At 40.1% G+C, this 253,151-nt stretch overlaps 4 protein-coding genes and 1 long non-coding RNA gene across 20 annotated transcripts; 4 read left to right on the top strand and 1 right to left on the bottom strand.

The window, feature by feature from the left end:
• Nucleotides 1-44,597: 44,597 nt before the first annotated feature.
• STARD3NL (STARD3 N-terminal like) lies at nucleotides 44,598-68,486 on the top strand. Of its 9 annotated transcripts, XM_086847087.1 has the most exons (10): nucleotides 44,605-44,680; nucleotides 45,410-45,534; nucleotides 56,782-57,078; nucleotides 59,872-59,949; nucleotides 61,726-61,803; nucleotides 63,519-63,572; nucleotides 63,670-63,787; nucleotides 65,263-65,361; nucleotides 67,215-67,284; nucleotides 68,003-68,486. In XM_086847087.1, exons 3-9 carry the CDS (start codon nucleotides 56,854-56,856, stop codon nucleotides 67,265-67,267), a joined length of 705 nt encoding a protein of 234 aa, XP_086703213.1. In that variant the 5' UTR covers nucleotides 44,605-44,680; nucleotides 45,410-45,534; nucleotides 56,782-56,853; the 3' UTR covers nucleotides 67,268-67,284; nucleotides 68,003-68,486. The 9 variants fall into 9 exon arrangements, with proteins under 9 accessions (XP_086703203.1, XP_086703224.1, XP_086703237.1 ...); XM_086847077.1 differs by lacking the exon at nucleotides 45,410-45,534 and having other exon boundaries at nucleotides 44,598-44,680; XM_086847098.1 differs by lacking the exon at nucleotides 45,410-45,534 and having other exon boundaries at nucleotides 44,598-44,680; nucleotides 67,421-68,486.
• A 2,467-nt stretch (nucleotides 68,487-70,953) lies between these two features.
• MLH1 (mutL homolog 1) lies at nucleotides 70,954-88,694 on the bottom strand. Of its 7 annotated transcripts, none has more exons than XM_086847003.1 (19): nucleotides 88,479-88,694; nucleotides 87,172-87,262; nucleotides 86,946-87,044; nucleotides 85,794-85,867; nucleotides 84,621-84,693; nucleotides 84,258-84,349; nucleotides 82,856-82,898; nucleotides 82,132-82,220; nucleotides 79,780-79,892; nucleotides 79,107-79,200; nucleotides 78,420-78,573; nucleotides 77,364-77,707; nucleotides 76,469-76,617; nucleotides 74,999-75,107; nucleotides 74,092-74,155; nucleotides 73,378-73,542; nucleotides 72,383-72,475; nucleotides 71,908-72,021; nucleotides 70,954-71,381 (listed from the first exon to the last, which is right to left on the bottom strand). In XM_086847003.1, exons 1-19 carry the CDS (start codon nucleotides 88,583-88,585, stop codon nucleotides 71,214-71,216), a joined length of 2,235 nt encoding a protein of 744 aa, XP_086703129.1. In that variant the 5' UTR covers nucleotides 88,586-88,694; the 3' UTR covers nucleotides 70,954-71,213. The 7 variants fall into 7 exon arrangements, with proteins under 7 accessions (XP_086703129.1, XP_086703137.1, XP_086703158.1 ...); XM_086847011.1 differs by having other exon boundaries at nucleotides 88,469-88,658; XM_086847032.1 differs by lacking the exon at nucleotides 82,856-82,898 and having other exon boundaries at nucleotides 88,469-88,624.
• On the top strand, nucleotides 88,653-92,403 carry LOC111923625 (uncharacterized). Its single transcript, XR_002861174.2, has 2 exons — nucleotides 88,653-90,405; nucleotides 90,724-92,403. It is a non-coding gene; the product is annotated as an uncharacterized LOC111923625 (long non-coding RNA).
• A 14,901-nt stretch (nucleotides 92,404-107,304) lies between these two features.
• On the top strand, nucleotides 107,305-156,773 carry TRANK1 (tetratricopeptide repeat and ankyrin repeat containing 1). 2 transcript variants are annotated; one of them, XM_086846992.1, is made up of 24 exons: nucleotides 107,305-107,406; nucleotides 117,126-117,260; nucleotides 118,345-118,468; nucleotides 119,619-119,769; nucleotides 120,657-120,775; nucleotides 124,204-124,287; nucleotides 127,332-127,470; nucleotides 127,915-128,046; nucleotides 129,760-129,927; nucleotides 131,659-131,814; nucleotides 132,179-132,430; nucleotides 133,298-133,474; nucleotides 134,881-137,757; nucleotides 138,356-138,555; nucleotides 139,026-139,163; nucleotides 141,951-142,091; nucleotides 142,797-142,953; nucleotides 143,809-143,897; nucleotides 146,440-146,543; nucleotides 148,137-148,269; nucleotides 149,122-149,267; nucleotides 150,283-153,353; nucleotides 154,872-154,973; nucleotides 155,913-156,773. In XM_086846992.1, exons 2-24 carry the CDS (start codon nucleotides 117,127-117,129, stop codon nucleotides 156,023-156,025), a joined length of 8,907 nt encoding a protein of 2,968 aa, XP_086703118.1. In that variant the 5' UTR covers nucleotides 107,305-107,406; nucleotide 117,126; the 3' UTR covers nucleotides 156,026-156,773. The 2 variants fall into 2 exon arrangements, with proteins under 2 accessions (XP_086703118.1, XP_086703114.1); XM_086846988.1 differs by having other exon boundaries at nucleotides 107,354-107,410.
• Nucleotides 156,774-181,670: 24,897 nt separating this feature from the next.
• DCLK3 (doublecortin like kinase 3) lies at nucleotides 181,671-211,998 on the top strand. Its single transcript, XM_086846972.1, has 5 exons — nucleotides 181,671-181,823; nucleotides 194,758-196,646; nucleotides 204,780-204,912; nucleotides 205,821-205,988; nucleotides 206,957-211,998. Exons 1-5 carry the CDS (start codon nucleotides 181,763-181,765, stop codon nucleotides 207,151-207,153), a joined length of 2,448 nt encoding a protein of 815 aa, XP_086703098.1. The 5' UTR covers nucleotides 181,671-181,762; the 3' UTR covers nucleotides 207,154-211,998.
• Nucleotides 211,999-253,151: the final 41,153 nt, after the last annotated feature.

Below are 253,151 nucleotides of genomic sequence, written 5' to 3'. Positions count from 1 at the left end.
AGTAGAGGACTAGAAAGCCTCCACTGACATTCATAAAGCCTAGCCTTATGTGAGATTTGAAGACTGTGGCAGCTTTGTTTATACTATAGTTTGGGAGAGGATTGACTGTCTTTTCAAAATATTTTCAGCCTTAAAATGTTCATCAATCGACTTAAAAATAGATTTATGTCTTCCTATTTCACTACAATAACTTTTTTTTCTCTGTGAGACAGCATGCAAAGTAAAAGTAAAGACAAATCTACTTTTGGAAACATTTTTCAGAGAAAAAAGGTAGTACATTTTTGCGGATTTTAAAAAATTGCACCCACTTAAACTTATTATGGTATCATTGTTACAGACTCAGTGAATGTTTTCTAACAAGAACTTTCTCTTAAATAAAAATGAAACCCACAATATCATAATGAACTGGAAGAGTTCTTCCAAAGAGCCTTCCAGAATATCCAACAGTTTTCAGCTGCTCAGTACTAACTATTGACAGCTTGCTGCTGACTTAAGGATTTGAACTAAATCTTTTCAAGAGACAACTGGTTTCTCATTGTATGTTGCAAAAAGTGCATCCTTGAGAGAACTATACAGACTGTTTTCTATAACCAAAGTATCTGAACAAGATTTCTATTCTAAAACTTTCTTCTGAAGCCATTTCTCTTCCTCACCTTATCTCTCTGAAGGGCATGAGTATGTTTTTTCAGTCTTTGCACATCTACCCTGCCTGTGTGTCTTACATGAAAGTCATTTTCCCACAGGATAGCTGAGGCTGGAAGTGGCTGCTGGTGGCCCTCAAGTCAAGCTTTGCTCACTCCAGGGCTAACTCCAAAAGGAATCCCAGTTGCTCAGGGCTGTGTCTTTAGCTTCTCCAAAGAATGCGTCTCCAAGGATGAAGCTTTCTCTCTCTCAGGGCTGCACCACTCACACAGTGGATTTCCCCCCCACCCCACCCCTTACATCCAGGCAGCATCTGCTTTGCTGCAAATCTCAGCTGTTGCTTTCTGACCTTTCCCTAAGCACCTGGGAGATCCTGGCTGAATCTAATCTATAACCAGACTTCAGGGACAGCAACCATCCTTCTTTGCCTGCTGTATGTGCCAGCTCAGACAGGACATCACCATTTTGGTGGGTCAGTGATGCCAATTTCTCTCACAGGTAGCTCTTGATCTCAGACACTCAAGGAGACTGCTGCTTCTGGTATGCACCAAAAGCTCCTAGGGCTCAAAATCCTGGGAAGCACCTTCCTCTTCCTGACTCCAAGGGTATTTGGGTGTCAAAATGTTGGTCTCTGTCACCCTTGCTGTCTCACATGCAGATGTTTACAAAGTCTGGGCTATTGATTCCTACACCTTAGTCTCCTTCTAAATGTCCCTCAAATGTGTTTAAAGGGGTAGTAGAAAGAATGGAGAATATGGCAAATTAATTGCTAAAAAAACCGAAGATTTGAAGACTTTTTTGTATTTTCATCAGTATTTTACAATATTTGCTGTTTTCCCTTTGAAACAAAGCTGTCTAATTTTCAAGCAAATTTGGGAATGAAATGTTGATCTATTACAGGAGGGAACCTTATTTTGTCACATAAAAGAATGAAGAGGCATCTGCAATAGATGAAGTCCCCAGACATAGCGTGGTAAACCAGTAGACAGGCTGTAAAATGAGGAGTAATTTATGGTCTCTTCTTGGAGGATCTTTATGAATAATTCTATCCTGGAAAAAACTTAAACAGCACCAGCTACATTTCTAGAACCACTGGTAAAAAAGTCATGTCTGAAATTCAAATGATATTTTTGAAATATCACAAAACACAAATGCAGTCATCAGAGTCAATCACCTTCTGAAGACAGAGGAAAATAATTTCAATTTACTTGACTTGTTTTCACTGTCATTTAGACTGAGCAACATCCTCTAGAACTGAAATTTCAACTTTCTGCAGCAAATAATCCAATTTTGGATGCAGTGAGGCAGAAAAGTTTATGGTTTAGACTGAGAAAAGCCTTTTACTGCTGTAGTGACAAACAGAAACATAGTGCCAAGATTGATATATAGGCATGAACTGCTACACTTCTTAGTGTCTCTACAGAATTTCCTCAATCACCTGAGAGCATTGGCTAAATCAAAGCTGTAAAAGCTGTGATTGGTTTTTTATTAAAATAATAAAAATTGATGGATAACTTTAAAAAAAAAAAAAAACTGGTATAAATCCTGGGAGTATAGAGAACACTGACTTGGAAAAGTGACTTGGTAAATTTTAGTTTTAAACCTAAATGGTTTCTCCAAACATAACTTCAGTGGCTGATGTAAGTTCACATTCTGAATTCATAACCAATCATTTAATATGGAAATATTTTGCTCTAGCTGAAGTAAAGCACTCACCTACCTCTGAACTAAGTAAACCACCTGGGTATAAAATTAGAGAAATCAAGAATTCTCTTCAAATTTAATTTTCACTTCCTTCAACAACTCAAGAAGTTTCCATACTGTACAATACAAGGCAATAAACTCTAGCCCTAACTTTTCTGGCCAGGGCAGATCAGTCATCTTGAGGCAAGCAACCAAGAGCACCTTTAGTCTCATGCCTGTGAATTTTTGTCCCTGTGTACAAAACAGACACATTTTCTAAAGTATATTTCCAACATTTTCTTTTTAAACTCCTCAGTGCAGCAACAATATTTGTGCAGTTTTGTGCTATGGTTGCAGATAGCAATAAAAGAATTGCAGTGAAGCCTTTGGCTATTTCTCATCCCAGAGTCAGAAAGCCTGTACCAGATGGGAAGAACGATACAGGTCCTTGCAGGAAGTGTCTCCAGTGTCAGCACCACCATTAATATGTCTTTTTGAAATAAAAGGGAAGTGCTGAGCATCCCTGACAGCGTGCACTTTCTAATGACCCTGTGAAGGGTTGCTTTTTCCTGTCCTCTCTGGTCTGTAACCTGGCCACAAAGGGCTGGCAATGACATGAATTTACCCAGGCTGCTGGGGATGCCTTCAAGAACTGCACCTGTCAACAGGATTATAAGGAGATTCATTTACTGATGAAGTACTGAATTAGAAGTCCTTTTAATGGCCCACTTGGATGGAAAAATAGTTGCAGGTCAGCTGACAGCAAAAGTTAGGTGTAGCTGAATGTCTTTTCCTAAAATCCATTTCCTTCTGCACTGAGGACAGAGCACTTACTGTGATATTATTGTTGCCCCAGAAGGAACCTTAGATTAGACTGCATCTGAAGGAATAATTGGACAAGAACTAAAACAACTTATTATTTACCAAAATGCCTCCAACCCAAACCACGACAGAGACAAAGCCACTGCATTTCACAAGACCAGTCTGAAATGAAATTCTTGTGCGTCATTTAAAAGGCCATTTATTTTTAAAATATAGGACCCTCTAATGGAATAAGTGTTTCACCTCCATCATTCTTATATCATTTTTGTCATATTAAAATATTGCCTTCCTTCATGAAGACTTACAATCGTTCTTCAGAATTATGAGAGGGAAAATCCAACGGGATAGTCTGAGGCGATGGCTAATTATAGGGTATCTTTGTTTGTACTGAAAAGACTCTGCTAAGTTAAAGAATAAGAACTTTAAATATTGACCTTGCCATCAGCTTTTAAGTGTATTTTTTTGGGCAAGAGTATTTTTTAATTCCTCTCAAATAACTTTTTGATCATATTAAACTTTATTTTTACATACCCTTTGAAAACAAACCAGTTCGTCAAATCTTTTTGTTCTGCAAATTTAGCAATCATATGAGGTCTTCTGCTATAACAAAACCAATATTTTAACACTGAGACATCCAAAACTTCCTGCAAATTAATTATTGCATAGTACAACCTCAGAGAACAACAATTACAACACTATCGAAGTTACCTTAAAGGTTTTCCCAAAGTACTAGCTGTGATTGGTGTGCTTCAATCTTTTTCTTTCAAAGCCCTAGAAGAGTAGAGTGATGGGAGACTGGGCTTGAAGAAGTACAAGAATCCCAGACTGCAGTACAGGAACAATTTTTTTTTTAAATTTGACTTCAATTTTTCTTGTAAGACCATGCTTTGGTAAAGATTTAACCTTTTAGAGTTAGAATTCCAGGAGATTGTAAAGAGAATTTAAGTTAAGAGTGTTAAATCTACAAGTGGTGAGCAGAAAAAATTGAATTAAGTTTTATATCTATATTTTAAATAGCAATGCATTTGTCATTTTTAAAAAAAATTTTGTTTGAGTTGTTGAATGAAAGAGAGCGTGACTGTAGGAGCTGATGTACTTTCCCCTCATTTTTTAAGAGCTGATGGAAGTTCAAGGGCACTGTAAACTCAGGCAGGACAGGATGTGTTCAATGTCAGCCTTTGAGATTGTAAATTTTGAAGTCAATTAAAACACAAAAAAGAAAAAGAAAAATCCTTTACATAAGCATTTCAAAAACATAGGGGGTTTGTGCTGACTTTTTTTAAAATAAATAATCTGTTCTAGAGGCACTGTTTTTGTTCAGTCAATAGTAAATCAAAGAAACAGCAGCTTAAGCATTTCTGTATAGCTGAAGTCAGATGCAACAGTTACTCTGTACCTTCAGGAAAGCCAGAAAGCCCAGTGCCAGTGGAATTTTTCCTTGTCTCTACAAGAAAACTATCCTTTATCAGTGAACAGGAATGCAACTCTGACCATGACTGTAAAACAAATGCCACAGGAAGAGCCAGAGACCAAGATAAATAATTAAAACCCTGTAACAGGCTTTACAAACAAAACCCAATATGACAAATCTACGAAACTTTCAGCAGATGAATGTTTTGGTTCCCGGCAGATGGACGTGATGTACCATGGAAAGATGTTGCCTGCCGTACCCAGCTGTGACCTGAATCCTGTGCTGTCTTCCACTTCAGGAAAAGCATCAGGTGTAAATGAACTGCATCATGGTAAATCAGTCCAAAGCAAACAGCTGAGAAACAAAACCATTCATCTGCACTAGAAACTTGTGATTGCCAACAGCAATGATTTTATATGACATGGATGTTAACTAACCCCTTAATCATTGCTTTTCCAGGTGAGATCACTGACAGATATTGCTTACCCAGACCGACTAGAATGGAAAACTACTCACAAGACTTTGCAAAGTGAAAACTTTAAAAGATAACCTTTTCCCTGAAGAGCTTTGCTGCGTTCTTTAAGCATTTGCCAAATGCTTAAACACCTAACTCTGTATTCCCAAAGCTGGTCTTACTCTAAGAATTAAAATCAATACCTAGAATCAATACCTACAGAGCAAGTGCTACAGACAGGAGGATTTATTTGAAAACTTTCTTATCTGGACTGTTCATTAACACTGCCTATAAGTTCACATTAAAATGAGTGCCTTGAAATGAAATCTGTAAGATGAATCCATACTTGCTTTCTCATAAAAACCATGTCCTCTGTTCCAGACCTGTTGCTGACTTGCTGTGCCTATTGGTAAATATTGCTTCTACATATATTGAATTACTTGGTAATATTATTCTCTAGCATCTCTCTTTCAAGAAGAAGACCATGTGCCATATATATATAAAACATTTTTTTTATTGTAGGTGGTGGCTGGTACTTAAACCTAGAGAAAAATGGATCCCAGAAATTATTTTGATTATTTTGTTTTGCAGATCATCCAGCAGTACATTCTATGCAGTATAGATAATACTGTTTAGTGAGAGGCCCATTAACCGCTCTGTCTCACCCTCAAAAAAACCCAAAACAGGTGTAGGTATTCAACTAGAAGAAATCATGAGAACTACTGTAAAATATTCTAATTCTGCATAAATGTAGCTAGCACAACAATCAAATGTGCTTCCAAGTATTCCCATTACCATTTACTCATGACATTTTTTGGAAAATGGCTCCAGAAGATAGATGTCTGTCCATTAGCCAAAAATTTAAATGTGGCAACAGTTGTCTAAGGGGTTGTAGGCCAAGTCCAGATAGAAAGCTGAAGCAGCTCAGAGATTGAGCCATCTTGGAACCAAACAAGACAAAGACATATAAGATGTGATTGTAACATAGCATCATACATGGAAGAGCTCCCTTATTTTCTACTTTGTCAAATCCCCAAATTACATCATATCACTTTAGAAAAAGAACTGTTTTTTAAACTTAAGCACAGAGCACATGAATACTAAAGGAGAATAAAAGAGCCTCCAGGCATGACACACAAAACCTTCCCATGGCATGTCTGCAGGTTACGACAGCTGTCCTTTTTTATGCTATGTTGACCACTCCAGATGTTCATCTTCAACACTGTGCCCCAAAGTCCCTATGGGAACATCTGTTATCTTGGCTACAGAGAGATGACAAACAGTATTGAGGTCCTGGACGTAGACAGTAAAGTATAGACTAGTACAGCAGTAGTGCAGAGATCATTGGCTATAGTAATAGATCCCTTCTCTTGGTGGAGGCTGGAATTTGATAGTGGGTAGGAAAAACTGACACAGGCAATGCTGGGAGCCAGTTTCCAGCCTTGGGTAAAGATCCTACTGCAACAGTCTGAAAACAGGGCAGGCAAAGCACATCCCAAAGAGCCTCCGCTGACTCATAGGTGTTAGTGGTGTCAAACTTAACTGGGATCAAGGAACAGTTGCAGACATGCGGTGAATCATTCTTCCAGTTTTATTCTAGGCAAAAACTCCCCACTCCCCCAGCCATATTATTAAAGCATAAAACATTTTCAAAAACTGCTTCAAACCAACTTTAAGACAACAAAATATTTCCTCCCTGCACCCTTTTCTTCCCAGTTACTTAGAGAAGCTTGTCTCTTTCCATCGTTCTGTTCGTTGTGTCTCTGTTTCCATCCATTACAGGGAAGGGCTTCACCTTCAGATTCCTATTGAGAAATGTAGCATATCCAACCAAGGCATTAAAACTCTCCCTCAGAGGTCTATTTATTTATTTTTAAAATTCCATTTGCATTGGTTAGGAAAAGGGGAATATTTTAACTGAAATTGCGACAAAGGATTTATTGTCTGATAGTGTTACCGCTACCCAAATAATTACTAGCGTGTTATCTGCAGATGGTTTTATGTGCTAATATAAAAAGATGGGTTCGTAGTTCTTCCATTATCTAGAACACAATTTTTAAAAAATTGTCTGGAGATTTTACCAACAAAATCAAGAAAAATTATTCAGGCAGCTAAATTTCTTTTGAGCTCAGCATGACTTTAGGAACATAAATGCAGTTTGGGACCTCAGAGACCTGGCTGACTCAGACTCTTTTCTGGCTTCCCAAATCTACAGTGGCAAATTACGCAAATGATTGCTGGTTTAACATCCCATTTGTAAACCAGACACAACTCTTTGCAAATATTTTTTTTATTATTATTCCAAAATAAAAGAAAAGAAAGAAAAAATAAGTCTCTCATACATAAGGATCTCCCCAAAGGAATTGCACTGCAGCAAGTTCAAAAAGTTACATGAAATAGAAGTGTGCCAGATATGCCTGGAAGACTATGCAGTCTTCATCACTTCAAAAGTCATCACTTTTCCAGTTTTTGTAGGTCTCAAATTCAGATTAATGACTGACAAATTTCAGGCTGATGAAACAATTTTCATCATGCCTTGATGTTTGGAGAATAAAGTCAAAAGAAATTGTCATGTAATACATGAAAATGTCCTCAAGTTCCAAGCATTGAGTGAGGACAGTCAAGGGATTATTACTGTTAGCAGCAATGTAAACTGGCATAATAAATGCCCAAGCAAAATTATTCACATCACCCCAAACTTCTTCTTACAGAGCCCTGTGAAATAAGGTTTCTTTCCATTAGCAGTTTTAAATACACCAAACTTGGTGCTGACACTACAGTGAACATAATTTTCTGGTTTCACTGTTCTGAAAGAATTGAGGGAAAAAGAGGCCACCACGTTGAGGTCTAGGAGTGCATTATGGAGCTGAAAGAGAGACTTATCAGCCTCATTCTGTTAATCATCAAAGAGATGGAAAATTTCAACACTTGAATATAGAACTTGCTATTCATTAAAGAAACTGTTGTTTAGACAACAAAAAACTTGCTTGATTTTGCTCGTGCAAGAAGTGAATGGGTTTTTTCCATCATCTATGAACTTCTTTAAATTGAAAATTAAATACTGCCTCAAACAGACTTCTGAATTTCTTCCCACACAGGCTTACTAAACATCCAGATGCTACCACCTCAGTGGCTGATATTTGACCTCCTTCTCTTTATGGTTTCACACTTGATATTTCCCCTCTTGTGTACCATCTGGTTGCAATGAAAGCATTCCACAGATTTGCACATCTTCTCGGTCCAGAAATCTTATGTAAAAACCTGCTTATGCAGCTCTGTAAATCTGTTACATCTTTAGTATCTTGACCACTTCAGCAATACCTTCCCCTGCAGGATGTAATTTGCTGATTTTGCTGACACTGAAGCTAATACCACTGAGGAAACCTCTTTCACCTCTGTTGTAGCAGCCTGCTCTGGTATAATGGATGAGGAAGTCCATGAGGCTGTATAATACTGTGATTAACCTCAATCCTTCCATGTTGCTGTATCTTTGTGCAGCTTTTGATAACACTCAGATTGGATTCTGTCTTTTCAGGACTTTTTATAGTCATTATGGAGGTCAGACTTCAAAGGTACTCCTTGTAAACCCTGATGAGTAAATATTCATAATAAATTTTCAACAAAGGCACAATTCCAGTCCTCAGAAAAACATCTCATATGTAAAACCATCAAAATAGAATAAAAGAATAGTGGGTATATGTAGCATCAGAGTATTTTTAACCAGAAGTTATTGATGTGTTATTTTTCACATCAACTCTCCACAGCTTTTTGACACTGTTTTTTGTCCCAAGTCATTATCAAAAGCTGTTTGATAGAAAGAACTTGCACTGTGTTATATCATTGTGCACATTTGCTTTTTTGGAACATTGTTTCACTACATGTCACATATAATTTTTCACATAAAAATGGCCAAAAAGATGCCTTTCTGGGCTTATGAAAATGCCGCTCTCTTGGTTCTTTCACAATGTGAGAGGAGAGCCCTGTCTAACAAAACCTTTGGGAACAATAGCTCACAAAGAGTTGCTGTGAGCAGCTTTAGCTTTGATTACCTGGGTCAGTGGACCACAGGATCTTGATCCTGAACCTTTTTTCCCTGTAACCCCCAAGGTCCTGCAATTTTTATGAGAAACCTGAATGGTGCCTTAAAGGAACTCAGGCACACTGAACATACCCAAAGCGGTATTAATGCTTCGTGGCAGCCCCTGAAGTTACTTAAGAAGCATTTCAGTTCAGTGCCTTTTTGCATATGTGCCTTAATTTGCATGTACTCTGCAATGTAAACCAATCCGAAATAAACTCATGTCTGTATTTCATTGTTTCTCTCTATCTTAAGGTGAAATACTGCAAGCTAATAGTCGTGAGATTAATGTCCTGGCGATGTTGCAATGGTGAGAGGAGAGTGACTAAACCAGACAATAAAACTTTTTATTGCCAAGCATTAAACCATGCTTTCTGTCAGTTGCTCTCAAGTGGCATCACACAGCCCCATCTCCCCAGAGTATAAGAATTTCCAGGCAGCCATGAAAAAGAGCTGTGAAGCTGTAGTTTCTTTGAAGTGGCATGAGCTCATTTTTTAAATAGCTTTGAGCCGTCACCCATATTTCCAACTGTTGTCTTACCAGGTCAGTGATTTCCACCTCAGCGGGCTGTCTAACTCATCTCTGCTGTCCCATGACTGGGTCAGCTCTAGCTGCATCATTCCTGATCAACATTTAACCAGACTGCTCCTAGCAGTCTCCAAAATATTTTTCCTCTGGTCATTTACCTCATTCTTTGCTTCCCATGCTCCTAGGAGTGCCCTAGCTGATGTTCAACCCGTAGACATTTTTCTTACCCTATGGGCATGAAAAATGATTGTTCTCTTCACCTTATCAGCAGTTTTTCTTGGTTTGGGAACCTGTGATGCCCCTGATTAGCCATTCCTTCTTCACAAAAAATCCATAAATAAATCCAATCTTTCTCCCAAGGCTCTATTTTCCAGGCTCATGCTCTTTGTCATCACTCTTCTCTGTACTCTTTCCAAGCAGTTATGTCCTTCTCAATGTACAACCCCCCCAGCTACACAGTTTCAGCTGTGGCTGTGCTGTAGCACAGTGCTGGGGCTTTTCTATCCGTGTGTCTTATTGCCCATCCTCTATGGAGCCCAGTTTTTGCTTTTCTTGCAGCTCTACAATTCTGTTGACTTGTGTTCAGCTTGTAGGTCCTCTCCTACTGGTGTGCTGCCTGCTCAGTGTCTGCACGCCCCACACTTGTCCCCATTGAAAAATGTTTCATTTCGTTTTGTTCCCATTATGTGTTTCCAATATGGCAAGATTTCTTTGAGGTTTAACCTTGCACTTCTCCCCAGTTTGGTGTCATTTGCACATTTAGTACAATACCTTATTCTATCCTTGGGTCAGACCTGGAAATACTGCATTGTATCAGACTCAGATTAAATCCCTGTTAAATTCTGCTCACTGCATCCCTTTTGACGCCACAGATTATGTGGTTTTCTAGAAACTTTGCCCCGCCCCAGAATCTTCCACTTGTCTTGACCATGTTTCTCTAACTTATGTTATTTTTCTCTAACATATGTATTATGTTCAAGATGTATGACACCTACTGATTTTTCTTTGCCCACAGAATCTATGACTAAGGGAAATTAAATTGGCTTGATGGGCAACAAAAAGCAGAGAAAGGTAATTAATAGCTGTGGTGAACAGCAGCCAGTTAGGCCTTCTGTAGAAGGACCATCTTGACTGGTATTTCATATTGGAAATAAATTGAATTTCCAAAAATGTGCCCTGACAATAAGTAACATATCACCAATTTCAGCCCAGCAGCTGCAGACCACCCTCAGGGAAAGGTCCACCAGACATGGAAGAGGTTTGGTTGAACACTCACACAGAAATAGGGGGAGGTTGTTGCAGCCCTTCTTAAATTGAGCCAGGGCTGGCAGTATAAGAGACAAGGGTACGTGCTCTAGCAGTCACATTTTTAACATTTGTGGATTTTGTATGTGTCTATGAGCCAAACTGAAACCTCATGACGTGTCTTAGACTGGTATCTGTTGTGGCACAAGCAGGTCACGAAATCCCAAACCTCAGAATCCAAGACTTGTTTACCCAACAGCAGATAAGTGTAGCACATCTGCTTTTGAAAGGTTTTGTTGCTGGGATTTTTTGTAAAAAACAAAGAGCCCAGAAACATGACACTTCTCATCAAACATTTGGTTATAAATGATACTTAATTAGACAAAGAAAATATTCCCAGGGCTTCACTAACCACAAGTCAAATTTAAAAGATGAAGCAGCAGCATTCCTTGTTTTGGGGGAGTACTCCATATTTGGGGGAGTATTTAAAGCTACTAGTGTTTCCTCACTCACGTTACATGAATCTATTATAATCACCTACTAAATAAAGGGAAATTTGTTTGTTTTTCTCTTTATGAATAAGCAGCTTTCTGAAATTCACCTTTCCTATTAATCAAGAGAGCACTAGGACTTTTTGGACCACAAAGGTCAGGTCCTTGTATTACTACACTTCCCTTTCACAAGCACAGGGTTGCTCCATCTTAAAAATAATCATGTTGTTTTGCCTCCTGCTGCTCCTATGAATAGGGTATTGCAAGATCCCCTTCCTCTAACAGTTAGACATCCCCACTTTCCAGCTTGAATTTCTTCATGCCTAGTTTATAGTCTTTTGCAGTACTTTATCAAGGAGCACAAGCTCAAGCAGTTGTGGGGGTCCATATTACTTTTATCTGATGGTGCTTGCCTCTCTTCCCCTGTTTCCACTTCAGCCCTACCAGGAATTGATATTCAGTGAAGAAAACCAGTGGGGAAAGCCACAAGGGTTGTGCTGGAATCTTGCAAGTACTGAATGTAACATTAACTGAGCAATGTCTGAGTCAGTGAAGCAAAGCATTCACCCTAGCATTGATTATCTTTCCCATCACTGTCAGCCACTTCAGTTCTCTCACAGAAATTCATTCAGCTTGGTTAAAATTTCTGGGAAGGGAAGGTTTCCTCTGTTGTCTGTCCAAGTCCACAGCTCTTAGAGTGGAAAACAAGGACGAGTCACTTTTAGCAAATGGCTAATGGAACTTGTCTTTATTTCTGTCTCCTTGAAATCTTTTCTTCTCAACGTTAGATCCACATGTGCTGTTCTACTATCATGATCGTGGTCTGTTAGCACTCCCCAGAGACATTTCAATCTTAAATATAATTCTTTAGGTCAACAGGGAGGCTCCATAGGTCTCTGCTAGCCCTCCTTGAGACGCCCTTCCCCAGAGCATTGAGCAGTAATGATGATGTGAGACATGGGGAAGGCATGACCCATAAAGTAGAGGAGCAAGTGACACACCTGTGCAGTATCACCTTTTTAATGCTGGCTATTTTTAAGCCTAGAAAAACTTTTTATTTCCATGCAATACTATTGTTTTCTGCCAAATTGCCTAGCAGAATGTTTCTATATTCCACAACTTCTCCAGAACTTCTCCACTTCTTTGCACCCAAAGTGTTGCAGGCAGGGGAATTACTAAAACCAGTGTTGCCATTGCTGACCCCACTCGTTACATGGTCAGTTCAGAAGCTGATAAATTCTTTAACCATTTTGACATGATGGCATTTAAAATAAATTTATCCAGAATTATCCCTTCATCGTATTCAGTCTTGCAGTCAGAAAGCAAAACCTTAGAGTACATGTAAATTGGCCCTTGCTTAAATACACAGCATTTCTGCTAGTAAAAAGAAAAAAACATATTTCTGCAGCACAGTTCATTTGCCACACTCCTGCAATTTGTTTCAGAACTCTCATGCTAATGCCTGTTCCAAGCAGAATGTGTGATCCCCTGTTCTGTATTGTTTCATACAATTCACTTGAGTAAATTCACAAGACATAAATGTTTAATGTGACTAGACTATTTCTCCCAAATAAAACATAAGTAAAAAAGTAAAAAAACCAGAAAATGTGTTCCCAAATTAAACATCATACCATTGCATGTCTTGGCTGTCTCCAATAAAGGCCATAGACTATAATACTACAGCACTTTTAAGCCTTCCACACTCCTGTAAATGCATAAAGATTGCATATCCATTTCTGACTGCAATGGCACTTCAATTTGTTACATATTTGTTACATATGTTATTTCAATACATAGGCTGTATTGAAATATTCAGTACAAAGTTCATGTTTTGAAGGAAATTTTCTTTATATTTCAATTCTCTTTCCATTTTCATTTGACAGGTCCCAGTTCCTGCTCTTCCAGTTTCAAATGCCATTTGCATCCTCAATTCTAGCTCAGAAAAATGCTGTTTTCTGCTCAGTTGCTCCAAGTTGCCATGCTAGAGCATCATGAATCACACAGGGGATGGGGAGTCTATTGTATGCAGGATCTGGGACCACCATGGTTGCAGACATGGAAGAAGATTTTTTGGGTTGAGTTATTGGCCAAGAAGACCCAATACTGGCAGCTCTTTCTTGAGCATCTAGTCTATACATTACTTCCTAAACACCTCAAGGCTGTAACTAACTCAGACTCAGCCTTCACACAACATTGTTGTGCTGGTGCAGAAGGGATTGAGCATGAAAACCAAAGACAGGGTATAACTGGCAGCATTGTGGGTCTTTTCAAGCCATGCTGAAGCTTTTTGAATATTCAATCTGGAAAAATGTCAATGCTAAAAAAGGTGTTATCCTTTGAAAAGTAATGGTTTTTTTGCAGTTTTCTTCACCAACTCTTATTCCTTAAGTTCATTTTGATGCCATTCTGTTGCAAATCAGATTCAAATCTGATTCAAATTTGATTGCAAATCAAATTCAGTTCATTACTCCACTGAAAACCTTCCAGAAGTATCCCCATTCCTCTTACTGAGGCCACTTTATTTCCTCAGTCTCAATTTCATCAGCCACTGCTGAACTTTTACTCCAGGCCTTTTCCAGGGTAAGTCCCAAGCCCCACTCCTGGGCCAGCACTTAGAGACCTCTCAAAACATCTGAATTGTTTCCCAAAGGCAACATGCTGGCTTCAGTGGATGCTGGAGTGGACACCTCTGTCTCACAGCAAGCTTCTGATACCTCAGCCTCACAGGGCCACCATTGCAAAGAGAGCACAAAGGGTAAGCCCTGGGATGATTTGATTCTGCCACAGCTGTCTGTTCAACTTCTCTGATGTGCACATACCACAGTGGCTGAGCAAACTTCTGGTGTCCATGGCAACATACCTTTCTGGAGCTTAATTTAGGAAGGCACCTATTGACCCTGGTTGTCTCTTCTTTGGGTACACTGGTCAGTTCTGATCTTCTGATCAAGCCAGTGGTAATGTGTTCTTTGCCCAGATGCAGTTGCCATGTAGCCACTGCCATCACATCCTGTCTTTTCACTAGAGCTGGGTTCACATTTTGAAAATTCTGCTTTTCATTCTTCAGGAATTTATTACACAATTAAATTGATCTCTGGTACCTCTTCTTTATCTATAAAAGTCATATCTACAAATTTTAGAAACATAATTGAAAATGGAGTGCATTGTCCCACTGGGGAAATTCTCACTAAGGTTCACTTACATACCCAAAGTAGCTTCAGAGATTTTTAGAGAACTTTACTTTTAAGGTAGAAAACTTGGCAGGACATTTATCTAAATGAAATGTTTCAAGGGGGATGACAGTGTTGCTGTGTATTTGTTGTTTTTACCTACAGAATGAAGAAAGGTCCAGTCATAAGTAACTTCCAGGCTACATGTTCTAGTAGAAATATCACCATTTCTTCAAGTAAAACCAGATTCAATATAAAAATCATACCTTATCATTTATTCAGCCAATATGATTTATATGCACTGCTGTGCTTGCTGCCAGTCATTCTGATTGCACCCTTGTACTTCCCTGTGTGTTCCTAATGCTATCTCACTTTGTGGCAATAAAATCTTGTGTGTAGCACTTTTATTGGGCTTTCCCTCATTTTTTGGAGAGAAGTTGTTTATAGCTAGTCACTCAAAGCCACATACTCTACTTTATAATAGAGTTCTTTTAAAATAAATTAGCCATTAATTTTGACAGTACAGCACATTACCTTTCCTTTTTCTGTATCCACATATCAGTTTGATGAGAAATATATGAAATGAAACGGTATTGGTCATTTTGTCATCATCCTTTCATGCTGTAAAAACTTTCACCATTGGTACAGGGTCTTGAAAGATTTAAGTGGGTTGATCCTGTTTCAGGATGAGATTTTATGTACAGTACTTCTTGCCAGACAATATAAGTATTTATATATATAGTATAAAAGCATACAGAATACCAGACTGTAATCAATTTATGGAAATATTATTTTTTCCCGCCTCTTTTTCCAAGAAGGTACAGTATCCCTCTGTATACAACAAGAATTTCCTCTGAGCTGTATTCCCAGTAGTCTGGAACTCATTCTTGTCATGTGCTGCTGAAGAAGAAATTATCATGTATTTAGTTTGTCTGGGAAGGCAGAGGCTAATAAGCACAGAGCCTGGAAGAGAGGAGATGTTTTGGAATTTCTAGAAAAGGACTAGTGGTTTGATTTGCATAGTTTTGCTGCTGACTGGTGGCACGAAATTCAGACAGCATCTGTTTTATTGCATCACCATTACTGGACATCACGTGATATGATAAGACTGACCCACCCTGGAATGACTAATCTAGTGGGATGCTTTAAAAGGTTTTTTTCTTTTTTACAACCCTCAATTACGGAAACCACATTTTCCAGGGTGAAAAACAGTAACTTTTAAGCATGTGTGAACGTGTATGTGTGTTGTGCTTTCTGCCTTTTGGATTTTTTTTTTGTTTCTAACAAAAAAGGCTCTCCTGCCCACTAAAAAATTTGGTCAGAGAGACTTTTTTGTTTTTAAACCTGTAGTGAATCAACATGAATCATCTAATTTTAGCCATCATCTTTATAGTTTGAAGCAGAAAGTAAGACTTACTCCCTAGGCAAGGCAAAAATGTATTTCCTGGCTCATGCAGCTTGTCTCCCCATTTGTTTAAGATACACAGCCACGTTACTTTTCCCGCTTTCAGCTATGCCCATTGGAGCTGCAGCTACACCATTTCCCAAGAATATGCTTGGTGCGTCAGCTAACCTTTAAATATTAAAAATGGAGAGTGGCTTTGCAAACTTATGCCAAAATGGAAAGGTGTAAGGAAACCGCAGTCTGGAACAAGAGAACTTGATGTTCCTAGTGCTGAGGCCTCTCTGCATCTTTCAGCACTGAGGCCATGGGTGGTTTCTAGAAATAATATTGTGTTTGTAGCTGTGCACTGCTAGAAAATGGTTTTCAGACATACCTGTTTATAACAAAGCCCCAAGCAATAAGCAACCGCCTTTTTTCTCTTTTCCTGCTGAAATCGGCATGCTTAACCCCTCAGTGAGGCCTAGGCCACATCCCTGCAGGATGCACATTCTACTGACCTTGGTAGGGCTTAACTTTAGTATGCAGCAGCAGACTGAGCCTGGGACAGCCACCATTTATTTAGGGTATTCAGGTCCCTTCAGATCTCTCCAACAGTTTTGTTAAGAGTTTGAGAGTAAAAGTTGACGTTCATCACAGCTGAGGCCCTCTATGTAAATTTATCATGGGGCAGGTTGAAAAGACATCGTACTAGACACCACAGGGCAATAACAACTATCCTTCCAGCCTGGTTATTTAGGCTAAGTAGAGCAGGCAAGCAGTTGCTGAGCCAGGTTTTGGACTGCTGAATTTGGAGATTACTGTCTAACAGGCAGCCTATGGAAAATCCCCAATCTTCACAGAGATTGAGAGGCCAGACATCAGTTGTGGTAGGATCCATGATGTCTGACCATATCCATAAATAAGTTTGGGGCTTTACAGACCATCTTTATATGTGAAGCATATGGTTGGGGTTTTTGGTTATTGTTTGTCTTCAATAAGGTTGGAATCTACTCAAAACTGGGGAATGGGAAAAGGGATTTCTTTGTTTATAGCATCTATCCAAGAATGTGGTAGTTATCCACCTCTTCTTGGAGCTTCAGGACTTTCCCTGCATGTTTTGGTAAAAAATCAGGTTTTGGCACTAGTGTGGTGATGAACTCTGTGTTATCAATTTGATCAGTCTTTCTCTGCCTGAAAGTATTGGGATGACAGAATGGACTATTGGGGTCTAATATTTTACACAGAAAAATGTGAAGAAATCTCCTTCTTCTACCTCGATTTTATCTAAAATTCCTTCTAGCTGTACTTTTTGGGAAGTGCTTTTGGACATGAAAACAGCACCCTCATAGGGTGCCTTTAGGGATTAGAAACATCCTTTCTGTGATTTCCTAACCTGGTTCATTCACACTTTCTTGACAGTCGTAGAGAGGGACAATGTATTTTCTGCAGACCTTTTATGCTCCCCAAGTTACTTTAAACGGGATTACAGAAGACCTCCCAGCCCTTTGAAAACCTCACCCTTTAAGTAACCCCAGAGGGGAAGTCTGCAGCTGGAGTTCTAAGGATGCCAAAATGAAGGAGCAAACTCCTGCAGGCAAATCCTGAGTAACTAAAAAGCCAGTGAAATGCTGGAGAACAGTTGGAAAAGCACAGCTAGGCCCCCCAGGACTGATATTCCTGTACCTGTATTTAGAGGTATACACTCCAAAACAGAGGAGAGGGGTTGTGGTTTGCAGCTTGTAGTCAACTGGTGGATTTGAGCTGCCTTCAGGGCCTCCACAGGCTGTCAAAAGAAAACAAATGGTTGCTGCTGTGGCTGCAGCCCAGGGAATCCCTTGGGCCACTGGTCACAGCCTTCACACCCAAGCTTCAAACTCACAGTAACAAAACAACTTCCAGCCCAGATAGCTGAAGGGAGACAGGTCCTATAAAAGCATCCTAATATGTTATGAGAAGGATCCCAGTCTGCTGTAAAGGTAACAGTCTGTCCGCAAAAACCACTGGTATTTTAGGGAGTTTTCCTGCTCACTGCAACAACTCCTTAGGATCCATAAAGACAGGGCTGACAGGGAATAGAGCAAGTGCAGGACAACCTTCACCACCTCCCACTCTGGCTGCACCATTTTCCCAAGGGACATCTGAAACCACAGAGCTCACATCAAGTTGGGGATCTCAAGAAAAGTTATAAATATGTCCCAAACTTTGCCTAATTTATTGAAAAGGACGGGCCTCTAGGCAAATGGCCAAAGACTACCCCTAAAATAAGCTGCAGATAAAGCCCAGGGTGTGTAGCAAAATCTACACACTTCTTCTGTTTCTTCCCTTGAAACCATTATGTAGCTGACAGTGTAGCTGTAAAGTCATAAAGAATTTGTTGTAAGAAGCGGTATGTAGCCCTTCTTCTTGCTGGCTAATCCTGCCAGGTGCTCTGACTTCAGAAACTTTGGAGGATTAGTCAAGGTTTCAGGACAACATAAATATATTGTGCCATGCCTTAGCACTCTGCCTTGATGGGCTGAGCAGGCAAGCTCCTGCTTCCAGGGCTGCCTCCAGGACAGCTGCCCTTTCCTTCTGCTCCTGCTGAAGTGTCCTGGGATATTGATGCTCTTCATGTCTCAGCAGGGCTTGAAGAAGGTGCCCTGGGCTGCACTTTTAGGGGACATTTGGTCCCTATTAGCAGCTCTGACAGCAGCTCCCCATCTCCTTGTAGGGCAGGACAATAGGGATTGCATGTTAAGGGCTGCTCACAGACTTACTTATCAGCCACAGCTTTTGGACTTCCTATTCTTTAGGCCAGCAAAGTGGATTTAAGAAAAAAAAAAAAAAAAAAGTTTTGAAAAATGAGTTATTTATGCTTTTGTAAAAATCTGACACATGTTTGGAGATATTGATGATGTTTTTGTGCTGGCTTTTCAGTTTGTGCTTTACCACAAATTTCCTATGGCTGTAAAGGCAAATACAAGCATGTAATTAGCATGGTTTTCATCATCTAGTGGCATTAACTGGCTGGTTATGGTGGCTTTTGTACTGCAGTTCCTAGCCACATTCTAACATTCACTCAAGTTTGGTCCCTGAGTCAGATCCATAGTTCATGTCTTATCGTGGTAGAGTAATGTTTCCTTTAGCTCTTCTGTACCTTGCCAACCCTGTGTCTGCTTGCAGTTACTGTATACATACCAAAAAAAAAAAAAACCCTACGGCAAAACTTAGGGTAAGCACAGAGAAAACTCAGCATGGATACCAGTGAATGACTGATTTAGAAGACAAATGTGCTTTGATTAAGATTGTTATTAGAGGAGCTTTTAAGGTGTTGGGTAGAGTACAGCAAAGCAACCATTTTGCAGGGAAATAAGGAAATGCAGGAGGCTAAGTGGAGAGTTTGTAAAATATCCACATCCACTGACTGGAAAGAGGTCCAGCAGTAAAGGACCTGGGGTTGCTGGTCAATGACTGAAAATAAGGCAGTGTGTTCCCAGCTGGTAAAGAAGGCCAGCAACACCTGGCCTGCATAAAAAATAGAGTGGCCAGTGGGACCAGGGCAGTGATTGTTCCACTGTACTTGGGATTGGCGAGGCTGTGCTTCAAATCCTGTGCTCAGTCCTGGGTCCCTCATTACAAGAAAGACATTGAAGTGCTGGAACATGTCCAGAGAAGGGCAATAAGACTTAGGAAGGGTCTACATTGTAAATCATATCAGGAAAAGAGGAGGCTTAGGAGAGACCTTACCACTCTACAACTGCCTGAAAGGAGGTTGTAACACAATGAGGATCAGCCTCTTCTCTCAGGCAATCAGTGACAGGACAAAGGGACAGTCTCAAGCTGCATCAGGGCAGGTTCATGTTGGTGACCAGAAGGAATTCACAGAAAGGGTGGTCAAGCATTGCAACAGGCTATCCAGGGAGATGGTGGAGTCACTACCCTTGGAAGTGTTCAAGAAATGACTGGACATGGCACTTAGTGCTTTGGTTTAGTTGGACTGGTGGTGTTTGATCAAAGGCTAGGCTCAATTACCTTGGAGGTCTTTTCCAACCTTAATCATTCTATGATTTTTTTCGTAGCAGAAATGGTCTGGCCATGGAGACAGTAGTGGAGCTCCGTAGCTGTGCCTCTTCTCTGGGAACAGATGAGAGTGACACACAAACAGGAAAGCAAAATCTTCCTTGCACTCCTGAGCACTTAGATATAAATCTGTGTTTTACCACATTCAAACGAGATAGAGACTGGGTTACTTTTTCTATCCTTCATTTGACATAATTACCATTTTCATTTAAAGAGTAATGACTTCAGATTTTTTATAGGGATAATTAAGTTATCCCTAAGTTAACTAGTTAAGGACAACCCTTAACTAAGTTAAGAACAATCTCATGGTAAGAAAGCATTTTAAATAATTCACCAACCTGTACACAAATAAAATATTAATTTTTATTTCTTAAATAATACTCATTAAATAATTATTAAATTAGTAATACTTATTACATGAGTAAATAAAATCAGTGGAACATGATTTAAAATGCCCCTTGAAAAGTTATGACTAGAACTCTTCTGGTTGTAGTGGTAAAACATGAAAGGAACTTGATATCAGAGCAAGCAAACATAGAGCAGTTGGACCAACCATAATAAAAGCCTTGCTGCCTTTTCATTTGGAGTGTAATGTAAGCCTGTAAGTGCATGAATCTTGACATAAAACTTTAACTGCGTAAGTCACAGGCTTTTAAGAGTGCCAGACAGCAGCCAACCTTTTGTGTAAGGGAAGTTTTACTGTGATCTAGATGGGGAAGGAAGCTTCACCAACTGAAAGCAAAAAGTTACTCTCATTTTCATTAACCGTTTCTGATCAGAAACTCTGTGGAACCAAATTGACTATAACATATATAAAGACAATACAGATGAAGAGATGAGTTTTTGTCAATCTTCCATTATCTGCAAGAGATGACCTTTCTACAGTGCCCTGACATACTAAGTGAGCTGAGTAAGGCAACTGGCTCTGTCACACTGCCCACTTTCCTTCCTGAACTGAAATCTGCTCCTTGAGCAAGTCTGGAAGCCAGAATTTTACAGACTAAAACATGAAGCACTGTCTGGCTTGATCAAAAGAAACATAAACCAGTAGCATAGCACAAAGGTCTTCACATATTCTGGGATAAGACACAAGCAGCCTTATCCTCCAGACTTTGACGTTGTACTACAGGATGATTCACACTAAACAGAATAAAAATGCCAGGCAATTTATGACTACTGGGTGAGTGATCTCTCCTTTTTCCTCCCCATCCTTTCCTTTCTTCCTTCCCAGGTCCAAGAGGTTGGCTGATTTAGGGACCTATAGCATCAAGTATATAATTTCCACTACTGCTGCAATAAGTTTAGAAAGTTTTCCAGACAAACAAGCAACTGCAGTTCAGTTTCTCAGGATCATTTTTTACAATGAATTCTAACTCAGCACCAAGGTCACACAGTTCTTTTTGTCCATAAACCTGTTTAAACTGAGACACTGGGAGCCTTGTTCCCCAGCTGAATGACTTTCAATTATTTTTTTTTTTTAACATGTAAAGGGAATACCTCTGAGGTTCAGTGTGAGGAGTCTTGGAATATTAATAAAAAACAGAATCACAAAGGATATGGCAAGTACCCAATCACATGTGAACAACCCCAGTTGTTTTTAAACTCTGCTTTCTGCCCATGCACTATACAACACTAGAAAGCTGTATAGTCTATCTTTGACTCAGGTCTGGCAGGTGGAACAGTTATTAAAAGAAAGGCTGCAGTGCCTGGAGGTTTTATTTCCTTGTACAAACATGAGGGTACATTGGAGCATGTGGTGTTGATGATACTGTGGGGACAAAGCACAAACTATTCAGGCCATTAAAAACCCACATCCCAGACTACGCCACATGGCAGCACAGAAGAAAACCCAAGCATTTCTTGCTAACACAAACCAATTAAATTATTTTTAGGTTCTACAAAAACAAAAAACACAGCAAAAAAAGCAGCCACACTGGTCACTAAGACAATAAGCATTTCTAAGATTAGTCTTTTAAGTCTCTAAATACATGCACCCCCTCCCCAACCTCCCAAAAGGAAAATCATAGTAACCATTAGGGTGTCTGAATTTATAAGTAAAGATCATAACACAAAGATTTACATTTAAGGTTTTACATTTACATTTACATTTACATTGAAGGGTTTACTTTTCCTTCTGCTGTGCAGAAGGAATGGTTTTGCTCTTCTTTACTCCCAATGCAATTACCTATGTGGCCATTTTCTGCGACTGCATACTTAGCAGGGAGAGATAAAGGATCTCTGATATGTTTTACTTCGTATACAAGTTAATGTGTGTATGTCTGCATATAGATTCGCATACATATGTAAAAATGAGTGTATATGTGTTTGCAGATGTGTATTTAAGAGTCCCATGTATGGACATCAGATTCAAAATATACAAACAGGGGACTAGGAAAACTTTCTTTCATAACCTATGACTGTACTTTAAAGCAGCACTGAGATTTTGGGGAGGACTGAAAAGCAGAGTGCAGTTTCATACAGTGAAAATATCCACTGAATGTGCCATGATAATACTCAGTAAAGAAAGACAACTTGTGAAAGATTATGGTTGGCTATCATATGGCTCCTAGAAACAGCAGACAGAAAAACACATGGACTTCAGATAATACAGGTTAGTTTTCTTTGAAAATTTCCCCTAAGGTTATAAAAGGCAAAATTCCTGTTCCATTAACATGCAGTGACATGCTGTTACTCCTATGACCTGAAATTTAGCTTGGTGGTGGCTGTTGTAAATTTTGAAAAAATAAAGGCATAATTGTATATTTTTAAACTCTTTGCATCCATCAGCAGCATGTAGTTCTCAGAACTGCCAGCTTTGCCTTGCAGAGGTCTGGCTGATGGCTGGGGACAAGAGCAGCTTCCCTCTGAGAGTTCAGGGTGTTTGGCCACTGTCTCCATCTTTGCCTGGATGGCTCACAGAGGAATCTTTGGAGAACTGATAGGACCAGTGGGCAGTCCTATATAGACCTAATTTGTGTCCCTAGTTAATGTATTTTGAGATATTTCTCTTGAAAATCATTGGGTTCCTAAAAGCGGGGAAACTTGGGTATTTATTACCCTGTGGGGAAAACCATAGGCACATCCACTGTGCACAACATGCCCAGAGTGAACAGCCACCCTAATTAGAGGCTAAAGCCATAGATTAGCAAAACATTGGGCAAAGAGGGTTTTTTAAGAAAGGAAAAGACTCCTTTTAGTAAACCTTCATTTTTATGTGGCAAGGACTCCGTGTGGACCCTATATGCCACTGCACCCTCTTTAAGGAGATCACTGACTGACATAGACTGCTACAAGGGCCGCCCCAACCACCATGACTAGAGGAAATCACTAGCAGCAAGCAGAGCAAGCTGCAAGGACGCTCAGCAGAGGAAATGAGCTTTTAGAGTGAAAAACATAACCAGTGGGGAGTCTTGGTGCAGTAAAGCTCAGTAACGGTAGGTCTCTATGGTCTGTAACAAACTTCTTTCCCCACCACAGTAGCCAAGAGGTAAAAAAATAAAATTTTACAGCCATATGTCCTTCACAAACAGTCTTCACTGTGTGGTATGACATATGTTGCAGGATACATTTTCCTGGAGAACGGCTGCTGGGTAGGTCAATTGTCACCAAGACCATTATTGGAGGTAAACACGTGCAACAAAGCATTATTGCTGGGACATTTATTGACATTTTCCCAGTGGCTTTGGAAGGGCTTGTGTTCTGCTTCTCATGCTCCTTTCCATGATTTATGTTGCTTGCCATTAACACAGTCCTGTGTCTTCATGGCAGGCTTGGCTTGGCAGCATCTGCAGGCTGGAAAAGCCTTGCACACTCCCTTGATTCATCTCTAATATTTTCTCTCCATTTTCTCTCCATTTTCTGCACCAAGAACTTAATATGGGCTGTTCCCATGATGATCATAAAGAAACCAAATCCATGTTCATCCATATATTGTGCTGCTTGGTCTTTCAGCTTCTGATGGTTACAAGCTATAATTCATCTAAACTTGTCTGTTCTTTCAACTTTGTTAGTTCCCTTCCTAACAGTGGTAGTATTCTTCAAATCTGAATCTCTTGTTACCCCTGATTCTTTGCAGTAACAGTACTTATTTTTTTCAAATTACAAGGGTTTTGTTATTATGAGAACACTTTGAATAAAAGTGCCTTCCAGAAGCAAAGAACACATGGCAAGTTCAGTGCATGAAATAAGCACTTTTTATCATGCCACTGATTACAAGACTATCCAAGTAAGTTTCTGAACACCCTTTTAAAATATTTTGTTAGAAAAGCAGTTTTGTTAGACCACTGGCTTTGACATCTACTTCATGGAATCTGTCTGAGTAATCACTTCCTTAGTAAAGACTGATCAAAGATGTCAAAGTTCAATAGCCAGTCCACAGAATGTACCTAAATATGTAAATAAAGATATTAAATTCAGATCTTAAAAAAAAATCTTAATTAATCAGCAACATTAATGGTTCCTTTATTTAGGATTTTAACTTCACTTGAGTAAGTTTCAAGTCTCCCTTTAGTTTATGCCAGAATATGGTCGAAAATCCTGGCCTGACAGTTCATGTTGCTGACTCCAGGGAAAATGGAGCTGCTTATTCTAATTAAAACAAATTATTCTATAGTCTGGGTTAACAACTATTTTTGAAGACCAGCAATTTCATGGATTTTATCTGCCTTTTGATTCAAATTTAGTGATGACTCTGCTGTCTGTCTTCCGACCTCATCCTTCAACACCCTGCTCTCCCAGTGAGTCATTTCAGAAAATTCCCCAGCAATTGTCTGGTGTACTGATTTATGTCTAACTCAGGCAGAAGCAGCTCAGGCTGCTGCTGTCTGTCAAACATGGCACTTATTTTAATGGGTCAATTTCAGAGGTATCATCTATGAACCCATTTAACACTTTTCTTATTTCTGCATGTAATTATATAAAAATTTATATATAATTATATAAAAAGTTGTAAAGGTTTAGCAAAATATCAGGATAATTCTTACTGGTTTTGTAATGTTAAAGAACCCTTTTATATTAGTCCCATAATGTTGTATTATTATGTTCCGTTTAGCAAGAAAAATTACTTCAAAATCCTCAATTACATTTATTTTTTAAATATTATGAAACTGAAAAATATTAATACATTTAAGCATGAGAATTTGTAATTAGCTTAGAATTTGTAATAAGCTTCTATTGCCCAGTGTGCTGTATACATGGGCCATACTGACCATGTGAGTACATAGTCTCCCTTTGTGACCTAAAGTCCTCTCAGAAATATTTTTTGGCCACAACCAATATAAAGTTTCCAATCCCACTTTGACCACTGGAAAACAAATAGATTTATTTTATGCCTAATCATTGTAACAAGACCCTATGTGCTCATTGTGATATTTTGTTTTGGTTTCCTCCATAGCAAATGACGGGATGAAGCACGATTAATCTAGAAAGGGCTAACATTTACAAACAAAGTGTCTGGTTAATTACTCTTCATGGAAGTTGTAAGCATATTGTCCAGATACATAACACCAAAACCCTTATTTCAAAAGCCTAGAGGTAAAACCCTGTTGCTCTCAGTCTTACAGTTCCCATGTTTATAGTCCCTGACTTTATCATATAGTTACATATATTTGTACATTTCATTCTTCTGAAATGAAGATTTGAAGATCAATGAAAGGATTTGAGGTTCTGTAGAACATGCCTTTGTAAAAAAGACAGAGAACAAATTTGCATTTAAAATAGTTGCATATACAAAACTGATTAAGTCCTTTTCAGCTAGGAGAAATCGAAAATGTGTTCCAACAAACTTCAGGTGTGACAGCAGTATGTACCCCAAGGGTTTCTTGAGCAAAGAGGAAAACTCAGTTTCCTTTCCCAACCACAAAGATGTAAGACATTCAAGAAAGGGAACAAATTGTGGAGGCAGTGAACAATTTCAGCATCTTTGGCCTGGAAGGCACAGAAAGCAGTATCTGTAGAAATGGCTCCAAACCTTCAGCAGTTGGGCAGGATTTAGTGACAAAAGTGAAACTCCACATAAGAATTCAGATCCCTTATATCTGCACTTTGCCAAAATTTATTTAGGCATATGAATGAAGCACAGGAGACCCTGGAAGAAAATTACATGGTTTGATCAACTTTTATCAAATAATCAGGTACCCTGAGAACTTCTTAAATACAGCCATGTTATGAAAATACAGACAAATCTGAATGTGTCTGTCTCTAAAATCTAGTCAGAAGTGGCTGACAGAGGTAAGTAATTCAGATTCTTCAGCACCAGAGATGTAACAAGAAAAAGACTTGGAAGGATTTAATTCCTCAATATTCATCATAGGCACTCCTTGATAGAGTTGCTTAGGAGCCAACATTCTCACATTGGACCTTAAGGGTCAAAAACAAACTCAATGAGCCTAAAACTAGTCATAGGCTTGCTTCAATCAATCACTGGAGGGCCTCTGAAACTCTCCAAATAATAAAATGTTGTCTTCATTCAAGGACAACTGATGCTACTGACTTTGCTGCTGAAACAGAGATGCTGATATCCTTGATCTCCTTTTGGACTCCTAAACCTTGTTCTTCCCCTTAATCCTTTCATAAAGGAGTTGCCAGACCTCAGACAGATCTGGAAGACCTTGGGGAGGCACAAAATTGTTCTTGCAGGTCTGTCCTCTTGCTAAGTGACTGAAGAACCTGCCCAGAGATAGAGCAGAGCTGTCTGCTCCAGAAAGGACACGGTCAGCCCCAGAGTGTCTTAGCCACGTTTGTGAACATAAAACCACTCCAGACTGACTAGAACTTCATCAGAGTCACTGATCTGTAGATACAATTTCTATTTGGAGCTCAACACATCTGCCAAAGTTTTGCAAGTGAGAAATAGCAAATAGTCTGACAAGTGTCTCTTCAGTTAGTTTAATCATTCATCACAAATAAACATTGTTTTTAGTTGCTTAAATGGGTCTTTGTAGTAATGTTAATGTGCAAAGGACAGTTGAATTTCAGGATGATAAATAAGGTTCAGTTTCCCAACAGATTCTATCCAAGCTCAAATACATCAAAAGACCCTGCCAAATATGCTTTCCCAGTGCTCGTGATACAAAATCAAAGCAAGTACTGCATTCAGTGTTACCCTAGTTACTTGAGTACATCTAATGTGGAATATGCCCTGCTCATGGGTTTGTGCTTTTTTGTCTGGTTGGTTCAGCTGTGTGTGCCAGTAGATCTTCCAGGATGGAAAGAAACCCAAACACCTTGCTTTTTGAGTGTTATTGCAATGATGGTATTAATATTTAGTTCAAGGTCCTTCAAGATATAAGTTTGTGATCATGTCTTGGTAGAAGCCAAGCTGCAACAAGTTTGAGCAGCCTAGATAACCTCCCCAAATTTCACTTCTTTTTTTTACAGGGGGCATGCCAATTGCCTCACTAGTCATACTTCATTTACTTCTAGAACAGAACACAGCAATGATGCAAGTGTCTATAGATTGTTATTGGATGCTCTTCCAGTCATTTGACTTTGTGTGCATCAAAACTAATCAGTATTTTTTTTCCTACTAAGTGAACTCACAGATTATATCACAATTTATATTTCCTTCTGGTTCTCCATGCATACTTCTCTTCTGAGGCCAAACTGAATAAATCAGACAGTAAAGTGCTGGCAAAGATGTAGGCCAGGAGAACCTCAGAACTAAACCTTTTGGTTTAGTGAGAGGGGTCAGCAATGTAGGGAGCAAAAAGCTCTTTCAAATCATTATCAAAACAAGTTCTGCTGTTGCAACAGGGACTCTGCATGTCTCTAATGGTTATTACTAGCAACACTGGTGCCCACCAAACCCTCACAAGACTGCAGCACCTACTGCCTTCTCAGCCTGTCACTGGCCATGCAGAGATGGTCACTATCCCATTGTTAACCAGTACTCCCCAACCACTTGGTCACCAGTTTATTCATCTGCAAATCCATGTTCGTTGTCTAACCCCCTTCTCATCCAGACTTATACTGGAGCACAACTCCAGTTTTGGCAACAGACAGAATTGAGAACTGTCAGTGCTAGAGTTTTGTAGATAACTTTGTTTTCTTGCCTTCTGTTCTAGACACTTATCTTTTAGCAGACACAGCCACAGCAAGGAACATCTGTTTCAACCCCTTCAACACCCACAGATATCTCCATGCCCCTAAATTCTAGCAACCACCCTGATGCATGTGACAGAAGGACAAATAAATGATGGTTGGGAAATGCAATAGGAAATTCCCACTAGAAAGTTCCAGGCTGGAACAGAAAGATGAAAGGCCTTATTTTGATTGCTACATTCTTCAGTAAAGGCTGTTTTATCACCATCAGTTTCAGCAATAAGCAGTTCAAACCAGCAGGAATTTATTAAAAACACTCCAAGCACTACATTTCTTCAGAGAAGCTTGTATCAGCAGTGTCTAGCTCTCATCTGGCCCTTGGGACTTCTCTTACAGAGAAAAATTTTCCTCACAGCCCACAGCAAATAAAGCTCTCCATTCCCTTTCCTCCATGTCTGATATTTATTCACTGATATAGTGCTGCAGGGTGGAGTGAACTCAGCAGCCCAAGGGCCATTTGCTGGGCCTGGCTGCTCCTCCACCCAGAGGGAAGAGATATCACCCTCCACTCTACATGATGATGCTCTTAATGTTGTGATAGACATGACTGGCTAAAGATGATGGCTGCTGACATTAACTTGGAAAATAGTGTTTTGATAACCACTTGCTTCTCTGTGCTGATAGTCCAACAACCTGCAGTTTGGCTTAATCTTACTTTCCAATTATTTTTTTTAAAAAAGTTTTGTAGTCTGTGATGAGGCTTGTGTGAGCATAGAATAAATGGAGCTGAAAGCATATCTGCCCTTTGGACTCGGCACTTACTCATCCCAGAAAGTCTTTCTTATTGTTTCTGTTCAAGAATACATAAAGTTGGCTTCATGCCTGGATTTGCATCTGGTGTCTCAAAAGAAAAATAACAATTTGCTTCAACATTATATTTGGAGATGACAGAGGACAAGAAGAAGGCTGAGGCTGAGCAAGTTTATCATGGAACTGAGCAGCTACATACCAGCAGCTTGAAGATGATGGTCCTGGGCCTAAGAGCAGCAGACAGGGAATACAACTCTTTCTTTGTATACATATCCTTTAAAAACAAACCATGGTAGACTAGAACGTGTTGGGTTTTTTCAGGATCCCACCACCTTCTGATAATATTTTTTGTCACTTTGCTTGTAGAAGTCCTCCAGACAGGTGGAGCAAAGTTCATTCTCCATAAACTAAGCAAAATTTGTGTCCACCTGCCACTTCTACTCTGGACATTTTGTGAGGGTATGGAGGTAGTCTCTTGAGACCCCACCTCAATCACATTTCTACCCTAAAAAGAAGCTGAAGAAAAGGTCTGGTATCCCTGATCTCTTGGGTAATCAAGTCAGCATGAGGAAAACATGTACTTAACTAATCCACAGCCATACTTAACTAATCTCACTTACTGTAGTGAGAGTGTTTTGCATAGTGTCAGCATCTTGGCTAGCTAATAACTAACCTGTAATAACTATCCTGTTCTTACCACAGGATGTGCAGCCTCCTAATTTTTGCGGGATAGATGATCATTTTTCGCAGGATGGGTATTTCCGTGGATGGGATCCTGTTTTGCTCAAGTATGCCTCTGTGAAGAAAAATTCAGTCCTTTCCCAGGCTTGAAATCTGCATTGAAAAGGCAGACAATGTTCAGCCTCCTGTGACTATTGACCAAGTGAATGTTTCTTTCCTCAGACTATTATTTAGACAGGATTATCCATGTGATTCTTCAGTCACTCTGAGTCCTAGCATTATTTTGGATGCCTATTTAGGGAAATCAATGTTCCTGTGACTTTAAACATAGCTTTATAGTAGAAATCCCTATTCCAAATATTAACTATGTGTTGTGACCATGATATACTGTGGAAGTAGTTCTTTAAATTCACTCCAAAATAACCCAGAGAAAGAACAGATGGAAAAGATTAATTTTAAAGTCTTCGTAACAAATCCCAAGCAATTTGCAGAAGCTTATGTCAGCCAGTATAATAAGCAACTGCACTCACAGTTCTTCTTTTTTGAAAGATTTGATATTGTATGTATAGGACTTCTTAATCCTGTATTGCATTTCTATAGCTTTTGAAGTCTCGTTTAAACTTTGGAAAGTGAAGTTATTGGAAACTTGGCTATTCTTTTTTATTTGATGGCCAACCAAAATACTGGATTTGTCTTGTCAGATGTAAATGATAGGATAGGATGTTGTGATGTGTGTATTTTAGCAACCAAATCCTTGTTTGTAGAGGTTTTATGTTGACATGGGAATCATGCACCACTTCATCAGTAATTTCACTCCCAAACCAAGGTAATTATAATAAAACACAATAGAGTAGAACCAAGCCACAACTGAAACATTAGCTTTCTATCCTGTCCCATCACTTGTGAATGAGATGTGAAAAGTTCAGGCTTACCGTAACTCTTTCCTAGTGACCAATACACAGGATTTCAAACAATAAAAACAAAAATTTTCAAGTTCTTACTGTTTTGGGGTTTTTTCCTCAAGCAGAAGAACCTACAAAAACACTGTCATAATTCAATAAAACCTCATTTTATGGCTTGCCCATCTGTTTTAAAACTTTCTTTCCTGATTATCTTTCTGTATGGTGCCTGTCTGATGGAACACACTGAGCTGAACTCCTCTTTACTAAGGTTCCTACTAAATAGAAAAGTTTCTGATACATTTCCATTTACCCACACTATCATTTTTCCTCTACTGCTTTGTTGCTTTATTATTTGTACTTCTGGCAGCCTCGCCATCCTTAAACAGTACCTCAGCTGTATCTGTTAGCCTTGTGAATTTAGGGCACAGATAACAAATTTAATGCACTGCTGTGATGCTTTCATTCTTATATCAGAATAATCAGAGAACCTGAGGCAGTCTGGTTCCCCTTCAAAAAGCAACAGCACTGCCATGTCCATGCCAAGTGAGTTGTTCTCACTGATTTTCAGATTAACTAATATAATTCAGAATACAAGGAAATTAGTTCATACTTCGCCACCAGTTCAAGAAATAAAAATTCTCTAATTACTGCTAAATGTATATCTTCAAATTAAGAAGAGGAATGGTTTGGGTTACATTTATGGCTTAGGTTGAAGGAGCACTGAGTGAATTTACTTTGGCCCTGATAGATTCCCTGTATTCGCCCTGATTCATCTCACTAAGGACAAACAGTAGCTTTAACCAGAGCAAAACTGCACCCATTCCCTGTATTGTGCCAGAAAAAAAAATAAATAAAAATAAATAAAAAATAATAAAAAATCATCTAGGCTTAGATCTCAAGGGCTGGGAAGAAAATAAAAAAAATCAGCTCTAGTTCTTTTACATAGAGAGTAGGCAGATAATACTTTTAAAACAAACTTTGTCTGAGAATTTCTCCTTTGGAAATTGAGATCTCTTTGAAGGCTGTAACATGGTGCTCAGAATGTGGTCTATTGCTGCTGGCTGCAGATTTAAGCTCTTTACCACCTCCAGATGGGAATACATCTATGGATATTTACAAAAGCATTTACCAGAGGAATTGTATGCACATTTCTGCAGCTTTTCATTCATAGACCCTCACATATTCTTGCTATAAGAATCAGTAAGATACTTAAAGATTCTTAAAAATTAATTACAGCTGAATGCAACTTCTGCATAAAAGGGGATAAAAGACAGTATCTAAGTATTACTTATTTACTATTCATATATGGAGCTATTCATATTCCATTTGTTCATGTTCCATTTGTCTAAACCCCTTTTTACATTAATCATCTTGAACCACCTTTCTGCCCCTGCCTCTCAGTCTCTGTCCCAGAGCTGCATAAAGTGTGATCTATTAACTTTTCAGTCTTCATATGTATCTTTCAAATTTATTATTTTATTTGGTACAAGAGTAAGCTAAGTATTCTTCTCTTCAGCAAATGCCTCACTTGTTAAATTATTGTTCCAAGAAAAATCCACCCTTGAGAGTCCCTATTCCAGTCCTCTTGACATCTAGCTACCACCCTCAAACACAAATAACTTTGTATCTTAATCAGCTGAGCATAGTGGTTTTTAAATCCTGTATCTTTGGATAAGGTTCTAGCAATGTTTTCTGCCAATACAGTGATTAAAAAAACAGAGGAGAGGATGTTTTCCAAAGCTTCCCAAGACCTGAAATGAGCCGAGGATGAATGACACTGTAGGCTTGGTAGCAACACACCCAGGTGCTCACCACTCTTACAGGCAACACCTGTATCTGCTGACACAAGTGCTCAGACCCCAGCTTTTGGCAGAGCTGCTGCCTGGTGTGGGAAAGGCTTAAGTTGTCAAAGCCAGGTGCTGGCTTGGAGCTGAACAACCATCCATTAATTGCTTGCATGTTTCTTCCCCTCAAGGACAATCACAGAAAGAGAACAAGTCGGTAATTCCCAGCAGTGAAGAATGTGAATGTGAGCACACTTAGGAAATGCACAATTACATCATAAACCTAATGCAAACAAGAGGAAAGGAGTCACTGAACCCAGGATGAAGAAATCTTTTCCATCAGCCCTTGCTCTGTGAATGCCATGCCAATCACATCTTCCCTGGCCTACAGGTGTGTGGTAGGATGTGACCCTGCCCAAGACAGGAGGGCTTCAAGAGAAATTTGATGAGGTATTCCTGAGCAAAAGAGGCTGTTGTGAATGAAGCCACAACTCCAGGAATACCTCCAATCATTAATAAGGTACAAGTGCAAAATCAAAGCCTGTCCCCACAAGAGATGCAGTTTTGTGAGTTTAATACTCACAAAATCATGTTGAGATGACAATTCAAGAGTTTCTGCTGTGTGCTGGAAAGGGAATCAGCTGTGTTTCCCAAATTAACTATCAGTCAAAACATACCTCAAAAATCAAATCCAGCTCCCACAGTCAATGACAAAGGTTGCAGCCCACAGCTGCCTACACTGCTCTACACTCTTTACCCAACTGATAGGATTTTCCGCTATAATGAGGATAGTTTTTGGTTTCCATAACAGACAGAAAAAAATGAGCATTTCCTTCCCCATTTCTGTAGTACAGAGCAGAATTTGATACAGCATAGAAGAGCAGCCTCTCTTCCTTTTTAAGTAGCTCTTCCAAGCACATGACTTTGCAACTGAAATAATTAGCTTTAACATAAAGCATCTCAAGCTGTCAACACTATGTTTACAGTCTCTTTAAAATGAAAGTCGTTTCTTCTAGGAATTTAATTCATCAGGTTTAAAAATTCTTGGTTAAAAATTATTATCAAGATTTTCTTAAGCTATAGAAAAGCTTCATTATCTAAAGCTAAGGTTAAATTTTTGAATTAATGATTTAATTACCTCTTTCACATCTTTCATTTCCATTCTTGTGTCTATGCAGTTTCTATATAAATAGTGTTCTCTCACTTGTATTACTACCAATATGTGCCAGTAAAAAATATAAAATGCATCACTATGAAAATCTGCATGATTTTAAAATTGCAGAACTATTTATTACAAATAAAATACGGTGGAATATAACCATAACATAAAAAGGAATAAAATGTAGTCTCTACAATCACATACAAAACATCTTTCACTAATACATATGTGAAGAAAGATTATGCTCTCAATGACTCTTTAGTTCATTTCTTTATCCAAATTAATCTGCATGAGTACAAATTATTGTGAAATGCAATTTTTCGCTAACTTAAGAATTCTTTAATGTCTGTAACACATGTGAATTTGACCAATTCCATGCAGCCCTGTTTTCTGAAAATTGCAGTCCACTGTGACACAAATGATGAAAATGCCTCCCCTAACAAAAAGATGGATGCGTAACACTTAGAGTTTCCCGTGTAGTGTGTTGTTTCCTGGAAACACTCCCGGACAAAAACCCAGAAGTAATATTTCCTGGTCTTTTTTTAAAGTCTCTACAAGAGGTTTTTGCTCAAATACAGCTGTTGTGGGTCAGACAATATTTTTTTAAATTTTCATGGATTTCTTTCTCCTTCTCTTTATAGCTCAATGTTTTGGGATTGCTAGACTGAACTCTAAGAGCAAGAGGAGCACAGTCTTTCATCTGGGTGACAACTAATCAAACACTGACAAGATATTCCACACATCTGAAGGCCTTTTGTCTGTGTGTGCTGTTCTTACGCATCGGCATCTCACCTCCAGCATCCAGCTTCTGCATAAATTAATTTCTGACTTTCATCCTTTCCAGGATACCTTTTGCTTGCTTTATATGTGTGAATCATAAACTTGAAAGAGTTAAATATATTAGGAAAGCTAAGGCCTTAATTAAAATTAATTTTTGTTAAATCTAATAAAAAAAAATAATCCTTGTTGAATTTAATAGAGAGGCACTACTAGAACTAGGAGCTAATCATTAGCCAATAACTAATTGTCTGTCAGCCTTATGTTTGTTCAGCTGGGCTTGTAATGAGAAACGAGGAATCTTGTAAGGAATTTCAAGAGCATAAGACAATTGCAAACCAGAAACCAATTGGAAACATGAAACTAGGAACATGGCCAGGGGTTCATTTGTCACTTTGCATTGTAAAGGTAGAAAGGTCAGAAGGAGGAAGAGCCGTATCCCTTCCTCCCTTTTATGACCACTCCCCATAACGAGACCACCGACTCATTTCAAGGAACAAACTGCGCATTCTTAATCGCTTTTTCTTAATTAGCATAGGAAGCGGGGAGCGGGTGGTAACTGGGTTATGAATATGTACTTGTATTCAATATCTCAGTAAATAAAAAGTTTGTAATCGCCTGTATTCGGGGCTGTGTGTATTAAGGGGTGACCCTGCACATCTGCTCAGCGCTGCCAATAAGCATACACTCTGTAACCCTAATCGATTAAAGAGTCTTTGTCCGTTGTGGTTGGATACTGAGACTAGATCATATCCATGTTTTGGTAAATCATGTGCTCATAAAGCACATAACCTGGTTTTGCCTGGGATAGAGTTAATTTTACATCTTAGCTGGTACAGTGCTGCGTGTCCCGGCGCACGGCGAGGACAGTGCGGGGCAGCGCCGAGCCCGAAATCCCTCTGTGGCCCCTGGGCTGCGGAGGCGGGAGGTGCAGCACGCCGGGCTGCCCAGGAGAGGGGGCTGGCTGCCCGAGCCTTTCCCGGGACAGGCCTGGAAGCCTGCGGCTCCCGGCAATGACGCTATGTGCTGTGGGATAGCCCTTTGGCCAGCTCGGGCCAGCTGTGCTGGCCGTGCTCCCTCCCACCTGCTCCCTGGCACAGCTGGAAAAGCCCTCGGCTCAGTGTAAGCTCTGCTCGGCAACACCTAAAAAATCAGCGTGCAGATCAGCATTGCTGTCACGCTGAATCCAAACCGCAGCGCTGTACCAGCTACTAAGATAAAAATTAACTCTATCCCAGCCAAAAACAGTTTATGTGCTTTATATCCCACTCAAGCCAGATGGCTCTTTACAAGGGATTGATCTGAAGAAATAGGTGCAGCTCCTGAATGGTAGCTTCAAAAAGAGCATCTCCTTTTGGAGTATGGATCACATAACAAGATCCATCTGATGCATCTGATATATCAATGAAGTCCATGTATATTATTTTAGAAAACAAATCTAAACTGCATAAGAATTGCACAAGAAAATGCCATGGAGGATCAAAACAGGAGGTGGAAGCGTACATGAGGTCTTTCAGATAGGAGTGAGTTAAAAGAGCAGAACGCACAACCTTCCAAAAATTTGTTCACAGAAAATCAAAAGATGGATACTGCAGTTTATTCTGGTGGTTGTATGCATATTGTTTTGGCAGAAAGGCCTGTAGATATTTTAAAATCTGATACCAATCTATGTGACCATGTGCTAAAGCATGGGAAAAAAAACTAAATAAAAAGGACATAGTTTAGTAATTTCAAATTTCCACTTTTCTTGCCACTTGTATAATTTTCTTTGTCCCGTTTTTAATTTGCATGATTTAGTATTTTTTTCATCCACACACTCAGAATTCCCCACCCTTGTTTGGGTTTTTTTCAGAAAAAACATTTGTCATTCAGACAGGAGCAATGTATTTTATAGTAGTGGTGTTCCTATTAGGTCACCTTTAAAGCAAAACAGTGAGGAGGAAGAGAGGAGAGGAAAGAAGGGCTAGAGGAACCTACTCATTCTAAAACAATTTAGGATGAAAAGACTGGAGAGCAGATACTTCAGCACCACTTTAGATGGTTTCGAACGCCAATTGCCAACACACCCTTCAAAGTCATACTTTTGGTGAAGCAACATGTCAGCATTTTCAACCTTTCTATACCTGTCTCTGCTTTACACCTTATTTCCTTTCTTCAGTATATTTATGTTCAGAAAATGTTTTTGAACATAACTGGAGGCTGAGAACTTTACACATATGCAATTTATTCATGAAACAGTTGGGGTTTTGTTAGTACTGCATCATTAGCCACCTAAATCTAAAATTTGAGAGGCATTGACTCTCTACTGAGGTGATGATGGTTGTACTGATAACACCGTAGCTGCAAATCTGAAGGTTGCAATGATACTTTGTTGGTCTGCTGGCTCAGGCTTTGCAGAATGAGCATTATAAATAGATCCTGGTTTATATAAATACAATCCAGTTTGGTGAAAATGTTGTCTTGCCTACAGTGCAGTTCTGTACAGTAATCTAGACAAGTTTCCTCTTCTAGCAGAATAAAATGAAACAAAGGGTCACACTTAAAATCTCTAGTCAAGGGTGGTAGGAGTTTTTTTCTTTTCCTAATTTTTACTTCTCATTTTTCAATTAAATATTTTAGTTTCAGTAGATTCTGTCACATGAATGGCAGAAATAATGTCTCCCTTTTAAAGCTTCATGAAACTACCAGATGTTTATTTGGTCCTACAAGCATATGAACATATTCCTAAGGTTAACATTAGTAGATACATTTCCACACATTAAGAAATTTGTTTAGGTAGAAACCATGGACAGTTAAACACAGAAATACATTAAAAAAATACAAGAAAATAAAGAATATATAGGTGTTTATACATAAAAATATAGCTAAAAACGGGGCAATTATTGATGTATATAAGGATTGCAAATAGAAGTTTTTCAGGAAAGACAGTTTTAGCTACAGGTTTATCATCATTTCTAGCGAAAATAAACTGTAAAAAAAGTCATTTAATGTCTGAAATTGCTTATTTTTTGCTCTCATTAAACTCACAGTCTTTAACTGTGAGTGAAAGCACTTTTCCTGAGACTAAGGAACTTGTTATGAAACAAAAAAGAAGCACAATCTGAAAAATTCATTTTTATATATTGAACAGGTCATCTGTAGATGGGGCAGGGAGGAACTGATAAGGGGAAATTATTCAAAAATACTAATATTCATTAGAAAGATAAGGCAGTAGAGATGGAAAAGAGAGTTTGCAGAGAGATAAATGTAAGTTTGAATGGCATAAAAGTAAGAAATTTGCTCATAAATGGCCCAGAAGCATTCTGTGTGCTCAAATGACTTTCCAAAAGCCAAAAAATTCAAAATGGTCTTTTGTTTAAAAGTAAAGTACAAGCATTTCTTTCGTCTTCCCAAGTGAATAAGCTCTTATCTTTAAGACAGATTTTGTCTTGTGTTGATGACAGGCAAGAGCTCAGAGAAGAACATTTCTGTCACTGAGCTCACTAGTGAACTGCTGTGAGTTACAGTCTAATAAAGTTCCCACTACCATCAGAGATAGCAGGATTTTGGGACTGTTCCTTTTCCAGGGACAGAGAAGTTCTCTTTAGAGCATAGGATCATAAAATAATGATTCATGTGCATGTCAGAAATTTGGATACTTTTATCATTTGATAAAATACATGTAGGAGGGAGTTAGCTAATTTCATGGAACAAAAATAATGCCTTCAGAAGCAGCATGTCAGCCTGTTAATATGGTTACTATGGTTGTTATGAAATACATTGAACAGCACTGATCAGCTGCTGCAGTGAATATTAAACAGCAATACTGCTTGCACTAACACCATCACATTATCCTAAAAAAAAAAAAAAAAAAAAAAAAAAAAAAGCCAACTAAGCCAACTCTTAAAAATAATGTGTTTTATTTCAATACCTGACAAATGTTTGTAGCTTGGCTGCTGATTTCACTTCATCATTTTCTTGCAGCAGGGTGAGCTTAAATTTCCTGCACTGGGGGTTCATTCACTTAAACTGAACCATGTAATGGAAGAAAGAATCAACAATAGCTTTAACACTGGAGTGGGATAGCTATGTGACAATTCTAATTGTAAACTTCCCTTGTAATTTCTTAGTCAAGTGATTTTTTTTCTTCCTGTCCTATTTTTGAAATACTTAATCACATCCTATCCATATTATCTATTTGGGAAACAATCTATTATCTATTTGGGAATCACCTGCAGTGCAACCTACTTCACTGTTCTTGCAGGAGAAATAGACATTAAGGGCTTATGAGCTAGAGAAGCTGAGGTATTTGCTCAGCTAGCCAGGGATGTCATTGGCTGCGGGTTTGCAGCTTGAGGTTTGAGAACTACTCATGCACAGGAATATGAAACTCCATCTCATCCTGACATGTATTTAAGCAGTTCCTTTGATTTCAAAGGAGATCTGGGGGAGTAATGACTTTGCACATCTTAGTGTCTATCTTTAGGCACTAGATGTAACTACTGGAATGTGTGCATGTATTCTGTTGCAGGAACCAACATACTCATTTTGGCTGTTTACCACAGCCTGAAAGGACAGGAAGAAATACTTGAGACACTTGTATCATAAAGTGGCTCACCTTACATCCAGCTACTGATGTAACGAGTCATGCTAGAGATAACTGTTGCACTGCCCACACTTACTACCTTACAGCAGTAGGTGCTGTGAGAACAATTAGCTGATGTCCTAAAGCCAGAGCAGAGTCCTGTGACCTGCCTCAAGGGAGACACTCTGCCTTTAGACCTCCTCACTGCCTGGGTAAGGGATCACTCTGAAACAATCACCCACATTTCAGCACTAGCACAGTTTTAGAAAGCTCTATATCACAGGCCATCTGCTGGAAAAGCCAAGTGATGAGAAAGCCTTCTTGCTCCTTCCCAAACTCTCCTCCACATGTATTGCAGACTGACACATCCTTTTCCAAAGAACAGCATTAATAAGCTCCCAGGTGCATTTGCCTCCATTTGGCATTCCTCTTTCCCTATTCCTGCCACAGTAGAAGGCTGAGGAGTCTTTAGAAAGTAATTTACATCATGTGGCTTTATAAGATTTTACTTATTATCTGTCAAGTACCAATAGCATTTTTGAATAGAAAATTACATTTCCTTCAGCCTCAAAGAAGTACTCATCTTCAAAATGAACCCTGATGGCTTTTCTCCAGAAAGAAAGAATATAAACCTAAAAATAAGCATATTCAGGACAACACTGAAATATTAACCTATATTGGTTGCTAGCTACTTATTCTGCCAAAGAACCTATTATTGACACACATTTTTACAGAGGCAGCAGAGCTAAAGACTGAAAAACACAGACTTAAACATAAGCAGAGGAAAACCAAATGGGGAAGGGTTTCAGATGTAGATTATGAGTACTGTTACTGTGCTTCTCTTTCCATTTTTCTTGCTCCAGAAGATTACAGGCAGTCTTTCCTTAATGCCCTGTAATAGGTACACGTGAACACAGACCAAGGTAACAATTTAAGTGGAATGCTGTCCGAAACCTAGGCACAACCTGCTCCACTCCTTTAGAAGGTGGAGCAGGCACTCCATTACCTGCACGTGAAACTCAGTTGTTCACATTTGAACTTCACCATCAGGACAGAGAGATATGCCTCTGCTAAGAAAGTTGTGGTGGTTTTGGCTGGGGTAGAGTTAATTTTTTTCTTTGTAGCTGTGGTTTGGATTCAGTATGAGAATAATGTTGACAACAGACTGATGTTTTGGTTGTTGCCAAGCAGTGCTTATCCTGAGTCAAGGACTTTTCAGTATCTCAGGTGCACAAGAAGCCAAGGGGGGAGCATGGCCAGGACAGATGACCTGAACTGGCCAAAGGGATATTCTATACTATAGAACATCATAGTCAATATTTAAACTCAGGGGAGTTGGCTGGCAGCTGCTGATTTCTGCTTGATGATGGGCTGGGCATTGGTCAGCAGATGGTGAGCAACTGAATTGAGCATCAGTGTTTTCTCTAGCTTTTCATTTATCCTTTTCCTTGTTCCTGTTATTAAACTGTCCTTGTCTCAGCCCATGGGCTTTCCATTTTTCCAGTTTTCCTCCCCATCTCACTGGTTTGGAGGGGCTAGTGAAGAAGCAGCTGGGTGGTAGGTAGTTGCCAGCTGGAGCTAAACCACAACAGCAGTATTGAAGAAACTGCAGAGTCCTTCCTTACATGACCTAACCTTGTCTGTCCTTCCCTGTGTTCAGATCCACTGATAGTTAAGGAAATACCTCTGCACAGACTGGAAAAGATAGTCCATTAGTCCATTCTTGTGGAGGCAGATAAGCTTGCCACAGCTTTATCCTGGAGGAATGTCCCTTGAATGAGCTGTGATAAGCTTATCTAAACCCTCTCCTGGAGAGATACCCCTAAGATAGGACTATCCTCCCATGGTGAGGGCTCCAGCTATCCCACCATGCCTTGATGCCTATGTTGATTATTTGTAACCCATTGTTTTCCCCCTTGGTACCACTCTTGCCTTCCCCCATAAAAACCTCAGCTTCTTCCCAGTTCAGGAAGGAGCTATTGTTCCTGGCCACCATTTGCAGAGCTGCTGGACAATAAAGGCTACCTCTTTGGAATCACCATACAACACTTCTGCCTCTCTGTCTCTGAATTGGCCTGGGATAACCTCTCAAGCAGAGCTGAAACCACTGAGATGAAAATCACTGAGCTGATCACTTGTTGCCACAGGCTGCCCCTTGCTGAGGTTACCTGGTAGCCAGAAGACAGCCTGAGACCTCTAGAAATCTGTCTCCCAGGAGACCTGTCTCTGGGAAGGTCATGGCATCCCAGGTCCCAATAGGACCATCCCAGGGATCAATGGACCTGCCTGGCTACCACACATGCTCAGCTCATTTTTTTCAAGTCTGCACTGCTACATGTCCTCTCTTTGGACAGCATTACAAACACAAGATTACCTGTGTAAATTTCTTCAGAAGGACTTTCAAAGCCAACTTCTACATAATTTAAACTGTCTGAAGTCATGTCCTGGGTGGTTACTTGGCTGTAAATCCCCAAACCTCTCAATTCCCTATCCAAAAGCAGAAGATTATCAGCTCCCAAAATTAAGCTGCTGTTTAGCTCACTAATATGATCTGAAATTAGGGCACCCAGCAATAATACTCTGTGATACACAATGATATATTTTGACTCTTGAAATTCTCAGTAGATTAGAAAATGTAGCCTTAACATACTGTGCTAAGCACTTTAATTACTGGCAGGGTTTAGTACAGCTTAATAAAGCCTTCTCAACAAACCCAACTTGAATTTCCTTGATTAATGCAAGATGTGATGCCATTGCAGTAGGAACTGAAACAGTTCTTCACCCACCAGGATCCCCTCTATACAGCCTGTAGAACAGGAAAAGCAGAACAAACACTTTTTTTTTCTCCCCAGGGAGATTCTGTAAGACAGTATTTTGACAAAGCTAGCAGAGAGGAGATAGGCCATGCAGAAGGAGGCAGAGACTCAAACATTTATCTGACAGGTCTTAAAATACCAGTTCTTTATCTGAAGATAGATATTTCTCATCCCTGCTAGATTTGACCCAGAATCCCTTTTCCCCCTCCCTTCCATAGTTCTGTCATGCCTTTCCCTTAAAGCCAATGGCTTCTTTTCCTAATATTCCACCTCTCCCAGGTCTCACCAGCATTCTAGAAGGGCTGTCAAGAGGACAAGAAGACTGAGGAGAGAGTCAAATTGTACAAGCAGATACAAATTACTTTTAAAAAGTGTTTTTTTCTATTAATTTCAGGGGTACTTTACTTCTGATGCCGAAAATTTTATATTATTTGAAAGTAGCAAAGCATCAGCTTGACATAAGTAGCTAGAATTGTTATGCTGTGAATAGAACTTTAGCTGAACTCTGTGGCTATGTTGTATATTTCACAGATGTATTATGGTGAAACCTGGAGCTAACAATCTGAACACTAATAATAGTTAGAACAGACAAAGCTGGAAGCTTCATTATTATTTAAAAATTAGTAGCCAGAGTGGACAGCCCCTAAATTGTGGCATGTGAACTATAACAACACTATTACATGGGCTACAGAACTGGCTGAACCCCCCCACTGAAACCAACCTAAGAGGATGTAAAAATGACCACATAGCAATCACTTGGTAAAAAATGTAACAAAGGATGACAATACCACAGCCCCTAACATGGCTGCTGCTCCAAACTGCTACATGACAGATGGGGAGCTTCCATTTTAAGGGTGTATTTTCCCAGGGATTTCTTTTTCCATGGTCCCTCTTTTCAGGCACTTGGCTGGAGCTACCAGGTATCATAATTGATTTGTGCCAATAAACCTATCTAATGGAGATAAGAGCTCGATGTCAAAAATTTCTGTAACACCTAGGTTTCAAGGAAATTAGGTTTGGGAATTTTTTTGTTCTTTTAATCCTGTGTCTATTATGATGTATGATATAAATGGAAGAGCTACAATCTAATTGCCTTTTCTTTCATTCAGATCCCCCTTTTCCCATTAACCAGCAAGCTGGCTGGTTCTGTGAGCATATGTGGCTATCAGATCTGATAGCCACATTTTATTGAGAACTGAGCCTCAGCTAGCTATAACTATCAAATATAGAACGTTTTTTTTATTGGATTACAATAAATCATTCAGTCAGGAATATGCAGGAATGCTGAGGGTTCTGCTTTCCTCACGATGTTAATGGTTACACACAACCTGCACAGGCTTCAGTTGTCTGAAATCTAGCCTCTATTTATTTGCTATATTTTCAAGACATGACACTCATCTTTTCATATCATTTCAGAACTACAGATGAGGCCTAAATAACAGTGGCTGTTCACATGTTATCACAAATTATGCTCCTAATTTGTTCAATTCAATAAATTTCAACCACATTTTATTCCAAGCTATATTTATTTCAAAACATGCTTTGACAGAGGATTGCTCCCTTTGCTTTGCAATGTGTTAAACATCTTGTATCAATCCTATTTGGTGACAGGTAATTCAAATACAGACTGCCAACTGAGATCCAATCTTTCTCTTTCCCTTTGCATGAAAAATAACAGTAATTTGTAAAAACAGTTACCTCGCTGAAAGCTTGAGGTGCTCTTTAGTACAATAACTGCAAAAAGCACAACAAAACAAAACAAACATAGTCAAAATAAACAAACATGAGTAAAAAGCATAAAAGTGATTGTATTTACAAAGTTAGATTAAGAAAAAATGATTAGCCAAAAAAATAAAATCTTGCATCTTGTAAGGTATTCTTCACACCTACAGAAATTCCTCTTCCTTCCCATTAATGAGAGGTAATCCTGAAAAGGACATTTTCTTGTGAATTCTGGGTTTGTGGAACAAAGATTAAGCAATTCATCATTCATTTTCATAGCTCAGCTATCATTTACCATTATGTCTTTTTTAATAATAAATTCTTAGAGAGTACTTGTTTCCTGTAGTGTTCTAACTCCAGGTTGAGCACTCCAGTACCACCGTGCTGCAGCTACTCTGCACAGATATCCCTGAAAACGTTGGGCTCTAGTGGAGTGAGGAAGGCAGGGTGGAGTGAGTGACCTTTATCTTGATATTTCCTGGACCTATATTTCACCTTTCTTCCTCTGTTTCCCTGCTACACCCGTTTCTTATTAAAAGAGTTGGATTAAAAGAGGCCTGCAGCACTGAACTGAAGACTTTATGACGTATATAAGCATTTGACAAGCTCTGGGCTTCAGCAAGTTTGGAGACCATGCTTCCCCAAGGAATGGATGCCTTCCTACAGTGGCTGGTTGATTGATTTTCTATTGTATTTTCACAATGACATCAATCTGCCTAGATCCCTTCTCTGTGGTGACCAGAGGCATGACCCAAGGGAATGACCTGACGTTTTGTTAGAGGAAGCTTAGGCTGGGTATAAGAAAAAGGTTCTTTACCCAGATTCTGGGGCTGGGTACTGGAACAGGCTCTCCAAGGAAGTGGTCACAGCACCAGCCTGACAGAGTTCAAGAGGCATTTGACAACGCTCTTGGGCACATGGTGTGACTCTTGGGGTGTCCTGTGCAGGGCCGGGAGTTGGACTCGATGATCCTTCCAGCTTATAATTCTGTGATTTTCTGGTGCTAATCCATGCAAAGATAAGGACTGCGCTATGACAAAACACAAGTGGAATCCGGGCGAACGACAGCCAACCAGTCCCTCTGCTCGTTCCGACGGCTCCAGTAAAGCTTGGGAGTGTTGGAGTTCAAAGACAAGAACCTTATCTATGGGCCGCCCCCGCTGCCTCGGCCTGGGCTCAGCCCCCAGCGCCGCCTGTGCCCGGAGCCCCGCAACAGCGGGGGCGAGCGGGGTGGCGGTGCGGGCCGCATCCCCGCTCCGTGAGGGAGGGGAGGCCGGGCCCGCCGCATCCCCGCTCCGTGAGGGAGGGGAGGCCGGGCCCGCCGCATCCCCGCTCCGTGAGGGAGGGGAGGCCGGGCCGGGCCCGCCCCCTGCGGCCGGGCCCCGCCCCGCCCGTCCCCGCGGCCTGCGGCGCTGCCCGGTGCGGCGGGGCCGTCTGAGGGGCCGGAGCGGCGCGCCGGGGTGAGCTCGCTGCCGCCTCGCCCGGAGCGGGGGGCCAGGGGAGCGCAGGGGGAACAGGCCGACAGGGATGCGGGGCGTGTTGCTGGCAGAGGGGCGGTGGGACCGCCGGTGTGGCCCGGTCCGGTCCTCCCTTCCTTTCTCTTCCCTTCCCTCCCTTCCCTTTCCCCACTTCCTCCCGTGCCGGTGCCGCCGCTTTCTCCGGGGAGGGCGCGGGTTTGTCCCCCCTCGGTACGCAGCCCTCTGACCCGGCTGGGGCGAGGTGGGGCCGGGAGAGGAAGAGGAGGAAGGAGGAGGAAGAAGGCGATCACGTGCGGGAGGCGGGCGGAGCGGGGGTCTGTTTCTGGAAGGGGATCTCTCTCCGGGAAGGGGGTATCTCTCGGGGAAGGAGGCGCCTACGGCGCTCGGGGATGCTCAGCGGGCAGGGCCACCTCTCCCACATACCCGGCGCCTCTCCTTTTGCTGGTGGGGCCGGAGGTTTGCTTTTCCCCTCTCTTTGCGAGCCTATCCCAGAAAATCCATCCTCATGGAGATACGGCGACCTGTTTGTTCTGCTGGTAACGGTGTGAGCGAGCCGGGCCCTGTGAACCCCCGGGTTCCATAGCGGGAAAATGTTAATTTTAGCGTCGGGCTGAATTTAGGCAGCTTCGGAGAGGCACTGCCTGTGTTCAGCCTCCGAATTTAAAGTGGGTCATTCATTGCTGAGGTGCAGCGTTTTTGATCTGTGTTGAGGTTGTCGCCGGTACGTCTGCAGGGAGAGCTGGTTAAACCCTGAGCATCTGGTCTCCAGCAGCAGTTCAAGTTACTCATTGATGGAGTGCTAACACTCAGCAGTTCCCAATTCGCTGTAGTCAGGTGTAAGTAGACACAGTTGTCAACTTTAACCTGGAAAATATTCACCACAAATACTAAACTTGCTTAAAGTTTCTTTGTTTGTTTGTTTGTTTGTTTTTAAATTGTGTTAGTATGCTTAAAGGCATAAGACCGTCACTGTACTTTGCACAAAGTTGTCAATGCTTTTTACTGTGCACATTTGTCATTCTGGTTTACATAATATCTACATATTATTTCTATGGTGTTGAATATTAATTGCTGTGAAAGTTGTCATTTTGTGCTGGAAATCGTAGTGTTTTGGGGCATTATTAGTGAATCCAACATTTTGAGAAGGCTCATTTCTATTTATAAGTCCATAGTGGTGCTACTATTTTTAGTAGATGTTTTTCATCAGCTTTGCAGTTTTAAGTAGGCCAGATGCAAAGTGATTTAAGGTTTGTTTATTTGTTGATGGTGTTCAGGGAGAGATACTTTTCATAAAATGCACCACTGATCCTCTTGTTGTGGCACAAATCCATCATTTAAAGTATTTTTTTGTTTGTTTTTCATGTGTTATTCATCATTTTTTAGGATGAATGTTGCTTTCTATAGACTTGGTATGTTGAGAAAGGCATATATGACCTTTTAACCACGCTGGAATTTGTGAAATAGTAAACTCAGTTCAGATGGATTAGGCATTCTTTTTGGTGCATTTGGGCCTGAGTGTAGTTGTCTTGATGCAATGTGGTCTAATTTTCACAAATTCTCAAGTGTTTAGCCATTATTTTTTCAAAGTGAGTTTAGCACAATTGTTCTAGGCCTTTATTCATGAGAAAGAACGGATTTAGACTTTAACATACTAATCTTTAAAAGAGCATCCTAGCTTAATGTACAGTTATTAAAACATCTTTGTTAAAATGTTTTACTAGCCCAAACAATTTCTAGAAAGCACGACTAATGGATTTCTCTCAGTGAATTAAGTCAGCATAAGCAATATTAACAGCGATTTTGCAGAAGGTATCGATGACATGGTAATGGTAAATCACACTTGTGATAACACGGACTGATTTCTCATGGTTAGGCAACAGCATCCAGGAACTCAGATGAGTCATTTTGAAGGATCACAGATTTGTTGCTTGTTAAACATTCTCTAATTTAACTGTATGTGCTAAATATCTGTTCTTAATTTGGAATCGTTAGCAACTGTGTTAAAAGACAATTTGTACATTACCTCTCTGCCTTGCTGTCTTAAATTCATCTAGGAGTAGAATTAAAAATGAAAAGTTGAAAAAAATTATCTTAGAATGAAAAAGAACCAGCTGGATCTCTTCTAATGACATTATGCTTTTCATATTAAGTTCAGCTTACTCAGTTATCAGCTGAAGCCCTAAAATAGCATCACTTCAGACCTCAGGAGTTAATTTCAATCTTGCGCTGACAGAAAAATTAGATAAATTATGTGAAGGTGTGTTAAAATTAGTATTCTCTTTTGAAGAGCTGTAAGTCTTTCTAGAACTTGTTGCTGCTTGGACTAGGTAATTGTTTTCTTACAATGTCCTCTAAGAAGAAAAATAGAGAGACTGTAAAACTTGAAACTTCCTTTTGTTTTGAAGCACCTTCAAGAGCTGTAAAAAAGGAGTTAAGAGTGAAAAAAAATCTTACAAAAGTTTATCCTGTTCTGAAATGAATGTCAGTTTCTTGAAATGCTCTTTTCTTTAAGAACTCTGACAAATTTTTAGGGGTTGTTCGCCTGGAATAAATTTCTGCACCATTTTGTGGAATAGTTTTTGAGGGAGTGACAGAATCCTAAGTGTTTCTCACTAATGCATTAAATGCCTGAGCTATTTCAGGGAGAGTCCCACAATTCTGTGCTAGCAAAAGAATAGCTTTTCTTGTCCAAGTAGTATCTGGCTAGCAGCCTTGGGACATGTTTTTGTTGTTGATTTGGGAAAAAACCCAAATAAACTTGTAGGAGTAGTCAGTGTTATAAACCAGTGTCATGCTTGATGTTTGAGGCAATCATTAAGCTGTTTGGCATCTTTAAAAAATTGTGTTTTATACTTAGAGAAATGCAGATGTGATAAAACAGATAAAACAGCTTTTGATATCTAAATTTTTTTTTGACCCAGAATTAACTCTGAGAAGCTGAATGAGTTAAGCCCTTATTGCTTATTTGGTGTTTAATGGAGAAAGTTTGCTATGAAATCTTGATTTCTGTGAGCTGATGTTGGGTGGGCTACAACGTCAGTTTCAGAGAGCGGGTAGCAGATGTGAAGAAGAGTTTGTACCAGATTCGTTGGAGGTTTTTTAACTGTCTTTCCCTTATTTTTGTATCACTTCCCTTTTATGCTGACCTTTCCCTCCCTGCTTTTGCAAGAAATCATTAGCATCTTATTTTTTCTTTATATCTTTTGTTGCATACAGGTATTGCTTGTGACTGTATGTGTACGTATACATAAAACATACAAAAATACTACATACATGTGTTATAGCTGTGGTGAGCTGACTGTATTAAACCTTAAAATTCTGATGTAGTTTCAGGTCTTTGGCAAGATTAGTCCAGAACATTTAAACAAAAAGAAAGGGTTATTTTATTTTTAAGAAAACTTTAGTTTTGATAATTAATTAAATAAGAGTTGGGATTGAATGATCTTCAATGTCCATTCCAATCCATAGCATTTTCTGATTCTATGAAGTGACTACTATCAGCTGGAATGTATAGGCTGTAAATGGGATGATACATTTCCAGTTCTATAACTCTCTCTGTGTTCGAAGGACCTGATAGTGATAACATGCACAGAATTCAGTTTTGTAGTTGCAATGCTTAAGTATGTTGACTGCTGCTGAGATCTGAGGCAGACATTTGGAACATGTCATGATGCTTCCTTTTTGTTAGCTTTTAGTATTTTCTTAAAATAGAATAGAGTTGCATGTTAGCTCAGTTGTTCAAAGCATGGTTCTAATAATGCCAGGGCGCAGGTTTGATCCCTGTATGGGCCATTCATTCTGGTTTGAGCTAATTTTGAATGTAAAAGTCTGAGATATGCTGTTAAGAAGGAGTCCAGAGGGGAGGAAATGATGGAGATGAAAGGAAGGATTCTGATTTATGATTATGATAATTCTGATGCCAAATTTACGATCTGTTTACTCTGCTATTTTTCTCAGCTCTTGTAGAATAAGAAATGAAGTGTTTGGAAAAGGACAATAGTGTTTTGCAGGATATGTCTCAGTAGCAGGGATTCTTCAGCTTCAGGCAAAACTAGTCCAAGGTTGGAACATTTCAATTTGACTTTCTGAATCTATGAGCCTTACTCTTGGGATGGAGAAAGGTGACACTGCTGTTTTCTCAGATATTCTACTAACCTAAAAACTGTATTTACTATTTTTTTTTCTCTCTTTTTAACCTCCTTACAATGGTCTGAGAGAAATATTATTCAGTATAAATGTGTGCAATTGTCCTGTTACTTTTGCTAGGTCACCATTGGAGCATAGGAAATTGGGGAAACATTTTTCTCAGGGAAACTGAGGGTTTGTTGTTTTGGTTTTGTTTTTACATGGACAAGTTACCCATGGTAGGAGCTGCTACTTCAGGGTGAAGCAGAGCTAGTCTAGTTCTGAACACTCAGATAAAGCCAAATTCTTTGTAAGGAGCTCTCTTCTGTGTGCTGGTAAATCTTGCCCTGCCCCTCCAGTGGGAAACTTTCCCAGTCTTTAAATGTGTTACATATTTGTAACTTGTAATTCCTGCTGTGTTGCCTAATTGAAAAGCTAGGATATTGCCAAGCACTCTGCAGTATCTTCTGCTTATGTTCGGGGAATTTTGTGGATGTGCATGAGTTTGAATTTTTCAGTCTTACTTTGATTAAAGTGTCTGGCCCAGGTGTGGGGTTCTTTTGGTGGTGGTGCTTTGGTTTGTTGGTTGTTTTTCTTTTTAAATATCCCTTCGTATTCACTCAGGCACATTTGTTTTGAACAGAACAGTACTTCAGACCATGTTTTTAAAGGCTTTAAAACATTAAAATGTTTCTGAGGCAATGATGTGTTACTGCTAGAGACAGAATGAGTGCAGCTTGGAAGAGATTTAAGTGCCCTGCAGGAGCAGTGACTATCAGGAGGTCACTAGTAATGTATCCGCTACAAGCAGATTTCAGGAAAATTAGTTCTTGCAGTTATATAAACAGAAGAGGAACAGAGTGTGTCAGCAGAGTGGGTTTCCTTCATTTATAGTGGAAAATTGTGAAAAATGTGTGCAGGTCAGCTTTGGAGGCAGTTTCCAGCTGTTTGGGATTTTTTTCCCCCTGATTTATAATCAGCATTACTTCATCTTCATAGGAATTAGTTTTATCTGTGTTGGCTCTAAATCTGGGTGTGTGCTGGTACTGTCAGAAAACACACTGAGAGAATTCTAACACTCCTGCAGGTTAATACAGCTTCATACAGAAATTGTCAGTTTCTTGGGCTTCCAGTAAGGAGTCTTTACAGATAATTGTATATTCTGTCCACGTGTTTGCTAGGGCAATTTGTGTCTATGCCTAGGTAAAGAGTGAAGTTGGGCTTCATGATGGTGACAGAAAAAAGAGGTTCAAGACCGTTTTTCTTTAGGTATGCTAAAATTGTCTGAAACTGTCTTTAAGTATAACTTCAAAATTTGAATGTTATGTTACATACCATAGTGTATGTATGAACTGTTCTTGTGAGAAATTTGTGCCATGTAGTATAAGCAGCAATGTCAGCCCTTTAATCAGAAAATAACTCATTTGGTGAGAAACTGGCATGTTTTATTTGTCTCCCTATGAGGAAGGGTTTTAGCAAGGAAATGTTGGGGCTTTTTTGTCTTGTTGTTTTGTCTTGTTGGCTTTTTTTTTCTTTTTGCTATGAGTGAAAATCTCTGTTTTTTCAGTGTCAGGTTTTCTACTACCCATAGTTTTCACAGTACTTGACCATCTTGGCCACTATATTGGCCATGTCAGCCTATTTTACTCATTGGGAAGAAGAAATATTTTCATGTTATTTTTTTAACATTCACAGAAAAGCTGTTTATGTTAGGAATTTTTGGGCCCTATTTGGCGTTGTCAGGACGCATAAAATAAGTATCCTAGGTGTTCAGTATGTTGCAACAGCAGCTGTGACACAATGTTACATTATGTGCTTAGTTACTTTATGCAAACTTCTCTGATACTTTAGCCTAAATTGGCTTGCCTTTTCCAAATAGCCTCCATGTGACACTTCGATTTTGCTGAGCTGCTGATAGCTTTTGAGTAAGCCTTTTAAGCCTTTTTTTTTTAAATCACATCTGTTATCTCTTCTCAGTTAAATTCTGCTGTGTGGTTTGGTTTTTTATTGGTAAGAAAAACGTATCATATATGGTGCTGCTGCTCATTTATGATACAGAGATATAGTAAACAAAAATAGTTTAAACCAGGGACAATAAACTGGAAGAATAGGGGTAGAATAATGGTAGAAAAGAGAAGTAGCATTCTCATGTTGCATGTCTAAGACATGTGTAAAATTGACACACACAGTGTGTGCCATCTGCTTCTGTCAGTATGAATGAAAATGATATTAATTGTAAATGTAGCTTGAGATCATGGGCAAGCTCCCGCTATGTATTACTTAAGTCCTTATTAGACTTTGAGGGAAGGACTGCAGTCCTAATCTTGATAATTTTAATTCCTTTGCTTTTCACTTATTATACTAGCTAATACTATTAATAAGTGTAAAATCTGTATTTCACCAGAAAGTTTGAGAATTTAATTCTCTGGAAGTTTGAGTTATAGCCATAATAATTAAGTGGTTAATAAAAAAGGCAAAAAAAGCAAACCACACCTTTCATTTAAATAGATACAAACTTTGGGGGCTTTCATTCCAGGAAAAATATGCCACTGTTGTCTATGACTTTGAATAGGTCAGCATAATAAACTTACTTAGCTAAATATTTTAGTGGTGGATGAGTGAATATGTGCAGTTATGAAGAAAACAAAAAACCAAAACATAAAAATCTTACATCTTTTGAAATCAGGGGAAGCAAGAAGAAGGTATATCACAAATATACAAATGTGGATTCTTATTTCAGAACTTTTATTTCCCTCTCAAATGTTTTGACACTTCAATAAACTTGTGGATTCTGCCATTTCACCTGCCTAGGATATGAAGGGAAAGTGGTGAATATCGTTTTCCTGTATTTTATTAAGGCATTTGATACTGTACGTCCCACATCCTTCTGAAGATGTCTGACTGTGAAGTGAGCAGGCAGATGGTGTGCTGGAAGAACTGGCTGAAGAGCAGGGCTCAAAGGGCCATAGGGAATGGGGCTACACCTGGCTGGAGACCGGTCACCAGTGGTGTTCCTCAGGGCTCAATCCCGAGGCTAGTTCTGTTCAAAGTTTTTCTCAGTGATCTGGAGGCAGGAGTCAAATTCACTGTTAGCAAGTTTGCTGATGGTGCTAAAGTGGGAGGTGCTGTTGACTATCAAGGGACAAGAGGCCTTGCAGAGGGGAATGGATGGATTGGAGTGCTGATCATCAATAGCTTGAAACTGAACAAGAACAAATGCCAGACTCTGTGCCTTCCACAAGTACAAATTTGAAGAGGAGTGGCTAGGGAGCAGCACCACAGAAATGGGTCTGGAGATGCTGGCTGACAGCAGGCTCAAAGTCAGCAGTGGCAAACCTTCAAATACAGCACAACCAGCTGGTCAAAAGGAGTGATCATCCCACTCTATTTAGCACTGCTGCCACTTCATTTTGAGTACTCTGTGCATTTCTGGGCCCCAAAATTAAAAGGGATGTGAAGGTCCTTAAATGTGTTCAAGAGGAGGGCACTGAAGCTGAAGAGCTAGAAGTAATGCCCTGTGAGAAGCAGCTGAGGAGAGAAGAAGGCTGAGGGGTGACCACACTGTTGTCTGCAGCTTCCTGAGATGGTGGAGAGGTAGTACCCAGTACCAAGGCATGTGCGAATGGCTGAAAGCTGCATCCATAAAGGCAGGTTCAGACTTCACATGAGGAAGCATTCCTTATCAAGAGTGTTGTCAAACCATGGAAGAGTTTTCTTTGAGAAGGGTTTGATGCTCCAAGCCTATCAGCATTTAAGAGGCATTTGGGCATTGGCCCTAATGCCATACTTAAACTTTTGGTCAGCCCTGAAGTGGTGAGGCAGTTGGATAAGGTGACTGTTTTCTGTCCTTTTCAGCTGAATACTCTATTCTGTTCTGCAGTCATGATGAGTCAAATAACAATAAGACTGTTATTTGCTGAAATGCCAGGGATTTTTTTAGCTTTGAAAACACTTTCAAAAACAAGTAACACAAGAGATGTAGTGGAAACAGGATTTTATTTTTCTGACTCTTTCAGAACAGATGTTCACAAGCATTATCACAATGTGCAGGTGTAGCCAAGAGCAGGCTTGTTGCCGCTGAAGATGAATAGATGACACGGACACGGGTCAAGGTGTGGTGAAAAGAAGAGTTTATTTTTCCTCCCAGGATTTATAGGCTTCTGACCATGGCCAGGGGTTGGATGGTCAGGATAACACTTTCTCACTGCACTGGCCATGAGAGATATCCATCACAAGACGTGTAACAGAAAGAATGTACACATATATATGTTTACAGTTACTGTCTTGGGAAAGTCTTTAGAAAACCATGTCAGCAAGCTCAGAAGCTGAGTTTTCAGGGTGACACAGGCTAATTCAATCCTCAGTTTAGCTTGAAAAACTATCACTTGAAGTCTGGCAAAAGAAAGTCAGAGAGCTACAGAACATTTGCAAATGCTGCATCTTGTGGAGAACCATTTGCTAGTGGGACTGCATGAGGAAAGCAGATTTCTGTGTCAAGAGACAAGTGTGTCTCTTGTGGCAAGGAATTAATGGCACAATTTGTGTCCCACACATTTGCTATGAGCTCCACCTCTCCAGGCAAGTTTGCCCATAGAGTTTCTTGGAATATTCTGAATTATGGACTGTTTATCTTCCTGATGGGTGTCCTGCACCCAGGCTCTACAGAAAATGAACGTGCTGATCTCTAAACATCACTTCTTCATAGGACATGTTTGTTTTGACCGCACATCCTTCCTGAACCCTGCCATATAAAATAACCCAAACAATGGAACTGCCTGGAGCCAAAAGAAGTTGTGCCAGGTGAACCCAGCCTCCTTCAAATCAGAGGCAGACACTGTGTCAAGCCACAGATGATACAACAGTCTTGAAAATATGTTACTGATATTGTAAAAACACCCTGAAAATTATCTAAAATGTATTAACCTTTACCAGAAATAGAAAAGTTGATAACTGACTGGTGCACAAAGAAGGCTCTTTCTAGGAAAAAAAACAAAAACTCAAAAGTTGTAAGAATGACTTTCTCTTTTTATTTGAGACTGATTTTTTTTCTGGCTGAATTAGCATTTGGCTTTCAAACACCCAAACCCCAAACATTCTCACACCTGGTTTATAATTTTTTTTTTTTCTCTGATTCTAAATTATTTTGGTTTTTATAAAGAAAGTAACCAACATCATGTGTCACTTTGGATGCAAAAACACAAATAATGTGGCAGCATGAATTAAGGCCAAGAAGTTCCTGCTTCCTGAAGAGCAAGAATAAGGATAGTAACAGTCACATGCAAAGGAATTGTGTGGTATTTTCAAAAGTATGACACATCTTAATGACACACCTTTTTTGCCTTCCTAAGCTTGTTCCTCCACATGGCCAGGGCTGCATGAAAAGCACTCCTGTGCCTGCCTGGTGCTTGTATTGCCCAGATGGAGTGCTGAAAAGTGGCAGCTCCTCATGGGGCTGCAAGCCTGGAACCTTTCCAAGCACAGGCTGTTTTGCACAAGCAAGAACCCCTGGAGAAATGGAGCCATGGGGAGAGCAGAGCTCGCTCCCACTGCAAACTTGCCATAGGCAGGAGAGCCAGGGCATGATTGGTGCTTTGGAAGTGCAAGGGAGGAGAAATATTGTTGCTGGTAATGCTGAGATGGGTATGAAAGTGTCTGGCCAAGTCACTGTACAACACTAAAAGGGAAATGTTGCATTTTAATAGTCCCCACGTGCCTATAAGACAGCTGCCAAAAAGGATTTAAGATTTTTTTTTTGTGCACCCACCTGAAACCATCTGAGAATGTTGGTGTGATGAAATGACTGATTATGTAGTTCAGGTATAAAGGAACTTTTTATTTTAATTAATGAAAGAAACTTTGGGAAACAATCCTCTAGCACACACTTAGTGATTAATTCAGTTTTCAGAGCTGTTGCAGAAAGCAACTATGTCTGTTCAGTTAAAGAATCACAACATTTTGATGCTAGTTTAGTTTGACAAGACAGGCCCTGCCATGTACCAAACATGGATCTGACAGTCAGCAGGAAGAACAAGACTAGGGACAAATTCCTTTGCTCTATGTATCCCGTCTAGAGGTCTTTGAGGCAAAAAACAGTCTGTCAGTAGCAAGGATTTCAGAGTACATGGAATTTATAAGCTGTATCTGACGTTTTGAGTCATGCTTGAACACGAACTGGTAGCCAGTGCATTTATGACCATGCTTTTCTCTTTGCAGAGGGCCCCACAAATGGATGCTGAACTAGCACATTCTGAAACAGTTCACTGGCTGTACTAATTGCATTCCCATACTGTGCTCTATTTAGTAGTAATCCAGACTGGAAGTAACAGCTTTCTATATAATTTGCACTGAGAGCCACATCAAAATAAATATTTTTGCCAATGTAGATGGAAATTTCTTTGGAGGTTCAGGTGTTACTTGTCTTTTTTTTTTTTTATTTTTAAGTATGGCCGCTGATGGCCTTGAGGTTTATGTCTCACCCCAAATGTTTTAATATGGGCTGCTGTTAGTGTGAGGGTTTGTCAGTACAAAGCAAGTGCTGTTTACAGCACTGGAGTGCAGCGATTGTGCTCACGCCCTCGGGTTCAGGTGGCCCAAAGTTCACTGTGGTGCTCAAGGCACCTGACCAAACACACACCACGTATGTCTTCCTCCTCTACAGCCCTTTGCTAGCCATGTTTTAGGCAGCTGCTGTGGAAACAAAGAAGATTTAGAAGTGCATTGTGCTTGTCCACCCTTGCCTGGTGCTTTGAGTTCCCTAAAGGCTGTTCTGTGTGACTTGACCTTAGGCATTGATCATCCCTGACTGGCCTGTGTCTTCCTCAGCTGGGATGTGTGTGCTCTGGCAGCTCCCAGCACCACCTTTACTTTTCCCCTGTGTCCTTGTATCCTCCCTTGTGTTTGCTTAGTGGTATGTTACAGGGCCCCTGTAACACAAAGCCTGTTGGGCTTTGACTGATGGTGTTCTTGCATCCTTGGAGTTGAAATGCTGTTGAAAGACAGGAGTGGGAAGAATTTCTCTATCTCTAGCCATTTACTGAAACACAATCCACCCAGGAGGAGGCAAACTTCTGTTCTTGAATTTCAAGAAGCTGTTCCCCTTGGTGTTACAAAAACTTGTCTGATGTGGTTTGTACTGCAGGATATATAGCTTAATCATCTGAGCATTTTGAATAAAATTAAATTTTCTATGTGTTTCCATTAAACTTTTGTGACCTTCTGAGTCCACCCTTTCTAGAAGCTTTAATTGGAAAAATATTCTTATGGAGGATTTGGGGGAATCATCCATCAAACTGCTCCAGTTTTATAGAAAATTCAGCCTGAAAAATTTTTTAAAAGCCTTCTAGTCAGAAGAGACTTAGGGTAATTGCATTACCTTTAACCACTAGTTACACAAACTTTTTTCATGGAGAAACTGTCTGGAAATGTAAGTTGCTATAGCAGCTGAATCTACAGAGCAAATATCAGTGTATATGCTTTATAGAATGATTACTACACTGTTCAGGGATTTTAATGGACTTTTAATCTTTTGTTACTGTCAGCTCTGGATGTGCTATTAGCTAACACTACCATTTTTCAGGAAGTGTATGTGGAAGGTCCTTTATGTTGTCTTCCTATTTATTGAGAGCATTTAAATCACTATTGAAATCTTAAGAGATGCATAACATCATTCTTTTTATTCATTCTATTCAATGACCTCGCTCTAACAGCATGGAGAAACAATCCTTCTAAATCTAGGCAGTGCTCTTTTATTTCAAATGGCCTAATTGAACATTAATTCTCTTGCTTCATAAATCCTCTGAGATGAAGAGGAACTTGAGTGTGTTAGAAACAATTTTGAGGGCTTACTTGCCTAATTCTCTTAGTCATCAATTTAGCAAAAAGAGAACTGACATTGTAAGGTGAAAATATCTCTTGGAATTATGGAGGTTTGGTGACTAATTTTTTATTTGTTTGTTTAGAAATTCTTCCTGTATGGATCAGCCTTCTAGTGATGGTGAAACTGGGAGAAGACCACTCTAAACAAACGCAGGATGAATCGGGTCCCAGCTGATACAGAAAATGCTCACAGTAGCAGTGTGGAATCTTGTCCTTCCTTGCGGGATGTCCACTCCATCAACCCAACGCAGCTGATGGCAAGGATTGAGTCATATGAAGGCAGGGAGAAGAAAGGCATATCAGATGTCAGAAGGACTTTCTGTTTGTTTGTTACATTTGATCTCTTATTCATAACCTTACTGTGGATAATAGAATTAAATGTAAGTTGTCATTTCAGTACCTACCCTTAGATGCTATATTAAGTACTTATTCACTTCAGAGATGGTTAGAGTTGCTCCTTTCTATCCAAAATTATGTTATTTGTATCTCTTTAAGTTTTAGCAGCTTATTACTTTAAGCTTCCATGAATACAGTACCTACTCAACTGCATCTACTTTTATTCATTAGCATACATGTTTATCTTATTATGAAACCTTTAGATATTCCTGTAGTCTGTGAACCATGCTGAAAAAAACATTGGAAATCCAGTACAGTCTTCAGGCTGTATCAAATAAACAAAAATGTTAGTGTATGTCTTTGAATTTAGTAAGAAGTGTGAATTTTAACAGGATTCAAGGCTCTGCCTTCTGAGTAACTTTAAGTCAGTGATATTTCACTGAATTGTTAGTCCCTTTTTATGGCCAAAACTTTCTTTTGTTCTGATGTATTTTCTTTGATGTAAACTTGGTGTGTTATACATTATGGATGGCAGGGTACATTTAAGCAACACAAACTCCCACAGTTGCCACCTTTTAACTCCAGTGTTTGTAATCTGGAAAATGAGACTGTTCTCCTAAAATTTGCTTTATCTCATAAATTTTTTTTCCTAAAAGAATGCAACAGGATAGCTCATTTGTTATTTCATAAGTAGCATCCTAGTTCTTGAGCTGGGTTTTAAGCTATAATCTAGTTTGCATTTAAGAAAGGACATACTAAGGAGGAATTCCTTTTTGAGAAAGGAAGTTCTTGAGTAAATATTTTTTATCAGCATTTCTTTACTATATGAATAACCTTGGTTATTAATTTACATTATGACACTTCAGGAGCTGTCTGTTTAATATTTTAATATGTAACATTTAATCGATACAATGAAAAATACTCTTTCTGATTTAATTTGAGAAAGCAGATTTTGCTTGCCGGAATGATGTAATTTTGGGACTAGACTTTCTGTTTTCTCTCTAGGTGGAAATATGGTTGTAGCATAGTGTTCTGATGCAGTTCTTTTTTAGGCCAGTTTCTCAACAGCTTGCACTGCCAAGAGGAGTGGAGTGGGTTTATCTCAACAAGATATCTTCAACAAGAGTGTTGAAGTTTCAGAGTACAGATTTTCACTTGAGTGCTCTTAGAATATTGAAGACTGAATAGAAAATGCTACCAATTCATGATACCATGTTGTTTAATTTTGAATGCTACAGCATTAAGGGACCTCAAGATCACAGCACTTGTAAAGAGCTCTATTTTCAGGACAACATATTATGAACTGGTGTCCTGTACTGCTACATGTCAGCAAGAATAAAAACAAGGATTTTGTCATTAAAAGCCAATGATATTAGAAGCTAAAATTTGATATCTGGGATCTGACATGTGCTTAGGTTTTTTGTTCTGTTTTTCTTTTAATTGCTTTGTTTGCTGGGAAGTCAAGTAGTATTGTGTTAGGACTGTAATTGGTGCATAAATAAAGGGTCAGAATTGCTATGAGAGTTCCTGTAAACATTGTTTTCACTTTGTTGCCATTATCCAGTTTCCTTAGGTGTAGTGTAATTTATCGTTAAATGCTTCAGGGAATAGTTCCATGGCATTTTGAGGAAAAATCAAGGCTTCCATAGTTCTCTGTTTGTCCTTATGTTAACATGGTGCTCACACAGCCACACAGTGATGAACAGCTTGCAGTGGGAGAAGTTGATCTTCCTTATTTATGCTGGAAACAGATAATCATACTTGATGCAGCAGAGCAACCAAGGGAAAACTGTATTTAGAAAGTGGTTTGTTAGGTAGCCATAGAGGGGAGGGAGAGGAGAAGAAATAGAAGAAATTCTGAGTTGGAGTTACTAGTCTAAGGAAAACACTGTCCAGCAGTATAGTTGAAAAAGTATGGAAGTGTGTAGAATTGTATTGCTTTGAGATAGTGAGCATATGTTGTTGGTGTTCTTTGGTAGCTCCTTCCCTTAAAAAGATGACAGTAGTCAAACTCAATATTAAAACCTTCTGTTGGTGTTGTTTTACATAACTATTTCAAGCAGTTCCTAATTATGGCTTTAATAATTTAATATTAAAGACAATAGGAGATGGACACTGAGGTTTTTCATTTTCTGATAAGATAGATACTCCTCTCATTCTCTGAGCCAATACACCTTAAATTATTTTCTTAGAAGGTCAGTTTGAACAGTAGAATCCTTCCACTGGAAAGAAACACGGTGGCTAAGGAAGATGTAATTTTGAATCTCATCAGCAAATGGAAGAATTAAACTTGAATATTGGTTATTTGTGCGAGATTAATAGTTGCAGCTTTTGTATTTTTTACTGTGTATCTTTCTGGCTCAGCTTTCTTAACAAATCATGTGAGGGCTGATAAGGAAGAGATCTGAAGTATGAATTCAGTTTCTGTTCTGTTTCCTATTTGCTAACACATGACTAACTAGAGCTGGGTTATGGTTGGCTTTTTGATCAGCTGGTTTGATCCTCCTCATAAGAGGTAAACTGTTTTGTGAGTTTGTGTAACAGAGCTTAACATTTAATCATTTATTCCTCCCTCAATAACTTGTTTGCTTTTGTTTTAGGACAGCCTGAAATGTAGCTTGCCTAGATCAGATGATAATCCTAAATGTTTTCACTCAGAAAAGTCTATGTAAACTTGAAAAACAACAGTAGTTTTGACATTATCATTCTTGACAGACTTCTCTTCTGTTTTTAGTTTAATGATCTTTTTGTATAGCAGCAGGGAATTATTAGTTTTACTCTTCGTATTTGTGCGTATTTTGTTTTCTGAAGCTGTATGTGTTGTTGTTTCTTTGTAGGTGAAAGGAGGCATTGAGACTACCTTAGAGAAAGAAGTTCTACATTATGACTACTCTTCTTCATATTTTGATATATTTGTAAGTGTTCTCAAAAAAAGAAAAAGGAGCAGCAAAAGTATAGTTTTCTCATTCCTCCTTTCACAGATGTTCCTAGCTTCAGTCTTGTGAAAGGGTTGATCTTTTGATTATTTAGACCAGAAGGGGAAAGTTTCACCCATCTAGGGGTTGCCCAGACCTGCTCTGGCAGCAGGCTCATGGAGCCTGTGGATAGAAATACTTAGGGCTAATCAATTTGCATCTTTAACTTTGGTGTGCATGGAAAAGCAGATGGAAAACCCAGTGAAGAATGTGACTTTGATGTGACATAAGGTCATCTCTAGCTCTAAAATAATTTTGATTAAACTGAAGTTTTTGTCCTTCTTTGGGCAGAAGGTAGCTGCAGTGAGGAGAGACTTGTTCCCAGGGTGGCCTGCACAGGGCAGGTTTTTCAGAGTTCTGTGTTTTAACTCAAAAAGTAAAAAGAGCTGACATGAAGTATGATTCTCCTTTACTATGTATAAGTACCTTAAGCACATAAGAGGAACTCTATTGCATTAGGAAAGTTTTTCTTTAAGCAAAGCTGTAGCTCTGTAGTTGCAATGCATTTTGCACTGCACAGCCCAAGTAAAAGCTGTTTCTTTACAGTTCTTCTAAAGGGCAAGATTTTTGACCTACCAGATCTTGTTTGCCTTGCAGAGATGGTTTGGTATCAGCCATCTTATGCTGATGACCATATCCAGAATCCATCTTTGAAACTGGTATAAAAACCCATCCTTCTGCATCAGACATTTGCTGTGTCAAATGAACTTACGTACTAGATTCAAAAATTTTATAAGCCATCAAACTATGCTCCTTCTCCCTTTCTCATTGTTTTGCTGGTAGGTTCTCCATGATATACCATATTGCAGAAGGCAAAAAGTGTTATCTGTAAATGTTTATGCTCTGGAAATTACTTTACCCTGTAGGTGAACCAAGGCTTAAGAACATGTAATGCAAAATAATGGACTTTAATGATATTGTATTCCCTGGGAAGGGACTAGAACTTTAAATTTTGCAGAATTATCTGTGGGTTTTTATAGGATTTCCTCTGTTTATACAATAAGTTTGCATAAGATTAAATGGGTTTATCGTACTTCTGGCCATGGCTGTCTTTGATTTATCTTCATTTTTAAGCATTTGTTTCACACTTTTTCAGTTCTGAACACATCATTTAAAACAAGTTTGAGACAATCTACTATCAAAAAATAAACAGGGAAATTAAAGCCTGATTCAGAGATCTTGTCTGTCTGCTATTGATTTAATTTTTTGGCCTACAAATACCATAACTTTCCTTCCTCTACTGCCAGATCTGCTATTGTAGGCAGCTACATAAAGAATAATTGATTGTTGCAATGTTAATATTTCACAAAATACTAGAAGTATAGTAGCACACCGCTAAGATCAATAAGATGCACAGTGATGTGCAAGGTATTTGCTGGATTAACTGCATCCAGATTTAACTATTTAGATTCCAGTCAGGTAAAATGATCATGAGCACACTTTGTATAGCTTTCTTATGTTTCTAATTTGTTTGTGGAGTGGCACATGCTTGCATATTTGAGCCTGTGGAGACGTGTGGATGTTGCCATTTGCTTTACAAATGAGGAATTACATTCTATTTCTGTTTTATAAGGACACATTCAAATTTGTTTCTTGGTAACAGAACTTAGACTGTCCTGTTTTTTTGCAAGTAGTTATTTTTTTCAGTGAGCTGAGAATATTGTGGTTCTTCTGTGTTCTGAATTAACCAACCAATATTTTTTCCTCTCTCTATAGCTACTGGCAGTCTTTCGGTTTAAGGTGTTAATACTTGCATATGCAATGTGCAGACTGCGCCATTGGTGGGCAATAGCTGTGAGTAGTAGCCAAGCATAATGGAGTTTTTCCTAGAATGGATCAAGCAGACAAAAGTTTAGATGCCTCTTAACACTTGTATGTTAAGAATCATCTTGATGGTGTATATATAAAAATTTGTTGTACAGTAACAAATTAAAAACTTGTTTTCTGGAAGATTTTCAGCCTAAAGGCAAGATTTTAATAGCAGAGTGGGTGTGGTTCTTATTAGGTATCATGTTAATACAAATTGAAGATTTATTTTTCCAGTATGTATGGCTAGTCATAACTGCTTGTTACCTCTGAGACTTGTTAATTAATGTTGGAAATGTATTTGCATTTGTAATAGTGAACCTTCTTCAAAAACAAGAATTAACATTATTGTGCCAGAGATCCAGGTGTCCATTAAGTCCCACATTCTTACTTTAAAAAGTTTTAGGTGCCACCCATTGAACACTAGCACCTGCATTGCTTCATGCTCCATTAAGAAAGGCTGAATATGCATCCCTTCTTAAAAAGGAAGCTCTCAAGAACTGTAGGCAACCACAGCAGGTTTTGGAGCCAATATCTTTAATGCAGCTGTACAGTGTGGATGACAAAGAATGCAAAATTTGGTGAAAAATGTATGCTTCATCAATACTATAGGTTGTAATACAATAGGTGTATTGCTGGCTTAGTGCTTTGTAAATCAGACTTTTTTTTTTTTCTTTACACTGTGGTAGGTGTATGTAGAACATGTTCATGTGTAACTTTCTTCAAGTGAGTAGCATGCAGTTTGCTTAATACTTTGAGACTACATCTCAGGATTTTTGTAGAATGTGTTACTAGCATGGCACAAACACATAAATAATGGTAGACACTGCTCTGATTGTGCTTATATTTAAATGCATGCCTCTTAAAAGTCCTTGCTCTTAGTTGTGTAGCTCTAGAGTATTTCTTAATCCTCCACCTTGATGCCTTTGTTTGTGAGGTGGTGAGAGTGAGCCCATCATGGTAGCAAGTATTTAGATACATAAAGCTTCACTGAGGGTTTTGCCAAAGCCTTGAATCTTAACATCCTACCTGTGATTGACAGAAGTTGGTTCTGCAGTTTTTCTAAGAATTGCTGGACCCAAATGCACTAGAAGATATAGAGGCCTTGCTTATATGAACAGTACTTGTTCATTGCTTTTTCAGATTTTGGGGATTTTTAGATATTTTATCCAGCATGGTAATTCTTTAAAATATATCAGGGAGTATCAAGTCTTCAAAAAAAAATACATTTTTCAAAATACCGCTTCATGAATTAAAATATTTATTCCAATTTACTCCCACAAGGATGTTTTGTTGTTTAAAATGGATATTTTTATTTGGATGGTAGTGAAAAGCATTTAGAACAAGTGCTGTTTGCTTTTTTCCCAAAATACATAAATAGTTGGGTTTTTTTTAAGGGACTTGATGAATAAAGTACACTATCTTCATTATACAGTAAGATCACAATTTACATAACTCAGGCAGTTTAGTTTCTACACAAACATTATCTGCTATGTGGAAATCAATGGAGGTGTTTGTAATAAAAGTTATCTTTTATAAGGTTATTTTAATAGCACTTTAAGTTAATTGTATCATGCTTGTTACATTTTATTAATCTATGTGATCTTGCTGTTGACAGTAAATATTTAAAGTTGCAACTAATAGATAATGGCAGAAATAAAAAACTAAATCCATTTATTAGTTTTTCTGTCTGTCTTTTTCAGTTTACAACAGCAGTGACCAGTGCCTTTTTATTAGCAAAAGTAATTATTTCACAGGTATATATTGTAATCAAATATTTTGTTTTACTTTTTTTTTTTTTCTTAAAAGCAAGATTCTTCAGAGTAATTTTTGTAATGTTTTCTTTTCTTCTAGCTGTTCTCACAGGGTGCTTTTGGCTATGTGCTGCCCATCATATCCTTCATACTTGCCTGGATTGAAACTTGGTTCCTGGACTTTAAAGTGTTACCACAAGAAGCTGAAGAAGAAAATAGTAAGCTTGTGATATTTCCCATCAATCACTGCAGTTGGCAACATTTGATCCTGTTTTAACTGGCATAAGAATGCTTCTTTAAGCTTCTGAAATTATATCAAATGGCATGATTTTTTCCTCTTTGGTAAAGGAACATATGCCTTCAAAAAAGTCAGGTTTTAATTAACTTACGGGGGCAAAGTTAAAAGTTAGAAGGGCCAGATCAATTTGTCAAGCACTTGAGAATGCGTTTAACTTTGTATGCTTGAGATATGAAAATTTAACTGATTTGGGCCTGTAAAACTTTATTTTTCGGGTCTATAAAGTATCTGGCTTCTCTTTTAGGAAGAGTAGGCACAATAACTAATTAAATGTCACTAACTCTTCTTTTGAGGTGGAAAGGGAAAAGCAAAGAAGTGTTGTGGACAGTCTGTTTCATGCCTAGGCAGAATGAGACCAGAACAAGTATGAATTTCAACCTTTGAGATGAGGCACCAGGTCATCTGACACTCAATATATTCAGCTAAATGGAAGAAATCCACTGTTTCGGTTGAAAGAGAATACTGCTTGAGTGGTGAGGGAAAGAAAACTTACAGATGTTTGTGAGTTTCAACAGCAGGAGAGTAATTATACAGCTAACCTGTTATTTATGCATCATTACCTGAAATACAGTCTGAAACTCTTGGAAAGGCATGTTTATCTGTTAAGTAAATCAAAAAACTTTACATGGGCATGGATGCCTCCACTTTTTGTGCTCTAAATTCAGTCTTTGTACTTTGATCCCTTCCCTCTTCTTTTTAACTGGTCTGAGCAAGAAGTTGGTTAAATGAGAACAGTAGAGTTTGCTTGGAGAAAAAGAAACCTGGAGTAACGTTTTTTATCTTATGAGCAGATGAGAAAATACAGCTGCATCACAGAGTTATCACAATAGACAAGAAATATAACCAGTTCAGAAACTTGCATTTTCTCATATTGAATATTCATAGACAAAATATTCCATACATACACATGCAAATAGTTCATGAAGGTTGCAGAAAGTGAGTATGTTGAGACAGACAGGTGAAAGTAAAAAAAGCAGGCCATTAGTGAAGGGTCATAGTAGCAAAGAGAGAAAATAATTCATTTGGTTGTGCATGGCATCTCACTGATCATTAAAAATATATTTCAGAAGTCTTAGTTAGGCAGTGAATATTGATGAATATGGCAACCTAACCATGTAAGTGCACATGGTAGAAGGAAAGATTCCTTAATTCGTGTGTGCAATATCTCTGTTTTGCTGGAGTATGTCACCTTAGTTGCCAGCATTTAAATAGAAGATATAAATTGATTATTGATGCATTTTTAAAATATATTTATTTAAAGAAATAACTGGTTAGGAATGCCAATATAATACATCAGTCTTCAAGATTCTTCATCAGTATTTGATCTTTAAGATTTTATGTGCCAGCATCGAGGAATTATTTTTGGTTTGGTTTGTTTGTTTGTTTGTTTTTTAGGATTTTTGATAGCACAGGATGCTTCAGAACGAGCAGCTCTTCTTCACCCAGGAGTCCTCTCTGATGGGCAGTTCTATTCTCCTCCTGAGTCTGTAGCAGGTAGTTTGCTTAGAAAAAGATTTTCATATTCACTTTACACTCCTGCATATTTCACACCTTTCAAGAGGGGAAGGGAAAAAATACGTTTTTGTTTTTAAATGAAAATTGTGTTTATCATCCTGAAATGCAAGATTCTTTTTTGTTCAGTAATTCAGTTTCATTACTACCTATCAGATGAGTTACAATACACATGATTAGTATATATTCTGACTAAAATCAAGGTAAACCTGAAATAAAGTGGCACCACAACTGAAAGGAGACAGTTATGGTTTGCTTCTGCTATCAATGATCCTTATGGGTCCCTTCCAGCTTGAAATGTTCTGTGATCTCTCACTTCCCAGCAATAGCACTATTGAATCTAACCTAAACATGGAGCTTTATACTTTCTTAGGATAGACACTGAATCTGAAACTTCTATAAGTCAAACTGAAATTTCAATCAGAGCTTTTTTTCTTTCCTCATAACCAAAAGAAAAAGCCTTCTATCTATAAAAAGGCTCACCTATCTGGGTAAATCAAATCAGTGGGTAATGTTAAGTGCATCTTAACTCTGCATATCATGTGCTTTGTCTAGTTGAGATATGAGCTGATTAAATCAAAAATAAATGTAAATACTGCAAGATTCAAAAATGTGTCTCCAGCATTTCAAGGAAATAAGTAATTTCTTAATGGATTGAATCAATTTGAGTCACCTGAGAATGCACTGGGAACCCCAAAATCCTATATCAGTGTTTTTCCCTTAAAGTATAAACCTCCTTTGCAAAGCTATGCTGTATATTGCCATATAATTAAAATAATACTTTCTAGTTACTACAGGTAAGTTTGTCTGTCTTGCATTACAGAGTTACACGTGTTGGTGATACTTTACCTTTTAATATAGCATCTCAGCTCAGTGAATGACTTCGAGCTCCATCTAGGGGTCACAGAGCATTAGTGTCGAGTATAACCAATGATTCAGAGTGACAATGAATTCTAGCTAAAACTATGGGTCTGCTTTGAGGAATAATGGAAGTATTGTACTGGGCTCAGCTGTTCAGCCTGGGTTTTGTGAGGTTTTTTTAGCAACAGAGTACAGAGTGTGAGAGGAAGTGTAAGTGGAGCTACCATGTTTTTCTAGACATTGTGGCTGGGTCAGTGTTGTTTGTGCAGTGAGGTGTTGTGTGTCAGCATGCACGTGTTGACTGTAGGTGTGCCATTAGTTTCAGCTTTCTCCAGGTTTGCCCTGACTGCCAAGTATTTTTTAAGCACCCTTTATGGGTATGAGACGCAAAAGAAGCAGTCAGATTAATATATTTGGGCTAAGACACACTGGTAGTCACCGAGTGAACCAAGTGAAATATAGATATTGGATAATGTAAAAATAGCTAATAATTAAATTTTTTCTTCAAAAATCTGCATTTCTTTCTGAGAAGACAAAGTGTAAATTGTTCTAAGAGAGCAATTTTTGGTCATTTTGGCATACATATTGATCTGACAAATATTTAGAGATAAACTATCCCCTGTGATCATACAGCAGGGAATAAACCTTTCTGCTGACATGGCAACATTGCTAAAATCTTTGCTTCTAGGAGGTGATGTTTAAAATGAGCTCTGTTGGAATTTTGGTAACCAAGTAACCAAGTCAATTCTGGACAAATTGAGTTAACCAAGTCAATTCTGGAGGTAGCAAGTGGAAAATCAGGCTGGAAAGAGTAAATTTATTCAGTTTCTGTATAATTTGAGCTTCAAAATGTGGCAGATACGCTATTCCCAGAAATGAAAGGCATTCAGATTAATTTTTCCAAAAAAACTAAACACTTTTGTATCTTTTAACTCTCCTCAACTAATCTACAGCGTTCTTGTCTTCCTTTTCAGGTTCTGATGAGGACTCTGAAGAAAAGCAAGACAGTGAAAAGCCAATTATATAGCAAATAAGAAAAAGCAGGTAAGTTCCTTTGTGTAAAACCTGAATATTGCTAAAGATAGGGTTTTTTCTTCATGGTTCCTTTCCAAACAAATTAAATGGTGTGTTAACTCTTAAGAGTTCATAATTTTTGAACTCACTCTGTCTCTCATAACAGCGTTCAAGAAGGAATCCTGCCAAGCTCTTGAGAGTCTGGAGTTGGGCTCCTCTACATTTATTTTCTGGTTGTCCTGGAAAGGACATTGGTGGACCAAATGTGTAAAAGCTGCTTTTCTTGGCAGGAGAGAGATATACTTCTTTGGAGATGAAAGCACATAATCCTAGGAAGAGGTTTTCTTTGGTTCAAATCTAGGACAAGTATGCCTCAAGATTTCATGGGCAAGCCTGCTTAGATATTCTCAGTCTGTTCAATACTACAAACGGGTTACACTGGAGCAGCCTCATTTTAAGATTTTTGTAGTGTACTTTGTTTAAATATGAGATTATTTCCCTATTTTGGAAATTACTTAATTTACTTCTGGAATTAAAGTGAAAGCCCCATGCTTTCACTTCACTACTCACAGCAAAGCTCAAGTTAGGGGAGGTATTAAATGTTCTTGAGAAGCTGAAATTTCTGATTTGAAGCCTTCTAGTGCTCACCTGGAAGAGTGAACACCTTTTCTTTTCAGCCTCCCTGTTTATAGTATCTGTTTTCTTTACTCCCATTTTCATTCATCCTAATTTATGTGATCTGTTGCAGAAAGAAAATCTGCAGAAAGTTGCAGTGTGGAAACTGGCAACAGAGTCTGTGGCTGACTTGCTGGTAGAGCTGCTGACAGCAGTATATACTTGTTAGAAAGTAAAGGGAATGGTTCCCATGTACTGTAATACCTCATGAAGATGTACCTTGTTGACATATGTATATTAGGTTGCCTCCCAGGTGGTATGAAAGTATTTGTCCACAATGTATTTTATTATTCAGTGATTCCTGAAGTTGATCTTCTAATGACTAGGTAATTACTGGAAAGTGTTGTCTTGTGTACCTAATCAAGAGACTGGTAATATAATGAAGTAAAACTTCTCTGTGGTGGAAGTATATTTAATAATTGTTGGGTCTCACTAGATAAAATTATTTTATGTTATTGCAATTTGCCATTAGTTTATGTTTACTTTTTTTAACTCCATGCATTTTTTTTTAATGGATATGTTCACTTTCTAAAATAAAAATGTTAAAACACAAGAAATGCATTATGATATTTCATCGCTTTGTCATTGGAAAAATCTGCATTTACCACTCCTGTATATTCAGGGCAATAAGGACTCTGGTTTGCATAGATTTTGTGCAAAATGTGTTACAGTACTGTTTGCCTGTAGGGAGGCTATGTTAGTGATAATGGCACATCACTTCTTTCTCGCATTGGCTTCAGTATACTCTTCCTAAAGTTCTCTTCTCTAATTGCTGAATGAAAATATAAACCAGGACCAAGGTTATCCCTTACATCGTTTCAGACTAGGCAAGATCTGTTTCAGAGGATGCAGGTAAGAATAAACTATCAGAAGAAAGAGAAATTCAAGCTGTCATTATCAGTGTTGGAACATTCCTAACCAAGGATGTGGAGCATCTCTTATGAGGAGTGACTGCAGGCCCTGGGCCTGTTTAGTCTAGGGAAGAGAAGACTGAGAGGGGATCTCATTAAAGCAGATAAATATCTCTAAGGCAGGTGCCAAGAGGATGGTGCCAGACTCTTTTTGGTTGTGCCCAGCGACAAGACAAGGAGCAATGACTAAACTAAAACACCAGAAGTTCCACCTCAACAGGAGGAAGAACTACTTTCCATTGAGGGTGGCAGAGCACTGGATCAGGCTGCCCAGGGAGTTCATGGAGTCTCCCTCTCTGGAAACATTCCAACCCCACCTGGATGTGCTCCTGAGTAGCCTGCTTTAGGTGACCCTGCCTTGGCAGGGGTGTTGGACCAGATCATCTCCAGATGCCAAATCCAACCCTAAAGATTCTGCGATTAAATTCAGTGAGAAAAACACATCTGAGATAGGAGGTCAAAGTTCCATTAAACCTATGAACTTCATGTAGGTGCATGACTCATGACTTTATTTGAACATCTTCAATCTGCAATATGAAATTCCTCTACTAATATCTAATATCTAAGAAATTCAACCTATTCTCAATGACTGCTTCCTCCTGCAGTTCAGTACTTAGAAAAATGGGAATTAATACAAAAACTGCAAAGCTGAACAAGCCTTATGCATTGGTGACAGGAAATCCTTGGGGTGGTGGGTATTTTGGTACCACATGTGAAGTTATATTTGGTAGATGTCAGGTAGGGATTTTGCAAGCCTCTCCTAAACAAGCATGTTTCTTCCTGTGGTACATGGCTTGGATGCTCTGCACAGTGAGTTAACTGAGATGCCATGTTTTCATACATGGATAGTTTGCCAAGGAAGTTGGAATCCTGCTTGTTATGTATCTGTGACAGGAATGTTTTAATGGATGATTTATTGCAATCTTGACTTCAAAGTATACTTTGCAAAAAAGACTTCCTGGATTTTTTTATGCAAAGGAAATCAGTTAAACTGTATCAGATTGCTTAATGCTCTGAAATTATATACAGATTAGAAGAAAAAAAAAAAACCTATTTGAGCTTTATTATGAGAATTTTTCATATTGTGACAGAAACTTTGCACTATGTAATCAAGGTTTCTATTAAATACCAAAAGGAGAAAAACACCAAAAAATGAGAAGAAAATGAGCATAACTCAGAATACAGTTATGGTTTTGAGGGGGGTTAGTTTTGTGGGGGTTCAGGAACCCACACAGCATTGTGATGAGGAGCTGGCATTTGTTACATGACATAAGAGCAGACAGCTGCCACACTTAACATATAACATAAGCACGCCTGTGGTGATCTAGAGACATTTCTCACATATACATATCAGAGTCCAGGTTCTTTTAAATGTTCCAGAGAGGGAGCTTTTAATGTTAAATATCAAATTTACTTACTTATGAAGCATTACATGTGAAGAGTGATACAGCAGTATGCTGAAATCACAAGACTAGACTCATATCAAACTGCTGCCCTTCATGAGTATTTCTCAGAGGCAGGGTTTGGGACCTCGGCAGTCCAAGAAGATTAATGCTTCTGCTTGTACCAGCTGCTTTCAAATGAAACAGAAATCTTTACAGTGCAAAAATGAAGCTTGCTTTCCCTTTTGGTTTGGATGTTAGATGTCTCTTGGACTTAGAAAAACACTTTCCCTGTGGGGACACAACCTTGAAAGTAGATCTCCCAAGCCCTACTCATTAAATTCAAGACAATGAATATTATTGTCTGCATGCTCATTTACTATCTGCCAGAACATTCCTGTTTTTATTCTCTGACTCCTTGATTAAAAAGGACAGGATTGGCCTTATTTCAGCAAGGGCTCTGAAATACTGCAAGACTAACTCTTGCGGTAACATGATTTTAAGTGTTTTGCATGTACACTCACATTGCAAGTACTGTCAGACAGCTGTCATGCTTAAAACAAGAGAATGCAGGTAACCTAGCTAGATTTCCATAGACAACTGAAATTAAAGCATTCACATTTCAACTAAATTAAGCTCTGTCTTCTTCCACAATCACTTCACAATCACAAACCCAGTATATTTTCTTCAGTAGCAGTGTATTCTGTTAGCAGATTGGTTAATAGGGAAACTCAGAGTCTAAGTGGCGATTTTATTTTAGGGATTTTCGTTGGGTTTAGACACAGCAAAAATGATTTTTTTTATACTTTGATCAACAAAAAGAAAATATACAATTTACTGTGGTGGTAGCAGTTTAGTAGGGTACTAAACCCCCTCTTTCTTTCCTCCATCAAGATTCCAGTTTTATCTTCAACTAAGTAAAACTCAAGGTAACATGAATGAAAATGGAAGGTGTCCATCTTAAAAAAAACAGTCTTTAATAACTACTTGCTCAACATCTTTCAAAAACTTTATACAGGTCAGGCAGGTTAGCAAGCTGCAAAATGTTGCCATCTTCTGCAAAGTGTTTAGGAGGTAAAAGATGAGTCCTAAAAGCTTTGTAAAGCACATGTTCCACAGTCCACTTCCATGTTATTGAACCAGAGTCAGAATCTTCATTCTGAAATACGGGAAAACAAGGACAAACAAACTGAGGTTCTGTTTAACTAGAGGAGAGCATGCCTTAAAAACTTTACTATGTAAGACTACAGCAATTGTAAAATTCTGCTGGTATTAGAAAAGTTCATTCTATACAGTCAGTTCTAAGCTCTGTAAAGTCACTTGCAGAATGGGTGAGCTTAGCTGATCAATTAGGCAGATATTTAGACACAATCAGGTTGTACTTTTAATTTATATGCATCCTTATTCTTCTATAAAAATATAGCATAAAAAATACATTCCTAACTCAGAGGCCAAGAAGGCTTGTAATAATATTAAGTACACTGCAATGCCCAAAGTTAAAAGGTTCCCTCAATACCTATAATACTTCAGAAAATTTAAGCCACACACTTTCAGAATCTTGCCACACTGCTAATTGATTCAGTTCACTGAAAGAGCTGGGATTAGAAGTCCATATCTGAAAGAGCAGAAGTTTCCTGTATGTTGTTAGTCATCTGGTCACAGGACTAGTTACAGTATTCTCATACCTGAGAGTTTGTTGGGTTAGATTCCTCTATTATATACTGCTTTCTGATGGAGTAGAACATGGCTAGTTCTTTACTCAAGCTTTCAAAACACTCCTTTTCTTCATCCCAGTTTACCTGTTTGAAAAAAAAAAAAAAAAAAAGTAATTTTATAGAATCTGGGTAGCAGAGAGACTCCATAGATATTCTTAATATGGAAAATTTATATTAATGTATTGGCCATTTTTGTCCTGGTAAAGTAAAGGTATAGAATGAAAAACAGGGTAGGAATGCAGGCTTTTAAGTCAAAATAGATGCTCAGACAGTCAGTAGTTATGAATACAAAACCAAAGCATAACTAATCAGTAATCACAGAACAGCATCTGGAAAACATAACAGCACATTTAAGCTGCACCAAAGACTGCAAAGGCAGACTGGAATTACTTAAAGTAAAAAAAGTAATTATGCATCAATACAAAATAAATTTGAGAGACTATACCTCTGTGGCCAAGCGCAGGATAAACATAGGCAGTCCTTCCAATGGTGGGACATAGTTGTCTATCAGAAGTGGTAACCCAGTAAGATTTCCTTCCTGCAAGGCAACACTGCTGCTTCAGTAAAAAAAAGTTCTTTCTTGCAGTAAATGCACCAAATGCACCAAAAACTCTTACATATTTTAAGACTGATTCTTACCAAACTCAGTGAGCCTTACAAGTTTTTAAAGCCCAATGCCAGACAGACATTGCACGAAGAGATTTATTGGTGGTGTTTACTTTCACAAGGTGTGTATTAAGCCACTCAGCTCAGGGAGTGGCTGAATTCAACCTTCTCCTCTAGCTCCAGGTTACATAGATACCACTTCCCAGGCAAACATCCAAATGAAGTGCCTGAGCCTGATGAAGCTGTTCACTTTTGTATAAAGAAAGTAAGGGATGCCTTAAGCCACGCAAAGTAAGACACACTGAGAGCCACAGTGGTGCTGCAGCCCTGTCTGACTTAAGACTTGGTTAAGATGCACACCTTGCTGGTTAAGAGATCTGCATTCTAGTTATAGAAGCAATGACTTAATTATGGATTGCCCAGAGAGGCAGGGGGTTCTTGAATATCTCCCTCACTGGAGATATTCAAGAACTATCTGGACATGATCCCATGCTACGTGCTCCAGGACAACCCTGCCTGAGCAAGGAGGTTGGAACAGATGACCCACTGTAGTCCCTGCCAAACCAACCCATCCTGTGACTGTAGCACCCTTCTTAAAGGCAGCCTAAGTCCTGAGAGTTTTAAATTAAAGGGTTATGCTATCTAAAATCTTATTGGAACTAGTTCTTAGTGATAGTAAGCACTGCAAGCAAGCTGCTGCAGTTATCTGTCACCAAAATATACAATTACGGAATCATTTAGATTAGAAAAGACCTTTAAGATCTAATCTAACCATAAACCTAACATTGCCAAGTCCACCATTCATCTACTGTCAGAAGTAATAGCTGCAGTCACCTCATCAATTTCAAGAGAGAAATAATCTTTCAACATTTCAGTCTTCTTTTTCAAAAACTCTACAATGTATTCAGCAAGCCCTTCTTTTGGGCCATCTTCTTCTGTCCAGCCACTTTCAGGATCCTCTAAAGCAAGCATTGAAAGCTCATATAAAGGAGCTGGCTCCTAAAAATGAAGAAGGCAAAACTTTGGTTAATGATCAGCACACTCTATAGTAAATCTGTAACTTCTTCCTTCACATACTAATTAATTCTAATACACTATTTCTGGCCTGCAGCACTAACAGTTCTGTTTATCATAACCAAGCTAAAAAGGTATGAATCTCTTTCTTCTTTCTCTGCAGTCCACAATCCCACTGAGCACTGTGATATTTTACAGGATAAACACTGGCAATCAACACCGTATTTCTGCAGACTGTATGTTCCAAGTGATTATTTGTCCCAATGCAATGAGCAACAGCAAAACTTGGTAAATAACTACAACTGACACTAATAACAAGCAGCCAGGATGACAATTTAACAGTAGCAGCTACAAAAGTACTAAGTTTGCTTCTTTTCTGTTCTTACTGAGAAACAAAACAACATTCCTATAGTGGACAAAAGACAACCTGAATGTGCAACTAAAACTATGCATTTATCTGAAAGGACAGACATACTGTAAATACATTTTCTAAAAAAACTTTTTCTATAGGATATAATGTAAAATTATACTTACAGACAACCTTAAGACTCCAAAGTTTGCAAAGTCATAAATAAGTATCTGGTAGAAGAGTTCTTGGCTAAATTGAAGCACAAAAATTAATTATATGGACAGGATTGCATATCTACAAATTACCATAATTAAGAGGGGAAAGTAAGGAACATCAGACATATATATCCAGTCCTATTACTAAGGATCTTACTTTGACTCAAGAGTTTAAGGGTTCACCTGCATTGTCTAGATATTTACAATTAAATGTGTTTCTTGGTTTCTGACATCATCAGCCACACTGGTGCAGAAATGTGGTTGTTACATACTCAAGTATCCAACTGCTATCAGTTTAATCACTGATAATTTATATTTCAACTTCTTTATTCCTTTAAGAATATGCACTGTAAGAAATGCAAATAAACTGGGAAATTAATAGATGTCTATCTTAAGTCTAATCTCTGAATTCTTAGAAAAATTAAAGTAGCTGGCCCTGTAAGGCTGCACAGGCAAAATTACAAATTTAATGTTATAATCATGTCCTGCAGATACACTTAACCCAAGTGGATACAATGTTTTCCAGGACTTTTCTGAAGCCTCTGCTTTATACCATGATCCTGAAGTGAATCATGATGATGATCATAGATTATCTAGATCATTATGAAGCAAGAGAAAGCCTTTCCCTTTCCACTGAGTGTGAGTACACAACACAGTAGTTGGCATTTTAATTACACTGATTTCCAGCAACTTTTCCCAAGTGTGCCAGACTTGTTTCCACTGTTCTGAATGATTAATGTTAATCTTTAGCCCCATGACTTTTCAGACAGACAGACAAGAGAACAATGTTGTTTTCCCTGTCATTTCCTTCCTTCTTCTAATTAGCTTCACAATTGGTACTTATTTCAGCTGCCAACAGGTCTAACAACTCCTTTACCTGAGTTTTGTTGTATTGAGAAGGTACAGCTTGGTCTGGTACTGGGCCAGAGCCCACTGAGGACTGACACAACCAACAAATGAGTGCTCATGTAGCATCTCCTGAAGTTCTGAAACAACAGAGAGGTGAGGAAGAAACAAAAGAATGTCATTTCATAGTTGCAACCCTGCCCTCATTTATTTGGTTGAGTGGTTTGTGTATTTTTAGCATGAAAGTCTCAGGTTACTGTTCAGTCACTCCTACACCCCTGCTTCATCTTATATCCTTGTATGACCAATTATTCACAAGTTTTGAAATATTAATAACCTTTCTGCAAACTCATACTATTAAAGCATAAAGGAGAATAGTTATTTAACATTTAAACTACAAGTGCAAATTAGAAAAAAATAAAAGTAAAGTCCCTGTGTATGAATAGCCTTTCAAAATTAATTTCCAGCCACAAGAGATTGGTGAGGAGCACATACATACTTCAAAAACTGCAGGTGTAAACCAGCTTTGCAACACAATCTGGGTATTATCAAACTGAATTCTAGAGGTGTGATAGAACAGGTCCATAATAATGTTTTTCATAATTTCTTTACTTTTCTCTCACAAAGTAACCTTTATTCAAAATATATATTTATATGAGTGAGAAGGCTGGGAAAGGTATGAGAAGTCAGATTTCATAAAAGAGTTCATTTTAGGCATTCCACAAAAAAAAAATTCACTAGTTGCCATACATGGGAGCAGCTTTGTTACTGATGTTTGGCACTTCAGTCATGGCACGAACAAAGCACTAGGCTACCCTAATTCCACTGTTATGCTTTCCAATATAAAAGACTGAGAAAGGATTTCTCTCTTTCCAGTCTCTTTTAGGAACTTCTTACAGATGTGACGATGAGACACAACCTGAGGCAGCTTCACAAGTATTATCATGCATTTTGAGAGATTCAGAGACAACCCTTTGATTGGGTCAGAATTACCAGTCTTCTGCAAAACATTTACTGGAGCACAAGTAAAAGTTCATGCTTTCTAAAGTTTAAGATTCTTATCAATTTATATAAAAGTTATTTATTACAGATGTCTGTGTGGAGCATCCCAAATTCTTACAACCAGAAAAATCAAAATAAATCAAACAAAACCACCAGGATGTGAGATTCCTAGCATTTAGACATGTGAATAATAAGGGTATGAGTCAGTGTAAGTTGCGTTCAGACACTGAATTAAGAGGGAAACACCCTAGAAAGAATCACAAACCTTTTACCTTTGTCTAGAACAACTCTTAACAAAAAAGAGAGTATTTTACAAGTCTCACCATTTCATGTAAGTGGGACAGATACAAATAAAAATGAAAAGCAAAAGCTTTTGTTAAAAACTTGCTTAGCAGCACAGTAAGTTCACTGGACCTCCTTTTAAATACCTTTTCCCATTTCAAACAGTCATATTTAGTTGGTGGAATAATAGTAATTTTGAGAAACAGGTCTTGCTTACTTGCATGTGCCTGGTTACTAATTTCCTCCTGGAGAGTCAACACACTGGTCAAGTTGATAATTCTTCTTCTAGGGGTGCAGGCAGCAGTCATGTCCTTTCTGGTATCATCTTTCTCCAGTTCCACGTCCATGTGTTCCCGTGGTCTCTTCCTGCCATACCAAAACAAAACGAATTATGTTCAATTCTCCTATCACTTAGACCAAACACAGCAACAGATGAGATGCTCAATTCACATGCTGTATGTTAACACAGGAAATGCAGTTTCCCAGAAAGACAGTTTTATTTTTGCTTCTGAGGAATAATCTGTTAGGAAAGGGTAGTTCAGAATTTTAAGAGAGATTGTGACACTCTAATACAAATCACATCAGGCAGCCGTTGCTTAAGCACCAAGCAGATTGGGCTTTAAAGGATACATCAAAAATGTTTGTATTTCTAATGATTTTCTTCTCCATGCCCATGTTTCTGTAATACTGGGGAAAGGGAATCAGATTCCCTCAGAACAGCTTCTGCAAGAGCTATAAAGTTTATAGCACTTTAGCCTTTACTAGGGTAAAATTCACCTGTCAAATTCAGTGATGTAGTTTCTACACCTCACAAAAGGAAGGCTTCCAGGAAGAGTCAGAACATTAAATTAATGCCATTATTTATGCTGCTTCCTGCCTTTCAGTAAGCACAGAAACAATATTCCAGTCACTAAATTTATCACAAGTTACATAATTTACAGATCACAGATTAGGTTTAATTTCTCAATAAAATGTCATGAAAAGTTAATCTAGAGAATTTTTCCCTTCTGGAAAAGCAGAAGTCCAAAGAGATCAGAAAACTCTATAGTTTCAGGGCTATGCCATGAAACAAATAGGTAGCCTTGCACCAGTTTAGGAAAGGTGGGACTAACCGAGAAAGTACAGTCTCAGAAGACAAGCATCCACTCTTGCTCAGCCCCCCTGTATCCTCCTGAACATCAGCCATTTCAACCAGGTCACTGACTTCTTCCATTTCAGCATCCTGGGGCCTGTCTGCACCCTCTGGAGGTCCTGCATTAACCTCTGTTGTCACTTCAGTTGGGCCTGCACTTAGGGGGTTGTTCACTGGCTGAAGAAAAGCATCCAATTTCTGCTCTCGGGAATCAGTGCGGACCATCTGATGCGCATAAACTTTATCGCTGGTTCCCTTGGTAACCACAGAAGAGTTTGCTGCTACAACCTCACTGGAAGAGCAGTCAGCCCCTGGAAGCAATGTCTTCGTTCAGACATGAGGAAGCAAAGAGAAGAGATTGAACAAGAAAAAAAGGAGCAGAAAGATTAATCACACTTCTCACAGTACCTTACTGCTCAGAGGCAAATTTGAAACCCCTAGCAACAGAGTGTCAGCTGCTTAAAAGGCCACCAGCTTTGCACTTGCTATCCACATAGAGTGAATGTCATCATCTTGGCAGCTGAAATCATTAGCTAACATTCCTTTGTCTCAAAAGAAAAAATCTTTAAGGTAGAAAAATCACAGGAAAATTAGTTTGTATAAAAATTCTAGTAATTCTTATGCTATGCTTTACATAAAGAGAGAGTAGAGTATCTTCTGACTATTTTTCTGGTAAGATTAAATACAAAGTGTTATCAAATACACAGAACAGTTTCCTCAATCACATCATCTTCACATAAATCAGGGCAGAATAAAAAAAAACAATGTACCACATGTGAAGGCTAACATACTTATAAAATCAAGACAACTAATCAGGTACTTGACAGAAATGTACTTAAAATCTTATCATACTTCTTTTTCTCTCTTTTGCCATATTGTTAACACTGATATATTAAAGTGACTTGAAACAGAGCAAAGTTCCAAAGATACCAGTACACTTGTGTCATATCTGCGAAGATTTTACTATTGAACAGAATAAATTATCCCTGATCATTAAAATAATGCAGAACTGCCATCACTCCATAGATGTTCTCACCTGAGTGAAGTACATCCTTGAGGAATTAGAGCCCAGTAACTTGCTCTCTACATGCTGTTGCACACGCTCCAGAATACTGTCTTCATGAAGAAAATGGACCTCGTGTTTTGTAGGATGCACATTCACATCGACATTCTGGGGGGCTATTTCCAGGCTGGAAAACATTTTAAAAGAAGTTAACCTAAAATAACCCATGGATAGCAGAGAAAGCAAAAATTGGTTCAAATTTGACAAAATTTGTCAGGCTTGGTGACATTATTCCATACAAAGAAGTCAACAAGATCCTGAAACTTGCTAAAGTTATATTATAGTCAGACTTGTTTAGGTAATTAAAAAATAATCCAAAATCACTCACCAAAATGAGTTTATACAGGTAAGCTTAAACCAACCTCTTCCACTGTCCAACTACAAAAACCCACTTTTAGAAATATCTTTTACTTGCAGTGTCTCATGAATTAATAGGAAAGGACTTCAGCTGAAATTACAGATACTACCTACTTCTAAAACTAAGGTCTGTCTTCTTAAGATTTCCTTAATGTTAATTTAATTAGCTCCTGCCTGGTGATGAACTACCTCAGTACAATGCTCAACATTATCATGAGGAACAGAAGTGTCCTTCTAAACCTACTCACCCTAGTTATATCCTACAAGAAAGCATTAAAAGGCTACTTCTTCCTATTACTTTACCTTAAGTATAGGAATGGGTGCGTGCTTTTTGGCAAATAAGCAGCGTACACAGTTTCTATGGCTTTGCGCATAGCAGCTGACTCTACCAACCGATCTGAAACACAGAACACAGCGCTGTTTCCAAAGAGCCCAGCTAAAACACACTGCACAGTGCCCAGCTACTCCTTCAGACAAACATCTTCATGCTTTGTGTCTTCAAAGGGAACCCGTTTTACCCATTTTCCTCCAAGACGTATTTATTCTTCATATACAACAAGGAATAGACTGTATTTTCTCAGCATGTTTTACATTTAAAAGTATTTTTTCCCACAAATACTGAAATAACCAGACTACCTTTTCATTATTTCATAGTCAAGGTTTGTTGCAACCCATGCCAGTTTCGCTGGAGAATGGAGAGACCAATCTATGCAAGGTGGCAGGACACAGCCATAACCTCGATACTCTGAAGTTTCTTTAAGTCCAGTCTTAGCTGTTTTTCACTAAATACAGTGCCAAGTGTGATGAACATTGCAAATCTAAAAACACTTTAAGATTTACAATTAACTGTAATTTTTATTCTTAAAAATGTTTTTAAGAATGCTCATGCACTTTGTAGATCTTCAGAAAGTTTTGTTCTTCTGATTATGTAAGCAACATATGAATGTACAAGATGCTGCCTTTTTTTAAAACTTACGGTTTATGAAGAGTAAAAATATACATTTCTTCACAGAGTAGTTTGCATTTGTGATGTAACCTTTCATTTTAAAGGCCAGATTTGCATCTTCACAGTCCACTTCTATGAGTTCCCTATTAAGTTTAACAGAAACACAAACAAAAAATTAGTTCTGTTGATGTAAATTTTGAACAGTACTAACAAGCAGTGATATTCTGTTTTGCCAGTTGGCAGGGTCAACACAAAAGACACAGACACAAGCTTTAAGGAATGAGTGTAATTAACTGTAGTTCAAAAGAGCAAAGAATTACAAAAGGATAATATAAGTAATGAACCTAATCATTACTAAAAAAGATTGCCTACAATGATTAAGAAGATACATCATCAGTGACCCCAACACTTTACCATCACCCAGATTCACACATCAGCTGGGGAGCCCTAGCCACAGCAAAGCACTGGACAGCCACTCCTGGTAAGTGGGAAATCCCACGCAGTGTGTCCACATGTAGGTGAAGACTCCACCTTCACTGGGAGAGTGTCCAGCTTTTATTTTGTTTAATAAAAAAGCTCACATAACTCTAATGTGGAAACATCTGGTTTCATTCTCCTCTTGGGTTCCAGCCAAAGCCTGGCCGGGGTTAAAGGAGGAACCAAGGGAGTTGGCTTTGACCGTATACCTCCAAACAAGGTCAGAAGTCTGATTTCATGGCCTTGTCCATCCTCTAAATTTGGGAAGATAAATATGTTCTTATCACACTACATATTTTGCTAATGATCATGTGTATTTTGCTAATGAGTAGATACAAATATCATAAAACATATGGTTGGAAGGTTCATCTAAAGGTCAACTTTGGCTCAGGGCCTATTGTTCAAGTCTCACTACTTCATATAGTGATTTATTTTCTATCACAGTTAATGAAAATATTAGAATTATTTGAGAGCTCAAACACTGACTTCTGGGTCACAGTAATTATTTAACCTGAATTACATAATTTCCTCTTCTTAAGTGTAAACTGGTAATATTGTTGGAATCTGTAAAATTACCCCCATTATCTTTTTAGTACTGTAACACATCACAGTATCCACAGCATTATAATCTGCTGATAATTCTAATACGAATTTCATTGTTTAAGTCATTGACAGTGATTAACAAGAATACTTCAAAATTTTCTGCAGCCAGGGAAGCACAAACACATTTTTACTTGGACAACTTTGTCTACTATTACTAGTCTATTATGTCTTGGTAGTCTGTTAAGAAGTCATTAAAATGTAAAAACCTCTCTTGCTCATGCACATAGATCCTAACATTAACTATTTTCATAACAGTTTTAATAATTTTCATAATGCATTAGTCAAGGAAAATCCATTTTGGTAGTTTGTGAGCACAGCTCTCTAGGAAGCCATTATGCCAACTTTTAAAGTTAGCACAGAACAGACTTAAGGGCTACTTATTTCCAATTCAACCTCGATATATACCAAGTGCCATTTTTATTTGTCTTCAGTTTTTAACACCATCTTGAACTGGGTATATTATTGTTTGAAAAGAAATTATCAAAACATTTACTTTGAAATGGACAATTTATCCCGAACCATACAAAGGAAAAACTCTTTTCAAATGAGTATCCATAGCAGAAATAAACAAATGCACAGCAATGAAATACATAGAACACTGCAAACCTCATTACTTAGCAGTTTCTCTATTTTTCTGTGCTTCCTAAAGGTGTTTTCATGAATTAGAAGTTACATTCATTTAATGTTAAGCTTGACTTCAGTCAATAACAGAATAGAATCAAAGGGACACCCAAATGTTCATGGGACAAATTCATACAATGAATTCTTCACAGCTGAAAGTCCTAAAAGTCTCATAAAGAGACTTTTTCCTAAAATGGCAGATACATCTTCAAAGGATGATCTTTTGTTTTTTTAACTTTTTCTATCTGATTTCCACAGCTTCAGCTAATGTAGCTTTTGTCAAAATAGGAAACCATAAGATTTCAGGAAGAAACAACAGTAGCTTCAAAATTTCTAAGGTAGCAGACAGTAAGAAGAATTTTCATGGTACAGGAAGAAGCTAGGAACTTGTAGAGAACACAGGTTCAGCTTGCTGTTTTTACACGAGCACACAGGAAGTTTCAAGCAGGTGGTTCCTTTTCAGTGCATTAAAGGAAAAGCTTTGTAACTTTCCTCTCCCTTTAGGTGCACAAAAAAAAAAGTCATACATTCTGAAAAGAAGTGAGAGCTCTCTAATTGCAGTACTGCCTCTTCTCTGAAATTAACCATGAAGAAAACAAGAAAAGTTATCATAGGCCACGGTCTTTAAAGAGAAAAGGGAGGGTGACTCACTGGAAAGCTTCCTATCAAAAGGAAACGTACCTGCTAACAGCATTTCCGAAGATGGCCCTAATGTTGTCCACTGTTGAGGCGTTGGATAAGGTTCTAACATCTGACACGGTGTCACCTTGCTAAAGAGAGTAGGATTGAGTATCAATCAATTCACTTCTCTAGAGGAACTTTTAAAAATACTTTAAACAGTAACATTTCTAAAAAAAAAATGCAGGGAACAATGTATCATTATATTTTTGTATTCCTATTTACATATTTATGATCAAAAGAGCAATGGATGGTAAATGGCACATGTTCACAAGATCAGCTAGAGCACATCAGATGCACTGAGGCTAGTAATTCCAATTTGGAAAGTGAGGAACACACTCAAGTTCAGTAAATAATTATCAAGAATGGCACAGAACAAAGATAATCTACCCCAGCCTCTTCCTTATTGCCTCTCTTACTTGGTAATCAGGCCCTTCAGAGAAGCTGAAACAACACATGAAGCTAAACCAAATACAGCACTGACCACACAGAATCCTCCAAACTCCTGACAAATATATTTTTGTCTTGTTTACTTCTAAATGATGTGCTTTCTATCCAAAGTGCACCAACATACCCTTCATTTCAGTATCAGGGAAGGGTCTCTGTGCTGTTCCTGTTACAAAAGATACAGTGCAAACTTTCTGGCATTTTCAGATATACACGTTATGTATATATACACAGACACATACAGACTCACAGTGAAGTTACAAAGACTTTATCTACACACCTTTTTAACTGAAAAGCTGATGCCTGAGTTATGGATGGCATACCTGAAAAACAGATCAATATAAGTCTGCAGGATGTGGAAGAAAAGGTAATTGCTTCCCCAATTGCTGAAAATCAGCTAGTAATGGGGCAAGCAATTTCACTTCCTGTTAGGCACCAATTTGAGCCAAACTGAGCTTTTGAAGACTGAACAGCTAAAAAAACCCAAACCAGGTGTGTTCTATTTATAACTCAACTGTAACCATAAGAAATTCAAGGATTAGCTTAGCTTATTTCTCAAAAAAAAAAAAAATCAGCTTCTACAGACCTGTTTTTTCAGTTTCACTGCACAGGTTTAACTAAAAACCCCATGAAAACATCCTCAGTATAACAGAATCAAGTCTCAATTACTATGGAAAAGCATCTGAATAATGGCTGGCCCACCCTTCTAACTTCCCCTACCCAGACAGTTCAGCTACCTGTGATCCCATGGCTGATATCTAATTCACTACAGCTGCATAATCTTGGTTCAAAATTTGAGGGAAATTACTGCATTGAGAGAAAAAACACACCATAGAACCTTGCAAGATGAGAAAGGTAAAAATGCAGACAAAGATCAGACTGCTGTGACTGAACTGAAAAATTTGAGAGGGAAAAAGACCCAAAATCAAGTAATAGAAAAGTCCTAAAGAAAAATAACAACCAATGAGCTGGAGGGCTGTAACTCAGCAAGATTTCAGATCATCCTGTTCAACAGAGCAGCAGGATCTGACCCTCTACCTCCTGGCTGAAGTCTGGCTAACCCAGTAAAGGTTCTTAAATAGTTTATTTGGGGAATAGACTAAACCTTGGTATACAGTCTTGCAACTCTTTGCTACTTTTTGTGTCTTCTGAAAGTGAAAAGCAATTATTTTGCTTAAATTGTGCAGATCCTGCTTGCAAAACCTCTGCACACTATGGGAGACTACAGCAGTGGCAAAAGATACAACCAAATGGCCCAAGAAGGGAACAACCAGTAGCTAAAGAGATATTACTCCTTTTTGGGGATGTTAATTTTCCATTCAACTTTTCTGTACTCAGCCAAATCTCAATGTTCCTGGGCAGTTTTTACATGAATTCTATTCAGCCCAGGTACATTTAGAGTTCACTCATCCAAGTCCATCACCATTTCTTTGCTCAAGTTCTTACAAATAATTAATAGCCACAGACAGAATACACTGCTTCCTATCTGGATTTTTCACATCAAATTGGATGGACTGTTATCTGACATTGCACACTAACAAATAGTTTAAAAAAATGTAACAAACAAAATCACCACCACCAACAACAAAATGACACCAAACACAGAGTTGCCAGTCCCTCTGAAAAACCCCAGTACTCTCCATGGCAGTATATAAAATTAGGAGCCTCCCTTTTGAGTTTACCTGCTAACAACTTCTAGTATTTTTGCATATTCTTCATTTGGATTCTTTAGAGCCTTCCTCCTTGTATTTACATTGTAAAAGAGATCTTCAACCTACAGAGAAAAGGTTCACAATTAAAAGTAATTTTTAAAATTCTCTCATATTGTAGAATTCATCTAAATCCATCATGTTAATTTTTATTTTATATATAAATTTTCTGGGAATATTTTGGTTTATGGAAAATCAACATTCAATTTATTCCTTAACTCCCTTGGTTCACCTAACAAACTGCAGCTTCAGAGATGATGCTGTTATGTACCTTACAGTGTAATTGGTGAAAGGGGAACAGAAAAGGAACAAGAGAGAACTGGCACAAAAACCCACCGTGATCTGAGTTCCTTGGTTTCCAGCACAGGGCTTCGGAGGGGCTTTGATTTTCCCATCACTGTAAGTAGCTCTAGGCAGAAAATAAGAAGTTGTAAGACATCCAGATTTACAGGAAGGCAGACATGGACAGGTGAAAACAAAGGATGAAAACAAAAGAAATCCCGTCATTGTCACACTCCTCCCTCCAAAGAATTTGGGACACTGAGAATTGGTTTTCTCCACCTTTCTGCTGGAGTAAAACTGTCCTCATTGACTGTAAGAGCCAGAGGGGCAGTGGGGGAAAGAGAATAATAGCAGAGGAAAGGAGGCAGATCATGGCATATGCATTTTGAAATTGTATTACTGAGATTTCTCCTCTAAAGGTAGGATTACTGCATTTTTTTCTTTCTTTAATAGCTAGACACAGCCTAGTATCAATTCTTCCACTAGACTTTACACTTCAGTTATGCTAACAAGAAATTCTTGACTTTACTCTAAGATCTGTTTCCTTTGACACTAACACGATTTTGAGTGTAAGAGATTTCTGACCCATGTAGGTCTTTCAGCAGGTTATAGAGATGCATAAATTCAAAGGACAGACTTTTTCTTTCCCTCTAACATACCCTGTGTATTTAATGCAAGAAAGACCATAGTCACACAGTCTTTTGAAAAACCAAGATTCAGAACACCTCCTTTTTCCCACTCCCTTTTTTTAAAAGTATTTAAGAAATTAATGGAAAAGCTTGTAATTTAGATGAAGTTTTCAAAAGAATATTCAAAACTCTTTTTGGATAGGATAAAGCCCCTATTGTATCGTAAAGATATGATAACAAACTAAGCTGTAAGTTCCTGTGCTGAGACTTGTGAAATTTGCCAGATGTGATGCCCGTAATATATATATACAACTTTTTATCCTGAAATGGAGAAAAAGATAAATGTTTAACCTACATTAGCTACCGAAATAGAAGTTCTTTCACGATTTTCTGTCTCCCCACCCTACCGCCACCAATTTTAAAATACATTATTAAGCTACAGCTTAGCTTTATAATTTGAAAAAATACATTTTCTCACATTCCAAGTCTTTTTGATTTCTGCCCTTACCACACCCTCCTCTGTAACAGGAGCTCTGAAATTGATACATCTGTTTGCTATTGCATGCAGCAGAAGTCATCTGGACAATAGGTAGCATACCTGAATGCACACTTTGCATCGGCTGTTTTAGTTGTTACTGTAACATGGGCAACATGACTGATGCTAGCCAAGGCCTAGGAAAAGAGAAAGCATGTTTGTAAACCTTGCTCTGAAGAATGCTGAGGCATGTCCACACTTTAAACACCATCATTAAATTTCAATATACCCCTTGCAAGTAATAAATAAAAATCCTTACAAGGAAATTGCAGGTCAGTAAAGCTTAAACAAATTCTAGTATCTAAAATACTAAACTTCCAGTAATTTTATCCAGGAGATCCTTCTGGCTTCCCTAATATTTCTCTATTTCTGATGATGCAAGTGGTTAACTATATAGCATAATTAAAAGAAATTTGCAAAATTATTAAAGTTGTGCCTTTTTCTTTTTTGTGTTAACTAGAAGCCAGCTGGAAGGTTTTAGCTGTTACTCTCACACTCCTGCCCAAGCCTTTCTCTTGACTATAAGTAATATTACAAAATTAGGTCACAATGGTTTTCCTGGAAAACTCAAAGGACATTTCTACACAGACAAAACCAGACTCAGGACCAGACTCCACTGGCTGTGAAGATGAATATGTTTAAAGTGTGTAAGGAGAGGACCCAAGCAATCTCTACTCTCAAGCGTGTGAGGATCTATGTATCTGAGCACAGGACACATATACCTTGTTCATCCAGAGGGGAAAGCTAAACTCATCCGTGACTGCACTTCCAGAGTTTATATAGAATCCACGAGAGTATGAAGAACTAGCATATCTGAGGGGTCAGCAAAACTAACTTTGTCTAACAGCAAAAACAAAGGAAGACCACTGTACATTTTGCACATTTAGTTTTAAGTGTGGTATTTAGACAAATGTCTGACATCGAAGATTCACCTTCCACCTGTACATTCCTGAACCATCATTTGAGAAGGCAGGCTTTGTTTCAGTTTAAAAAAAAAAAATCTTATTCCAGAAAACAAGAAGAATATAAACCTCCCTATAGGCATCCACCTAATCTTGAAAGACACTGAAATGTATTTTAAACTGTATTTGCATAGCAGACTCTCTCAGAAAACAGAAGCTTCTGCACAGAGTACTGGAATTGTGATACTATGTACAGCTCAGTACAGCAGAATAACAACAATGAACAGTTTCAAAACCTTGATGAATAGCTTACCTCACCCCTAAAACCATATGTAGAAATACTAGCCAAATCTTCAAATTTTTGCAGTTTACTCGTAGTAAATCTCTCACATACAATGTCCAGATCTTCTTTCTATGTGAAAGGGACAAGCAACAGTAACTTTACAAGTTTTTTCAAGATCAGACACACTTATAAATTGAAATATTTTTAAAAGGTAGTATTAAACAGCAGCATAAACCTGTCAACTTTGTTTACTTACTCTGATACCACAGCCGTTATCTTGAACCTGGATGAACTTCAGACCACCTTCTTTAACTACTACCTGGATACTCGTAGATTTAGCATCCAAACTACAGAAACCAAGAAACCAAGAAAGCAATTTCAATCACAGAGTTCTGTTTAATACCTTTATCCATGATCTGGATGAGAGGATTGAGTGCAGCCTTATTCAGTTTGCAGGTGACACCAAGTTGGGCAGGAGCATTGATCTGCTGGAGGGTAGGAAGGCTCTGCAGAGGGATCTGGACAGGCTAGATTGATGGGCTGAGGTGAATGGTATGAAGGTCAACAAGATGAAGTGCCAGGTCCTGCCCTTGGGTGACCACAACCCCATGCAGCACTACAGGCTGAGGGAAGACTGGTTGGAAAGCTGCCATGTGGAAAAGGATCTGGAGGTGCTGCATCTCTAACAGCAGTAGAACATGAGCCAGCTGTACCCAGGTGGCCAAAAAGGCCATTGGCATCCTGTCCTGTATCAGCAATAGTGTGGCCAGCAGGAGCAGGGCAGTGATAGACCCCCTGTACTTGGCACTGGTGAGGCCACACCTCAAATCCCATGTTCAGTTTTGGGCCCCTCTCTACAGGAGAGACATTGAAGTGCTGGAGCCTGTCCAGAGAAGGGCAAAGGAGCTGATGAAGGGTCTGGAGCACAAGGCTGATGAGAAGAGACTGAGGGAGCTCGGGATATTCAGCCTGGAGAAAAGGAGACTCAGGGGAGACCTTATTGCTCTCACTTCCCTGAAAGGAGGATGTACCAAGGTGGGGGTTGGCCTCTTCCCCTAAGGAACAAGTGATGGGTCAAGAGGAAAAGGCCTCGATTTGCGCCAGGAGAGGTTTCAACTGGATACTAGGATGCATAATTTCACAGAAAGGGTGGTCAAGCAGAGAACAGGCTACCCAAGGAAGTGTTTGAGTCATTGACCCCGGAGGTATTTAAAATTCTTGAAGATGTGGTGCTTAGGGACATGGCTTAGCGGTGATTTGGAGTGGTGAGTTAATGGCTGGACTTGACCGAAAGCAAACAATTCATGAATTTCTCAAACAATAACAAAACAAGCCGGAACACAAACGCAAACATGAACGGGGCTTTCCAAGCGGAGCTGCCTCCCATGCGTTCCGCACGGGCACATCTCGCCCCTCCTCGGCACCCGACCTCCCGCCCGCCCCTCGCTGCACGCCGGGGCCGGGACGCGGGGCCGGAACGCGGGGTCAGCCGCGGCAGAGCCCCTCATCCACCCCGCCCTACGCAGCGCGGCCGGGCTGCGGGAGGAGCGGACCGGGCGTTACCAGTTCTCGATCATCTCCTTGATGGCGTTGGCCGGCCTCTGGATGACCTCGCCGGCGGCGATGCGGTTCACCACGGCTTCATCCAGCCGCCGGATGACGCCGGCCATGGGCGCCGCGCGGGAGGGAAGGAGCCGCGCTCGCGCCGCGGCCGGGCGGGGAGCGGGGCGCGCGCGCGCCGCCGGGGCTGGGCGCGCCCCCTAGCGGCTGGGAGGCCGCGCCGCGAAGGCGCTGAGGGAGGGGAGGCCAGGCCGGGAGCCGCCAGGGCCCGCAAGGGATCCGTGGGGATCCGACCCGGGTGTCCCGGGACACAACGGGCTGGGACTGAGCCAGCAGGGCCCTTGCGGCCTAGAAACCCAGTGAAATCCTGGGGTACACTGCCAGCAGGTCGAAGGAGGTGGTCCTACCGGTCTACTCAGCCCTGGTGAGGCCACATCGGGAGTGCTGTGTCCAGTTCCGGGCCCATCAGTACGAGAGAGACTTGGAGCACCTGGGGCAGGTCCATGGGAGGGCAACAAGGTTGGCTGGGGGTTTGAAGCATCTTTCTTATGAGGACAGGCTGAGGAAGCTGGGCCTGTTCAGCCTTGAGATGAGATGACTGAGATTGGACTTCATTAATGTGTATAAATAAATACCTAAAGGGTGGATGCCAAGGAGATGGAGCCAGGTTCTTCTTGGTGGGGCCAAGCAATAGGATGAGAATGGAAGAAACTGATGCTCAGGAAATTCCACCTGAATATGAGGAAATCTTTTTCCTGGTGACTGAGCACCAGAACAGATTTCCTGAAGAGTTTGTGGAGTCTCCCTCACTGGAGATATTCAAGCACCCTCTGGATGCAGTCATGTGCCATGTGCTCCAGGGTGGCCGTGCCTGAGCAGGGAGGTTGGATCAGATGACCCAGTGTGGTCTCTTCCAACCTGACCCACTCTGATCTGTGAATTGCTGTGAGCGCTGTGGCATCCATCAAGGCTGAGCTCTGCCTATGGCAGCAGGACTGCACTGGCTGTGTGTATGTCTCCAATCACAGGATCCTTTCCAGTGTGTCCCTGTATCCATTGTGATATATGTCTCTGCAAAATTGCAGTATACATTGTTACTCAGCAATTACTCAAAAATATAAAGCAGATCCTTAAGTGTGCAATGGCTAAAACTTGGCAGCTACTTCCAAGCTTTGGGGTCTCTTGAGGTTTGGAGACACTTGTTGAGCAGAGCTCTTGCTTTCTCTGCCAGTGGAAATAGGGTGGTTAAGTACTGGAATGGACTGCCCAGGGAGGTGATGGGGTCAACATCCCTGGTGGTGTTCAGGAAACTACTAGTTGTGGCACTTGGTGCCATGGTCTGGTTGACAAAGTGGTGATCAGTCAAAGGTTGAACTAGAAGATCTCAAAGGTCTTTTCAGCCCTGAATGATTCTATGATTCTGTACAACTCATGCATTGTTTGTTCTGGGACTCATGGAGCATGACCAGTGTACAGGAGACAGCAAGTTGTTCCCTTCCTTGCAGCAGAGGAAGAGACCATAGCCATGATGCAATGAAACCTGTTGGTCTCTCACAGTAGTCCTGACCAGAATGGTTGCAGACAAAGGAGTCAGTGGAACACACATGAATTAAACATCCAGCATGGCTTTGGGCCTGTGTTGTCCTGCACAAAACCCTTGTCCCCACAGAAGAACCTCAGCCCATTGTTAAGGAGAAAGTTGCTGGCTGTCCTACTTCATACCATGCAGCAAGGAATTCTCATGTGCACATCCTTTCTGTTTGACAGCAGAAATTAATGGATTTTCTTTCATGCAAGAAAATCCTAGAACAGCTTGAATGACCAAAATGAGGTAACCCTTTCTGCAGACAGGGTCTGTATGATGCAGTGTACTTGCACTGGAGGCCCATTCAAGGCTTCACAACTTAAGGCCCCCAGTATCAATAGGGAGGTAAGATTATCTCTCTTCCTTTTATTTTTATATATTGTTTTATAAGAGATACTGTCTCTGCCTTCATTTTTCCATCTCGAATAAGAGATGGTACTGGGATGGTAGCAGTCCAGCATCTCCTGGTGCAAAACAGCTCTTCACTGCATTTCTTTAACAGTAACCACTGCTGCTTTCAGGCAAGCTGTGAGTGGGGTTTCAGAGAAGCAAAGTTTCTCCAGGATGGCAGTGTCTCTGCAGTGCCTTGTGAGTGTGATGTAGCAAGTGTATTGCTGTGTAAAACACCAGAGTATATTCATGTTTTTTATGTCTTGCTTGTAGCTGCAGCACCAAGGAATGAACATCATCCCACTTGAAGATGCTCTACAACTGGCATCTCCTGATCTAGTGTAATATAACTTCAGCTTCTTCTCATCCTCTTCATAAACATCTGTCTTCATCTTTGAAATTGTACAGTAATTGTAAAATGCTGGCTGCAATAAACGAAGCAGTTTTCATTTTGCAGAAGGGGAAAGAAAAACTTACCCTGAGAAGTATCCCTCCACAGGTGTCACTTGAAACAGGACAATCCTGGCCAAGGGTGGGAAGAAGATGCAGTCTCTCTGAGGAACATGTAGAGCAAGAAGCAAAACCACTTCTGAGAGTGTTAAGGACTAAGTGTGTGAGACCTGGACTGTTCTCACCTTGCTATAAGGTGCTTTGCCTTCCAAGGACATCTTGTCCTCAGCACTGTCTGGGATGGTTGCTACAAATTTTCACTCTGTCTAATTCTGTAAGTACATACCTACATACATACAGGTGCCATATGTACAGGTGCCTGCAGTGCCCCCCAAGCATGACAGATCTCCACAAAAGCCCCTTTTGAGGCTGACTTCAGGTTCCCCAATTTTTGACCTTGGCAAAAATACCTAGGTGGAAGACAGCAGTCCTGCCCCACCACCTCCCTTGTCTGTGGCTTCCTGAACCTTCAGGTTGCAGTGACAACTATCTTGGCCATGGTGCACTTTTGTTTTGACTTGCAGGAAAAGATTCAGGAGCTGTTGGGATGAGTGAAGCAGGGAGCAAAGGGTTAATAGGGATAAAGAGAGGGTGACCTACTGTACAATCACCTTGACTGTGTACTGTCCTGGGAAGCACCAGGAACATGGGGGGCACTGAACTTCAGACCTGATGAATCTGGCGCTGCTCCAGGATCTGAACTTAGAGGATGAATCTGTTTTCAGTGGCCTTAGACAGCCACAAGTGTCATCCAGAGCAGCTGGAAATGGGAGAAGGAAACTGCTGGATCTCAGCATTCAATCTGGGACAGAAGACATTTTCTCCCGTGCTCAGCATCTGCCCTGGACCAGCCAGTAGGAAAATCTTCACATTAGTTCCTTATATCTGTATTATAATTTGTATCACAGAGATGCAGCTCATTTTACTGGATGTCACTTTCATGAAGATTAAAATTTTTTGTTGTCTGTGCCAAAATCCTAATTTCTGTATAGAAGCTGGTGTGAAAAAGTCTATTTCTCTGGCTGCAAGCAGCCACCAAAAGACTTCATATTTGCATTGCATCTGCTCCAACTGGAGGTCAGCCCTGCCTGCTCATACCTTGCAAGCTTTGCTCTGACCCATTCCAGTTTGGATTGTTTTCTGTGACAGTGTGTTAAAAAATGAATTTGTTTTTATTAAAGCATATCAAAACCAAAGTAGATTCAATTTTAAATAATTTAGGACGATATAACCAGTGTATTTTGGTGTCAGAGCTCAGAAGTAGTGTTAGGTCGAAAGAAGTGGTGACAAATTAATGGATAGAGCCTGTTGGAATCTTAATGCTTTTTAAGATGCCAGAGATGAAAGCTGATATATTTAGCAATCAATGCTATGAAATTTCAGAAGGCAAGAATTAGTTTCTTAGAAAGACATGAAACTGAAACAGTCCCACAGTCATCAAAAAAGTGTAGTGAGTTTTTTTCCCTTGAGACACAGAGGATCATTTAATTAAAAAAAACAAAATCAACAAGTAGAAGAGCTGCAATCTTACCAAAATCTTTCTTGTGCTGGGAAGAGGTGGCCTAAGTGTCAGTAAACAATATGGATTTTTGAATGCTTTGTTTCTAATTAGAAAATCTATTTTCTTAAATGCAAATATCTATCTAGTTTTGGGTCTGATAATATAAATCTAATACATTATTTTACACATAAGAAAGAAGTCTTTTATGATGAGGTTGGTAAAACACTGGAACAGTGCAGGGAGGTGGTGGCAGCCCCATCCCTATAAACATTCAAGATCAGGTTGAATGGGGCTCTGAGGAACCTGGCCTAGCTGAAGATGTCTCTGCTCATTGCAGGGGGAGACTGGGCTAAATGATTTTTAAAGCTCCCTTCCAATCCAAACTGTTCCAATTCTATGATACTTGATACCATTTTGAAGTCCTAGCCACTCATTACCTGCAGCATGTGCTTACTATTCCAACTCAAATATATCAGGAACCTCAGAAAATATATTTGAAACTTATTTGTAAGTTGCTATTGACCCCTTCAAAGTCCACATTGCTTTATTTGCCTTGAGCAGTTAAAAGAGAGTATTAAGAAATAGTAAATAAGATTTAAGAAATAATTGGAGCATGGGATTGATGGGATTGTAGCACAGGGGATGCAAATAAAGCCTGGCTGGCACAACACTGTCTACTGTGCAAAACTAGAACCCAAAACCATGTCCTGTAACATGAGACATGGCTGTAAAAAAGGCAGAGATCTGCTACACTGAAGGACTGAAGATTGATAAAATCAATTTGAAAGCTTAAGATTATTAGGGTTTTAGACTGCAGCTCAAGCAGAATAGGAGGTTAAAAGATAAGGATTGCTTGAACAAAAAAAGTTTGATTTTTTTGTTTGTTTTTAAAGAGAAGCAAGTTGAACAGCATTCCAGTACACTACTACTTTAATAGAATTCCTTGTAAAAAACAGCTGCATTTTTTTTAGGTGACATGCCTGTATCTGGAAATGTATTCTCGTTTGTCCTTGAATAATTTCCCATGGTGTGCATGTTAGTGGAAAATGGCATCTTTCACCCTTCTTATAGTTTTTAATGCTGAACTTCAGCATAGTTTATGACAGTTTCTCAAAAATGTTTCCAGTTGCCAAGAAAGAGATAACTGAAAGAATGCAAACAAATAACCTTGATTCACAGACCTCTGCTTCTTTTCAGCTTGTCTTGACAGGCACACAGAGTGTCCAGGCAGTTCTTTCAACCCTTATCATTGCAGAATGCAGACCCACGCTTCTTGCAGTGAATTTCTTGCTTCTTTAGGATGCAGAATAAAACATTAACATAAAATTTGTGCAACAAAGGTTGGCTGTATATCAACAGCAGTAGAAATAGTACTGGCAGAAAACCTATTTGCAGAGAAGGAGCTGCTTTGAGTTAATGCAGTGCCTACCTAACCCCCACACACAACCTCCCCCCCCCCCATCCCATGACAGAAAAAAAGGTCTCAGACTCATGTTCCACTGAATCAGATTATCCCATATATAATTCAGGACAGTACCTGACATAGGATCACTTGTTTAGCCACAGTAATTTTATTCTGAGTTGGTCACTGATGGTCCAGGGTTTGGTGAAAACGTGCTTCTATGAGTAGAACAGCTGCTCAACACTACATGTCACATACCATTATACAAACCCTCAGGCATTTGCATGAGGCAAGAGAAGTTTCTGCTGGACAATATTACCCCAATAAGGATTTTTTTTCACCCTAGTTTATAGTGCATTTTTATGAGTTCTGAAGGAGAAAGCATGTTCTGGAAGCTCACGATGAGAAAATAACTTTGAAGTATTTACCATCCCCTCATCACACCCTGTGTATGCAGTCCTGTCAGGTAAGGAGTTATTATTAAGTCCACTTGATATGGCCCTGGAGCACTCAGATGAACAGCATGATTTGTGCAAGATCCTATAGGACATGCCTGATAGAATTTGGAATAATTATTTTTTGTCAGTATGTTAACCATAATATCACTTCTCTACCTAGAATATGGCCATTTATTTCTATGGACCATAAAACACTCATAGTTGCATTTCCTAGATAAAAAAGAAATACTGTACAAGCTGAAGTTTTGTTACCCTCCAGGTCTTACAGGTGAAAAAATGGTGAGCACTACATACGTGGAGTTCCCTTAATGCAATGTGTGTATGGGAACTTCCTCTCCATTGGTTTTCAACTATTCAAATTCCTATTCTTCCTTTTATACCTGAACTGGTTTAACAAGATTCTCTTCCTGTAATGACCACTGTGGTTTGTTCTCACAGCTTGGGACCATCCCATTTTTGGTTCTTTTAATTTTGTTCTAGGATAGCAGATAACACAGTTAACGGCAAATAACTTCCTGTTGTCACAATCACCTAAAGGGAACCTAAACCAAACCTGACCACTGCTGCATGGTCACTACTAAAATCAACCAGAATCAGCTTGAGCTAACATAACCCAGACAATGAAACCTCCCCTGTCAAGCTGATGTAAATCCTTCAGGCTTTCATTTGTAATAGCAAAAATGGTATTTACTTGACTGCAGATGAAGCCCTGATTCTTAGAGAGGACATTGCTGCAGGCAAGACAGCTTGTATTTGTCTTTGCAGCTGTACCAGAACATTACTTGTTATCTCTTTGTCTGGCATTAAAAACTGTCACAAGTAGAATGTTTATGCAAATTAATCATGTCACTATGAAGGCAGCATTTTCCATGGTCCTAAAATGGTATAAAGATGGAATTTTCAACACCAAATTTATGCCAACTTTTCCCCCCATTACAGTAAGAGCATCATTCCACAGTGTTTAGATTTTTCCAAGCTACTGTTCATGATGATGGTAGTTTTTTTGATAGCCTACTTTTATTTTCCTTTGAAACAAAATATCTTTTGGACCAATCAGGAAGTATGAAACAAAAGGACTGTTTTATTCCTTCATTTTTGTAACTTATTTCTTGTGTGACTGTGTATTCTGCAGCATGTAAGAGTTACTTTTGTGAGTATTGTGAGGTCTGGATGGTGTAATACTTCCGCATAACGTTGATTGTACTCTGTTACTGTTTTCTCCTCAGGGATTTTGTACCTTCCAAAATATCAGTTTTTTTGGCATAGTGTTAGAGGAAGCTTAAGATGAACTTAAAAGTACTATACTAACTATATAGAATTATCATATATTACTGGGAAAAAAGTTTAGGAAAAAAAAAAACCAAATTATATACAGGTGTCTTCATCTTGAGATATAAGAAAGAATTTTTTTACAGTTAGAACAACCAGTCAGTGGAAAAACCTCCTCAAGCTTGCAGAAGACCACCCCATCACCGGGGGTTTCCAAGGTGCAACAGTGCTAGATAATGTAATCAAGGCTCCATTTCCCACCAAAACTTGGACAAGGTGAACTTTAGAGGCCCCTTCCAACCTGAGCTCTTCTATGGTTCTATGTTTATTGCATGACTGACTATGAGAAAAAAAAATAAATTGTTTTCTAATGTTTTCATTTCCAGTAAATACTGGCAGTGTTTTAATCAAATTTTTATTGACTGATTTTATTGATTGAATTTAGATTAATTTTTATTTTGCTCTTTAACTTCAATACATTACAAGAATGGAAAAAATACATGTGCCAGAGTTTCAATACTTTGGCCTTTCCTGTAGCAGGTGAAGTAACTCTTGAGGGACATCTGAGTCTTGAGCTAGGAAATCTCTAAAGACCTCCATTTTACTGAACTTCTGAGGTAAAATAAATAGAAAAAAACAAAACAAAGCAAAACAAAACTTTATTTCCAGACATACTTTTTCACAGCCAGTCAGTGATCTGCATGCTCTAAAACATACAAGTCACATTACATTTTAGGACATAGATGATTCAGCTACTGGGCAAGGTCTGGAAAAATTTTACCACCACTGTTTTCCTGGTATTTAATGTCTTTTAAATTGACATCAAGCGTAACAAAAGCACCATGGACTTCAATCAGCTCTGCCAAATTTTCACTTTTGTGTTTAACTTGTGTGGAGACACCACACTCCAATAACAAAAAAGCCTAAAGCAAATAGCTACAAACCCAGACAGAGGGAGATCCCTTACTGCAATATGGACTCTATTTCATAACTGTAAGAACAGCATGACTTCCAGATTCACATAAAATCTGAGTCATATTCTGCAGAAATTTCTGGGCGTTTCAGATAATATTATTTGCAGCATGTAACTCAGAATTGGTTTCCTGCTTGTGCCATAATGAAAAATATAATGAAACATTTCTAAGCCTGTAGGAGTTAAAAGAGCTGGGGAAATCTTTCTGTGACCTTTGAATAAGTAGTATTCAGATGCTAAATTAAAGAGATCCCTGCTATTTTTGAAGATGATCAGAGTATACCACAGCTATACTGTCTTCTTCTAGTGGTATGATAGTAACTGTGTAAAACAGATGTGCCTTTTTTCAGATAAGGCTCTTTTTTAAAAAAATTGGAATGGACACATAAGCAATGTTTTACAGCACTTCCTATGTGAGTGAGAGGGTTGGGTGTAGTGCTTGGTAACAAGTATGTAATTCAGGAAGAGTATTTCCAGTCAGCATCCCCAGAACAAGACAAAAGTCTAGATACAGACCAAACAAACATTCCTACAGCTGGAGGAAACATCCTGCACAGATGCTCAGTTGTGCAGGGATGACCATGTCATCCATGCTGTACCCCTGGGGTGGAGGGGATGACACTGGAAGGTCAGGACATTGGACAGGACACAGGACATTGGAAGGTCCTGGAGGTTGGGTGGCAGAAGGTGTCCTTTTTAGTAGACTCTGTCATGGGCTGGTTGAGAGTTTGAATCACAAAAGGGGACAAGAGGAATTTGTAAAAACTGTTTGCACTCCTGAACCCATGATGGGTGCCCACTGTAGTCACTAAAAACAAATACCTCCTGCTTAAAACTTGGCATGGAGTCATTACAAAAAAGAAAGCACAGAAAATCCTGCCAATCTCTCCTGATGCATGGCCAGAAGTATGCTAGTGCTAAGATCTGGATTGGAACGTATTTGAATTAGTTGTCCTAGTAAACTTGCACAGAGTCTTGACTAGTTTTCTGATACATAAACATCTCCTGACCTTTGGGCATCTCTTCCTAGGAATAATCATCTTCCTTTGTGTCAACAAGACTGCCACGTCTGTTCCCCCGTGAAGTAAGGCTCAATGCCACTCTCTCTTGCTAAAGTCCTGCCCAGTCCTTGGTGTTGTAGATGGACATGTTCTTTGTTGGTTAAAACTGCTCTTCATGCTCCAAAGTACCTGATAACCCTCTGCTACTGTTATTTTCACAATTGGCTTCATACAGTCTTAGTGATCTCAGAGAGGTGGCATTGGAATATCACACCACTGTGAAAGACTGAACTGTTAAGGGATAACGACTCAAAACATTCCCTTTGTGGAGAAGCCAGGATGCTTAGCTGAAATGGAGGAGGTGAGCTTTTGGGTGTGTAATGGGTAATCTCTGGTCTGATAAGACAAAGGGTAAATGACTGCTGAGTTAGGAGACAATCCTTGGAGACTGGATGGTGCCTTTTGTCATGCTAAATTCTCCTCCTCCTCCTCCTCCTCCTCCTCCTCCTCCTCCTCCTCCTCCTCCTCCTCCTATTTTCCTGGGCATTTTTCCCCACCATTCCTTTGGGACTTCTGCCCCCACCCAATGGATCTGGTCTGCAACCACCACTTCGACCAAGACTGTGGAGCAACCAAGTCTTGCCCCTGGGACTACAGGCCTACAAGGTACCCTCTTGTCCTTTCTCTCTCTTTCTTTTCATTTGTGCATGTCCTTGGGTGATGAACATTCATATTGCAATGCTTCCATGTTGTTGTATAACTATAGATAATAACAATAACAACCAAAATCGCTACATATCTGGTTTTCTTTGCAACCAAATTGTACTATAATAAACCCTACCTATATATATTTACAAACACCAACCATTTAGTGTTTCACTCTAAATGGTTTTTTCACTCCAATTTGCTCCAAGGGATCTATTAACAAGAACTTGGGTTACCCTTGCCTTCTGTGGCTTGTAACAACCACACATGGGTGTCTTCACCCCATTAAAACATAAAAGCAACAAGGACATGAGTCTGAACTTATTGACCCAAAATTTACCTGAACAAGAACTGGGAAAAATGTATGCCTTAATTCAAAACAAAAAGAGTGAAAACATGCGTATCTTTGTTTTATTATTATTTCAGGTTTCTTCTTCTTTCAGGATGACTCATCTCTGTCCACAAGCCTCGTGTTTTTGTTTGTTCTGCTGCTGCCAGCTGTTGGGTGCCCATTCTCCAGATTCCTTCAGGCACCACTACTGGAGAGATTTGTCAGCCCCAGCCTGCACCAGTGAGGCTCAAGAAGTGCCTTTCCTTAAATCTTCATCATCCCCTCTCGTCTCCACTTTTCTCTTTCTTCTTTTGCCCCCACTCCTCCTTGCTCAGCTCTTTTGCCTTCAAAACAAATAGGTTGAGGTGACAGGAAGCATGTTTCTTTGCCCTGGTCACACTTACTGCTCTCCCTGCCCATTCTTCATCCCTTGCTTGGCTCTGTAAGATCATTCAAACTGTTCCCACAGGGGTGACTGCACTTTATATAAGCAGTCTTGAACTGGCTGGGTTATTCCAAATTGTTTAGCAGCCAGAAATAAAAATAGCAAAGGAAGGTAGCTATTTTTGTGATACTAAGTGACTTTTATGCTTGTGCAGTTTTAATGCTGCTATCAATAGCTGGGTTAAAGCCTAGCTAAGAGACATTGCTAGAGTAGTCTTACCATGCACAGCAGCTTATATTTCTTTCTTAACAGGATACACAGTGCTTACTGTCACAGGACTCCAGTCCCCACTCCGGACATACTGTGCCACAACTATTTTAAGTGGGTAAAGAATCACACTGGAGAATGGCTGTGTTGGTAGCAGACACAAGAGGAACAAAAAGCTTTGTCTTGGAAAGAGCACCAGAAATTGTGTGTTCATCACTGACAACTGTACAATCACACAGACTCCTTCATGGGGGACAAGCAGTCCTTCAGGTGGTTTACAAGTGTACTGGCATATATGATGCTGGTTAAGCAGTCAGGCTTTAATGAAGAGGAGTAACAGAAAAGGATAATATGCAAGAAGCATTACACAGGAGAGATGTAAAGGGATATTTCAGCATTAGGGCAACTAGCAGAAAAATAACAAATAAGGCATGTATTTGCCATTGGTTTCACTGTCCTTTAATTATTGTGTGTTTAATTTAGTGTTCTTTTAAAGCGATTATTATGAAGCACCTGATTTCTCAGGAACAGAAATCTGTTTCTTGACTTCAGAAATAAACCAGGTCAAACAGGAGTCCATCACCAGTATTACTACGTCAGTTGGAGATAGGCTTTTAAAGTCAATTAAACATCCTGAAATAATCATAAATTCCACATCATTTGTGGAAGCTACAGCTTTCCACAAAACCACACCTACACCACAAACTTTTGCCCTCATAGCTGTAATAGCTGTAGATAATTTTTTATGGCCAGCATATTTTTGTTGCCTAGCTGAATTGTGTGGGGTAGTTATACCAGGAAATAAATGTTTTTCCATGTATGGAATCAGGGAGCAGCAAGGGCCAGTTCCTTCCCAAGGGTTGGGAACACATGTAGATGCCCAGGAGACAGGCCAAGCAGAGGTTTCTCCAGCCAGGGTCCATTCCACTGCCTTCAGTGAGGGAGCTGGCAGGATGAGAGGAAGCCAGGGACAGCCCCCAGCTCAGGGCACCAGGCAGCCCCATGGGGATGGGGATGGGCTGAGGCCAGGCTGGGATGTGTGTGTTGCCAGCATGGGTCAGAAATAGGCTTGGTGAGGGGAACTGGGGTCAGATTCAGCCCTGTGATAGCCAGGCCCATCTGTTACCTAATCTCCAAAAACCAGAATAAGACTTCTTAGCACCAATTTTTTGTGTTAAAGAGGGCGTCATTTATTTAAGTGCCTGGAAGGCATGGGGGACCACTTCTCCTAACATCCCCCTGATTGTTACAATCAAGTTGCTAATATACAGTCACTACATGCATATTATGACTTGCCTATTACCATAAAAACCCTTGTCATGTTCCCCAAGTTCCCACAGTTAGTCCTTGTTTTAGCTGTAGCTCTGTTCCTCAGCCAGATGTCCCATCTTTATCTTCTAACATCCTTGCATGGGGAATAATGTCTTCACGCCTTGTTTCTCTGCTAAAGGTCTGCAGACACAGTGTCTTCTCTGCTAAAAGTTCAGAGTCACACTCTCTTTCTACTAAAAGCTCACAGATACAGTAGAAATTGAACTAACCTTTTTGGTATCACATGGGCCGAAGGGTGCCCCAGGTGAGGTTGGTCAGAGCTCTTGAGGATGGTTGGTGGCCCCAGACCCTGATGTATGATGTAGTTTGTCCTCAGAGGAGAGGGAATGATGCTTGTTCCCCAGTTCCAGTTGTGCTGGTGTCAGGAGCGTGTTGCCACTGCAATAGATGCAGTGCCTTAAGTTCAGAGCTGACTCTGCTCACACCAGGTGCAGGTCTGTGATGAGATGCAGCAATATCTGACACAGGCTTGGCACTGTACTTGGAGCCAGGAGACACTGACTGAGGAGAGGAAGAGCTTTTGGTGGAGTAACTCTCTCAAGCTCAACATGACTCAAGGCCTGTGACATGCACTGCAATTCTCTTTCCTGGATGTGTTATGAAGGGTGTTCTTTCCCTCAAAGTGAGGTTTTCCCATCATTGAAAAAGAAGCAGGGACAGAAAGAAAGATTGTAGCACTATGCAAAGACCCATCCTTTCAATGCAATGGGTGTACCTGCATCATGAGCTCTGTTGTGCAGGTACATTTGTTGAGTGACAAGGAATTTGAGGGATCTACTACTCAATCTCCCATGCAGAAGAAATGCTTTCCCTTGGAAATGTATCCATACAGACACCTATACTCTATAGTCACAAGGGAAGGGATTTAGGAGCTATGCATAAACAACTTCATACATCATTTTTTGCCTTACTGGGCTTCATCAGCACTTCCTCCCAGTGCTTGTGTCATTTATAGCACCTCATATCAACCAGTATACCTAACTCCTTACTGCTTACACACAGTACTGCTTCCCTGAGTAGGTCCACCCTTTCAGTTTCAGCTGCTTCTCCACTCATACAGATCAGGAAATGCAATAATTTGCAGACTCAGTAATTCATTGGCAGTACATGTGACATGCTGGATGAGAAGGAAACGCCCTGCTGCGCACCAGAGAGGCTTGCAAGCTGCCAAGTTTCATTTTCACAGCTGAGTTATTAAAAAAAAAAAGTTTCGTTTTCTGTCTCATGACTGTTTTGACAAACACACCCATAGCATGCCAACAGACATAGCAGATTAATGCCAGTGTTTAGGTCAGAGTCCCTTCTGAGTCAAAAAGCAATGAGTTCTGCTTTCTGCATTGGTATTAAAGTGCGTTGGTCCTTGGTTTCTCTGTGCTGCACTGAAACATCCCTAAATAACAATGATGCACATTTTTTTTTGCACATGCCAGAGACTGGAAAGATTGATGTCTTGAGACATTTTGGGGCGCATGTGTATGGGGGAAGGGACATGTCAGGCCTTGTCCTGGCGAGGCAGTGCACTGCCCTGCACACTCCCCCTGACTTAGAGCCTGTATCCCAGCCTGGCAGTGGCAGCCAATCCCTGGCACACCAGAGCAAAGGCTCCACACCCACCTCTGGAGCCTGAGTGAGCTCCTTAGTTACCAAATGAGCAGAAGTCCCACTTGAGGGACTGGCCCAGGAAGGCCAAGGTGTATTTAGGCAACCATATGTCTTGACCCTATCTCCTCTTGGAACTTCTACCTGAACACTGCTGGAACCCAGTAGTGGGTAGCTGTATGTGTCCCTTTCTATACCTTTTCTGTCTTTCTCTCTTTCTCCTTCTTATTTCCTCTTCTTGGAATTTTTGATTAACTTAAAACTGAATGGGTTTAGAGTTTGATAAGTTGGATGGACCACGTAAATGCTTTGGGAAATGTTTCATGTTGATTGAATGTTGCTCTAAACTTTCTGCTAAAGTTCCCTGATTTTCTAAAGATGCTGATAGGGTATTTTTTGTTGTTTTGATCTTTTGAGCGTATCTTGTCATCATTCTCTCACATGCCCAACTCAGGAGTACATGAACAACGATAAGCCCTTCTAAAAGTCTCATCAAGTAAGTTTTTTTGGGGCCTTACAGGAGGCCACATAGAATTCCAGGTATATTAGTATCTATCAGCCACTCATTTCTCTCAACATTTATATCATGTTGATTCACTCAGGCACTTTTGCCTGAATAAGAACTCCAAAATCCCACCCATGATTTGATTTCTTTAAGTCACTTAGGAAACAGGATTACACTGTTTTTAGCCACCTCACATCCACATACACCTGTAGTGTGGATGCAGCTACAAAACAATTGTGGCTGGATTTTGATTACTTTCTTTAAAAGTGGCTTTACCTATTACTTTGATGCACTCCACTAGGAGCCAAGTGATATAAAACTGTATGTGCTAAGGTTAGTATTACTTTGTTTCTCTAGTCCCTAAATGGGTAGCAGAATAATTTATGTGAAAACTCAGTGCAGAATATGGATGATTAGCAGAAATCTATTTTTTTATGAGAATGGGATGGGTCGACACCAGGTGACCATCAAAACCACTCTATCTGTCCTCAGCAGGAATGGAGGGGGGAATAAAGTGGGAGAAACCCTTCATGGGTCAGGACAAAGGCAGTTTAATAAAGCAAGAACAAAGGCTGAGTGCAAAAGCAAAGGAAAACAAAAGTTTTGTTTTCTATGTCCCAGCAGGCAGTATGCAGGCACTTCCTGGGAAGTAGGGTTTTAACATGCATAGTGGTTGCTCCGCCTCCAACACAGACAATTCTTGGCACCCCTCTGTCACTGAAGAGATCCAGATGTGTTCTGTGTGCCTGAAGCCTGATGGCACCAGGGGGTACACTGTACACCAGTGCCTACCAAAGCTTTTTACTTCTGTGGGTCTGATGCACCAGGCAATCGAATCCACATGGTCCAGTAAGCCTGGCCCTCCCTTTTCTTGTCCTGGACACACAATAAAAAAACAGTGTGCCATGCAGCACATGACTGGGATTCCCTTTCCCTCCAACCAGGGCAGGAAGAGACTAATTTCTTGGGGCATGTCTAATTGCCAAGGTGATACCCATAAGGTTAAAGATGTACAGAGACAGTCTTCAAAGTTTTTGAGAAGACTTGATTCCAAAAATTGAGGTGTTGATATCTGGGCAATACATTACTGCTAAACTGTTAGAATATGAAGCTGGAGCACTTCCTGCATGTGAAAAATGACTTTCACTGTTCTGGTAAATTTTAAAAGGTTTAATAAAAAAAAAACACAATAGAAGATAAAGACAATAAAGCAAAGGGTTAAAATGGTCAGGTGTTTGGCACTCTGCCAAGAGCATACCTGGTGCTTTGGAAACACTCTTTATATATATTTTACCATTTCTATTGCATCAACTTGATGCATATTCATAGACTTTATGCGTATCCAAATTTTTCTATTAACTAGTTTACATTTTCCAGGAACTGTTTAGCATTGCCACTCCTTGAGTCCACCTTTTTAGAGCATGCATGTTTCTTGGCATGTGGTTTTAATCCTCTTCTTATCACCTTTTAATTTGGGCCTTGGCTCCTTCTTTCCACAGATGGTGAGTGTTGATAATCAGCAGGGTTCCCATCATCTGTTCATTGAATGTTGCAGACAGTTCAACATACACACATCGATTATTACAGCAAAGCCATTTTAATATTATACATATAGCATTCGTCTTAATACTTGCAAAAAGCCAATATTATACCATGTATCTATAACATTCCTCATGACCTGTGTGCACAGGACAATCATTGGATCTTTGGAGACCTCATAATAGTTTATATCACTGTAGATGACTTCCATCACCACTAATTCTCTCAGACTGGATGCCTTTGCCTGTGGTAGGAACACATTCCTGGCAAGTTCACAAGATCTTCCTTGAATTGATACATTGCTCTCACTTGAGAGGAACCATCTCCAGAGACTGTAAATTGCTCACTCTATTCCACTCTCTCAACTCTCCAGTTTCTGGTGAAACATCCCAGCTGTTGGATTTCCTTACTCTCCAGCTGTTGACTCCTACCCTGTTATCCCAGCACTGGAGCAGGCAGAAATCCGCTCATCCGGTGGCTATGATCTTCCCACGTATCTCGAAATTCTGATGAAGTCAGAGACTGGGTAGATTCTGCTTCATTTATGAATTCTCTGGCTCTTTTCTCAAATTTGTGTGCAGAAAAGGCATGCTCTGAGAAGCCAGTGTCCACAAAGGAAACAGAGGAGTCCTGCAACTTTATCTGAATAAAGGGAGAGAGTCCACCATGCCATACTCCCTGGGTTCCCTCTTGAGGTATTGAAGGGTGCAGTGTCCTTTAATCCTAAACTCCCAACGACATGTTGACCTCTTCTTTTACCCACTGGCTGAAGTACAGCCTTTCTGAAACACCTACGACATATTCCCCCCTTGAACTTGTATCATCATTTTCCCCTGAAGTTTGGAGGTTCAGGTTGTCTGGGTTCTGTGGACCCATCAGAAGCTCAGACTGTCTGGGATATGCAATAGACTTGTCACAGACCCATTTCTCCTATTGCCCTAAAGTTCAGAAGTTCAAGCTGGATCAAACTGCCTGGGTTCTGTAATAAACTCGCAGGGCTTGATATTCTAGAGACATTAGACCCATTTCGAAGACATTAACACCCACTTCTCCTAAAGACACCCACAGCCATTCTTCCAACACCTAATTGGTTCTTTCAGACATAGGCATTAGTGAAGACATTAAGACCCACTTCTCCTACCATTAGTGAAGAGCCTAAACCCCATCTTCCAGACTGAGGCATTTGCAAAGACATTAGCACCCATTTTTTTAATAATTTGTCAAAGTACCAGCTTCTTGATCAGACCTTTCTTCTTCTTCCTCCTCCTTTAGTAATTGACAATATGGATCCACTGTTTGTTTCATCCAGTGCTTCTTTCCTAGTAACAATTGCTGTAGCTGCTGTTTGGATTCCTGTCTCAACCACTGAGAGTACTCAACTGTGGCTCCATAGGCACAGGCCAGGGCCCAGGACAGTACTGGAAGCTGCTGGTTTTCACTGGGATAGGCAAGACACCTTTCTATCACTTTGTGGCATGTCAATTTGCCAGGGTAATCTGCCTCTTCAGGCGTGAATTTCCAGGATTTGGTAGATGAGAACTGCTGCAGGAACCTGCCCAAATCCTTCCACACACCCTGCCACCCCAGGACCAGCTGTCCAAGGGCACATTTCAGTATCATCTCATCCAAAAATTGTCTTCTCCTAGATCAGGATGACACTGGATTCCACAAACCTCATAATATACTAACAGTGTTAATGAGTAGTATTAAACAGCTCATGTAAGGATGAACAAGGATCTCCTAGGCCTGCAGAATAAAACCATCTGTATTAGTCCCAGGTATGGACAGGGATATGTATTTCCTCGTGCTCACCACAAGATACTTCCTCCAGAAGAGCAAGGACAGAAATGCCAGGGGAAAGGACAGAGCCTTTTTTATTACCATGTTCTCAAGCTTAACTAAATAAAGACGTAAGCCGTGCAGCCAACAATCTCTGTGACCTGCATTGGAGCCTGATGCTGAATAGCCACTGTAGCTACAGCACACTTCATACAAAATTCTTGTCTCATGCCCCATACTGGGCATCAAAAGGACCATCAAGGTGGGTTCACCTTGTCTGGAAACCAAGAGGCCATCAAGCGGCTCTGTCACTCCCCTCCTCAGCAGGACCAAGGAGGAAGGAACTAAGATGGAAAAAACCCTCACGGATCAACATAAAGGCAGTTTAATAAAATAGAAGCTCAAGCAAAGGTAAGAAGCTCAAAAAAATTGTTCTCTACTTCCCATCAGGAGGCAACATCCGGCCATGTCCTGGGAAGCAGGGCTTCGGCATGTGTAGTGCTTGCCCTGGAAAATGTAAATAATGAATGCCCCACCTTCCTCCTCCTTTCTATTAGCTTTTATATTTGAATAGGCATCACATGTCCTGGAATTCCCTTTTGGCCAGTTTAGGCCAGCTGTCCTGGCTGTGTCCCTTCCCTAGATCTTGCCCACCCTCAGCCTACTGCTTCAGGAGGAATGTTGGAGAGATGAGTGGCTGAAGCACTGGTGTGCTGTTAACACTTTTTAGCTCCCAAAGCAAAGCACAGCACGGTGGGGGCTGCTAGCAGTGAAATTAACTCTATCCCAGACAGCCCGGATAGAGGACAGGTACAGGTGATAATACTCAATACCAGAGAAAAACTCGATTGAAAACGTGTTCCACAGAGGGGTGAATTATTGAACCATCTCCTGTGAAGTATCCATCTTTGACTTATCGATCCACTTTTCACGGGAAACGACAAATTAGCAAAGAGTTGCATCGCAGGAGGAGAAGCCCGCATTCCCATGCGATCCTCGCCAGGAGCCACAGCTTCCTCTGGGCGGGGGCTGCCGTGAGAGGCCGGAGGGACAGCGCGGCGCCTCAGGACGCGGGGCTGCCCCCGGCCCGCACGAACGCTGCTTTTCCAAGTATCCTGAAGGCACCGCTACGTCATTTTAAAGAATGGCACTCTACACGCTTCCCGCTGCGGAGGGAGAGCCGAGCCATTCCAGCGCCATTCCCGAACGTTCCAGCCGGGAGATGAGCGCCGCTACCTCCCACCCCCGCCACACTCCCCGCGGCGGGCCGGGACCAGGAGGGGGACATCCCTCACGGGCGCGGCGCTCTCGTTTCGATTCCCCCCGCGCTCTGGATTTGTTTCTATTCCCCCATTCCCACTCCCACGGTGACGCGGGCGGCGGGGGCGGGACGCGGGGCGGAGAGTTTAAGGGCGACAAGCGGAGCGCCCCGGCTGCGGCGGCGGGGCACGGCCAGGCAGGTAGGTGGGTGGGTAGATGCGCTTCCTCGGCCATCCCTTGTCCCCCTCAGTACCTTGTCCCCCGCAGTACCTTGTCCCCGGTACGGGGAGCTCGGCAGTCGGCCGCGGGCCGCTCCGAGCGGGATGCCCGGGTGCGGCGGGAGCTGCCCGCGCCCCTGCGCCGCTCCATCCGTGCTTGGTGCAAGGCGGGGGCAGCCGCGGCCTCTTGGGGGTGGCTTCCCATCTCGGTGGAGCTGCTGGGAGCTTCCTGCGTGTTGGAGCAGTTCCGGAGGGGCGACGGGCTGCCCCGACGAGGAGCCTGGGTGCGGGATTTGGTGTTTGGGCAGCGGGGGTGGCTGTGCTGGTTGGGAAGCCTGCCAGGGAATGTGTGGGGTGGTTGAAGGAAAAGGAGAAGAGCGCATTCTTGCTCTGGCCAGGCATCTGGGAGTGTGTGTTGGCCTGGTATGGTTTGCGCTGTGGAGCTGGGGGAGATGCGATGCCGTGTCCGTGCTTGAAAAGAAGAGGGAGAACTCCTTTAGCATAGCCCGGAGCGAAGCATTGTCTTCAGTGGTTTTGGATGCGTTCCCTGAAAAGCAAAACTCTTGTACGAGGTCGTGGAGTGGTCGCTTAACAAAACAGACTTTTTCAACTGGAAAGGAGTTTGAGCACAGTGTGATCTGCAGAAGAATAAATGCAGAAGGATCTCTCACCAGCTTTTAAATTTTTTTTTATTATTATTTTTATTTTTTGTAAATTTAGATTTACAGAGGATTAACTTTAGATTTATTGCGAATGGGAAGAGGCTTTGCTTTCCCATGAAAATATGCCAGAGGGAGTATTTCCTATCAGCATTTTTTTACCAACATACAAATAAATTTGTCAAGCACTGGCTGAGAACTGCGCAGGCTTGAAAACCTTGATATTAGGGCGATCTTGGTGTTTTGGTCCTGGGGTGTTTTTTCGGTTTGTTTTTTCCTCCTTCCAGAGTCAGTACCCTCTGGAATGAGTTTATACTCAAGCTGTTTGTTGCCGTTTTTCTTACTCGGTCGTAGAATCATAGGAAATGCTGAGTTGGAAGAGACTTACCAGGATCATTGAGTCCAAGTCCCGGCCCCGAACAGGACACCCACCCTCACAGTCACACCATGTGCCTGAGAGCGTTGTACAAGTGCTGCTTAACTCAGACAGGCTTGGTGCTTCCCTGGGGAGCCTCTTTCTAATACCCAATCTAAACCTTCCCTGATTCAGCTTCAGTCCATTTCGTCAAGTCCTGTCGCTGGTCACGAGAGTGAAGAGATCAGTGCCTGCCCCTCCTCTTTCCCTCATGAGGAAGTTGCAGAGTGCAAAGAGATCTCCCCTCAGTCTCCTTCAGGCAAACAAACCAAGTGACTACTCAGCCGCTTCCCTTACAGGCTTCTGTTCAGACCCTTCACCGCTCTCGTGGTCTCCTTTGGATGCTCTCTAACAGCTTAATGTATTTTTTATTTTGTGGTGGCCAAAACTGGGCAGTAATATTCAAGGTGAGGCCACACCAGTGCAAAGAAGAGCAGGACAATGATAACAGGAACATTGCCAGGCTGAGCAAACAACTGCAGCAGTGTAAACAACTCCCTCTTGGACTGAGTTAGGTCTTGTATGGCTGAACTAGACTAGGGATTTCAAGATTGTTGTTATTTCAGAGAGAAACAGAAAGATTAACTTTTTCTACTGTTGTGAGGTTTTGGTGGTTTTTGTGTTGACACAGTAATGACACTGTGCAAACAGAATATTGAACATGCTTTTGCATATTTTTTTTGTGTATAAAACGGGAAATGCAAGTATTTTCTTAATTTGCTGGAAATCATAAGTATTTGTATGTATAAACAGGTGTGTTTCTTGAAAAAGCAATTCCAGACACAGCTCAACTGTACCTTTTTGTTAGGTATGGCTTTTTACTGGTAGGTTACAAAGAGGGGAGAATCACTTGAAGCTGAAGGCAAAGAGGCCTGTTTTGTTTCCTTTAACAAAACAGGATGTGCTGGGGAGCAAGGCCAGGCCTGTTGCTGCTGCAAGCTGTGAAGCAGTCTTCAAGGAAGGCTAGTCACATGTGCTTGGCCTGAGTTCAGCTTGCAAGGAAAGGAGGAAGGATGTTCTGAGGTGTCATCTGGTTTTGGCTGGGATAGAGTTAATTTTTTTCCTAGTAGCTGGTACAGTGTTGTGCTTTGTATTTAGGATGAGAATAATGTTGATAAAACACTGATGTTTTTGTTGTTGCTAAGCAGTGCTTATCCTAAGTAAAGCATTTTTCAGCTTGTCCCACCAGAGGGGGGGCTGGGTGAGGGCACAGAAAGCTGGGAGGGGACAGAGCTGGGGCAGCTAACCTGGGCTGTCCAAAGGGATATTCCATACCACAGAATGTCACATTGGTCTGTCAGGTTTCTGTTGCCTTGTCCATGAGTGTGAAACTGGTTTCACAGGGTCTAAAGCAGGTACAGAGCTGGTGTCCTGGTGTGTGTGCACCCATTTCTTTTTGTGAAAGGTATTGTCTTGTTCCTGGTGATGTGCTTCTGATATCCCTTTCCTTGCTATGTCACTTCCTTGCCTACTACCTTTCTTTGTGCAAATGAACTACAAATCCCTGCTCTAAGGATTAGTAACATTTCAGTGTCCACTTCTTGAGGTTTTGCATGGATTTCTGCTTGTCAGCAGGGCTGGCTGAACTTCTGTCTGGGTTTGGCTGCGGTTTTTGTAGTCCTGTTTGGTGGTGTTGCATCTGAAGAAGAACTGAGCTGCGTCAGCTGTGAGTTTAGTTGGAGACATCAGGTGTCTGAGCTTTGTTATTAATAACAATTCCTTTCTGAGAGTTTGCACAAACAGAAAGCAACATACAGTGGTAATATGAAAAAGGAGGACCCTGGGAGGTCGTTCAGGCCAGCTCTGCCCAGAACAGGGCCCCAGCCCAGACTCTTGTGTGTGTATTCTGCTAATACCCCTTGTTTCATTCAGACGTTGTACATATCTTCTCTACCTGGTTTGAATGTGGTATTTGAGGTGTTAACAAGCCTTTGAGATATCTGTAGTTGCATCCTGGGCTGCATTTGCCAAATGTTGATAAGGATGTTTGTCTTGTAATGTCTGTGCCCTGCAATCATCAGTTTATTACAGAGCACATTTTGAAGGAAAAGCCTGTTATAAAATGAAGAGCAGCCTGGGATGTTCTGTCTCACTCTGCTCTCTCACCCCAGCCATTTAACATCTTTTGAAAGCACAGGCAGAACTTAGAAGTCACACAGCTGACTTCCAAAATATGGAAATAGTGCTTGCCTGCTAGGCTCAGCTCAGGTGAGAATTCCTTCTCAATAGTGAGAGATGTTTTGTGCTGTCTGGGTGTGCTGATTCAGTGTGGTACTGCATTGGTGAAACTACAGAACAGTAGCCTGAATTCCTTAGTACTGCTTCTACCTGAACACTTAGGAAGGAAGTGCATCTAGAGAAGCAAAATTCTGTAAGTGGTGTTGAGGGTTGCTTATGTCCAGTGATGGAGGTTGTGTGCAGGTCTCCAGTTCAGACTGAAACAACCCAATAAAATGTTCTCTCTATTCACCTACCTGGGAAATGGTTTTCTTTGTCTTTTTAGAGGCAAACAGCTCCAGAGATGCATGCTGTCTTTATCTTTGGAGTACTGTGATGTGTAGGATGCTGACTGGCTATAGAGCCCAGAAACAGTAAAAAACTTCCTTTGGTCCAATTTGTGCTGAGTTCAGGACAACATTCTTATAAGAAATGATCACTGTGCTGCTCTGTTTGCCCTAATCTAATCCAAATCTGCTCTAGAATTTAATTCAGTATTTTCCAAGTGGTGCTGGCTTTTACTGGGAGCAAAGGGTCTTTGGCACTTCCAAGGTCTAGTACAAATCTGGCAAAGTGACTTCTTACAGATTTTTTTTGTTCTTGTTTTGTTCAACTGAGTGAGAATCTTCTCTCTAGATAAGGCTGTTTCTATCCATCTAGCTGAATATATCTCTAATGAAAGGGATGTCTGATGACAAGCTGTCTGTATTAGAGTCTCTTCATTTGAGTTGACCAGTTTCTCCAACATGAGCTGACATTTTACAAGGGCTAAATATGAGATTTTCATGTTCATCATCATCTTCTTCAATATCTCTCTTCATGAGATACCGGCTGAATGTTCAATTAAAGTATTGTTCAGATAGTCACAAATGACACTATGACCTTTTTCAGACTAAACAGATCCATGAGGATGTCCATGTCTAAATCTCAGCTTCTTTCCTCTCTTCTACCTGAGTTTTACAAATGTGTCTGCTTGTAGCTTGGTCAGTTATAAGATGTCCATTTTTGTCTCTGCTGTTTCTTCAGGGCCTTCTCTAAAAAGTACAGATGATTTCCAGATTTTTCATTTGACTTTTCAGCATGCAGTGGAAAACTGAGAGAAGTAAATTTTTCCCTGCTGTCACTGTCAAAGTTAGGCTTATACACATTGAAAGGAGACTGTGTTCTCTAAATATGTCTTTGGTAGCTGTTGCTGTCAGGAAAACAGGTAAAACTGGCTGGCAAGCAGAGCACTGCCATACTTAATGCCCACTTACAGCCTTCTTGGCCTGTATTTGTCCTTCTTTTACTGGGTCTGCCCTGACATTCACATCTGTCTGTATCATGAGGAAGGTCATTTGGAAGACCTGAATTCAGTGTCCTTTTGCTGGGTACTGCAGGGCTGCCTGCAGGGGTCGTGCCAGTGGTGGGCATGTGGCTGCAGGGGTCCCTCTGGTGTAGCAGAAGGGGTGACCTGACAGTTCTTTCTTGGTGGCATCGTGCTCTTGGAGCCAGCATGCTTTTGTTGAAGGAGAGCTAATGGAGCCCTGAGGTTTCCTGTTGAGAAAACATGAATTATTTGAATGCTGATGAAATGCATTTAGTTGTAACTCAGTCACAGTGTAGATGCATTGTTGGGCTTTTCCTCTCCCTACCTATTGCCAGTTTGGAATGTCTGCCTTTGGGTTAATGAGGAACAAGGGATGGTTTGTCTGCTTAATAGGACTGAGGAAAGCACAGTCTTTAGAAGTCAGGTTTCCTGAAAATAGGAGGATTCTTATTTGTCACCATTCTTTTAATTCAGATGCAGGGCTCCTAAGGTTGCTATACTTCATTTGTTCCTTGCATTATGGAAATCTATTGTGTCTGGAGAATAAAAATATTATTCTACCACTGAGTATTGCCATGGGGATGGATCCTTAAAGCTTACCTTTCAGGATCAAAAATAATTAAAAGCTTGTCTGTGAAGACCTTTTATTTTATTTTTTTTTTCTGTGAATTTAACAGTGTCATGCAGCTTCTCTTTTTAAAATGTGTAAAGCAGATGCAGACAGAAAAACTGATGGCTTGGGTTCACTCTCAGATTTCTAAATTTTTTAGCACTGCCAGCTTCAGATGTTCAGAAAGCACAAGCTGGCCTCTTGAGAGCCATAGCTGGCGTAAGGAACACAACATTTTTCAATAGTGACAAATAGCTTTTCTGGGCAGCCTCCATTTGTGTTTTCAAAATTATCTTCTGAAGCGAGAGGAATCAAAACTTAGCATTGTAACCACTCCAAAGCTGCCCTGCTTTTAACAGCAGTCTGACTGAAGCAGTTCAGTGGGACACTGACCAGCACAGTAACATAAGAGTTGATGGCACGTAACGTAAATGGGAATTTTGACCACTGGCAGCAGTTGGGTTTGGAGTAGATAATTTCTGACTTAACTGTATAATTTTTTTGTTTTAATTCTGTGAGTAAAAACCAGCATGCTTCATTTTGCTGTCTTGTTTTTGCTGGTGGTCTCAGGAGTCATTAAAAAACTAAACACAGTAGACCATGTTATCTGTTCGATTTTTTGTTTGTTTTGCTTCTGTTTCCTTTCTGTGAACGATAAGGTCTGAACAATGCACTGGGAGGGGTCTCCCAGACCTTAGGGTGTTCTCACACCTTTATGTGTTTCATAGACTCCATAATTTAGGAGTAATCCCTCCTTCATGAGGGGAACATGTGTCTGGCTGGGATGGAGTTGATTTTCTTCACAGTAGCCAGTATGGTGCTTTAAATTTGTGAGTAAAACAATGCTGATAGAGCAGTAATGTTTTAGGTGTTGCTGAGCAGTTTACACAGCTTTCTCTGTTCCTCCCTCGGCCTCCCAGTGGATAGGCTTGGGATGCACAAGAGGTTGGGAGGGGGCACAGCTGGGCAGGTGACCCAAACTGACTGAAGGGATAGTCCCTGCCATGTGGCATTATGCTCAGCAGTGACAATGGAGAGGAGGGACTTAGGGAGATCATCCTTCCCTGTCTTGGGAACTGGATGGGCATTATTCCATGTCAGGGAGGTGGTTAATGATTGCCCTTGCATAGCTTTTGTTATCTTTCTCTCTTCTTCCAGGCCCCTTTTGGTTACTGAGCAATTTTTATCTTGACCCACAAATTTTTTTGGTTTTACTTCTTGCTTTTCTCTTTCCCCACCCCATTGAGGGTGGGAGAATGCCAACACTTAGCTTCCCACTGGGGTTAACCCACAGCACTCACCCCCAAAAATCTTGCTATAGTTATATCCAGATACAGCTGTGGCTTTTACCTCTGCCAGTTAAGGCAGAGTAATAGACAAGAGTTTTGTTTAATGCTCCTCACGCTTGGTAGACTTTACATAATAGGCTCTCTATTAGTCCATTGGTTTTGAGTTAAAATTGTTTATGCTGCAGGAAGATGTTGGGCAATAGCAAGACATGCTGTGCTAGTCGGCACAGCAATTCTTTTGGATCATTAGCTTGGATTTCAGACCAGCCTGCCCAGTGTATCTCTCGGGTCTACAAACTTGAGTTTAGTTGCTGATCCCACAGCAGACATCCCAGTTATTTAAACAATCTGCAGTTTGAAGTTTTGGCTGGGAAACTCCAGTTCTGGAAAAGGATGAAAACTTGTGTTCTGGTAAAAATTCCTGCTGCCTGGACAGGGGAGGGCATGCTGTCTTCTGATCTGAAACGGGGAGTACAGTTCCAAAATTTCTCAGCACGGCATTCGTTGTAAAGTCCTTTTAAAATGCTCGTTGCTGCTTCCACTGTATTGTGGAAAAAACAATCTTTTAAATTTCTTGTAATATCTTTCATTTGTACTTGTACTTTTAGCATATTACAAAGAAAAGAAAAGATAAAAATATAATTCTGGGGAAAAATATCGTACTGAATTAGAAGCATAGATTTCTTTAAAAAAAGAAAAAAACTGAAATTAAGCTACTATTTGGAAAACCACCAGTTCATGTGTATTCCTGCTTGAAAAAACTTCTGTGTAGCTGACCTATTTTAGCAGTATTCTTGAGAAAATAATTTGCCAAACTTTTTGATGATAAAGAGTTGAAATCTGAAACACGAAAGATTAGGTAGAACCATCTTTTGGCACTTGTTTTTTATCTTTGTTCTGTTGTTCTATTTTTTTTCTTTTTTTCACCTTAATAATGCTCATACCATGCAGTGTAAAAGAATTTCTGAATATGTTATGAGTACTTTTGATTGGCTGTTTGGAGAAGTAGTATTTTAAAAGTATATACTCTATGCACATTTCTTGGTGAAGTGATGATTTAATTTGCCTGGGATAATGTAAAAATTACCCCTCTTGCATGACTGGTTGTTGTATCTTCCCCAAGTAGATGGGACCTCCTTTTCTTGAGTTCACTTTTTATCCAGAATTTCATCTGTTCTTGGTGCTTCCCTGGAATTAGCCAGCTGATGGTTCGATTACAGACATCATCACGGAGTTTTTATTTAATTAGGACATAACTTCTGACAGGTCATTTCCCACTCAGTCTGAAGCAGTGCAGATCAGAGCATTATGGTTTCATCTGATTTTTCTGCAGTTTCCTCCTCAGAGCTGTGGGCTGATGCTCTCCTGTCTGTTTAGTGCACTCGTGAGCCTGACTAGTACTTTTTGTGCTTGGATAAATGCAAAGGCACAGCGCCATCCGTAGCATGCCCCATCATACCTCTGTGCTCACAAGACAGCACTGGTTCATGAGGAGCTCTACAGAGAAAATACATCAGTAGTGTTTCATATACTTAAAAATATCTATTTGCTTTGTTGTCAAGAGATCTTGCAGATATTTTAGTGCTGCTTTCAGCTGGGATAATTTCCTACTCAGTAGCTGGTACAGTGCTGTGTGTTGAATTTATTATGAAGATAATGTTGATAACATACTGATGTTTTAGTAGTTGCTGAGCCATGTTTGCCCTAAGTCAAGGACTTTTCAGCTTCTGATGCTGCCCTGTCAGCTGCAGGGGAGCACAGGAAGCTGAGAGGGGACACAGCCAGGACAGCTGACCTGAACTGGCCAAATTGATATTCTGTACCGTAGAATGTGATGTATATAAATCAGGACGGAAAACTGGCCAGGGGCCACTCCTCAGGAACTGGTTGGACATTGGTGAGTGGGTGGTGAGCAATTGCATTGTGCATTAATTGTTCTGTATATTCTAAGTTTATTATTAGTAGTATCAGCCTTCTTTTCCTGTCCTGTTAAACTGTCTTTATGTCAACACACAAATTTTACTTTTTTTCCCCTAAATCTCTCCCCCATCCATTCAGGGAGTGGGGGAGTGAGCTGAGGTCTGTGTGGTGTTCAGCTGCCTAGACTAAACCTTGCTAGACTAAACCTTGACATTGTTAGCAGGTTGTGAAGGTTGCAGATTTTATGGGTTTTGCTACAGGCTTGTTAATACCTGGATAATAAGTAAATGTGTGCATTCCTATTTGGTGAATTAATCTTACTTAATGGCACTGAGATTTGTGAGGTTCATACAGGTTTTTACAGGTAATGGAAACAGCTTTTAATCATAAACTCAGTCTGTGAAGAATGATTCTACAGAGCACTTTAGCAGTGGATATTTCTCTTGTCTGCTTATGTGCTGATTCTCACACATGCAGCTGGTTTTTCTCTTGCCTTTGTTTTTTTCATCTAGCTGCTTGACCATGTGATTAATTTTGTTTAATGACCCTTGATTTTAAAATTCTAATGATGAAATAGTTTTTTGGTAAGTTGCAGTTGATGCTAGTTTCAACCTTTGGTTTCTTTGGCTACTTCCTGTATTTATTTTAATAACTGTCAGAAGTCTGATTCAAGGTCCTCAAGCATTATTACCATACTATGTTACAATATTTTCTTGCAGTAATTAAGTTTCTAAGCAGGTCTGTATACACTGGATTGTTGAGTATCTAGACAGAGGACCTGGACAAAAACCTCATAAATAAAAAGCAAGTAAATGAGTTTTGTGTTTAATTAATTGAAATGCATAGCTTCATATATTTCTTAAGCATGTAAATGCTGTTTGTTTTCTCAGGTATTTCCTCCTGCATTGTGTATGTACTTTACACATTGAAATAATTTGGAATCTTAATTTAAAAGATACACTTTCAAACCTGAGGACAAAAACTGAAAAAAAAATTCATGCCAGTGGTAGATCTGGTTAGCTGAAGCTCAGTGAAAAGTAGATGAAAAGTTGAGGAGGCATCAACAGCAAAGATGAACCTGTCACCAGATCTCTGTTTAGTCCAACTAAACTATCTAGCCCAACTGCAGGGAACAAAGAAGATGTGCTCTTTTGTTCTTCTTTCCAAATATGCAAAAACTAAGATGAACATTTAAGTCAAATTTAGGGAAAGAAATGTCTCATAAGTCAGTGCTTTTGTTTGATTGTTTTTTTCTTTTTTCTTTGTTTTTTCTTTTCCTTAGCATGGATCCCATGTCATATGCACAGTTGAAGAGGCAAGCTGGGAACCAGGATTTTAAAAATGGAAATTACTCTATGGCCATCAAAAACTATGATGAAGCTCTACAAACTCTTGGTTATTTAATGCAATGGATCCCGTAAGTATTCTTGAATTATGAGATGTAAACCATAAGATGTAAACCATAAACCTGAAATATGCAAATATGTACAGTTGAACAGTTAATTCAAAACTCTATTTTTTGACCTAACACTTTATTTTCTTGTATCTTTTTTCAAACTTTTTAGTGTACTAGTTTTATAGTTATTCTGTTCCTTACATATATGTGAGAATAATTAGTGACTTAAATATTAATATTTTTGTATAAATATCAATAATAAATTGGTGCAATTAATGTTCAAATTAATTTTTCATAAACTGCTCTGGCTTCTGTTAAATTACTTTTGTTTCTAAGCTGACATGTTGTGGATTAATCCTGTTGTGATTTTGCCATGTCCTCGCGTGTTGTTACATGAATCATCTGGTTATCTTTAAAATGATTTATGCAGGCTACTTTGTTCTTGTTATTGGTCATTCTCAGTATTCTGAGAATTGTTAAAAATAAATTTTCAGCCAAAGATTCCTTTGGGTATTTCTTTCCAGATGTTAAGTGCTTTTCATCAGTTAATATAAGCTGGTAATGCTATTAATGATTAAATAGTTGAGTATTACGTTAAGTATTAAATATTCATTACTGCTCTATATTAACACTGCTGTTGACCTAATTTAACACTGGCCACTTACTTATTTTAAATGTGGATTTTTCTGCTGACTTCACCAAGTGGTGATACACTAAAATGTGTTTTTTGGTGACCAGAATGTGTTTAGTACTCTTTCCATCACACAGCTTCCATTCCTGGCTTTCACTGAGCCATATGCAGGTGTATCCAGGTGGTCTGAACTCTTGCTAAATCCTCATACTTCATTATTCCAGTGGCTTGGCTTTCTGCTTCAGAAGAGACCAGGTCATCACTATGGGTATCGCTAAAGTATCATTAGGATGTCTCTAAGACATTTTACAGCCAATATTCAAATTTTATTTATTATCCACAGCTACATTTTTTACCTCTGATTTTGTCAGGTGGGTGATATGTGTAGTTTTTTTTCATTTATTCATATTGCTAAATGTAAAGTGTGATCCTTTTTCAAGTGAATAAACAGTAATGCTAAAACCATATCTTTAGGTGTTCCCGGGACATAGCTGTGTTGCTGTGCAACAAATCAACGGCCTTGTTCTGCCTGGGCAAATGGAAGGATTCAGTGGTTTTAGCCCACCAAAGCTTACAGTGGGATCCAGAGTATGTTAAGGTATTCAGATGCTTAAGCTGGCAGTTTTTGCATACCTTCCTGCTTTTTTTGCTTTTTTTTTTTTTTTTTTTTAATAATGGTGTCATTATCTTCTTTTTTTATTGTGTTTTTGCTTTGGGGCATGATGAGTAAATGTAGCATAAAATCCCAGAATTAGTGTTTGATTCTACTCATAAGCATCAGATTCATGGCTGTAATAGTATTTTTAATGATGTGAAGCAGCTCCCTTTTGCACCAGGAGATGCTGGCTCTCTCTGGGTCCCAATGAGAGAGGTACCAATGCTTTCAAGAAATGAAACTATCAATATCCCAAATAAGGGTTACATGTTAATAAGCCTTCACTTCCTGGGAGTGATATTTGGTGATCGAGGTCATGTTGTATTTCCAGTGAACAGAACAATACACTCCACTTGGCTTGTGATTAAATACACATTGATTAAGCACACCTTGGCTCAAATAGCCGTCTGTTAGGAATCAGCAGGAGCTGTACAGTATTTATGATATGGAGTCATACTTTTAGATTGGTTTTTATATGCAATAAATAGTTTTCTGTTCTAAACACTAAAGACTCCCAGGGCCTGTAGTAGGTTTTTTTATTTAGATATGGTAAAATTACATCAAAATGCCCATTTAACTTGCATTGTGTTGCAACATACCAGTTATCTGATTTGAACAAATTAACTCCACTGTGACTCTGAGCTGGTACAATCTAATTCAGGGTGAATATAAATATGTTCAGGTGCTATTGGCTGAAGAATATATGTATTGTGGGAAATGCTACAAAATGCAATGATGTGGAAACATAAATACATATTCTGGACAGCCCACTCTTGTCCAGAGGAGGTTAACATACAGCTGCTGAAAGTATGTTTTCCATCCTGTAGTTGTTTTCCAAGCTTTGAATTTCAGAATTTCACCTTTAGTATCTGTGATAATATCAGTAACATGCTGTGAATTTCAAGGGATTAGAATAGAATAGTTCATTTCACTTTTTTTTTTTTTTTTTTGGATCTGTGTTTAAGAAGCTGTAGAAATAGTACTACATGTCATTTTTATAACATAATGAGAAAATTTAAAAAATACTTTTTTTTTTGGCAGTAAATATCTCTGAATATTTTTCCAATATCTTTTTTCTTCCTTTTTTTTTCAGGCTTACTATAGAGCTGGCCATGCATTCATCATGTTATCAAAGTCTCGTGAGGCAGTTTCTATGTTCCACAAAGGTCTTGTTCTCTTGAATTCTTCTGCAGATCAAACTCAAATTGCTGAGTTCATAGCAGGAATCTTCATAAGTGTAAATGGTAAACTCAAATTAAGACCTTAATTTTTCTATCAGGCTTTTAATAGTGATGATGAGACTTAGTAGCATGAACTACTAGTGAACTTGGTCCAGTTTATATACAGCAGACAGCATCAATCTCAAAACAATTATGGACTAGTTAGAAAAGATAAAAATTTAGAGTCAGGAAGACAAGATTGGAGATTTGGAGCTCTAGATGCCAGAGGCTTTAAGTGGGTTTTGTCCAGGCCACCCTCCTTTTCTTTAAGCCAGGTAGATTGAAAATAATTAGAAGATGGGCTGTTTAAATGTTTTTACAGTGCAGTGTATTTCAGTGTGGAGGACTTTCCCTCAGCTAGTAGTGGACAGCAATGAGAAGAGGAAATGTGGCCTTCCTGTGGCACTGTCTAGGTTTTTCCCAGCAACGTCCATCATCTGTCTCCCTGCCCTCTCCTCATTCTCTCCCCCTCTACTTGCTTTTTAGTCTGTTTAATGTGCTTTGTATGATGGACCTACAGGCATGCCAGGAGATTTCCTGTTGTGCCCCTGCTGCCTTTTCTTGAGCCTGTAGCCCCATGTTAAGGTCTTTGATGAGGTGTTGCAGAGTCAGTAGCTGGTTGACCTGTAAGTGGAAGAATTGCCGTGAGGTTTGCAATGCCCTGGAGTTTTGAGGTGTTTCTTGAGAGCAGGGGTTGATTTTTTCCTGCTTGTTTAATGAAGTCTGGCCACTGATAAACTAGGTGCTGAATCAGTTGGGTGACCAGCTTTTCTTAATCCCCCACTGGGCAATCCCCTGGGTATTAACCAGTGCTAAAATTATTGCTGTGCAATGAAGTAATTTAGTTGGACACTCGGACCTTTGAAGTGCTGCGTGTACCAAATAGTTTTCTCTATTGCTTATCCTTGCAGATGAACGATTCTTGCCACAAACTTTCCACCCTGCATATGATCATATTTTCAGTGCACGTTTCAATGCACTGATTTGGCAAGCAGTGATAGAAAGGCTGGCCCAGAAAGGGAAGTGGCGGGTAAGTGTGTCACTGTGTCACCGCGTTACCGTGTCACCTCCCACTGCATCTTGGGCATTCATGTCTTACCACTTCAGTATAAGCTCATGTTACCTTTAAAAGCCAAACTTGAATGTATAGTACTGCCTAATTCAGATGTCATGATTTTTAAGACTTGGAAAAATGCTTTTAGTGAAAAATAATTTCTGAAAGGGATATAATGGACCTGAAATCCTACTTGTCTCCTGCTGCTGTCTGTTGTCTCTCTAATAGTAACACCTAGAGTCACTATTCAGTTCAGTAATACTCAAATTAGAGGGGAAAAAAATACAAATTTATTTGTGGTCCTTTTTACTTCTCCTTTTGTATGAAAAGCTGGATTTTTGAAACTGTCTGTGAAAGACCCACAATTAGAGGAGCATTTCAGTGGAAATACAGGGTTGTTGAACAAAACCAGATAATTTAGAAAATTCAGAAGGCGGATGATCTGAAATAACTTTAATCCTCTCTCAAATAACTGTGGAAAAAATTGGTCATTGTCATAGTTACACCTGTCTGGGGTGTTGGTGTTGAGGTGCTGGCAGATCCCCTGTAAGGAATAAGGAGTGGCCAAAGCTGTGCCACTTCCAGCTGGCTCCTACAGTCCTGTTCTAGGGCCTGGCTCAGCCAAGGTGGTGGTGCCTCAGAGAAAGTGTCTTTTCAAAAGGGCCAAACCCTGCCTGAGAGAGTGAGGGGGAAAGAGTGAGAGAAACAGCCCTGTGGGCCCCTGGGGTGGAGAAGGAGGAGGAGGTGCTCCAGGCCCAGAGCAGGGGGCTCCTTTGCAGCCTGTTGCAGGCAAAATGAAAGCTTCAGTTGAGGTTTGTCAGGGAAACCCTCCTGTTGAGTCATAAGGTTCAGACCCACTTGCTTTCTGAACTCCTCAGAGAGGCATCTAGATGCAGTTGGATCCAAACCTACTCCCTGACTTGCTGAATGGTTTATGTTTAAAGGATAATATACATGTAATTGAGCCTTTGTCCCACAGGATTAAGAATGGCAAACCAAATATATCTATGTGAATAAAATAAATAACGTATTTAAATTCATGATAATGATCAGACTAAAATACTTTAATCAGAATTATTTACTGCATGCTACAAATAGTTATAACAGTTAGTAAATATTATATAATAATATATACACTATGTAATAGTGCACTATTTATTGAAGCAATATTGAAGCATTGGTATTAAAGATTGCAGAATAGTTATTTAGTAGAGATTGATGCTACTCACCCATGCCAATGGCCATGAGCAAACCTCTTTTGCTCAGCCTCCAGAAGTAACCTTGAGGGGCATCTCCACTCAAGGGAGGAATCTCCGTACACATACAAAAAGGGGTATGTTAGAACACCCTGCTTTTAAAAAGTGTGACCATACTTTTATAGTATAAAGTATGTCAGTCATATGTAAAGTATGTCAGTCATATGTTTCTAGGCTGGCTGTGTCAGCTTAGCAGCTTTAGATAAGTTATCAGTAGTATCAGCTGTTAGGAACTTTGCTGCTTTGTCACTGGTGGCAGTTTCTGTCAGGAAACATTGTTTTTCACATCCTCAGCATGTCTAACTTTGGGATTGATGAGTCAGGCTGGTCTCAGCGTTCTTCAAGACTGCAAGCAGTGTGACCCTCCCTTCTCTATCCATCACTGATAACTTTTACAAATAAGATAAAGTTCAAGCTGTTTTACCACAACTTAGGGCAGAGTATCCTACTAGACTCTGCTTAGGCAGAGTAGCTTGTGGAGAGACCATGAAGGAACAGGCTTCTGACAGTAACCACAGCCTGTGGAGGACCTGCACTGGAGCTGTGGACTCACTGGAGCCCCACATTCCCCATCCAAGCCCTACACTGGGCAGGGACATCTTCCACTAGGTCAGATTGCTTAAATGCCGGATGAACCAGACCTTCAATGCTCTTAAGAATGCAGTGTTCAGAGCTTTGCTGGGCAGCCTGTTCCAGTGCCTCACCACCTGTATCATAAAATTTTTTTTCCTTTTGTCCAATGAGAACATACTGTCAGGTTAAAATTTTTGCCTCTGGTCCTGTCACAAAGGCCTTGTTAAAAAATCTTTTTTCTAAGCCCGCTTTTTATATTGACCATATTTCAGTAAGTTTTCCCTGAAACCTCTAGGCTGAATAACCCCAACTTTCTCAGCCTTTCAGCGCAGGAGAGTTGCTCCATCCCACTAATGATTTTTGTGGCCCTCCTCTGGACTCGTTCCAGCAGGTCCATGTCTTTTTTGTGCTGGGGGACCCCGGAGCTGGTCGTAACATTCCAGGTTACAGCAGAGAGAGACTCTCAGCAGAGCAGAGAGGTAGAGTCACTGACTTACTGACCATGCTACTTTTCCTTGCAGCTCAGGATACTGTTTGTTTTCTGGGCTGCAAGCACACATTGCTGGCTTTTATCCTATTTTCCATCCATCATTATCCCACAGGTCCTCCTTCCTCAGTCTGTATTGATACTGGGTATTGCCCTGACACAGGTGAAAGACCTTGCACTTGGCCTGGTTGAACTTCCTGCAGTTCCCATGGGCCTGCTCCTCAAGCCTGTCAGAGTCCCTTTGGATGTCATCCCTTCCCTTGAGCATTATCAACTGCATCACTCAGCTTGGTGCCATCTGCAAACTCCCTGAGCGACTGAGGGCAGCCCACAATCCCACTAGCAGTGTCATTGATGAAGACAGTGAGTGTACTGGTCCAGGCACTTGAGGGACACCACTCACCACTGGTTTCCACTTGGACACTATGCCATTGACTACAGCTCTTTGGATGCAGCCATTCTGCCAATTCCCTACCCATCCAACAGCCCATTCATTGAACTGGTATCGCTTCAATTTAGAGCTAAGACTCTTGTGGAGCACTGTATCAAAGGCCTTACAGAAGTCCAGATAGATAGCATCCATAGTCCTTCCCTTGTCTTCGGTGAAGTTAAGTGGGTTTTCAAGGAGAAAGGCAAAGTTTTTGAGAGAAATGGAGAAAACAGGAAAGCAGCAGAAGAAGATACATTATTTAATTTCTTGCTTTCTGCTTGGGATGTTGGTGTTAGCTGGGCAGTCTTGTCCCCAATGCAAGGGTCCATTCCTAAAGCAAAGGGTTACTTCCAAGCACTGGAAGTATTCAAAGTATTGGAGAATCTTTTAGAGCCTAACCTTTTTAACATAGTTTTTATTTCTGAGGAAACTTTCATCGCTTGTAACTTCCTACACTCCACTATATATTACATTATTCAGTTGAAAATTAGAAATGGAGATTCAGTTGTTACAGATATTCAGATATGTTCAGATATTACAAAAAGATCTGAAATATTGTTAGCCTGTGTTGGCTTTTTGACAAGATCAGATGATGCAGTGAAAAACAAAGTTTTGAGTGTGCTTATATAAGAGCATTAATGTCTGGGGTTTTTTTCAGTCTTGTCTGTTGTTGTTGCCTGAGAAGAAAGAGTTGCCCCATGATCTCAGAGTTAGCCAGATATCTCTGAAGAATCTCTTTGAGGTAAGTTCATGATTTTTATTTTTACCTTGTATCTATTTCTTTTCTTCCTGATAACTTTAGTGAGAGATTTTCCATCTTGAACCAAGAAAAATAAATGAAAAATAATACATGGACATTATATGATTCCATTTTATCATCTATTTGTTTGAAAATTTGACTTTGTGTAATGTAATATTTCTGAATGAAATTTAGTATTTCCAAGTGTATTAGTATTATGAAGGTGTAGTTGGAGGCTGTTGCTGGGAGTTCACGAGCTCTGCAGCTCAGGAGAAACCAGTTTCCATAGCAGTAACACACCAGCTTTCTAAAGGCATCTCACAATGTTTGTGAGAAATTAAGAAATTCCACTGGGCATTACCATAGAGTCCTAGAATGCTGTGGGTTGGAAGGGATGTTAAAGATTGTCTAGTTCCAGCCCCCTGCCGTGGGCAGGAATACTTACACAGGATCAGGTTGCTCAAAGCCCCATCCAACCTGGCTTTGAACTCTGCCAGGAATGGGGCATCCACAACTTCTCTGGGCAACCTGTTCCAGTGCCTTACCACCCATACAGTAAAGAATTTCTATATTTCTTGCAGTTTCTGTCTTGTCAGGAACTTTAGAAGATGTTAGCTGTAGGCTACACAGTACCTCTGCTTGGTAACTAGCTGGCAAGTTACAGTTTGTTGGTGTATGAATACTAGACTCACAAGCTAAGAGCAAAATGAATCTGTTTATTGCAGAGCTTAGACAGTACTTACACACTTAGTGTGAGAGTCTTTGTTTGTGCAGCATGGTTGCAGGCCTGTAATAAATCCATCAGCCTGACAGTTTGTTAGTTTCCTTAAGGTTTGCAGGCTTGGAAGGAGCAGGATGCCTTTTCTGTTGTCAGATCGTGTGTACTTTCTCTTGTGCTTCCCAGGTTTTTTTTTTTCAGTGTCAGGCTCTGCTGTTTCTCACAAAGGTTTAAGTCATATTGGTGGAATATGCTAGAATTTGCCATTTGGCTGTTACGGTCCTTGTGGTACTTTGGTCATAATAATTTCAAATTGGTGGTTTTTCCATAATTATATTTCATTTAGGTACCTGACAGAGTGTGCAGGAGTAATTCTGAGGGTAATGCAAGGGAAATAAAGTCACACCTCATCACAGGCTTGTTTTTAGAGATAGCAGAATTAGTGACTGGATGTATGCAAGCATGTCTTGGTTGGGTATCATTAGGCAGGTGTGCAAGCACAGTAACTCCACACTGGCAATGATGTGTGGCAACACAGGAGAGGACCCATGCAGAGTGTCTTAGCAAAGTGTCTTCCAGCAAAGCAAAATGCCTCACTGAGACAGGAAAAATGGGCAGGCTCTGCAAAACAGTATGGCCATTTTTTCATTGAATTGGCCCAACCAATCTTACCTGGTCTAGTGGGTTTGTTGTACTGAAAGAATCAAGATGAAAAATCCCTAAGTACCAATTCTCCTTTGCAAAAATTAGAAAATGTGGCTTTCTGACAGCTCAAACTTCCCCTGCTGCTGCTACATTCTCCCTGTAATCTGTTGTACTTTGATTTGATAACTGTGCTCAAAGAGTAATTCTTGCCAGTCAAAATTTGGCATGAGGTATTAGAAAAAAGGATTTATTTGTAAATGTTGGAAGCATGTGTGAAGACTGCTATTTAAAAAGATGACTGGCACAAATGGAGAAGTTTTGTCTGAACACTGTTTCCGACCACCTCCTCATGTCCTGATCCTTCTGGCATATTGTCTGAATTTCTGAGTTTCCACTGCACACCTTCAGGGTATCCTGTATTGCTATACCCCTTGCAGACTGTGCTTCAAGTTCATTAAATCCTTGCTAGAACATACTTTTTAAGTTCAGCTGGCTTTTGCTCAGGTTGTGTGCTTTTTCAGAATCCCAGAATCATCAAGGTTGAAAGAGACCTTCAAGGTCAACCCAGCACCGCCATAATCACCCCTAAAACCTAAGTACCACATCCAGATGCCTCTTGAGTTCTTACAGAGATGGTGACTCCAGCACCTCCTTGGGTAACTTATTCCAGTGCCTGACCACTCTTTCAGTCAATATTATTTTCCTAATATCTGGTCTGAACCTCTGCTGGAACTATTTAAAGCGGTTTCTTCTCCTTCTTTTGGCTGGGAGATGTTGAAAGGGACCAGCCCCCAACTGGCTACAGCCTCCTCTTTCAGGAACCTGTAAAGAGCAGTGAGGTCTCTCCTCAGCCTCCTTTTCTCCAGGCTAAACAATCCCAGTTCCTTCAGCCTCTCCTCATCAGAGTTGTGCTCCAGGACCTTTCACCAGCTCCATTGCCTTTTTCTGGACACACTCCAGCACTGCAATGTTTTTCCTGTAGTGAGTGACCCAGAACAGAACGCTGGATTTGCGGTGTGGCCTCACCAGTGCCAAGTACAGAGGGACAATTGACACCCTGGTCCTACAGGTCACACTATTCCTGACATCAGCTTTTTGGGAGTGAGTCCACCAGAGGAGGCCACCAGGATGATTAGAGGAATGGAGCACCTCTCCTGTGAGAAAAGGCTGAGAGAATTGTAATTTGTCAGCCTGGAAAAGAGAAGGCTTTGTGATGCCCTAATTGTGGCTTCCAGTACCAGAAGGGAGCCCAAAAGAAAGACAGTGATTTTTTACAGGAGCACATGGTGACAGGACAAGGGGGAATGGATTCAGACTGAAAGACAGTAGGTTTAGATTAGCTATCAGGAAGAAATTATTTACTCAGAGGGTACTGAAGCACTGGAATGGGCTGCCCAGAGAAGTTGGGGATCCCTGGAAGTGTTTGAGGTTGAAGAGAGTTCTGACTAGCCTGGTGTGGTGAAAGGTGTCCCTGCCTGTGGCAGGGTGTTGAAACAAGATGATATTTAAGGTCCCTTCCAACTCAAGGCATTCTGTGGAAGTCTATGAAATAAATAGTTCCATTTTACAGTGGCTATGGCTTGGTTGTTGTTGCACTGCTGATTCTTGTCATGAAAATACTGAAAAAGAAATGCTTTTTGTGTATGTAAAAATGATGAGTTGTAACTGTTCTCTTTGCTGCCAGACATCTGAGTTGTATGGTCGCGGTGAGAAGCTGCAGGAAGTCGCGGAGTTAGTCAAGTGGCTGATTTCCATTGGGGCGAAGGCTGAGTCCATCGGGCTGTATCCTCTGCATGCTGTTATCAGACTGTGTATCAAAGCAAGTGAGTGACAGCTGCAGCTGAAATAAATCAGTGCTGGCTTTTATCAGAGAACTGACAGCTAGACCTTTTTTGAATTAGAAAAATATGTCCCAACAGCTCAGGTCAGATCATCTAGGTATAACCTTGCCCATGCCAATAAAGCACTCTTTTAGAAGTGTTCTAAACACTCTCTTCGAACACCCATGCCTGATAGTAGTGGAAACCTAATATAATTGTTATTTTCTGTATTTTGGAGCAGAAGTGTCATTGATAAGGGTCTTTTGTAACCCGAGCATATCAGCTTCAAAAAAGGTACAGTGTTTCTTTCCGCCGTCTCAGTGTGGAGCAACAGTTTCTTTGTGTGTAATAGAGTCATGGATCAGCCTTAGATTTGCATCTTGCCACTCCAAAGGGGAAAACAATCCCAGGATCTGTTTCTTTAAGTGTGCTTTTTTATCTTTTCAGCAAAGAACCATCTCTTCAGCTGGTTACTGACTTCGAGGCCAGAGCTGAAGGACAGGATCAACCAGAAAGACAGAGATGGACAGACCTTGCTGCATATTGTGGCCTCTTCCAGTGAATATTCACAGAAACGCAGTAAATACTTTTCTTCTTCTTTTTAGTGTGTGTATTGTTCATTTTCATATGGAAAAATCTATAATGGAAGAAAATTTCAGACCCTGGTGTTTTCTATTTCATGCTAAGGAATAAAATGAGAAAGTATCTGAATGTAGACTTGTAGTGGCAACTGATACTTAAACATTACAATAATTCTTTTTTAAATTGTAAACATTTTTGCTCTTTGTTTTTTTGGTTAGGATTTTCTCACAAGTATGCTGCAGTTTTTAGAATCATAGAAGTTACCTTTTAAATTTCATTGTGCCCTTTAAATCACATCACACCACCTGGAGACCTGAAACAAAGAGTTTTAAATCTAACAGCAAAAACTGTGAGATGAACATTCCTAATAACAATTTTGAGTCAGAATCAGGAACATATTGGGAATTCATTTGCCATAGACATGTTCAAAGAAACAAGAATTCTCACACATTTCTATACAATATAACATCCAATGTTTTTTTTTGTAGACAGTCCCAAAAGCCAGCCCAATTTATTGTATTATGGTGTAGGTGTTTTGTTCCTCTTAATTCCCACCAGAACATCTCATTTATCTTCTTTTTTAATGGATAACCCAAGTTTTATCCAGCTAAACAACGCTTTATTACATTTGCTGTCCTGGTTAGACAATTACAGTTAAGTTTTCTGGGGTATATAAGCCTATGAAGTGGCTCCCTTACTGCACCTGCAGTGTATTAATCAAGTTTTCTGGGGTGTATAGGCCTTTGACTCCTTAACTCTCTCAATATATCTTTCTTGTTCTGTGGCATTTAATTCATCTCTAGTTATATGACAGCATTAAACAATCTTCTATTGAATTTTGTTCTTCAACTATTGATTAAGTTCTCTAAGGGGTATGGGTCCATTGAGTTCCTTTCTGCAGGTCAGTGAGGTAATTTCTCAGGATTTTCTACTGTCACTCAGCCAACACAGATGTAAATTAAAACCAGATAAAATAGCATGTTGTTGAACATTCCTTAGCTAAGTAAATATAGTTCAGTACAAAATTTTTAAAGGACCACAAAATTCCTGGCTGACTAAGATGTATAACTTGTTGTCAAGCCTCTCCTGTTCTTTTAAATAGGTGAAAATTTAAGGCCTGGATAGCAGTGTGCCTTGACAGAGGAGGAAAACTAAATGCTTTCCTTCACAGTTTCTGTGGGATTTCATTTTATGTTACCTTGGCTTTTTTCCTTGTATTTCTTACTCTGCCCACAAGGTGGCAAGAGGAAGCAAACATCAATGCCAAGGTAACACCAGACTTTTGGGTGCTTAAAATTGATTTGGTAATATTCATATGGTATTTATTATGTAGAGAGTACATATTTTTAATATGTATTTATTTATTAACATTTATGTCTTTATGTATTATATATAATGTTATAAAATGTAACTTTATATGTATCTTTTAAACATATTTATGTATATCTGTTATAGTTATATAAAATAAATACTATAAATCATGAAATCACAGAATCATTAAGTTTGGAAAAGGCCTCTGAGATCTTCAAGTCCAACCTTTGACCGATTTCCACCCTGTCAACTTATAACACTGAAAGAATTTAGATTTTTTAAAGTTAAAATTACGCTCAAAATAGTGCCAGGTAATTAAAAATAAAAAAGAAAACAGAACAAAACTGCTGAACAATGTGAATTATTCTTCCTCTAATTTTTTTTCATGTATTGCTTTAGGACAAACAGAAGATGTGATCATGCTCCTGAACTTTGGGGTTGATCCCACTGTTCCAGATGCACGGTCAAGATGTGCCATAGATATCTTAAAAAAGAACAAAAACTTTGATGCTGCAAAAGAAATCAGCAAGCACATTGAGAAACACACTTCCTCTGGGAAACAGAAAGGTACTGCATGCAGTGTGTGCTTTTCCTGTTTTAAAATTATAACCTTTAGATACAAGATAGTTTTATTTCAAATAAGTAATTGTGGGTGTGTTTTGTGTAGCTTTCCCTGCGGGTTGTCACTGTGATCTCCTGCCAGTCAATCATGAACATTTTGTCCTTGCTTGAGAGCAGCTGCTGTCCAAGTGATGTTCAGATCAAGCTTGGCATAAAGCAAAGTTTTTGAGCTGTATCTCAGTTTTCATGGGTGTATTGCTTTAAGTTTATTGGACAACACTGGGTTTCATTGTGCTTGAATCTTATGGCTCCTGGCAAAGAAATTCCCACAGTTTTTTTTTCTTTACTGTGGAGATCTCTGCTCTGGAGAAGGTTTTAGCACAGTGGTTATCCATTAGGAGGTTAACACCAATACCTTTGTGGTAATAATGGCTTTGGTTGGCATTTCAGGTTGCACTGTCTTTTGTGGCCAGGGGTTTTTTGGTTTTTGTTTTTTTTTTTGGTGATGCACAGCCTGCAACAGTTTTCTAAGCTTAGTGCAAATGTGAGGCTGGAGGATAAGCCTCAGCTTTACAGGTAACAATCTGAGGTTAGTCTTTCTTTCTAAAAAGATGACCAACCTTGTATCTCTCTTTGTCCTAAGAGGTAAAGCTACTGTTTTGTTTTGTCTTTCATGTACCTGGCTTCCTTAAAGCATTTAGGAAATCCAAGCCAACTTTTTTGCTGTTTAAGGGCATTTATTGGGACATTGTTTAATATCTGCTATTTCCCATTACATAAATATCTCTTAAACTTGTAGATAACATTTTGGTTTGGTGTATGTTTTTGGGTTTGTTTTTTAACTTTAAGAGGAAATTCTTTTATGGCTGTAGATTTTAAGTGGCACTGGGGAATCAGACAAGCTGATTTAAAGTGTATGCTATGAACATTACTGGGTTTAGTCATCCACTTTAAAAATTCTGAACAATGATATAATTGCAGCATTTTCCTGCCTGCATACAGAAGCTATTGCAGTCAGCCTTGTGAATTATGGTAAATAGAGTCGTGGTTTTACCTCAGCTGCCAACTAAGTACCAAGCAGCAGCTCCCTTGCTTCCCCTCCCTCCCATTGTGGGTTGAGATAAGAACAGTTTAAAAATGGAAATAAAGTAAATTACTACCACTATTATTATTATTATTATTAAAGTTATGAAAAGGAGAAAGAGGAATAAAACCCATGAAACACAAGTGATGCACAGTACAATTGCTCACACCCCTCAAACGTGATGCCCAACCCATCCCCAAGCAGCAGTGGTCCCTTCATGGCTAGTTCCACATAATTTATATAATGAACATGACATTTTGTGATATGGAATATCCCTTAGGCCAGTTCATGTCAGCTGTCCCAGCCATGCTTGTCTCAGGGAAAGCACTGCTCAGCAACAGGCAAAGCATCAGTGTGCTATCAATGGTATCCTCATCCTACATCCAGAGCATGGTACTGTACCATTTACTAAGAAGAAAAATAACTCTATCCCAGGCAAAACCAGGACAAGAGTGTATTTGTTGAAAGTATCAAATTTCCTTTGAGGTCAGAAATCTATCACAGTACTGGCATTTGGCAGTGAGAGTTTCAGCCATCTGTTTTTAATTTGCCACTACACATTTCTTAGAGCCCTGGGATGTAATGCATCACAGTCTTGCCCTGAAAACATGCTGGCAAGGAAGTGGATTTTCAATTTCTGTAATGTTTTGCAGGAGAGAACGAGAGTGCCACAGCTGATACAGATTCTCTCCAGGATGTTTTGGAACAGTTTGTCCAGTTCTACAGGTGTGAAAATGGAGTACATAATAAAAATGTATTGAAGGAAGATGCAGTTAAACGATTTCTGAAATGGCTGTCTTCTGTGAAAGGTGCAGTGAGTTTCCATTTCTCCCTTTCACAAAACTTAATTGCTGTGAAAAATGTGTCTGGTGCTAACATAAATTAAGTGCCCTTTTACCCTTCCTTCTCTTATCTGTTTCTGTAACTTTTAGGACTGATGTGCTTTTAATTATATTTAATGTTGTGTTTTGCACTTAAAACCAATGGAATATGCACAGAAATCCATGATGCATCAAAATGCTCAAACTTGGCTGACAGCATAAGGATGGAAAGATATATTTTGATGTTCCTTACTTTCAGTTTAACAAGCTAATTATTCTGAAATTAGTTTACAGTGAGGTGGAATTCATTATATGGCTTTGAGTGAGTTATGTTGTCTTAACTGTCTTGCAGAAATCCCTGAAGAAATCTCATGTGACATCTCCAATGCCTGTGCTAACAGCTTCATAAAACAATTGCTGGGGAAGCAAATGTGGCATAAAGTTTTGCTGCTCCTAACAGGGACAGTCAGTGGGGAAAATCCATCAGGTGGAGGACTCTTCAAAACCTGCAGTCTCTCAGATGTTGACATTGGCAGCATTATCCAACAGACTGAACAAATGGATAAGCAAGTGCAGCTCATAAGATGCTTGCTTGAACGAGGAGGTGAAAAACTGTGATATTAATGTGCTATAAGAGATGCAGTATGTTATTTGACATGTTGGGAGCAAGATTGTCTCAGAAATACCAACACATGGGTTTTTTTGTGGCTCTGTATAAGTGCAGCAGCTTGTTGGAGCACATGCATTGGCTGCATCTGCTGTGTGGGACATGGAGAAGCTAGTAAGGCTACATGGGTGGAAGATGTTTATCAAATGAAATTTATCTGCTAGGGTTAGTAAAAGGCCAAAGACTATCGTTGTTCCTGCACTTGTAGTTTCTCTTGGGCCTTAATTTCTCTGCCTTCAGCCAAAATATTGTCCTGGTAGAAAGTGTAAGCCACAGTCTTTGAGTTCAGTCTGCTGTTATGCTACAAGGAACGGACTACTTCACTGATTACAAAGGCATGACCAGATGTCTTTCTGTTTTTAACTAGTGTAGACATCATCATACTTGTTTTGTATGAGCTTATTCCTAGGATCCCTCTGGTGTATTTCATTTAATCTCACAGCTTGATGCTAGCTATAAGTTATGGACACATGGTACTGCTGAAACCTTTTGAATGCCAGGAGAGGAAGGAGGCCTCTTATGTCAGTCAGTGACTGACTGACTTGGAGAAGATATGTTCTGGCCTTTAGGTCTTCCTGTCACAGCAAAGGGACTGGTTGCTCAGCTTAATGGGAGACAAGGAGAAATGATGAAGATATTCTTAGTCAAAAAGTGTTTTAACAGTTACGTGTAAAAAGCTGGCAAAAAACACCCCTGTCACCTGCCTGGCAATCAGCATCTGACTGCATCTGTTCAGAGCTTTCTGTAGTTAGCAGATTAGTGTATTAGATTTAAACCCTAATATTTTCCTGTCCTTCACACCAGCTCTGCCTGATGGTATTGGAGCCAGCTCTGAAATACCACTGAAAATATGCCTCAGAAAGAATTATTTTGAACTGGCATATTTGCTGCTGACCAAAGGTGCAGACCCTCGAAACCTCTCTGTTACACAAGGAGATACTGCCTTGCATGCTGCAGTTTTCATCTCTTTAAATAATAAAGGTAAGGCTTTTGCTGCTGAAAACATCCCCATTCTGTACCTGCCTGTTCTGCTGCTGCAGAGACAGTGGATCAGGATTTGTGACTGTGTCTCACTCAGCCCCCAAAGTCTGCAGGGCAGAGGACACACACCAGTCTGTTAAGCTGATGTGTTCTGTTTTGTGGCTGTGCTGGCTGGGACTGTGAGGAGAGGTAATGGCAGCTCAGGTGACATGGGGCAGCCAAGGAAGGCTCCTCTCTGAAGCCCTGTGAAATGAGTGCTAGGTGGGAATGAAATAAACTGGATGTATACTGGAAGAAACAAGGGTAAAGTTGCAGCAATGGCAGCAGGCTTTGAAGGAAAGCCTGCAGTGGCATCTGAAGTCTGTTTATCAGGTTTTTTCAGTCAAAAATCAAGTAAAGTTCTGTTCAGGGGAAAAGAGAGTGAAAGAACTGTAGGGCTTACATAAAAATACATAAAGTTAGGATAAACTGTGAAATTAAGCTCCCAAATCACATTTGATTTTAAGTTAAGAAAAAAAAGCATTTTTGAGTTGAAGTATTAAAGTGATTCAAAATACTTAATTTATTAATTTTTAAAGCACAAACATTTCGTTGAGTGGCTTTAAGAGATTAGAAGGTAATGCCAGTTGTCATTTTAAATCAGAAGATTAAGAAGTCCTGTGACAATATGTTCTCTGAAGTATTTTTCAGTGAGTAAAGTTTTTGATGTGCAATTTCTTTACAGTGATTTTGACGTTGTCACTGTTTTACAGCTAGAAAAGAAATGTTTCACATATATTGTCTCATTTAAATCACATCTATTATCTGGATGAAATCCAGAAAGCTGTAGAATATAAATGTATTTTTTTCCCCCCAGGGAGGTAACTAATCTTATTTTGTAGGAAGTTGCTCCAGGGACCTCGAATATCAGGAAACAATTGGGATTTCCTGCAGGTTATTTTAGTGAAGCAAAGTTATCTGCAGCAGACTGCTTCTGGGTGCCTTATTACAGTGAACCAAATGACCCCAGAGCACTACCTTGAGCTGCTGCTTGTCTGGATGACAGGTGACCAGTGTCCCTTGGGTGGCAGTCAGGGCTGATGTTGGAAAATGAACAAACCTGTCTGTACCCAGAGGTTAAAAAAAGAAATTAAATTGACTGATGCTATGGTAATAATTGCAGCACTAGGAATTTCTAAAGCTTTGCTGCCTTTGTGTTGTTTTCCCTGAAACTTGGGAAAGCTCAGTTTTGAGCTGTTTGATGTAAGCATGTTTTATAAACATGAAATGTAGATTTTATTTTTCTTTTTAAAAGCAACTGATTTTAATTTACTAGCAGCAGAAAAAAAAAGCATTGAAATTGTTGGAATACAATGAAGACTTGTAAAGCAAGTTAGTTTATTTTCTGTTTGTTCTCCTGCTTTCAGATAGCACTGGTTTAAACATTCTGAATTATCTACTTGACCTCTTTGCTTCAAGACCATCTGACTTTCCATATCTTAATCCAAACATACAAGATGACAATGGAAATACAGTGATGCATATTGTTTTCCAGAGAGGATTTTCAAAGCAGACTAAGAGAATAACAGAGTTATTGGCAAAATTTGACATTAACTTTAACATAAAAAACAAATCAGGAAAAGATGTGATGCATAGAATTAAAAAGAGAGATCCACTGCTAGAAGCCTGGAATAATGCTGCACAGGAAAAGAAGAGGCACCGCCAAGACAGAGCAGGGCAGTTGGTTAAAACATCTAAACCCCTTCCAGCCTCTGAGATTTCACAGTCCAAGAGCACAGGGCGTTCTTCATCTGGGCTCTCATTAAAGGCACCATCCGGCAGCACAGTGCATAACGAGTTAAAACCCCCGTGTTCCATAAAAACAAAAAAGGGTCAGTTGGAAAAGCAGGAAACAGAAGGAATAAACAGCCCCTTAACACTGCAGGAAAGTCTCGTGCAGGCAATCACAGCTTTAATTCAGCAACTGAAAGTGAGCGACACCCTGAAAAAGGATCATCCTCTGATGCAAAAGCCGTCTTCAGCCCAGACTAACTCGGAAGAGGAAAGAAGTTCCTTGCAACCTTGTGGAAGCATAGCTCATCCTGAAAGAAAAGGGAATGACTGGGAGAAAAAGAAGGGAACAGAGGAATTTAGTATGGCCCTGCCTAATGGAGAGAAGGAAGAACTAGAGGAAGAAAAGGGGAAGAGTCTGGATATTGAGGCATATGTGCTGGAGTTTGATAACATGACTTGGGAAATAGAGTGCACTCCTGAAACGCTAAAGACTTTGAGCAGTAAAGCTGTGCCTCATTATCTGAAAGCTAAAACCATAATGACAATTAAGAGGCTAGGCAACGGGGAATGGTCTAGGGGCCTCCAGAAGCCACTAAAACACTTGAAAGCTGATATCCAGCTGTATGAAGCTAAACTGGGCAAAGGTGCAAGAATGCTATGGGAACTTGCCATTGACTTTTCTCCTCGTTGCAGTGAGAGTCCAGAAAAGATCATGGAGACAGAACAGACAAAAAGTTGTTCAGAAAAATCAGGTAGAGTTTACACAGAAATAATTAGAATTTGGGCCATTGTTCTTGACCACTGCAAGCTGAACCGAGCCTTAGAAAATATATGCACTTCTTACAACCGTGGCCTATCCTGCATTTTGAGGAAAAAGCTCAAGGGTATAATCAAAGGACATCAGAGCCACAGTGTGACAACACAGAGGCGTATTCCACGTTGTTATGTTGAAGACATGGAGGCAGAAAAATCAAAAGAGCATACCATGCCTGAGTACTTCCCTCCAGCTAGTGCAGCAGAATTGGAATACAATATAATGAAATTTCACAGCTTCAGTACTAACATGGCACTTAACATTATAAACGATGTGCAGTCTTCCGTTGATTACCCTTTCCGAGTTGGGGAGTTGGAGTACGCAGTGATTGATCTCAATCCAAAGCCTATGGAGCCAATCATTTTAATTGGGCGGAGTGGGACAGGGAAGACAACTTGCTGCTTGTATAGGCTTTGGAAGAAATTCTATTCTTACTGGGAAAAATCCACCTTGGCAGATGGACCTCTGTTGGAGAGGCAGACATGGCAGCAGAGACAGTGCAGTGAGGTTGAAAAAGCTGGTTCAGGGAAGGAAGAGAGTGAACTAAAACACGAGAGTGATGATTCGAGTGAGGAGCAGGTGAGTGATAAGCAAAACCAGGACAGCGAGGACGAAGAGGTTCCTGTGGACACAGCTGGTGCAGAAATGAATTCATGTGGTGACCATGAAGAAGACCAAACGTGTAGTGCAGAAGCATCAAACAGGCTGGAGCACCTGCACCAGATCTTCGTAACAAAAAATCCCGTCTTGTGCCGAGAAGTTCAGAAGAATTTCATTGAACTTAGCAAGTCTTCCAAGGTGACCAGTCACTTCAAGCCTCTGGACCCAAATATTCACAGGCTACAAGACATTAAAGATGAAAATTTTCCACTGTTTGTCACCTCCAAGCAGCTGTTGCTATTACTAGATGCATCCATGCCCGACCCATTTTTTCCAAGAAATGAAGACGGAAGTCTTAAAAGAGTAATTGTTGGTTGGAGTCCTCAGGAAGACTTGGTTGTACCAAACTGGCAGGATGAGGATGAAGAAGGTAATCTTGATGCAGAACATGGTGATGATGGAGGAGCTGCAGATGCGTGCGCTAAGGAAAGTGATCCTTGGACTTTTGTCACTTTCAGTGTATTTGCAAATGAGATATGGCCAAAAATGATAAAAGGTAAAAGCTTGTACAATCCAGCACTGGTTTGGAAAGAAATAAAATCATTTCTGAAAGGCTCTTTTGAGGCACTGAGTTGCTTTGGGGGCAAGCTTACTGAGGAGCAGTACAAAAAGCTAGGCCGAAAGAGATCACCGAACTTCACGGAAGACAGGAGTGAGATCTATCGCCTCTTCTGTCTTTATCAGCAGATACGATCACAGAGAGGTTACTTTGATGAAGAAGATTTGCTGTATAATTTATCTCAAAGACTTTCAAAGCTCAGGGAGCTGCCGTGGTCCATCCATGAGTTTTATGGCGACGAGATACAGGATTTCACGCAAGCTGAGCTAGCCCTGTTAATGAAATGCATCAATGACCCCAATGCCATGTTTCTAACTGGTGACACTGCCCAGAGCATAATGAAAGGAGTTGCTTTTCGTTTTAGTGACCTGAGGTCACTGTTTCATTACGCAAGCAAGAGCTCTGTGAACAAGAAGCAGCGTGTTAGGAAACCGAAAAGGATATATCAGTTGTACCAGAACTACAGGTCCCATTCAGGTAGAGTAACAAATTTATTTATGGTCTGAGCCTGTGCTCTTCAGATGTCACTTAATTGAAGTTTTCTGCTGGCCAATTCAAAGCCAGTCTCTATGTGGCCTGTTTTTTGAAAAGATCAGATGGGACAGATTTTTCTGATATGTCAGTTCTGCTTTTTGGCATGCCAACTGGAAAACCAAAAATCAATGTTTTTAAAATTTTCATTTTTTGAACTCTTATGCATATTGGGTTGCTTTGGCTGTGTTTGGGGCAAAATTTAAGAAATGATCATTCCAATTTCAGTTGTCCTATCCCCAAAGCACTAGATTTTGGGGCATTGGTGTGCTGTTTCTGCTTTTCTTACTTATTTCTCATTGTGATCTTTATTTTGTGAGAATGCTGCCAAGCTGTTGTAGCATGTTTTCTGATCTTTAGAGGCCCGAGAATGACATCCACTCAAATTGGCAGAAACATAAATAGAAGCCTACAGCTTCAGCCTTCCCTGACTAGTGTTTTTGTCATTATATTTCTTGATTCCAGGTTTCTATCAGAACCTTTTAAAAGTGTGTTTGCAAGGTCTTCAGGTTGAAGTTTGAAACCTGTATTCTGCTTTTTGCAGGTATTCTCCGTTTAGCATCTGGAGTGGTTGATTTGCTCCAGCATTATTTTCCAGAATCTTTTGATCGCCTTCCTCAGGACCGTGGTCTCTTTGATGGGCCAAAACCTACAGTCTTGGAGTCCTGCAGTGTTAGTGACCTAGCAATTCTGCTGAGGGGCAACAAAAGGAAAACACAACCCATAGAATTTGGAGCACATCAGGTTTGCTTTTTTTAGGCTTTTTGCAGATTCTGACAGCCCTGTTGCTAAATAATAGTCTTGTATCAACTGCCCACAACTTTCTTTTTTAAGCCCTTGTCTCACTGATAAATTAGGCATTTCAAACTTGGAAACCTTTATTGTGTTGGTTTCTGTTTCTTTTTAATACGTCTGGTTCTTTCTGTTCTTTTTTTGGTGTGAGGTATTGTGTGAGGTATTGTCTGACCTGTTCCTTTCTATCTCCAAATTTTCTTACACCAGATCTAAAACTGTCTACACATACCACGCATTTGTCAGTCTTCTAGTGGCAGCTTTGTGACCTTTTTTGTGGAGTGTGCTGAAATGTCTCTGTGAAATGTCTAGTTTTTAGAAGGCTCTTTTATTATCATCATGTTTGTCTTTCTCTATGCAGCTGTTACCTTTTTTCCCCCTTTTTTGCTTTCTAATATTTTTTAAAATGTATTTTTTGGCAGGTGGTATTAGTGGCAAATGAAACTGCAAAGGAGAAGATACCTGAGGAACTTAGTTTGGCACTTGTACTGACAATTTATGAAGCAAAGGGCTTGGAATTTGATGATGTCCTCCTTTACAACTTTTTCACAGATTCAGAGGTATTTAATTCTTATCCATTTTCTGCATTTTCTCTAAAGTCAGATTTACTTGTGATCTAATTGGTAGTTCAGCTGGGAAAGGATTCCCTCTTTTCTCTGAAGATGAGTGGTTTCATCACAGTAGAGAGCAGAGGTCGTAGGTTTATGAATTGGGAACGTGTTTCCATAAGTGCTGCCTTCTCCTTCAGGTTTACTGTTAAAATTTAAGGGAGAGTCTAGGGGTAATATGCACAACATTGCACACATACACACACACACACACACATGCTCTCTTCTGCTGCACACCAAGACTACTCCTCTGACCCCAGCTGGACAAGTATTCCAGGTATTCCTTACTGAACATGCCTGCAGACACTCCATGTACCCATGCCTGAATTACTCTGCAATTAAACATTCAGTGTGAACAGCCCTGTTACAGATGTCCTCTGCCTCTACCCCTCAAAACAGTGTCTCCTGTGGCTTTCAGCAGATGAAAAACACAAGAAATCTGAGGGCAGCTTACTGGTGGCTCTTCACAGAGATTAGTGAATGTTATGTGATGAGGGCAGAAGGAAGGAGCTTGAAGTAAATACTGGCTGTCATGGTAGATTTCTCAAAGTTGATTTGTTTCTGGTGATGCAGGTTGTAATCAGAAAAACAACAAGGCATTTATCAGAATTTAGCAGAATCAGTTTAGCAGTGTTGAGTTGTGTAGAGCATTTTAGCTTAGACTAATGTATGTCAGGCCTGGAGAACTGTTTTCATACAATTCTTCCGTGTTCCTGTGAGTCATGAGTAATTGAGTTGATTTGAGCAGCTAAACAAGCAGGCAAGAAAGCAGTTCACCCTGAGGTTTTCTAATTTAGAAAGGCTGTATCTGTGGACTGCTGTAAACACAGCAGTGTGGCCGTGTGCACTTTGTAAAGTGTTGGGTTTTCTTTTTATTTGTCTTGAAAATGAGATTTAAGAAGAGTCTTGTTTCAGGAAGCAGATGGGAATGAAAAATCTAGAAAGCAAAAATGCCAAGCCCCCAAAACACAGCAAGCTCTTGACCAGACTGGTACCTTTAGCTGGTTGTCATGTTACAATCTATGACTTAGAGGCTTGGGAATGTCTTCATTTGAAATCTTAACTTCAAAATACATTTTGCAGGAAAGGTTTCCTGTTTTTTTTTCCCCTGTGGGAAGACAGTTAACTTGTTTTGTGTTGCTCAAAGCTCAGAAATATATAAATTTGTAAAAATGTTGTTTCAGCCTTATTTGTGAATATTTTTTATTTTGTGCCGGAAACTTGGCAATATTTAATCACATTTTAATTAAATACCAAAAGGGAAAAGTGAACTTAGAATATAGTCACGATTTTAAGGTTATTCATTTTGCAGGGATCAGGAACCTGCAGAGTGGTGGAATCAGGAGCTGGCATTTCCTACATGGCATGAGAGTGCACAGCACTGATCTGCTGCCACACTTAACTTATAGTTAGGAGTGTCTATGCATATTTATAGACATCTTTCACATGTTTCTGTGTTGGAGTCAAATATTTTCTGACCACGCTTTTTAAGACTTTCCTTATGAGTGGGTTTTTTTGCTCACCTCTGAGTGTTCTTACAAGAGGAGGTGTTGGCAGGTGCCATTCCACCCCCTGGCTGAGACCAGCACTAGCAGTTACTGGTGTTCAACACAAAGCTTAATACATTCATCACATGAATGACCAGCCAGATCTTTTCTGGGAATACTGAGGATGAGAATATATGCCAGCATGGGATATGTGTGGGTCCAGCTCACTGAGCTTGTCAGCCTTGTAGAGTCAAGGAGACTTAGTGGCTGCCCATCTTAACCTGCAGGCCAAGATCTCTCAAATGTGTCTTGCATACTAGATTTTAGGATGACAGATTGCAGCTTGTGAGTGTTATTCCACCACCTTTTATCCTGCCCCAAACTGGCAGGGAGCTGCCTGGCCCAGCAATCAGCACACCCCCACTCACTGAGTTTGCCTGGTGTGGTATTGGAGGTTAGTTGGAGGTTATTGGAGGAGAATCCTCATCCTTAGGACTAAAACTTGACCCTCCTCCATGGGGGAGGTGACCTGATCTCCTCCACAGAGGGATCACTGTAAGGGTGTTTAGCTGAAAAGGTATAGACCACCCAAGGAGGTTTTTATGTTTAATATCAAATTACTTATTTGATATATTGAGCATTGCATATGATTTGGATCTAGAAGAGAGATACAGCAGGATCCTGACATCCCAAGGCAAGCATTGGAATCGCAATACAGATGTGATTCTCATTAGTACTCCCTGTATATATACATATACATACATACATACATATATATATAATGTATTCCCATTAGCTTCTCCATCATGATGCTGGCCATCCCCAGTCCCTGAAAAGTAATATGCAGCTTGTAGCCAGATCAAGCCAGCTGCATTTTTAAAGGTGCGCTTTGTTTGCTCCTCATACTTCCCGCAGTCTGTTGGGCTGAGGTACATCTTTGCTTTTGCCTGGGCAGCTCAGGAAGGTGTAACTCTGTGCTAGCTGTTTTAGGGGAAAGTTGTTTATGGCCTTCATGACCACCTGCTACAGACAAGTATCTCAGGCAAAGGCTGTGTTGAGATGAAGTTCAGCTTTTTTGTTGAAAATTGCTGATTATTCTTTACTTTCTTCCCTGAGATAATTTCCTTCCCCAGTCTTCTCCTCTGAGCCTTCTTCCCTTGTAGGGATGATAGGTCACACCATACAACCTTGTGTGTATGTAGGCAATAATGGTTAGTACATATGAATAAATCTTATTCTCTTGATATTTCAGGCTAGCAAAGAATGGAAGATAATTTCTTCTTACAGTCCTGATCCAGATGTGCAAGTGGGAAGCAACTTGCTAATTGAAGTGCCATTAGAGGATGCCACTGGTATGCAGGAAAGGACTCCATTTAATGTAGAAATGTACAAGGTGAGCTTTTTGTAACATTGGGAGTAGGAAGCACAAGTTAAGTTCTTAAAGGTAGGGAAAATTCTTAAATCCTTTAATCCTGTGTTAGTTCCATGTTTATCAAGCTTGCTTTACCTTTTATAGTTGTTCACATTTGTATAATAAAATAGAATAGAAGGTTAATATAATATAATGTTAATATAACGTCATATAATACTGATTTTAAAAGATGGGAGATTGTTTGCAAGTGTAATTTGATTAGAGAACAAAAACTGTGTCATAGACTTTCAGGTATATTTACAGAACAACTGTGGTTAAAGCAAATAGCAATTCAGCTTGTCAATATTCATTATTCTTAGAATCTATTTTCGATTGGTGTCACTACCTTGAAATTAAGGAAGTTGCTTAGAATCTGGTGATTCAGATATTTTCAGGATTGTATGGGAAATCAATAATTATGTGATTAGAGGGAAAGTACCCTGTCATACCTGCAGCTGATTTGTAGTAGTAGTTGCTTGTAAGTTAGCTGGACAATGACTTATGTAATTGAAATCCCATCTTTAATATTTAGACTTGCTTTCTAAAGTACTTAAAAGCACTTTCTTACTTGTTATTCATTCTGTATAAATTCTCTGTTTTGTTATAACTGCAAATTATGGTTCTTTCTAACAATTTAGCTCATCTGGCATTTAATTTATTTAATTTAATTTTTTTGTTCTGCCTCAGATGCTGAATGGAGAACTCAAGCAATTGTATACTGCAATTACAAGAGCCAGAGTCAATCTTTGGATCTTTGATGAAGACCGTGATAAACGGGCTCCAGCTTTTAAGTATTTCATCAAAAGGAAATTTGTTAAGGTTGTCAAAACAGATGAAAAGAAAGGTAATGTTGTCCTAAAACTTTCTCAAAAGACTGCCAAACAGTCAAAAGTCATGTTTTCTTGCTTTTAGGCTGTGTAATAAAGAAGGTTAAATGCCTTGGTCCTTCTAACTGTGTGCATTGACAGTTGCCATTTCAAATTTCCACTTATTTCAGTGGTTCTTAATTCTTTGTCTCTAAAGATCAGTTGCATATATTAAAGTTTATTGCTAATTTGCTAGTTTAAGGTTTCTTGCTGTCACAGGAGAAGAATCAGTGATCCCTCAGACAGATATGATCTTGTAAATAGTTTGTTGAGTTCTAACCAGTAAATTCAGATATGTAAATATTCATTAAGTATGGATGGATTGGTGGTCAATACTCTACTTTTTACATAAGCTTTCTATACCTATCTTAAATATTACACACATGCAAAAATGTCATTTACCAGCCCATTGATGTCTGGTGTTGAGTAAGGGATCCCTCAGCCTCGAGGGGTGACCTTAAGAGGTGTTCTGACATAAAGGGAGATCAGGTTATTGCCGCTCAGCCAGTTACTGTGGAGAGAGCTCAATGGACCCTGATGGCTGCAGATATTTATGGCTTAAAGTGGTCAATTTGTAGTCAGATTTTCTGCTGTGTTAATGCAGTTTCAGCCACTTACCAGCCCAGTCTCCAGCCAAATTCTGGGGGTTTCTGTATTCACACTGGTAGCTTGACACTACAGTGTTACCACACTTGACTCATAGTTACCATCACTGGAGCAACCACAAACATAGAGTTCAGAACATAATGAGATATTGCTTAGTATTGGTACATGATAAGTGGTTTCTGTGGTTTATCCATTCTAACATAAAATGGTCACCCCTGCCCTTGTAGACTTAGATGACAGCATGTTTGCTAAAACTTCAACTCCAGAAGAATGGATTGCACAGGGAGACTACTATGCCAAACACCAGTTCTGGGAGGTAGGAACATATGTTTATCTGAAATAAGGATTCTTGCTTATTCTGAAACCTTTTCTTTTCTCTGTATCTATAAAACCATCTGTAAACCTTGAGTTGTTCTGTAGCAGTTTGCCTTAGTTTGTGGTTTGTAGCTGTGTGTCTACTTGTAAATGACTTACAAGAAGTGAGCAGAGAGAGCAAGCCTTTTGATTGTAATCTTAAATTCACTGCCCAGAAACTTGCAGTCCCATGGGGGAAATTACAGTTTAATGCATATGAATGAAAGACAGTTGGAAAAACAATTATTAGCATCAATCAGAATTGACTGATACGTGTGAATCTAAACCATGTTCTTGACAGCATCATTGCACATACTGCAAAGAAATGAAAGCATTTCTTGGAAGTGTATTAATTCAGGTAGGAAAATGATGGTTTCATTCCCTTTCTGTTTAAAGAACATAGAGATTTTACAGTCTTTTGTTTCCTAGCTTTCTACTTAATACAGATATGGGATATGTCCAGATATGGGATGATAGTTAATGGCATTGAAGCAAATCTCAGCCAGGATGACAACATCAATGAAATACTCTAAAGGGAGATAAGGAATATCTCTGGATCAAATGATATTGTCCTTATGGGTGATTTTAACTTCTCAGACATCAACTGAGAAAATCATACAGTGGACGCAAACAGGTCCAGGAAATTTCTGGAGCATGTGAAGATAATTTGTGGGTTCAGGTACTAGAGGAGCTTGCTAAGGAAAGTGACCTCCTAAATTTGTTATTTGTAAATAACATTGATTATAACATTGAGATGCATTTGTGAGTAAAGTGGGGATTCGTGTCTTGGTCACAGTGACCACAAAGTAACTGAGTTTCAAGTTGTTGGCTGCAGAAAAAAAGTCCTGCAAACCTTTGACCCTGGATATGCCCCAACAATCAAAAAGGCAAACAATGCCCTGGGTACATCAAATACAGCACTGTGAGCCAGTCAAAGGAAGTGATTGTCCTGCCCTGCTCTGTGCTGGTGCAGACTCACCTGGAGTACTTTGTGCAGTTTTGGGCACCAAAATATAAGAAGGGCGTCAGACTACTAGAGTGTGTCCAGAGGAAGGTGACCAAGATGATGAAAAGTCATAGAATCATAGAATGGTTTGGTTTTGAAGAGGCCCCAAGCCTCATCCAGTCCCAACCCTCCTGCCATTGCCACAGGCAGCTCTAGAGGGCAGGTCTTAAGAAGAGGCTGAAGTGGCTTGTCATGTTCAGCCTGGAGAAGACATGGCTACTCCATGAGGGGTAACCTCATCACAGTTTACAACTTCCTCAAGGGGAGCTCCTGATTTCCTCTTTCTGGTTACCATTACCCCATAGGACATGGGGAAATGCAATGAAGTTGGATCAGAAGAAGATCAGACTGGACATAGGAAAGGGCTTCTCATTGAGAAGGCAGTCTGCCACAGGCACCCCAGGAAAGTGGTCATGACATTAAGCCATGAGCTCAAGTTCAAGAAGCATCTGGTTAACATCCTTAGTTGTGTAGGTTTGTTTTAGGTAGTCCTGCAGGGAGCAGTAAGTTGGCCTCTATTATCCTTTTAAGTCCCTTTCAATTTGAAATGCTCTGTGATTCTATGAAATAAAACTTTAGACACTTTTTTGATCATGGCAGAGGGGAAGCTTTTGTGTTTTGCAAGTAACAACATAAAATTATTTGAAGGGAAAGTAAATATTTATAAAAGACAAAAATCCAAAATAATCAGCGGCCACTATACAGGTAGTCTTTATCTCCTCTTGAAAATAAAAGGCAATTTTCTAAATGGACAGAAAAGAGTTTAGATAAAAAAACCCCACAGCTTAAAAAAATAATCTTGAAATCTGAAATGTATTAGCTATAATATCTCCAAATTTGTTTTCTTTATAACCCTGATCTTTGCCAATCAGTGCTACCTTAAGATAACATTATCTGGTGACTTATGCAGTTCTAAGAGTGGCTTGCAGTGTGCAATTTCCAAACAGAAGCAACACTAAATTAATGGATAGAATAAAGAAATTATGGTGTTGCAGAATAAGCAGTGTGATAATGAAGCAGGCCTTGCTAGGAGCATGGTAACTCCTGGTGTTTCTATTTAGTTTTCACAGAAAAAGCCCGGCATGATAAAAGCACTGAGTAAATGTTCCTTGCTTTTTGATTTCACTTTGCACACACTGCTCTTCCTCACTTTTAGTTATATGTCGTAGATGCCTGGTCACTTGCCAGTTGTGTTAGGCTATCATTCAAATTGTATATGCTATTTGTTCTTTCAGCTTACCAGGAATTCTGCTTTCACTACTTCCATGTACAATATTGTAATTAATATTCTAATTTTGGTAGTCACATGTGGACTGACTTTAAAGCTTTTCTTTTTGTCCTAAAAATATACCACAATGTTTTACCTTTTCCTTTTTCCAGGCACCCTGCCAGTCTTTCTGCTTTCCATTCCAGTGATTGTAAAATTAAGTATTGCTTTTATGTGATAAGCCATGGGCTGGATGCACATCTGTGAATGCTGTGTGTGATTTCACCCCAGGTGGCTGCCAAATGTTACCAAAAGGGAGGAGCAGCTGAGAAGTCAAAACTGGCCCTGACGCACGACGCTGTTCTCAAAGTGCGCGCGAAGAAAAGCAGCCCAAGGTAGGTGTCAGTGCAGCTGAGCAAGTGTCACTCTGCAGAGCCAGACCCCTCGGGGGTGCAGAGGGTGGGTGAGATTCACACCACAGCTGTGGGACTGGACCAGAGATGTCAGAGAACACAGTGCAGGAGGGGTGTCTTTCTGTGTTTGTGGTTGGCAAAAGATATTTAAAAACCTGGAAGGTCTAGTGCTATAGGATCCGGGGCACTGCTCCTGCTGGGGAGTAGTGGCAGGGCTGTCCAAATGAAATTGGCCCTTGCAAAGGCTTACTGGTTGTGTGAGAGAAAAGCAACAGGATTTGCATTGTGTCAAGAGGCTTTACATCCTTAGATATAGATAGGAGAACATATGCTATCAGCAGTGCTCAACTTCAGTTAATCACACTGAATATTCACTCAACAAAGGAGAAGGAATGGTGGTGTGCATTGGGGAAGAAAAGCTGCTATCAAAAAGTGAGCTTTGGGGTAAAATTAGTTTTACAGTCAGTTTAAACTAAACAAGCAGAGCCAGATCTGAACCAAAGGACAGTTTTAAAGGAACAGATTTTGAGATGAATCATTTTGTTCATGATTTCAGCTGAGTAAAATAGCTCTAGAATTTGACAGGGGAGAGAGTTTGCAATTTCCTGAAGAGGCTTGGAAACTCTTTGGGACTCATATCAAATAAGACAGGAAAAAACTTAATGGAGAAGGATCTAGACCTATGTGAATCAGTTCCTGCTCATTCTGGGGAGACCAGAAGCTAGCAATGGTAGCAGAATGGGAAAGGAATGACTAGATCAGAGGAAGCTGGCACAAAAGGGAGAAGAGGGAAGATTGAGGAAATGCTGTCACTGGAGTTAGATGAGATTTTATCTTTTTTAATTACCTGCTTTACATGAGTGGCCCTGGTTAGAAGTATAAGATTCTCCTAAAATTTCATGATTATAGAGAAATTGTTGATGAGACTGATAAAACTTTCTCAGTTCACAGTGTTTGTCAGCTGCATAAAATTTGAGGAGAAGGAATTTGCTGTATTAGGATCTGTTAAGTTTATAGAACATGTGTAATAAAGTGCCAAAGTTGAAGGTTTTTTTTTAAAAAAAGTGGAATTAATGCTAGTGTAAGCTTAAATAAGCTTTTTGTGTGTTCTGTATGAAATGCTCTGTACAGTTCTGATTCTCCAGGCTTGAGAATTGTGAATTCAATCTAGATCATGCTACAGCGATACCAGGAAGGCTGGGATTGTTTAGTCATACAAAACAAAGGCAGAGAGCACGTTTGCTTGTGTCTCTAATGACTTTGGTGCTAAACAGCAGAAAGGAGAGAGCAAGCTAAGAAAAGGAAAGCAGTACAAAATCACAGTACTATACATTAGTTAAAAAAAAAACCTCAAAAGAATCTTTTGACTGCCAGAGCTGTCATTTTGGAACAGACTTCTGGACAGAGAAGTGCCAGCCCAAAATATAATCAATTGTAATCAGGTAATGTATAAAAAATAATGTGTGTTGTCAGTGTTGGTTGGATTCAGTGACAGCTCATGTGATTTGGATGTTAATAGTAATGCTAAACTTAATTTGGATGTCAGTAGTAATTTTCTCTTACTTCTTTCCACAGGGAAAAACAGATGGAATATATGACATTGGCTAAAACTTACTTGGAATGTGGAGAGCCAAAACTATCACTAAAATGTCTGATTCAATCAAAGGAGTTCCGTCTTTGTGCAGAATTGTGTAAAAAATTAGGAAAGGTATTAAATAACATATCACTTTTCTTTTCCTACAGCTTTTTTTTCCTCTCATGTTACTCAGAAAGTAATAGTATCTCTTTGTGTCATGGTAAATAGCTAAACTGAACAAGCTCTTTAATCTGGGCTGTTCAAAAGGAATCATTTGTCAGAAATAGGCAGAAGAGGAATGAAGTGGAGAATGATGCAATTATGCAGGCTGGCTTTATTTCTTTGGCTTTTCTCAAATGTCATTATCAGTCATTTGCAGTCAAAAATTAGTAAATGACTGATGTCATGAAACTTAAACTGTTGCTTCATTCAGTACTCTGATGATACTGAAACTTCATTGATAACAACCATCTAAACAGAACCTTAAAATTTGGAAGGGTTAAAGTAGTGTGCTAACAATATGTAGTATTTTTATTTTCTGTATTTCCACTAAAAGAATGTAACATGACTGTTCCCAAATATTTGAAGTTTTAGGATATGTTAGGTTTCTCATTCTGCATCCATAACTGCTTTAATTTAGTACTGTTCATGCTGAGAAATCTGTAAATCAGGAGAAGCATGTGTAGTGTTTTCTAACAGCAGGCAAAGCTGGCTGGGTAAAATTATTTTGAAGATCTTATATAATACCTTTCATTTTATACTCTAGTTTTTCAGGAACAAATATTTTGAAGTTTTTTTTTAAACAATCTCTTCAGTTTTAGTGATGGTTGCTTTAATATGTATTTGATTTTATTCAGATACTTAATTACATATTATTAAAGTGTACTTCTTTATGAGATATGATGGAATTACAACATTTATTCCATTCATGTAGTTTTAACTGTTTAAAGCTCTTCAGTTTCATTATTGACTTCTGCATTGCAGATGAAAGATGCTGCAGTTTACTATCAGAAAAGCCAGTGCTACAAAGAGGCATCTGAATGTTATGAACTAATCGAGGAGTTTGATCTGGCCATTAAAATGTATTGTCAGGAAGAACTCTATGAAGAAGCAGCAAAGGCAGTTGAAAGGTATGTCTTGCAAGATGGTATTGGAATATAATTCTCTTTTGCATTTCCAAATTCCGTATAATGCAGCTGGTTCACTGCAAAAATTTCAGAAGGGTTTTGTCTACTGACTTTACATAAATCCTTTGTGATGTACCTTTAGTAATGGTGACTGCTTTTTTGAATGATTAAAGCTTCTTTAATATGTTGAGATTGTTCAATTAAAAAGTTCAAGCATTAAAGTCACTTTACCAACGAAAAAGTTTTTAAATCATCCCCCCACAAAACATTCATGGAAATTTATCAGCATAGACACAAAAAATCTGCACTGCCATGTTTATCATGAGAAAGATGGTAATGGAAAGCTAATGATAATTTACTCATCCAACAGGAAGAAGTTACTCATTCTCAGCATGCAGGAGAGAATATTTCACAACACTGGCTTGGGGATACCTCAATAATTTTACATCAGCCATTAATAATTAATGTTCTGAAAGATGCAACCAGGCGTTTTGCTCAGACACTCCATAAGCTACAGAGTATATGCAGATACATACAGCAGGCTTGAAAGAATTCTCTCTACAGTGACAAGTTTAAGTAAATTTTACAGAATATTGCATATTATCTGTCTGTGGAGAATTCACTGAAATTCATACTTCTTTTAATAAACAGAAGAATAGTAGAAGAATAATAGATAAAACGTGTTAAAATTATTTGTACATTGATTTGACAGTGGGGAGAATGCTTCACTAATGCTGTAAACCTTGTGATCTTGTTTGTACCAAAAGTTCTAATAATCTTGATTCTGACAGCCTCATGTTGTAATTAATTTCTTTCTGTAGATCTTTTAAGATGATGTGATCCTCTTTTGCCTGACAGGCATATCACATGAAGCATTTGGCTTTTTTGAAGGAAGGGCTTCTAGTGGAAACTATTTGTTTAATGTTGGTGTTTGGTTTGTTTGTTTGTTTTTATTACAGTGCTTTTTTTGTCTAGATTTGTCATCTGTGGCAGTAAATTGATATATCTCTTATTTCAGATATGAAGATATGTTGAATGCAAAAGGACGAATGGCTTCCAAACTCTCCTGTACAGCAAATCAGTTGTATTTGGAAGCAGCTGCAAAGTACCTGAGTATGAGCAGGACTGAGGAAATGATGCAGGCCCTCTCAAAGCTTGATATAGAGGATCAGCTTGAGTTTCTGAAGTCTCGTGGATGTTTGCACCAAGCAGCAGACTTACTGAAAAGGAAGGATCGCCAGGAGGAGGCTGCCAAGTTAATGAGACAGCACGGGTTTGCTCTGGAAGCAGCCAACCTCACAGCTGTAAAAGAGTTTCGCGCATCGTGTTTGCTTGCTGAAGCCCGTGCCAGGCTGAGTCGCGGTTCAGATTTACACCTGGGGAACGTGGAGAGCATCCTAAGAGAAGCCCTTGAACTTTGTGAACAAACTGGGCAGAAGTCTGGCGTTGCTGAGGCTGTGTTTTTGCAGGGAACTCTGAAAGGAGACTTCTTGAAGCTGAGCAACGCGTACTGCAAGTTCCTGTCTCTGAATCATTCCGCTGGTGCAGTCGAAGCTCTCTTTGCATTATGCCGCTGCAGCACCCCTAGCCAGAACATCCTCTTCATGGCAGCACGTGGCTTAAAGGCTCTTCTGAGTCTTGTTAGTGGCCTGAAGAAAGCAGCCACCAATGCAGAGAAGGATATGGTGAAGTTATGCTTTGCCTATTTTGGGATTGTCCCAACAGGTGACAGTTGCCAGGTGTCTCAAAATGAAGCTGAACCCCTTCTCAAGTTTTTATTAGACAAGCCAAGTCTAAAAGAGAGGAAGACGAAAGGTGATTTCACCATAAGCACAGAGAAAGTAAAATCAGCTTTGAAGCAGCACCTGTTAAGCAGGTTGTGCTTTATCACCCGTGAGTTACTGAGCAGGAAGTACCCTGATATTTGTATGAAGTTCATTGCTGGATTGAACTGTGAAAATAAAACCTGTGAAGGTTACCACAAGCCCTTGTTGCGTCATGAAGCAAAGACAATATTTCAGTGTAAAATGCATCTGGTGGCAATAAATGGACTGTTGTTGGAAGCCACATACACTTTCCCTGAAGAGCTACTGAGTCAGTGCAAAAGCTTTGAGGACATTTTGACTTCTGACAAATATGCATCATGTAAAGCCCTCCTAGGAATATTTTTTCCTAATCATTTTCATTTGAGAATACTGTCTGAGAACCCAAGGGCATGCAAAGAAATACTGCAATTCAGTAGTGTTATTTCCAAACCTTGTCGAGAGATGTTGAGGAAGTACATCACATACAAGTTTAATAATGAAGACATTGCAGCCAGAAGAGAATCAACTGACTTGTGGCTAAGTGCCATGAAGGTCCTTATCTTATCTTCAGGATATCCTGAAGAATTTGAGAAACTTCTTTTTAAAGAAGAGGATAATTATAACAAAGAGCTAATGTTTGCTTTGGCAAAGGCAAAAAGTTACCCAAACAATAAAGGAGAAAAGACCAAAGGAATAGAGGGCAGACATGGTATGTTGCTACCTGACAAAAATGTTGAAAACACAGGAAGAACACACTTGTGCTTCATTCGGCTTCTTGAAAATTCACTTGAGCAATTCTATGTTCATAAGAACCCAGAGAACTGCAAAAGATTTTTTTTCCGTTTCATGAATGTCCTGATCAAGAAATGCACAAGGTACCTGATTCCAAGCATAGGAAATACGGTGATGTTGCTTGAATTCCAGTATATTCTGTGCTGTGCTGTCCTGATGCGTCTCTCCAAGAACATTACTCTCTGCCTTCCAAAGAGTTACATTGCCCTCCTTCATTACTGGGAGTTTCTGTTCAGACGCAAGGACCATTACAAAGAACTGAAAGACACATTTTCTATTATACAGGAGTATAGACCAAAGGACACAAATTCAGCTGTGTACTATTTCAGAACTCATCTCTGTTATCTAGCAGAAGTCTTGTGTGGTGTTCATGGAAGGTTCAATGTCCTCCTGGATGCATTCAGCGATCCCGACTGCGTAACTTCAGGGGAGGCTGAGCGGACAGTAGTGCTGTGCTTAGTGATGCTACTGAATGCTGACCAGGTGCAGAGTTCTAAAGATAAATCCCTCTTACTCCACCTCTTTCCTGAAATCAAGCTGATGCTGGAATTAATGAGAAAAGACACTCCCTCAAAAGTACCTGAAAGATTGCTGAGGGTCGTGGAACAAGTGGCTGATGCTGCACATGTGAGAGAAGTTGCTGCAGGCCTGCAAGAGCTGCTGACAGAGCGAGATGAGGAGCACTTGGTTGACTGCCACTGGAAATGGGACACTGCCTACACTCAGGGGCATCCCCCCATACGGGGCATCCAGTATGAACGCGTAAACCTGGACAGATTTATAACCTCTTTGGATGAAATAGAATATGCTGATGAGCTGAAAGAGGAATTTGAAGGGGTTCATTGCTTAGAGGACCAAAAGGATCCCCTGGAAGTCATTGCACTCAGCAAGCAACAGAAGCAAGAGAAGAAAGCATCTGCTCAACGCCAGCTGTATCGTGTGTTCCATTTCATTTCCCTGTATGTCAAATGGAAAAGGAAGGCCCGCTCCAGAGTTCATCCTGTTACAATGAAAGAAGAGGAATTTTTATCAGAGGTATTCAAAAGAGCAGATATTGACCAAACCCAGTGTGATCTCTGTGGTGTCAGATTCATCCAAAGCTCTGAGAACTATTTCAGCCGCTCAGAGAGCATGGAGGCAGACACTTCTGAACCTCTGACACCAACAGAGAGTAGTGGGGAAGAAAAGTTGCATGCTGAAGGAAATGCAATTTCTGTGGCCAGCGAGGCCTACATGGAGCACAGAAACACAGAAGAACACAAAAATAACCATGCTGCCTACAGACACTACGCTGAGTTTTTCAGAAGAAAGATAGATCCAATAATACACGATGGACTGGAAGTAGTGGAGGCCATTACAGAAAGGGATTACACCCGAGACCATTTAGCATATAAAGAAGGTTCCAACTTACGCCAAAGGAAAATCAAAGAGAATATTAAAAAAATTTCAGATGCAGTAGAGGAAATCTATGAGAAAAAAGCCTGGGCTAAAGGTAGGTCCTTTCTAGTTTTCTTTAAGAAATTTGTCATTTTTTGGCCAAACTGCTAGACCTGGTAAAGCTCCATTTGAAAATCTTAATGTGGTCCAGAGAAAGGTATTTCAGGTAGCCAAGGAAAAGAAGAGCTGAGAGAGCTGGAAATACTGAGAATATATTCTAAACTCTTCCAACTTAATAAATTACATAGTACAGGTAAAGTGAATAGCAGTGAATTTTTATAGATAGTAAAGTGACTTTTAACCACATGGTCAGATATATGGTGTTCTCTGAACTTACAGTTTTACACAGTTTTACAGCAACTTTTCAGTTTTTCTGACAGGTCATCTTCACCAATTTTTCTATTGTTTCTACTGTTTCCAGTTTATTTCTGCTAGACATAGTAATTTGGATATGCAGGGTAGGAGTACTTGTAGTCTTTGACTAAGGCTTTCTCTGATTATTCTGCCCTTGAACTTGTAATTTTGCTAGGGCTGAACAAAAGTGGATACTTAATCACAAATCTGTGGTGTGTCAGGTACTCAAAGGCAACACTGGTATTAAAAAGTTTGGTAAATTGTGGTGCTTGAGATACATATTTTGATGCTAGATTTTTTTTCCCTTATATGCTTAAAACATTAAACTATGTTGAATTTCTCAAGCAAAATTGAATTAGTGAATGAGTGGCTTAGAAGCATAATTGTTTAGTATACTTGCTTTGGGAAAGTGACAACTTAAATCCTAACATTGTTACTGGCTTCAGTGGAAGAAATCCACCAATCCTGTCAAGTTGTCATTTTGCCTTCGATGTCTGACAGTAGTGAAAAACTGTAGTATTTGATATGTTCATCAGCTCTGATCAGTGAAATGCGTTAAATTTGTAACTAAATGTTAGGTTATGCTCTTCACATGTAAGATTTATCTTTACTTGGTCCTTGAAGTTTAGTTTATTGTTTACTTGGCTTCCTGCTCAGTGAACTATAGTAGTGATAGATATAGTAGGCTTTAGGTAATAGTGATTTCGTTATGACAATTGCTTGATGACTTCTACCTTGTTCTTCTACTCAGTGAAAATATATATAGAGAAATTACTTGTGTCTGAGATTACTTTTCTCTCTCTTTATAACAGACATTTTTCAGGTTCTTAATGGTGCAGTTCAGGAAAGGCTGCATCATTGTAGGTCTGTGTTTTACTTCGATTTGTATAATTTCAGAGAGATAAGGAAAGTCAGGAACTTTATAACCCAAAAATAAAGTAGAATGTTTTCAGGGTTCGGACGTAATTCAAAAAGGGCAGCACAAGGATGTAGAACTTCTGCTCTGATAATGCTAGTAATGTTGATTGGAATGGGGAGTAATATATACATCATCTTCATCCACATTAGTGAATTGAGATTGTTGGTGACCATGACTTCTGGGTTTGCAGCATTGTCATCCCACATAGCCCTGTGTAACTTCATTTTGTGCTTGACTTTTAGCTGCTGTCCATTTCTCAGCTAAGTGTTCTCACAGAATGTTAATTGTGCTCCATTTCAGCTGAAGAGGTAATAAACACACATGCCAACAAGTTGGTTTACACCATTGATGACGCTCGTAAGTGGCTGAAGCAAATGGACTCTCACAGGATAACAGAAGAAGGTATATTTTAAAATATAGCTTTCTGTGCCCACTACTGTTCAGTAGTGGTCTCTAAGCATCACTTCAGTCTCCTACTCAGCAGCATTGTGGATATTCACTGGCCTTTGAGAGGCACTCCCACAGGAACACTCTGGAAAATATGAAATAACTAGGCCTTTCTCAGTGGCTCTTCAAAGCAGAGCAGCTGGTTGCAGGGTGGCTAGAGTGGAGCAAGCCTTCTCCCTGGCCTTCCATGGATCCCAGCCTGATAAAGGATGCTTGTTTCTTTTATTTCACTTCCATTTCTCTTGGTTTCATACAAAAATTAGCATACATTGTTGCAGTCTATTGCATCACAGATCTCTGAGGGCAAGTGTAAGACTTCATTGTGCCTCCCTGAATGTTCATGTTTAAACATATATTTAGGTGGTGGGATTGCAACAGTTGCAGAAATAGGCAGCAATAGGAAGTGATTCGACTTACAAATGGACTCTATGTAAAGCATTAAAGCAGCTCAATTTTAGAAAAATTGGTTGTGATAAAGCCTTGTGATGCCTCTTCCTGTTCCAGCAGATAGTTAGTAGGACTTGGGGTGTTCTTGTAGTTTCAAAATCAATGTTATAGTCTGTCTTGGAGGTCAGCAAGGAAATACAGTGTCTGGTGAAACTGAATCTTGAGAGAGAGATGAGATGAACTTCAGAAAAGTCAAAGGAAATAACAATAGAAACAGACTCTCTGTGTGAAAATTAATAGTGCAGCAAGTGGCTTAGCAGTTGCTGCTTCATTGCTGAGGTCTTAAGCACATTGTTGTATTAAGCAAAATACATCTTAAACATGAGTATGCACATATGAAGGTGTATTGATGACTTATCAAATAGCAATGACACAGCTTGTCATGCTGTTAAGAGAAAAAGGTGTTGGGGTTTCCCATTCTTCATTAATTTATTGTTTTTCATATAGGCTCGGTGCACGATAAAGACTTGGAAAATGAAGTGGAAGATGAAATTATGGCTTTTGAAGAACTTGCCCATAAAAAAATCTCAAGGAGAAAAGGAAGACATGGGAAACGATAATTTGAAAAATTACTCCAGATGGCTACTTTATCCTCTTAACAATCTAAGTTTAGAATTAATTTTTTTTTAAAAAAAATAGAGGGATGGGGCCAGAAATCAGAAGAGGCTGAAGAAAAAGAGCAACTTATGCTGTGTTTTATTTTGGGGTTTCTTTATGGCTTGTATTGTGTCAGAAAAATTACCTATGTTATGATAATGTAATTGTTAAAACCTATGACTGGACCAATTTCCTTTCAAACCTATGTGATATCTTAAAAGTAACAAAAGCCAAAGAAACAAGCAAGTAGAAAAAACATTAATGTTCTGACTTATCTCAGGGGTATTTTTCCACTCAGTCTTTTTTTTCTTCTTCCTTGTAAACTGGCATCATCATTCTTCTGAGCTGGAATTCTTGGAAAAATAGATTGATACTTTCTCTGATTTTAAGAGTCTTGGTATGTGTAGAACTTTTTGAGTCTTTGGGTGAGATATTTACAGTATCTCTCTTTTCTATTTTTATAGACAAGAAATCTCTAAACACATTCATATTTCTGACAGCTGTATATTCTTCTGATTACATAGGTATGAAAGTTAGGGGTTGTCTTTTACTTGATCAAGTTTTGATATAAACTTCTACCTGTACCTATTGAAAAAAATTATAATCTTAATTTTAAAGGATGTTACACATTTTAAGTGCTTTGTAAGGTTTAATCAATACATTTTTGTAATGTATAATGTTTTTATAAAACCTATAAAACTTTTAAAATCATTTGATCTTGTCCTATTTTTTGAATGCTTTCTGAAAGCCGTATGTGACTGCATGAGTGAGACTTGTAAATTTGGTCCTGAGTATCAGTTCATTCTGATGGGATCTCAGTGTGTCCTGGTTTTGGCTGGGATAGAGTTAATTTTATTCATACTAGGTGGTAGAGTGCTGTGTATTTGAATTTAGGATGAGATTAAGGTTGAAACACACTGATGTTTTGGTTGTTGCCGAGCAGTGCTTACTGGTCAAGGAGTTTTCGGTTTCCCATGCTCTGCTAGAGAGCAGGTGCACAAGAAGCAGAGAGGGAGCATGGCCAGGAGAGCTGTCCCCAGCTAGCCAAAGGGACATTCCATAGCATAAAGCATCTTGGCACATAAACTGGGAGGAGGTGGACAGGAGGGGGGCTGAGCATCGGTCAGGGGAGTGAGCAGTTGTGTTGTGCATCACTGCTTTTCTTGGGTTTTATTCCACTCTTTTTTTTATCTCCCTTTTCATTAAGATTATTATTGTCATTATTACTGCATTTGACTTAATTTCAGTTATTAAACTGTTCTTAACCCACAGGTTAAGTGAGCAGCTGTGTGGTAATCAGTTGCTGGCTGGAGTTAAACCACAACATGTAGTCTCTGTTAGTAACCATCTTAATTAAAACATTTGTGTGTTAAACATAATTAAAGTATTATTTAGTTGTTGAAATATTTTGCCTTTAAAAGGGTTCCTTCCACGTAACAAATTGCTTCAGTTGTTCAATCTTTTGTCAAAAACTTGATCACTTATTATTATGCTCAATGTTGTGGAAATGGGACATTTTACATGGGTAAAAATGAAATGCTGCTGTAGAATGGAGCTATGTGGGTAATAAGAAGTAATAATTTTTTATTGTATGGTAAAAGTCTCTTTCCAGATGTTTCTTCTTAAAGAAGTCTTATTCCTTAAGCAAGCATTTAGTAGATAGTTTGGAAACATGCACTGATGAAATGTAATGCAAGTCACTTGCAGTGTATAGAAGTCAAGAATTAAGAAAGCTGGATCATTAATGTAAATTATTTGACTTTGTTTTCTGTAATGATGGGTATTCTGCAGAAACTTTCCTAATAAGTTTCCCAGCTTCATTATTTACATTTGTGGCGGTAAACACTACCTAAACTTTTAAAGGACAATTGCAATTTTAAAATCCTTGCTGGCCACATTTTAAAGAGTGAATTACTGTACTTTTTCTTTCTCTTTATGAAAAAAAAAAACCAACTTAAACATTATCTCAAAATACCAAGTGAAGGGAAAACAAAGAAAAATAAATAATAACAGAAGTTACCAAGAACTTAATGTCAGGTACCTTTCCTTGGAGCAGGGACCTGTGATTCTTGATGTGGCTCCATGCAACCCACTGTTTTTTCTCTGACTTTGAATCAGTACTACCAGATGGAACTTATTTCAATAACATATGAAACACTGACTGCTAGACAAAAATAATGGCAATTCAAATTTTGGAACTTACAGTTTCAGAGATGGGTCTGCATTAGGTCAAGATTTCAGTAGTGTTCAAGCAGGGGTGGGAGATCTAGTTGGATCTCCAGACCAGTATCACTGCTTTAAGGGTTTTTTCCCCTGTGCTGGTCTGCATAAGTAAACATGAATCTTCCTTTTCCATGGCAGTCTCTTCAGATAATAGCAATCTCAGTGCACTAATCCTATTTACATATTACATTAGCAAAACTAGTTTGTCCAGATATACCCTTGGGTAGTGGGATTTTTTTTTTGTTGTTGTTCTGCTTTTTTCCTTTTTTTAAAATAAATCTTTCTCACTTCTGGTGGAAGCCCCAGTGTTCTGGCACCAGCTAACGCCTATGACTCAAAGGGCTTAAGACCCACGGCAGGTGCCTTGGTATGTGTGAGATGCATATTGCACTGAAACCTTGGAACTAAGCAGTGGATGCAGGCTGTCGAGCTAATCCACCCACTTCTGCCTGTCTAAGCCATGTTGAAAAGAATTTTGAAAAGGCTTCAAAAGCTCAGAAACTGGTGACTTAAAATCTCACTCCCTGGTGATACAAAAATTACACCTAAATGAAAAAGAACAAACTATTTGCTGCAGTTGGAAGATGGGGTGTGTGGTCCTAAACATGACAAGTCTCCAAATTTTAGACTCCCCAAGAAAAAAAAAATCTCTTACTTCCTTGAACCTCATATTAATACAAAGAACTGTGTGGTAAATGATGCATACTTTTCACCTCTTTCCTTTATTTCTCTTGAAAACATTTTTTCATTATACTGCCCACAGTTTTATGCCAAAACACTTTCTTAAAAGTCAGCTGTTACAAACTCTGATTCAGCAAATAATTTAAACACTTGCCATTTTTTAAGCATTTGCTGTCATTCCTAAAGGGAATCCTTTTACCTCTGCACTTACTGAAAACATAGGAAGAAAGAAATTGTCTTATTGCTGTAAATAAATCAAAAGGTTTTCCTGCCAGAAACCCCTGTGACAGTATTTGCTGAAAACCAATTGGGAAGCACCCTTCCTTACATGAAAGGGACCACAGCTGTTGCTACTCAGCTTCAACCTTTTTTGTTGGAGTACTTAGAAAGTTAAATACAGAAAAGGAGAGCTAAAAAAAATATAGCCAGCAATAACAAAGTGGCAACTAAAATAATGATAAACAGGGACATGCTACTGTATCTGTATTCACTGAAGTGGTTATTGTTGATCAACACAGGAAGAGTGTAGACATGTTAGAATGAGTCCAGAGGAGTGACATGAAAATGATGGGAGGGCTGGAACATCTCCCATGTGAAAACAAGCATGAGAGAGTTGGGGTTGTTCAGCATGGAGAAGGCTCCAGAGATCCCTTAGAGTATCTTCTACTACTTAAAAGTGTCATACAAGAGAGCTGGAGAGGGACTTTTTACAAGGACGTGATAGGACAAAGGGGAAATGCTTCTAACTGAGAGAATAAGTCTAGACTAGAGATTAGGAAGAAATTCTTTGCTGTGAAGGTGATAAGGCACTGGAACAGGTTGCCCAGAGAAGCTGTAGATGCCCCATCCCTGGCAGTATTCAGGGCCAGGTTGGATGGGGCTGTGAGCAACCTGGTCTAGTGTAAGGTATCCCTGTCTATGGCAGGAGGGTCAGAACTACATGATCTTTGAGGTCCCTTCCAATCCAAACTATTCTCTAATTCAGTTTTCATTAAAACCTTCACACCTACACTTACACAGCAAGACCCAGAGACACCTTGGTATTAGATTTGTGGCACGTCTGTCTGTTAGCTTGTAATTCATTAATTATTAGCAAGGTACCACACAACACCCCCAACTCTTTATCTTGGTGTGGTAGATGGCAGAAATTTTGAATATCTTCCCTAATGTTCTCTCTAAGAGCTGATGTGATGGGGAGTGGAAGGGTTTTCATACTTTATTTTGTAATTTTCATAACTACACTCATACACCAAAATTTCTGACTGTACACATAGTCAACATCAATGTGAAATATTTTAAGAGTCAGATACCTAACACCAGAGCAGTTGAATTGTCAGTTGAATTAATAACCATTACAAATAAGTATTCTGAGAATTAGAACATTTATTTCATGGACTTCTGTAACTGTTTTCAGCCTGTCATCTGAGCATGATATATGTATGTGTGCAGGTAGTGTGCATTCGTACTCTTTGCTGTGTTCATCCTGCCTTGTTGCAAGAGGATGGGTTGCAGTGTCTTGGAAACCTATTGTAGGCATTCTGTGCTGCTTGATTATGGAAATAGTTCCAATTTCTTTGGAAAGAGATTGGTAGGAGGTTCTTACCTCCCTACAGCCCGTCTTCTGCACAGGCCACACACAAAGTTTCATGGTTTAAAGGTGTAATTGCTAGTGATCTAAATTATGTTCATATCTAGACACTTAGAAGTTACTTTCAGTGGTCTTCTGATCAACTGTATGTATGTAAGCCAGTGCTGAAACTTTGGCAAGCAATTGACAGAATTAGGTTGCCTCTTCAACATTCTGCAGACAAATAAATAATAGTGATACCAGAAAGTAGTTTTCATTAGGTCTTGTAGAAGTAAATCTGTGCAATTCTCATCCATGAAGAGGTGAGTAGATATTTACTGAAGCTACATTACACGAGCTTAATGCTATTTATCTTTCTCTGTACTATTCACTGTAGAATTAGGTGGGCTTGTACTACATTAATAGTAGTTATGGACAGGGTCTGCAAAACTAGAAGAGCCGTTGAACACAGAGTAGCTTGACAGGATGCTGAAGCAGAATAATTCAGGTGCCTAATTTCTATGGAGAAAGTTGAGTACCTCACTATGGTTTACAGAGCAAAAGAGCACTGCGCTGAAAGGTGCTGGTGATCTAAAATGGTGTTTCAGGTGTCAGAAGACATGCAGAAAGGAAACTGCTGAATACAGGTGAGTTACAGACCCTTGGTATCACTGGAGTTTTGACTGGGGAAGTCTGGGTGAAGGAGTGTCTGAAGTGTGGAGCATGGAAACCTTCAGGCATCTCCCTGTCAAAAGAATAGATCAGAGTTCTTCACTTTCACCAGGAGGCAGACAGAGAAAGTTTGCTTGGAGGAATACGTGATGATGAATACTTATGCAACAGCTAAGTGGCTGGAATACTTCTCTAGACTGCTGAGACGGCCAGGTTTCAAACTCAGCCCTCCCAGGAGGATGCTCTGAGCCATCAGATGCCAATTTGCCTAGAAAACATTCACTAGAGCTGCTGCTGAAGGTGCCTAATTCAGGATTTTGGAGCCAGAGAGAGGGTGGAAGTGGGGCCTATTCAGGAAGAGAATACATACATTCAAGTTGCAGGTGTCAACACAGTAATCCTACATCTGAAAAAGATCCACCAGATCTTGGAAGGGCTGCTGGTGGTGCTTGGTTTTCAGGGCATGGTTAAGTACCCTTTCTTTGATAAATGACTGCTGAATTCATTGTGAAATGAAGTAGGAGAGGTGGGGTTACCAGCAGCCCCCGAGGCAGGCTCATCACTGTTAAGAGACAGGTGGATGTGGAGTTAAGCCTGGGTCCCCTGTTCCCTAGGAAAACACTGATTCAGGAGCTAGTCAACAGTAACTGTTTTAGGAAGATGCAATAGATATGCAAGAACCTTAGGGAGTTCTTTACTGAACCAAAGTAGATTATGAGAAAGAACCGTCTATTTTCTGGATCCTGGTTAGACTTGGGGGGTAGATGTCATGCTGAGCTACCATGTTTGTCAAAATACGGCAGTTCTGGGCATATAATAGAGGTACAAGATTTCATGGAGACTGGTAATGACTCACAAGTGCCATATTTTTTACTTTTTTTTGGAGCAGAACCCCACTTTCATTATCTTCTTTCTGACATTTTATGGCTAGCAAATGAACATTTATGACCCAATGTTGTCCCAAGTGTGGTGCAAACCAGTATCTTGGTTTTGATAATCCCATCCATTTTCTTCTGAAGCCCTTTCCTTCTCCCCTGCTGCTGTGTAGGGTCAAGTTCAAAGTGACATTACCTTCAAGGTAAGGAATGCTGCCTCATTCCCATACTGATGGCCATCCCCATACTGATGAGGCTACTCCTGCCCTTGTGTCCCTTAAGTGCAGATACTAACATTGCTCACGTCCCCATCAGTTTTGGAATTGGGAGACCTTAGGGTAACTGGTGCTTGCAACCTTGTATGATAATCTTTCACTGGACTAAGTCAGCAGTGCTACTGAATGTATTTGAACCATGATTATTGGGCAGATATAAAGCTGTTAAATACTAAGTTTTAACAAATAACGCAGAACCATGTTTTCTACAGTTTCTAGATAAAACTTGGTCAAATTTCACTAAAAGATGCACTTTGAGCAGTTAACAAGGAACTCTTGGCTAGAGACCTTCATAAAGAACAGAAAGATCAAGCTGAAATAAACAAGTGCCAAAAACCAGTTTCCAAGTTGCTCTGCTTGTCTTTGTAAATAACATGCCTGGATAACTCTCACTTTTTCTTGACCCAATCACTTTGAATGTCTCTGCTGTTCAAGCCAATGTTACTCAGACAAGATTAAACACCAGCTAATAGAAAGGAATTTCCTGATGCTACATTCACAGTTTGTCACCATTCTTTACTTTCACTGGAGGAGTCTGACGTTTAAAAAAGGAATAAACTTGTAGTACAATGAACTGTACCTGTGAGCTGGGGTATTTATAGCTCTGTGCAGCAGTCTGATTGCAGGGGCGAAGAAAAGGCTTTGGTTGTTGTGTGGAGTATGTTTTGCATTGTGAATTAAAATCAGGTTACTGTTTTTTACTGATCAGTGAATATTGATACAGAGAGGGGATTTTTTTTCCTATTTCCACCACCTGCCTAAAGACATAAGTCCTTCTTTATGGCCTCACCTTGCCCACTTTGTGTTGTCTAGTTCATAAATTGCTAACTCCACCTGCTTTTTGCTGGAGGATCTTTCTGAAGTTCTTGCAGCTTGTGAATAGGCAAGAAAAACGTGCAAACTTCCTTCCCCCTTTCAAGGACCTAGGTTAAATAATCTCCTTTGTCTGGCAGGAGCTATAATGCACTTGAGCAGTTGTCAGGATTGACTGAATCTTGTCCAAGGCTGGTGTCATCACTTGGGACTAGTCACCATTCCCCAAATGAAAAGTATTTTCTTCTAGGTGTAATGAGTTTTTAATAGGAACTGTAATCACCTAGTAATTTAGCCTGGGCCTCTAATTGGAAACAGTGATGCATCTGCTTGTCTGATAGAAGCCTTTTGACTGAAATTGCTAAAGCACAATCTGAAGCAGTTGTATCCTTATGGAAAAAGGGACACAATCTTTCAAAGTTGTAGCATGAACCTCCATTCCCATATTCCTTCTAACTAAATTGGGGTGAGGAAGAAGAGAAAATGCCTGTCTTGTCTGATGCTTGTCTTCCAAATGTTGTCACAAGATATGTTTCTTTTAACGCAGCATGCGCATGAGTTGAGGCATTTATTTATAGTTCTGCACAAAAATGGGTGCTGGGTGGCAAATCCACAAAGCCATCACAATGGCCATCAAAACTTTTCACTAGACATTTTAGCAAACAAAGGCACTAGCGCTCACTTGCTTCAAGTTACACAGTTCTCTTATTAATTAGTGTTCTGTCTTCTATTGGTTGAGTTCCTCACTTCTTATGTTGATTAGTCCTTGTGCTCAATTTTTCCCTTCAGTCAGTGGGTTTCTTAAGTCAGTGGTCATGAACTCCCCCTGCCAGAATTACCTTTTCCCACTCAGAGCTGATTTCAGCACAGTTGCTTGAGTTGGCTCATTAGTGTCTTCCTTATCTTGGGAGTTTTTCCAAATGTCCTTGTGGCCTGTAAATTCTGCATTCTTTGTGTCTACTGTAGTAGTGCATCCTTCTCCCCTGAGATCTTTGAAATGTTCAAACCCTAAATCTTAACAAGGCAAAAAAGTAACTTACCTTTCTAATGTCTGGATGTCACAGCCATCCCCATTTTGTAACTCGTTCTGCAAACATTACTAAAAAAATTACCTGAAAATGTGGAATAAAATTATCTGTCTACCTAGTTTGATTAATAGATAGACCATTATAGGTACCTGGGGGAAAATAGTTCCCTTTGACCATAAAAACTGAAACAAGTCCCAAACCATACAAACCTTTCTCTTCATGAAAGCCACAATATCCAGAGTAAAAATGAAGTTGGGAGGTTTTTGGAAGTTAAGAGGTTTCACCTCAGTGATAAATGAGATGATATCTCTCTTCTTGGTCTAATTTATCTTGTGCTTTCTTTATCAGCAAAATCTCAAGTCCAGACCTTGAGATCTGGTCTAAAATACAGTCTGAACACAAGTTTTGATATTCTGCTTTTTTACACATGGTGGACAATATTGTATTCTATGACCACAAACTTGACCCCACTCCTCATACTGCCAGATCCACAATTTAGAATTGTTGCACACTTGTGGGCTTAAAGCCATAGGATTGCATTGTGTGTTTATTGAAATTTGATGTTTTCTTATATACCTTTATTTGATTTCCTGAGTCTTTTCCACTGTGTTCAGCTAAACCTAGTTTTCCTCCCTATCCAGGAATACTTGACTTACTGCTTTCTTTAAAAGAAACAGAAAATCTGAAGCAAGCACTTCCTTCCAAGAGCTAGGTATTAAAGATAAATACCAATTTGCCATAAGACTCAGGATTAAACCTCAAAATTTGGAAATAATGAGACATATGACTGGATTGGACTGTTTGTGACAGGGGAAAGAGGAAAAAAAATAGTCTTTATTGTTGGATATCCTCTGTTTCTTTCCATTCCTAACAGGCAGGGTGGAGGTGATCAACAGTGAACACCATGTGGGATTCTACAGCAGCTTTTTAGTCATCACCTAATAAAATAGGCTGTAGAAGCCTCTTCTTACACAGGGGATTAGCTAAGAAGCAATGTCATATTTCAAAATGAAGCACTTGGGCAGTGGGTGTGTGTGGAGGAGAGAGTGGGATCATGCTGTAAAAAGTGCTCACATTTTTAGCCAGACAGCAGTTCTGCAGCAAATAAAATCTCTCTCTCCAACAGATGGAGGAGAGGTGAGTGGGAGGGAAGTTTGGAAGCGCACTTTGTCATTTCTGTTAGCTCACTGCTTCGTCTGCAAGGGAGAGTGCATGAAATACCAGTTGATAAAAGGGGGGATTAAAAAGTGTAGCAACATCAAGAAGATAGAGGCAACTCTCCATGGAGCAGCTTCCATCTGGGACTGCTAAAATGCTTTACAAACACTGGACAGCTGAGATTTGTGATATCCCAGTGGACAAGTATTGATCATTCCTATTCAGAGATGAAGAATTTCAGGAATAGAGTGCTGACAAGATTTAGGTGCAGAAGAATATTGATTTGTAGGGCTGGACTTCATGCTATTGTCATCTCCTTCTTCCAGTGCAGGTCCTCACTGCCTGTATGTTGTTCAGACTTTGGCTAGCTGCCTGGATTAGCATGGACAATTCTGCCTGACCCAGCCTCCCCCTGGAATACACTGCCATTTGCTTTCCATGATCAGGCTTAATTTACCTGTCATTTTCATTAGAACTCATGACTTTAAAACTCTCATGGAAAGCAAATGTTCTCATCTGAAAATGGCAGGGAGAGAATCACGAAGCAATAATATCTGTACTGTTTTCACCTGCAAAGTTTTACTTATTCCTCCCTCAACATTTGTTTTAAATAGGGGGGAGGGGTAGTGAAAAATCATCTCTGATAATTTGTTGCAATATAAATTAATTAGCTTTCCACATTTCCTCCAAAAGGGGCTGCTGTTTTAAAACAAGGTCAAAACCACAGTTACATATAGATATATGTATTTGGGTGAAATGTTTAAACATGAGCTCAGAGAGAGCTGTAAGTTCTGCTGCCCCTGCACTGGAAGGAACTTCATTTGCACCTAGCATAAATGCTTCCAAACACATATTAACCTTGTTTATACTTATGGAAAAGTGGAGTCAACCTGGTAAAAAACAGATTACTCTCATTGTCATAGAGAGAAAACAGACAAAACCAGAGTCAGATTCTTCCGGTCTTAGTACAAGGGCAGTCAGGTCTCAATGTACAAGCTGAGGTGTACTTTCTGAACTACTCTGACTTTCTGACTTGTTCATCTAGTCAGAAATCAAAACAGGGATGTTCTCTTGCCAGTTGGACTGCACATCAATACTATTGAATGGAAGGTTGCAGGGCAATGAACCTCTTGTTTGTGTTCTCAGGTTCTAGAAAGTGTTTATTGTTTATTGCTTTGGCTGGGAGAGTGTGTCTCTGAACATAGGAGGATCTCGTGAGCTGATGTTCTCAAATGTAAAGACTGATGGCTGTTTTTCAGCCTCTGTGAGGTGATTCTTCCTGATGTTCTGGCTGATTGATTAGGTAACCAAAACATGGATTCATCCCCTGGGTTAATGCTTTTGAACTGTGGTATCTCAGATCAATCAGTCCTGTTTGTTCCTGCCTTGCTGAACTGAGGCAGCAAAATACATTCTGACAATGTCAGACATTCATCATCTGACTATATTTATAATTGCAAACTATTTATATAATTGCAACCTATTTATATCTTCAATGCTGACTCATAAAGCAAGGTATTTCACTGAGGCTGAAAGGGAAATGACCCTGCATCTTTTCCAGCTTATTTGTCATTTCATCTTTTCGTCCCTCTTTGGGGATCTCTGTCCTACTTTCTGTCACACATATTAGCCTTGGCTGATTGATATGACAAGATAAAGAGCCTTGAGCAAAACCAGCCTTATAAACATTGATAGAGCAATTATTTTGCTTCATGTATCAGAAAAATATCTTAAGCAGAATGAAGGAACATTAACTGACCCATTTCAAGACTAAGTTATGAGTACATTAACAAAGAAACTAAAACGCGAAACTAAAATGTATGTTTGCTGGTTTATTTTTCTGCCTTGGTATGAAAAGACAGAATAAAGCAACAATGGCCTCAAAAAAAAGGCATTCAACTGGGCCCACTGTCATGAATATTTTCTACTAAAATGTGTTTACTGCTTATGTCCTGAATATTGCCATGAAAATGAACATTGAAGATGAGAGTTATTTATGAAATCCTTGTCAATTACGCTGAGGACAGTGTCTGTATTTGTTGTCAGTCACAGAAGTCCAGTCAGTGTAATAGGTGAAATCACCTCCCATGATTTGCTGCGTAGGATTTGCTGAAAGAATAAATTATATGTTTATTTTTGCATGAAAAGCTAAATACAATACAAGGACCATTAGAACTTGACAAGTTGATTGGGTATTGAGAGCTGGGTTGAAGGGAATTTACAACCTACTGACAAACCTTGAAGGGGAGGAGTTAACCTCCTCTTATTCTAGATGTCTTGAAGGACATACAACCACAAAGAAGTCCTTATTCAAATAATTTTAACTTCAAAATATAATTTAATAAATGTGTTGTTATTATTCATAATATTCCATGTAATTATATTTGCTTAAAGTAATCAAATTTTTGCCTATTGTATATAATTGACATTTCCATCCAAATTAGCTTAACCCAAATCATGAATAGAAAGGAATACCCTTAGAAACAAAAAGCATTATCTGCTTTTTTCTAATAGAATAGAGTCTAGCAATTCAGTTGCCTAACTGTCCTAGGGTGACTTCATGATGCCTGTATCCCCAGCTGTCCGTTCTGTTTATGTGGATGTTAAGTTCTTCACCTTTAAGGCTGGCTCTGAGAGCGAAGGGGGGAGAAGAAGCGCGCGGTTTGTCTTGAGACACTGCACCTGCTCCCCCACATTCCTTCTCAAAAGCTCTCCTTTGCTTTTTAGTTAGTTTTTCATTAGCTAGCTGAGGCAGAGAAGTTCCCCACACTGTGGCTTTTCTTTTTGTTAGAACTGATTAGCCCTGCTCTGGACTGAAAACCCAGGCAAGCACTGGGAGCTCACACCTGTGGCCCACCAGGGCCTGGGATGCTGCATTTTCCAGGGCAGAAGGGACTGATAAGAGACTGAGTGAGCCAAGCTACACCCCATGGCAAGGACTTTCTGAATTTGCCATCTCTTCAGAACAGCAAGAGGTTTCATTGTTGAATTTTTTTTTTTTTTTTTCTTTTAATGCTTGTGAATACTTTGTTAAATAAACAGGTTTTTTTCCCACTTCTCTTGAAGGAGATTTTTGTCTCCTGAACCGTGTGGGGGAGGGGGCTGCTTGAATTTGCTTTCTAAAGGGACCCCTTCAGAAATTGCCTCCCTAAATTTGCCCTAAACCAGAACACTAATATACATTTTTCTAGTTACCAAAGAAAAGGCACCAAATTTAGTAAAAACGCCTCACTTACTTGCAAAACAGCATGCCTTAATAATTGCTAAAAGTGAGACTCAATCTTCAGAAAAATAACTAAGTATAACCAATGTGAGATAAGAATAAAACCACATTTTAAATCAGGATGTGTTCTTTGCTGAACTAAATCATGTTAAAATTAGCTTTTCCAGCCTTACCCATATGTTACCTTTCTCTTTGAGCTCTTGTAGGATTTCTGTGCATTTGATGATAGCTGCATTTGTGAATTTACTTTTTTTTTTAGGTTTTTTTTTGGTATCAGTTGAGTAATGAACAATTAATAGATGACCTCAAATGATGTGCAGGTCTCAAATGTACATCTTTCTTTTCTGTTTAGTGAAAGCACATTAAGGCAAATGTGTTCAGTGAATGTGTTAGGCATTCAAATGCCTGGTGCTTGGCTCCACAATGAGATCCAAAATTTTCTGTTCAGAAATGTATACAATGTAGAGACTAAAACTCTTCAGGATGCAATCCAGTGCAGCCATTACACTTGTTTTATGAGATCAGCTAAACTGTACAGCTGCCTCAAGCTAGGCATGGGGAAATAATGCAGAGAAGAATGAATCTCTGCCTGAGGTGCTCTGGTGTCTGTGTGGGATCCATCTATCCACCTCCCAGAGACATTCCTAGAGCTCCATCTTGAAGACAACAGCAAAATGGTGGCACAGAGAGCCTTTTCTCACCCAGAATAATCAGACCATCAATATCTCCCACTCTGAGACTGTAGCACAAAGCAAACTGGAAGCAAGGTTCCCTCTTAAGCCTCGTCCTTTAATGTAAACAGTCATTAAGAGACTTCCTGGGTGAGAAAGTCAGGGGGTCCAGGGACCAAGATCTTGTTGCCCAGTGCTGGGGTGGTAAAGCCTGATCACCTCTCTGTGGTTATGAATTCTGCACTAAACAGCTTCTGGATAAAACAAAGGTGCTGACAGAACTTAGACATGTCTGAGGGGGAGGGGAGATGCTTAAGACCGTGATTTTGGTTTGGTGAACTGAATTCTCATATCTGTGACTTTCAGCTCTTTCTTAAATCTAGTTCTTGGTCACTCCTCTGAGAGTTTAGAAGTAAGAGAACCAGCTCCACTTTGTTTCTCAGCACATAAATACTAACTGTTTCCCTTTGGATTTACGCCATGTCATCTAATATTCAGTGAATAAACAAAGCTCTAAGTCATGTGCAATCATCCCCAACCTACTGGAGTTATTAACAGCACCCACTCATGGACTTTTTAACAGAGATTCTGCTTTCCTTTAAATTCTCTCTTGGAAAAGTGGCCATAAAATATCCCAGGCTCAGATACACTCTGTTCTGAAGGAATTCTTGTTGAAAACTTTCAGTACTTACCACAGCGTGATTCTCTCTAAATTGTCTTCCTTTGGAGTGCTTGCTGAACATTCAAAACTAATAGGCTGATAATATTGCCTCCAGAAACTTTCTATGCCCTTGCAATATAGTTGCTTCTATTACTGTAACACAGAAATGTGATCGAAACCCTAATTTTTTTTTATATGTCTTAAATAAATTAATTCAATAATTGCCTTAACCCCCCCCAAATTTAATATATAAAGCAAGAATTTGTTGACATGGTGCTGCTCCTTCCTTATCAGCTCACTGGGGAGGTAATTTTTTGTTGCAATCTTTATTTTCAAGTGCAATTCACGCTCACCACAGGACATGAAGCACTGTGTAGAAAGGAATAATGGGTGTAGCTTCCTTAAATCTTCCAGTGGAAAGTGCAAGGGAACAGCCAGCCGGCACTCTTTTCAAAACATACTATTAAAAATGGTTCTGCACAGACTGAATTCAGTTCCTCATCTCCAATTCTTGTATGTTTGTTACACCTTGGACAGTATTGATGTATGACCAATGTCTGCATTGGTACTTGTATGATCTATCTATGTAGATATGTGTTTAAAAACACCTGAAGCTCCAGATATTCTCTACCAGCTACTTGAAGTAGGTGAAATTTATACATGGAATTCCCATTTTCTCTTTGAAGAGTAGAGTCTCTACATTTATCCCTAAAATGAGAAAAAAAGAGGATAAAAGGATCTCATCTGCTTGGTTTAAGCAGACCAACTAGGAGCTTTTACATCTTTAGTTAAGGCTGACTCTCTCTTTTGTCCATATTTGATGGAAAACTCAGTAGATAATTCTAATGACTCAGATAAAAAAATGGAATATTGATCTGCACCTGTAGGTTCACGCAAGTGTCTCACGTATGCCACATTTCAGCACCAGCTTCTTGTAAGGGAGATGAATCCTTGGAGTGTATTTCACAGTCTTATGGTGATCTTCAGCACAGGCATGTGCTGGATAAAGCCTGGCTAACAGCTCTGATCAAGTTTACAACAAAAACTTCACTCCTTTCTCTACAAAACCCATGAGACAGATGCTGTATTTGTATCTTGTTAAGTAAATAAAAGACATAGCTGGTGAGATGTAGGATTTCTCATTCAGATTAGCTGGCACATACCATTCACAGGGCTTCAGTGGTGATGTGAAGTTGCCTGGGTAGCAGAATATTGTCCCCAGGCTCCCAGGCTGAGAGCAAGTACAACACTGCCAGCCTGCTTCTAATAAACATAGAGGGATTAGAAAGTGATCGCTTACTTTGAAGTTCCTCACTTCTGCTTCCTTGCTTGAGAGAGATTAATGGATCATTTAAGGGAGGAAAGACATATTTTCAGGGGGCAATTTGGAAATGAACTTCAATTTTTGGGGACTTTGCATGTTTTTTTAAACAAACTACTGCTTAACTAGATAGAGTGATGCAGGCAACAGGTGCTTACTGCATTGTAGTGCCTGTGCTTGAAGCGAGGTGCCACATGGGCTTTTGTGATCTGCAGTGGATCTAAGATGGCTTTAGAGAGCCTGAATTTTCTCAGATGGAAATTGCAACCTGTTTTTCTTTTCTCACCTTTTCACCGTTAAAATGTTAAGTCAAATTTTCCTTGGTTTGGACAGAGCATGTCAGGAAGACTGGAAAACAAGAAAAGTATAAATTAAAGGTTGTAGCCATCTGTAACCATAACAATAAATATCTTTGTCTGTACAGTTAATGCTTCATCCATGTCTGCTGCCTGAGAAGACTGAAAAAGCATTCATGTCAATGCACTATCCCTCATTATTCTACATGTACAGAAGAAATTCATCCCTTTCAGCAGGAGGAAAATTGTCTAGTCTCAGGTCTTTGAGTTCAAAGCAGTTTAAAATATTGGCACAGCTCTTTAGGAATGAAATTTGAGCGGAGGTGTGGTAGAAAGATGGTTTTCATCTCTTGCAAAATGGCTAATTTAACACAGTAACCGGTCATTTCTGCAATGGTGCACCTACTTTAACTGTTTCAGCTTGAATCTCCCATCAAAGCAGGACGTCAAAAATAGCATTGGGTAGAGCAGTAGAGAACAGGCTGGAACCACAAATCTGTGTCAGGGAAGGAGGGACAGAAAACTTTAACAGAACATCTTATGCCAAGTTCTGTTCCAACAAAATGTCTCTGAGACAGGGGCAGCTCTGATCTGCCTGATCTGGGAGGTGGAATGATGGATTGTGCCCACACCATTTGGTGTGTGAACTCATTATGTGTCTGAAGGACACGAGGCAGAGGAAAGGCTATACTAGGCAGAGTCCTCTTGTCTGAGTAAGCATGGTTTGGGATGCCCCTCAAGTTTTTCTCCACTTTCTTTTACCACACCATGAGGAGAGGGACAAAACCAGGAAAAAAATTATCTTTCTGCCATGTGGCTGTGTGCTAAGGTACCAATCCATCAAAAATACTAATAAAGCACTTAACTGCCTATTCTTGCCTTTTACATCTTTCTCTTTTACTTGGGTGTGAGTATACTGGCAGCTACATAGAAGCACTTTTAATACTTCTGCTTTCTCTGGGGTTCATTAAGGCCAGTGGAAAAACACACACTTTCTCATGAATTTTCACCTTGTCCAGTTATGTGTATCTCTTGCACTCTTGTTTTGAAGGCTAAGTCAGGAAAGCAATGAAATTATTGCAAAAGGAGCTCAAAAGCTTATAAATAATGTATTCCATCATTTTGGCCTAGGAAGCAGAGAAAGTTCTATCAAAGAAAGGTGACAAGGCTTTTAAGATGCTTTTCTGGGGAGCCAAAATTAGTGCCATGTGTTCATTTTACTGTGTTGTCCTAAGATTGACAGTGTGTCTCTTCTGTGGTCCCTGTGCAAACACCAGTGAGATTTAAGTGAGTTTTTCTTTGAGCAAGGGGACTAATCAATCCTGGTTTCCTATGAATTGTCCTTTGCCTCAAGTCTATCTCTTCCTTTATGCTTTCCTCCAATTTGAATAATGTCAGCCCTCCACTACATGCTGTTGATGCAGCAGCTGTCAGTGGTATCCCAGAAAAACAGAGCCAGGGCTAATGTGAGGCTGCCCATGGATGATTACACATGTTCTACTGCCAGCTGGTTGTCAGCAGCTGCATATGTGAAGAGCAGCTACATCCTGGTTGCTTTGCTTTCATGGGGGAAAATAATTTGACTCGCTGTGTGATAGCCAGCTTGAAGTTTTTACAAAATGTATACAAGGCAGTTGTGTTTGAAATGTTTACTCCCTTGTCAATTTTGGTAGAAATTAGTCAGTGCTGTCAAAATTATTGGGAAAAGAGAGGGAACGAGACAAATGAGAAACTGAAGAGAAAATCACAGCCTCAAAATTCTTTCTTTCTTGGGAATTCAGACCTGAAACAGTTAATGCCAGTATTGCATATTTGTCTGCTGCTTCTTTAACTGGTGATGCTGTTATTCTCTCTCAATCAGGAGGGCCAAGCATTTTTTTTTTTTTTTAATGGTAATGCAAATTATCTTACAACTGTAGCTGAGGCTTAAAAAAAAAACAAAAAAAAAAGTTGTTAGATTGTGAAATTAATGAAATGTAAAAAGTAGCCAGAACAACTTCTCCTGTTTTGGTTCACTTGCTGATTTGCTATCTTGTTTATCATAGTCCAGAATAAATAGCTGATTCTAACTGGGGCTCCCAAAAGTTATGGCAACGGTGGTACCAGTTGTCCTAAGCATGCAGAGAAGGAACAGCTGGTGGCTGTTTTTGCACAAAATCTTCCTCTAAATATTAGAGGGTGCCTTGCAATGTGATATTATTATTATTTATACCTCAGTAATACCAAGATATCCTAGCTGAAAGTGGAGCCTGGAGGTACAATTTCTGGATCTACAACGCTGTAGGAGACAGTCCTGTCTCAGTTTCCCTCTATCCCTTTTCTCCAAAATATCACAGCTAATTAGGAAGAGGAAAGGCAGGAGCCATGAAATGAGGTGCCTTGTGCCAGGCTCCAGAGCAGATCAGGGCTGTGTGTGCTGAGACTACAGCTCAGTCTCCTGCTGCCCAATGGGAATCTCTTCCTTGGATTCCCTGGCTGCATCTCAAGGTCCCAACTAAAGCCTTGCATTTCTAAAACAGTGTTACAAAACTCAAAAGTCCCAAGGAAACATTTTAAAGACTTCATAAATATATTCAACTCCTCAAAACACTTGAAATATTGTGGGTACAGCTGAGCAGCATTCATTCACTTAAATGCAAGGTTGTTACAACCTTTATTGAGAGAAGGGGCAGGGGAAGTAATTTGTTTTCAAGGATTCTGCTTCATTGCGTGCTTTTCAGACGCTCATGATTTGTGATTCGGCTGTGACTTCTCATGAGAATTACATTCCTAATAAATGCATTTGTGTTTGCATTGTCATTAGCATAAATATGTGAACACTCCATGCATTTACCATGCACAGGCTTGTCTTGACTCTTGGCATTGTCAAAGCCACAATGTTTTTTTCCCCAACACATTCTGTTCTTTAATATACTTTTCTATTTTGCGGAATGCTTCTTTCTTTGACTTGGATCACAAATGGTCTTAATTACCCTGTTCTTCTGAACTAAGTAATTAAATGCAAGTTCCTGTGGATGTGAAAGGGGTTATGAATCATACAAATAAAAATATGTTAACTTCTTGTGTGTGCTGTAATCCATTAGAAACTTTCTTATTCCATGTGGCTTAACCTTGTACTTTCTTCCTATTATAAGTGACAATCACTAATTAACTGATGTGTAAATTTGGACCCATCAGACTGTCAGAACTGTGTGTTGCAACGAATTAATATAATTCCAGGTGCCACTTTACATTGTCACCTCTTAATATTACTGTACTATGACAATAATGGATTGAATAACTGGGATTGCAAGGCAATCTTTCGGGGGTTACTGTAATAAAAGTGAAGGTAGGTTACATGCTCTAAATTCTCCTCTCTATTGAGCACAAAGCCCTTTTGCAGGGACTTTATATTTCCATATAGAGAGAGATCTGGCTCTCTTCAGGTCTCAGCGAGAGCAGGCTGGTCTTGTCTTTCCAGATGGTTTAACCTGCCTGATGTGTTTGCTGAGGAGTCCCACTGAGGTATAGAGAGAGATCCATGAGATCATCACCTGTGTGGGCCTTTCCCTATGAATTCTCCTCGGGGAGAAATTTCAAAATGCTGAATCCCTGTGTTCCTGGGTTCCCTCCATGTCATGTGTGCTTTTTATGGTGAGATGGAGAAGGCCATCAGGAACACTGCTGTGGCTGACTCTGCAAAAGCATATGGGGCAAGAAACAAGTTCTGTCCCGGGTAAGAAATGCAAAAGTGATGCTGCAAGCAAGCAGAAAGTAGAGGTGATAGTGCTCTGTTTGCTGTCTGAATTTTAATTAGCGTGTATTCCAGAGTGATAAGGAAAATATGGATTCTTTATCCATTTTTCTTAAGAATCATAAGCATTATCAATCAGACTGTAGCTTGCACAAAAAGACAGTTTTTGAGTATTCTTAATGAAAGCACAGAACCTGATGTTTTTTATAATGATGCTAAAGTCCACATTTTTTATTATTTGGGAAGTTTCTCAGATGAAATCTGCAGTTTTCAAATTCTTTCTTTTCCCACCAACCACAGGCGTTGCTTGCGTGAGAAGTCCTTATTTCAAAAGAGAAGGGAGAAATAATTTAAGGAAGATCTACAGCTATATTACACAGAAGATTGACTGCAGTATCTTGGCCCCTCCCTTTTGCATGTATGGCCACATTTCTCAAAGATCCAGCAGAGTCTGGGCAGCTTGAGTCCTGTTCACCCTGAAAACAGAAACATCTACCTTGTTCTGGCCTTTCCATTCAGTGGAGAACTGAGGAATTGCATTTATTTATTAAGCCCAGCTGCTGAACATGGAGACAGAAACATATATTGCCCCTCAGTTTACCAGAAGAGGTGCCATAAAAATCAAAGATGCCTCTCTTGCCTTCCCAGTACAGCCCCTCTGCTTTAGTGTCACAAGTCTGACCTGCTCATCAGTACTGACCAGTGTTAGATTAAATGACCTTGGGGTAAAAGATGATCTCAGACTGGTATTGCTATTTCTGGTTTACTGGTCTGTTTTTTCCATACATCTCTGTTATTCTGGTAGTGTTCCATTTCTACAGTAACAATATAGACATGATTAGTAAGTATGAACTGCCTGCTTCCAAACAGTACAAAATGTGTCATTTAAAAATGTATCTGTACAAACACTGTCTCACACTATTTGCAGCTAAATTTTCTGTAGCCTGAGCCATCAGTGGCAGTGAAAAACCAGTGTCTCCAAGAAGCTAAGGTTCCTCTTCACTTTACACGAGGCAGAAATAAGCTGATATGTAGCAAATAGAAGTATTCACAGCAGGAACCATGGTCAGAACTTCAAAGCAAGGAAGGGAAACTTCTAAGCAAGGAGAGGAGTGTATTTTTAAAGCTATACTGTCAGCTGGGAAATAGCCTCTAAAAAATTCACAAAGAGCTTATGTATGTGAGTAAGCACCTAGGGTACTTTCAAAAAAACACATCCAGCATCAGATATTGTCATAACAACAGCAAATTTCGAGGCACACAAAGTCAGGCAGTTGGGGTTTGGATTCTATTTCCGTGACTTGCTATGTGACCCTCATTCCTCTCTGTGTTTAAAAGTTCTTACTTTTAATATTCAAGGTACCTAAATATAGTTTATACACCTTCACTGCTTTTCTCCAGCTCTAGGTTTTGATCAGATCATCTATTAATGAAGTTCCTATGTGCCTTATATCATTGTGCAAGGTTTCTCTGAATGTTGACAACCTTTGTAATATTTGAATGAAAGAAATTATTAAATGTAAAATATAAATATAATAAATATAAATAGAATATAAAATGTCCCCTTAGAGAAGTGTCCTAATGATAAGCATGCCATTCTGTGAGTCTTACTAAGAGTCATAATTCTGTATGCGTTGTTTAGCACAGGTGAGGCTGAAACCTGGAGTGTCAGGCGATGCCAGGTGGCCACAATTTCTACTCATTTGATACCAATGAGTATCTCTTTAATACATGAACACTTTTTAAAACAAGTCATGGAGAGTTATCCCACATCATCAAAACATTGCCATTTATAATACACCTATTATCAATGCCCTTTTCCATTGCAGTTTCTAATTATCTGAATTTGACACTGATTAAGTATTTTCATGACTTAGAAGCTGAAATAAGGCAGTATGTCAGAGGAAGATAACAGACCTTACTTTGGTGAGAATACAATACACTTTTCCAAATATGCCCTTTAAACAAAAAGTTAATTCTGGAAAGAAGTAGTCAATTATGTTCATTATCTTCTTTCTTGGTTAGGTAATAAGTTGCCAAAGTCTGGTTTTCGCTTTGGATATCTGCTGGCCTGCTGACTGTGCCTGAGGAAGCTTTGGATCCTGACTTTTTATTTGACCTAATGAATTTGTTCAGCACTGTTGTTATGTAAATGCCCATAATATCACTGTTACGGGAAAATTACACATTGTCTTGATTCCACTCTGGTATTAGAATTTGGTTTCTACTGGAAATTCTTTCCTTCGTGACATTTAAGGAGTAGCATGAATGTAAGCTCTTTGATTTTTTTCAAATTTATTTTTGAGGGTGGAGGGTTAATCCTGTGTTGTTCACACATAGCTTGGCATTTGTTTTTTGTGATTTGAATAATGCCTGTCATTTTTGGTATTTCAGTGATGGTTTTTGATTTCTTATTGATGAGGTCTGAAATATTAGCTTATGGAGCTCTAACAGCAGCAGACTTAGCTGCCATTGCCTTCATTCAGATTAATTCCTTCATCTTCTGCCCCTTGTATTTCATATACTCAAGACATAGAAGATGAGATAGAAATGTGGTTTAGAGAGAACTCAGTCTTATTTTTAGTCCTCTGTAAAGGTCAGGGTTTTTTTTTGTCTTTCGTTCTTATATTAAATGCACTGGGTTTCTTTTTTTCTTTAAAGGGAACCATATTAACTGCTTTCTTATTTACAATATAGGTATTTTTGCAAATATGAAGTAATCCCTGATAGTTCTGCCAGAAGCAGCAGTGTCAGGGTGCCTGTCACACATTTGTATTTCAGCCTTTGTGTCAGTGGAAGCTACTTTACACCACATGATGTGACAAAGTTTAATGTGCCCCAAGAAACCACTGGCTCCTGGGTGTTTGGAATATCCCAGTGACATGTATGGGATATTCATATTCATCTGAAAACGTTACACACACTTTTTTTCATAGACTACAGAAAAATTACATTATAGCACTGGGCTCCAAGACTTCAAGCTTAATTTGCCACCACAGGGACTATTAGTAAATTGGAAAACCACTGTGTATGGATGACTTTCACATAAAAATGGCAGACTAACATTTTTGTTATTGAAACCACAATATGAAACTGATATTTCAATGCTGATTTATTCAATATCCTAGATTAGATTTCTGGACATTAGGAAGACAGCTCTCATCAGACTTTGTGAATAAACTGATTAAGTTTAAGGTAACTGATTATTTCTTGTCACAAAGCAATTGTAATTTCTTTTAAATTATGCAAAACAGAGGCAAATAAATATATAAGGTAGCTTTTGCTACTTCTTCCTCACTTGGTATGGTGTGTATAGGCAATTTATCATTTTCAAAGCAATGTGTTATGATAGCAGAAGGGATGATCATATCTGGGGCATAAGTTAATATGTCCAGGTTAATAGGAAAAAATGTGGATTTATTTTCAGTGATATATTTAGTGATGTATTTTTAAGAATACAGCAAGAAACAAACAAAATGTAATTTCCGAGCATGATCATCTAGAGAGAATAATTCCTCAAGATCAGGTGGAAATTTTGTTTTACATATCTCCTTTAATTAAAGTACAGACCTTGAAACAGAGCAGGTGCCAGCAGAATCCTGGGTCTCAAGGGAGGAGAAAAGGGACACAAAGAGGTGGTTTCTAAGGCAGAAGAAAATTGCTGATTTTAGGACGAGGCAAAAGGAAAGTAGGATTTCTTACTAAGAGAGAATGAACATCCCATTTCCAAGGGTGTACCAATGTATCTGTTGCCAGTCATAGCCCTCTGTAGATACTATGTGTGAGCCAGTGTGTGAGAGACCAGACGTGTATTTGACAACTTCCTGCTGATTCATCTGTGAAATTCAGCTTTCTTACCGGTTAAAAAGGTATCATTGAGCAGCAAATCTTGTGGTTCTTGTTTACATTTATTAAGAAACGGCAAGGAAGTAGCAAATGGTTTAGTAGAGGAACAGAGTGGTTGAGGTCATTGGCTGGTTAAAAAATGGATCAAAGGGAAAAACACTTCACTGGCTGCTGAAGGCAGAGGTGACAATTTTCCAGAGGCAATTAGAAATGAGATGTCTTCAGAATCTGGTATTCACTCCTCGTCTGTTTTTCATTTTATGAGAAGAAATGAGGGTTCCACTGATCTAGTGTTTATTTTTGGGTCATGTCACATTCTTATTTTGGAAGCCATACAACTGCAGATAATTAAGAGTGATAGATACTTAGCTGTTTTAAGGATTTTGCATCTATCAACAGCAAATCCCTTTAATTGATGTTGTTATTGACATTTCACATTGGAAAGGTCAAACACAGAAAAGTGGAAAAAACCTGGTGGAAGAGTGCCACAGACAGGAACTGAACACAGTCCCTGATTTCTTAAGACAGGATTAATAATTGAGATGCCAACAATTGCAGAAATGAGTTGTAACATTGTTTAAAGGACTGGGTGAGAGATGGGGAATAGCAGAAGAGACCTGCCATTGTGTTTACTGAAGCCAAGATCTCACATGGGCACGGGTGTGTCAGAAGAGGTGACCCATTATACAACACAAACTGCACATGTGAAAATGACTGAAAAACAGCGCCTTAGTTGAGCTCCTTCAGGCAGTTCTAATCCTGAAGGTATGTTGTTTGAAACTAACTTTGATACCCAGGGCAAACAGATAATTATGACTGCAGGATTGGAGCAAAGCAACAAGCTCTAGATATAGGAGTAAAGCAAAAAGAAAAAAAAAAAGAAACATGGAATTTGAAAGTTTCTGAGATTTTAAGCAAACATGAAAATTTCAAAAGATGGTGAAATTATGCTATCTTTTTGGTATTATAATGTGTTGCAGGGTTTTGACAACCTGAGTTTTGACTTGTTTATAAGACAGCTTTTGTCTATACTTTTATTTTACCTAGTTTCACTCACCACATAGCCTAGCCAAATGCTAATTCTCAGTGTCAAAGAATGAGTAAAGATATTTGAGCTTTTTATACCCATTTTTTTCATAAGCACAGTGAAATACATTTCAGGGAAAATACTGTTCAAGATCTACTTTTACAAAGGTGTTTGCGTTAGACTCTGTTGCTCCAAAAATGGTTAAATACCCTGGAAGAAAAATCATAGAAGACAAGCTATTAAACAGGGCAGCTTGACAATATTTTCAGTAAATGACAAAAATTGGAGTATAAAATAAATGTTTAGCATGTTCTGCTTTGTCCTGTTCATAGTCTGATGCCAGAATGATGTAAGACATCTTATTGTCTGACCTACTGGATATCTCTGGCCACAAAATTTCTGCATGTAAATCCAACTTCTTTGGTGGGATACTGTACTTATCAGATATTCATACAGTATTTACATATTATATTACAGGAGACATATTGTATTATTAGGAGATTTCCAAATAATAAAATACAGCTTCCCTCCACAATTTGTGCCAGTGATTATTCACTCCCAACAATAACATTTCTTACTTGAATTTACCCACCTTCAGCTTCCAGACATTGACTTTCTTATACATTTCAACTGCAAAGGTGAAGGATCTTTTAGTTTGTAGTATGTGCAGTTATCAAGTTGCATCTCCTTTTGTAGCGTGGTATGGGGACCAATCTCCATTTATATAACCCTTAAATCAGCTTTGTGGCTCGTCACTTCACTCGCTTATTTTTCAGGTGTGTAGCCATGTAGGCAGCATCCCATGGGCAGCCTGGATGAAATAAATGCTCTTCTCATATTTTATGTTGATGTTGGTCAACCAGTTGTTCATGCATCCAGCATTATTTTTATTTACTTTATTTACATAGCTTGGCGCTTGTCTTTTTTAATACAAGTGAAACTGAAGTTGTGTCAGGGGAAGTTTAGGTTGGGTATCAGGAAAAGGTTCTTCCCCCAGAGGGTGGTTGGGCACTGGAAGAGGCTCCCCAGGGCAGTGGTCACAGCACCAGCCTGACGGAACTCAAGAAGTGCTTGTACAATGTTCTCAGGCACGTGGGGAACGGTGCTGTGCAGGGCCTGGAGCCGGCCTCCAGGATCCTTGAGGGTCCCTTCCAACTCAGCATTTTCTGTGATTCTGTGAATGATCTATTTGGCATCTACAGGGAGACAATAAAAGCGTTTTCACTCACTGCTGGGAGCAGCGTCCCACATCCTGCCAGCTGGGGACACCCGCGGGGACGCACGGAGCCCCCCGGGCTCGAACAAACACCCGTCTGGGGGGCACACGAGGACATGCGGGCGGCCGGGGCCGAGCAGGGCGCTGGGGAGAGGCGGGAGCCGGGCGGGCAGAGGCGCGGGGGCGGGCGGGCTCTGAGGCGGCGCCGCCGGCGGGGCAGCCCCGGGGAGGGCGGGCGGGCCGGGGAGGGTGCGGCGGTGTGACCGCCGGTGTGGCCGGTGCGCGGCGCCGCCTCCCCGCCGGGTCCCCTCCCTCCCGCTCCCTGACTGCGCCGGCAGGCGGGAGGCGGCGCGGAGGGACCGTGAGGTGCCGTGCCGTGAGGGCAGCCCCTGGCCGGAGCCGAGCCCCCGCACCATGCCGGCCGCCGCGCCGCCCCCGCTCCACCCCGCGCCGGGCTCCTGCTGCCACTGCCAGGGTGAGTGTCCCTTCCTTACCCCGGCCCCTTGCCCGCGGGCAGCCGCCCCAGCAGCACCCTGGTCCCGCAGGTCCGAGCTCGGGGGCTCGCTCCGGGAGGAGGGGGAGAGCTGGCGACGCCGCGCCCCGGCTGAGGGGGACGTGGGGCGGCGGCGGCGGCGAAAGTTCCTGCCCAGGTCCTTGCGTGTCCGCGGGGAGCGGGGGAAGCTTTCGGGGGCGTTTGGGCTGGAAATGGGGGCTGGAGACTGACTCTCGGCCATGGGGCTGAGGCGAGGGCTTTGGGAGGGGAGAGAGGTCCCCGAAGGACCGGCGTTGGGGTGTTATTTTTTCACCGTGCTCCTTTAATTGCCTGTATTTTGGGTTGAAGAGGAGCCCCTTCGCCCCCACACTTTTGTGTTGTAGAGGAGACTAGTGCAGTGGGTTCGCTGGGTTGCTTTGGGAAGCAGAACGGGGGCTGCTGCAGCACCGAGAGCCAGTCCCCGCTGCTGGGTGCGGGTCACGCCGGCTGTGCCCCTTTCGGAGCCTGAGAGAGCCGGGCAAGCTTGGCAGCCTGAGTGTGAAGTCAGCGTTTGCCGCTCAGAAAGGAGCGCACGGTGTCATCTGTGCTGCCATAAAAATTGAAGATTTGAAGTAACTTGCGCTCTTAATAGTCAGCATGAGAGTTCTTCGCTCGGAGCGAATGCTTGCGGGCTGCTCAGAGCACGCTGAGGCGCTGCAAAACGAAGTAAATAGAATGCGCTGTAAGGGTTTTAAAGCACTGCACAACTGTGTGTTAAAACACACTTGAGGCTGATGAATCTTCCCTCAGCTGGGAAATCACAACGGCTGGAGGTACACGGGTTACAGGCAGGGGCTCAAAGCGAGGGGAGGGCTCTTGTGTCAGATGGAGATGATGTGACATGTGGTAGCCAGACCTCGCTCGGGAAGAATGCTGGCTCTGCCCTTGCATCCCCTGGCTTCTCTAGTTCTATCACTTTACTCCTATTTAATAACTGAGCAGATGTTTATAGGAGAACTACTCCATAACTTTTCCCTGTGCAGCATTATTTTCTGCCTTCCTCAGGGTACATTCAGTATGCAGTGTCAGCAGGACTGGACGGGCCACTGATTTGAGCTAATGGAGCAGTTTTCAGGTTGTGAGACACAGTATTTGGGAACAACCCCATGAACTGAAACTTTGCTACACCAAGTACTAAAAGGCTTCCTTTTTTAAAAAAGAACAAATCCAAAACCAACAAAAAACCCCAATGCCTTTCAATAGCATAAAAAGTTTCTAGCTCCTTCCTCTGAGCTTTTAGATTGAACTAAGAGTTTATTCTTTAAACCTGATAATTTGTTATGTATGCTCTTGATACTGACTTTATAGGGACATGAGAACGTGCATATGTGGAAGTTTGTCTCCAACCTCCTTGTTTCCTTTTCCTGTAGCCTTCCTTTTTTCTCTTGATGCTTCCTGTGTTTTTTTTTTTTTATATGATCTGAATGCAGTTTTGACACTTTGAAATGTTGAGAACTTAGCAGACTCCCAAAACAGTCAGCAAGTGAAATGAAGCTTACAAAACATATTACAGCTGCTTTATGTAGTAGAAGTGCAGTTATTACAGCAACTCATGCTCTTCTCAAGAGGTGACTGAATTTTATACCAAAGGAAGCCACCCTTCAGCTTTCCAGATGAAACTGATCCTGCTGGGTTAGTCCCTTTCTTGTAGTATAATGGGTGTGGATCTTCTGAAACAGCAATTCCATGAACATTTCTGTAGAATGTTCGGACACACCAGCTGAGAGTTAGCTTCTGATAAATCTCCATCTGTGGCTTATTAACCTGAATTGGCTAATTGGACTTAAACTGTCAGCAAAGCTAAGATAACTCAGTTTAATTCAAGTTAGTGGCAGCTGTTCAAACCTCTGAATTTGAGCAGTGCTTAAGTTACCTCGTCTATATTTGTTTCTTTTTATACTCACGTTAATTAATTACCTTGGACATGCTAGTCTGATTTTTGAATGTATCTTTATCTGGTAGTGTCACTACAAGCTTTGTGTCTGTTTTCACTGCTGCTTTTTCTGGTCAGGTTCCGCAAAGCATCACGATTTTGGCACTGGCTGGACTTACAGCGTGTGGTGACTAAGGGAAGTTGTGTGGGATTCATTTCCCCATTCCAAGATTACCTACCTTGGTTTGTTTTCTGCAGAAGCATCTATAGTTTTGTAAAAATAAGGGACATTTGTGGTTCTTCCTTCTCTTCTTCTCACAGCTCTAGGGTGAATTGAGTTGGTTTTTGTTACTGATTTTCTCATTTCCTTTAACTTAATGATTCCTTGACATTTAACAACATTGGAAATTAGTGTTACATAGATTTTCTTGTAAATAAAATTAGAATCTTTCTTGTAAATATAATTAGAATCAGAACAGTATGGTGATTTTAGCTGCCTCAGATCTGATCCAGATCTCGCTGAAGCTAATGTGAATCTTTTAATTAGCTTCAGTGCAACTTGGATCAGAGCTGAAAATGTGGTAGTTGAAGAGGTTAATGTGACATTTCTCTTTGTAACAGTATACTGTTTTCCGTGTTTTTCTCAATTTCAGGATATGGGCTCTCTCCTTTTGGAGTGTTCACTAGATTCTGGAAACAATGAGAAAAGAGTGGGAGCTACTGCCTTGATTGATTCTAATATAAATTTGGAGTTTTGGTAATGCTTGCACATTGTCCATCTTACCTGGCAGTAGTTGGCTTTCACTGCAAATGAAAGTCAGGCATGTTTACCATCTCCTCTCTGTTGCTAGCATTGTTTATGCAGTCTAATTATTGTAAGAATGCAAAACAATTATGCCACATATTCGTGGAGGAAACTCTCAGTAGACATTCTCAAAACACTGTTTCCCACTCCATCAATAGTGCTAGCCTGCGTGTATTCTCCAGGTTTTAGTTTTCTCATCACACCAAATAATGTAGTTAATGGAAATGCTGGGAAATGTCTGATGATGTGAAAATCATGATCTTTCTGCTTGTCATCATGCTTTTGAGTCTAATTAGCACTGGCTTTCAGTTTTCCCTGAGAAAGCCATCTTCCTTTATAAGTCCTGTGAAACAATTTGTTTTGCAATGTTGACTTTAATATACGAGTCTTTTCTGAAAAAGTGGTTCTGTAATAATGGGGTTGGGAATTCTACTTTTGTGTGTGAGTTAACATCTCTTGAATGTGCTATATTTACAAAGAAAACTTCTGTGTGATTTCCCCTTTCACAAACCAGATGGAGAATCAGACTCTGGCGGGTCTTTCCTTTAGTTATGCAACGAGGTTATTGGTAATAAAGGATCTGGAAGCTTAATTAAACTCTCGGTGACACCTCTGCAGGCTCTTTTATTTTCACTGGATTTGCTCAGTTGCAACAGATTAGTCATCAAGTTGAGATTTAGGAAGCAATGCAAATAAAGTCTCCCACAAGAAGAAACAGAATCCTGCTCCTTTGACTGAGGCATTGTTGGCTAACAGGACTAAAAGTCAGTTGAAAGCGTAGTTTGTAGTGAAACATGAATAATTAATTTGAAATATATTGTACTTCAGGAATCAAGAGCATCAACGTGAAAGTGAAACTTGCGGTACAGTGAGCCTGGAGAAACACATGGAGGGCTTTGCCAGATGGATTCTGGCAAATGCCACAGTTGTGTAAGATGTTTTTGTTTCCCTCTGTCAGTTCTGTCCCTCTCCTGAAAGATCCTTGATGGAAAGTCCTGGACTGCAGAGCTCACTTCCCTGGTTACTGGGGCAGACCCTAAAGCAAGCAAATTGCAGATAGCAGCCATGGCTGCTCCCAATAAAATACACAGCCTGTTGTCTTTGAAAGAAATTAAATAAATGAGCAGTTTCATAATATTCTTTTTTTGGTTTTATGCAGCTTAAACCAAACCTCACACCTCCAAAGGCACTGATTCATTTCACGTGCAGTCTTACATTTCACATAGTTCTTTACAGATTATGCATCTGTATACTTCTCTGTAAGACTTTTCTTTATGCTTCCTTTTTAATTTGCTACCCTTAAAATGTCAGGAAGAAGATAATGAAAGTGGGGTTCTGCTCCAAAAAAAAAGTAAAGATTATGGCACTTGTGAGTCATTACCAGTCTCCATGAAATCTTTACCTTCATCTGCTGCTCTGGGTGTGATTCAGCTCAGTTTAACACTAACACATGGCAGTAACCATCTGTGTTTGCTGTAAATATTTTATTTTTTAATTACAAATGGCTTGATTTAGAAAACCTGCAGCGGTATAGTGGGGTGGTTGTGGGCCTGCAGGGGAAGAAGATAAGCACCTGGGAAGGTAGTTTTTGCCCCAGCATGTTGCCAGGTTGGAAAGGCTAGTGTAACACAAAGAGCAGCCCAGGCTGCCCTGCAGCAATCCAGACCCTGCTGCTCCCTTCTTGGAGGAGCTGGACAGGAGAGCACCAGCACTGACTGCAACAGGGCTCTGAACATTCAGTGAAGGAGAAGGGGGTGGGGGGAATAAGGCAAAGAAAACTGTAAATTTATCTTTGAGGAGAAAGAAGGAAAGGTGGCTGCTAAATGTCACTTATCCATCGTGATTCTCATACAGTAAATATGGTCACATGCTGTGGCATGCTGAACCTCCTACAAGTGTTTTGCTGTGGTTGACACTCACACTGGGGCTGAGGGTGTCACAGAGGCACCATCCATCCTCAGAAGGGAAATGTCCAGAGCTCCCTTAGCCACAAGGGAGGGTTCTCCAATGTGGGCATCCCTCAGGCTCCCTCCCTCTGCTGAACTCCAGCCAACTGCAAAGTTTTTCCGTGAGACTGTCATTCTAGACAGTCCTTCTCATCTTAGGAACTCCTCTGCTGTAACAACTGCCTGATTTTAGCTGCTCTGGTGCTCTTTGTTCCCTGGGATCTCCCATTAACTCTGAGGTCTGTGTCCCAAAACAGGAGGTGAAAAGGGAGAGATAAATAGCCAGGGGAAGAGAGTAGACTCCTTTCTTTCTAGCGTGAGAGACTGGGGAAGAACGAGAATGAACACTTATGGGACTGAAAGATTTGGGGATCTCTGGTTTGCAGCTTGCATGTCACAATGTATGTTTGTTCTTAAAATATAAAGCAGATGTGCTGAAGATAAGGTGTACAATGCAAAGTTTTGAGGTCTTCTTGCTTACCCTCAGGAGGCCAGAGATAGGGTCCAGAGGTGCATGTCTCCCATAGCCCTGCAGTCCAGGTGTAGCCACTAAGGACATTTTCTTTCCTTGCAGCTGACACTTTGGAAACTCACCTAATGGGACCAGACAATTTGGCTGGGAGAAGCTTTAGTTCTGTTGGTGATGTGTGGGACAGAAGGAACCCAACTTGACACATAGCTGAGTTTGCAGGACCGACAGTTATAGGAAAAATAATACTGCATGTGAATTTAGGCATGCTTGATGTGAAATTGTGAAAGAAAGAACTTGGAATCCTATCATACTAATTTTATATGATCTTTTAGGGATAAGACTGTATATTTATGAGATGAAGATATTATTCTGATTTTTTTTTTGTCATTGTATGTGAGCTCAAATTAGTTTTTCTTCAGTGAACTTAGAACACTGTCTGAACTCCTGAGTGGCTTTCATTTTCTGCAATTTGGGTTAGACTGGGTCAGCAATTGATCTCCCTTTACACTGGTGCATATTAGACATGGAAGTGCTGCCATGACTGCATACTGTGAGTATGACTGGAAATGCCCATTTAGGCATTTAGAAAGCATGTTATAGAAATTAAACTGATAACTGATTCCCCTCCCCCATTTTTTTTTCCATTGTTACAGTATAAAACTATTTTTGAATTAATCCAGATGACAAATAATATTAAATATGGTTTTGTTTTCCTTCTGCTTCAGTAGCTAATGCAGATAAGAATTCATGCAAATACCATGATGAGTTTTTTTTTTTTTTTTTTTTTTTTCCAAATTCAGTTAATCTAATTGAATAAAATACACTTTGGTCATCTAAAAAGACTGTGCTTCTTTTATTTGATTGTGTAAACCATGGTTATAACACCATATGCTTTACAATAATATTTTATACCATAGTATAGTTTATAACTGCTTTACCATCAGAATGTGTTCTGAGCACATAAGGCTTGTTCAATGTATTTCTTCAATGTATTAAAAGATGTATTTCTGTGAGGCCAGGTAGTTAAAATCTACTATTATTCAGGTTACAAAGTCAAGCTTTTATGACTATTGATTAGCACTGCTATTCCCCCAACCCATGTTCCTGTGCATTAAGATATATACGTTAGTTACATTATCAGATGCTGGCTTTTTTATCCCCAGGGGCTCTGTCTCCACCAGTGTGTGTGGTGGACAAAGCTTTCCAAATGAGCCTACTCTACTGTTTACCCTGGCACTTCATGCCTCCTGCTGTGTGTTTTTTGAACCCTGCTGTTAATACAGGCTTATTAACTTCTGGGGTTTTCTGTCATGGTTATTTGTACAGTAACAAATGTGGATTAGCCTATCCGTAATACCTACAAAGGAAGAGCTTGTGCTGCATTCTGTGGCAGCCAAGGTGCAGAAAATAAAGTCAAAAGTACTTCAATCTGGGAAAGAAAGCAACTTGAGATGCCCAGGTCCTGAATTTTGGGATGATTTAACATTGTGTTGTGTAATGTTGTGGTCTGAAGTACCTCTTCCAGTATATGTGCTTGTAGCTGTGAGCACTGAGCAGGTTTGTGGATCATGTCTCAGAATGTTGTTTTGGCTAGCAGACTGATCCTCTCTGAAAAGTATAGGTTAAGTCAATTGGAATTGGTTGAGACAAAATCCAGTTCTTCAGGTTTACAGTGCCTTAAACAGAGAAACTGATCTTCCTATATTTTTTCACACACTTCAGTTCTTCTAGTTACATAAATTTCTCTACACATGGTCCTTAATCCAGTTTACCTGAAAAAGAGGGTCTGGAGTGGACATAGGAAAAATTGTATATATATATATCTTAACTGTCTTGTATGCAAGGAGGAAGTGAATTCACAAAAGAAATTATTTGGATTGGAAGTGACCTCGAAGATCATCTAGTCCCAAGCCCTCTGCCACAGGCAGGGGAACCTTATACCACCCCAACTTGCTCAAAGCCCCATCTTGAACACTGCCAGTGATGGGGCATCCACAACTTCTCTAACAACCTGTATCATCACCTTCAGTAAAATTTTCTTCCTCATATCTAGTCTAAGTCTCTCCTCTTTCAGTTTAAAACCATTCCCCCTTGTCCTATCACTCCATGCCCTTGTAAAAATCCCTCTACTGCTCTCTCCTAGGTCCCTTTAGGTACTGAAAGGCCATTCTAAGGTACCCCAGAGCTCCTGCCTTCTCCAGGCTGAACATCCCCAACTCTATCTTCATAGGAGGAGTGCTCCAGCTCTTTGATCACTGTCATGCCCTCCACTGGAGTTGCTCCAACAGGTCCACATCCTTCATTTGTCAAGGGCCCCAGAGCTGGGTGCAGCACTTCAGGTCTCTTGAGAATGGGAGAGTGGGGGAGAAGTTATCTCCCTTCACTTGCTGGCCATACTGCTTTTGATGCAATGTAATAAATCAACATAAGCTAATATAGCAAGTGCAACAAAAGCAGGTAGATGTTCTTTATTATGGAGAGGTGCAAAGGAGCAGACCATGTGAGGATAGTTCTGTTGCTGACTTCCAATCTCATCTCTTTGTCTAAGTTTGGCATTCTACCTGACTTCTTGATCCACTCTCATTCTCATGTTTTACTGCTTCCCTATTACAGTGTTCATCTGCTTCCACTGTGCCAGTAAAGTTCAGGGAAATTGCTATCAGCAGGTGTAAAAGTTCATAGGAGCTGCTGTGTGTCAGACAATGTCTGACTGTGGCACTATTTGCTTCCTTCTCTACAGTCTGTTGTAATTCCTCTTTTCTCTTATCCTCACAGTCCAGTTCTCTACGTTTTCTTTTCCATTTTCAATTCCATACCTCTGAGCTGAGTGAGTATTTGGAGCTTGCTCAAGGCTGGAACCAACAGCAACTGTCCTGCTACATTTGACACTGTCTTGATCCAGTCTTTGTGAAATTTGTCTTTCTTTTTTTATTTTTTTTACTCAGGATTTTATCTGGTCAAAACTGATGCAGTGTGTCTGCCTCTTGTTGAAATAACCACCAGTCCTGACTAAGAAAAAATAAATCTCTGCCTTAAAATGATGTAAAACATGTCAGGAGAGCAAGGATGAACAGCAGGGGAGGAAAGACAGGGTATGACTCCTCAGAGAAAAATTAAACAGTAGTGTTTGCAACAGTGGGGCTGTAGATAATGTAAAATTTACTTGCTGTAAAAGGATGCCTGTGATCATGTTTTGTTTCTGTGCATCTAATCTAGTGAACTGGGACTTGCCATGTTACTGCTTCAGTCTTGGGCACTAAAAGTGTGCATTAGCCCTGGAAGTTGCAACTTTAAATAATTTACAGCAAGGAGAGGAGATCAGGATGGCACATTTCTAGAGGACTCAGATTTCATCTTGGAGCTGACTGCTGATGCACACTGGTAACCTGTGTAAGCTACGTACTTGGCTCCTCTGAATTCAGTGCCAGAGGCATTCTTCATACTCTAGTACTTGAAGATACTTGTTAGTACTGTGAAAGGAATCAAATGTTTTCTGTTCCAAGAAAGATTATTCTTTTTTTCTCCCCTGTGGTCTTTGTTTTACATGCCCTCAGCAGAAAATTTCTTAAGGAAAAAACAGACATTTGTCCTTTCTCTGCCCACTTAAACAGTGTTTGTCCTATATTGGGACAATATTGTCCCTATATTGTATATCAGAACAACTCCTAGATACACGGTTTCTGTCATGTGCAAGTTTAGTTGCTGCTAATGTTTTTGGGCCTTTTCACGGTTGCTTTTGTAAGTGAAAGCCTTATAAAGAAATTGTAGGGCTTAAATAACAACATCTTATTCACAGCAATGCTGTACCTAGATCTTATTTCACTGCTGCCTTCTGTTTTAAATTGTGTTGTAAAACTCCTTGTGAAAATTTAATTCCACTTCAACCTGTGACTTGATAGCAGAATGGTGAACCATTCATTTAATTACTGAAACTGTGCTCTCCAGCAGGAGAGCCAAGAAATATGCAAGCTGAGTGGCAATATTTTAACTAATGAGCAAAAGCTTATGGACTGGCCAAGGGAAAGGATAAGTTTTGAAAGACAAATGACAGCAATACATTTTTAGTTGCAATGGGTGAGCTCTGGCAAACTCTGTTAGTCTGCTATATTAGCTGGTGTAGCTAGGCAATTCCTTAAGATATAGATGTTAATGCTCTGTATACACAACTTCTTCAGAGCTTCAGAATTCATTTAAGTTTACTCCATGTCCAGAATATGATCCAAAACACTCCAAAGAAATGTCTTCTAGAGGAATTTTTGTGATTTCTCCCCATGCTTTCCCACTCTCCCCACCCCCACAGTGGGATGGACTGTGATGATCACAAATGGTTTGTAAATTTAAAAAATGAATCACAGAAGCTCTGCTCCCTGCAGGGGAACATATTTTCTCCATAGGGATAACCTGTGCTATGGTCATAGGTGCTAAATTTCTTGTTTCTGCTATCTGTTTGATCCCCCAAATCCCAATTTGTTCCATCCTCCATTCTTCTCTAGAGTTGGTGTCAGTGTTTGCCCAAGACCATCATGTCTTCATCATGTGGAGCTCTGTATTGCTCTGTGGGTTCTAGTTTTCATTTCCCTGTGCCCATGTGCACAGTTTAGGTGGCATGAAGGATGCCCTTGACCAGCTGTGCTGCCTCACTCACCCCTGCCCATCCATGAAGCATCAGCATCCTCCTTGGCCATGCTGCACCACTGATAATCTCTAATACACAAGAATATATGATAGATGTGTATAAAGATAAACCCAGACACACTCATCAATCCATCTTAACATTTTGGAGGAATATTTATATTTAATAATCATTAGTGCTCAGGAGGACAGCAAAAGAAAAAGCACATTTTATTCTCAGATGTATAATTTGCCAGTGCTTGAACTCACTGAAGTGTGTTTCTCATACCACCTCCCTCTTCCTCCTTCTCCCACTTGTCTATAAATATGGAAACAAGATTTTGAAGCAATATAAATTGTAGCTATAGGATTTGGGTATGTGTGTGACCTTTGAAGGCTTTCTAGAAATGCTTGTTACCGCTTTAAGCATATGCACTTTCCTGACAGATTGAGGCTTGCTTCTTGTGTATCAGATAAATATAGCATAACTGGAAAATAACAGAAATTATCACTGAAATTGTAACAGACAACTGAAGTGAATTTTTTATTGTATGTAATATATAGTCATTGTGACCACCACTTTGACAAAATTTGACAATTTCCCTTTTCTTGGAAAATATTAGAAGATTCTTTCATGCAATGATTTAAGCAGTTATTTCATTTCTCATCACAGAAGAATATGCAATTCTACTCTATAGCGAACATGGTTAAATATCAACTAGCGGCTTTTGTCAAAGTGTTTTTGGCTAGGAATCAAGTCACTTTAAAAAGAACAAAGCATTCCTGTATTGTTCTTAATAATGACATAAAACTGCTCTTATTCCATTAGTTACAGAATTAAAAAATAAGCTTGTCTTCTCCTCAAGGCTTAGCCAATTTAGTGAAGAAAGGAAACATAATTGATGCCTGGGTAATTGAAATAATCAACAGTACAACCAAGCACTTAAAATCAATGGTTTATAGAAAGATATGATAATAGCAGCATAACTGAGAGGAACATAATCTGTGGGAAAAATCATTAGTAGTGCACCATTGTTTTTATATTGTACCAGGATTATAAGCAGTAAAAATGTCACTCACAGTTCCCATAAGCAAGATAAAGCTTTGATGACAGTGGGTACACAAGAACCTGGAAATGTTGATTAAATTCAGAGCTTTCTCAGTTCCTGGTAACTAACATGTTGTGGAGTTGATTTAGATTTCAGAGAACTGTTATTTCAGCTGATTTTTTTTTCCTCTCCATTCACAGTAAGCTTTATTTTGGGTGGAATGTAAATACGTGAATGTTGAAAAATCACTAGCACGTACGTAGTCATCTTTTGATAACAAGAGATCATCCTTAAAAAGCAGAATGAAGACAGAAATAACTTGTACAACCACCAAGCATTAGTCACACGTAGCTCTTATATAATGCTTACGTCTTCAATCAGCATGCTGGCAGCTGGGCTTCTTTGTAATATTTGTTTGGAGGAGAAGCATCTATCTCATTTGGCAGGGGAAGAAAATGAAGCCAAGAGTTAAGGGACATGCCAGGGGGCACACAGTGCTTAGCTGGTGAGAGTATTACAACTAAGGAGCGTCCATCATCCTGCATCAAGCAGAGCCAACATAATCCACCAGCAGAGTGGATTCTATAGCGGTGTCTCCTCGTGTGCCTTCTGCACTCAAGCCCTGGCCTATTGCGTAGTTTTTTTGAGGCAGAGCAAGTGAATGCTCCACTGCAGCGCTTTTGCAGTTTTCCCTTTTGTTTGTTGTTCTAGATGAGGAGGTGTATTTCTTCTTCACTCTGTCACATCTTGATGGAAAGGACAAATAATACGTAGCATGAAGTACCCAAAATGACTTCTCATGCGCTCAAAACCCAAAATGTAGTAGGCATGAGCCTAACACCAAGAGAAATGCTGATATGTGCAGATTTTCCTTTGAGGATTTGGCCACTGCACTGTAACTATAATCACAGTAATATTATAGTAATCGTAGTAATGTATGAAAATGGACTTGATTCTCTGGGAGAAAAGCCCAGTAATGATTTGTTAACCATTCTGGCTGTTTCCTTTTGTCCTGGTCCTGTTAGTTCATATATATTGAATGTTTGTTCCCAACTGAAGAGCAAGGCTATTAACTGGGGTTGGAAACACTTTGTGATCTCATTCTGAAAGTTAATTTCTCGAGGCTGAAAATAAATGCATTGTAAGCAGGTTTTAATACTAACAAGTACAGCAGCTCAGAATACTTTTGGGGGGAATTTTTATTCTTAGCTTCTTGCTGGTAGACAGGGACTTATGTTATAACTTGGTTTGTCCATAACCATATGTTATGTTTTCAGTTGTTTTCACAATTACCTGTGACGAATGGTGCCATTTTCTTTGATGATGTTCTAAGATGAAATGTCGATGTCCCCAGAGAAGGCTTAGAACTTTGTGTCATTTTACATCATTTTTAGAATAAAAAACTCAATGCAAAGTGTTGAAAACCATGACTCCAGTTATCAAACAAAACTAAGATGCCCTTTTTTTAAGGCAAAAGATTAAATTACATTACTATTAGATAACCAATAAAATGACTGTAAAAATTATAGCAAATGTAATGTTTTTTAAAAAGAATTTATTTAATCTGTTATATAAGGTCCAGGGAAAATGAAGAAGAGATAATTACTTATAAAGATGTAAGGTTGTGCACAGAGTGCCATCTGGTAGTAATTTTAAAACAAGTAATTAGTTTCTTTTACTTCATGCAGTGTAATTGTGGAACTTATCACCACAGGGTTTACAGGGGCCAGAATTGCAGTTGGGTTCAGAAAGAAGCTGAGTGAGTTTATGTGAGATATATTAATAAGAGAATACAAAACAATCTAAATGCAATCCTGCTATTCTTTGAGGGTTTCTGAAAGATGTGAGGGTTTAGAAGAAAGATCTGTTTGTGTTCAATATTATTATTTTTTAAATGACATTCTCCTGTCACAAAATGAATTTAGATTTTCTCACAAACCTGACAATGTAATTGCAACTGTGTGGAGATTCTCCTTTGTGGTAGTTAAAAGTTCATTATAGGCCTTCAAGTCACCTACCCTTACTCTCTGAGGTCACATGCACTGAACATGTAGAAAACTCTTGCTGCAAGATGTCTGATGATGCAAAATAATTAATATTCCTGCTTTTTGTTTGCCTTAGGACGCCAAGGCTTGTTGGACCATTCGCCACACAATGCAGGCTCAAAAGTGAAAGAAAGGAAACTACATGGGACTTGTCCTCCTGTTGGTCGTGGAAACCATGGAAAACCATGTTTGGGTGAAAGCAGCCACAGGTCCTCATTTTTCAGTCCCCACAATGGTTTTCACACGATACATTCAGAGCACAGTCCTGTGAAGCCAAGGATAATTACAGTGGTGAAACCCGGGGGACGAACGCTCAGGAGGATAACCTTGCTTCTCAACAGGAGATCAGTACAGACCTTTGAGCAGCTGCTGGCTGACATTTCAGAAGCTCTGGGATTTCCTCGTTGGAAGAATGACCGTGTGAGGAAGCTGTACAATCTGAGAGGCAGAGAAATCCGAAGTGTTTCTGAATTCTTCAGGGAAGGTGATGCGTTCATAGCTATGGGGAGGGAGCCGCTCACTTTGAAGGACCTGGAGGTGGTATTACAAGAGCTTTATCCTGAAAATCCTTATGCTGCCAGTGCTGCCATTCAGCAGAATGAGGAGCAGTCCCAAAAGCTGAAGAGTGGGCTGTATGACAAGGCCTCAAAAGTAGACAGTGGCTTTGATGAGACAGAAATGACCAAGAACTGCAGCGATGGCTTGTCTTCCCAGTTGGTGACTGGACATGAGGGAAAAAGTCAAGTCAAGACAAAGCAAGAGGAAAAAATGAGAACCAAAAAAAAGTGGACTAGAGAGAGCTGGGGTGGTGAGCACGGAGTGAAGCCTTCTAGAAAAACACGAGAAAGTGAAAGGTACCTTAACCATGAGAGGAGTTCTGAGGAAGGCTTAGAAGACAGTTCGGAGGAGGTGCTGAGGTGTGAGAAATGCGAACAGGAAAGGCAGGCCAGAGAAAAGTTACGGAGGGAAAGGCAGGCTGAGGCCTCATTTGAGAATAGAGACTTGAATGCAGGTGTGTGTCAGAGGTACCACGTAGAAAGAAATACAAAAGTCAGGAAGTGCCGGAAGTCTCCTGAAACTTGTCTGGAGGGTGAGGAAGTTGGCTGGAAAGATAATGGCAGTAGGAGGATGTGGAAGCCGCTACATAGGATCGTTAGTGAAGGGCTGGAGAAACAGAAGAGGAGCGTTGAGAAAGAAAGGGATGTAGAGAAGCATGAAAACCATGGGAAGGAAGTAGTAAAAATCAGGAAGAATGCCGTAGAAGGGCTCCAGCTATCTCATGAAGTGAAGGAAGATAATGGAAGTAGCTGTGTAATGAGCCAAAGTGGTTGGCTAAAGAAAGACTCTCTGAGGGATGCTGAGAAAATGTCTAAAACACATAGGGAGGGCAGAGAGGGACAAAGGGCTAAAGAGGAAACTGCCAGAAGAGAGGGGCATGCCACATGTAGAGAGAGTGACATGACTCGACGAGAAAAAACAGGGGAGCGCAGAGTGAATAAAGAAGACAACAAAGCTCAGGGATTGGAAAGCACAAGCCGGAGGTATGCCATTAAAAGCAGAACTGATGTGGAAAAGCACTATGAGATTGGCAGAACTATTGGGGATGGGAACTTTGCAGTGGTGAAGGAATGCCGCCACTGTGATTCCAATCAGATCTATGCAATGAAAATTGTTGATAAATCCAAGCTGAAGGGGAAGGAGGACATGATGGAAAGTGAAATCCTGATTATTCGGAGTCTCTCTCATCCCAATATAGTAAGCTTAATTGAGGTGTATGAGACAGAAGCTGAGATCTACTTAATATTAGAGTATGTCCCAGGAGGGGACTTATTTGATGCAATCATAGAAAGTGTGAAGTTCACGGAGCATGATGCTGCTGTCATGATCACTGACCTGTGTGAAGCACTGGTTTATATTCACAGCAAGAACATTGTCCACAGGGACCTCAAACCGGAGAACCTTTTGGTAAGTATTGTCAAACATTTGCATTTATGCAGGAACTGAATTTATTTTCCTTCCAATTACGGTTCTTTGAATTGTTTTAAGCAAATCCCATGCAGAAATAATGTGCTGTGGCAGGACTGTTTGAAAAAAATGGGTACAATTTTGAAGTGAAATTGCAGTTGCAGTTTGCTTTACATAGATCTGCTGTTCATTGCGGATAGCGGAGGCTGCAGCAATTGAAAGGAGTTCAAGTAAAAATTATCAGACCTTCAGGGGTAGTGAGCATTTGTATTTTTCAGAAATCAGACCTGTTACTTAGCATCTGACTCTTAGGTGTCCAAGGATGAATCGTAAAGCATCTTCCTTGCAGACTGAAGTTTATTAAAAGTTCTAATTTATCTTATTTATTTGTTGGATTTTTTGTCCACTGCATTTGTATATCTTGAAGACTACTGTGCTGGTCCTCTACAATAGTGATTTCTATCTTGTGACAATTTCTTTGCTTAGAAGCAGAAATATTGTTCAGTTGATTGAAATGATCTGACAGTAAAATGGTGAATACAGCATTAAAGTCAGCTCAAGGAGTAACTTCATGCCAAAGAGAAAAAATTCTTGTGTCCATTACATTTCTGAGGCTGCATTCTTTGCATCCAGCACTGAAGTCAATAGAGTTACTGACATGTGTGAATATGCATAGAAATGTTTGTAGTATTGACATTTTACAAGATACCCATTGTAGAACTGTAATAGTAAACAAATCTCCCTTACTAAGTGTGTATTACACTCTTGTATTAGGGTTCCAAATCTCCTAATAAACAGATAAATAGTAAGTATTTGCCAGTCTCTAACAAAATGGATTTTATCAGCTTTTGTGGAAGTTCACAGTTAGCCAAACACAAAAAAATAAGTAATAGATTATTTAGTCCTATGGGCCATTCAGTGCTTTTAAGTGAATTAATTTTGCACAGAGATCATTGTGAATTTCTGGAGGAAAGCAGCACTGTAGCCTCAAGGATAACACAGAGGTTGCACAAGGCTGGGCTGGAAGAGTTTCTCACAAACCTTTAAACTAAGCAATCACATCCTTATTAGGTCCTGCTATGAATCCTGCTTAGTTTAATGAAAATCTTTGGTGTGTGAGCTCTGTGTAAATAAAAGAATGAATGCAACTGGCTGGTTTGCAGGCAGAAGTGGACTTGTAGGCCCTGCCTTTGTGCTTCCTTTGCAAAAAGTTTGAACAAAACTTCACTTAGAACTGCATGGCTTTTTCCAGAAGCTGATTTTCCATTATGAACCAGGTCCTGCTCCTTCCTATTTGCTGAAAATAAGCTAGTGTATGTGAAACACCTGAGATCTGATGCTTCATTTCCTTCTATAATACATAATCATCACAGTGATGTAGATAAGCAAAGAAGGGCAAGATAAAGGTCTGTTCTGGTTGTTTTCACATTTAGTTCACAGAACTGCAAAACGGAGAATGCTGGGCAGTGACAGCATTGTGTAGCTCTGAAATAATCACGATGCCCATTCTGAAAGTCAGAATACATTTTTCAAGGACAGAGCAGCACCCAGACTTTAGGTATTTTGTCATACAAGAACAGGGTTACCTAAACACTGCCGGAAATAAAATTTTACCTGTTCTAGTTTCAACTTGCTGTTAATTTTCTGTGCATACCAATACTAGTTACTGTGTATACAAAGTATCCTTTTGGAAAGCAAGTCTATTCAACCATGCAAATGAGTTTATAAAGTCCTGATAGTATTGGATAGGTCACCTGCTATCTAATAAGTATTCCTATAAATACAGGCCATCTGAGCAAGATTCTGGGGTTTCTGTTGTTTTAGTGTGCTGCCTCTGTCTCTTTAGAGTGGCTGGGGCAGCAAAGAAGGAAGGAGAGCTGCCACTAATCTTACCATCAGCCAGTGCTGAGCAGTAACAAAAGTATTGAAGCAAATTTCATGGGCTCATTGGCTGCTGGTGGAGCAGGAGCATCAGGAGATGAAGCAAAGTTCTTCAAGTTCCAGCATCCTGCAGAGATGTCCCTGTTTGTGAGGTATCTCTTGTTGCACCAAAGGTGTTTAAATCTGAATTAGTATACCTAGACTTTGTACACAGAGGTCAAAATATTGGTATGCACTTTTAGGCTGTTGACTTGTTTGTCTTACTTTGGGTTTTCTTTTGGTCAGGTGAACCTTGTAATCTTTATCTTCTGTTTTTCCCCTTCAAGAAAATGGGAAATGGATGAGAAGGAAGGGATCCTTGGCCTGTTTTACAAAGAAAATGTATATGTCTGCTCTGAACCTGCATTGTGTGAGAATCTAACAGTGTTCCTAATGACTTTTAAACATTTGGTTAATTGTCACAAGAGATGACAAAAGCAGCAATCTGGGAAAAAATATTTCCCTAAGTTTTATGAAAATAAGCAACTGGGGAAAGAAGGGAAGCAGTTTCTGTCCCCACAGAAGAAAAGGTAGAAATATAATTTGATGTCTAGTAAATTGTAAAATTCAATATTGACACAGGAAATATTGGAAACCTGGTTTAGCTATTAGTTCACTGCACTTCAGTTTCTCTTATGGAACTGTCCTCTAGTTATAAACTTCTGCAGCAGGCCACCGTCATCCTTTCTGCTTTTCCCCCTCCCTCTTTCACTACCGTGTCTGCCCACATTGATCAGGCTCCTTGCAGCATAGCTGTGAGGCAGAAGGGTGGTGACTTGCGCTACAAAAACAAAATCTGTTTGACAGCTGGTGTGAAGACAGCTGCTACGACTCCCTCCCATCTGCTAACAGAATCACCTCATTTTAGACTAGGTGTTCAGTAGGAAAACCTTTGCTGCCAAGGATGGGCAGTGTGGTGTGTTTGGTCTCCCAAATGAAGCCAGTCACTTCTTTCATTCTGCCTTGTGGAGCAAGATTTGCTGGCAAGATTTTTAGGTAAGGGACTGTTTAATTCTACAGCTGCTGGTATTTCTTCACTTGTGAGTGAGAAATTAATGCCCAAAATGTGCTGTTGTTTTTCCAGGTTGTAGCTGTAAAAGAGAAAAAGTCACCCCTTTTTAGGGGGAAGGGAGAGGGCTGTATTTGTGATTGTGTACTCATCTCCTTGCACATTCCCTCACATGCTAATGTGGTGATCTTCAAAACTCAACTTCACAAGTGTTATAGCTTTTTATCCATTTGAGATTACCCCCTGCTCCTTTTTCTGTCTCTCAAGTTTTCATGCATGTGTGAGAACTTCAGGTATAGCCTTTCTGCCCTTGAGCTTTGTGACACTATTTACATATACACAAAGGACTGTCCATTTTCCAACCCTATTTACATACATACAAAGCACTGACAGTTTTCTGAGTGCATATGAGTCAAAATCCTGTTTAACCACTTACCTGCCATAACTTTCAGAATTTTCTGTAAGATTTTTCATAGAGGTTCTTCTAGCTAGCAGGAAGGGATATCTGAAACTCAAACGTGTAAGCAGTAGTTTTTCTTAAGCTCTATCTATTTCCCAGGTGCAAAATGTCACATGGGCTAACTGGGTTTCATTATTTTCATTATTTCATAAGAAGAATCTGTGCTACCATATATGTGTGCATACAGAGAAATATTAATGTTGTAAATCATCAGCTTAAACACACTGATGGATTTCACAAGGTAGATATGAAGTCAAACAAGGGCATTAAGTACTGGGAGTCATCTGCAGACAGGAGAGAAGGAGAAAGGTTTTGGTTTGGTTTTTTATTTTTTTTCCTTTGAAGATGAATTTGACCTTATATTGTAATCTTCCAGTTGTATGGCTGGGATAGCTAGAAATCCTCAGAGAATATTCTAATATTCTGACATGTCATCTGTATTTGAGTAAGTTGTGTGCAGTTGACTGCCTATAGTCCAAGGCCACCAGATGCTGGCAGTTGAAGGACATAAGTATTTGTATGGCCTAAATTGCCTGTCTATAGAAAAGGTATCAAAGTGTGCTGGTCTTTCTTACCTCAATTAAGTCTATAGGCAGGCAGCACTATTTTTGCTTTGTTCTCACCATTGCATGGAATACATACTGTGAATGTCAGAGGTTAGATTTCTCTCGAGCAGGTTGTGCATTTGTGTAATACTGCTGTGAGGAAGTAGCCTGGCCTCAGGAATGATTAAAAAGAACCTGAGAAGCTTTTGTTTCTACAGTGAAGCATGTTTTCATGCTCAAGGTGATGCCAGGTGATGTAAAGGTAGACGGGACGGGAGGAAGTTGGGGACAAGGGGAATTCTCTGAGCTGACTGAGTTGTTCTGAGCACAGCATTAGTGAAGCTTCTAAGTTCTGGGCTGAGGTTTTCCGGCTTGCTGACAGGTTACATGCTGTCTCTGAAGTGATTGTCACAAAGCTGTGAAACTATACCCACTGTGCCTGCTGTTCCTACCTGCTCCACTGATAAGTAAAGTGGAAGCTCAGTGTTTTTGTCCTGAAAGAACAGATGGTGCTGTGTTGCCACCTTGTGCTGTAAAGGGAGATTAGGAGTCTGGCATCCTGAGAAAAGAAAAAGTGTAACAGTGCATTTTACAAAGCTAGAAATCTGAAGATTTTGGGACTGGGATTAAGACCATTGTGTTCTCCACCCTTCCCATCACCCTGCTGTTTTCTAAAAATGTGTATAAACGTTTCAATATTGTTTGTCTTAGTACAGTAGTGTGCAGGGTAGTTAAAATTCCATGTGATATGCTTTTCTTATGTAATTAAATACATTTATATATTTATAATATTCATATAATATATTAATATAATTAAATACATTAAATGCATTCATGCTCATGTTTTTGTATTGCATATAAAATTGAGCATTTCAATTGTGAATTTTTGTAACATCTTAACACTGTTACCCTTATAGATAGAATATAAATTCTTTAGATAGATGTTGTTCTACAAAGCAGGTGTTACTTTTATAATTTTTTGTCATTTTTGTCAGTTTGTGTCCACAACACATGGTGGCAAAAGATTGTCACATGGTTGCCTAATATAATAGAGAAAATGGCTGTGGCATTTTAGCTTCTTCTTGCAGTTTTGACTGCATGGTTGTAGTAAACTTTATTTTCACTTTCATACTGAAAAACATTTTTTCATGGAAGAGCAGCCAAAAAAAACCCAAAATATTTTGCTTAATCAAAACTAGAAGAGTGCACAAGGGCGCTGCTTGTTGTTCCGCAGGACCCCCAGCTGCTTCTCTGCAGAGCTGCTTCCCAGCTGGTTAGCCCCCAGCCTGTACTGATGCATTGGTTATTCCTGCCCAGGTTTTGGACCCTGCACTTGTCTTTGTTAAATTTCAAAAGGTTCTGCTCTGCCTCTCAGGTCTGCTGAAATCCTTCTAAATGGCCACATAGCATTCTGGGCCATCAGTCAATCCTCCCAGTTTTGCGCATTTTTTATAAAGAAGATAAAAACCGATTAGTAGTCTTTACTGTATTATTTTTTTATTTTTGTATTGCATTAAAAAATGCAATAATTTTTGTTTCTTAAAAGGAAAAAAATCCCGCAAAAATCCACCAAAAAGTCCAAAACCATTTTGTCTAATCAAAATTGAATGCATACTTACAGTCTCTATAAAGATGATTAATGGGGATTAGTCATCTGTAATGTAGAAGAGCAAATTTTGTCATATCTATGCCTTTAGTTATCTGGTACTAGAGACCATCCTGAATTTTTGGCTTTCTTAAGCGGTGTCTGATGGCAAAATATGAGGTGTTAAAGCACAGAGTATACCTGTCACATAATATTCTGGTTTGTCCATTCAAAACCAAGTCCAGGTATAAGTGGCTTTTTTGTAGACATTTTAGCTGCTGATCTGTTCCCCATAGTTCCAAGGACAAACAGTTTTTCATTTAAAGGAAATTAAAGACTTTTTTACCTCTCAAAGAATATTTGAGCATCAATCACTAGTATTAAGCATACTGATCTATTTAATTATACTGTTGCATTGTTTATGGCTTGGCCTTCGAATATGAAATCCTAAAATAGTTTGGGTTGGAAGGGACCTTTAAAGGTCATCTGGCCCAAGCCCTGGTAATGAGCAAGGATATCTTAACTAGCCCAGGTTGCTCAGAGCCCTGTCCAACCTGACAGTGAATGTTTCCAGGGATAGAGTATCTACCACCTCTGTGGGCAGCCTGTTTCAGTGTTATGCTATCCTCATCATAAAACATTTCTTCTTAGTATCTAGTCCAAATCTATTCTTCTTCAGTTTAAAGTTATTTTCCCTTGTCCTATTTCCTCAGGCCCTGCTACAAAGCCTGTCCCCATCTTTCTTTTAAGTCTTCTTTATTTATTGAATGGCCACAGTAAGGTCTGTCTGGAACCTTCTTTTCTTCAGGCTGAACAACCACAATTCATGCAGCCTTTCCTCACTGGAGAGGTGCTCCATGTCTTTTTCCCAGCCCTCCTCTGGACTGGCTCGAACAGGTCCATGTCCTTCCTGTGCTGGGCCTCCAGAGCTGATGCAGCACTGCAAGTGGGGTCTCACCAGAACAGAGCAGAGGGGAAGAATCCCTTCCTTCCCTTGCTCTGCTGGCCACGCTGCTTTGGATGCAGCCCAGGATATGCTTGGCTTTCTGGGCTGTGAGTGCACACTATTGGCTCATTCCAGTTTTTCATCTGCCAGCTACCCCAAATTGCTTTTCACAGGGCTGCTCTCAATCCATAATCCATTCTGTAGTGATACAGGGGATTTCCCCAGCTCACGTGTGGGACCCTGCACTTGTCCTTGTTGAACCTCATGAGGCTCAACCTTCTTGAGCTTGTTCAGGTGCCTCTGGATGACATTCCATCCTTCAGACATGTCAAACTCATCACTCAGCCTGGTGTTGCCTGCCAGCTTGCTGAGGGTGTGCTGGATCCCACTGCCTATGTCATTAACATATTTCATTTCTTAAAATAACCCTTCATTAAATGCATTATAAAGTAATGCTAAAGACCTGTGAATACAAAGTTAGAATTGAAGAAAGTATTTTGACGAATTGCCAGGTGGATTTAGGAGATGAGAACTGCTGAAAAGGCCCTATTAGGAGGTCATTCTGCATGAACCTATTTCTACAACTCTTGCTGTATGGTCACCATTACTAATCTAGTTTCAGGGCAGCAGGTAGAGTAGCAGAGCAATTTGGAAAGAAAGTAAAGCTTTTGTTGGTTTGCATTTTGTTGTTAGATCCGTATGTTGGAGATACACTTCCCATGTGTCTTGATTTTAGCTGTACAGTGCTGTAATTTGGATTTAGTATGAGAATAACATTGATAGCACACTGATGTTTTGGTGGCTGCTGAGCACTGCTTATCCTAAGTCAAGAAATTCTCAGTGTCCCACGCTTTGCCAGGTAGCAGGCGTACCAAAAGCTGGGAGGGTATTCCTTGCCATGCAACATTCTCCTCAGTAAATAAACTGAGGAGAGTTGGCCAGGAGTTGCTGGTCTGTGCTGGGGGATGGCTGGGCTGAGTTGGGCTGGGGTCATTGGGCAGTGAGCAGTTGTATTGTGCAGCACTTATTTTTCTTGGGTTTTATTCCTTTCTCTTGGTCTGTTTCCCTATCCCCTTTCTCATTATAGTTGTTACAATTCCTACTGTTATTATTATTATTATTATACTTTAATTTCAATTATTAAATTGTTCTTATCTCAACTCACTGATTTTTTGGATTCTCCTTCCCATCCCACTGCAAATGGGGGATGGGTGACTGAGCAGTTGTGTGGTACTTAGCCACTATCTGGGACTAAAACACAAAAATAAAGTCAGTAAGTTACCTGGGCTCATTGCATTTGAGCATAAAGATGTCCACAACATACTTCTTTGTTTTCCCAGGGAAAAAGAACACTTTATTTTCTCAAGAGGAAATAATAATATTTAATTGACTCCTGGCTCTTTTTTGTGTTCATTCTGTTAATTTATTGGAAGTTGCAGTGTGCCAGAGTTTGTAGAACAAAGTTTTCTTTTTTTCCATAATTGCTTATCCTCTTAAATAAATGGACCCTCTTAGTGTACGGGGGGAAAGACCCATGTTCTGAAGACTGCTTCCAGTATTAGTACTATTATTAGACCTCCTCCCTGTTTAATTTTCTGCTTCCTTTATATTTTGCTGTTTTAAAATGCATCTGGACTAAACATATATATGTATTTTGTTTGGATATAGGTTCAGCACAATGCAGATAAATCTACTACACTGAAACTGGCAGATTTCGGCCTTGCTAAGCAGGTTACAAAACCCATATTTACTGTCTGTGGAACACCAACGTATGTTGCTCCTGAAATACTTGCTGAGAAGGGTGAGTGTATATATTTTTAATTTGTCATAAATCTTTCAATTATGCTGAACTTTCTAATAATGGAAGTAGTCCAGAATGTTTCAACCTACTGAAATGTTTTTTCAGGGTAGGAGGTTGGCTAGCAGTGTAATTTGGGAAAGGAAACCTCTTAGATTTTAACAAACACAATCATGACATCAGTTATATTTGCATTATTAGTGTCTGTGCAAATATATAACTGGCTTCCAAGCAGACAAGCCATAAAGTATCATAGATAATAACAGCTGAAAGGGGGAAATGACCAAAAGTTCATGTTGCAACCTGAGTAGCCAGCCCAATTTCATTACTGTAATCCAAACAACTTTCCAAAGCCCCTGATGGTGAAAAGTCGGTGTGAATGTGTATGATAAATTTATGTAACAATTCAAAACATGTTTCTCATCACTGGGAATTTTGAAGATATCATCTGCAAAAAGATTAAGACCTGGAAAGAAGTCAGTTTTGTTGGTGACTCAAGAAAATCTATTTCTGGTTTTTGTTCTGTGGAGCTGGGTTGCACATCTCCAGTTATATCCAATTTCAATGGAAACTTGGCACTCCTAGTTCTTTTTTGAAGGGAATCTGAGGATGACTATTTTAGAAATATGTGCTCTGTTTCCTCAATTAGTCTCCAGTTGACACTGGCCTAGTGAGACAGTGTTTGTGAAACATGTGGAAAAGAGAGACTCTGTGAGAGCTGTAGCTAATAAAGGGCAGCTTGTAAGCGTGGTGTACCAGCCACTCGTTCTTTTGCTCACCTTATCTTTCTGAGCAGAGATTCTGTGCTTCTTTTTCATTCTATTTCCAAGAAACAGTTCCTCCTCAGTTGTGAGTTTTCTTTCTGAAACAAGACTTAAAACAAGACTTATGGTTTGTCCCTTCTTCCTTAGGCTATGGCCTTGAAGTGGACATGTGGGCAGCTGGTGTGATCCTTTACATCCTGCTCTGTGGCTTTCCCCCTTTCCGCAGTCAGGACCGTGATCAGGAGGAGCTGTTTCAGATCATACAGCTGGGTCACTACGAGTTCCTATCCCCTTACTGGGACAATATTTCTGCAGGTAAGATTCTGCACTTATAGCAGGTCGGAGAAGTGGCAGTCTTCTTCCCTGAAGTAGGAAAAACTTTTTTCAGGGCAGTGAGCTTGATCAGCTTGGGGTATTTTATTGGTCTCGTGTGAATTTGTGCTTTAAATGTGAATTCAGTCCTCTGGTACTAAATAGCTGTGTTTCTGCATATTAGTTCTGAATGATTTAATACATTTAACTCAGTTCACCCCTTTCTAAGCAAAAGCAAGGATTTTCCTCCTCATGTGTCTCTGCAGAAACAGGTGTCAAAATAATCTCAAGGGTTATTTTAAATGTAAAGATGTTACCAAAATCTCTAAAGCTGAGAATGAAATCCTTGCCCTGCAGAACAGTGTTGATTTCCTATTGACAGTGGGGTCTGCACATAGTAGTTTTTTTATTTCTCACAGGCTAGTACAGTGTCTTTTGTGCACTCTTCAAAAATCAGAAACCCTAAAACTTCTTCACTCCCTGTGCAGTCTTTCAAAGAGCATGTTCTACAGCATTTTACATTTATGCCTCTTAAGGGATGAGATAGCCAGTGCTATGACACATTCACATTCCTGTGAATGTGAACACTTGGCCTGATGCCTTCAGCATACTTTTTGAGATTAAATTCCCTTCACTTGCTCCTCTGTTTCTGAAGGGGAGAATGACATCAGTCATGGACATTTAATATTTTCTGTCACTAGCTCTAACTGCAGTTGTTAGAACAGATCCTGGGGATAGTCACACAAACCATGGCAAAACTAATGAAAAAAATAAGAAGGACATTTTATGTGAGTATAATTGTCACCATCACAGGATGGGTAAGGTTGGAAGTGACCATGGTGGGTGATGTGTTTCAAACACCCTGCTCAAACAGGGTCATCCTAGAGCATATTGCACAGGATTTCACATCCTAGAGCGCATTGCACACCACCGTGCTTCACTCCTCTCTCCTTTGCTTTCTTCCATAATAGCAGCAAAAGACCTCATCACCAGGCTGCTGATAGTGGATCCCCAGAAGCGCTACACAGCACGCCAAGTACTTCAGCATCCCTGGATCAGAACAGCGGGGAAAACTAACAGCAGGAATTTGCAGAGGGAAGTGACAATAAACATTGAGCGCCATTTCCGGGCCCAGCGCCGAAAGGAAGTTGTTGATGAGGACACATGAAATCCTTCAAGCTCATTTTGTCTTCTTTTTATTGATTAAGAAATCATTTATGTTTTCTTTTTTTTTAAATGAATTGGGAATTTAATGTGTAGCTGTTGGTGGCTATTGCCATGCCTTTTGCCTTTTTTTTTTGATTCTGAGATTCTGAAGGACAGAGATCAAATTCACATTCACCTCTTTTGATGTTACTTGGCAGTCTCTCTGTTGAAAGCAGTGGGGGACTAGATAAATTCTGGAGGGTATCTATTATTTTTCTTTAAGTACACATTTGGGCTTTTACATCCTTTACAAATGTTTGCTTCTGTGACTGACACTAGTGGTGAGTCTTCTCTCAACCTTTTTGTATATCCTCCAGGAGTTTTGTGTTTCTAATGTTTTCAAAATATCTGTCTGCATACACATCTTGGACTAATTATTTAAATTCCTTCTATCCACAGAGAAGGAAGAATAAAAATAAATATATACTTTAGCTGTAGAATATAATATATAATCAGCCAGATACTGTTTTTATTAAGTTGTGAGGAAATACAAACCCTTATTGACCAAATCTGATATTTTATCATATCTCCCTTGGCAACATCTGTCACTGGTTGTTCAGGCTAATAGATGGTACAGTGTTGCTGTTACAAGAAGGTGGTGCTGTGTACTGTGGAGGTTTCATTTGTTTTTAGAAGGTGGAAGATATGGCTGATACCTTTTCAAGATTCAAATAATAACAACTTTCAAAGAGGTTTTCTTCCTACCCTGGGCAATAGGAGGTTAAGTGGTTCCAAGGGCACTTTGCTTCTTTTCCCAAAGTCATAATTATGGAATGGTAACTCAGTCATTTTTCCATATTGAGATTTTTCCCTCTTAGAGGCATCCATGTGCATCTTTGACTTGTCCATGCTGATGAAGAAGAAAAAGCTGGGAAATCGTGACTAAAGTTAACCCTTGCCTTCACAGTTTCCCTTTCATCAATACACTTCACAGCTGAATTGTTTTTTTACATTTTTTCAGTGTAGTTTAGCAATTGGTTTATTTGCTTGGGTTTTTTCTCACTCTTACCCTTGCTGTGACCTTTTTCTCCTTGCTTCCATGAGAATAGGAAATGGGATGAAATTAGACTAAAATCCAGCTTGGGGAAAAACAACTCGGCTGTGGAAAGTTCTCCCAGGGGGAGTGTCAGATGCTCTATTGCACGTGTTTTTTTAATATTTTTATTGGATGCAGTTTTAAAGTAATCCTGTGGGGGAAAAATACAGCCCAGAGAGGGGCCATGACCTGGACCAGCTTTTGAATCTCAGAACTTTTGATTAACTAATTCAAAATGCACTTGAGTTTTCCATTTTATAATGGAAATTTATTTGTCCTCGAGTTCCATGTGATAGAAAATTATATTGATGTTAGAATATAAGTGGTGTTGGCATTGAATACACAGCCTTTAGAAATGAAAGAGGGTGTTTTACTCTTGGAGAGCTGCTGTTCTGCCTTTGTATTTCATAAAGACAAATGTCAGAAGCATTTCAGAATCAGTGAAACATTTTCACAGCTATATTAACCAGAATATTATTTTTTGGTGAGTGCTAATATTTTGTGTGAACTTGCTGAATAACCAAAAAGTGTAGGGTGCTGTCATCATGTTCCTGTTACATCTTGTGACTATTTTGCTGCAAGAATTTTGTATAAAAGTAGACATCACTTGACTCTTAAAGGAGAATTGCACTTTAAATTAGCTTACTTCTAATACTTACTGGAATAAGACTTGCTATGGAGTTCAAGAATTGGTGAAACAAACAAATCAAATCTTTACTGTATGCCCAAGTAGTAGCTATATGGTATGTCATACTTCTGCTTTGGAGTCTCTAAGTCAGGAAGACTTTTTCTTTTCCTGAAAACAAGAATGAATTTAAGTGCTTCCCTGAGTTAAGGGAACCTAATGTAACCTAATATTATAAAAAACATTACATCGTATTTGAGTACTAGTAATAAATGTATCCTCTGTTAATTTAACTCTATTTTGGATAGGAAATTGTGGAAAAATAGCTTCTGATGTGCAATACTATATTTTGTAATTATCTTATTTTTAATATAGTTGTTTAGGAATAAAGTCTGAAGTGACAAAAAATAATTTAATCAACAATGAATCTGAAAGTTTGGAGATTGTGTTACAAGTTGCCTTTTTCACCTTTAAGAACCTGTCTGCAGCCTTATTCATAGTGCAGAAGATGGAGAATTTGCTTGTAATGATTATAAAAGTAATTATTTTTTGAATGATTTTTCTTTTCTTTCAAGTTCTGTTTTCCAGACAGGCTAAGCATGGACTGTGCCAGGTGGTCACTGCATGGCTCCTGTAAGTACAGATGCTGCTGTGGCAGTGCTGAGGCACAGGTTTGTCGCTGTTGCTAATAGACTTGTGGCACTAGGCCCTCCTCCTTCAGGCTGGAGGCTGAAAAAGCTTCCAGGTGCTTCTCAGGGTTTTTACCTCTTTCTTTCTTTCTTTCCTGCTTTGTTTTTACTTCTTTTCTCTTGTTGCTTACAGTGTTCTTGCTCTGCCTTTGTGCTGTCTGAGGGAGTCCAAGTCCCCATACATGTTTAACTTGAGCAATGAAAACCAGTATGATTTTGGAGAGCTCAGCCTCAAGCTTTGCTTGCTGATATTAAAAATCATATTAGGCAGGAGTAAGACAAATAATGGTGAAAATCCCCTCTCATCTCCTACTGCCTTTTCTCAGGCTTTTCTTTTTCCTCTGTGTGGTGTTCTAATGCAGACCTGATCTTTATGCTCTGTAAGAGGGTTTCTAATATATGGACCATGTTCATACTGTATGATTGAGGATTATTGTTGCTCTTCCTTTCCTAAGGTTTTTCTAATGTGTTCTGTCTCCTTGGGTTCTGGACTCATCTTCCCCTTAATGTTTTCATTTCTTGATTGGTTCCTTTCTCTGCAGTAAGTCTGAGGAGGCTCAAAGCTGTGGGAGATTATAGACTCAGAGCAAATTATTGTGGATTTGTTAGGAAGAAGAAATACCCCTTCTTGCTCTTCCTTAAGTCTTTTTGGATTAGACTGTCATATGACTTTATATTCCACTGAAAATAAAATAAGATATGGTGTCCTCATCTCTTTAAATACTAGCAATGAAGAGAGTCTATCATCAAGAAAAACAACCCTTCCCCCAAGAACTAAGTGCAAAGTATTAATGAATATTGCAGACCTTAACAGGAAAGTTCCACTTCCAGAGGATTTGCTGGGTCTAAGGCAACAGAAGGCAAGAACCTGTTTGTTTGCTGCAAGCTTTAGCAAATCAGCTGAGTAGGAGTCCTTTCATGCCTCTTAAAAGGTATTGTTTGGTTCCTAACTCATCATGGAGATTTTGATAAAGTTCTAGTTATTCCACAGTTATTTCTTTACTATCTGGTATTGACTATTTAAAATATATTCTGCTTTTAGAAACCAGAGGCTCTCCATTATCTTTAACCATTGACTTGGCTCTTCTTTAGCTGGTTGCAGCTTTTAAACATGCTTGCTTATTTTCATGCCCTAACTGTAGTATTTCTCAAACTTGAAGCAGGCACAAAGATCCAAGCATATTAGAACTGAGCCATCAATATTTCATTTTATAGTGAAACACATTTGTCATAGATAGAGTTGTTTTTTTAGCTTTTTCAGCTACCTGAAGATGAAGTAGTCCCTGGATATCCCCTCCATTTGCCACCAAGGTCAGCTTCTTCACTTTCCCATTTGCTATTACATTTAATTGGTCCTAGACCTCACCTACATATTTTCTATCACCTATCATCTGCCTACTGTCACTGGCCTCTTACACCCTTGGATCACTCCCATTATTGAAACATGGTGATGGTGAAATCTTCACATATTAATATGTTTTTCTTCAGGAAATTCTGGCCTTAGAAATGGGAGTGGGCAAAAAGTTTTGGAAGTGTTTAGGCATATGAAACGGTGCAAAAAAACTGGCACTTGACACTGGGCAGTGCATAACTGCCTGAAAATGAACAATGGGAATTTGGTCATTGCTTGTATATTTAGTCTCCTAACATTTAAAAATGTGTGCCCAGGAGACTCATGATTGAAGCTTGACAATACAGCAGAGACTGTTTCTTCTGAGACACAGATACTTTATCTTCTTTTATTTAGGAACCTTCTTAATCTAAGATTGTTCAGGGGCTGTGTGCAATAGCTGGATTCAAACACCATCAAATCTACCACCTGTCTTCTGACTGGAATTATAGGTGGATTTCCTGTATCTCTGTTACTGCAATTTTTGGCTGTAGGGTGATGAAGGGATAGTGAGTTGTTATCCCCTGAGTTTAGCCTCTTGGGTTTTGGTCTTCTTGTGAAAGTGAACTTTTAGGAGTTGACTGCTTGCTTTTTGGCAAGTACCCATATTTGGGGAGGTATTCAGTCTGCTTGAAAATATAGTAAATTTCCTGTGCTTATTAAAATGATCTTCTCAAAGACACATAAGTATCACTCTTAAATATTTTTCCTATAATTTCTTCTGTCACCTGGACTTATTTTAGTTTAAGCAATGTAAGGAAAATACTTTTATGTTTCTGGGCATGTGTTTTTCTGACTTTTCTATGTCCACAAGTAATACTTTATTGTTGACATTCTTGCTCCTGAAAGGGATTATGGGCACTTTAACTGGGCTGACAGTGTATAATGGCACTGTTTGTTCTACAATATGGTTTATTTGTAACTAGGTTGAAGGTGTAGTTTTCTAAATTAAAATACATTGTAGACTTCAGCAGAAAAGTTGTTACTCCTCCTCCTGTACCTCCAATAAAGGTAAATTATACAGTAAATGTTATGTTTCAGTTCTTTCCAATAAATTGGTAAACAAATGTGTGGCCAAGTATTTTGAGGTTTTTTTTTTTTGGTGGTTTTTTTGTTGTTGTTGTTGTTTGTTTTTTATTTTTTTTTTTTTTCTTCTGGCAATGTATCTGTTTTGGAAATGCTTGTTTTAAAAGGTTTGCAGTTTCAGTAAGTATTGTGTACACCTTCATTTACAAATAGCAGAACCCTTTCTAATGCTGCAGTCCTTTGAATACCTACAGTATTTATCTTACAGTGTTTGTCTTTGCTGCTGCAGATAATCCCATTAAATCCACCACAAATCTTTGCAGAACTGGAGCTGAGATTTATTCTACCACCATTTTTTCCCATATTGTGTTAGTCATACATGCTGTGATGTTAGAGCGATCATGACAAGCAGACTTGGCTTCACTTATGCTTAATGCACACAGGAATGACTTCTCCCATCATTAAAACTTCTGTAAAATTCAAGTTTGTTTAGAAAAAGGTTTGCTTTCTTTGTGGAAACAGGCATTCCATTTGGAATTGAGTTGCTTGCAAAAAGTGGCTTTTTCAAAGGAGACTGTTTCTTAGTAGCCTGTGTATGTTTCAGTTCTGTTATTAAAAGTGGTATTTTCCCGCAGGCCTGCAGTATCGTCTGAAGCAGTGGAAATTAAATTGTGTCTAGGATATTGATGGTGTTTTTGAAGAAGCTACCTTCTCTGCATGTGAGCATGTGTGATAAAGTGGCTTCCAGTGAGAAAAGTTTATTGTATATTGGTCCTTAAAGACATCACAGCCTCCTCATTACTCTAAGAATAACTGTAAACTCTTTGGAATGACTGACTTTCATGATAATCACACAAATTTATTACACTTCATTTTAGCAATTTGTATAGACAGCTAATTAAATCTGTTTTAGTGCTTTGCTGCTAGGAGTGGGATTCAGATGTGTTTCTGTGTCAGAAGTAGCTGAAGGCAGAGTCCAGCAGTGCAATAAATTTTTGTGAGTATCATAAAACTCAGACTTTGTATTCTTGCAGATTTTTTTCTTTTTAAATTAGGACAGTTTTGACAAAGTAGCAATTAGAAAATCAGAAAAAGTAAAGCTAATAACCTTAAACTGTCATTTGGAAACATATTTCGTTTTCTGAATTCAGAAACTGATATGAAGAGCCGGAAGCATTTTATAAAACAGAGAAATACAGGAACTATTTCCAGAGTGTTTCAGCAATTAAAGCAATATTTGGTGCAGCGAGAGCATGAAGTACCTTGGTAGGACTGAGCAGGAACTACAACAGGAGCTGTGTGGGATTGCAAGATTATTGGATAAGGAGTGTAGGTCTGAACAAGGGTTGCTCCTTATAACCGCTGGAAAAATCTATTGAATCATAAAAAGTGAATCCTGCATTGTCATTGCTGTCTTTCTAAAGCTTTCTAAATTTCTGTGACAACCACTGTGCTGTAAGAAAGCATTTCCCATGAAGAATTGAATAAAACATTTTAGATAATGTTTAACATAAAGGATTTCAGCAATGAAGATGATTTTCCTAGAAAACTGAAGTGTATGATTGCTAATCCCTATGGTAAGTTGTCAAGAAAACCTTATTGCTGGCTTTTCAAAAAAAGTGCAGTTTTGTGATCCTAAGCATTTGCAACTACCCAGCTTGCAATGTTGAGAGTTTCAATGACATTGTACTGCTCCAGCATAAAAACTTATTATTTTAACAGCTCAAAAGGAACATTTGTGCCTAGTGTAAGGCTGGAACTAAATGGGCCCAAATGGGTCTTACTAATTTCAGCTTGCCTGGAAACATACTGGCCAGAATATTGTTCATATGGTGAGGGATGGATGAAAAATGTATAATTTGACAGTGTTTCCGGTGGAAGCATAAAAATGTTCTTGAAAATGGGAACATGTTGGTTGTTTGGCTAAAAACCAGCATGTTTCTTGGTAGGGTATTATTTCTTCAAGTAAAGAAAGAGGGAGAAACACCCTATCAAATAGCCCCTCATGATTTGAAACAAACAAATAAAAAAAGATTCTGAAAGAAGAAAGTGGGAAATAAGAGGAGGAAAAACTGAAGGAAAACATAACTTTTTTAAAAAAATGTTTTGTTTTCTTTTATTTTCTGGACAAATCTAACAGAACTTTATAAGCAAAATAAAAAAATGTCTTTCCCTTTGTTGCTGTGTAACATTCCTGTGGTGGTTCCCCAGTTACTTCTGTGTGTCTGGGAATAGCTGATGCCGAGCAGGTACTATGGCAACCACTAGATATCTCACCAGGATCATAATTTTCTAGTGACAGGACAGAAGAATCCCTTAAATAAAAGCAAAACTGCTCCACCATGTAAGCAACTTTGAACAATTATTCATCCACAGGAGAATTTTATGGAAGTTTATTTTTACATGCTTTCATAACTCACGCAGTTAATATTCAAGGGACAGAAGTTAGAGCTGAATGTTGGACTGTGACAGTAATAAACTTCTCTTAACAGCTGAAGCTTTACATAAATCATTAGCTAATAATTTGTAAGGTTATAAAATCAGAGTATTCTGAAACTTCTATTTAGGTACAGAGTTGCCTGGAGAAAGGCAGTAGGATATATGAGGGAAATGAACAAGGATGTGCAGATAAATCCCTTAATGACTGGGAAAAAGAATTGTTTCTCTAAATTCCAAAAGAGACCACTGAGTGTGATGGTTGTTGAAAATGATCCTGCATTTCTTTTATGATGAAATATTTATTTTAGTATTTTTTAAGCTTTTATGGTGGGAATCTTAAGACACAAACATGGATTTTAGATTATCACTTTCTGTGAAACAATGGTACAATTTATGCTTTTGCCTTGAAAATCCCACCCTTTTCTAGAATATTTTCTGCTGCTCGCTAATCCAGGTTTTAAGGAAAACAGATGCATTTAATGTTGTATTTCTGTGACACTAAACTTAGTCCATATGTACTTGCCAGTAGCAAAGATTCCTTCATTAACATTTTCCAAGATGTATGTTTTGAAATGAAAAGGTCTGCTGGTGTTTCTGAGGGCATTCCTGTGTTTTAGTGGATTAGAGCTGGTGATGGAGACTTTTTTCCTTAGCTGGAAATAATGATTGCTTGAGGCTTTTTCAGGTTTTCAGCTTGTGTGTGTGCACAAATGGTATAAATGCTGAATTCTGTGCATGCCCTCTGTTGTGTTGGTTCTTGGGGTAATCTGCCAGTGATACTGCTTCTCCACACAGCTGAAAAAAAATCTCCAACCTTATTCAAAATGTGCTGGCAAAAATAGTGTCATCAGGTCATTGTTTTAATGAATCAGTGATGGGACTGCTATGAATTGTACCAAAAACTAAACAGCTTTTATCAGGAGGATCCTTTGGATGAACTTTTGGACAGATCCTATACAAGGGGTTCTGGGAGGTGAACAGACAAAGAATTCAGCAGCTTCATTCTGGCAAGGTAAATCACCAGGACTGACTGATCAATGTTTTCAATGTCAAATGAACACTGAATGTTCATTTTCATTTCATTTAATTTTCAATGTCAAATGACAGAGGAAGGGTAAGGATGGGACAGCTTTGTTTTTTAATTGGAAATCTCCTTACTGGCAGGCTACAATGGTTTGGATTCTGAAGATTTTTTTTTAGTCCAAACTATATTTTGGGAGTCCCAGACTTAAAGTTTTTCAGTTTATATGTGCATAAATGTTTGCAATTTGAGTAAGACAGTTCTGTGTGGGCTGAAAAAAACCCTACTTATTTTCACTGGTATATTAGTTAATATGCTTAGTTATTTTACTGATTTTCAGGTGTAGTCTTTTTTGGTGGAGCATACAGCTTGCAAAACTGAATCTGAATTTAACCCGATATAACCAGAGAAATATAGGTTTTCAGGATGACACTTTATGTATGCTTCTTTGAAAAGAGATGATTTGTATTGCTGAGGTGTGTGGACATTCTGTTGTTAGCGTGAAGATTTTCCAGGTGTGAGTTAGCTGTTAATAATACCAGTGCTGCCTTTGGGCAGCCTCAAAGGTCTTCATGAGCTTAAGTTCTTGTTTATTTATTAGGAATGAGTGCCTTGATGTCTTAGTGAATGGCACTTCTTTAAAAGAAGGAACAACCTGAATTTCTTCCTGGGAAGAATGCTGGAGAACAGGGTGTGGAACAACTGGGATCCAGAATTCACTCACACCCTGTCTGCTGATCTGATGTTGGCGTGGTTCCAGCGTGGGGAAAAGTCCTGGTGTGAGGTCAGGAGGTCAGAGGCTTCTGCCATCCTGCAGAGGAGTGGGAGAGGCCTCAAGAGCACAGAGCAGCAGCACTGTTTAGTTAGAGCAAAGGCCTGCCAGACATTGCTGTCCTCTCCTGCAGCTGTGGTCCCCAGTGGCCTCGTGTCAAGGTACCTGTCTGTTCTCCTTGTTTTTGCCATGTCCAGCTTTGAAACCTCCATTACCAGGAACAGAGAGAATAACAGTGCAGGTACAGCACTTCATGTGTTTGAAGCCCTTCACAAACATGAAGTAATTAAGCCTCAGCAAGTCCTTATGAGGCAGATATTTATTCCAGCTGAGTGTTTGTGTCTGTAATCAAGAATTTGCTAGACTTAATCTTCCTGTCAATCAGCCTAATTGATTTAAATGTCTAATTGGGTAGATTCCCTCAAGTAAGTTCTGTTTCGGGAAGGTTAGCCTGGAGAAGAGAATTATGCAGGGGAAAAAACATGGCAAGAGGAAATCCTCAGCCAAGGAAAGACATGGACAACTGTCAGTGGTGGTTTTTAAAGCACCTAGAGACAGGAGCTATTTTTTCGTTGCTGCAAAGTGTCTTCAAAGAGGTCGAATAACCTAGAATTAAAGAGTCAGTCTTTGTAGCTGGGTTGGTTTCAAAAGGAGAAACTCAGAGAAAATCTCTAGTAGCAATGAGTAGTAGTATCAAGGAGGGCGGTGAGGGACTGAGGGATGCTACTCTGCACGAGTTCTGACTCATCTGCACTTTGTCTAGAGAATGACATCTTGCATTTTCAAGCTAGATGGTTTTTCTGAGCCAAACTATTCTATGATTCTAACAATGCTTCTCACTGTGGTGTTGAATGGTAGTTAGTGTCTAAGTGTGCTGCAGGCCCAACTTGCCATGGGGAGAAAGGGGAAAAAGTTACAAATAGGAGAGCTGAGCTGACAGGTGTTGCAAAGGGAAGCCCCCAGGCTCCAAGAGGTGTTGTGCAGTGGTCTGTTGTGCTGTGGTCTCCTCCAGACATTTTTTGTGACACTTCAGGGGACTAAGAAGTGTTTTAGGAAGTCACACCTCTATCTTCCTCCAAGGTAAGATTCCTGTGGCCTTCCTTATGGCTGCTGGCAAGCCTGATCTTTAAAAGCTTACAGAAAAGGATCCTGTCCTTTTCTCAGTCATGGTCAATGGCTTGTGTTGATCAAGGCTACAGTGGGACTGTTGTCTGTGCTGGAGTACGTGTTTCATCCTCCTTCGCTGTCTGTGCCTCATTACAGAGCTGTGTGTAAGCTACAAACGCTTCCCAGATCGGGTCTTTCCTCCTGTTTCGCACCAGTCTCATTCCTTTCCCCTGTGTGGCTTCAGCACAAGCAAACCTTTATAGCTTGGGACATTGCTGCTGGAGAAACACTTTTGAGAACTGAGTTTTAGTGGTACTTTATATGAATATTTTAGCTGCTTTTCTTAGAAGAGTGCTATGAGGTTTAAGAAGGAGGTCTACAAAGACAGTTTAAATACCTTCTGTGGAGCAGCATCCAGAGACCTCCTTTGCTGTGGTAGGGGATGTATAAGTAGAGTCTAAAGAGCAGCTTAGAAACAAACAAACAAAAGATTCAATGCCATCCTTCAAAATTTCACAATGGGAAGCAATGCTTGTAGAAATCCATAGTGAAAGTAAACAGCAGGTGATTTTTTTGCAGCTGATGCAGAGAAACCATCTTGCCTGCACCCCTTTCTACAGCCTGCAAACAGCTTTGAAAAAAAGATATGGCTGTAGCTTCAAGCTGACAAGGACTGCAATATGAAATTCATTTCAGTCGGAAAAGAAAATGAAAACTTGAAAAAAGAGGCCTACAAAAGGACATGATCAGGAAGCTGTATTAACTGGTGAAAAATGTTGCTTGGCATATTGTAACATCAAGAACCTTTATTTCAAAGAAAAATCTAATAATGTTACTATGTTTTAAACACAGACATTCTTTTTGTGTTCACCCATTTCTTATGAAAAAAGGAAGGGTGGTTTAAAATAAAAATAAGTGAATAAATTTCCAAAGAGCTTTAAGCATAAAACAGATAATTTAGATGATGTTCATCAAAAATCTGGTAAACCTGGAAAAAAGTATGTACATGGGTAATATCACTCTAGATTTTTGATTAGTTTGGGCTTCAATTTCCAGTGTCTCTCAGTAAAATTTGGCCCTTGCAATTTTAGGAAATGAAAGTGACACTACATTTTGTTACACAACATCTTCATGCACATGTGCTTATTTTTTCCAGTGATGCTGACTTGTCCCAGAAACTATACTGCTCACAATACGAAATGCTTGAGAGGATTTTTCTATTAACCAAAATGATAAAGGTTTACAGTGCTGTGCTGTCTTGGATTGTCTCTTGAAGTGAAGAGTCTTTTCAGTAATTCTGTCTTTACTAAAGCAGCTTTGATATTTTAGCAAGAAAAACACCTCTCATGGTGTGGCTGTATTTAGGTGAAGTGACATCCAGAAAATAAACAGGACAAGAGTATGCTGGATGTATTCATCCCACATTTGTAGTATTTGTCATAGCTGCATGACCTGCCAGCCAGTTTGTCTGCAGATTAGAGAAAGTGCTGTTCCTAAACTTGTAAGTAAAATGGAAGTGGAAAGGACAGGAAAGCAAAAAGAAATGAGAGGAGGAAGAGAGGTGAAGGATTGTTTTAGCTGTCAGGAGGCTTTTGCCATGGTTCCTGTGACCTATGAGCTAAAGGTGCCTGGGGTGGCCCAGTGCTACAAATCATGCTGTGCTGCCAGGCTGGGGCCATGGGCTGCTCACTCCCAAATTAGTCCTGTCTGACCCTTGCCTCCTTCCTGCCCACGTTGTTGTGAGCTCATATTATTTGCTAATAGTTCAGGTAACTGCTGAGTTCACTTGACAGCTTGATAAAGTCTCTAGTGCCAGGCAGAGCATGACTTTCTTCAGCCCCCTTCAATTTTCCCTCTGATCCATTCAGCTCTTATATAAAACCTTCAGATCAGAGTAGTAAAAACAATGGACTTTTCTTATCCTTTGCACATGGACCTCGAGGCATACCTACTGGGAATTATTTGTTATATGTACATGCTCCTTTTTCATCTTAATAGAAGTGTACATTTTCTCTTTTTCTTCCCAAAGATTTCCATTAACAGCCAATAACACTTGTGTAAATTGTTTCCCACAGGGCTGTCTTCCTTGCCAGGTCTGAATTATTTAACATATTCCTGCTTCAGGCAGCAGGAGGACGCACACAGAAATCCCACGGTGCTTAGGGAGGTCTTCTCTGGTGAGCATGCCCCAGGGAACCCAATGAGTGCACAACTCCAGGCAAAACCTGTGAGCAGTATATGGAAAACTACTCATGAACACTTGTAAAATCCTCACTTTTAGGCCTCAGGGTCATCAAGGCTTCAGAAAAACTTGCAGTGACCCTGTGAAACACACTGGGTAGAAGTAAATGGATAGGAAGGGAGAGTAGAAAAGGGGAGGTGGTGCTCCATCACTGCACAGGTCAGCAATAGCAGACCTGTCTTGGCTTGCTGAGGGTGCAGGGAGCTGTGCAGGTGCAGGGAGAGCAATGCAGCACCTTTGGGGTGCTGGGACTTGCCCCCAGGAGCAGCAGAGCTGCTGTCCTGGGAAGTGAGGTGCTGGGGGAGGAGGTAAGTGCCAGCCATAGTAGGACCGTGGCTTGCTCTCTCAAAGCCTCTGCAGCCCTGCACATTCACCTGGTCCCAGCAAAACTCAACCTGTGACTCGTTCCTTTTCTTCAAGCCATCTGTAACACAGGATTTTTAAATTTGATCTCATACTGGCTGGGTTTCATTCAATAAGAACACCAGGGTTTGTACCCAGTTTGGCCATACAGCTCTGTGTACAGTTACAGGCTTCTGATTTTTCCCTTCCCCTTCAAATATTTCAGTTTTATTATGGTTTCTGAGGGAGAGAGCCCTGGCCGTGGATGCCACCGGGTGGTGCTCTTGGCACAGAAATGGGGGGCTTAGGACGCTGCTCACTATTCGGGACTGAGCTCCGTGTAAAGATTTGGGCTTGGCTGCAGCAATAATTTACAAATGAACTTTGACACCAACAGCTGTTCCTCTGCAGGATGCACAAAAGTTTCCCGATTTTGAACTTAGTCCAGAAAAAACATTTTAAATATAGACATCTTCTTACAGTGTCTCCCAAAGGGGAAAAAAAGACCTATTTTGAAATAAGAGTTTTCTTGACACCCCCTCAGCAAAGAGTGTGGTCTGGAGGATGGCTCTGGTGATGCCACAACTCGTGCACAAGAGAGGTCTGGGAGATCAGTTGTGCTAGCATAGCTTTTGTTATGTGTACCATAGCTGCCATGGGTGGTGGGTGTGGAAATTTAGTATTTTTGGTTTAAATATCCCCAGGGGAAAAATACAGAGATGTCTTCCTTCTGCCTGCTTCCCTGGGAAAAATATCTGGCGTTCTGGTCCCAAGGGTCTGCCCTGGGGGAGCTCACACGGTGCCTGTCCTGGTGGGGAGCCCCCAGCAGGGATGGCCCAGCTGTCACAGCAGCCAGTGCTCAGTTTGAGCCCTTGGCTGCCTTGTGGGAGCTGGGCTGACACCTTGAGTGTGGTTGCAAAGGTAGTCTTCTTTCCTTCTCCTACTGAGAATCTTTTAAGGCTTCCCCACTGGAAATCTCTGCAGGCCTTTTTTCTTTCTGGAATGGTTTCCTGTTGCAAACCGTGCCTGTAGAAGTCACCCTTTGTCAGCAAATGGCACCCTGTGTTCTTCACGATTTGAAGACTTGGCTATTTTGGCCCTCATCTCCCATTCAGCTTGTCTGTCTTAGAGATGAAATCCAAGATTTGTGCCTAGTGCTGAGGTGAGTATGACTGTTGTCAGTGATATGCCATCTGACACTGTCAGATACAAAGAAGGATCCAGAGATGAAAAGGGGACAGTCCTGTAAGTCATGTCCCTGAGTGATAAATTCATTGGGGGTGGATGAAGATGATGGAGATAAAAGGTGTTATTTTGTTCTTTCTCTTACTGAGCAATGTGGGCTGTTTGCTTTCCTCTGAGTCAGAGCTGAGGATCTTTGTTCCTGTGCTGTACTAAGGCTGACCTATGCTACTGGAGCTCGGACACTGGTCCTGGACCAGCCATTCCCTAGCAGCTGAAACTGCTGGGATAGGCAGGAGACAGCTGAAATGGGGGCTTGTTATCAGAGGAGGACCTCAGCAATCTCCTTTTCCTAGGCTTTTTTTTTTAAATTTTTTTTTTTTTTTTAAATATTTTACTGTTTTACTTCTCCTAGGGGGAAATACTGAATTTTTATAGCACTTTGCTTCTTCAAGTTCCTCTCAAGTTGCTCAGCTTCTTTGCATGTGCTCCAGCACATGCTCGAGATAGTGAGGCACCCGGCAGAGCAAAGGCCTTTGAGGTGCTGGTGAGCAATTCTCTTCCTTCTGGCAGCCCAGTATGTGGGTCACCACCTTTCATTTTGGGCGTGGAAGAGGTGCTGCAACAGCACTGGCCTCTCCAAATTACTGCAGGAAGCAGCTGCCCCTATATTTAAAAAAAACCCTGCTACCGTTGTAACAGGTGGCACTAAAAAAACCAAACAGGACACCAGAATGAAACACTGGATTGTCTGTGTGCAGCCATCCTTTAATGACTCATGACTGTTCTTAACTGATGAACTGCCAGGGTCTAACAGCAAATTTATTTATTTACAGAATGTATTTAGGGAGCCTCAGCTATTTTTATTTCCCTTGCAATGCCCAGTGAAACAATTGCAGCCACCTCTGGTTCCTGATTCTTTGGGCCATGTCAGGAATTCTGCTGGGTTATTTTAGCCCAAGTTTCGAGACTTCATCAGCCAAATCATGGATTCCAGCCCTTCCACTGCTGTTGTGAGGCAGCATCAAGGGACAGGCTGCAGGTCCCTGTCCCACACTGAGTGCAGGACTTGAGCTCTTGAACCCCGGGTTTGTGTCAGAAATGGCCATCACTGGCTTGGTGGAGTGCACTTTGTGAATGTGCACGGACCTGATTTCAAGTGTGCAGAAATAAATCTAAACTTTTCTGATGGATGAAAATTCATTCTCCTTCTTGAGTTAAACTGACCTTCCTCTAGGGATGTCCAAACAAACAGGGAGAAGTGGGAGGTTGTTTCCTTCTGTTATTTGAGGTTTATTAAGACTGTGGTGGAATTGTTCACTTTTAGTATGGAAAGAGGGAAAATACAAGGAAATTGCCTAGAAGGTGGTGTGTGTGCTTGCAGTACATCATTCTTTCACAAGAGGTCTCTATGTTGTCTTCCAAAGCTCGGGGGAGATGAATTTGCTAATAAAAAGTTCAGCTATGAGGGAGCCCCTCTGAAGATTATTATTATTATTTATAAAAAGTGTTTTGGATACATAAAATGGTGCCAGACTGGGGCAGTGAAAATGTGTTTTGTACACTACTCTGATTTTTTTTTCTTTTCATAGACCATCTCTTTTAGCAACATATACCCTTAGAGTTGCTGGATTTCAAATTCAAATGCAAATACAGTGATCATGCTTTGAAAGGAAATAGGTTATGATTTCTCCTGAACCCTCTCCTTCTTATAGAAGATCAAAACTTTCTAGTTCTTGGGGTTAAGTGTACTGTTCTGTTGCAACAACAACAACAATTGAAAAAAAAAAGAAAAAAAAAAAAAACAACTTATTCCCAGAAACTTGAACTACCAAAATGACAGTGTTGCTGGCTATGCAGCAGCTGGAACTTGTTTGGGTTGTAAAGAGTTCCAAATACACTGCTTGCTTTTTCAGCTCTTCTCTGCCTTGTGCTTTGCTGCTGGTTGCAGCACTTGCCCAAAAGCAGAACCTGAGACCCTGAACTGTCAGCATTTCTGGTGGAAATCCTGTACCAGATGGAGATCTGATGCAGGACTGAAGAATTCAGAGGCAGGGATTTGTTGAGGTCACAAGGCTCTTTATGGGTAGTTCATTTTCTTGTGAACATGCTTGTCCCAAAAATAAGGGGTAAGCAAGGGGAGACAAAGCTCTGTGAGGGCACTAAGTAAAATGGAAATTAATTTTCTTTATGTTTTCTCTTACTTGTAGGTGGAAGTTGGAGCCCTTGGTGTGCAGTGTCTGAAGGGCAGAGTCCCGTGGGCACTGTCTGACACTGGGAAGAGCTCATGCCCCAGGCCCTGGGGGTGACCTGCTTCCCCTGCCAGAGGTGGTCACTGAGCTGGCAAGGAGGTTTGCTCTGGGCTAGCACTGCTTTCTCTTCCCTGGTGTGAGTTGTGCAGCATTCTGTCTGTTTCCTTGGCACTGCTGGCTGCTTCTTAGTAAAAGGCACAAGATCTTGGGATTTCCAAACAGGGTGTTATCTGAGAAATCCTGTGGTGGGCATTAATAGCTGCCTATGGATGTGGGAGGCTGTGTGTGCACAGGTGGGGGATTAGTGGCATAAATAAAAGGACACTCGAGTACTGAAAAGGATCATAATTTCTCTAATTTGGTTGCTAAATGGGCTGACTTGAATTGTTGGTAAATAGTTTGCTTAAAAATAGGTTTCCTGTCTAAAACATACTTTTAACAAGAAATTATGCTCTAAAGATGCTCTTGAAAGAGTTGCAGAAGCTGTTCACGTGTATAGCTTGAAGGAAAAATGCTACACATGAAATGTAATGTGCTTTGCACATCTTGAGGGAAAGAAATGGCCAGAACTCTATGAAACCATGAAGAAAATATGTTTGTGCTATAGGTGGTGGCCAAATGTTCAGACTACGAGAGTAAGGGTGAATTTTCTAGATCTACTGTGCAGATTTTATTCAAAAAGAAGTTTTTGCAACCCCATAAAGTTACATATTTTGGAGGGAAACCTTTTGGAAAGACATGTTTTTTGTTTTTGTTTTTTGTTTTTTTTTAATGGAAGTGTATTCAAGACTGTATAGCTTTAGGCCTTAGCTTAATAAAGAATCGTGGGAATAAACAAATTATGTTGCAGTCCATTACCTGGGGCCTGGTTGCATCCTTGAAGGACACAGAGAAGCTTCAGACGACAAACCAGAGACTCCTGCGGTTTCATCCCGCAGGAGGGGATGTTTATCCCCGCCCCTGTGTTGCAGAAATTGCTTTGGGACAGGTTTCTCCTGCAGTTTGTTTCCAACATAGAAAAACCTGCAGATATTACTGATCATCATCATGTTTCAAATCTGGGTGGGTACCTAGTGGATGCACTGCCATGTGTGTACAAGTTTCTCTCTTCCTTCATTTTTTAATGTTAGTTTTATAAATTCCCTGGAAAGAAAACCAAAACAAAACACCCTAACAAAACAAACAAACAAACAACAAGAAAAAAATCACCCCCCCCCTAAAAAACCCAAAAAACTTTGGGATTGGGTCATTTATGTGTATTAAAAAAAGGCTTCCAAGTAGTTTCTGTTAGAGAAACAGCTGATTTCACAAGTCCAGAAAATGTCTGAATGAGAGCAGTCTGTATTATCCAGGCATATTTGGGTTTGGCACAGCATCTGCCTTGCCATGAATGGAGCATAAAGGGCAATATGGTTCTTCTTGGAGCTTCAGAAACCCCTATGGCTTTATGTTGGTTTTAAAATTCAAGCTCTGAATTTATCTGCTCTCATTTGAAAAGATGGCTGAGTTTACACATCTAATCTGATTTCTTTCAGCTCTTAAAAAAAAGATAAAAAAAATTTGTTTGAAAGGGAATCGAATATAACATTTTAAAAAAAATCTTCTGGGTTGTTTCTGGTTTTGCTCTGTCCTATTTGCTAGATAAGCACTTAAATGCTGATTGGGTTGACTCATAAGATAAAACTGTAATATGCTATCCTGTATAACACTCTGATTTTTCTTTATGAGATGGAATGTCACACCTGCCAAAGTGTTAAACATAAAATATTTTTATGTGGCATCTTTTATCCCAAAGCACTCCATGAAGCACTGAAATGGTGCTCTAAACTTCCAGATGATGGGGACAATTACTGCTGGGTGAGTCATGTTTTCAGAAATGATGAAGGATTTGGGATTTGGACCCAGAAACCTGTTCCTCCTCTTATGTTGCCCCCTATGGCCAGGAAAGTTTCTGGTGTATTGTAGGGAACAACACACATGGTTTACATGCCTCACATGGTTTAAATCAAATCAGGATCAAAGCACTTATGGTTATGTAGTAAACCAACAACTGGTGAACATCAGTATCAGCAGCACAACAAGTAAACCATGGGACTAGATACTTTCAAGGTGCTAATTAGAGTCTATAAGTGCCTAAACTTCCTCTTATAACTGACCCTCCTAACTTTCTGGCAATGCTGAACTGAGGTTTACCTGCTGCTGCTACCACTTCTCTCCCCAGGCCTGTAAGTTTTTGTGCATCTTTCACAGCTGATTCCAAGCTGATGCCTTTCCTCAAGCCTCTACAGAATTCCCCATCCATTTATGTTTGATCCATCTTATCATTATCTTGGGCAAACTCTGTGAACACTTGATAATTTTCTCCTGGCAATGTAAATTTTGAGGCAGGCACTGTCTCAGCACAGGATTCTCAGGACTTTACTTGCAAGCACTGTTTACAGCTGTATCCCTTTCACATCATCCCATGTTACCCTCCACCTTTTTAGGTGCAGGTACCCCCATGCTGCTGTAATTCCTGCTTCTTCCTAGAACTGGAAGCACAAAAAGATCTCTTGATGGAGAATTTTAAAGCACCTAAGTGGCCTAGGCACGCCAAATAATGTCACCCTGTGAAAATGGGACTCAGCATCCCAAGATACTATTGAGAAAGCTGCTCACTGTGATTTTTTTCTAAGGACTCTTTCAACAAAGAGCACCTTGAATGAAAAGTGCTGTGAGCTTTTCAGCATATATGTAGAATGTGCAGTTTCAGGCCTAGTGAACTCAGCTGGAGGCCCATCCACCCACTGAACATGTTAGATCCTAGAGCATTTTACAAAGGACTGTAAAGAGGTTGCCCTCAGGAGACAAGCAGCTCAGCCTGGCCAGAGCTGTGCATATTCCTGTGGCTGGAGCTGGGGAAGGAGCTCCCTCACTGCAAACTGTGATCCATGGAAACCTCTAGTGACTCATGGAAACCCCTGTTTCACATGGCAGAATGACCACTTGTGCACAGGGAGCCTTGGCCCACCTTCCAGCAGGGATAAATTCCTCATGCTGGTGGCCAGTTAGAGGGCTAAGTGTCCTTGCAATCTTCCTCAGGGCATCAAGGAACTGTGAGTGAGATGGCTTCCTTACAAAACCACTCAGACTCAGGCACAGAGTGTTACTGAAGCCTGAGGAGCAATCAGGTCCCCAGGCAGCAGCACTATTCTTACAGTTGCTGTCTCCTGTTATATTTTTGAGAGAGAATTTAGTGTTTGCAGATTGTCTGTGTTCTTTTCTGCATTTTCCTTTGTAGACAGCATGAAGGACACTCTCCCTGTTCTAGGCTGAGCATGCCCTGCCAGAAAAAGCACTGAGCTTTGCAACTTCTTGGGAACAAACAAAATGAGGAGCATAAAACAGTGAATTTCCTTTGAAATTCAAATGTCAGGGAAATAAGCGCATCTGATATGTGTCAACTTGCCATGCACAATTGTTTTCTTACAAGATCCATGGGTCCTTGCCTGGAAATTTAATCATAAAAGATATCCATTAAATATACCCAGTATTGATAAAGCTATTTAGACACTAGTTCAATAAATATTAGGCTGCTCTTTTGGGAGTATACATTCCACTAATATATATGCCTCTAATTCTTGTGGTAGAGGTCAGGTCTTCTAAGTTATCTATTTTCCTTGAAGCGACTTAGAATTTTGTTTGTGCTTGATTGAATCTTTGATTGAATTCAATGCCTGAGATGATGATAAGAGTTCTTAATACCTTTACAAAGAAACTATACTTATAATCATCCTGTTACTGTGGTTCAGAGAGCCAAGGATATATTTATCCTGCAATAAACTACTCAGGGGTTATGTAGCTGTGATAAGGCTCTTCCTTGCTGGATTTTCCTAATGTCTGTTCTGAGCTTGGTGGGAAGTTGCAGGGGATGAGGCATGTCCCTGGTGTATGTATTCCAGCATCCTGCCTTGGACATGTGGCCTCTCCTGTGGTGGGAGCTACTCGTGTGTTGTCTTCCACCAATTTTTCTAATTGCACGGGGAAATTCACAGCTTTGCTTCTTTCTTGGAAAAAAATGAAGTTGAGATCCTGGAGAATGCCAAAGGGGCAGTTTTCCTCCAGACTTAGCAATGCAGCTGTGCAAAGTTCTCCATGTTCACCTCTGTCCTCCATGTCTTGCTCTCCTTCCGTTGTGGGGTTTGTGGCGTACCACCTCCCTGTGCAGCCTTCTGGGGCACGCTGTAATCACATGCTGCAGGCAGGGGTGGCACACACTGTTGATGCTGCTTCTTGGGAAATGCAAACAACTCACTGGCTAACTCTCTTGTACAGCAAAACCCCAGGAAGACTGAACATGGATGTGGAGAAGGAATACTGATTTGTGAGATACGCAACGGGGCCAGAAAGCAGACAACCTGTTTTCTCTAACTTAAGTAAGTGATAACCTGTGTGTTTGCCCCAAACTTGAACCGAGCCTAAACATGAAGGGACAGAGCAGTTCAAGTATTTGCCAACCTCTTTGCTGCTAAGCTGCTTTGCTAAGTTACTTTGCAATCCTCAGCCAAATTTAATTATTATTAAGGGCCTAATCTAGAAGCTGATGGAAATCAGTGAACACTTTCTCTGACTAACAGAGAGGTCCTCTCAGAAGACTCTATCTCCTTTTTCACCACCAGGAGCCCAGCAGAAATAAGGTGTGTGTTTGCATTAAATGGAGACATTACTTCTGGGATGCCTGGTATCATCCTGAGTCAAGCAAAAGCCATCTCTGCCCATCTTTCTGCTTTCAGGACCTCACCAAACTGGTCTTGTGACTTTGTCCCTTTAATACAGGCTGGGGAATTTTGCAGAGCAATGACAATGTGCTTTCCCTGAGGCTGAAGTCAGGATGTGCTTTCAGCCAAGACTTGCTGTATCCTTCTGGGACTGCTAAAAGATTTTGAGCAGATCAGCCTAGGAAAAAACCCAAAACCAAACGGTCCCATTATATCTGTGCTATAAGATGAAAATTTGGTCTGAGGACTGGTTGGAGTAGATTGTTTGTTGGCTATATCTCCAGCTCAAAGCATACACCCTGTAAGGAGGAAGAGCCAGACCTGGAGTTAGGCTACTCCTGTACCTGGTAATGTTTAGTCACTTTGACCAATTTTCCCCCTCACTGGGACTGTTTCACAGGTGGGTTGAAGCAGTACAATCTCCTCGTCTCACCTGGACAGAGGTGAGCAGAGCCAAAATTCCTCAGTAAAGGGAGTGGCAGACCTGGAGATAAAACCTGGGAGTCAGACCTGCAGGACCAGAGAAGCATCCCTGTAGATGGAGGTTCCCATAAATATGCCATATCTCTGTCTCTTAGGATGTTCAGCCATCACAAACACATTGTGAGGGCTTCTGTCTGCAGAGAGGCCAGTGTCCTGTCCATTGACAGAGCAATTTAACTTAGGGAAATTAGGGAAATCTGTATTTGATGGGTAGCTTACTAGATCTGCTAAAATGAATATTTGCAGTACAAACAATGACTTGAATTTTTACCTTGATATAAATGCCAACTTATTACAATGTGTGTCATGCTGAGCTGGGAACTCTCCTTCACAGTCACTTCTCCTGGGATACAGAGAACTTCAGCATATTCTTTTCATGGCAGTCAATACCCTATTAAGGTGATAGCAAACCTTAGTGACTGTAATTTAGCATCAAGTCTGAAGTGGGGTAACTAATTTGCTTATCTAATGATATAATCAATAGGCATAGAAACGGTGCAAGGGCAAGTCTGTGTTTTTCTGCTTGCTGCTGGCAAGACAAGCAGCAATGTAACTTAATGAATTACATGAACTGCCTGTTGTGTGACTTGAGAGTCAATAAAGACTTAAAAAAAAATCACACCTCTCTTTGGAAAGCCACCAAAATGCTTTGGAGGGCAGAGTAATATCTCCAGTCAATTATTGGCAGACTATTATGTTGCATTTCTTATTATATTTTTGTAAGACATATGTAGATATATATACATATTTTTTCTCCATCCTACCAGTTCTGTTGTCAGTGAGAAACCTGCAGGAGAATCTCATCTGGTTTTCTCAATGCTGAGAACCTTCCCTGTAGTATCTAAGCTTGGAGTCAGGGCTTTTACTTTGATGGGAGCATCATTTTATCACCCATTTTATCAATTCTGTTTACCAGCCTTGCCAATTGATTAGTGTTTTCCATTGGTGCCACTTCTATGCCCAGGGAAGTGGGTGAGCTCACAATTCCCACAATATCACATCACAATAGCTGCAGTGCCTCTAACCCTTGCAGAAAATGTAAAATCCACCCTGCTGCATTTGTCCCTGTCCAAATTGAATCAGTGGAGAGGCAGATGAGATTTTGAGAATGTCAGGAAAAGCTCAGACCTTTGACACTGAGTTCCCATGTTCTCCCACAAATGATTCTCTTGGTGAGAATGGTTTTGATGTGTTGGTACAAAGCCAGCCTGATTTGACTATACAGAGTGCTTGCACTGCTTTGAAACATCTGCTGAGCAAACTTAAATTAAAACAGCTTTAAGCAGGTGCAGCTGTTTGTCCTGGGAGCTACAACAGTGCAATTAGCCTGAACTGAGCTGGATTTGGGTACATTGCGAGCTCTGTGGTGGGTCATGCCTGAGTTTCACTCTCTTTTGTCTCAGTTCAAAGCAGAAATATGCTGGTGAAACATTGCCATCACCTATCCTCTCCAGGGGCATCGTAATACTTCAATTAACTTTTTGGAGGCATCAGTTACAATTGCCTTTACCCCATCAGAGTGGAAGGTTGGCTGTAGCATCAACAATGCTGGTGTTCCTGAGTTCCAAAAGCCAACAGGCATTTGACCAGCTGATCCTCCTGAGATACTGACTACTGAATTGGACTCTGACCGTCTGTAAACTAACAGCAGTGAAAGAATAATGCCAAAAACATTTTTGTGTGGATATTAGCAAGAAGTAATATTGCTTTAGTGTCAGATCTTCACAAAAGATGTGGCAAAAAATAGTTGCCAGATTCCACGTTTTGTTCCTTCCGAACTGAGTCGGGGGACTTAGAAATGAATGGGGGGCTTAACAATGAATGGAGAAAATATTTGTCTAAGGTGCGGGCAATCACCTGCAGTCTGCTTTGCACATCTTCCTAATCTCCTTTGTGGTTCCCTGTTAGCTATTGTGTTAGCCTTCACTCCTGTCTGAATAAACCTGATTGAGCCTGCAGCTATTTTTATAACACTGCCTCGAGGTACCCAGTCGGAAGCTGCCTGTTCGCTTCGTGTTAATGGAAGTCAGGCCCAATTATGTGCATGTGGGGGATAAGTTGTTTCCTCTTGCTCATAATGAATTCTGACCTTTCCCAGGATCTGTCTTGTCTGTTTATTCAATAACACGCTACCCATCACACTAAGGAAAGAAATGGAAAAATCCCCAGCCCAGCACAATGGCAGCCATCTGCCTTCTGTTTAAGCAGCTAATGATGATAAAGTACAGGTATGAAACAAGCAAATGTGACTGTATAAGTGGGCAGCTTTGATCCTTTGGCAGAAGGAGCATTTCAGCTGCAGTATTGGATTGAAATTCTCTCACATTCAGCCTGGAGAAGCAGCTGTGGGCATGGGGTGCTTTCGTGCTGGTCACAGTGGTCTTTCTCTGTAGGGACCAGTCTCTGAGAAGAGCCCATACTCCTGGGCCAGTGGAGCATGGTTGTGGGTGGGGATGTCCCTGTATCCTTTATGCCTTGGGGCTGCAGTGCCAACAGGGGAATGGGATTTCTGCAAGATAATTTTGCAAGAAAAGTGTCGCTGAAATTCTAAGGTTGTGCTCTTGGGTAGGATGTGAGTGTGTAAACCACACACAGTCTTTTCAAAATTTTACCCCTTAGCCTTTGTCCAGGGTACCTCTAAGCCCACTTTTTCTCTTGTTTTAGTCCCTGTGTGTGTATGTGCATGAAGATGAGGCAGCTGCCAGCCGCTAAATTACTGCAACAAAGGCAAGTTTTCTAAAGCATTTTATGTAACACTTGTTCCCTTCCTTTTGATGAATGATTCATTAATGTCTCTGTTAGAGATAATTATTACAAAGGCTATAGCCTTTTTAATTATTTGAATGAACACAAAACATTTAAAAGAAAAATTCTGGAAAGACCTAATTCATGACCATCAAAAGAGGTGTGGTTCTCAGCAAGCTGTCCATGTGTGCGTTAAACAGCAAAATCGTATTTACCACAAGGGCTGCAGAGCAACAAAATCTCCCTAAATGTTTGTTTAAGAAGCTGATTCATCTTTATTGATGTTTAGGGAAAACCTCTGCTGTTTTCCTTGGCTGCTCCTGGTTCTGCCAGGCACAACTCTGAACAAACCAATGCAGTTAAACCCCCAGGGAAGCTCTGAGGTCAGTGTGTGACCATCAGAGGCTGTGTCTAGTTTCTGTAGTTTCTTCCTCCTTTCTTGCTCTTCAACCCCAGGAATAAAAGTTTTCTCTGTGGAAGGCAGTGATGATACGTTATCCCCAAAAAAACCTGTTAGTGGGAAGGGGCTGGCACAGCCCTACAGTCTCTAGTGGGGAGTGAAAAGGGACTGACGAGACACAAAAAAGGAGAGAGGGGAGAAAGAAACGGGGTCAAGAAGGAAGAGTAAAGTAGCTTTGGTCATCGAGAGTGTGCTGCAGCCTGCTTCCACTGCCTTGGGTGAAGCATGGTGCATGCAAAGTTCTTGAGGTACAAGATTGGTCCAGTGATGCCACCCATGGCCAAAAAGCCATGGCCCTCTGAGGGAGAATGATTTGCTCTACCTGTAACATCTGCAGTCAGCAAGAATATAATTTCTGCTCTGTTAAATCTGGGTTGAGCCACTTTATTATTTTTCTTTGTTTTGTGTAGTGGCTTTTTTCCCCCCCACAGGAATCTCAGGGAGAACACAGCAACTTGCTTTAATCACAGTTTTCCCCATGATGTCCTAGATATTTCCTAACAGTTCAGTCTTAATTTTGCTGTAGATCTTAATGGTTAGAAATGTTTTGAAACATTCATGCCCTAGCCAGTTGGAAAAATGTGAGATGGCGGCATTACTACTCAAAACCTTATTTGACGACAGTGCTTTCTAAACTGCTGCAAAATTATGCTCATTTGAAGTATTTCCTCTTCCTTTCCAATAAGTTTCTCAGTTAACATCAGCTCTGATTAACATATTGGAAGGACAGAAGGGCCATTGAATTGCCTAAAATAAGCCAAATTTCAATTTAATATTCTTTGAATTATTTATTTTTGAACATTGAAGCCTGAGGATGACATCATTTTTCCAAAACCAGAATTTCAAGAGTTCTCACAGATAAACCTTGTGTCCATCAGGTGTTTTTCTCACTTCACAGAAAATGCTATTACTGAAGTGTCAGTAGCTAATAGTCTAATAGGAGTTTGGCATGAAAGCTAGTAATTTGATGGATTGCTTGTAAACTTGCCTCATAACTGTGCAGCAATAGCAGATAGATATGTAACTGGCAAAACATCCCTCTGGAGGAGCAGTAGGTGAGTTTAACAATGCATGGAGGGCAGTGTGATGGCACTGCCTGCCCAGCTGCAAGGAAAGGGCACCATCACCCACCAACAAACTCTCTGGGTAAAACTTCACAGGCAGGATTAGTGCTCCCAGAGATTAGCCATGGGAGCATGGGGTGCTTGCTCAGGCAGTAGCTCTGAAGGGATCAGGCTCAGGAAAATATCTTCCTCTTCTGCCTTCTTAAGCCTGATAGTTGTGTCACTCTAACTGACAGGAGTTGAACTTTCCTGTTGCAGCAGGATGCAGTGGGGAGGAGGGAGGGCACAAACCACTTTCTGAAAGGGTTCTGTTAAGAAGTCCTAGCCTTCCATATTTTTCTTTTTCTTTTTTCTTTTTCTTTTTCTTTTTCTTTTTCTTTTTCTTTTTCTTTTTCTTTTTCTTTTTCTTTTTCTTTTTCTTTTTCTTTTTCTTTTTCTTTTTCTTTTTCTTTTTCTTTTTCTTTTTCTTTTTCTTTTTCTTTTTCTTTTTCTTTTTCTTTTTCTTTTTCTTTTTCTTTTTCTTTTTCTTCTTCTTCTTCTTCTTCTTCTTCTTCTTCTTCTTCCTTCTTTCTTCTTCTTTCTTCTTCTTTCTTCTTCTTTCTTCTTCTTTCTTCTTCTTTCTTCTTCTTTCTCCTTCTCCTTCTCCTTCTCCTTCTCCTTCTCCTTCTCCTTCTCCTTCTCCTTCTCCTTCTCCTTCTCCTTCTCCTTCTCCTTCTCCTTCTCCTTCTCCTTCTCCTTCTCCTTCTCCTTCTCCTTCTCCTTCTCCTTCTCCTTCTCCTTCTCCTTCTCCTTCTCCTTCTCCTTTCTCTTTTCCTTTCTCTTTTCCTTTCTCTTTTCCTTTCTCTTTTCCTTTCTCTTTTCCTTTCTCTTTTCCTTTCTCTTTTCCTTTCTCTTTCCCTTTCTCTTTCCCTTTCCCTTTCCCTTTCCCTTTCCCTTTCCCTTTTCCTTTCTCTTTTTCCTTTCTCTTTTTCCTTTCTCTTTTTCCTTTCTCCTTTTCTTTCCCTTTCCCTTTCCCTTTCCCTTTCCCTTTCCCTTTCCCTTTCCCTTTCCCTTTCCCTTTCCCTTTCCCTTTCCCTTTCCCTTTCCCTTTCCCTTTCCCTTTCCCTTTCTTATTTTTTCTTTTTTCTTTTTCTTTTTTATTTATTTTTGGTAGAACAGTTATTGAAAGTACCTTATTAAAGAAAATGATTTGTTGCACATTTTTGTCCCTGCTGGATTGAAACCTTCCATGTATGCCTTTAAGCACCTCTTATTTATTCAAAAAACCGGAGCAACTGCAAGTTAAAATTAAGCACATGAACTTCTTGTTTCCAAACTGAAATGTTTCAGCCTAAACTCAAAGCATTTCTGAAATACACCTCTCCACTACATTACAGCCAAATGTAACCCAAAGCCCTCTCCAGTGCCACAGTTATTCTCTGGCTCCCAAAGCTGCTGTGTAATTGCTGTTGTCTCAAGTCCCTTTAGAGCAGCAAGGGAACCTTGGGAGCTGTAGCTTGATCCAGCCAGCATAGGCTCTAGGGGAAAAACAAAAAGGGTGCAAAACATCCAAAACACATTTTCTCCTAGGCATCACTTGGTACTTCAGTTGGTGATTAAAAAAAGTAAAAAGGGACTTTTTATTCTTTTCTTTGGTTTTTGTTTGTTAGTTTGAGGTTTTGTTTTTTTTTATTTTTATTTTAGCTAGTGGGTTTGTTAATTTATCTCATCTCCATGAGTGTGATTTTATATGGATGTACTTGTGGAGAACCACCTTAATTAAGGTGGAAAAATACACATGTAGGACTTTGCATGTGCCAAAGGATGACAAAAATACTGGGGAAAAATAGGCAATGATTGTCTTTCAGTTCGATTCAATATAACCTTCCTCTGATGAAGGCTCCAGAAAGCTCTACAGAAAGAGGAAGGTTCCCATCCACCTGTCAAAAGGGAAGGTTTGGAGACATCTTAGTGTTTTTGCACCCTGTACTTCTTTTGTATTTTTCAGAACTGGATTTTTAATGGAAAAATTAATTATTAAAATGGTTTGGGGGCAAGAAAACAAAGAAATTGATTGTTTTTTAATGAGGAACTATGTATAAAAATAACATTTTTATCACTGTTCAAGCATAAAATGGAAGGAGAGCATGTAAGAGTCAATCTGCCAGCTGATATTTTTATTCCTCCTTTGCACTGATTGGAAGTTATCATGTCCTGCCACTGCTAGGCCATAAGACAGCATGAGAAATGGATGAACCACCATGCCTACACTGAGAACCAGTGTAGGCTGAGAATTATGAACTGAATTCTAAAATGTTCAAGTCATAGCAAAAAAAAGGTTTAGGTTTTTATTTTCATTGAAACAGTTTTTTCCCCTTTCCTCCCCATTTCTGCTTCAGTATGTAACATGTGAATGGCTAGGAGTAAAACTGGGGAAATAAAACAAATATCTGGGATGCAGAGAGGTTCCACTTCTGTCTGAGCATGACTAAGCCTGAGAAACTGGAACTATTTCCTAGAGGTTAGACAGAGCATTTTCTATCCTTCCTTCATCTCTTCATGTGAGATAGACAAGAAGGAACAGGAATCCTCCATCCTGCTCCTCACATGTCTGGAAAGATTCATTTTGATCTTGTGTATTATAGAGGGGTTGAACCTATGTTGTACTCTGGTTCAAAAATATTTCCATGTGGCCCAAGGAATGGATTGAGAACTGGGATAGTTCAAGTTTGCTCCTAGCTCTCTCACAAGGGGAAATAAGACAAACTCATTTGATGTTTTCATGCCTCTGCAAAATGGGGAAAGATAATTTGTTAATATCTGAAAGGACTTTAAGTTCTCTTGAAGCAAAGCATTGTAGGAAATACAAGAAAAGTAGAATGAAACACTACTGTGCTTCAGTCAAATTTTCAAATTTCTTTCACCCCTTCAATCATCTTACTTTGTTCTAAAATGCCAGTGAAATATATAATACTCTAACAACTTTAAGCCTGAGTGAAAATTTAAACTAAAATTTAAAAGTCACCCTTGCAAATTGACTCGTGTTCTTTGGAACAGAATGGCCAGTGACAGACAGTGATGCATGGTATGGAGTAATGGGTGGTTGGTGCCCTTGGGGAAAGTTTCTTAGAATAGTCAAAAGGTTTTCTGGCTGATTATTTCTCAGCTGGAAAGAATGAAAGCAAAGCATTAGTGACAGGACTAACACTCCTGTACATTCCTGCACACATTTGTGCTTCCTAGATTTATTCCTGGTCAGTTTTCACAGGCTTGGCTAAATACTGAAAGTTCCTGAGGAAGAAAGGGAAATGAATAAAAGTCTCATTTCCCCCACATGCTCACTGCAAATGCTGTGTCTCTGTGCCTTGCAGAAGGGGACAGACACAGCTCCCCACAGCAGCTCTGCATGGGCAAGTGCAGTGTGTGTGCTTGGATACTCCCTGCCAACAGCTCCATAAATCAGCCGTGGGAGCATCGTAGGGGGCTGTGAACTGGCTTGCTGCTACTGGGGGAAACAAGCTGAAACAGCATATAGACAGTGCCCTGATTTACAAACATTTCCTGTCTAGGCCAAGGACATGTCTACCTCTGCCTTTACAAGGAGCCGATTTCTCTTCTGTCTACTGTCTCTTGCCTGGAAAAGTGCCAATCATTAGTAGCTCTCATTCTTCAGCTCCTGAAATTTGTTGCCATCCTGTGATGCAGCAAACCCTGTGGACTTTTTCTACATGTTCATGTCCTGAGCGAAGACAGAGTGCACTGACCCTTTCAGCTCGAGTTGTTCCTGCACCTGTGCATGCTCACAGTGTTTTCTGTGACTCCTCACTCACACCTGTTCCAGAGTTAACAGGAGTCACTGTGAAGTTATTCTACAGTGAAGGGAAAGATTGACTCAGCTTTCTCAATCTTGTCTTACACAGCAGTACAAGAAACAGAGCCCCAAACCTGCAAGATTATGATATTAAAGGCACATCCCTACTGGAAGTGTCAGGTTCAGTGAAGGCAGGAGGTACAAAACAAAAGGTTATTCCTGATGGCACAAACCTGTGTTTCCTCTGTGTCTTATGGCTTACATTTTTTCCTTCATTTTCTCTAACGTGAGCCCATCTGACACACACAGTGAACATCTTTTGAGTACATTTGCTCCAAACCAAGGTCCACTGCCGGATAGTTGTGTTTTTGAGTGTTTACCATCAGGAATGATTTCCCATTTTCACACTGCTGGTTACGTTGTGTGTATGGTACAGCCCTGTAGTCTGGTATATAGAGAGTCTTTTTAATCTTTGCAGTGTGTCAGAAATGCAGGTGAATGAAGTCATAAAAAAAAGACTTTTAGAAAAATCCTCACACCATTTAAATCTACTTGAATGTGTAAATGCAGAGATGATCTGGTGTAGACTGTCTGTATAGGCAAGAAATTGTACTGTTGATGAATTAGATATACAGAGAATCTGCACATGCTCTGAGTAAAATGTCACTGATTTAGTTCTGGTGAAAGAAAGGGTACATGAAGAGGTAAAGATTGTGCTGGGGATAAAATTATGCTGGATGGTGGCTAAATAAATCAGTGAAATATTGAACCATGTGATCCTGTTGTTTTTTAAAAAAAAAATATGTGTCCCTGACCATCTCCTGGGGGTATTGTTAGATTCAGGATATTGTGTTAGTTAGACTTTTGGACTGACCCAGTATCTTTGTTCTTCTGTATTTAATAGCTTCTGCATAATTGTTTGCACTTCTTGTTTTAAGAAGACTTGCAGAGTGTGAGCAGTCTCAGGCCAACAAAATCTATCTGTTGCTCAAGAGCACAGTTGCATTGTTACGTTAAATCATCTCAAACAGGGTGGGTAAATTTTTTTCCTTCCCAAAGGTAAAAGGGAGGGATTTTTGTAGAACATACTGTCAGAAATACATAAAAGGAGTGGCATGAATTTCATTATGGTTCCTTGTCAGCTATGGAGGGCAACCAGACAGCTTCCTAAACATAGCTGTCTAAATTTTAAATCATAAAACTTAGAAGAGATAATTCTTTTTTTTTTTTGTAGTGACACTTGTCAGCTACTCTCTTTCAATGGCAGGGAAAGATCTAGCACTGGTCCAAGATCTAAGCTGTGTCATGTTATAGATACAAGATGAAGAGTATGCCACTCAAATCTTGCTTATCCTGTGGGTATCTGGGAAGTATTTCTGGTTAGTTCTTGCATTATGTCAAGTATTGCTCTTGCCCCAAAGTTGAAATTTGCTGAACTGAAGTAAAGTGTCCTTGGATATATCTCATCTGCAATGCCATCCAGTGAACGTCAGTGAGAAGCTGATGGTTGTTTACTACCCCCTGGGAAATTGCTTGGGCTAATTTATGTGTGGAGCTTTGCTAGATGGGTAAGAATGCAATCCCATCAGTCTCGGTGTGGAGGGGGAGGATTAAAAGACAGCCTCATCTGCCGTGAGAAGACTTCTCTCTGACATCTGGGCCATTAAAGTAAATGACAGGTTTTACTGCAGCGTCCATCTCCTGGAGGGACATTGACAATTCGCTGCTTAAAACCCAAGTCACAGCAGAGCACTTAGGTGACAACTGAGACCTTGGCATCAACAGCCAATATTGATAATATACAGCACAAACTCAACAGGAAAGGTGGAAAATGACACAAAGACATGCCTTGTTGGAGTAGGTCAACAAATAATGCTTCCTTCTCTGTTGTGCTCCAGGGAGAGAACCTTTTTGCTCCGTGTGTGCTAAAGACAAGGAGGTAAAACAGCTTTGATTCTGTTTTTATTTATTCCTGACAAGCATGATTTATGAATTAGAGTAGTTGCTTCGTTACTGAAAGGATCTATCTGCTCAGTGCCCTGACACAATGATTTCCTTCTAAGATTTTCTGCCCATGCATTTCCTAGCCCCATTTGTACACTGTCTTGTCAGTTCAATAAATCATTACAGATAAGTAAATCCTTCTCTTAACCTTCTGGGTTGATAGCATTGCTAACATTTTCTGAACATATTAGTCCCAGCCTTTCTAAAAGTAAAGACTTGTTGCTTTGTTGTGCAGCACAATAAATACAAAAGCATACTTGTTCCCCTTTCAGGTCAAATACAAAAGCATACTTGTTCCCCTTTCGGGTCAAATTGGTAGTTTTTAACCCTTTCCATTGCTTGCACACAAAGTCTTTTAAGTGCTCCATCAAAGCTTTGAAACTACTTTTGAAGTGCATTTGTGCATCATCATATTGGAGTATTTTATCACTGTTATAAATGCAAAGGCAATTTCGGGTTATATAAAAGAGAAAATTTATTATCAAACAATAATAAATTCGAACAAAGAGAAAAAACCACAATAAAATAAGCAGCGCAGCGCTGGGTGGACAGGGTCTATACGCAAGGTATAGATGCTCCCAAATCCACACCTGAGAGTCCTTTGGCCTGGGTTTTTATAGGAAGTTTGTGTCCCGAGGCCAAATTCCAAGCAGGCACCCTTTGCTAAGAGGTTCTTAATTGTTCGAAGAATAGATTTCCTGGCACCGGAGAATAGGGTCAATAGACGTTGGGCAGAGGCTCCTCATATGTAAAGAGGTCCAGGATGTCTTTTTGATATCATTTTGGTCCGGGCCATTAGGGTGGAGTGGTGGCACCCATCCTGGAGCCGATGGCTATCTCGGCTGGCTCCTTTTCCTTTGTCTAGTTTCTCCATTTCTCCAGCACAGGTGGTCAGGGCGGAGATGCTCGGTTCTGCGATATCTCGTCCGGGCCCGTTCTTTTGTTTGTTCGATGGCCCGTGTCCTGCCCATTCTTTCGGGGCTGATGTGCCTGCTTGCGATTGTTATCTGGGTGCTTGGCTGCAATCTGTTGCTTTGGAAGAGAAATCCTGCCTTGACTTGGAGGAGGATTTCTCATTCCATATTTTCATCATTTACAATTACATATACTTTATTTAAACCTTTTCTTTCGAATTTTTATTCATCCAATTCTTTATTACAGTCCCCCACCTAATAATTTGACCACATTAAAAATTCGTATTATTTTATTCAATCTTACAGAGGGATGAGTGTGAGATTAACCACATTCACTTTTCTCTCAGTCTGATATTTTGCTTTTAGGATTTAACTCGTCTTCATCTCTGGAGAAACAGAATACTTGGTCAAATTGTAAACATACCCGGTTAACTTCACTTTTTAACAAATCTAAAATTATTGGTTCATTATTGAAGGAAGCTTTTGTTTTATGTTTTAAATTTCTATCTTCTTAATACATTTTTCCACTTATAGTACACGTTTTCAAGTTCGCTTTATTGTAACATAGGATTGATTTTGCAATATGCTACAAAGGTGGATTGTCTTTTTCTTCTGATCTAGATGGTTTTATTACATTGACTATAAATTGAAATCGGAGGAATCCCTCTCACTTCTCTCTTGTACTTGAAGTGGGTAGTTTTGATCTTTTGTCTTTCAGGAGTTTGAAACTGCCCGTCTTTAAAACTTGCCTCTGAGCGGTAACATCAGACCTCCCCCTTTAATTTACAGATCTTATACTGAGTGCCGTTGGAAAAACACATCCCCTTTTGCAGTTCTGGAGGACAGTCAATCTTTCGTCCGGTTTCTGTGGCAGTCTGACACTGCTCACACTTCTTCAGGGGACTCTCCCCCTGGAGGTACCTCGGGACTCGTTCCCTCGGCTAAGCACACGGCTAGGTTCAGGACTATCAGGATTCCCCACCATTGCATCTCTCTGCCTTGCCCTTCGCCCGTATAGGAACATACGGCGGGGATTACCATCTTCTCGGCAGCAGGGACTGTCTTCAGGGGCCCTGGTAGTCCTTAAGGCGTACCTTCTTTTGAAAGTAGCTCACCGAGACGATTTAGTTGGGTCTGTCCTACACAGTACTTTAAACTTTAATTGTTTTTCGGCACTCGATTTCTAAAGCCTTGGCTTTGGAATCTAACTGGCTTCTTAACCCCTTTTGGAACAATAGGAACCACTCAGGAGAGTTTAGTTCTAAGGACCCCGCCCGGGTGGCAAGTGTTAAGAAACGGCTAGTCTCCTCCTGTTCTTTCTCTAGACACTTTGTGCACAATCCTTTAGGTTTGTACCCTCTTAAACAGTGGGCTACCCAAATCTGTTTACAATAAGCACACTCGAAGTGGATAAATGGAAAACAATTACAATCAGGATTAATACAACTTATCTGGTCGTCACTTGTCATTTGTGATGACGCCGGCGTTTGATTTTCAGCTCTCTCGGAGGTGTGGTGACATTCCACTCGGAGGAGTTGTAATCTGTTACTTTTTTTCACTCGAGGTGAGTGTGTCCAGCTCCTTTCTGCAGTCCGGACAGCTGTGTCTGTGGTCAGGAGGACGAGAAACGGTCCTTCCCAGTGAGGGTTGAGGGGGAGCTCTTTCTAAGCTTTGATCAGGACTTTATCCCCAGGCTGCATTTGGTGTATGGCAAATCCCAGTGTTGTGCTTTGGGGAATCAGTCCTCTTTTCTGCAGATTGGTTAACAAAGTCGCTCGTTTTGCCTCTTTGTCTGCTAGGTTGTTACCTCGGGTGTGGAACTGCCATCCTGTTTGGTGTCCTTTTACATGGACAACTGATATTTCTTTTGGTTCTCTGACAGCCTGTAGAATTTGTCGAATGATTTCCCTATGGATTAACTCTTTTCTTTTCGTATTTATCAGACTTCTTTTTCTTAAATTTTCTTAAAAGTATGTACTACCTTAAAAGCATACCGCGAATTTGTATAGATGATCCCCCTCTTTCTTTTCAACTCCTGGAGGGCTCTCAGGAGAGCATAAAGCTCGCAAGCTTGTGCAGACCAGCTTGCTTTCAGGGGGCCTGATTTCACAATGCTTCCTGATATGCCATTCACTCTAGCATATCCTGACTTTCTTTTTCTCTCAACAACTTTCGAGGATCCATCTATAAACTACTTTTCTCCTCTTTCTAACTCCTGATTTTCTAAATCTGGTTTAACTTTAGTTTGCAATTCCACAGTTTCAATGCAATTGTGTAATAGTTTCTCTGTTGGTTCCCCAAACAGGAACTGCGCAGGATTCTGCGCAGTAGTGGTTCTTAATTCTAAACCAGGCGAGCTGATTAAGATGGCTTTATATTTCAGAAGCCTCAAATCAGTCAACCACTTTTCTACTTTTTGTTGTAAGATATTTCTTACATCATGTAGACTATCAAGGGAGCTCCGAAAGTTACCCTTTAATAAAGCTACTGCCACAATTGCTTGCAAACAAGTAGGCCAACCCCGACTAACCGGGTCTAAAAATTTTGAGAGAAACCTTATGGGCTTCTTTTTTCTGCTCACTCTTGGGTCAGAACTCCTTGTGCTGCTTGTCTATTCACATCTACGAATAACTGAAATTTTTATTGGTATCCGGTAAAGTTAGTACGGGGGCAGTTATGAGTGCATCTTTTAATTTCTGAAAATTAAATTCATTTTGCTCAGTCTATTTCAACTTATCAGTGTTTAACCTTTTATACAGAAATTTTACTTTTTCACTAAATCTTTCAATTCATTGTCTGCAATATCTCAGGAGCTCCAAAGATTGTCTTATCTGTCTTTTTTCTTTTTGGGGCAGGGAGTGCAAGAATCCCTGCTACTCTCTCAGGGTCTAATTTCTTTTTCTCTTGAGATATCCAGTGACCAAGGTATTTTACTTCGGGTTCTGTGAATTGCAATTTGGATTTAGATACTTTTAACCCCTTCTGTCTCAAGAAATTCAGTAAAGAAATCGTGCTTTTCTTCACCTTTTCTTCCGTCGTTCTGGCAATTAACAAGTCATCTACATATTGTAACAATTTTGTCCCCTCCTCTGGAATGAATTGGGTGAGTAGTTGTTCCAGAGCCTGTCCGAACAGATTTGGGGATTCTACAAACCCCTGTGGGAGGACCCTCCACCTCAGCTGTTGCTTTCGGTTTGTGTCCGGGTCCTCCCACTGAAAGGCGAAGAAATTTCTACTCTTTTCATCTAGAGGGCAAGTCTAAAAGCATCTTTTAAATCGATTACACTATACCATACATCTTTAGGTGAGAGCTTGTTCAGTAAAGTGTAAGGACTGGCCACCACTAGGAATCTGGTTCGGGTTCTAACATTTACAGCTCTGAGGTCTTGAACCAATCGTAAACTGCTATCTGTTTTTCTTACAGCCAGGATGGGGGTGTTATGCTGAGACATACAGGGTTTCAGGGTACCCTCTTTAAGGAGGTCGTCAATTACTTGTTTTAATCCCCTTCCCCCTTCCATCGGGATGGGATATTGTTTGATCTTTATAGGGTCTTCAGGGTCCTCGATTTCTATTTTAATAGGCTTGATATCTAATTTCCTTATTTCTCCTTTTGAGTGCCACACTCTAGGGTTAATTTCTTCTTCGTCTTTGGGAGTCAGTTTGAATATTTTTACTACTAATTCAGAGTTTTTAACAACGATATTAATTCTTAATGTAACAATCATGTCTCTTCTTAATAAATTATAATCTGCTTTTTCTACAAGCAATAAATTTCTTAAACAAATTTTATTTTCCGATTCTATTCCTACATCTCTATTACAGATACTTTGAAAGGATCCCCCTTGATTCTAATTACAAAAACTTTTTCCTTGCTTGTCACACACCCCTCTGGCAATTTCTGCAGAGTACCTCTCTCTGTTCCAGTGTCCACTAAAAAGCTTACTTCCTGCCATTGGGGACTCACTTTTAATTTTATCAAGGGCTCCTTGGATGTTCTTGTCCCCAAATTAAAGAGCCTCTGACAGCCCTAATCTTCTTGAAAAATCTTTTCATTTTTTTTTTTTTTTTTTTTCTTTGCCTGCAATCCTGCTAAATGTGTCTTACTTTCTTACAGTAGTAACATTCGGGGAGCTCTCTCCGTGGGGTAGGGGCTGCCTTGTGAGTGCTTTTCTGTTTTCTAGGTAGTGTTTTAAACTTACTTTGTGTTTGTTCTTGCTTTTGGACCTCTTTGACCGCAGCTACCAAAACCTTAGCTTACAGTCTCTGTTTTTCATCCTCCCTTCTCATATATACTTTTTGAGCTTCCCTCAGAAGCTCTTGGGGGCTTTTATCTTGTTACTTGTCAATATTTTCTAATTTCCTCCTAATGTCTTCTCAGGATTTGGCAACAAATTGTGTTTTTAGTAAGACTTCCCCCACGGGAGAGTTCGGGTCAGTTCCAGAGTAGATCTGAAAACTTCGCCGTAACCTCTTTACCCATTCCGTGGGCGATTCCTCCTTCCCTTGGCATTCCCCGAACACTTTACTAATGTTTTGACCTCGGGGAACTGCCTCTCTTATTCTCTGAACAATCATGTTTCTTAAATTCACCATGCTCTGCCTACCCTCTTCCCTGGGCATTCCAGCTCGGGCTCACGCTAGGCCATTTCTGGTCACCTGGTGTCCCCTGTGGACTGCGTCGGTCCCAGTCTCTGATACCGGCTTGTTTAATCATTTCTCTTTCCTCTTGATTAAACAGGCGATCTCAGGATGGCCATAAGATCATAGTATGTGTAAATACTACTTCTTAAAAAGTTATCCAGCTTTTCAGCCACACCAAAGGATCGTCTAACAATCGCCCCACCTCCTTTTTAAACGCTCGCACATCCCCGGAGTTAAGGGGAACATTCACAAATCCAATCACTCCCGGGGGTGTCGGTACTTCCCTGAGAGGGAACGACCGGTGCTCATTCTCACTACTCTCTCCCCCCCCCTCCTCGCCCATCATTTTTGCTTTCAAACGAGTTCTACTTGCAGGAGGGGAACTGAGGTTTGTGGGGGTTTTCCCTTTTGTTGATTGTGGGAACTCCCCTGCCACCCGGTTACCGGTAGGGACCCCTTCAGTTAAGTGTGAGGGTCCCGGCTGTGGCGGCCGGACCGGCAGGGACGGATAGAGCTGTCCCCAGCCTTGTGCCGGAGAAACCTCTGAAGAGACTCCTGTGGCTACGGTGCTTGCAGGCGGGGAAAGGGGAAGGGCTGCTGGCATCGCTGCCAGCACCGAGTCTCCCGCTTGAGACACATGCATCCCAGTGGGTTGGTCTCGGGGGCCCGAAGGTGCTGAAGGCACCACTTGATCTGGGGACGACGGCCCAGCCGGTCCATGGTACGGGGGAGGTAAGTGGTCAAGGGGTTCCCAAGATTCAGTTTTCGACTCACGTTTTTCTTTTTGTTTCATTGGGAACAGCTCTACCCTGGCGTTTAACCAGAGCTTAGCATATTCCCTCTCCTCGGGGTCCGAGGGGTCCTTGTTCTCCACATAGGAGAACAACTTATTACAGGTCTATTTTTTCAGATGTGCCTAACACTGGCTAAGTAAGGTGACTTCTCAACTCCTGTCTTCCCCAAACTTCTATACAATAATGTATTAATTTTTCTTTCGATTTCCCTTTCCTCAGGGGACAATCTTCTCAGTGTTTTAACATTTACTTCAAGGGACTTTCCAGCGGGATGTCTGGTGATCTCTCCTCCGGATTGGAGGGATTTTTCCCTGTGTTCTTTCTTTGTAGCTTACTTTTTCTCTGCTCTATACTTCGCAAATATACTCGTTACACGTCCACCTTTCAAATGTGCCCACCACAGGCTAAGTGAGGTGGTTTCTCAGTTCTTGCCCTCCCCAGACCTCGGCACAATACCAGATCATTTTTGCCTTAGATTTCTTTTTTTTTTCTCTCAGGGCAATTTTCTCAATATTTTAACATCCATCCTAAGGGACTTTCCGGTGGGATGTCTAGTGATCCCTTCTCTCTCTCAGAGGGACCCTTTTCATTACCCTTTTTCTGCATCTTACTTTTTCTTTGTCCCATATTGAAAAATATCTTACCTTTCTTGCGTTGTGTTCGTTCCACCTTTACCAGATGAATCAAAGTCTTTGCTAATACTCACCTCGCAGTTAGCTGTACTGGAGTCTCTTGTATTCAGCACTTCGATTTTCTCTTGGACCTTTGCCTAGGCCCGTTGACTGAAAGGGTTTACTAATTCCCGAGCTCGACAGGACGTCCTCTTCCCCTTTCAGCCTCCTGTGATCGGTCCCCCAGGACCTCCTTCGTCCCAGGTTTTTACAACCGTGTAAAGAGAGACCTTTCTCACACCGAATCGCTTCCTTCTTGGCCGGCCAATTCCCTCGCGGGAGGATGGAACCGCGACCTTGAAGTCCGCACTCACTTCGTGATCAGATCACGTCTCACACAATCGCCCAATCACCAGCTCAACCTCACAATACTTACAGCTATTTTCCTGTGAGGGTGTCTTCGTGCACAGATGACTTTTTACGAGCTACCAAGCCGCGGCTTTCTCGAAGGCTCCTGCCTTCCCGAGCTCTCTGGATCCGTTTCCCTTTTTATTATGGTTTTTCCTCAGCCTAAATTTGGTTCGGCAATCGGAGCGAACTGCGGAGGGTCTCTGCTCCCCAGGCCGCTGAAATCAGCGGGGGTACCCCCCTGGACAGCGAGATTCTCCCACAGTTTCTTCCGATCCGAGTCACGGCACCAATCTGTTATAAATGCAAAGGCAATTTCGGGTTATATAAAAGAGAAAATTTATTATCAAACAATAATAAATTCGAACAAAGAGAAAAAACCACAATAAAATAAGCAGCGCAGCGCTGGGTGGACAGGGTCTATACGCAAGGTATAGATGCTCCCAAATCCACACCTGAGAGTCCTTTGGCCTGGGTTTTTATAGGAAGTTTGTGTCCCGAGGCCAAATTCCAAGCAGGCACCCTTTGCTAAGAGGTTCTTAATTGTTCGAAGAATAGATTTCCTGGCACCGGAGAATAGGGTCAATAGACGTTGGGCAGAGGCTCCTCATATGTAAAGAGGTCCAGGATGTCTTTTTGATATCATTTTGGTCCGGGCCATTAGGGTGGAGTGGTGGCACCCATCCTGGAGCCGATGGCTATCTCGGCTGGCTCCTTTTCCTTTGTCTAGTTTCTCCATTTCTCCAGCACAGGTGGTCAGGGCGGAGATGCTCGGTTCTGCGATATCTCGTCCGGGCCCGTTCTTTTGTTTGTTCGATGGCCTGTGTCCTGCCCATTCTTTCGGGGCTGATGTGCCTGCTTGCGATTGTTATCTGGGTGCTTGGCTGCAATCTGTTGCTTTGGAAGAGAAATCCTGCCTCGACTTGGAGGAGGATTTCTCATTCCATATTTTCATCATTTACAATTACATATACTTTATTTAAACCTTTTCTTTCGAATTTTTATTCATCCAATTCTTTATTACAATCACTGAATACAGATATTGAACAGTGCATTTAGCTTCTTAGCAATTTCATAAACTGTGAAAAAACAGAAAAAGGAGTCTGTATTTTTAAAGCCTTTGAACTCTCTCTCTCTACTAGCAGAGTAATTTGGTATACAGTAACATGGCATTCAAATTGCTTTAGTTTTATCATAGTTCTTTTGCCAAAAAGCTGCAGGTCTGCAACGTGGTTAAATTAATTTGACTTAGAGTAAGAAAATAAAGCCTAGAGGTTAATGGAGATTCATATGGAATTAAAATTTAAGTCAAACTGGACTGCAGAAAAATTGCAGCAGAGACAAAGACATTCTGTTGGAGAAAAAAAAAACAAACCAAGAAACATCACATTGCCCAAATAACCTTTTCAATATTTCTCAAAGAAAAATTATATTTTGGGGTTTCAAAGGATTTTTTTCTTCCATAATACTTGACTGCTCAAACAGTGCTGTGGTAGGATTCCATTTTCCTAGCTCACCGAAAGGTAGACACAATTTTCCTCTTCTGCCCAAAGACAACTTGCTTTAATTTATTTCCTATGACCATTTAACAAATATGCAAAACGAATTTCTCTTTCCCACCTTTCACAGCCATGTCTCAGCCCCTCCCTTCAAAGTTTCATGTCTCTTTTGATGTCTGTGAGTAGCCAGCTAACCAAGCTGTGACATGAGTCTGTGACATGAATTTATTCATGGAGACAGGAACAAGCCAGGAATACAGACATTCCCTTAAGCATTAGAGCTTTATCTGAAAGCCAACTGTGAGTTTATCCATGACAGTAAGTTGAAGTTAAGGCCTTAGGTATGTTGATTACCTCTTCCTTTTTGTTAGGGATTCTTTCACAGCTTTCTAGGCTCAGGTGGCACACACAGAGATGAACTGCTGCAGCAGTTTTCCTTTACAGCACTAAGTCCCTTCTTCTGGAAATTTGGGGGGACAGGATGGCTGCATAGCTAACCAGGGACAAGATTCTGATATGCTTTGAAGGTGTGAGAACTTAGGCTAAGGTGATTTAATTAATTTCCCTGGCTTGCTCCTGTAGCAAAGTACCACACACTGTGAACACAGGTCACCCATAATGAGAGCAGTTGCTATAATTAGCTGTCATCATTCTGAAATAAAAGCACTAAAAAAACCTCTCCAAGCAGGATTTTTTTTCCCTCTTTTCTCATTTTTTTTGCTTCACCCTTTCAGATGAATAGGTCTTCCCTGAAATACATCAAAAGACTGTCAAGCTATGTTCCACAAGGTAATGCAGCAGGTCTCTGATCATACTGGACTTTCCTAGCAGTGAATCTTTCAACCCAGTATATTTTTTAAGACTGTGACACATTACCTTGTCTTTCCTCTTTCAAAGTATCCCATCCATATTTAATGTTTCCTGGAACTTCATCTGTATCCAATTTCCTCTGCATGTCTTAGTCTGAAGAGCTGTCATGTAGCTGCCATTCACAGGGCTTTTATTCTGTTTTCTGGATTTTCCAGAGTTGGGTGTGTCAGTGCTCACAACTTAGGAGCAAAACTTACCCAGTGGCATCCACAGAAGTTGTGGAAATGAGGTTTGATATACTCCATCTCTATTAATCTAATTGGCTAGTGATGAACATAAAATATGCAATGTTCACATCTTAGAGATAATTTGTAATGGAGGTTGAGTACACTTCCAAAAAAAAAAAAAATAGAAAAAAAATGTCTGATGAAGATGTCTGATGCCCTGCTGCATAAGCATCAGCCTGTTCCAGAGCTTGTTGAACTCTGAGGCAAGGAGATTTAATAAGTGAAAGCTGCTCAGACTGTGGTGTTGCTCTTGCCTGTGATCTGTTTGCAGGGAGGAAATGAGTACTGGGTGTTAGAGGTATGTGAAAAGTGTTAGTCTGTAGTGGGATTCTGTGGCTCCTGATTGTCAGACAATGAATTAGAGCAAAGAAGGTGTTTGACTCTATGACCTGTAGGTTTGAGCAGTAAGCATGCATTTAACCTTCTTGTGGCAGAGGAGATGAACCTCTGTTGAAAACACAGGCATTTACAAACCTTAATGAAATTTCAGTAGCCAGAATCCTGAATGTAGAGTCAAAAGTGCTCTTTACAAGGAGCAACAATCCATTCTACCATGGATCTAATTGATGGAGCTAATTATTACTTGTATTTTTCCCTTTGAAAAGGAAAGATAAAATGAATGACAACAGGATCTGATTTTGTAAGCTCTAATGCATGAAAATATCTGCATGTCAGTCCTGCTGAATTTTACTGGAAAAAATTCAGAAGTTATATAAGGCAGAAGTAAATCTGGAGAAGCATTAAATCAATGACATCCAATGAAAGTTACTGCATACTAGTTTCATTGCCCAAGGACAAATAAGAAATAGAGATCTGTTCTGCGCTATCTGGGAAGGTCAAGGATGCACAAGACAGCAGTTGTGCCAGCCACAGTCAGAGACTGCTTGCCAGTGATGTAGCAGAGGCATCTGGCAGGTGCCAGCAGAGTTATAGAAGGGAATAAAGCTGCTCTGTGGAGGTTATCACCCAGATGTTAGGCAGAGAGGCCTGGATCACACTCCACAGCCAGAAGGAAAGAGGGTGAAAGGACGAGCTGGCAAAGCAAACTTCCTGGTGTACAGTGTGCCTGGCACCCTCATGCTTTGCAACCTGGGCTATTTGACTGCCTGCTAGACACTCTCCACATCCTTCCCCTGGATAACAAATCAGGTTAAGATCTGGTTTGTACTGCCAAAGACTGGAGTGAGAAAATTTGATACTGATATCAAGGAAAAAAGGTTGAAAATAACTACATTCAACGTACGATGTTTTTAGCCGGTATATATTTTTTTTGATGGTGGTAACCCAGATGAAAAAATAGAATATGATGCTCTCTAAAAATATGAAATACTCAAAACTATCATACTATCAGAATTACATTCCTGAAGCACTCCACACTAACATAATAATTGCCATGAAGCTGATCAGACATGCACTTTAATAAATGTTATTGTGTCTACTGCTGAAACTCTAGGCACACTATGCTTATATTGGAGTTTTTTAATAAGTTTGAAGAATATTTGAGTCATTCAAAGCAGACATGTTGTACTAGCTGCGGAGGAATTTCTAATGAACTGCTTCCTGATGAAACTTGAAGGCTTCTAACAAATAGAACATGACAGTCACAGTCTCTGACATAATTTTATAACTCCTCAAAACTTTTCTGTCATCTAGGCAATGGCAAACACTGATCTGTTAGTGTTTGTAGTCTTTATTCTTCTCCTAAGTGAATCTTATGGTACTCATTTTATCTTATTTCAACTTTTTTTTTTTTAAATTTTGTATGTGAATGGAACAGTCCAGGAAAGCCCCAGAGATGGATCTTGGGTCAGGCACATGCTCTGAAAATATGTACCATAATTTTGCTACCATCAGTAGTATTGTGAACTGCTGATGCTTTCTTATTAATGTATCCTAATTTACTGCTTGACTGACTTAAACTCCTACTCTCCACCCTCAGCTGAGGTTGTCTGTAGGACTCTTCTTCAGCACTGGTTTTATTCTTATTAGCTAGAAAAGTCTAAAGTTCAAGATTCCCTTTTGTTTTGTAATGATAGCAAAAAGCACTTGGGCTGTAGAACCAGAAGAGTATGTGACTGTGCAACAGTCCAGACCCAGACAAGACATTTGTTGCTGCTCTAACAACATATGAGACTCTCTTTCACCCCTCTAGCCTGTGTGGTTTTGCATAGCATTTTTGTTTCACTTATTCCTACCACACACCCAAAGAATTTCTTGCAAATGCAAAACATTCGAAACCCTTGGGAGACCAAATCAGGGATCTAATTTGGAACTGAATAAGGGCCATCCAGAGGAAATGGAGAAAGAATACTAAAAAAAGTCTCCAGATTTCCTTTATATGAGACCTAACTCAATGTCTTTCTACTTTTGTTACCAAATTCTAGGTTAAGACAGAAGAAGAAAAAGTAATATGGGTATGGAGAAAACTCCAGGTTTCCCTCTGTTCCAGTGGGTAGTCAAGCCTGTTTAAGACAAAGTTGTTTCCAGTAAAAACACATATTATACACAATGGAGCATATACAGCTGCATTAGCACTATCCTTTGCCTGGGTGAAATATTTCCATCAATATTAGCTTGGGATCATATAATTTCAGTTTTGCTGAACCTGGGATAAAGGCAGGAGATTGTCTCCATGCTGCTTCATTGCACTGTATGGAATTTGAGTTGTGCTCTGTCTTCAAGATGTAGCAGGTTCAGTCTCTAATTTCCCTTTCTGCCCTTTCTGGCCCTGGTTTAAACAAGGCAAGGCTCTGTCATTAGTGCAGCTGCCTATTGATGTTGATGACATGGGTAGTTTATGCTGCAGATGGTATTCAGAGTGGCATTGACTTTTGGGTTGCTCTCAGCACCCCATCCATCAGCTGAGCACTGCATCAGCAATGCTCTGACACTTATTAAATTCAGAGCAGTTGGGATGTTTTAGACAACTTTATCTGTTTTGGTGGATTACAGAAAACACATGCTTTTGTCTTACCAACAAAATACTCTATTTTTGTCTGCTTGGACATCTTTGGGGGAGGAAAGGACAGGACGAGATTGCATTTTTATGCAGAAGTACACAGGTCACGTGAGAGAGACAGAAACCAGATTAGTGGACCCTGTAGATGTTTGTCTGTCCTGAGGCAACAGGGTTGTGGGGTGAAAATTTTAAGTGGTCTGACTATATCTCTTGATAACTTGACTTCAAGGTGAAGAGAATTTTCTAAGAGCTGAGGAATGGAAATATTTGGAACAAGGCTGTGGAGCTGTAGTTTGCTAAGCAAAGAGCAGAGCCTTTCCTGTGATTTGAGACAGCTGAACTGGATCTTCTGTCTTAGGACAAAGCCTCTCAAGTTACTCAGTGGCAGCTTTGCACTGGAGACTCTTTCCCTGCGTCTTTCTTTCCTCCCTTCTATCACTCAGAAATGACCCGAAGAACAACATGAGGTCCCAGGCAAGTAAAGCCTTGCACACATCAAGGCAGTACCTGCTCCTCAGCCTCCTGTGCTTCTCCAGGAGCTGCATCCACTCTGCTCCATCTGTGCAGCTGCCCTCTGACAGCCCATCTCTCTCGTGCTCATCCTCCCTGCTGTTCAGTGGCCTCACAGCTGTGCTGTGTCAGTCCTGCTCTCACCACCAGTCCCCCAACAGATGTTCCCTTTCCAGTTTGTTAGCTGAGCTGGGGAAAGGTCACTGGCACGGCAAAGCAGAGAGGGAGAAAAGTGATGTCGTCTCTGACAGCTATTCCTGCCCCTCTTCTCTGCGGGGTCTGGCCAGTTGGGACAGCAGGGAGAGCTGTGCATATGGGATCAGGCAGCCAATCCACCTGTCCCTTTTTCTGCCTTCAGCATGGGTTAGCTGAGGTCTAGGAGGCAAATTCTTTTTGATGCAGGCACTGGGATTGCTGTGAACAAGGAGATTTCTGGATTTCCTTGCATGTGCCGAAGCAAATAACCGGATCATTGATCATCCAGACTTCTCACCTTTTGTTTTGCCCCTTTATTCCATATTTTGTAGGTTCCTCAAGTGCTAAACTTTTTCAGGTATCTAGGTTGATGGGATGGCATGAAAGTCTGGCTGCAAGTGCCTCCTATCACAAGGGTTTTCCCTCTTCAGTTTAGTCCCTATGGAAATGAGCCTGTGTGAGCACGCACTCAGAGGATGTGTCCGCCTACCTAAAAATTCTTTGCCAGCATCAGTCATATCTGACAGAGGTGTATTTGTCTCAAAGTGTCCTACAAAGCTTATGAAAATGTCTTGTGGAGGAGAATGGTGCATCCACAGAGGAGAGGCTTGCTCAAAAACAAACACTAAAAGCAAAGCACTCACGGGCTAAACTAACACGAGCCTTGCACATCTCCCTGCAAAGGTGAGCTTGGTTTAATGGAACATTCAAATGGTGTTTGGTGTGTTTTATCTAAATGCAGGGGTTCTGTGGAGGAACCTACCTCCTAGACCAAGGGATATGTGTCACTGGGATCAAGTTAAATTCAGAAGCTTGTGGATAAACCCCTCTTGCATCTGGCATCTGACCTCTTGCATTTTTTTTTTCCTGTAACATACAAGGTGATCTACTGCACTGTGGTTT

The sequence above is a fragment of the Cyanistes caeruleus genome, chromosome 1 (assembly GCF_971803275.1).
Source record: "Cyanistes caeruleus chromosome 1, bCyaCae1.hap1.1, whole genome shotgun sequence".
Lineage (NCBI taxonomy): Eukaryota > Metazoa > Chordata > Aves > Passeriformes > Paridae > Cyanistes > Cyanistes caeruleus.
Note: the sequence above shows the minus strand (reverse complement) of the source record. Positions and strands in the feature narration are given on the sequence as shown.

Coding starts and splice junctions, on each gene's coding strand:
- MLH1 (XM_086847003.1), bottom strand. CDS start 88,585: ATGGCCGGCGTCATCCGGCGGCTGGATGAAGCCGTGGTGAACCGCATC. Junction 76,618..77,363: donor TCTGAGACTGTACTTTCTCG/GTTAGTCCCACC, acceptor TTGGTATGGCAG/GAAGAGACCACGGGAACACA. Junction 72,476..73,377: donor TCTCTCTTGAAATTGATGAG/GTGACTGCAGCT, acceptor GTTGCCTTGCAG/GAAGGAAATCTTACTGGGTT.
- STARD3NL (XM_086847077.1), top strand. CDS start 56,854: ATGAATCGGGTCCCAGCTGATACAGAAAATGCTCACAGTAGCAGTGTG. Junction 63,788..65,262: donor AGAAGCTGAAGAAGAAAATA/GTAAGCTTGTGA, acceptor TTTGTTTTTTAG/GATTTTTGATAGCACAGGAT. Junction 65,362..67,214: donor TCCTCCTGAGTCTGTAGCAG/GTAGTTTGCTTA, acceptor CTTCCTTTTCAG/GTTCTGATGAGGACTCTGAA.
- DCLK3 (XM_086846972.1), top strand. CDS start 181,763: ATGCCGGCCGCCGCGCCGCCCCCGCTCCACCCCGCGCCGGGCTCCTGC. Junction 181,824..194,757: donor CTCCTGCTGCCACTGCCAGG/GTGAGTGTCCCT, acceptor TGTTTGCCTTAG/GACGCCAAGGCTTGTTGGAC. Junction 196,647..204,779: donor TCAAACCGGAGAACCTTTTG/GTAAGTATTGTC, acceptor GTTTGGATATAG/GTTCAGCACAATGCAGATAA.
- TRANK1 (XM_086846992.1), top strand. CDS start 117,127: ATGGATCCCATGTCATATGCACAGTTGAAGAGGCAAGCTGGGAACCAG. Junction 137,758..138,355: donor GAACTACAGGTCCCATTCAG/GTAGAGTAACAA, acceptor TGCTTTTTGCAG/GTATTCTCCGTTTAGCATCT. Junction 149,268..150,282: donor GCAGCAAAGGCAGTTGAAAG/GTATGTCTTGCA, acceptor CTCTTATTTCAG/ATATGAAGATATGTTGAATG.